Source organism: Zonotrichia leucophrys, chromosome 2 (genome assembly GCF_028769735.1).
Source record: "Zonotrichia leucophrys gambelii isolate GWCS_2022_RI chromosome 2, RI_Zleu_2.0, whole genome shotgun sequence".
Lineage (NCBI taxonomy): Eukaryota > Metazoa > Chordata > Aves > Passeriformes > Passerellidae > Zonotrichia > Zonotrichia leucophrys.
The window spans coordinates 43608086-43877428 of NC_088171.1; the positions used below are offsets into that span (position 1 = coordinate 43608086).

Below are 269343 nucleotides of genomic sequence, written 5' to 3' on the forward strand. Positions count from 1 at the left end.
GCTGCATCCATAAAACTGTCATGCCCTCAGGCTCAGATATTTTGTGATGGTAAGAAAGAGTCCATGGTCTGTGCTTTGTAATTTAGGTTTTGCATAAATAATTTTATTGCAGCCTGCTACACTGACTTCAGAAGGCTCAAAATAACAGAGCTGAATTCATCAAGGTCAAGGCATTCACTTTCCATAGCCAGAGGCACATGGAGGAAGAGATATATGACCAGCAACTGGTTGACCACCCTAGGCATGGCAGCCAAGAGGGTCATTGACAGCTGGGTGACACATCTCAAGACACAAGCATCCTTTGTCATGAGATTATGTGAGCTGGGCACAAACTCACATGTTCAGCTCCCAGAGCTGCCACTCCCCATGGCTGCTACATGACTCACAGGCAGCTCAAAACCTTCCCTGATAAGGGGTTTGCAGAAACAAAAAGCAATACAGTAAACAGGGAGTAATAGGATAATAAAAAAGAAAAACCTTCAAGAAGAGCCAAAATAAAAATTTCCAAACTTTTATTAACCAAACCAGACAGTGTGAAGGCATAAAAGCTGGCACTGATTTTCTGTGTGAATTGCTGCATTTCTAGCACTATGTGTCCTCCTGAACCAAGACTGCCAGTCTCTGCTCTTCACTAGAGCTGAGCATATGATCCTTAAGGATGCAGAAGAAAATGGAGAACTGTGCTTGGAGGGTTTCCAGCTAAACAACAGGGAAAAGGGCAGCCATAGGCTTGAGTATGCTGACCAGGAGAAAAGCTTGGGAGAAAAAGGCATATTTTGCCAACTGCACGCCCAGTGAGCAGCGTGTAGGGTGAACGCAAACTCACGTCCACTGAAGGTAACTCATTTTCTCATTACTGAGAAGTGTGATGCTCATGTTGGCAGTGTCCTGCAGGCACTGGTTTCAGGTGTCCCCTGACAGGGCTGCTTGCTGCAAGGCAAAGACATGGAATGCATGGACAATGTCTGCTGACCGGATATGGAATGACTGTAACCTGCTTGTCAGCCTCAAGTCATTTCAGTGTGGCAGAGATTGAATCCCTTACAATGCCATTCCAACCCCAGAAGCTGAAAAAGTCCAGGAAAAATTCAGCTCCACCTCCAGTCCTGGGCTGGGGTGGCAGGTAGAAGGAGTGCCTGCATGAAGTAGGCTGGGATTACATGGATCTGTGTAATCAGAGGTAACATCTGGTCAGCAGCTGCTGCGTGGCTGAGGCCAGCGTGGCATGGTGCACACAGGGGAGCACTGAGAGGAGAGCAGTGTGACCAGCAGCCACACCACTGCAGCACTGGAGTGCACACACACAGGTATGGCTGGGGCAGAGCTCTGCTGGGACATTGCTTCTGCTGCTGTACAGTCCAGCTGTGATGCCAGAAGGAATGGGTACCATTGGAGCCAAGAGGTGGAGGCACCAGCTTCCACTGCCCCATGCAGCTTTGACAATGCTGGCACCCATCTTCCAGCTGCTTCTCCCCCTCGCTTCAGGTTCTCAACCTATCTGTCTGCAAAGGAAAAGCCTGTCTCCAAATCAGGACTTCCTGTCCCACGAGCTGATTATTTTCTTCCCCAGCCTGATCCCTTCTCCAGCAACAGTCAAAACTGTCAGAGAGAACAAGCAGGGTCTCACAGGGCAGCAGTAAACTTGCTTTCATCATTCCTGCAAAGCTACCATCAGCTAGAGCTGTTTCAAAATGTAGGCTCTGCTGACCTCTAGGGGACTGCTACAAACCCAAAACCATCAAGGCTTTCAAGCTCGTGGCACGTTACAGCCCTTCCCAGGCTCCAGGCTCCTCAGGAGCCCTGCGGTGGGGATAACACAGCTGACACAACCCACTCCTGGTCTCTTCAGCACTATTAGGAGCTGTAAATAGAATCCTGGCTCCAACACTGCCTCTTCCATCTCACCCTTATGGCAGCAATACTTCAAGAAATGTGTACAAGAAAGGTTAGGTTGTTGGGGAGGTATTGCCTGCTATCAGACTGCCTCATGTAAGTGCTGCTTTTCAGCATGGAGAAGCACTCTGGGAGTTTGGGGGTTTCAGTATCAGTTTGTCTAATAAAGGTATAAAAGCCTTGCCTTGGTGTCACAAGTACAGCACTACTTGGTGAAAACCATGGATGCATACATCGAGGCATTGGAAATAAAGTTAAATGTGCTTTTTTATGGCATTTCATCACTCAGTAAACAAGTGGCAGAAGCAAGAACCGTGTCACAGAATAGAAGGAATGTGAAGAAAACGTAAAATCTGATGTGCTCCTTAAAACAGCCCATGGTGCTGCCAAGGGCAGTATCAGCATTTCCCAGCTGGCTGACTGAGGACAGCTGTGCTGGGGAAAAGAGCATTAGGCAGGAGCCAACAGAGGCAGCACATACTGCCTACCTCCAATGGACCTGCTCTTGATACAGAGCCAAAGCCTATCACAGCCCTACAGTATCCTAATTCCTTGATCCAGGGAAGGTGTGACATGACGTAACTTTGGAGAGCTGGAGTGTGGACAGACTTGAGCTGGGAAGAAAACTGCTCATGGCAGTGCCCCCAGCTGCAGCCACCACCTTGCAGGGCAGCTCCCCACCACAGCAGGGCAGATGGCTGTCCCTGGGCTGAGGTCCATGTTACAGACAGCTGATGTCTAAACAATTTAAATTCACTTGACCTTCTGACACAGGCAGAAGCCCATCCAGCAGAGCTGAGAGGGCAGCAGGCTCCAAGCAGCTGAAGAGGTGCCTGGGAACAGCACTGCTTCTGCAAGAGCAGCTGTATCTGCAGCCAGAGCCTGAGTGTCCCAGTGGCTTCCACCATATGCAAAAGTGTCTCAAGAGGCTGTGGGGCCTGTGCTGTTGGGATCATGCTCCAACATGAGGGAGGCAGTCCTGGAACGCATTCCACCAGCCACAGGAATGACTTTACAGGCAGTGCTTGGGGTTCTGGGCACACCAGGACATGTAATTAGTGTGCTCCTATGCAGTGCTCATGCCCTGGGAAGTGCCAAAAATACAAGGCAAGTGCTAAGTTAAAGCAATTCCTCTTCCATGGGCTGGAAGATGTCAACCCACAGAGGCTCATGACAAAAGGTAACAACTGACTTGACTCTTTCAACTAAATCAGGGTGAGAAGATGTCAAAGTGGCAATTAAGGGGGAAGTGTTTAAAGAAAGGAGACAAATTATTTGAACAGAATCACCATTTTCATTTCAGCATCGTTACATGTCTCTTAATTAGAACAGATGTCTCCCTATTCTGTGCAAAACAGAAAAGGACCTGCGAGGTCTGAAATACTGGATCATACACAAATACTACCACCAATTCCTGGCTTCTGACAGCAAATCCACTGCCTCAGACTGTGCCAAACCAAACCACCTGATGATTCTGGGTCCATCAGGGCTGGCTTTGCAGTGCCCAAAGCTCAGATGACATCATTTTCTCCTCCTTACACCTATAAACACTGTGTGTTATTCTACCATGCACCAGCAGTGCCCATTAAAGTCAGGCCTGTACCACATGCATTGTAGCTGTGTTTTAGTCCCTCTCAGATTCACAACTGAGTTGATTTTGCTCACAGAGAAAAGACACCATCAGTCATCAGTTTGGTAAGCTCTTTAATGGGAAGCTCATGGTGTTACGACACTGCTGGATTTGACACCTTGGTGGTGGACGAGGAAGGAGGATCAGAAGGCAGGCAGTGCTCCACTGTAGGCTCACATCTCTGAAAGTGCTGAACAAAAGGACAACTTCTTTTGCTGACTCCTTTCACAGCTTAATAGTCCCGAAGATAGAGAGGTCTTCCAGCCAGAAAAATTATGGAAACCACACCAAAGACAGCCTTGGCACGGCATGGCACAACATGATTTCTGCTTGGTGTGTTGAGGGCTGACTAGTCCCTGCATTAGTAAAGGAAAACTTGACAAAAGAATTGCACCGACTGAAATCCAGAGCTGATACTTCTACCACCCCTGAAGATGAAAGCTTCCTTTACATGCAGTGTTACCACAGATCTTTGCCTACAGGAGCATGCTGGTACAGAAAGGGAATTTCAAAGTTCAATGTATTTTACATGAAACCAGTAAGGTTTATTATATCAGCAATAACTAGTTCAAAGAAGTTTGGGTTTTTTTCTTGTAGACAAATGAAGGCCCTTTCTGTTAATCTATTTTTTTTAAGTCCAAGCTCCTACTGACAGTGTAGCGTTACACAGCTCTGTAAAAACTGAGGTTTGCAATAATGCAGATGTGCCTTTAGGGGCTGTCTTTCTTCAAAAAAAATCAGCAATGAGAAAAAAGTCAAACAGATCATGTAAAAGACAATGTGGCTCACTGAACTGGTAAATGTGGTTAAGTGAAGAGGCTTCCTCTGCCCACCTGCCACAGACATCAGACACCAACAGTGCAACTAAGTCTTGAAGTCAAATAAAACCCCAAAGTGACAGGATCTGCCCTCTAAGGACCAAATTTAAGGACTCTATTTAAATATCTGCATTGGAAGACGTCCCCTGAGCCTTCAGCTCCATGGTTACCCTGCAAGCACAACATCAAGTCCAGCTTGTTACAGGGTCTAGGAATTGCTGCCCTGAGTCACTCCTGTCTGGCTCTCACACAAAGCTTTCCCAGCTGCAGCTCTCTGCAGAGACAGGCTGCTGGGGAGGAGGGGAGATCCTGCCAGAATTAAACACATAAAACAAAGCATTTGCCTCTGCTCAGCAATTTACAGAAAGGGGCATCCAGCTAATGCCCCTGAAGGGATCTTTCCCAATTTCCCATGTCCTCTGGCCAGACCATAAACAGCCAGCAGAGAAAGAGACCTTCCAGTGACCAAGGCAACCAGACAAGTCTCATTTTCTGATGTTCAACCTGGAGAGTCTCAATGGGTTATGATTTTCAGAGAATGGATTATCTGGCTAGACATAACTGCCTGTGAAAAGATACTGGGTTTGGCACATGAATGACTGCTGTCTTCTGCACAACCCCTGTCTGGCATGGACCACTCACTCAAGAGATAACACATCTCCCATGCCACCTCATCCTCCTGTACAGAAAGGACAGTGTGACTCACACTGTGCTGAACTGCAGCTCCACTGATGCACCTGCCTTCAAGCTGTGGGATGTAAGAGGTGCTTCTCTCCTCCTTCCTATGCTTCCCTTCTTCTGGGAGTGAGAACTTCTGAGAAGAACAGAATGGTAAGGATGGACAGGAGGGAAGTATGGACACAGGATAAGGATGCAACCTCACGTCCTGCCACTGCTAAAGCTAACACTGAGTAAAACAGCCATAGACATCAGCCCTGGATCCCAGACAAAGATCAGGAAAGATGCTGAAAGAGGCTGGGAATATGTCCTGAATGGCAGCTTTCCAAAACAATGTCAACAATATTATTGTAATCATTTTTACTGTCACGGTCTCATGTCCCACCTTGCAGAGGGACCTACTCAGCAATGTTGCAGCAGAAACTCCTCCCCGCTGCCCCCAGCCACCCTATGACACAGCACATCTTCCGTGGGTCACAGTGGCAAGATGCAGCGGCTGACGTGCATGTACTGATGCAGGCAAGCTAACTATGGCTATTCCCAGAAAAAGTGGCATTCTTACACGCATGAGACTTTCAAAGGCACAGCACTATGCATGGAGGGAAACTGCCTGGAAAAGAGCTGAGAGCAGGGCAGGAGGTGGAGCTGAAGTCTGGTAATGGTTCAGGTCATCATGCTCAGGGTTGAGCTATTCCCCGTTTCTGTGAGATAACACTCTCACAATTTTTTTTCTCTCATGAACAAGTCCTTTTAAAGAGATAATACTATACACCTAAAAAAGGAGCTTCCTGCACCCTGACTGCTGCTCCTACCAACTCACACAATACCATAATGCTGGAGAAGAGGAATAGGCTTTTCAGTTTGCCTTCTCTATCCCTTCCTCCCTCTACCATCTCAATGCATTAATCAGGCAGGACACTAACAGGAAAATACTACTGAGCTCAAAGCCTCAATTCCTAGTGTCCAGGGGAGCTTTTCCATAAACTGTGTGATCATAAATGATCATCAATATGCAGATATTTGGCAGGATGGCTTTGGCTGTCTCACAAATATCAGCATCTCTCTCTCTGAAGGGGCTTTGCTCACTCTTCCCCCTGCACTTGTCACAGTTCTGAAATCTGCCTTTCCATCTGGCAGATGGAAATCCCATGTATTTCTCATCACCCAAGCACTGCTCTGCTTACTGCATTCATGCAACTCATATTCAGAAGCACCAGTTTTGCAAGAGGCTCTGCTCTGCTGTATTTATATTTACTTACAGAATGAAATGCCTATGAGAAAGGCGGAGGGAAAAGGGAAACCCTTCTGTGTCCTTTCATTACCAGTTTGTTCTGAGGACAGGCAATGATTACGTGTACCTCCCTTCACCCACAGATCTAAAGGGCTCTATACACTGCTGGACAAATAATACTAACAGTCCCTTTTAGAAAAGGCTTAAGGTGGGACTTTCAAAGGAGTTATCCTGCACCTCTTAAATGTTCCAGAGGCCTGCATGCATAACTGGAGCCCTGCCCTGAATTCTCAGTCTGAGACCCACCTATAGCTCAGGGCAAGGCAATGGCAGAGCTACAAACCCACATCTCACTGAGTACCCAGGCTTGCAAGCAGTTATGCATGTGTTGGCAAATTTTGTGTCTCAGTGTGGCAGCCTAGTCACAGGGTCATGCTACCCCTGATTAATTACTGAATGGCTACTAATGGCAAGATGTGGTAGAAGGGAGGGAAAAATAAAATACAAATGAAATATAAAAACATTTTGTAGTACAACCAAACCAGCTCCACACCTCTTGCATCATTTGGCAAGTATGGAAAAGTAACACAGTAATACAGAAATGTATTTGGTCAAAGTAAGGAATCAATATTTTTTGATATAATACATTCTATATTAATGCTCATTCACATTTATTACATGTAAATTAAATCTTCTATGTATAAAATTCCAGTTTATTCTCAGTGCTGCCTGGTCATGCTTCAGTTCAGCAGCAGGGCTCAACACATTCGGCTCCTAGCGAAGTGAGAGGAAACGAGAGTGCTCAGCTTTCTGCAGGGCCAAGCCTCCTCACACATCCCCTGGTCCTGCAGGTCCTGCCTGAACAAAATCTCCCTGCCTTCAGTGGGAGTTTTGCAGGGGACAGCGCTGCAGAAGGGCTGGCTGTCCAGCACTTGCAGTCTGTGTGGAAATCACTCAAATGGCACATGACATTCCAAAGAAAAAGTGAGTTAGTGAATACAGAAAATCATAATAACGTATCTACATAATTTACAGCATTGTTTGCTTGCAACTGTACTAATGCTCAACTGCTCATTAACAATTCAATCAATATGCAGGGAAAGGTAGCAGAGTGCAGTACATATTACAACCTGCATGCAATTACAAGCACTGGATCTTAGTCTTTCCTCATTTCATGAATTCCTGCCTATCCTGCTGCCACCAGCGCCCAGTTCCCACTGAGCCTTGTGGAGTCAATCCCTCACAGCATTTAGGCCAGTCCCCATCTCCGCCACAGGCCCCTGACACCGTGCAAGGTGCATTTAGCAGCAGGCCCTCAGCTAGTACCCATGTCCACCCTGCACCCTCCCCTCTGCTGTGCCAGCACTCTGTGCAGCCACGCGCTGAGCCAGGCTGTGGGACCAATCCAGCTGGAAGCCTGCCTGTCTGTAAAAGGCTAAAAGGCACAGGGCTGTGTCCCAGTCAGGCCAGGCTCTCAGCCCAGCTCACTGTGCAGGTGTGAGTAGGGTGCCTGCACCAGCACATTGGTACCAGCCACCTGCCCCTCAAACAAATGGGTGAAGTGCCCAGCAAACCTGAACAGCAGGACTTTGCCTCCAGCCTGCACAACTGTAAATTGCTTGCTTGCACTACAGTAGAGCAGAGGAAAGTCAGTCCTGTAAGGTCTACTTGTGTGAGCCACAACCCAAGGGTTGGATGCTATGAAGAGAGTGGTTCTTCCAATGGAAGGCTCTGTTTAAGGTTGTAGCATCTGTCCTAGCTGGAGAAGAAAGAAAAATTTAGGGGCTTAAAGCAGGGGTGGAAACCACTGGTCTTACACTTTATTTCAGTAAGCAAAAAGCCTATTGCTGCTCTACAGTGTTATACAGTGAACTGCCACAGTTCTCACATCACTAGTCCATAGAAAAGGTGCTGCAACTACCATGTCTATGCCTGCATGCTGAAAGAATGTACAAAGTTGCATTAAGCTCTGGTTTTCTTCCATGTTTTTTTTTTTTATATTTTTAGACTCTGACTTTTACAGTGTTGCAGATACTTCGGTGCAGACTCCGGTAACACACATCATCCCAGTTATGGAAGATCTTTGCCTCTGACAGAAAAATCATGTGCTATGCATCTCTCAAACCATCATAACTGTAAACCATCAAGAAAACTTGCTCTCTTTAGTAACCCTGGAAAAAGAGTCTTTAAAAAATCTATTGAAAAGGAAACATCATTTAACAACAGGGTTTTCAAAATGATGCGAGTTATTTATAGGAATTGTCCAAGCATTTTCTCTTCGCTCACTCTTTGTTTTTACAAAGCTAATTCTGTATAAAAGGGCTTTTGAAGCGTGTGACCTTCATTTTACAATTTTTAAAAAACTGGAAAAAAAGGAGTAAATTTAGAAACATTGTTCTTGATTGTGGAAAACAGCTGTATTACAACAGAATTACCTTTGCTTCTTATATTTTCGGTACAAAAGACAAGTAAATAAAGAGACCCTGCATCTTTACAGTCTGGCACTCATCCAAGTTACTTGGAACTACATAAAACAGGTAAAAAGTATAAGGGGTCATCTTCTCCTTCATACTAAGAGCCTCACCAAACCCCTTGGGGGACCAAGTCCCCTGATAAGTAAAACCTCATTAGATTTTATATCAGCTGAAGCAGTATTTTAGCTCCCCTCAAATAAGGTGTACATGCCCAGACTTGCTCAAAGGCCCAGGAAGAGGTCTGGCAAATTTTAAGAGCCAGGTGCTGGTTGATACCCTTATGGCTTCAGTGTTAAGTTGCATTCAAGTTGCGTTCAAGGAAGATTCTGGAAACTACAGGCCTATCAGTCTCACTTCAGTACCCAGTAAAATCATGGAAAACATTATTCTGGAAGGTATATAAAAACACCTGGAGTACTGGTCACAGCCAGCATGGCCTCATGAAGGCAAAGTCCTCTTTGTCAAACCTGACTTCTTTTTATGACAAGGTAATCCATCTGGCTGATCAAGGGAAGCAAGTTGATGCCATATATTTGGAGTTCAGTAAAACTTTTGATACTGTATCAAAAGTATCCTTCTGACCAAAATGTCCAGCACACAGCTGGATAAACATGTCATGGGATGGGTCAGTAAAGGTTCACAGGCTGGGCAAAAAGGGTTACAGTGAACGGGGTGACATCTGACAGGTGATCTGTCACCAGTGGGGTTCCATCCTTGGCCCTCTGCTCTTCAACATCTCATTAACAACCAGGACACAGGACTTGAAGGAATACTAAGTAAGTTTGCTGATTACACTAAATTGGGAGGAGCTGTCAACTCTCTAGAGGGCAGAGAGAGATGGGCAATGACCAATTGTGAGAAGTTTACAGGGGCAAGTGCTGGATTCTGCACCTGGGACAGGACAACCCTGGCTGTGTGTAAAGACCAGGGAATGAGAGGCAGGACAGCAGTGCTGTGGAACGGGACCTGGGGTCCTGGTTGATGGCAAGCTGAATGAGAGTCAGCAGTGCCCTGGGAGCCAGGAGGGCCAAGTGTGTCCTGGGGGGCATCAGGGACAGCATCTCCAGCCAGGCAAGGGAGGGGACTGTCCCGCCCTGCTCTGTTCTGTTCTGCACTAGGGCAGCCTCACCTTAAATGCTGGGGGCAGTTCTGGGAGCCACAATGTAAAGAAGACATTTAACTATTAGAGAGTGTCCAGAGGAGGCAAAAAGGAGGTGAAGGGTCTGGAAGGGAACCCTGGTGAGGATTGGATGAGGTCATTTGGTTTGTTCAGCCTGGAGGAGACTGAGGGGAGACCTCATTGTGCTCTTCAGCATCCTTAGGAGGGGAAGCTACACGTCTCTTCACTCTCATGACCAGTGACAGAACCCAAGAGAATGGCCTGAAGCTGTCAGGGGAGGTTTAGGTTGGTTATCAGGAAAGGTTCCTCACCCAGAGGGTGGCTGGGCACCTGAACAGGCTCCCCAAAGAAGTGGTCACAGCACAAACCTGACAGAGTTCAAGAAGCATTTGGACAACATTCTCAGGCACATGGTTTGACTCTTCGCTGCCCTGCGCAGGGCCAAGAGTTGGACTCGAGGATTCTGATGGGTCTCTTCCATTTCAGCATATTCTATGATTCCATTACTCTAATGCACAATGCCACAAGGTTTGAGTAATAATTTGGCAGTGTATCAAAACCAGCAAAGCTTAAAGTTAGTTGTCATGCAGAAGTGGGACAGGCGACAGCTATTTTTTACTTGATTTGTAGAAAGCAGCACTTGCCTTTGGATCACATGGCGTCGAAGTACCAGGGCTGGTTACAATGTGTGCTGCTGGTGCCAGTTATTCCTAGGTATTAATTCAGCACTTGGAAACTCAGGTGTCAGTGAAATGACATCAATATGTCTCACACCCCCCGGATTTCCTATGTCCTATTATTTTTGTTAAGCCTTCATATGCACTTCTGCAGCACCAACCATTACTAAACTACTGTTTTTCAGGAGAAGTCTCTCCATGTTTGGTACTTTGTCAAAAACCTATAGCTGTTGAACTAAAAAGAAAAGCGCAGGTGGTGTTTGCTCTCTGCGCTGGTTTCCTTGGAAAGGTCACGGGTGAGGGCTCTCCCCACACGCTCCTACATTCTCAGTACTCTACATTCATGTCAGCAAACACTACTCTCGAACACAAATCGAAGAGACAAGTCAGCGACAAAACTACTTCTAGACTGATAACGGCAGAATGCTACCAAGACAATTCCATAGAAAACCCACTGAAGCAGGAGCAAAATTCAGGTCACTTCTTAGCAAAGCTCATCACGGATTATTATTATTTTTTTTATACCATTTTTTGTGAAACTTTTATCTTGGCAGCCAGAAATCCCCTTGTGATGTGCTAATTCAAACAGGCTAACGTGGGACCACCTGACCCCACCTGGTACCAAAGGCTTCCGAATTTTTTTATAGCTTCTCAGAAAATCACTGCTGACTGACACCCATCTGTTGGTGATCGGCTTCTGGCTCCTCTTCCTCCACATCTGCGTTATATTCTTCAAATGCATCATCATCAACATCTGGAAGCCCAAGTAACTACAAAGAAGAGAAAATACTGTGTAACAGTGAATTACCCACTCGTGCAGCTTTGCTGCAAATCTTCACACAAATCCTACGTGCACTTCTTAAAAACCTCAAACCCTGGAATAACAGTACTGCATAATGATCTCGACTCTCATTTTTTCCCTCCTGGGATAAAGAAAGATTTCAAAATGCATCCTCACCAAATTAAGCGCTCAGAGACCGGAAGATAAATAAAACCAAAACAAAGCACTTGCAAAAAGCTTCACATTCTTCCCTGAGGTCACATTATGAATTGTTGAGTGTTTAGACTTGGCAGTGGTTTAACTTCAGAAAGAACCATGATAATACTGTAGCAGTAGTTGTCTTGGTTTAAGTTTGTTTTTCATCTGCCCTATAAAAGTAAAGAAGAAAACATCCTCGTGAAGGACTGCCTAGTGTGGAATAGGCAAGGAGTCCCAAAAAGCCCAAAGAACCAGTCATGTCAAATGCTCTTCTTGAAACCTTCACTCCATCACACCAGATAAAGTCTTGCCTGCTGTGTGAAGCCCTTGCAGTAAGAATTACTGTGTACTCCACTGAAATGCCGTCCCTTTAAACTTCTGCAAATTAGATTTAGGCTTGCAAGCAATTGCCAGTCCATCTTGCTTGGATAATGTTTGGATGCCTCCACCTGATGGCTCCAACCACTGCAATGTCACCTCTTCGGTAGAGGAAGAAGAGCAAACAGCCACGTTTGAACTTCTCCCCTCTCCCCCAAAAGGTTGCCACGCCAACAGAAGTCAGGAAGACAAATAAACCAAATTACAATCAAAATAATGCATCTGTTGTGGAAATCTCAGATTCCTCCACTAACAGCTATTAATAGCCACAAAGCAAATCATAGGCCTGGCATTACTGAGAATACCATGTATTTAGCTTGCAGGGCTGGAAGAGCAGCACAGATGCATGTAACACCCTCTTTGGTGATGCAGCTGTTAGCTCTTGAAAGAAGCAAAGCTCAGAAAAATCGTGAGGAGGGTGACACTCTTTAGGTGAGAGTATGGAAATGAGAAGGCTGCAATGAGGCAGATTTTCAGGGACTTAAACTAATTTAGTCTGTGATCGACATTCAAAATTATTCAGTGGACATAAATAAAAGGCATTGAATTAGCTTCTGGGTGCAATGAAGCTTGTATTCCTCACTGTCACTGGGAGAAAATCAGATTTTTGTTACAGGCTTTCTTTGGCAGGGAAACGGAAGGAGAATTTGCTGACTAAATCCCCTCCTTCGCATTTTAAAAATACTTACAGAGAGACCCCAAATGGAAAACGTTTTTGTTTTCTGAGCAGAACAAAGTAATTTTTCCTTCTGCATACATATTTTTCAAATCAAATGCTTAACTAAACATGAACTGCTGAGTTCATTTTCAGGATATGGGGGTCTTATTTTGTGTTGAAGCTGAAATTAAAATACTCAATTTTCAAAAGGCAAAATTAAGGACTCTTTCTAGACCTTCTTATACACCAGTACTATTTTTGACAAACTAATCTGGTATATTCAAATTAGATGTGAATGTTGTACTCCTGTTTGTATCACCTGGCAGAAAGAGTTTTGATTGCATTTTTTTTCCCCACCTCTGGTCATAATTCCTCTTTGATTTGCAAGGAAATGAGTCACATGAATCTTCATTTTATGGGATACTATACTGCAAAATTAGCATGGAAAACACAACGTGCACCACAAGAAGTCCAAACACACGCACAATCCCAAAGGATGGGGAGTACATCCTGCTTTTCACACATCCCCTCTCTCTTTGCCATCAGGAAATCCAGCTCCTCTTTCCCCGGAGGTGTAAATCAGAGGGAGCAGTGTAAATCAGAGTGATGCTGTAGGCTTTAGTGGTTTTACAGAGGAAGAATGGGGGTGGGGTGGGATGGGATGGGATTCTTCTCCAAGGGAGATGCAGTTTCATTCTCTCACAGACATTTTATGACCCTCCAAGCCACCAAGGACCTCAGCCATGCAGGTCTTGCTTTTAGGTGTCATATCCTGTTGCTTCCCACAGGATTATGGTGGCTCCTCACTGCTGTTAACCCCTTACTGCTCTCTGGACTGCAGTGACAAATCAGCCCACACCTTCAACACATGAAGGGAGAATCAGGGTCCAAAGCGCAGGGAGCTCTACAAACATTGGGACAAAACAGAAGGAGGGTGTACAAAAGGTAAGGACAAAGTAAGATGATGAAGATGGCCTGGGCTGATCCTGGACTGACTCCCTTATCTTCTTTCCCACACACTAGTTTCTGCTTCTAGTCTGTAACTGCTACGTATTTTGAAGTATCAGCTATGCAGCAGACTTGAAAGGACTTAACTGCAGAGAAAAACAAGGAGAAAAGACATAAAATAGAAAAGTGCTGTAAAAAGAGAGAGTTGATTCATCAGCAGAAAAGCCAAGGGGAACCAAAACTGCCAGGCAGGGATGCATAGCTTAGGAGGAGGTCAGGGGCATGGTGAGGAGGGAAGGAGGGAGGGTAACAACCAGCAGCATTGACTGAACGACAGCTATTTATTTCTGCTGGCCAAACCACCCATCTGGAGGTAAAGGAGAGGTCATGGGACATGCATGAATACAGTGCACATGGAATAAATGGCTTTTACACTGCAGACTCCCCACTTCAGATGTAGGCTTTCCAGGCTGAAGATGAGCTCAGTGTAGGACCCCTGGAATCTGCTGCTGAGTTGTATAACTCATGCCTTGGTTTCCTGCAAACTTTGCCAGTTGGTGTGATGTCCTTCAGGCATTTCTTGTATTTGTCTTCCTTAACCCTTTCAAAGTGCCCTGATTTTACAAATAACCTCTCAGTTACTAACTCACGAAAGCAGAGTGACACTGTCTCCTACCAAAAACTGGCACACAAGCACACTGAAAAATAAACCATGTACAAGACTGAACTTTAGCAGCCCATGTGATGCTACACTAGAGATAACCAGTTCTGTTGAATCCCTGTGGGAAGGACTACATCTCCAGACAGATATGCTTGAAAGCACCAGCATGGGCACCTCCTAGCACCAGAGTATGGCACCTCTGACACCAGAGAGACCAAAACACAGAAGGAGATGGGATGCTCTCAGGCAAATAACAGTATTTGAGCCCAGTGCTATTGGTTGATATCATGTACCTTTGTGGTGTCTGGCACTTCTGGATGCTCCCTGAAGAAGTGGATTGTAAGACAAATCACAAAGTTTTGTGGAAACCGACCCACAAAGGCAGTAATGGGTAGAGAGAGCATGGCCCTCATCACCTTCAGTAAAGAAACACCTTGAGAGGTGTGGATAGCTGTTGCAGGAAAACTAGCACTTTTTAAAAGCCTCATCTGATTAAATATCCTGCTTGGCACTGTGTTTAGGCACATAAAACATTAGGGAGAGATCCTGAGAGCAGTGAGCAGCCCCTCACTGCCCCTCATTGCCTACACCACCCTCATTTCCTTCTGTGCCCAGGGAAGACTGGTGAGCAGAGGGAATTCTCTGTCTTTCACTGAGAGAGATGCCAACTGCTGGGCATTCATATTTTCACTGTCTCCAAAACACAGGGCCCAGCAGCATGAGAAGCCAGTCCCTTCCCATTCCACAGCCCCAGGGCAAGCTCATGGAGACACGGCTGGGCTGTTATCACGAACGTGCAGAGCACGGCTGAGCTGAGTTACTGGAAAAAGTTGTTTTTGGAGCCCTCAGTTATGGGAAGGCAGATGCTCATGCTGTGCAAAACGGCATGAAAAGCTGCAGATGCACTGCCACTGTTTTCTTCTAAATATTCCCCTTCAAAGGACCCCGGCAAAGAATTTCAGAACTGTCTAATAATCACAGATGTCTACTGGGAATACCAAAATGAAGAAGACTTTCAGAAGGTGCTTTACAGTGCTTAGCAAGAACCTGCTAAAAACCTGGTTCTCAGTGTCCCAGACTGAGAGCCAGAGCCACCACATACTTCAGGAAAGTCCAGTCTGACCTTCAGTTGCAGTTTCTTCCTGAACTGCCATTTTTCACACTGGAGTTTGCCAGACTGGTCTCTGTCAGCTGATTTGCTGGGATAGAGAAGAAATGCCCTGCAAATGCAACTGTTGCAGGAAGGTGGTCTCATTAGTAAAATGGGTCCAGTTCAGAAAGGACAGGAGACACTATGAAGTGATGCCAAGGAAATAATTTCCCAATCTCAAAGAAAAGAGGTTTTGTTCTGGGAAAGGCCTGAGGGTGCAAAGTAGATGTTTCCATACATCTACTGTAATACCATTCAATGTTTAAAATCTTTCCTCCCATGTATGTGCTATTTTCCTAATAGTTACTATTAGGAAAAAATGTCAATACACTCCTTAATTAGACTTGTCTACATACAGCCATACCTCAAAAGATAAGCCCTTATGCTGATGCAAATCTCTCAATACTGGGTGAAAGGAGAATCTGAGAAATTTAATATCTGTGGTACAACCACGAGAAAATGAAGAGGTACTTGATTACAGTCTGAAAAAGGTTTCTGGCAACTGAGGACACCATTTTTGTGCAAACAAAAGCAAAATGAAATTCAACAGCTAGGAAGCAAAACTAGAAAAATGCAGATTGTAAACAAAAGAGGTATTCAGAGCACCGTAACCAGCCATGAGAAGAAAAAGTGCCCAGCAGTGTTGTATCCTTTAAGTCACCTGAAGACTGCATCAAGAGTCAGTGTCTTTGGAAAAGACACATTCTAGTTGAGCATCATTTTATATGGTCAGCTGTGGGAATCATGAGGTGAAATGTGATGTATTAGTGAAGGGCTCAGGATACATGAGCATAATGGTTCCCCTTGCTTTCAACTTTTTTATTCTGAAGAGTAGCTCAACTTGCTTTGACTGAAGTCAATTTCTCAGTAACTTAAATGATGCTGGAATAAATGTGGTTGAAGTGAAGTAAGTAATCTGTACCAATTTAATTAAGTCTTTTTTAAGTCCTCCTTAGTTAAACCAATGGAAGTTCCTTATCAAAGGCACAGCTTTCCTGAGCAGGAGAAGACAGCTATGAAGATCTCAGAGCCCAATATTGTTCCGGAAAGCATAATTATATTTTTTGCATGTTTTCACAATTACAAGCAGCTGTAGTGACAGATCAGATTTCCAGTCCTTTCTAAGAAAAGTGTGCATCTGTTCTATTTATTTCTAGCCTCTCAAAGGATTCTTTAAAATGATGCTCTTTTATGTCTCCCAGCTGTGGTGATCTGTGCAAGAGTGTAACACAGGGAGGGCCAGTGTTTTCATATCGGTGCTCCAGGCCTTCCCTTTCACACTAAATACTTGGGATACATTTCCAGTCTTCTCAACTAGTCAGCCAGAAAAAGACAGGAGAGGAAAGTTGAGTATAAAAACATCCATTGGTGAACTTTCTTATGAACAGGACAGGAGAATGGTTCTGGCTACAAACCTTCCCCTGCTTTGCACCAAGCCCTTAGCCTGCCCTAAACATGCTAAAGGAGTATTTGGCAGAAATGAAGGACAATGGCCAGCCTAAGACACCTCACCCTGATGAAATCCTGGCTTTGGCACAAATCTTAGTGTTAAACAAAGACGGAGAAAGCTGAGTAGCAGCAAAACAGGAAAACACAGGACCCCTCCTCACAAAACCCAGCTTCTCTTCCAGCTTCTTCTCAAGCGGTGACCAAACCAGTGTGTGCAAATACCAAGTGGCAACCATCCTAACAGCAAAATCTGCAGCACTTGGGGGAAAAATCCTCAATCATAAAATAAACCACCCTGAGGAGAGACTGTACTTCCAGTTTCCCGAAGGTTTACTCTTGCTGTTCATATCCTTGCAAAACTCTCCAGTTCCAGTGCCAGGAAACAACTCTGCCACAAAGTCCCGTGGCGCTGACTCGTATCCCGTTCCTTGGAGTCAGAGCTGTATCAGCAGGATGCGAGCCCCTGCCCGCTGCCACCAGCTGACACATCAGTTGGCCTGCCATCCCACACAGGAATCTCATCCTCTCAAGCACAGAGATGGAAATAAAAAGGCAGCTGACTTCCAAGAAACAATTTCCAATTGCCTGATGCTAGCTTATGTGCTAACACTGCTGCACCCAAGCAGCTAACTGGAGAAGCAAATCTCTGGAGAAGAAAAACCAGCTTGCTCTATCCAGTGCTATCCTATTAAAAGTCACAGCTAACTGTCAATGTTTAGAAGGGAAAAAAAGCACTTACAGGTCTGAAGGATTTGAAGACTTTTTCCAATATTTCATGGAGTGTCTTTTTCCCACAGGAGGAGATGTAGTCCTGTGCAAGCTGCAGGAAAGGTAAGCAGTCCTCACTTTCGCTCCACACATGCTGAAAGCCAACAGCAACACAAGAAAGGAAAGGCATTAACAGGAATTCACGCCAACCTTTCCATGTGATTTTATAAGGTGACATGTTGTAAACATCTGCCAAAGTACACCGAGCCTCCTGCAGCTCAGACCCGCCCTGGGGACAGGCATTGCAGGCTCTTGCAGAAGCCATGTTTCTGAGGGGGAACCTGGATTTTATTAACATGATGCATCAGAAAACAGGGAAATCGATCCAGAAGCAGAAATGCCTCATGGTTGCACCAGCTGTGAAGTGTACACGCACTTGGCACACACACATTTTACCTATAAGGGTGCTTTTGCTCAACATCAGCCCTGCTCAGACCTGGGAGTCATGTTGGGTTTTCTCTTTTTCTGCATCATCTGCTGCAGTGAAGCCCTCAGAAAGAGCTAAAGCATCTCTTTGTCTTCTGGCATTAGTGCAAATACGATGCGACCCTGGAGGTGGAATTTGATGTGTAATTCTCTCGACGATGCAGAAGAAAAGATGCAAAATCTGCCTGCAGGCTAGACACAGAGCCAAGGAGAGATGTTTGGGCACTCACAGCATCCTGACACTTTGAGCCTCCCACCCTGTTTTGAGATTTACTCCTCCTGGAAACACAATCTTCTCTTCCCAGGCAGGCACATTTAAACACACTTGAGACCTTCCTGCTCTGGAGATGCTGGCTCCCCAGCCTTACACTCAAAGCCTCTCTCAAAACTGATGTTTATTCTGCTGCTGGGAGTTTATTTGAAACAGAGCTGGCAAGCAATGGAGGGAGCACCCAGACAACAACAATGCTTCCTGTGCCCAAGGGCACACGCTAATGCATCATCTTAAACACCTTCTGTATGAAAACTTGGTGCATGGGACTGTCTTAGGCAGCCTGCCACACAGAGAAGTGCAATACTGCCAAACTGGTTTGAGACTCTTGTACCTCTTTTTGCACAGCAGCTCTTTTCCCCAGAGTGCCTTTTTATTTGCTATAAACAGCAGGTTATGCTTAAACAAGGAAGAGGAGGATCTCTCCAAAGCTTAACTAACATTCAGGGAAAGACTCAAAACGACAGATGTTTCAATCCCTAGCATAAGACTTGCATACTGCCTTCCTCTTCAGCGGTGACTCCCTGCCAGGGACACAGTGCTGCACTTAACGAAAGAAAACAGTACTTAACATCACCTAAACTGCACCTTTAAGATAAAACCTGTAGCTGCTTTGCTATGAACCTCACTTGACCTACATTTTCTTTGCTTGCTGCTTGTTGCCCTTTACAAGCATAAACACAGTGAAATGTTTTGTTATGAAAAAAACCCTGCATTACCGAGTAGGTTCTGCTCTTTCCATATAACCAGAGTCATGTCTTAACCATTCTGGCAATAAAAATAAGTTCTTTACAGTCTTGCCAACTCTCAAACACACATACCACAAGTCTCATGATGCTTCATGCCATCTTAAGAGTCATGGGCCTTGTAATCCTATAAATATACAACTAAATCTCAGTTTCTGTTTACAACAACAAAAAAAAAAAAGCCGAAAAAAATCTGCACTTTGTGATTCCTATGGCCTAAAAAGGCAGAACGTACATGAAGTGAACTGAAATAAGCCCTCTTTAAAATACCAAATGAACACTTCCAAATCACATTTTAAAAACAGCCTCTGGAGAAGGTTTTGGAGGTCTGGCCCATGATTTCTTCATACTTGGGGTTAGCAATAACTGTTTAGTTACTCCTAAACATCAGAGCTGAATGTTGCAGCTTGGCAATTCCTAGCTCATGCCAAACCTGTTGCAATTGTTTATATATATAAAACAATTATGACTGCTGAGATCCTCATTCTTGTTTAAATTGTGGCTTCTTTTGACTACCAGAGCTATACACAGGAGCTTCCACACAAATGAAAATCAGGCCCTGCCCTTTAATAAATCATTGCTGGTTCATTCCCCAGGGCAAGTTAACCCCATGTTGTCCAATTGTGTTTTTACAATCTCTTTTCAAGCCGCACCACATTTTAGACACCAGTGTGAATTCATCAGCAGTAGGCAGAGGAAAATGACCTAACACAAGAAGAAAACCTAAGAGAATAACCTGATCACTGAGTTTTTGAGGAGATTTTTTTGCATAGCATCATAGGACAATTAGCAAGTAACGATTCCAAAAATCTCCCCATCTGTTGACTGTAGCAACAAATGCATTATGAAAAGTTTCATGTGCCATTAGTGCACACATCCCGTTCGGAAATGGGCTGATTTAATCTTCTCCCTCAAAAACCTCAACCATAATAAAGAGCAGGGCTGCGATGTCTGTAGGTTCAGCTGCATCTACAGCTCTCTGTGGTGGCTCAGTGCTGCACCCAGGCAGCACAGGAACCCTCTCAGCACTGACTCACCCATCTCCAGAGGAACCTGCAAAAGGAATTTCAGCCTTTCAAAATAAAAACAAATGCAATTTCAGGATTCAGCTCCTGCTTAGAAAGTTCAGTAAGGCTGCATAAATGGACATGCTTTTCCTGGAAAACCTGATGCCTGAGGATCTCTCTGCAGCGGGAGAAGGTGGGTGCTGGCAAACTGGTGGAGCACTGTGCTTGGTTGTGGCTGTGCAATAAAAAAATATTAACTCCATCATCAGAGTATTTGTTTTCCCAAAGCTTGCCCAGTTTTGCTCACTGTTGCTTTGTGTCACTACAAAAGCACACAGCCACTAATTTCCACCTAAGATCATGGTTGAATTATTTAGTTCAGCATCCACACACAGCACATAGCTGAGGAAATCAACAGGGCTGTATCTGGAGGGGTTTGCTTTCCCTCACACCTTTAGATGACTCAGTGTAGCTGGATGACAGAATCACTTGCTGGCCCACCTTTCTCTAAGCAGCCTACTTGTTGTGCAAGACAGCAAAACTTTTTATTTATGGGGATAATTTGACTTGCATAAAATATTCAGACCTGCTGACTCTGTTCTGAAATATTTTCAGGAAATCTTGCAGCAATATGGCATCATATTTTTATTTATTTCCTGAAATATTTTCAGGAAATCTTGCAGCAAGATGGCATCATATTTTTATTTATTTTATTTAGTTACTTTGAATACCAGTAATAACATCGTGACAAAACAAATGACAGACTGCAAAGAATAGCATCAAAACCTCTTTCTCCTTGATTATGGCTACACAAGTCAAATTAATTTCTCGAGAACCTCAGGATCATCAGGAGCTGAATAGTACATTGTTCAGCTATCTAAAATGCTGATTTGGAGTTTCAGTGTCCAGGTGGTACTGAAAATGCCAACAAGCACCTACATGGGTCTCCTGCATCTCTAGCATGTTAAAAGCCTAGCCTAAAGATATCTTTTCAGGAAATGAAAACTATCAGATTGATATGATGCGGGATCTCTGATGTTAGACAAAATTTAGTGTTTTTCTCCCCCAGACTGCATCTTGGCAGTCTTTCCAAGTTTTTCTCTTCTCATCTTTCCTTTTAAGTTCATCATGCTCATCATTTCCTCCTTACAAGTGGGTTATCATGGAATTCTCTGGCACCTCCTACATAGCTTTTTAAGTCGCATCATTATGAAATGACGACGTAAAGAAAGAACAAGAATACCAGGCGTCAGATGCTTATTAAATGTGAGGCTCCTTTATAAGAAACACAGGGTACAAGAAGGCTGTGAAGTGTGTCACTGTGAATTCTGTTTATATTTACTCACTTTCACACTCCACACTGTGTTAAAGGAGCCATGCAACAAGGCTTTAAAGCACAAATGATAATCAGTCCCTTGGCTTGTATTAAGTCTCCTTAAAATAAACTTTAGCCTGTGATTGCACACAGAAGGCAAAGTTATAATCTGGAACATTAAAAAAAAAAAGGAAAGTGACTGGAAAAAACCAAGATAATCAAGCTGGGAGAAGAAATAAGTCCCACAGTGCACCAGGAGAAGGAAACAGGATGCTGGAGAATCTAATCATTAGTGGGTCTTAATCATATTAAAGAAACACCATCTCTTTAAAGAAAAAGAATTAAGAATGACACCTATCTGCTTGTCTTAAAAGTATTAGCATTACAGAAAGTGCCTCAACTAAAAAGGCTAGAAAAGACAGAAGAAAACATCACTTCTAGTTTTCCACTGCTTATGTTCCAGATTTGACAGGAGTTGGCCCTTTGCTCCATTTTACTAGTGGTGACTCTGGGCAGGGAGTTCTTCCCACACCAACCGTGGAATGAAAATATTTTCAAAAAAAAAACAAAGGGAAAATGTGATTTCAAACACAAAAAAAAAAGGTCAGCATTCAAATAGGGTCTGAAGCTGCCTAAGTTTTTTTTGAAGTTGACCAGACTTTGTATGAAAGAGTTCAGTCAATTATTGAGCAGCATATAAAGAAACAACACATGTCTAAGAAAAATAAATGGACTTTCTTCGCCATTTCCAATATAATTAATGTTTAATCTCAGTTTTAGCCTAGTACTGTACTGGATTCATATGTATTCCTGTTTAGGAGTGCAGCAGGCATGGCCCCTTCTGGGTACAGGCATCTCCAGAGAGCAATGAGCACTGGGGTCTGACAGGCTCAGAGGTGCTGGGAAGACAGATGCGCAGAGCTGTTCCACAGAGGACTCAGAGAATCCACATTCTGAGATACCCCACTGCCACATCTGAACGTCTCAGGAATCCCTGGACAGATGCATAACTAAACTCCAGACATCTTCTTTCATAATTCAGCATCACCATCTACTCGGCACAATAAATAAATAAATGTCCTGCTCGCTGGGATCTGTGCTCCTGGAGAAGTCACTCCACTGCTCTTTGTTTCCACGGACCCATCTGTCAAATGGGCTCACTCCCCACTTACCTGTTGGAAAGGGAATTAGCGAACATTTGTCAAGCAAGTGGAGGGATGAAACTTGCTTCTTGAATGGAAGAACCTACAACATTCCTACAATAATGGTGCTAGGAGCTGTTTTGTTAAAATAAGCAAAACAAAATCCTTTCATTGAAGTTAACTGGCACTTGGCAGCTTACAAGCCCCGTGGCGAGGCGCCGCTTTTCCGTGACTCTTCCTGCACTTCTGCTCACCACCGGGAGGGTCTGGCCGAGGGGAAAAGCACCCCCCGACCCTTCCCAAAGACAAGGCTTGGGGTGCCGGAGCCTTTTCCGCAAAAACTCGGCGGGGAGCTCCGCGAGGGGCGGCGGGGCGGGGGCGCCGGGCCGGCACCTGCACGGATCCCGCGGCGGGCCCGGGGAGCGGCGGGCGGGTAGGGGGGGCCGCGGCCCTCCTGTCATCCTGACTCCATTTTATTGCTGCCCATTCTCCATTTGCCGTGACAGCCCTGCCAGTCCTCCCGTCCCCGCGTCGTGCCCCAGCCCGGCACCCCAGGAGGACGGAGGGGCCGCGGGGGAAAGCGGCAGCTGCAGCCCCCGCGGGGCGCGGGGCGGGCTGGGGGCACCGCACCGCTCCTCCCGCCCGCCCGGAGCCCGCAGCCACCCCGGGCCGGGTGACGGGGAACGGGGGGGTGGGGGGGTGTCCCTGCCCGCGGGGCCGCCCCCCACCGGCAGCGGACTCCATTTTGCAGATGGTGGGAGGATCCCCCCGGCCCCGCCGCCCTCCATCACCGCATCCCTCCTTCCCGGGCACGGCCCCGTCCTCCGCCCCCCCGGGCGCTCCCCCTCGGGTGCTCCCGCCGGGCTCCGGGGATCCGCACGGACGGAGCGTCCCGGAGCGGCGCGAGCGCTCCCCGCGCGGCCCCGCAGACGCGCAGGGGGTGCCCCGCACGCCCGTGACCCCCGATCCCCTCACGGGGCACTCACGAAATTGTCGCCGCAGGCGGCCTCCGGGCACAGCACGTAGAAGGAGACGCCGGGCTCGGCGTAGAAGTCCATGCGCCGCTCCGTCTCCTCGGCGGCGATGAGCTGGAAGGGCGTGCGGGCGCACCATCGCTCCGCCGCCTCCGCCAGCGCCTCGAAAGCCATCGCCGACCCCGCCGCCGCCGCCGCCGCCGCCGCCTCCCGCCCGCGTCCCCCGCGCCGCCCGCGCCTCGCGCCGCCCCGCGCCCGCCCCGCGCGCCGCCCCTCCCGCCCCCCGCGCCGCGCCTCGCGACCCGCGCGCGCTCCGGCACCGGCCCCGCCGAGATCGCCACAGACAATTGGCTCCCTCTGGCAGCCTGGGGAGAGGGGAAAGCAAGGATAAATAATAAAGGAAAGCCCCACGCGTGAAGGCGCTGTCGGCCAGACCGTGCCTCGCCTCGCCGCTTCCCATCCCTCTTCCCTGGAGCTGCGCCGGAACCTCGGCAGCGCCCATTGTGCTGGGCACACGGGTACCCCCTGCTCTGGGTTCCCTGGGAGCAACCCACGTGTGGGCTGTTGGGCTGTCCGAATACAGGCAGAATCACCCCGTGACATTGGAAAGCTTTCCGGAGGTTCCTCCCGGCCCACTGTCCTGCTAAAGTGGATCTGCGGGTTTACAATGAGGTTTGCATTACTCTTCCAAACTAATCCCAAGGGATTACCTATATGTCCAGCCAAAGCATAGGAGATAGCAGAGCTGATCTGCATTTATAAAGAGCCTTAGCTTTGTATTGGCGTTCACTGTGCTGCAAAGGAAAACAAATCCTCACAGGCCTGTGTGGGTTTTCAGCGGAAAGCCTAGGAATTCATAGAGGTGAACAGGAATTCATAGAGGTGAACGGGAAGCACAGAGCCCGTACGTGGCAGCGGGCAGAAAAGTTTGCACGGACAAAGAGAACAGAGGCCTCTGAAACAGCCCAGTGACTATTTCTGGTCTCCTGGGTGCTGTTCCACTGCATTCCCATGGCAGGTACTAGAAGCCCAGCTGACTGTGTCGGTGTCACACATCGAGCGCTCCCATCTATGTATGAGTTGGTGCATAAATCACTTGATGTAATGGTGAGGTCACCAGAGGTCTTTTCCAGCCTTAATGACCCTGAGGTTGGCTCGGCTGTAGTGTGGTGGCAATGACGATTCTGTGATCCTAAGCTGCAGAGGGAATGTGGCTGAGCATGGCAGCACCAGCAAAGCTGCAGCCAGGACACATTCCCGCTGCCTCTGGCTAACCTGGGGCACACCCAGAGCACCCACAGTGCTGTGCTCAGCCCCACGGTCACTATGTCCTGCCACTGGCTTGTCACAGGTCTGGGTGTGAGTGCAGCAGAACTCAGTGCGAGTGATACCAGGGAGAAAATCCTCCACTGGCATTGCAGCCCAGCGCTGAAGTGTCAGGAAATGCCAGCAACATGACTGCTTGTGCAATTGTAACTCAGCTTCTTTATGCGTGGTGGGAAGGCAGTGCTTGCTGTTTTTTCCACCAAGAGATTTTCCATTAATTCTGCACAGATATTTTGGATAATGCCCTCATTCCTGGGGTGCTCTTAGAGTGGTAAGTGCCGAACACTCCTCATTACACTTAGAGCTGTGCTCTGAATGTGCAAAACATGGTAAAAATTACCAGTGTTCCAAAACTCCTCTAGGTCTAGGTGCCTCAAATCTCAGAATCTGGGTGTGCTGTTGTAGGTACTTATCCTGGTCCTGGCAAATGAGGCACCATCAGTCTCCTACCTCCTGCATAAGTCTGGGGAGGTGAGTGCAGTAATACCTGCAAAGCACTCGCTCTGAGCGGTACCTGTGGAAGACCTGTGGCTCTGCAGGCAGCCTGGGGCTGGAGCAGTGAGTCCTGAATAGCTGGAAAGGAAATCCTAAACCTCTTGCCACTTCCTGAAGGAGCCAGGAGTCCTGCAGAAAACCAAATGTTACCGCAGGCTGTCTGGGTTCCAGGTGTTGGCACAGCTGTGAGTCCTGTGCAGGACTTCTCTGCTTTGATATTCACTCATTGTTGGGTATTTCGTGTTTTCCTTTCCAAACACATTTAAATAGTTAGCACAAAAACAGGACATGGAAAAATCTTTTCTCCTAATATGTGACATTTACAGCTTGCCTGCAACCAGTGGGCAGGGAGCCACCACTGGGGCAGATATCTCCCCTGCCACAGGGCTCAGCCACCAAGGTCAATCCCAATTTCACTGTCTCTTTGTTCTTCCCAGAGATCTGGCTTTGTTTTCTATTCTCCCCAAAGACCGTGCTGGCATTGAGTGAGGATGTGGTGGTGGGAGTGGAGCCTTGGCCTTTCCTGCCACTGTTGGGGCCATTGGGTTTGGGACCTCCCAAGGTGGGCAGCCAGGCAGCTGTGTCCTCCTGTCTGGCAGTGCCCTGACCCATAGCAGCAAGGGGAGGTCATGGCTGTGTTGCAAACAGGCACAGTTTCAAATAAATGGGGTCTCAGTGTTAACTCTTACGATTTATGTGCATTTTCAAAGCCCCACATGAGCATCTTTTGAGTCCTTAAAACATCACTTTGAAGTATGTGGTATTCATTAGCTCCCTTCTGTGGAGTAGGGAAGCTGACAGGTTTCAAATGAGATTTTAAATATCTCATTGCAGCATGCACTGCAAAATCCTTTGTCACGTTTGAGGGTGCAGCCATTCAAACCAGACAGATGTGATTATTTGTTTATTTACATGTGATGAGTCTCTCTGCTCTAATAACACCTGTACCCCAAAAGCAGATTATAAAAACAGGCTGGTAAAGGGTAGTGCTTTTGGCAATGCAGAAGTGCTGCTTGCACAGCAAGCCAGGCTCAGTGGCCCTGACTATTGTGCTGATGCCAGGGGCTGAGGGATGGACGTGTGGATATCAGGCAGGTGCAATGCTCACAACACCCTTAAGCCTCTCCGCAAGTCAATATCAGAAGCACCTGCTGCTTCTTTTATGAGATGAGGAGATGGCCAACAGTGCTGTACAATGCCTCAGCTTCTCTGGAATAGTGTCTACTGAAATCACACACACGGTTTTTCTTCCTACTTGTTTCAAATACCCATGAGCATCCATGCCCCAAAGCATGGCCACATAAGGGGAGCAAGTACTTTCTTGGGAAAGAAGGGGGAGGATCAAGGAGCTATCTGCTGTAGCAAAGATGGTTTACAGAAGAGGAACCAGAGGGAAAATAGTTTCCCCTATCCTAAGGGGATGCGCTTTGTTTCCATCTTCTGGAACATAGCAGCTCTGATGCATTCCATTGCCCTGATCCAGGCCATAGAGAGGGCAGGGAAATGTTGCTGGATCATTTCAGAGGGATGCCAGTAGCCAGTAACTGTGGTCAGCCAAAAAAGGCATTTCACTTTCAAGAGCATATGGAGAGCATTAGGAAGAGAGAGCACGTGCTAGTTGGAACAAACATATAAATACCAGCATTCTACTGGTGACTTCAGGTTTTTGCAGGTTCTACACCTCCACAGAAATTAAAGAGTCAGTGAGAGGGGAGTGTCAACATGAGGGCTGAGTGAATAAACCAATTTTCTGCCTTTTGCATGGATTGGAGGAGATGTGGAATGGAAGGTTTTCCAAGTACCTGGCTGACAGGAGTTACCTTTACAAAAGTCGTTGCCTCTGCAATGCCTGCTGATGAGTGTGGTCTAGAAGGCTAAAGAGGTTCAGAGTACCTTGCTAGGTGTTTTCTATTTCTCTGCTCCCCCTGGATACAATGACACTGGGAAAAGACATGTAGGGAAAGCGAAGCGAGAAGCTGTGGAAGGTGGAGGAGCAGAAGGGTTTCTGAAATGTGCCAGACAAACACAACTCGCCCGCAGCTGTGGTGTCTCTCTGAAACACCGAGCCACTGCTCTCCTCTACAGTGGGTTAGAAATCTGACAAATTCCACTCTTAAACTGGCCACCCTCAAGATTTTTTTTTCTTTTTTTTCCTGTTGAAGTGCCCTCATTGGTCTGCTTCTGGTGAACTGCCAAGCAATTCGCATTAATTCGCCTGACCAGCTGTAAGAACCCGATTGCCCTCCTGCAGCCCTCATTAAGCACCCTCCCTGCTGATCCAAATACAGAAAGGTCAGGAGGGTGAGCTCCAGTAAATTACGAGAGATTCACCCTTAGCTGCTCTGCTGTGTCAGCTTGTTCTCTGGCATCTCTACGCTGTATCCTCAGCTTGGTCTCCTAAGGAAAGATTGGTTCCCTTCTTCTAGAATACAAAATCATCAAGAAATCCTAGGGGAAATAAAATAGGGTGAGGAGGGTTGATTCCTTCATGGACAACCCTAATAGACCTTTATACCATGGACCTTTAAAAAGAAAATATTTCTTATTGTGTTACCAGTACTGGTTCACTCACAAACATGCTTTTCACACATCCAGAGCATCCTTCACACTTGCACTTGCTTGAGAGAGGTGCTGGGAGAGCTGTCCCTGCAAAAGCCTTCTTTTTGGTCTTCACAGGGCTTCCAGTGGTGTTTGCACCCTCGCAGGTTTCCACTGAGCCTTTAACACCATTACATGTCCTGCTGCAGCACAGCAGCAGGGTGTTGTTCCACAACTCGAGCTGAGTGACTGTTGGCCAACAGATCAGTTCTAGGCTGGAATCCAAGAGCCAACATGTTGGTATCTTGCAAATTGTTCCCACACCTTACTTCTCTGCTCCTGGAGATACTCAGCTTTCCAGACAGCAGTCTGTGTTTATCTTGTCTCTAATGAGGAGCACAGCTGTGGCTGTCCTCATTGCTTTAGGTTCCCTTTATTTATTTTTTTTTAACCCAATGTTAAATGGAGTTGAGGAGTTGAGTAAGAAAACTTTGAGGAATAATCCAAGCCAAGAACATGTTGTAAAGGGAAAGTGAGTTAGAAATGCACAGTTTCTCAGTGAAATTAAAATGTTAGTTAGATATCTATATAAAATAAAGGTCCTGCTGCTCCCACAAATCCTCCTTTTGAAGTCAATGGTTCAACATCCTATGTATTTGGCAGTAAGAAATTAGACACATAAACAGTGATAAGATCTGGGCTATGAAAAATCCACTTACTTACTTAGCAGCTTTCCCTGGTATTGCCAGCTTCAAAATATAAACCTAAATTTTAAAAAGGCATCAAACAACCCCTGCATCTGCCTACTCCTAGTCCCTGCTTTTGAGGAATAGGAAGTTCATGTGTTAAATGTGAGGGAGAATATACTGATGTGCTGTCATCTTCCTGGTCCTTATGCAGACACTTTTGAGGTCTGTATTGCTGTTGACATCCAGGCAATGGCTGGTGGTGTATCACACCACATTCCTGGGTGTTGTGCAGGAACAGCACAGTGTCCCCCCACTGGTTTGATAGTGCCATGCACTTATAGGCAATGGCATGTTACATTTGTGAACAGTGCACTGAAATGTGATGGAATATTTGATGACTCTGCAAGCTGAGAGTGATACAAGGCTGGATTAACTGTGTATCTCTCCACCTGAAACTTTTCATCCCTCTTCCCTTTATTCTGACCCTCCAAGCCTGGTACAAAGCCCTCATCCTGCCACATGCTGGTAAAACCAGCACCAGCTGATGTTGAAAGAAGTTGGTTTTCCTTGAAGTTTTCTGAAGCTCAGGCTGCTTACACGTTTCACATTCTGTGTCCTTTTGGAAACTGTATGAATGAGGTAGGAATGAGGAGTTGTGAACTTTGTTTAGGGTCAGCTGAGGCTCAGCAAGCAGCCAGCCAACATGGCCAGACACGAGGCTTAGTGAGCCCAGACTGGATACAGGGGTGGGAGAAACTGGGGGCAGAGCACTGGATACCTTCTGCACCTTTTTTGGACACAGAAGTTGGTACATCACAGTTCCTGCCTTTTTCACCCGGAAATATCTGTCAACACTCTTGTTTATTGCTAGATCTGTGTATCCATGAGCAGACCATGTAGCCAGGAAAGCCAGGTGGGGGAGACATTATGAATTGGCTTATTAAGAGCTGAAAGGTGACTTTGCAAAGACTTGAATGTCATAATGCACCATAATCTCTTCAGGCAAACAAACAGGATTTTTTTTGTCAAATTGTGATCCTTTATGATATTGAGAGGGCACAGAGCTGCAGACTGTCCCTGATTTCCAAATGAATTGCTCCACTAATATAAAAGATATTCTCATAATAGTCGCAAATTAGTTGATTGCTTGAAGTGCCAGAATCCTTAATGCTCTGCTATTTTAACATATGGAAATTGATTCAACACTTACCATCTATTTAGAGATGTAAATTTATTGAAAAAGATGCCACTTCTTAAGCTTTAGGCAAGCTCTGATACTTAGCTTTCTGGGCACAAGCAGGTTTTTAAGAGGACTCACAATTTTAACTGCAGCAATTTACTTTCCTTCTAAAGGAGGGGAGAAGCAGAGGAAAATTGACTGTATTGTGTACGGGGGAAAAAAAGGATACTGGTACAAGCACTGGTGTGAACTGACACAGATAGCACAGTATCTGGCACATCATACCCTGAGGGTCTTTTCCCAAGCACAGCACTGGCCCAGACCTTGCCCTAACTTCTGCTGCAATTGCTCTGTAAGGCCACACTGATGTTGGAAGCATCCCTTATTTCTGACACAGCCACTTGCTTTAGGGGAAGAGTAGTGAAAAGCCGAGCACAGGCAGTGACAGCAATGACATTGGCTGGGCCAACACCCCGTGGAAAAGAAAGCTGCCCTCCTTTCCAAGGTCAGCCTAAGCTCCTAAAAGCAAACAGCCTCAGTCTCTTGGGATGCCTTCCTGCAAGGGCAAGCCCTGTGCTGATGTCATGGGCATGAGGCTGCTGATAGGATTAGATGGGAAAGTCGAGCCTGGTCCTAGCTGTGCTCTGACAGCCTTCCCTTTGATTTGGCATAGTCACTTAGCACCTTATAAGATGGAGATTTGTGTGTATTAATTAGGAATACTGTTCATGCCTTAGAGCTTGTGAAAATATGAGTTTCTCATGTAGAAAAAGATTTTTTAAAAAAAATTGGTTGTCTTAGGTATTTGATCCTCTGTTATTATTATTCAGTATGATTCATATATTAATGCAATACCAAGAATGTCTCCATAAGGCCTAATATGCTTCTGGGATTAAGCAGCATTTCTTAATGTGTTTCTTATCCCAGTATTTTTGCAGAGAAGCTGGAATGGGGCCAGTTCATGCAATGTGCCTACACATTAATAGTTAGCCCAGGTCAGGAGAGCACTTACAAAGTGAATGCCCCAATCATCCCTACTTACCCTGCTGTGGTTTGCATCATGAAGAGGGCACAAGAGGTGCTTTCCTCTCAGATGAAAGGCGGACAGCGTGCACATTGCAATCTCAGCACTCTCCTGCATTATGGATCTGCTCCCGGGCTGTACTCCTTGCTAGCACAGACACAGCTGCAATATATTTATTGCACCTTAAAATCTCTTCATGGCATTTGGGAGGTGAGTTCACTGGCTGGATTAATTAACCACCAAGCTTGGTATTTTTACTGGCTAATGGTTAATCAGGGGCTTTATTTTCTAGTTTACACCATCTTGTTTATGATGTTGAGTCCAGCCTCAGCAGTATGGAAGAAGAGTCTGGCTCTGTTTCTGAGGTAAGACATCTTAGTGTCTTGCATAAACCTGAAAAATTAATTTGGAGTAAGATAGGGTTAGAACAGAGCTGGCTTTGGAAGTCACTTCTTGGAGTCTAGCTCAATCAGGATCTTTACTCCCAGTAGGAACTTGTGATATCCCTTGTCTTTAGATTCACTAGCTCCTCTTGGAAAAGAGCAGGAAACCACCACAGCCTGCAGCTGCTGAGTGATCCCCATCCCTACCCTTCCCTTCTGCCATCGCTCTCCAGAACCCAGACCCAAATAACCCTCTCTCTTCCCTAATTACACAATAACTGCATACCTAAATATACAACACTGCATAGCTAAACACTTCTTACATTGTGAAGGAGAGGGTGACAGCTACCAGTAACTCTCAGGACATTCAAAACTTCTCCACCATAAAGATGGCTGACAGAACACTGCCATCACTGGGTGGTCTCTCACCTTTGTGTCCTCTCCACTTCAGTCCCATCAATGGCCCTGCTGTCACCTCCTCTGTGCAGACCACTCCCAAACATCTCCTCCCACTCAGCTTCCCAATGCACACGTGGCACAGCCTGTGGCTCCGGTGTAATTGACCATTTTGGTACATGTCCCATACACTCACACAATTTTTTGTCATCTTTGTTATGTGTGATGAGCATGCAGGGCTCATAGCACAGCCTCTGTGTTCCTTGCAGACTGTCATAATCTTTATACTTATTTGAAGCACTGGAGCAAAATCCATGATGCTCACTGAAGTATTTGGTAGCTGTTTTCCTGAGCAGGTGCTTGTTCAGTTTTGATAGCGTTGTTAGTCTGGCAGTAAGAAAATGTTAAGGAGGTGTCAGAGCTGTGGAGGGAAAAGCCAATTCCCAAGTTATGGAGGGGTGATGGCAGAATTTATGGGCTGACTGGGGTGGCAAAGGAGCAGACAATTATATCTTACTGTGAGCACACAGGGCATACTTTCCTTCAGAGCTGACCCTGTACAAGTGTGCATCAAAGATTTTCACACATATCCTACAACAAAGCTAGCTGGTCTGGGAAGAAACACAGGTCAAAATTTTCATGTAAAACCTTCAACATGGTATTTAGTGCATTTTTACACTCTACCCTTCACAAAGCCCTATTTTTACAAAAGCTTATGAGAATGAAAATTGCAGTCAGGGGTACCAGAACCTACAGGTTCTGTGGGATTTCAAGTCAGATTCATATAATTCCTTCTGAGATATCCCATCAGTTGTCTCATTTAGTTGTCAGTGCCATTTAAAAAACATGCAGTTGAACTAAATCCAACAGCACACAGAAGAACAAAACATGTCAGCTTCACTCCAGTCCCCACTTCCACGAGCATCTGCCTAAAAAGTTAGGGAAGTGGGGGTAACTCCAATACACAGGACACACAAAAACTCACTGACAGAGCTAAACAAAACTTAGCAAGGCAAATCATTCCCTCAAAACTCTTGCACAAATTCCTTTAGCAAGGTATTTTCAACCTAATTTTTCTCCAACCTCCACTCCTCCCAGCCACAGGGCAATGTGAATTTTGTGTCCAATTTACAACAATGCTGTGAGATCAAGTCAGGCTAGCTCAGGCCATGGCTCCATGACAGCATCCTCAACATATGCAGCATCAGCTTGAGGTCTTTCACCCTCTGTCATCTTGCACTTTCTTCCTCTTGTCCAAAGGAATAATGCTTAGTCCTAAAAAGCAAAGACAAGGAAGGGGAGGAAGATGGGTCCATTCACAAAGTCTCTGTCATTTACAGTATTTACAGTAAGTTTAGAGCAAGGATAAATACAGCCAGTGCATTTGTAATGTTTCAACACCTACCCCCTTTCCTGTAAATTCCTGCAGGACTTTTTGGCAGCAGAAAGCATAACTATGCTAGAAGTAATGGAATTACAAAAGAAAGAAAGGAAGGGAGGGTAAGCAGTGGGAATAGGAAGCAATAGCTAAACAGAGACTTTCCCATTTTATATACACGCCCTTCTCACATAAACCAGAGGCAGCTATTGCCTAACTGACTGTTAGTTCTGTTGATCATTTATCTTCTGAGAACAGGGTTTGGGTGTAGAATCAACAGCTTTTAGTCCACGTCTGTCCTCCACATGGCAGCTTCTGTTTGTGAGGCAAGCATCAGAAATACTCTTTTCCTTTTGATGGCACTCATATTTGTGTGAGTATAACAAACTGTAAATAACCAGACAGACCCAAGATGTCGTCATTCAGCATCAGCAGCTGAATCCACAGTTAACATCAGAAGCTTTCATCCCATCAAGATGCCCATTCCTGGGCAGCTGTGTTTTCCACAGGATCTCTCTGACTCAGCAGCTAGCACACTGAATAATGAAGCATAGACAATTACTGAAAATAAGTGTTCTCCAACACATGCATTTCCAGGCTATGTTTCTCTCAGTTTTCAAATGAAAAAAAAAAAAAAAGTAGACGTGCATGGATTGTTGAACTTTTTAGGGTTTTTTGACAACTCAAGTAAATGGACTTTGAAGGAGAAAAAAAGACTGTAAAGCTTGGCACATCAAACTCTTTCTATACATAAACAGGCCTATATCCAGTCTATAATACAGGAAACTGCACATCAACTAAGGCAGAGCATCTTCAAAATAGATGCACTACCCACAGTCAAACGCAGAGCTATTCCCAGACATGCTGAAGAAAAACCTTTCTCCATCAGGCTGTCTTCCCCACAAAATCAGTTCAGCCAGGACTTGTGAGAGGAGGGGATGCTTTGGGGGAACAAGAAAGGGCAGTGCCACCCACTGTTCCACATGTGACTCTCATCAGGGGCCTGGGACACCTTTTTCCCGGAGGTGGCTGTTCCTCTGGTTTGGCTGGAATGATTCAAACTGTGCCTGCTGGCAGGGCTGCTCAGCCCTTGGGGCTGGAACAAGGGCAGAGATGGGTGGATGTTTTTCTGCACATGACTAAAATCTGGGACACAAGCTTAGGCATTGCTGCAATTATATTTTAAGACATCTCACCCGGACAAGCAGATGACTGAATTTGTCCCTTTGGAAACCGAGCGTTTTTATGAAAAAAAAATAAAAAATTGTAACAATTTTTGAAATTGTGAAGTTTAAGGAAAGCCAAACCACTGAAATGGATGAAGTCCTTGAACAGCAGAAACCATCAGAAACCAAAGCTGCCTTGAACTGCTCACCCTGCCGTGGCTAGCAGGCAGCTCTCCGTGAATGCAAAGAAATCCTCAGTTTCAATTCTTTCTCATAATTGTACTCCACATACACTGCTAATCCACATTTTAACTAACTGGCATATAAAAGAAATTCCTGCTTTATGTGGAAGAATTACTGTGTGGTGATAAGATGTGCTAGTGCTAAAATCCTGCAGGATTAGAACCTACCACAAATAATCAGGAATACTTTATTTCATTAACAAGCCTAATCAAAACATGTTAGTCAACAATTTTTCCAGCATGTTAAATATATTGCTAACTAATTAAGAAAATTCAAAATAATTGCTTGGATTCAATTTTTCCATCCAAATGAAGCTTACTGCAAGTTATGAACCAATGAGCAGGCATCCAATAGGAACAGACAGACAACAGTTAGTGTCTCTTAATACATAAAAAACCCATAAAATTTCAAGGGCCTCAATCAAAATGCCAGGCTGGCAATGGCTTTAAAACACACAGGTGTATTCAGAAAAAAGTCAACATATTGCTGCTGGTGGTGGCAGCCACCTTTTCTGATCTTAGAAGTTGCCTGTGCATGGTTCACCTCCACAAAATACATTCCAAGTACCTGAGAACTGTGGGAAGGGTGGAGATGCCAGAGAGCTCCTCAGGCAGGAGATGCCAGGAGCAGCTTGGGACAATGGCAGGGAGGGAGGGGCTGCTCACACACTCATAGGACTGGCTGGCTCACACCCTCCTGCAGGCTGTGGTCACTCACCTCCCTGTGGAAAAGGGCACATGAACAGCTCATGAACAACAGGCCACCCTTGATATGCTGCATCTGAGGGGGCCAAACTGCAAAGCATGGCCAAACTGAGTTTAAAAGTGGTGCAGTTGTGTAAAAATATCTTAATCTGGTTACCAACAAACAGAGAAAGGGAAAAAAAAATCTGTCAGGGAGGGGTGAGCAGGAAAACATGGCCTAAAGTACAAAAACAAGGCAGAAATTGATTATCTTAATGAAGCTTTCCCAACTGCTGATCTAATCAGCAATTAAAGCAGCGATTCAAATCAATGTAGCCTGGTGTTATCTTACCCTTTAAAGTTTCATATCTTTTATTTACACATAATTAATAAACTTGCTATGACATGTCCTGGATTTTAGAGTACACGAGAAGGTAGTGGATGGTAAGGAATGAAAATGCTGCACTCTGCTGCTTTTCCATTTGAGTGCAAATAATATCAACAGAACTCAGGCATTCACTCCAGTAATGGGGAAATGGCATCAGAAAAATGTCTCCCTGCTCATTCAGATCTTGAGCTGGGGGAGAGTCAGGAGCAGCATTAACATTTATTAGACTGCAAACCATACTATGCAGATCTCGGGCACCAAAGTGAGAAATCCTGAATTGGTACAAGCTTCTAAGACAGACCATTTTTACTGTTAGAGGAAGAACAGAGAAAGAGAACAGAAAAAAAAAAAAAAAGAAGAGCAATTGTGGCTTTTTATCAAGTATATTTCATAATTGTCCATTAAAATACATACCTACATCACAAAACACTTTAAAAAAACCAAGTATTTTTAATGTATGTACAATAATGCAAAAATATGCCTAAATATGTATCTAATGCAAAAAAATAAACCATTTAATAAAATCTCCCTTCAAATGTCCCCTTGCTCTTCAACATGTTAAAAAAAATGACAGAGCTCAGTAAACAAACAGGAGTTAAAACACAAACTGACAGATGAGAGCAGTGCAAAGCAGAGACCTGAGAATGGGGAGGCATTTGATTCAGCTTCCCATTCCTCAGGATTACACCACAACTAAGGTGCAACTTGTCCTATGTCAGCAGAATTTTGATTTTAAAAAGTCACAAGAGGCTGCCTATGGCACTCATTTTCCATGTGAGCAAAAAAGTTAATAATAATCCAACTAAGCACCCTTTAAACACCCTTTAAACAGGGGTGAATTTCACCCTTGGCAAATATTTCATGTTCTGTGTACTCCTGCCAAGCACAAAGAGGTTCATCCAATGAACAGTATGGACTAAAGTCTACCTTTACGACTGTGGTGGGACAGAGACTTCTGCTGTTTCATGGCTGCTTGTTTTGTCACCTCTTCTTTTTGCACTCTCTAGGAAACTGCAAAGAGGGCTCCAGTCTTAGAATTTCAATAAGTCAAATATTTTGCATTTGTGGCATTGCAATGTCACTAGTAGTTGGGATTGTAAGTATTTCTGAAGACTAGGTCTGAAGGTCTGAGTTAAATGGGACCCTTCAGTTTCTAAAGAGAATGATTATCTGATTCCTACTTGGATGAGTTTAGGTGATTGATGTGTATCCTTTATCTTGCTAGAGACACTGCCCTTAGAGCACAGCAGGCAGTATGTGACACACAGCTCTTGTTTGCAGAAGCAATCTGAGGAGGTTTCAGTATTGCTCCATACAGGGAAGGTGGCAGGAATTGAAGCACTATTTAAAAAACCTGCTCATAAGGCACTGATGCAGCAAGGTTTGTGACAAACATGGTTTAATCATTCCTATTGTCCAACTGTTTAAAAGTCAGTCTATTAAATCAACCATAAATAGCAATAAAAAGGCATTAAAAAAGTCCCAAACCAAAGAAATCAATTTAGTATTGAAACTTAATTTATGGCAGTCCCACTTCAGTGCACACACTAGCTCCTGCATGTTTTTTTAAACTCATTGTAGGCACATGCTCACCCTATATACAAAAGTCCCCCAACAAAGTCATGATGCACTGCACATACCCTACAAACAAGAGATTTTCAGATGACCTCACATAATTACATGTTAAACTTACAGATGGTGGACAGGAACATACATTGGCTCACTCACTGTACATATGTACTCAAAGCTTTAGCAGAATAAGAATATACACAATATATACATGTAATTCACACAGTAAAACAGTCCTCAACATCTGCTATTTTGTAGGGCTATGCATTTCTTCTATTAAAATTCCACACATGGAACCATCTCTGTGCCAGCTCCTCTTCATAAGCAATAGGATCACTTCAAGGTAAATTAGTTCTTCATGTATATGTAACAGAAACAGCAAAAGCTCAGCCTCTAGTCATCACTGTCACTCCCAGACTCACTCAACTGCAAGTCATTTCCTATGGAAAACAAAAACCAACAAAACACAACAAGTGAGTAGGCGTCAATTCACATTTCATGGCAATCAAACCAAAGAACAGTCACATTTACATTGGAAGATTTAAGTAAGAATAACACATGAAATGAATGCAAACATCATCTGTGATTTAATTGAACTGCCCAAGAACATCAAGAGCTGCATGGGGCTAATAGCTGGATTCAGGCCAAACCAAGCATCCTTGTCTCCAGAGCCACCAAAGGTGCTCCCTGGTGGGACAACAGCCCTCTCCATGCTAACAGCTGCAGAAAACATTCCACAGCCTCCACCCACCAAAGCTCCCATATATGGCTCTAGGACAAGGCATTGGGGAATTCCTCGGCTTTCTTTACCCTTTAAAAACAGATTTTTTTTTGTGTAAGGCCATTTGGGTAGCCAAGGCAAGGCCCCCACATGTCAAAAAACCAAAAGGGCTGTTAAAGCCATCACAACTCAAGGCTGAACGAAGCTGACACGTGCTGTGAAGGTAAAGGCTGCCCTCCAAAGTGCACAGATTGGATGAAAGGCCAGGATATGGATCAAACCTACTGGCTCTGATCCTGTTTTGCAGAGCAGTCGTGATTTGGTGAGATGGAGGGGATAAAAAGGGGCAAGAATCATGCTTGTGTTCTGATAATTGAACCTAACTCTTCCAGCATTCTCCCATTGCCCTCCCCTCAAAACAGCTGCAGGGCATCTATTCAATAGGCATAGAGACAAGACACGGGAGACAAGGACTTGGGTTAGGGGTGATTCTCCTACAGCAAAAGTATTTCAAATCCAAAGGCAAAAGCACTGCATGAAGAGAGGAGCTACCCTGGTAGTTCCCAGATTCTCCTGCAGTCAGAAGCTTCAGATCATTAAACCCATGCAGTACTGTGGTCGAGGAGAAGCAGGGAGGAGGCTGCTCACAACCAGAAACAGGGAAATGGGCACAGTCCTAATGACTTTGTTGAACTTTGGATTTCATTTAGTCCTTCATTACTGGCAGCAAGACTGACAGGTCTCTAAGTTTTCTAGCAGGGCTTTTTGGTGGGGTCTGTACAATATACTTATCTTCTCAAAGCTGGAAACCAATTCCCTATGAATGGGTGCCAAGAGATGTGTGCAAATATGCCTCAGGAGGAATTAAGAACAATTTATGGCAATTGCACATTCAATATTCTAACTCCACCGAGTTGGAATATACCTGATGTAGCATAAGGAAAGAGCAACACCCAGGCACACCATGTCCCCAGAGAGAGTCTCATGGGACAGAACTATGCTTTAAAAATGTTCCTGACACTTCTTAAAGGGTGAAGTCAGCTTGTACTGATTCAATGCTTGCAACACCATAGCTGCAATATTTTAACAAAATTTTCATTTAAATTTCCCTTCAAAACATGATATTTGTGAAAATACAGCTGAGACCAACACAATAAATCTGCTGACAAAGCAATACTGAAGACCACAGAGACTGCACTTAGGAACCCAGGACAGCCTTGAGCCATTTACAGTTTTTTACAGACCTTTAACTAACAATGTGTCAACCCCGCTATTTCCATTTAATCTGTGTATTCACATGAAAATAATTCCCATCCTCCAGTACACCAGACCCTCCCACACCAGTGGCTACTTGGAGGCCTGAATCAAGACCCAACAGGGACAATGGGGATCACTGCACTGATTCCCACAGGCTCTCCACACCTTCAGACAAGTCCCAGCCCCCTGTTCATACAATCTGCCCACATATTTGAGCTAGTGCAGCTCCCTGGAACTACTATTTGGCAAAAGGCATTTCATGAAGTTAGCCTATCATGCTAAGTAAATGAGTGGCCATAATCAGCTTTCACGGTGGTAAGACACAAGCATTTACTTACGGAGCGTGTTCATGAGCTGATTGCTTCCCTGTGGCCTGCTGGTGCCATTAGCAACAGCATTCCTGTTGTTGTACTGCTGGTGTGGTGGCTGGGAAGGGGAAACGTGTGCTGGCTCTTCCCCCTCGCTGCTGGAGCTTTCATCTTCACTCCCAGATGAGCTCTCTGAATCCGATGAGCTGCTTCCACTGCTGCTGCTCATCTGCTCAATAATTTCAACCTCTGCTCTCAGTTCTGAAATAAAAAGGAATTCATCTGGTTGATACCACAAAATACAGGGCCCCATGGAATTTTGGAAAGAATGTGCAAATGCGATGGTTTTGTCAAGTATAGTTTATCACACCAAAATATCTCACATGAAAGGAAAGGGAAACAAAAAAAATCCTGAAAACTTTTTTACTTATTGCTATAGCTAAATTTTAAAAAACAACAGCATAGGTTACTATCATCAAACCTTCAGTCCCACAATTATTCTTCATATACTTCACACTCCTGAAAGCACTTTCAGCTTCCTTATTTCTGACAGGCTATGGTCTACATACAAAGTAAGTACATCAGCTGATCACGGAAATCTAAATCTGAACTGTTAGATGCTGGTGATATTTAGGCTTTTGGAAAACACAAAAAATGGTGTGTTGGGGGGTGGGTACATGGACATGGGCAAATGATTACAACAGAAACTGCCTTGACTTCAGATAATGTATGAAACTGCTTCAGCACAGTCACACAGCCTACTGTAAACAAACTTCAGAAGCAGATGGATGACAGCAAGTAACTTTGCAGTAGGACAGGTGAGAACAGCTGAGAATTTTCACATACTGGAGGGTGGCAAAAATACCATAACCTGCTACAGAGCTTACAAGTAGCCAGGAAATAACGAAACTACTCTGAAACTAGGAAGGTATACAACTCAAGACACTGCCCACTTTAGGATTTCCAGTGCAAAGAAACACTGGAACACCAGGACAGCACCACAACAGCCTCATCAGCAACAGCTAGTGCTGGCTGAATGACTGGTTACTAAAGAGATATTAAGGTGTGTCACCCCAAATGATACAATATTGTCAAATTTGTCATAATTATAAGTGGCTTAAACACTAGTAGAGGACAACTCCTTTGTATCCACCCACAAGGCTGAGTATCTAATGACTCAGTTCATCTTGGCAGGTTTCCAGGAAAGAACAACATCCACAGATATATTAAGCATGGGATGTGAAACCCTCAAAATTCAGGCTTTTGTTGTGCTAGCAGCAGTACTATACCCACAGGGCTAGAACTCAGCGCTTGCCCTGGAAACTCACAGACTAAAGGACAAGAATGAAAGAAGGGGGAGATGAGGTATTATCAACCCTACCTAATAAGTGGAGAACTGATGCCAGGAGTAATTCATGTTAGGTCAGATGTGTGTCACGAGTTCCTTTTTAATAAGACTCATTTTCCTTGGGCTAAAAAATAGCCCAATAAAAATAAAAGAGTAACAGCTAAAGTTTCCTAAACTTTAGTAGAGAACTTTAGAAGTCTAAAATAAAAAGTAACAGCTAAGTTTTCGGCCTCCGCAATATTTGCTGGAGAGAATTCCTCTAGCTTAGCATGTATCAGTTTGAGAAATTGTGTTTTCTCTTGCCAGATTTAAAATCACTATTTTTCACTTTCAAGGTTTAGAGCTCAATTTCAAGTGCTTTGGTTACACTCCAGCTGGGTATTTCAGGATAGCAGTGCTGTTTCTCCAATTTATTTCCTACATCTAGATCCCTGCCTATACCATCTGTGCTCTCTGTGGTTTACCAGTATGCCAGGTAAACCCTACTCTTTCAGCTTGAAGACTTAGTATGAGAGACCATTGGAAGAGAAAGAAAATATGATTCAACAGAATCATATATTGATTCAACTGGCCAACAGCAGATAGTACTTTGTACTGTAATATCTTTCTACCTTATTGCCTTTCAACACAGTCTTGCAGGCTTTAAAAATACATTTCAGGCCTAGAATCTGATACACAAACAAATGAGCACTTGTGAATCACTGTTCTCAGCCTACTCATGTTGAGGCTTTCAAATTATAAATGTTCCTTGTATTTAAGGCTAGGAAATTAATAGGGGAAATCTAAAGGAAAGGTAACCAGGAATAAGGGTACTTTCTCTTTAAAATGCCCAGGTTTAAACTTTTTCCCCCCCAGCTTAATGATGTAAAATTTCTACATTCTTCTAGTGATGGAGTAGTTAGTTGCAAATTACAGTGATTATAATACATTGTTAGAATATCCTGGATTGCAGCAAGCACAATCACCTATCACAATCCATAGTGCAAAAAGATCCAACAGACAAGTCTAACACAGGACAAGTGCCTGAGAATTACACATGTATACCTACAGAGCTGGAGTCTGTGGCTGGAATGGAAGAATGTTGGCACAGTGTCTGAGAACACAGAACCCATATGTAAAACAGAGTGAAGAAGGTGAGGTGATCTTAGGCATTGGTAGTGAGAGGGAAAGTTAAAACAAAACCACACTGCAAACAACTAGGAAAAAAAAAAACAAAAACAAAACTAAGCAAGAAGTGTGGACTCAATGCAGTAGGTGAGGAGATCACTGAAGGAAGTGGTGCTGTCTGATCAATGGGAAAGGAAGATTAGCCTGGCCAATTTTAAACAGAATTGGAGATTAGTGTGAGACTGAAGAATGGGAACTTTTTGCTGGGGAAGCAGAAAACTAAGAGACCATAAAAGACATTTGGTTATGAGAAAGGAATGAGAGAATGCCTTGGAAGTAGTGCTAAAGCCTGCTACGCTGAACAGAGGCAAGAAAAGGCAAAACAGAACCAGTATCACAAGCTTCAAGGACTGGGATGTTAAGGCTGTTATCAGTGACACTGGTCACAGGTAGAAACTTGGTCAGAGCTCATCTTCTAATCAACTTCTGCCTCACAGGCTGACAGCTTCCCCTCAGATCTCTGTTGTCTCTCAGTCCTTGAGCCCAGAATTTTAAACATCTTGTCTGAGCAGATGAAAGAAAAGCAATTGTTTCCACTAATGTTCTGGTGGCTGCTGCAACATGAGAAGTCTGTCAAGAGAAATTCAGCAGGACCACGAAGGAATTCTCTTGAAAACACTCTTGTCTCACACTGTCAGTGACTAAGCCAATGACATCAAAGCCTTATAGGAAAATCACAGCTGCTTTACAATGGTTCAATTTTGCATTTTCCCATTTGACTGCTATGCTTAGTACAGCTATAGGTACTGAAGACGTGGGTTAAACATTTCCTCATGGTGCTTCCATTAAAATAGCTGTGTGTCTATGTGCACAGATATTCTAAGCTGAACAAGGAAAGATTTGACCTTTCCTAGACATTTCTGCACCATAAGATCAAACACCTCATGTCGATGAGCCTTTGCAGTCTGAAAGATGACAAGAGTCAGGATGTGCAGCAGTTACTTTTAAAAAAGCTTTCCATACAGTACAGTTTTGAGCACTTGCCTTAATTGAGTCTACATCATCTGAAAAGGCTGACACTGCTTTGGGAACCTTAACTTCTCTACATTTCATGTTACAGCTGTAAGATTTCTTTCAAGAAGACAAAATGACCGTTTTACACTGGCGGGCAATGCAGGTTTTAGAGTAAAAAAAATAAATTCAAGGTCAGAAATCATTATCCAAACAGAACAGCCTTTCTCAATAGGGCTGTCTTCTGTATATATTCAGTATCAAACACCATAAGAGTGTTTTACTGTTCCTACTTCTCTCAATTCCAATAGGTTGTGCAGATTTTTTAACTAAAGCCTTCACCTCAGACTGCAAGAATACAAAGAACTGCCACAGAAAAGTCATTTAACTTTAGGGAGGGTTAAGTTTGAATGCCTATAGCAGAACACTTACTGGTAATAATAGAATGCAAGGTGGAGAAATCAACTTGATACTGGCACCCTGAGCATGTGGAGATGGCAGCTAGAAGAGGCAGTATTTTATACTGATGTGCAGAAAACTTGACTGAGGTGTTCTTGAGAGACAAACAGTGCTATGGCATAATCTTCACATTCCACAGCTACAGTCCAGGTAAATAAAATCTGCTCAGATTTTTAAGCACTGAGTCTTCAAACCTGAAATATGATTCTGTGGGTTTTTTTCTCAAATGTTGTAACCGTGTCAATATTATTGCATGCTGTAATTTTTCAATATTATTGACATATATCAATATGTTGCATGCTGCAATTATGTCAATGCTGTTGAAAACATTTCTGCTATGATCAAATTGGTCTGATAAATGTCAATTATTTTGTGCAAATAAATGGCTGTATTGTGGTATATGTGTGCAAATGTTCACAGCTTAGTGAGACATCATCAGATGTAGCTGAGTGTTCAAAAGAACAAGCTCCTACTCTCTCCTATGCTCCCTTCAGGCACAAGGACAACATAGAAGCTTGAAGAAGAAAGGATTCCACTTGTGCAAAACCCTCAACACAGCCTCCCAAAAGCCTCTGTCCATGAAGGAAGGGAGTGGTTCAATTCCCAGATGCTCTGACTCTGTCCTCAGACACTGCTGTTTGGACAGCTGTGTACTGGGACAGAACTGACCCACCTGAAAGTTCATTTCCAGCTCATCTGTAAGGGAGGGGTGAAAATGCACAGCTGAGGGTACCAGGGAAAGCAGAAACCTGCACTGAGGTTACCTTAAAACTACTGTGAAACATCATGAAGGCTGTGTCTCACCATACCCTTCAGTAGGGCATACTGGAAGCAAGAGGGTGTCAAAGTTCCAGAGATCCTTTCAAGAAGGTCCTTTGGGAATTTTAAATTCTGTGCTGTGTTCATGAAACAAAATCCACAGAATTTCAGCTTTCTGTTTATCTTTCTTTCATACAGAGGAAGTACTTCAACAAAACTAAAACTACTACTTGAATGGAAAGAACACATGCTCCTCAGAACTTACAAGTCTGTGTTAATAAAAACACGCATTAAGGGAAGATAACAGGATAAGGCAGACTACCTTACAGCTTTTACAGCTTGTCATTGCCTATATTTCATTGTGGAATGGTGCCATTTTAATTCTACCTTTTTAAAGTAAGTTCTTATGATATAAATGGTTTATCAATGCTGACACTCTAGATCATCAGTGCTGGAAAGGGTTATAGACTATAAGCAAAAACACCCCTGCCCAGGCTTTTGGCTCTTCTGGGGCTTTGTACAACTCCCCCTATAAAGTACCAAATTAAAGTCCTATTTTTAGTAGAACTCAGGTGCTCTAACTCTTGATTTTGGAAACAAAACCGCACAGGTTATTTATTTGCAGGTACTTTCATATCAAATATTATCAGGTGGCAAAAATATATTAGGATAGCTCTGAACAACGTGACTTATACTTTAGACCACTAGAAAATGATCTTTTAGAATAGATGTCACCCCAGACAAATGTAATTATTTTACTGTAATACAACCTTTACAAATTGCTGTATGTATACAAAAGAGTGCCCCAAAGGTTAAGTAAATTATTAAACCCTACAGGAAAAGACATTTAAAATCCACAACTGATTTAAATTTAAAAAACTGATATATCACCTATTATAATTTTCCTTACCTATTATACAGAAAATAAAAATAACAATGCAGCTAACAGAATCTCTCAGAGGTTGATTCTGGCTGCTGACCAGCATCCAAGTATTGAAAACACTACTGCTGCAGAAAAGTGAGACCAGTCAGCACCTATGCAAACACACAGCTTAGCAGCAAAAGTGTCACCTAGTGATTACCATGAACTGAAAAACTACCCTGCTGAGTAATTAACTTCATCTGGGCAATTAACATAGGCGAAGTCTCCAGACAAAAATAGCTATATGGGACAGAGAAAAAAGAGAAAGAAACCCAGAAAAAAAAAAAGCAGACAGAAAGAACAAGCTTAAAATAAAATAACTGTGTCTGGTGTCAGTGCCAGAGAACCACCAAACAAAACTTTAACGTCTTCTTTATCCTGACTGTATTATCCACAGCAAAAACAGGTATCACATCAGTAGCAAAACAAGGGCATGGGCAAAGAATGTGCATCCTACCCACAGCAGAACACTAAGACAAAGCTCTGCCTAAGCAGAAGAGTGAGCTGAGCCAATCATTCCTTTAGGGTACTTTTTAAATAGAAGTTTAGCAGCCATAAGGCATGTGTGTCAAAGCTGCAAAGGAGTGGTTGTGGAAGAGGCTAAGCTGCAGGTTTGTTCACTCTCTCATTCCTCCCCTACCAGCAGTGCTTGGCATGGTGCAAGCTTGTCTTGTACTGGGATCTCAGCTGCCTAGCCCCTCCATCCCCCAGCCTCACTCAGTGCAGGGTAATGTTCTCCAAGTGACTTGACTGTAACGAGACCTTGGACCATTACACTTTGTTATTGCTGCTGTGGTGGCCTAAGACACCCCTGCAATTGGTCCAGCACTGAGCTACAGGTTTCTAAATTCACATTAATTTTTTTTCTTTTTTCCCAAACAGAGAAATAGTTTGGAAGAGAGAAAATTACCCAGAAAGAGAAGTTTTCTCACTCCAGAGAAGATGGCAATATAAAGATCTATTCTAGTAGAAGAGAATAAATAATCAGTATACTAAGATGAATAAAGAAACAAGATATAAAGAAGTCAATACAGGTATCAAGTACCATCTTTTAATCCCTGAATGTTTTTAGAAATTGCACAGTCATCGTTTTTATTATAAAGAAGAAAGACAAAGAAACTACAAACCCTTCTTTACCTCTCTTAATATCGTCCAGCTGGGGCTCTGGTGAAGGATTATCCTTCAAAGGAGAAGTTTTAGGTCCAACTGCTGGCTTGGTTGGGGCTCTGAACTGTGAAGGAGGCTGAGATGCTCGGGCAGACTGTTGCTCTATTCGGGCTTGGATCTTACTGCTGCCCTCTGCTCTGAAGAAACAACCAGACACATTTAGTGGTACTGTGCAACTATGTCCAGCTTTTTCAATATCCTTGTGCTAATGCTTCATCTGTGACTTCCTTTTGTACAGATCTCTAATTTGTTTTACAAAGATGAAGACTGAATTACAGCTTTCTGTATGCAACACTTACTTTCAGTAACAAAGAAACATTTACAACTACACTGCAACACTCTTACAAAATGTATTTTCAAATCCAGATGTGGTTCAGTGATGCCAAATTCTCTACTTGAACAACAATGAAGGTTTTAATTTAGCAATTAGCAGTTGTATTTTTAAAAAAAGAATGATCAATCATAGTAATTTAAAATAACTACAAATCCATTCACAACGAAATCCTGCTTAGAACAGTCGCAGCAAAAGAAACAATTTTCTCAGTTGCAATTAAATAATCTCAAACTGAACTCTCTTAGAGGTCAACTTGGCTAGAGTAATCACTCTTACTGCTAAATACAGCATACAAGTATTTAATTCCTGGGTTGTATCCATTTGCTGTTAGCCCTTCCAAACAGTTTAAGCTGTTTCCTTAGTGGAAAATAGTCTCCAGAATAACACTATGCCAATCTGTTCAGTTCAAACCAGGTATTTCTGCCTTTTACTGAACTTCTGATGTGATTGAGACTGCAGAACAGCCAATACCCTTGGCAGAAAAAGAAACCCAAAAAACCAACCACAAACCCAAAGTAGGTTCCTTTACAGTACACCATAATAAGGTTAAAGGGTGTGGTGTATTTATTGCATAACAGCAAGGCCTTTGGGGTTAAGGCTTTGTGCAGCACAGAAACAGCTTGTGGATATGAGAGCTCAGTTTCTGTTCTAGGAGGGTCCCAGCTCAGCAGTGTTACACTTTGTGTCTGGAAACTGATCCCATAATGTGAGATAAGTTAAAGTAGCCCATGTTGAACGTCCTGGGGATTCACCTAAACCACCTGTGGTACCAGAGCTGGTACATGCAGCATTTACTGGGATATCTCTGTGCTTCAGTGAGCTCTAGATTCAGTCTCACACAGAACCCCCTCTTCATTCACCAGTGATGTGCAGCTGTTGGATACCACATTAATGCAGCTTAAAGTTTATCTACAGCAGAAGAGAGGAGTTGGCAAGATACTCACTGCATCAAGTGGATGGTAAAAGTCAAAGATTTCCAGCATTAATTATGCTCATGGAACTACAGATGGTTTTATGTGGATTAAGTTCACTTACTCCCCTGTGAATGCCATCAAGGTATTAACACTAAAAGCCCTGTTCCCACAGAGTGCCAACAGGTCGTTAAAGATCAGAGTAGTCATGGAAAATAAAAGGTACTTCTGATCTAGAAAATCAATGACTTTGCAAAGCACTGCTCATCAAAACAGGGACCCCCAAATTTTTTACTACCTGAGAAAATTTTAAGTATTTTTACCTACATGGGACTCAAGACTCAGTGTAACCAAACATCTCACAGAACTCAGGCCCTCCTGCACTTATTTGCTCCCTTCTGACTTAAGCTTCACCCAGACAAAGTCCAGCAGAACTGAAATTGGGAATTCAAATCTCATCTGTGATGTGCTCATATCCACTGGACAAGACGAATACTACATGGATGAGTTTTCACATCACTGACTCAGAGGAGTGTTACAGTCCATTTATTTTGCACTCAAGGTGTTCCTGGCAAACACCCAGCAGCTGCAACCCACATTTCTAGTAGTTTTAGCAGCTAAGGGTTCTATACTGTAACAAAGTGTTTTTTAATGTAAAACTTCTAAACTTATTTAAGAGTCTTTTCTTCACAAGACATTCAAATGACTGCTTCCTCTTTATGTGTCAACCTGTGGTGCAGTGATGCTGAAAGATCCAGACACTTCAGGTACTTGCAGAGCAGTAGGACTGGTAAAAACTTTCCAGCTGCATACTTTGTAGAAATTGTGCAGCAGTATTGGGTCAGAAAGGATTTCTGGCTTCATCAATTCTTCTAGGTAAAACACCATAACCATTATTTCTACAGCTCTGCCCACCTTCACCAGCTGCAGGCTTTGTACTTGTGTTCCACTTAATATATTGCTTATCCAATATGGGAATGAGTGTTCCTTGTTCCCTAAGATTATGTTATTGAAACATCGTGACTCCCACAGGAAGCTGCAGGGAACAAACCTAGAAAGTCCAATAATCTTTTTGGCAGACTAATATTTTCATGGTGTTTTTTGGCTAACTAGAGATTCTTGAAACACATCCCATCGTTCAGCCAGCATCTAAAGCCTCAAAACATCACAGGTGTTTCACTGCAAACTATAATTATGTCATTTCAGCTGTGGAGAATTTGCAAATTCTTTACTCTTGGATTCACACTCCTATTTGCATTTTTAGGCATGATAATTGGCCATGTAAAGCTAAGGTTTGGTAATTAAACATCACTACAAAATAAGAGAGTTCTGTTTCAAAACCCAGTCTTAATATGAAACTTCAGCAATAATTAATCCCATCAATTAACCCTGTCCCCAGCTTTACCTTGTTTTCTTGACTTGAATGCTGCTACTAAGTTTTTCCAGCACATATTCCCCGGTGTCATGATTGATAATAAGCACACAGTCCTTCTGATACGGCCTTTTATTTCCTTTAAAGACAGTCATTGGTGGAGTTGAACCCTGGTACAAAGAAAGAGCACATATTTGGTTATATTACTCTGTCCAAAAATTTATGAATACTAAGAGGAAAGAATGTATATTTTGTTCTGAAAAAGAGGCTCAGAACTTAATGTTTACTGCCTACAGAAAATATTCATTCATGAAGAGAGAAATACAGAGAAAATGTGCAGTAGATCAGACATTTCCTCATAGCAATATTATGCCTTTCATCATTTTAAGTGTCCCTGTTGTGACAAAACATCTTCGCCATGGCTGCCTTTATTTACAGTTCTCATTCCCAAAATGGCAGCGTAACTAAATTTGCATAGCTGTCCCTGACAAGTATCAGAAATCTTCTTGATGTTTCTGCCCTGGAAATCATGGGTTTGGATAAGAAATAAAGTTCTAATTATTTGTGCAGCAGAACTATATCCCAAGGAAATATGCGGTCAATTGAAAAATAATTTAAACTGCACTGTGTATTTTACATAAATATATATGGCAGTATCTTCACAGTGGATTACAAGCAATTGTCACTTACAAACTAAGTAAGAGGAGCTGCCTTCTCCAAAGTCAGATTAGCATGCATATGCCCATGCAATTATACTGAAATGTCTTCTCAAAGGCAAATGGGGTATTTTGATGCCTTCCAGAAAGTCCCCAAGTCCACACAATGCTACACAGAGCCTTAAAACTCTAAAGGCTTAGACTGGGAAACAAAAAAGACAAGAAACTCCTGTGGTGGTGCACACTGGCTAACTGGTAATGCTGAGATCATGCTCAGCTGTACTGCATCCTTGCACAGCCTGGCCCATACACTGGTTTTGACATTACAGCCAGCTGAACCCGTGGTTTATCTGCACATAACAGCATGGATACACACCTGGCCATGACAAAAAGCTGTTACTCAAGGGGTTATGTTCTCAACTATGAAACATTCTCAGGCTTCTCTGTAATGTGTAGATGCTGTATAAAAGAATGTAGATTTTAAAAATAAATGTTTATTTATAGGCACCTTTGCACGTACTGTAGGAAAGCAACCGAAATCAGGGAGCAAATGAAAAAACCCTGCACTCTCCTATATATTATTCTGAGTAGCAAAAATGAACAATCACATTTTAGCTACTCTGAAAGCAATTCCTATTCTCCATGTTGTTCACAGATAGAATATATTTGAATTTAAAATAGGTTTTGAACAGTAAGTGTGAAAAATCTGAGTTCTTAACAAAGACACAGTAAGAGAGATTCAGAAATACAATTCAGAAAGGGTGTCTCAAGAAAGTCTAGTCTTCAAAGGCATGTTACATTTTTATCATCCCTACATTTAAGAGAGGAAAGCAACATTTGAGAGTAAAGCTTAAAGTCAAATCCTGCTTGCTGTTGACATCTAAGCCATGAAAGGTATAGTGCACAAAGGTAATGAAAATTGATCAAAGTTTGTTGGCTATCATTCTGCTACCCAGAAGCCTCCTAAAGCAGCAAAGACTGTGATTTTGGCTAAATAATAAGTAGAAGTGTAAGTGCTCAACAAATTAAGTCCCATTCTTCTACTTAAAATGAAATGTTTAGGGTTTATGTTGGTGCCTAAGTCACAGTGGCTTACAGATTTTGCTGATTACAGGACAGAATTGTTTTCACGTGTGAGGGTTTTTTGCCTGACAGAGTTCAAGAAGCTCTTGGACAATGCTCTCAGGCACATGATGTAATTCTTGGGATTGTTCTGTGCAGGGTTCGGAGCTGGATTTTGATGATCCTTGTGGGAATCCTTCCAATTCATGATAGTCTATGATCTTCTTCTGTAGTACTCTAACAAGCAGAAATTTTCCCTTCCCCAATCCAAATTGTTTTTCAGTTATTGAAGTCACTAAATCCACATGCAGAAATAGTACTTCAATTTATCCAAGCTGCAAGAGACACCAAAATATTTCCACCAAACAAATTATCAGAGATATTCTCAGGGATTAGGCAATTTCAAAAAGAAAACCTCAACTCAGAATTTGAATGCTATCCAATTGTTGGACAACTGGGAAGCAAAGCAGCATCCAAGAAATTCAGTGAAACTTGTCAGGATGAAACAATCTCAAAACCTCTCATTCTTTTCCAGTATGCCAAGTGTTTTCCAGCTCTCTGTCCAGAACACAGGCAGCACTGCCTTGGAACAACATACATAGAGTGCCTTGGCTGCCTCAGCCTTTGCAGCATTCCATAAACTCAAGGCCCCTCATACTGAGGGGAAGATAATCAAATTAAGCTCCTCAGTACAGAGATTTGAAAAGGAGCATTACAAGTGATGCTGCTCAACCCAAAAAAACCAATGAGCAACTCTCTTTCCAACTAATCCAAGATGAATGCTGTTGTTAGTTGTGCTGTTACCTGCTCTCCAATAGCACTACCATGCTCACCATTTCTACAGACAAAAACTCACATAAAGGAGTGTGTGACCTCCTGCAGCACTGAAGGTGACCAAAGCCATATATTGAACAGGAGCAGGGTGAAGCAGCTACAGCTTCACTCAGTGAGAATTATCACAGTACCTTCACCTACCAATTAAAACCACAGATGTGCTGGGAACAGCAATACCAAAAGGATCTGACACACGGCTTCCAAACTGACTGGTGCCCCCTGCAGCTACCAGACCCATTGATGTCTGTGAATTCTGGTTTATTGGCTTGACACATAGCATCAACTTCAGCTAATAAACAAATCTAGTTCCAGCACATGAGCACTTTCTTTTGTTTTGGTAAGGAAACCACTGAACCTTCAATTACAAACCAGGTGCCCCTATAAACAGATTGATCACTTGTTTTACTGCTGTTTGACCATCATCCTCACACAGTAGATCTTTATGGCATCATTAGGGAAGGAAGTGGATGGGAAACTACTTCATGGCCACTCACCAGGACTGTCCCCTTGCTTCCACTGATGAAATTAAAGGCAGGGAACCCTCTGTGCCCTATCTGTACATGATTGAGAAAGGCAGGAGCATGCTTACAGGTCTGACTGTGGGTTCTGAACATCCAACCTTGACTGAAGCTCGAGTGACATTGCCTTTACACAGCACTAAAAATGGATGGGAACCAGGTGTACAGCTTCAGCTAATAGTAAAAGTCTCCTTCCCTTTCAAGGAAGGAATCAAAAGTAAAGAACAATTTGGCAACCTTACAAATATAGCCCTTTACAAAGAGCTAACTATACAGTCCTTTCCTAAGGTAATAAACTACAAGTCTGGCTGCTTAAATATTGAACCCCCAGTGTTAATAAAGAAAATGAAAATAGCATTTACATTAGAAGTTAACAACAATGCAAATTTGTTGCAGAGAAAACAGGAGCATATATATAAGAGACTTACTGGAATATGTGGCAAAGTGATGGTAACATCATCTCCTTTACCCACTTGGAGATCCCCCTCACAAGACGTATCAATCGATGCTGGCTTAAAATCATCTAAAGAGGAAAACAATTGTGATTACATTTGTTAGAGTCTCCAGAAGCATCAATGTGTCCTGCAAAGAGCCACCATACGTTTACTGTGATTATAGGGAATAGTTAAACACACACTAGTGCCTACAGCAGGGCAGAATAACACACCAGTACATTGTCACTACATGTAGCAACTCCGTCATGTGGTGGTACCATATTCTGAGCTTCCTTTTTAAAATAGAAATAAAGTTGTAGATCTCGTGTTTGAACACCAAAGCAGCCTTCTCCAAACCCCAGGCTTTGAGTGGCACTTGGTTTTACAGGCAAGTGTAAAACTGTACCAATCAAACTCAAAAGAGTAACAACTTCCAAAACCCTGGGCTCTGCTTAGCTCTTGCCAATTGCAAGCCTGAGGACTCCTCTGTGACAAACACTAATTTAATGACAGTTGTGGAGGCTGGTAAACTGGCTGAGAAGCTGACTACAGTCCCCTTGAAGGACAGTCCTTAAGCAACAACCTCTTGGCCATGATGAGGAAAAAGCTTCCCCCAGAATGCATTATTGCCATATTGATATTGCCATATGTTGATTCTATGTATCCTATTGGCCCTTCCCTTTTGTTCCACCCCTGTGCCCTCCTGTCATTCGTTCTGATGTTCTGCCCCACCCCTTGCTACCCCTATATAAACCCTGCTCCCTGGACCCTTTTCTGGCAGGAGCTCAATAAAGCCCCTCTGTGGAACCCCATATGAAGACTCTGTCCCTTCCACCCAGGATGTCTTTTTAAAGACACTTCTCTGGGAAGGTCACAGCACTCTCACCACCTCTGCCTGCCATGACAGCTGTAGCTCTGAGTGGCACTTGCTTTTACAGGCAAGTGTAAAACTGTACCAATCAAACTCAAAAGAGTAACAACTTCCAAAACCCTGGGCTCTGCTTAGCTCTTGCCAATTGCAACCCTGAGGACTCCTCTGTGACAAACACCAATTTAATGACACACACTTATTTAGTCTTACTGATATTTCAGTAATTTCTTTAATGGCCATTTTGCCTCCACAGTAGTGCTAAAAGCTCCACATGGGTGGAGGAGATCTCAGCTCTCACTTCTGAGCAAAGAGAGAGGTGCTGATCTTACTTCAGCAGCTTCATGCTGCTCCAGAGCCACTGTGAACAGAAAGGATCAGTAAGGGGAGGCACTGTACTGGCTTTAAACTTACACTTGTTTTAGGTATTTATGCATTGTTGTACAATGCTTTGTCTCTCAACCAAGGCACTTCTGTTTAATGTATTAATTTGAACTAAGAACACTTTAAATTAAAAGTATTTTCCCCTCATTACTCTGTTGTGCTGGTAAGCCATACAATAACAGGAAAAAAAAAACCTATCAGAAGCTCTAATATCTTGAGAGAGGATTTAGACAAACTGAAATAAAATCACACAGCTATAGGCTAGTTTGCCTTATGTTTGTTTTTATAAGAAGCCTGCATTCAACTCTAGCATCCCTGCATCTGAAGAGGTGCAATTATATTAACGATTGAGGCTTTTAATTACTGTATTAGTTATGAAATTAATACCTCAGAACAAATTTGAAATATAATTCCACTATGGAAAACACATTTGCAGGAGAAAAACTCCAAACCCTGGCTTGTAATAAATTCTCATTAAGAGGATGTTAATATTTAATTGAGTTTTACTTTGACAGCACAACAAGCAGAATCAGACACACTTGACTTAATCCTCATGCCTTAACTGCCAGATCAAATCATAGCCTTCAATTTCAATTGCTCATCTGAGCAATCTGTTTCTAGCTATTGTTTCCCACCTACTTTATGTGCAAGCTTGCTAAATAAAATAAACCAGCTGTACAAGAGAGAGCGTCTTTGCCAAAACGGGATCAAGAGTTCCAACAGCACAGTCACCAACTTAAAAGGAATATCACTACCAGACTTCTTTCTTAGGCACAGCAATATAGTTACTTTAAACAAACACTCAATTAATTGTTTTCATTTTGTTAGCACGTGCCTGCATAATGTTCATGTAGATGGAGAGCACATATTTCCCTCCAAATATACCCACAGCTCTTTTCCCAAAAATCAGATGTTTCAAGATGTGTTTTTCAAGGATAATCCAGTTTTATCAGTACAAGAATGAAGTATCTTAAGAAGGCTGAAACAAATGCAGCCTACAAAATCCTCTCTTTGTAGTTTGTGTGAAGAGGATTATGGCAATAATATGTTTGGAACCCAGAGAAATCATTCCAGAACAACAGGGGAAAAATATACCAAGACAATGAAGAAATCTCATTTAAAAGTCACAGATAGAAAATAGAGCATTCAGAAAGACCTTCTGAAATAAAACTGCATTATTCCAGTTATAGTCTGAAGACCTTTGGCTTTGCAATCCCATAGGAAACTGGTTATTGAAGCACTTTCCATTCTAGAAATCCAGTATATTTCCACCTGGATATAGTTTGGGTTTAATTCACACAGGATTAGGCACTTGGGTGACCAGTATCACTGAAACTACTATTTGTGATGTATGAATATGGGCAATGAGACCAGGCCTGTATTTGTGCACCATAAGCCAAAATATCCTACTGTTTTTTGTACAAATTCCTCACTTTCACAAAAACTACTAAATTATAAGTTTAGTAGTCTTTATAGTTACTCTTGATGGTTTACCAGTCATTTTAGTAATAAAAACTGGACTTGTTTTGCTCAGATTTCTTGCCCCACAGAATTCAAGTACGGTAATACAATGAGTTCCTCTTCAAAACAATCTACCTCAGGATTTATCTTGCATTTATTAGGAATTACTGTATGTGTCTGAGTCCCTTCTGCTTGCTTTCCTGGCATACTGATTTATTCCAGCTGGCTGGAGCCGGGACAGCCAGGGAGAGCTCCTCTGGGATACACATTGCTTCATCAGGCAAACACCCAGCTACAAACCCAACTCTGGATGCTCGGGCTGCCTCTCCAGGCCGGGCCTGCGTGGCACCTGTCCTGCAGTTCATTGCCACAAAGAGAAAAAAACAAGGCGGCAAAGCCACCCCTTACGGAGGGAACTCTTCATGCTTCCGAGCGATTAATGGCAAACTTTCTAAAGCTGTTCCTTCGCCATGGCCTGCCTCGCTCAAAACCCCTCCCCGCCAGCATCCACCTTCCCCTTCCTCCCGGCGGGACCCCTCTGTGGGGAAACACTCGTGGGGAGGAAAGACGGGCGCTGAGGGAGCGGGAAAGGGGGAGACGGGTGTGGAGGGACAGCGGGGAACGGCAGGGAGCAGGGCGCTGAAGGGGACAGCAGGGAAGGGGGAGACGGGCGATGAGGGGGCAGGAGGGGAGCGGGTAAGAAAGTGGGGACGGAGCGGGGACGGAGCCCCGCGATGGCGGGGCGAGGGGGGCGAGGGGAGCAGCGGGGTGGGCGCGGCAGAAGGAGCAGCGCAGCCGGGGGACGGGACGCGAGCGGGGAGGAAGAGGCGGCCGCGGGGGAGGCGCTCACAGCGGATGGTGTGGAAGGAGGCCTTGGGCCGCCGCTCGAAGCTCTCGCCCAGCTGCAGCGGGTGCTCCTCCTTGTCCAGCAACGAGTTCGCCGAGCCGTTCATGGCCCCGCTCCCGGCCCGGCCGGTCCCTTCCCTCTCCTCCGTGCGCTGCCGCCCGGCGTCCTCCCGGAAATTCTTGGCTTTCCCTTCCGGGAACCCTCTCCGGGGCTGGCGGCGGGTACGGCGGGGCGAGGCGGGCGCCCGGGGCCGGGCTGGGGCTGCTGCCCCGGGGAGGGTCCCGGGGGAGGTGGGAGCCCGGCGCTCCCCGCCCTCGGTAGGGCAGGGCAGGCGGGTTTTCCTTCCCTTCCCTGCCGGGGTATCCAAGCCCCGGCTACGCTGGGGCAGGAGCTGCTGGAGGGAAGCCGGTTCCGCGTGGGGGGACCGGAGGATCACACGGAGGTGTTACATGTTTGTGGGTTTAGCTCTGGATTAAACACCTTTAAAAGGCTCTTTAGCCTAAGCATGGGCTGTTGCGACTGAGTTTATCATCGCGCTGCCTTCCCACCGCAGCAGAGGCGTCACTGAAAGGACCGGCTCGCGTTTGGTTGTTTGCATGTGCACTCCTTCTGTGATGAAATAATGAAGCGTGTCTGGGATATGGGCGTCTGTAGAATGTTGCTAATTAAGTTTTTGTTTGCTTGTTTTGATGATATGCTCTTCTTGAAGAGACATCCTTTCGAAGGGGTCTCTTCGTAACCTCTTGCGCTGTTCTTGGAGGAAAAGAGGGTGTGTCTGTGACAATGGACGAAGTTCTGACAGTTCTTCATTTGCACGCTTCCGTATTTTGTGTTTGTGTCATGATGTAACAATGTATATATCATGACAGCATCATATATAACATGTACATGCAATCCATGATATGTGTCATAGAACGTATTTTATCATAAGATAAAATACGTAAGTGAAGTAGTACTCTTGTTTGTTTGTTTGTTTTAGGGTGTGTGTTGTTGTGGTTTTGTCATTTCCTTTTTGGTAAATTGACCCCAATGCCTGGCTCCGGGCACTGGTGTACACGAGTGCTGTGTGTTTCCTACCTGGGCTTCCCTGCGAGTTACTGGGCCATGCAGGATTTGATTGCCATGTTCCATCATCCAGGATCTGCATGTTTATGACAACGCAGGTGTCAGAACCAGTTTAACATCAGAGAAAATGTTTGATTCCCTTCCCAGCCTGTGTGAAGGTCTTTTTATTAACTTGTGAACGTAAAACCACCTGTGATTGTTAAAACCAGTGGGAATCCTCAGAGGAGGCAGTGGGATGAACGCTGGCACAGGCCAGCTCTGGGCATTTTGGCCACAGTACTGGTTTTGTTCCCTTCCTTAGGTGATATGTTATAAATGCTGTTGTTTTCACTAGATTTTTCTCACAGAGCTGAGAGCAGGAAGGAGAAATGCTAATATGAATACACTTTGTTTCATTAATTTGGATGTGACTCTTAAATGTCATCTGTTCTTAATTACCTTTTTTTTTCTGAAATGTTCGAAGTGAGGTTAATGAGAAACAAAGCCTTTGCTTTTCTTCTCAAGTCTCTTTTAGTGAAAATAAAGTTAGAGCTGCACCCTTTTTCTTGTTGGGTTTCTAGAATGCAGAGGGAAGACCAGGAGACTCTGAAGTATCCTCTTTAACTTTGACATCAGTGTGGTGTTGTATACATTTCTTAGCTTAGATGAAGGTTTTCTGAAATTAAGAGAAATCTGGTGAGATGTAAGTCCATCAAGTAGGACAGATCATTAAAGTTGTGGTAAGTACATACTGTAATTATTTCTCATTTTTAATTCTGCTTCTAGATCCTTGCTTATTTGACCTAAATTAAGTGATGGAATCATACACTAAAGAAAAAAAATCATCCTTGGGTCTTTGGTGTTCATGTTTGTGTGAAAGAATCTAAGATGCTTCAAGAAAAGGTGTCAGCAAATTGCTTAAATATAGTACCAACATCTACTGAAGATGATGCTTTCCAGAAAAAGGGCCATAGTGCTCGAGTCCTTAGCCCAGAAGAAGCAGAAAAACTGGCGAAAGATCAGGTTTTGGTATCTGAGTTCAAACAGCTAAAACTGGAGAAAGAGGCACAGAAGAACTGGGATCTGTTTTACAAAAGAAACAGTACGAACTTCTTCAAGGACAGACATTGGACAACCAGAGAGTTTCAAGAGTTAAAGGCATGTCGTGAGGTGAGATCTGTACAGTTCTGCTGTAAAAGACGGGATTGATTGTTTCCAATCAGTTGTTTCCAGGGGAGTTAATAATACTTAGAGCAAAGCCATTTGACTAAGAGCTGCCACATGTAAAGTTTGCAGTGCCCTGTGTGTTTTCTTCTAATAAAAAAGATAACTTCTCAGAATCACATGCATCAGTTTAGTTCCAGTTTATATTTGGCCCTTACTGGATGGGGGTGCTGTTCATAGCATCCTGGATGCTGAGAGTGCAGTCTAGAATATTTGGTTTTCGAGTCCTAAAGTAGACAGCTTGTCTCTGTGTGTGCAGGCTGGTGCACTTCAGTACACTGCTTTAGAGAAAAGCATCCAGAACTGCAGGCTGAACACAGTTAAAGGGAATAGTCAGATGCATCTGTTGTTCCTTGCAGCTGAGTGAAAGACAAGACAGAAATAGCACAAGTCTGTTGATTACTTAGGAGATAGATGACTGAAGAAATATTAATATGTTCTAAAATGATTTCTAATTTTGTGGAAATTCAGGATGTCTGGGTTTTAATGTCAGATTATGCAGTGGCTGTCTACTTTAGTTTTTTTGAAGAATCATAATTAAAATTGATTATAGCTTTTAAAAACTGGTTGAACAGTGCCTCTGCTCATGTGATGAGAAAACAAAAATGATGTTTTGTCTTGTATTGCTTCCTCCCCAGTTTGCAGATCAAAAGCTGTCCATTCTGGAAGCAGGCTGCGGGGTTGGGAACTGCTTGTTTCCACTCTTAGAAGAAGATAAGAATATTTTTGCATATGCCTGTGATTTCTCTCCTAGAGCTGTTGAGTTTGTGAAGGTTGGTGTGATATTTGGAACTTCTTTTAGAGTGTTTTTTAGAAGCTTCTAAAATTACAAATGACTGTAACAACAGACTTCTCTTGGCTTCCTTTTTGTAGGAAGGGTGGGATATGCTTTGCCAAAAAAATTGAGACTGATGCATTTCTGTGGAGATCCTATGTAAGAAGCCAAATCATTGCTCCAGACTTGGCTTTTCAGTGTCAAATTAGAGCATTATGGTGTATTACATGAATGATTTATGAAGATAGTTTTTTTTTTGGGTGCACTACTATGTCTCTGCTGACTGTGCAGTAAAAGCAAAATTTCGTTTGTCATGGAAGCTTGCCCTTAATAGAGGGAGTCCCAAGGAGAACCTTAAAAACAAGTCTGGGAATTATTGTTAAAGGGATTTGTAACCTGATTAGGAGTAGGTATGTTTACACTTAGTTATGGGCACTGCAGTCCAAAGTGGAGCCTTGCAGCAGGGCTGGTGGGAGCTTTGGGCATTAAAAGTCTTTATGAAGTTTGTAATCACAGGTAAATTTCCATATATCTGTTAACTGAAAGCATTGTGACCAAGAACCACAAGACACAGCATTTATCATGTGAAAGATGGGAAGAAAAATGCCTGTGGCAAACAGAAGAGGACAGCAGCTCCCTGGGATGCTGTGGCTACACCCCAAGATGAGGTTGGGCTGAGCCTGTGCCCTGGGTTTTGGATGATTTAAGGGCATCTGCCTCCACAGCTCTTGCTGAATTTATTTTTTTTTTGCCAAGACTGTGTTTTCTTTTTTTTTTTTTCCATAGCAAAACTGGGGCTAGAGCAGCCCAGGTGCAGATTGTGTGGCAGGAACCCCAACTGTTTGCAATCTACCTGTAGCTCAAAAGCTTTACTTTTATCACCCTGTAATATGTAATTTCTTTCAATAGAGTTTAAGTATTCTTTAAAGAGTAGAAGCAGGGGTAAAACAGAAATTGTATGTTTTCTGAATTGTCTTAATGCACATTCCTTCTCAAATTTGTGGGAACAGGCTATTCTTCTAGTTGTAGTTTCACTACTGTAGTTAGCAGCAAAGAATTTCTGATAGCAGTAACCACCTGTTGGAGGTTAATATTATCTTGCCACTCTGTTTTGTGTCTCTCTACTGATTAATTTCGTGAGAATTTTACTTTATTGTAGCAACAAATGCTGCAGTGAAAGCTTGTTCTTTTAATGTCCCTAGAAAAATGCCTTATATAGTACTGAAAGATGCAAAGTGTTCCAGTGTGATCTTACCAAAGATGATCTTCTAGACAATATACCAGCAGATTCCGTGGATGTTGTCACACTTATATTTGTGCTTTCTGCCATTCATCCTGACAAAATGCATCTTGTCCTGAGGAACATTTACAAGGTAAAACTAGCTGATTTTACGGCCTTTAAAGCACTTTAAAGCACTTTCCTTCTTTTTAGCTCAAAAGTATATTTTTTATCTGAGAAAATTACTCACTTGCAATGGTGATTTTTCATATTATATTCCATGGATGTATTTTGTTAGTTCACTGAGTAGGCAGGACTAAAATATGTTTTACAATTTCCTTTTTTTTTTCTTCTGGTATTGTGAGATTGTTTGGATTGAGGCCTAATTCATGCCATCAGTGTAACAAAAATATACATAATATATGGCCTTAATGTACTTGAAAGGGGCTTACAGGAATTATGGAGAGAGATTTCTACAAGAAAGAGCATGTAGTGGCAAGGAAGGGGGAATGGCTTCAAACTGAGAGTGGGTTTAGATTAGGTGGTAGGAAGAAATTCTTTAGGGAGGTGCTGGAACAGGTTGCCCAGAGAGGCTGTGGATGCCCTCCTTCTGGAAGGGTTCAAGGCCAGGAGAGATGGGGCTCTGAGCAACCTGATCTGGTGGAAGTTATCCCTGTCCGTGGCAGGGGGGTTGGAACCAGGTGATCTTTCAGGCCCCTTCCATCCCAGGCCACTCTCTGACTCTGTGATTTTAAAGCTGTGACTTGGGCTGTATGCTATGAATAATGTTTATATATTGCAGAGCTGTCTGTGTTCATAAGGTGTGAATGATAGTGAGCCAAAATTAACTTCCAGAGATCCAGTGACCTGCAGTTAGGATGTTGCTGTTATTATGAAACATATTTGACCTGTGGTGATTTAACAGTGGAGTGGTCAGAAGTCAGCATTAGAGAGACTCACCCCTCTAAGCTGTCTTTGTTAGTTGGCAGACTAGGACAGGCCCACCCAAAGGGTGATTTAAACAACCTGAACTGTGACTGTTCTGAATTTTCCTGAGATATTGACATATTTTTTTCCTATTGCATATGTGTGTATAATAAGTCTTGTGTTTCCTGATAATTATTTGGTTTATTATCAGCAGTTTGAAAAAGGAAAATTAGGAGGTTTTTTTGTATATCTCCAGCTGTTTTCCAAAATCAGGATTGGTTCTTACCTCATATAAGTATTTAGATACCTAAAATCAGTGTGGGCAATGACCATGTATTTATAATTTCTAAACTCCTTATGGCTTCCTTTCTTTACCAAAAAGCAATGTTAAAAATCCATTTTGCACTTTGCTAAAATGGTTTCTTATTTATTTCGCAACGTATTGCAACATGTTTCTTTCTTCCATGAAGAAAGAAATGTCACAATATCGCAAATTTTATTGTTAACCATTAAACAAAATCAGGTGCTGAACAGGATACTAGCCAATAGAAAAAAATTCCCTGATGGGAATTTTTGTTAAACTGTGTATTTTCTTATTTTCTCTGTGTTTTAAGAGTGTTGCTAATTGCTAAGTTGCTAATTTAGCTGATCAGCACCCATATAGGTATTCTAAAACTAATTATAGTCTTTTATTCATAGGGGAATATTTTTAAGAGTCAATCCAGTTTTTGCACCACCTTTTTGTGGCACAGGGAATAAATTGTATATGTGTCTATAGATGTAGATATCTATCTCACTGTTGTATTGACTATGTTAGCCTACATTCTCTTAGTTACTTGTGTCTGTATGTGTACACAAATACATATACCTATGTATGACTAAATCTGTTTATTAAAGCCTGTGTGTATTATGTGACAGGTGTTAAAACCAGGCAAGTGTGTCCTGTTCCGAGACTACGGCCTGTATGATCATGCAATGCTCAGGTTTAAATCAGGCAGCAAACTTGGGGAAAACTTTTATGTCAGACAAGATGGGACAAGGTCGTATTTTTTTACTCAAGGTAAGACATGTTGTAGAGTGCTTTCTTTTCTGTGCATCTTCTGTTCAGACTTTCTCCAGCAAACTGCCAACATGCCCATGGAAGTTTTATTTTGTGTGGATGAACTGTTAAATTGTGGTTTATTTCATTTACCATCCTTTTTGGGAAGAAGCAGTTATTTAGACTGGCAGAACTTCATGGAGCACTTTCTTGTTTATAAGCTTGTTGTATGTGCTGTAATTCTCCAAGAGCAGGAGTTTCTGAATTAGCTGAATTTCATTCAGATTTGTTACCTAAGGGGAAAAGGGCTGTGTTCAGTAAGAGAATTAATCACCTTCATGAAGCAAGGAAGCAGTTCTTTTGGTGTCATTTTTTTGTGCAGGTGAGCAGGATGAGGTCTATTGACTTCTAAAAGCAGAACCACGACTGCGGCACTGAGAAGCTCGTGCACAAATCCTGCTGGGATAGCACTGTCTAGCTGTGGTCACTGTCTTCTAGGGTTTGGTTTTTAGTGAAGACAATGCAAAAAACCATCTCCATGTGATACAGTATTTAGTTTTTGTTCAGTGCTCATAATGGTTTAGGAGGAAGGGTACTTGTTGCAGTTTACTGGTGGAGAATTTGAAGCACAGAGACATGAAGGAATTGCTTAGACTCTCACAATGAATTGGGTTTACAGCTTGGCTATAGCTTCTAACTCCCAATTCCTCATGCTAAACTCACTACTCTCCCCATCACTTGTAAGCATTGTGTAACAAGAGCTGTGAATTTATTTATGTGGGGTACTTTGTTCTTAAGTCTAAAGCAAGATACAGCTGCTGAAGAGACCGATTTGGAGCCAAGTAAATGTTATTCATATTTTATGCCATAACATATTGACTAATTGCTTCTGATACATAAAAACCATTAATCTTGTCTGAGCTCCCCCTATTCTTCATAGGACAATGATGAAATTTAAGATAATGCAGTGCTACAAGTTCATTGAAGCATTTCTAGAACTGTTATTTATTGAGTGATTTTTAGTTCTGTTTAAACAATTAGCTCTTACAAAGAGAATAGATGCTAAAGGGAACAAACAAGAGACTGACCTATCTCTGGAATTTTAAATCTAATTTTTATTGTGTTTTAGAATAGTTTCTGAATGAGAAGTTCCTTGCTAGTATGCATATTTCCCTTGCAAAAAGAATTGAGGTAGGGATGAGGAACAGGAAGGAAGGAGAAAAGAGATAATATATTTTATATGGCTTGTGTCAGCAATTGTTTTTCCTTGGGCTGGTCTGTGACTGTCTCACACATCACCTCTGTTCCCATTTTTAATCATTATGATCTCATTCATTTCACAGATTTTCATATAAACGTTGCTTAATACTTGAGAGTTCTTTTGTTACTGGAGACATGACTCCCATCATTTCCACAGAGGTTGCAACTCTTGCTATTTTTAATTTCTTTAGCACTACTTTGGTACACCAAGTTATTGCTGCATGGGGTGATTTGAATTATACTTGTTTATAATATGGCAGATGGCAACACCAAACTTCTTCCATGGGAAAAAAAAATTCCATTCTTCTACTGTTTGAAATAATATTAAATTTGTGGAGGAATGCATGGTTGTAGTTTTGTATTATGAAATATGTGGAACTTCCTTACAATAAGATTTCAATAGGTCCACAATGGAGTGCTGTTTATTTCTATTTCATTGGTGTGGGTGCCCATTTTACATGAACACAGCATGTTTACAGCCATGATGGGCTTGGGTTGATGTAATCCTGCAGTGCCACCACAGTGGGTGGTCACATCTTCCTCAACACACCATCTCTGGTGGTGCTTCCTGCACCCACATGATCACTGTTTCATCGAGCTAATCCCCCTGAGCAGTGAAAAATTGAATGTCTTTGTTTTCTATCAAGTAACACAAGTTTAGAACAACTTGAATTTACTGTGGAATTGCTGCCTAAGTGAACTGAGGTGCAGGAAAGGAAAGATTATGATTTTTAATTAACATGACACGTCAATAGCATGAGCAGACCTTCCTGCTGCACAGGTCACACTGTTTGTGAGGTGCTTCTGCTTTCCTTAAGGGAAATAGGCTCTGAGTGAAATTTTTTTGTTTATGGAAAATACTTTCAATTCAACTTAGTGGAGTCTTGGTACCACCATATCCTCTCGGCCCTTTTGTCAGTTTTTCTGTTGAGCAATTGCATGGAATGTAAGATGTTATTCTTCCCTGAGCAGAGGTGCATCTGCACAGCTGGAATACCTTTGAAATATTTGTGGTAAGTGATATATTCAGCTAGTGAAGGTCAGCTGCACAGAGGGAAAATGCACTGGTGTCAGTCACAATGAGAATGACAAGGCTTAATAAAAATAAGAGATGTGGCAATTTTTGGAAATTCAACTGAGTAGCTAGCTTAAGCCCCAGTTTTACAAGCTGTTTTGCTTAGGTTGATGTTTCCAAAGGAGATCTTTATTGATTTTTATTCAGCAGTCTGCCCACATAGAACAGCTTGAAATCTGAAGGCCTGTGTGATTTTCATGCTGTAACACATAAGAACATATGCTTATATAAATGCTGTCTGGTGTTTTAAAAATAGCTTAAACATAATATTTCATCTTCTTTTTTTTTATTCTCTTTCAGAGTTCTTATCTCAGCTTTTCAAGGCTGAGGGATATGAGCAAGTGGTCAATGAATATGTGCAGCGAGAAACTGTGAATAGGAAAGAAGACTTGCGTGTTCCAAGAGTTTTTCTTCAAAGCAAGTTTCAAAAGCCTTTCAGGGAGACATGAGTTCTTGCTAATCAGCAACAGCATTGCTTGTTTGAAATGGAAACTAGCACATAAGCTGTGTGCTCATCTTTCTGGTGAACCAAAAATGTTGGCATCCAGTACCTCTTGTTGGTTTCCATCCTAGGATACAAAACATGAATTCTATTTCTAATTCAATTTTAAGACTGTTAAGTGATGCAGGCAACCTGTTGAGCATCTGTATTCCTGCTTCTAAAATAAAACCTGTGCCACATTGTTGGAGGATCATGTAAAGCATATAAATAAACTTCCATTTTTATTAAAAATTATTTTTAAATAAGTATCCTGTGTTTCCTGTCACTTGTGATTTTTGAGGCTTGTTAAAGTTATAGTATTTCATTTACTTTCAGTATTTGTAGGACTTCTGAGTGTACTTTCTCAGATACAGGAGTGAAGCAGACTCAGTGAGCAGTATAGTGTAAGCTGCCTTAATATTTTAATAATGGTATCTTTTTAATATACTCAGCATTTAGATGTGTAAACAAATGTTTATATTCTAAGGCAGATCCTAATTGATCTGATTAGGTCCTAATTTTTCTGATTTCATGCTCAAAGAAGCATGTTGGTGGATAAGGTTGTATTTATCCCTAAATAATTTAAGATGTTCTTCATTTAATGTGCAGAAATATTTGAAGTTTTGCGAGTCAGTTTCTTGTTTGAAACTGAAATCAGCAAGTCAGGAGTATTTCTTTGATATGCAGTGTAGTCAGCTGCTTCTTTCCTAGGCAGAGTATGTGGTTGCTTGACTCAAGCTGTCATTCCACTGGACTTGTGTGTTGTTAGATGACCCAGTCAAACACATCTGATGTGGACCAGAGGTGACTTTTTCCCTCTGTTTATGACATAGGATATAATAATGATTTTTTTCCCCAGGTTCTTAATACTGGGTGTATTGTGCATGAAACGAAAGAAGTAATAATTTTCCAGCCTGAAGCTTAATGTTACAAAGTTAACCAGTCAAATTTTCTTTAACAAATTGGAGCTGCCAAAGGTCTTATTGAGTTTATATGGTTAGAAATAAATTTGCAACAGATCACAAATCTTTGGCCTCAGAGAAAAAAAAAAGCTTAAATCATTCACAATTCTCCTAATGACCCTTTGAGGAGGGTTATTACATGTCATCTCCTTTTTTTTATGGAGAATATTATCCCAGAGATTTATGCATTGCTGGCCCCTGCTGTGCAACCCATTAGCTCTTTCTGCCATGCTAGTAATAAATATCTAGTAACACTTACAGTAAATGAAAAGCTATTGCTAAAAAGAGATATAATGGTGACAGCACTATCCTAATCTGAGTTATCCTTATTTGGTGGCTTTCATCAGCACATGTTCATCTTTATCATGCCAGTTTTGCAATGACTATGTGTAGTCTGAGCTCTGTTGATATTTAGTGGTGCTTGCAGCCTGTAACTCCAAGTGCCTTTCAGGACTGCAGGCTTGTTCCTTTTGGAGTATACAGCACATAAATGAGACTGGAGGAATGCCTTGCATCGTGCCTTATCATGGGGCTGTGTGCTTGTCATCACATGGAAATCCAAGTGCAATGAACTGCTCATCCCCAAAAGGAAATGAGATGTAGGCAAGAATCAAAAATATTAATCAGATGACCTGAGTCAGCCCAACAGACTTGGCTAATAGACTCAGACACTGAGCTCCTTTTTACACTGAACTATTGCCAGAACAATAATTCATGTTTTTGTGTGTGGCTATAGTTTCAATATTTCTGTGTACACTTTTTTGTGTAGCAGCATGTTAAATGGAGTGCAATATTTCTAACTTTTTTGTTATATCTCATTCAGTCTCATTTCCAGGCAGACCTGCAAAATGAAGTAGCATGCTTTAGTGCCCCTGCCAGAAAGATCTTCTGCTATAGTTCTCATAAAGCAGATGTTATTTTGAGATGAATGGTCAGAAAGGTTAATTTAGTTTCTATGACTCTACTTCTGTGAACTTTAAATCATGGCAAATTTTTGTAACTGTGGTAAAGTTTGAGGAAGTTGAATCAGCTTTAAAAAATCCTTGCCTCATCACGTGAGACATAGTAACAGAGATGTAGATGGGGTGCCTGTGGTTGCTGCAGTGCTGACTAAAGGGGATCTACTCCACCAACTCTTCACCTTTCCCCAGCTCAAGTAAGCTCACCAGCAGCTCATGCCAACAATACCTATACCTTGTATCCTTACTTGACCAAACTGCAGTGATAGGATAAGGAGTTACTGGTTCAGAAAGAGGGGAAATTGAGGTTGGATATATGGAAAAAACTCTTTACTGTGAGGGTGGTTAAGCACCAAGAGAGGTTGCCCAGAGAAGTTGGGGGTGCTCCTTCTCTGACAGTGTTCAAGGCCAGGCTGGATGGGGCTTTGAACAACCATGGCAGGGGGATTGGAATTAGATGCTCTTTAAGGTCCTTTCCAACCCAAGTCATTCTGTGTAGAGCTGTCCTTGGGGAGATGTAGCAATCAGGGATAATGTTGTTAAAATGACTTGAAAAAAGCTTATATGCACAAGCAAGCCACTGTGCTGTGATTGTAATAAATGTCCTGATTGTTCTTTGATTTGTCTGCAGTCAGTGGAGACTGCAGAGGTGACTCAATTGTCTGAAGAAGACTGGCTTTTTGTTCCCCTTAAGATGAACTAGCTGCTACATTTGGCAAGCATAAGTAGTAAGTTCCTTTATGCCAACACCCTGTTCTGAGCAATACTTAGAAAAGAAGAAAATAATTGTTGAAGTAGTGGGACTGAGAAAACCCTTTTTTTTTTAATGATTTGGTGCCCTGGGCTTACATTCTCTGATGTTTAATAAAGTTTGAACTTGGATTAAGGTTTTTCCTGAAGTCAGGGAATCCTAAATGCCACTTTTCAGTGTAGGATTCTTTGATGTCTTCTCCTGGAACTGGACATCATGTATTAAGGAATGATGTTAATGACGGCATGGGTAAGGTCTGACTGTCATCTATTTTCATCAAATTTACAGAAGTATGAAGTCTCTGAGTTCTCTGACATTGTGTGTCCTTTCTGTCAAAGGACAGCTTCTGTCAAATTTGATTGATGTAGCCTGATGTGTGACAACAAGCTAGGACTAGACAGAAACCCACACAGGTATTGTGTCTGTACTGTATGGATGGGTGAGCTTCCTTTCCTTAGAAATATGCACTACTGAGAAAGAGACATTTCAACTTTAAGGTGATAGTGTCACAGCAGGTTTTATGTGGTTCATTTGGTAGCTAAAAAGCTATTTCAGGTGCATCTTCCAGGTGTCTGAAAGCTCCTTGGGTTCCAAAGGCAGAATATTTAAGTAATTAATATAATATTAGAGCCATGGTTGATTGTGCATCACTTCTATGAAACCAAGTGCTATAAAAGTGAGACCTGAAACTCCAGCAGCTGTAAGCAGCAGCAGTCACTGTAAAACATACAGCCTTGGTCTCCTAGGAGAAAACTGGTATATGAAATTGGAAATGTCATTAATATGCTCACCTGTTATAATTTTTTTTTTTGCTTGATCTGTTGAACAGTTCATACATCTGAATATACTGAGAGACACAAATTACAAATTAGGAAGTGCTTTATGGAAGAGTTAGCTTATATATATTTATATATTTATATATTTATATATTTATATATAATATATATATGTGTGTGTGTGTGTCTATTTGGAGAGGATATCAGTGTTGAGCATCAGTGTGTGAAGGAAAAACGGTAAGATTATATTTAAATTTCTAAGAAAAAAAACATCCCAAGTTTCACAGATCAGGGATGACGTATAATAAATTAAGCTGTTCATCTGAAAAATGAAATTTTGGAAATGGAAGCCTGCAGGTTCCAAAATTAGGGATGTTCCAGGGAGGCAGGAAGGTGGCATCTGATTGTGTGTGGTATTAGTAATACATGCAAGATTCCGTGGGAAGCAGAATTTTATATTGCAAAGATATTGCTGAGATACACTTAGTGAAAATAGATAAGTATTTTTAAAGGAGTTTTACCTTACCATAATATAGCTGTGATGAATTTTTCACTGGTTATGATTGTTATTAGGAAAGATTGTGAGCCATTTCAAACATTTGGGAGCAAACATTTGCTAGTTATACATACTGCAAAAACATCTGACCCTTGGGTGCAGTAGGCTCAGGATATGAATATGTTTGTGCTCTGTGTTTGTAATGTGAGTTCATTTATTAGAGCACAGGCAGATGGTGAGCCTGCACCGTGGGGAGGCACACAGAGGCATTGCTTGCAAAGATAGAAGCCATTAGCCAGGTAAGATGTTCCATTAGGGAACCTTTTTCATTCCCACTTCCTAGGCTGATGTGCACCGTTCATTGTGTTTGCAGCAGGGCGCTGTGAAATCAGGGAAGACAAGGGCACGAGAAAAAGACTAAGTGATTCTTCCAAATTAATAGTGATTTTGTGTATTTCTACTTAAATGATCCTGTTTGTGACCACTTACCCTCTTTCCCAGCAAATTTTAGGTCTCTGCCTTGAAAAATTAGATTGCTTTTGAAAATCCTTGCCCAAGACATAGGCCTAACTTATATGCTTGAAAAATATATGATGTGAAATATTTAGAAAGGCAGCTGTGTGACTGAAAATACAAATCCAGCTCTGTTTTCCTCCTTTGACTTGAAAGAGACTTTAGACTTCACTGTCACTTCAGTGCTTTTTCACAGTTCCCACTTTGAGGTGCTGTGCTCTCTTAAGTCAGATGGCACCAATCAACTGCAGCTCTGCTTTCTGGTGCCTGTAGCATCCAGAGAACTTGGAATGGAAATAAATGAGGGCAGCTACAGGGAAAAGTCAGAAAGTAGGCAAATTACAGGTAGACAAGCCTGCTTACTGTCTAGGCTCCACTCAGTATTTTTCCACAGCCCATTTCTCTGGACCCTTGGATTGCTGTTGTAAACTTGGTACAGCAGAGATGCTGCTGTTCAAAGGAATAATGATATCTTCGTACATGTGGGATTGTTGTGCATCTGGAATTTAAGGATATCCATGTGCTTTTTTGGGTTCTTTCCCTCCCAACTTTGTCTTCAAGCTTCTGTTTGAAATAGGACGCTTAATTGTAATTCTTATAATCTAATAAAAGTATTTTTCATTAAAATGTAACAGACTTGTTGATATTTTGCTAAAACCAGATTGTTCAAAAGCAGGATGGAAGAAGTTAAGGAGAGAGGAAAGGAGGCTTGTTTTCCTTACACAACAAAGAAATGTTGTGTTCTATTTGTTTTATTTGCAAACCCCATTTCACAGGAACATGAAAATAGTTTGAAGATGCCTCAAAACCATTGCCACCATTTTTTCAGAACTACCATCAGGAAGATAAGTTCTGAAATCCTGTACAACTTCATAAACTTGGCTGTGACCCTCTGGGTGAAGTCTCTGATCACAGATCTCACATTTAGAATTTGAGGGTGCTTAGTTGACTGAGTCCTTTAGGACCTGGCCTCAGGGAACATAATATTTGTGACCTCCTGACCAAATGAATCTGAAAGTTGAATGTGCAGATGTTTGGATTTGCCTCCTGATGCAGCAGCATGCCCTCTTGGCTCCATCCAGTGTATGCCACTAAAGACTTTTGCCGGCTTTGGATCAGCTTCCAGTAACAGTTTCAGGTTTTGGTTTTGTTCTTGAAAGCAGCTAATAAATTAAGGATCAGTTATCTGTGTATTCTTGACCTGTACTTGGCTGGGAAACAATGGCCAAGGAAAAGCCATTAGAAATAAAACTCAGAAGAGACAAGAACCCACCTCAAAGTAAACTGAAACAATCAAGCTCATACAGAGCCAAGAATGTATTTTAGAAATAGTGAAAAGTCTTCCTCTTACAGATTTTCCTCCATCAAAATACTAACCTGCCTTTAGGCTTAAGGGTTCCTTTCCAAGATACTTTCCAAGTTCCAAAACCCATAAACATTAAAGGAAAAAAAAATACCACAAAAAGACCCTACAGCATCTCCTAAAATAGGGCAGTGGTGTTCTCAAAAGCCCACTGAAGAGGGGGTAAGCTTAGCAACTGAGAGCTTTAAACTCATTTCCATTATGTGCAGTTTGTACTTCATTTTCACCAACTGCTTTATAGGAGATCTTTGCCTGATTCAATCACCAATAATAGATCAGTGAGATAAATTGATTTTGCAGTTAGAACAGATCTCAAGATATATTAGGACTTCTGTAAAAAAAGGTTACCTGTGAATGATGGATGAAGGAGCAAGACTGTTTTGTTAATGCTAGCAGCAACATTGTTTGTTCATGTGCCAGCCCAGCCTATTGTTTGGCAGGAAATTCAGTGTCAGACAGCATTATGTTGTACTGTAAAAAAAAACCCCAAAAAATTCATATCCTTGACTTAAAAAAAAAATACAATAATAAAGGCATCTTTCAAAAATATTAAGAGAGGATCTTGAATGGGCCTGCAACATTCAAGTATGCAATGTCCCAGCATGCAACTAAAACTGTAGCTGCAACAGTGGCATCATTCATATTTAAATACCAAACAAAGCTGAAGATGTGCAATGCCAGACTTTGCTCCTGCTTTGCAGCATAGGTAGCAGTAGTGTAACTCTCTGTTACTGTGATGATATGGTTTCTGTTTCATGTAGCCTTGTAGAGAGTTGTGAATATGTTACTGCTGATTACATTCATAAATATGAGTACACTATGAGGTGTAAATATAAGCAAAGCATGAGACATTTTCTTTTGTGGCTTGATTTGATAATTCCTGGAGCTTTTCATATAATATATCCTTACTTTAGCTGATTTTATGTTGCTATTGATTTTTATGGTGGGTGTCTTAAATATTACAGGACATGGACAGAAATATAAATTACTGGAATTATAGATTGTGCAGTACAACAAGAGTCTATGAAACCAGGGTGAATGGAGCGTGAATGACAAGTTTAACATGTCATCTTCCAACAAGGAATCTATTGAACAAACCCCTTTAAAATTGTTCACTACATGCTTGTTGTGGTGATGTCTGGAACCCTTGAATGGGACAGCATTTTCCTAGGTTCTGTGGTCTCAGAGAGTAAGAGACAATCCCTGTCCTAAGAACTGTAACCATTCAACTGTGCAGGATGGGTTAGAAGAGGAAGAAAGGACATCCCCTTTGTGGTAAAACACAGAGATTGATAATTTCCCTACTTCAAACTTAAGTTAGTGTGAAAATGGGACTGAAGAAATTATCTCCTATATCTTGGTTCAGTGTATAACTAGCAAACCATCTTGATGCAGAACAGATCCTTTATTAATGAGAGATACTGGCTCTGATGGCAGATAACCTGGTTCCTGAATGACTTCTCACTGCAATTTGAGTGGCCAGTACCATTCCTAGCCCTGCTGTTGGTTTCCTGGGTGACTTCAAGCCTTTACTCTCACTTTCTGCCTTGTGGGGAAAAGGAAAGAAGATCTTGGAGTAAAAAACTGAAGAATCATCAAATTGTTTCAGTGGAAAAAAATCTCTTTAAGATCATTCAGTCCAAGCATTAACCCAGCACTGCCAATTCCACCACTAAACCATGTCCTTAAGTGCCATATCTCCAAAATACTACTAAGGCATGGTGAATCCACTGCTTTCCTGAGCAGCCTGCTCTAGTGCTTGACAACCCTTTTGCTGAAGTCATTTTCCCCTCATATCCAAACATCCCCTGGTGCAGCTTGATACCAATTCCTCCTATACTGTCACTTTTTACTTGGGAGAAGGGACTGATCCCCACCTGGCTACACCCTCCTTTCAGGCAGTGGTAGAGAGTGATGAGGTGTCCCCTGAACCTCCTTTTCTCCAGGCTAAATACCCCCCAGCTCCCCAAGCTGCTCCTCATAAAACTTGTGCTCCAGCCCCTTCACCAGCTTTGCTGCCCTTCTTTGGACAAGCTCCAGCACCTCAGGGCCTTTTTCAGGGGCCCAAAACTGAACACAGGTTTTAAGATGTGGCCTCACCAGCGTTGAATACGGGAGGATGATCATTTGCCTGACACCACAGGTGTAGTGGGTCACAGAAAATTTGCCCATGGATTTTGAGATCTTCATTCTACTCCTTGTCCCTGTCTTTCACTTCAGTGGGTACCTGGAGACCAACTTAATGTTAGTCTTAAAGACTGAAGCAAAGGCAGCATTAAGTATGTCAGCCTTTTCTTTATTCTTTGTCACTATGTTTCCTCCTGCATTCAGTAAAGAATGGAGATTCTCTTTAGCTCTCCTTTTGTTATTAATGTATTTATAGGAACATTTTGATTCTCTTTTTTAGTGGTGTCCAGAATAAGTTCTCCTTGGGCTTTGACGCTTCTGATTTTCTCCCTGTATAACTTCAAGATGTCCTTGTAGTCTGCCTGAGAAGCTTGCCCCTTCTTCCAAAGCTCATAAACTCTCTTTTTTTTTCCCCTTCCAAAGCTCTCTGTTCAGCCAGGTTTCTCTTCTTCTACTCCAGCTTTTCTTTAGGCATGTAGGGACAACCTGCACCTGTAACTTTATGATTTCCTTCTGGAAGCATGTCCAGCCTTCCTGGACTCCTTTGCCCTTCAGGACTGCTTCCCAAGGGACCCTATCAACAGTCTCCTAAACAGTCTGCCCTCTGGAAATTCAAGTTAGTCAATCTGCTGATCCCCATCCCTCTCTGAGAATAGAAAACTCTATCCTTTCTTTTTGTGATCACCATACCTAAGATGGACTCCAACCATCACGTCACCCATCCCTCCTTCTCTGTTCACAAACAACAGGCCCAGTGCCTTCCCCAGGTGGCTCCCTCATCAGCAGTGTCAGAAGTTACCTTCCACACACTCCATGAGCCTCCTACACTGCTTCCTATCTGCTGTGTTGTCTTTCCAGCAGGCACCTGGTGAGTTGAAGTCCCCCCCACAAGAAATAAGAAATAAGTCCCCCCTCCTGGTTCATAAGAACCCATTTGGTGTGAGTTCTAATTCTTATTTTCCTACTGCTATAAACATCAAGTCTTTAAAGTGAAGGAGATGGAGAGTTAACCACAATGCAAGCTTGAAAAGGAAAGGATTGGCTAAAAGGACAAAACTGGAAGTACTTTCCCAAATTAGAAATGGGCACAGTGAAAGGGCCCTTCTGACAAGGCTGAGGGGAAAATTCATCTGACTTCCTTGAGAGCTGCTTGCTCCTCTAGGATGGCAAAGGGGCTTGCACTTCAGGATGGGGGATCTAATGCATCCCCCTCCTAAATGACCCTTGATGTTGGGAAAAGAGGAAACACTGATATAGACAAACCTGATTAAAAAAAAAACCCTGATGAAGTAGGTACTCAAAACCATGGGATGGAGTGAGGGTGTAGGAGAGGTAGGTGAGGAGGAGAAAAGTGTATCGAAGTGCCTTAAGTAATAAAAAATAATTTTAGTTTTAGTGGCCCAGTTTCAATTACAATTATATGCTGCCAGGCACAGATCTTGTGTTAGTATGTTACAAAAAGTGTCAGTGCTGCTCTCCCTCTGATCTCTCCTGTCTTTCCTGTCTGTTCCTAGTCAGAACACTGCAAATCCCAGTCTTGTGGAGTCCATAGGGAAGTTGGAGGGTTGGTTATCCCTGTGTTTGTGTTGTTTGAAATGCAGTGAAAAAGGAATAGATTCTTTTACCATCAGCTGTACGATAAAATATTTATCTTCTTTCCATACTATCTCTGTTTTGCCAAGCTCTTGTCTGGCCTGGCTGGAGTCATAGTCTCATGTTTTTTCCCTAAATAAGGGATAAACTTCTTATCATGAAGTTACTTACTCGTGCATAAGTAGGATTTTATTTTTTTACTCTTCTCTGCAGCATGAGTAATTTGGTAAAAATGGTGCAGGAAGGGTGTTTGGGATTTTGTTCACAAGGTGGCACTAGCCACTAACCAGTGCTAACTTCCCATTAGTCCCAGCACTGGATTGTCTAAATCTTTAATAGGGTGGTGGGAAGAGCTGGGAATGATTAACTGTAGACCAGACAACTAAGAGTGTTTTCTTACATTCAGTCAAGTCCTCTTTTTTGTGTTACTTAAGTAGCACTTGGATATCAGAGAAATAGAAACTTTTTTTTTAAAAGAAAATATAGTTGCATCTCAGAGATACTTGCTATTTAGAGGGAATGTTCTTAGCATAATGTGGGAGGGTACAGTGAAAACCTATTATTGTTAATGGCAGCCTGGATTCTAATTGTCTCTACCCATGAGGCAATAATTTGTTGCATTGACAGCTTGCTGTTTGTTTCTGTTTCATTTGTGTCCCACTGTATTGATACCTTAGAAACCGCAGTGCTTTATACAAATTTCAAAATTCAGTGCCTTTATGCAAGATTTCTTTAATTCCACAAAAATATTAGACAAATCTCTGTTTATATTAACTGCTCCCATTTTTCCCCCACTTCTTTTGTTTTACAGACGAGCTGCTCTCCAGTTGAGCAGCCGTTCAAGCAGAGATGCATAGGATGCACATGACCAGAGAGGCAGTGTCTCTCTCATTAATTACTGTGTGAAGTCAGCTGCAGTTTAGTTTGCCATTTTACAGTTTCTCCTACTTTAGTAATCCCCATTTTGTCTCTGGCAAGCCCTTCTCATTTCAAGGGAAAGAGGAAGAATAGAATAAAATTACATTTACATATTGCTGGCTTTATATCTCACTTTAAGCATGGTGTGTTCAGTATAATCCATTACTGCTAATAAGCTACATGTAAAATTGCCTCAACTGTATTTTATGAACAGTAATTCTTCTTCAAGTCTTCATTTTAAGAACAGTAATTTTTTTGGATATTAAATATTTGAAGTAGTGTAAATGCTAATTAGCTGCCAGTGCAGAAACTGATTTGTAACAACATAGCTCCTCTCCTTGCCTTTCTTACACCTTCCCTTCTCTTTATTTAGAGCTGGCTTCTCCTTGCCTTTTGTACAAGTGAGTGGGATCTGCCAACCCTGAAAATAAGTGACTTCATGGAAAGGCTTCTATGAATGAAACCTATCACCAAGCACAGTGCAGAGGCTATATCCAAATGGCTCCTTCCCAGCAACTGGATGATAGGCAGAAAAAGACTGAGAGCTGCTTTTTCCTGCTTCCCAAGGCAGCAGTGAGTGGCACTGGCAGGTATGTTCAGCCCAGGAGAAGTGCCACGAAGGACCTGCTTCCCACAGACGGCCTCTCCAGGCTCTTTCAGTTCTTTCCTGGTCCCTCTCCAGGACTGAGAGAGGACAGGCACTATTCCTATCTACAAACGCATCTGGTGGGCTCTCTTGCTCAGAGCCCTCTGACTTGTCATCAAGGGCCTGATCTTACAAAATGCTGCACTGTGCCATCAGTTTCTACTGACTTTGGTGGAGGGACCACACCATACCACAGCTTTGGGCCTTGAGACATTCCAAGGAAAGGTTACTTTGACTGGGAACTACAGTGGGGGTTAACAGGTGATTATTAATACTGTGGACTCCGGGTACATTATGTTATCCTTCCTTATATGTTATTCTTCCTTCCCTTTCCACCAAACTTGTTCTGATTTCCACCATGTAGAAGTAGCATCTGGCCTAGCACTTCCTCTCTAAATACCCAGTGATCAAAAAGAAAATGTGTCATTGTCATATCAAACATTCCTTTGTTTGTACACGCAGAGAGAGCAGCAGATCCAGAGAGAGCAGCAGCTCAGAGTGCTCTGGAGTATTTGGGTAGGGCAAGAAGTCTTCCCTCCCTGGTTAGCACAGGCTGATGGGTGTCACAGCTGTGGGACTGCGAGTTTTCCCTGGTTGTGTCAGGACTGTGTTCAGCCTTGGCATCTTTTTTCCCTACACACTGAAGCAGAGCTGGAGCAAGGGTGTTGAGTGTTACCCTGTGCTGTTTCTCTTGGCAGGTTGGTCTGTGTCACTGCCTGTGGATTCCAGGAGCCATGGGCAGCTCACAGGGGAGAAGGATGAGAATGGATGTTTGTTTGCACTCTGCAGTGCTGGCACCAAGGTGTTCAGAGCCAACAACTGTACAGTCTGCAAGGCAGATACTAAAGCTGGCATCTGCCCTTTGTTCAACACGTTAGGTGATCCTGGCACATTACTGAGGCTGCATCCAATACAAAGCTAGAGACAACACTACAACCCTAGCCTTCCTGTTTCCCACCCCTCCAGCACTCTTTAGCACCAGGCAGGGCAGCAGAATCACTGGGACAATTTGCATCCAGGATGTGCAGTGCCTTTCTGGCCTCTCAGTCTCACAGCCTTGCCACCACTGTATTTTCTGAAAAATCTCTTTGCCCAGGACTCGTCTCCTGGGAAGCTGAGAAGCCTCAGAGAAAAAGGAAAACAATATTATCTCATTTGCTTCTCCTGTGTTTTGCTGCTTTGGAGTGTGGTTTGGAGATTGTTTATCCAACAGGTGCTTGTTTGATTGGTTTAATGTGAATTGTTTTAACTTAATGACCAATCACAGTCAGGCTGTGTCAAACTCTGGAGAGAGTCACAAGATTTCATTACCATTCATTGTAGCCTTCTGTCTGCATCCTTTTTCTATTCTTTAGTATAGTTTTAGTATAGCATTATTTAATATAATATAAAATCATAAAATAATAAATTAGCCTTCTAAGAACATGGAGTCAGATTCCTCATTCCTTCCTGCCATGGGGGACCCCAAAAATACCACACAGCCTCCTCCTGTCTGCCGTGTTCTCAATGTGACACTGGGAACAAAGGGCATCTGGGGACCTGTAGCATGGCTGCTCCCTCCTGTGCTCACAGCAGGGGCATGGAAGCACTGGAAGCACTGGAAGCACTGGAAGCATGGAAGCACGACCCTCTGTGTCTCTGTGTGGGAATGAATCGGTGTCACAGCTGTCTGCCAGGCTGGGCTGGGTTGCTGTACCCCAGAGAAGCCGTGGCACGAGCACATGGCACTTGGAATGGGAGGCTGTGCTGTGGGCAGGCTCGTGTGGTGCCAGGCTGAGCAATTAGGGCTCATCCACTGAATAAAGCAGACTGTGACCAGGCTTCTTGGCACCGTGTGGCTATTGTGTGGCAGATGGCACACGGGGTACAATGGGCTGAGAAAATATTCTGAGTGGGGAAAATGTCATAGCTAAAAATGGCACCACAGCTGACGTGGCTCTGGAGATGCAGAGGCCAACTGAAAAAGCCTTTCATGCAGACAGTGGGTACCAGCAAAAGATGAAGACAGTCATGAGACTTTTTCTTTCCTCCCATTCTGAATCAGTTGATATGTCTCAGACTTTTGAATTGTGACCAAGTAAAGAGAAGAGGTGAAGAGTGCATTTTCTTGTTCTTTTTTTAGTATGTGAATACAAATTGAAAATGCAAACTGAGACACCAGCTTTTTCCATCGAGGGAGTTAACGTGGTCCCTGCTGAATTGCTGTGCACTGAGGGGGGTCAGAGAACATTATTAACTAGACAACACAAAACTGACCAGTTATATCGATTGATTATAATTTGCAAGGCAGAGGAAAACCCCCAGGTTGGTTTAGGAAATTTAAGAAGGTTGAGCAACTGTCCAGTACTGTGGAAGCACTAGGAAATGAAATCTAAAAACTAGAAGAAATGCAGAAAGACATGCCAGAACTCAAAATGTGCTGATGTAGAGACTTAGGCAAACATTGTTAGCCAAGACAATGCAGCATTTGAAAGAAGGATGCAAGAACACCCACGGGTTGTATTACTTGCTAGTGGAATGCAAAGAGTATAGATTGGATTGGAGGGTGGTGAGCTTCAGGAAGAAAGAAAAAGTGGATACTGCTTCAGCTGAAGCAAATCTCTCCTAAACCACACAGTTGTGTTAGCAAAGAGTTAGCCAGTGAGTCACAAGCTGATATGATTCACAAATACAGGAATATCAACATAGACACAGTGCTGATATGACTGAAGAGAAACAGATAAAGCCTAAGCGATGGTGGTAAGGGATGCAAATTGACAATCTTGGTAAGTTGTGAGGGGGCTCTATTAGTTTGCTCAGTGCAGACATGGGGAGGATACTAATTGTTATGGGAATCTGGGATTTACCTACTTGCTGACCTCCTAAGGTGAATGTGCCATTAGAGAGGTAGGAGGCCAAAAGAAAGAAAGAAAATAAAATTGAGAGTGTATGTTCACAGATCAGCAGTATTTGCAACAGCAGCAAACAGAGGCAGCCCCACTGTCCCATACCATTAGTATAGCTCTCCTTGCCCTGAGGCAGAAGTCTGGGGAGAGACAGGCAAATTGATTACACTGTGAATCACAAAATCAATAGGGGAGTTAACAGCGTAGATACCCATTTGCTCATTGTTCTGAGAGAAGGCAGAAATCGAGAATTATCCACTTCATATATGAACCCAAAGAAATTTAATAAGCATTTAGAAAGGGAGCATTTTTCCATGACCTGGAAGAGAAATGCTTGAAGAATTCAGACATTTTTTTTAAGCTTGGTCCACCAGCAAAGTTCTGAAAGCCCAAAGAGAGTGCATACATGCATTTAAACCTTGTGCATTGCTGGGACACTGCTTTCTCAGCTAAACTGTGGGACTTGGACCTGCAGCATGGCCCCCAAATGACTGAATGTTGGGATAGGCTTGTTTGTGCACCATTTCCACTTCTCTCTCTTGAAGTCCTTGTTTTCATTAAGAGAATATCTGTGCAGGCAGGGAGAAAGCCAGAAGGGTCTCCGTGGGTTCTGCTTTGTATTATGCATTATACTCATCCTGATAGTCTTAAGATGCCTCTTGGGATTCCTTGGCTCCTGAGAAATTTCACCAGAAATGCGAAGAACAGTAAATGGTAAGGAGAGCAAATGTTTCCACAGAGCATTTCTTTGTCAGCCTGGGTCACTGCCTGGCTCTCCTGCTCTCAGAGACAGTGGTGAGGCAGACATTCCACTGAGTGGTGCAGGCTCAGGGTGATCAGGCCTGTGCAGAGCGTGGGTGCTGTGGAGCACTGGCTCTGCTCCTTGGGAATGAGCAGTCCTGCACTTTTGGGAGGCTCCTGTGCAGAGTCCCACGTTGCACAGGGGCTCGTGGCTGCAGCCAGCAGACTGCACAGGGCAGACCTCTGTGGCTGCTTGGCTCAGGGTGAGTTCTGACCCAGGAAATCAAGCCCACCAACAAGTCATCCCCTATCCAGCCCTTTTCCCCATATTCCATAATGTCCTTCTTTATTATCCTCCTGCCCTTAAGTAAATTGACTTGTCTGGCTCTCTCCCTTCAGTGATGCAAGCTACCATGCAACTAACCCTTGTTATCTGCATGTGATAAACATTTCCTTCCTTCTCTAGCTTATTGTCTTCAGACTGCAGATATTTGAGGGCAGGTTTGATTTCCTGTATGTTTGCATGGTACTAACAACAGCAGAATCCAAATTTGGGCTGAAACTATCAGGATTTAGTAATCCTTATTCTTATTTATCATTTATAAAAGATAACTTCCACAGGTAAATGCTCTGTAAAAAGCACTGCTTCCTCGAGTGACCTTGCTTCCTGCTGTGCCTCATTTGCATTGAGGATGTGTTGGGGGAAATTGCTCCAGACACAACATGGAGTTAATTGCACTTTATTATACCCTTATTCAACACCTCTCTTTTTTTTTTTTCTTTTAATTTCTCCTTTTTCTGTTAAACCCTCTGAAAAATGTAGACAATTCACATTATTTTTCTTATATGAGCAGCAAGAGCCTTCTCTGTCATCTTGTTCTGCTGACTAGTGAGTTCAAACAGTTTCACATCACTCTTCACATACAGCTCAGCAGAGTATGTCATCCAGCCTCCTCCCTTCAGCAATTTGCTCCCATCTCAGCAAGTTCTTAGTCTAAAAAAGATCCTAAATTTCATTAATTGGTCTGTAAGCCGACATATATTGCAGCCTGGTTTGTGAGACTGCACAGAAAGAGGGGAAACCTCATTCACTATTGTTCTAATTTCTTTAAGTCAAGTGGTTATTACAGATATTTGAGCAAAGGAAGCACCTGTGCTCTGTAGATCCACTCCCAGTGCTTATTTTCCAATTCTGGGTCATGTTCCCTTCAGAAAGTAGGCATGAGAGGAAGAGCAGCCCAGCTGAAGAGAAGAAGTGAGAGATTTGAGGAGAGGAGAATTGTGTTTGAATTACAAATCCATTTCCCACACATGACATGTGTGAGAAAAAACACAGAGGCTGGTGGGCTTCTGCTTTGGTTCCAAAAAACAAAAACGGTGGAATCTTTAACCAGCAGAGAAGCACAGGTAGAGTAAATCATTGCCTGAGAGTGGATTTGTTTGAAGATCCTTACTATGACATGAACACAAAGGTCAAGTGGTGCAAGACAACATTAGTGCTCCTGCTATCTGCTCTCCAAACAGTTTGTTTTGTTCCTGGGAGTTACCTGGGCAGTACAGGATTTTCATAAAGCTGGCTAGAAATGCATGGTAGTGTCTTACACACAGAAAATCTCTTTGGAGAAACTGAAACTGCAGGTGCCATCCTCAGTCTCTTGAGGCAGAGGAGGATTAAGCAGTAGAGAGTGATGGACAGGCTCACAGGGGATTTGTATCACTGAGCTTAGACACTGAGACTAGCTAGGGCTAAATAGCTGCCAGGGCATAGACAAAGAAGAAAATGCCAAGTTAAGCAGCTCTGGATGTATTTTGGCCACTCTTGCAGTCTTTTTAGGATATGAAAAGAGGACCAGAGGGAGGTGGGCTCTGGTTTTCCTTGAGGCTTCATGTGAGACCCAGCTGAGAGCTTCAGGCAGTCAGAGGTGACTCCCTTCTTGTTTTTCCCAAGCATCTCTATCTGACTCAAGGCTCTTGGTGTAACATACCATACAGTAGTGAGAGGCTCAAACTCCTAATCAGTATAAATAGTAAGGTTTGCTCACTTGACATGACTTGGCTTTAGCTCTCAAAAAAACTTTTATTGTCTTGCTTCGAGTTCCTCAAAGTCCCCACAAAGAAAAGTTGCTCAGTTGGCCTTAAAGTAGGGAACAAATGCAGTAGAAGACAAAAACTCAGTTTGGACACCGGTAGAAGAGAAAGTAAGCAAGGACTGTGGAAATAAGGCTTGGTGTGCAGTGTCAAATCTCTATGCTGTCTTCCCAATATGCAGCCCACTTTCATTATTTTGTTTTTCTTCTTGGAGTGCCAGTTCAGGCTGTTATATTACAGATTCAGTTCCCACTAGCAGAAATACAACCTCAGTTCCCAATCCTCTGAGTTGCAGAGCTTGAAACAGTGGCATGATAATAAGAGCCCCCAAATGGAGAGTCTACTGTGAATCTATTTTAGGAGGGAGGAGAATATTTGGTTTTACTATGCAGGAACTGCAGAATTCTCTTCCTTCTCTTCTCCCACTTACAGTTTTTGTAGATGAAGAAGTAGGAAATGTACCAGATTATCTGGAGTTGATGGTGGAAACCTATCTAGGATTTCTTGATTTAAAAACTGCTGGACTTTTTGTATTGTGACAGAAATACTTTACAAAACTCTGTTGTGTTTCATGTGCTTGTAATTTTTAAAGATGTCCTAGATATAATATATAGTAGATAGATAAAATAGATATAAAACACATTTTGGATACTGCAGACAAGAATGTATGCATGTAATCACTGTTAGGATTTGCAGGATAGGAATCTAAGTCAGTAGATATGTTAGAAATACTTAGAAGAGAGGTCTGCTCATCTGAGAAACCCCACAGAAGTGCAGGCTCAAAAGCAAAATGTGTGGCAGATAAAAGCAACCGGTGGCTTTTGAACTTCTCAATGATTTTTTTATTGCTGATACATCTGTGTGTAAGATAGCTGTGAGACCATTTTAATGCCTCTTTTAGAAGGAAGGTCAGTTTTAAACCTGAAGTTTTCTTTCTTGCTTGCATTTATTTTCCCCCTTTATTTATTTATTTTTCAGGGCATACAGGTGTTCCTTTGCTGTCCCTGTAGCTGCTCATATTGCAATTTTGCATGGCAGTGCTTGGGGCAGCCTGGCTGTGGGTCAAGCTGTGGCAAGCCCACAGGGAGGTACCTGGCAGACCAAACACTTGTTCTCCACCTCTGCTTTGTGGCCTGGCTCTAGCCAGCATCCCTTCAGTTGGACCATGTGGATTTGTGAAAATAGCAATTTTAAGTGCCAGGCTGAAAACCATAATTTAGTAGAGAAATATTTCAGTTATCCTACTGCATTATGCCAATGTAAAGAATTCTGACAGTTCTAATAATAACCTTCCTTTACATAGCTTAAAAAAGCCCTCTAGTTTTTCTTTTCTACTTTTTTTTTTTCCAGGCAGTTCTTAGTTGTAAACTATGTAATGCAGTTTTCAAGAGAAACTGTTTCTATTTTTCTACTGACTAGAAGAATAAATGTTCTTTACTGTGAGACCAGACTCTAAATATGTAACTCCTGAAAGCTTAAAGTTTATTTCTTACATGAAAACATGTATTCAGATCAAGAGTCCAAATTTCAGAGCTTTTTTTATCCTAAGTTTTAAAGATCAGGATTGTGGAGAAGTAGGAGGATATGAACTAACAACATTTCAGAGGAGATTTTTGAACTCTGAATTAGGCATTCGTTGCTGCTGTCCACATTCCTGAAGTTTTTCTCATTTTAAACTATTTATTTATTTATTTAGTAGTTGAATTATCATAACATTAGGAAACACATTAGTCACACAACTGTTATCAGAGTGGTTCTATCAAAGTCTGATTAGAGCAACTTTTAAAATCAGAGGCTGTAAGTGAAGTCTGTAGTGTCTGTTTTCATCTGGATAAAAAGCAGCACTCTTTTTTGAAGAGAAATTGATCTGACTGCACACTTGGATACCAATTAGGAAGAAATTCTTGCTGCAAAAGCACAAGAAAGAGTGGGTGGAAGGTTGTACATCTCTTTAAAAAGAAACTGTAATGATACCCTTTTTACAGTCATTTGAATTGGGGAATATCTGAGGAGAGATGTCTGAGCACAGGCTTTTGGGTGTGGGGAAGATGCACCAGAAAGCAAGCCATGATTGATGAAAGGATGCTCTGCTCTGCTCTAGCAGTGAGATACTGTTAAATGTTAATGCAATGCATTTGTTACAGGTGAGGGTGTGGCATGCAGAGGTTTTGTACCCATTTATGTATTTTTGGTAGAGAGCCTGGTTCCTTCTAAAACAGCTGCAGCGACTGTAACCCTCTGTAAAAGGTATCATTAGCTTAAAAGGAGCTTAGAATGATGCTGCTGCTTCCTCTGTGTGTGTAAAGTCAGATCCATCTTGCACATCCTGCATGAGACTAAGATATTTGAGACTCAGGTGTGCTCTGCTGTGCTGCCTTCATCTCCAACCTTGTGTGTGACTGCAGTGGAGGAGAGGTCACAGTGTTCTGGTGCAGCTGTGTTAGGTTTTGGAGCCAAGGGATCTCTTGCTGGAAGGTGATTTTCTCTCAGTAACTTCATACCATGGCCTTTCCTCCATCCTGCACTGAAGAGTCAACTCTGTGCCTTGCCATGTGATGCAACTGGTGAAGCCTCGTGTGCGGAGTGAAAGAAGATGGGAAAGGTGCCCATGGGCTCAGATAGACCAGCTTTAATGGGTGGGTGGCTTGGAAGCAGTAGTCTGTGGGAATACTCCTCTCCTTGGGGAAATACAGGAGTATTCAAGCTAACCTTATACTTTTTCTATGTTTTGTTGTTTTGGGGGTTTTTTTGGTCTGTACAAAGAGAGTTGTACTATCTCACATCAAGGTTTTTTTCATGTATGCAAGTCATGACTAAACCCCTTGCTTCCATATCATAAAATTGTCCCTTGCTGCTGACGAGGCAATGGGCAAGTCTCCTTTGCCAGAAGTGACCTGAAGGAGGCTGCTCTGCACTCTCACTCTTTGGGGCTCTTCCAGCTTCTGTTTCCAAAAGTTCTGCCATGTTGGAGCTGCCCTTCAGCTGGGAAAGAGGCACAGCTCCCTTGGGCTCAGGGGAGCTCTACCAACCTGTGCCAATGGCAGAAATGATCCATTATTGTTAGTGCTCCCAGATGGTGAAATGTCCAGATGCTGTTACTGTAGGCAGGGAAGGAGGAGCCACAGTTTTGTCCTTAATCTCTATCTTTGTAATGCTATGGAGGGGGAAAAGGTGAAGAAGCATCTTGCCTCCTCTCACTTCTGCTAGTATTTACTCATGGATGTGACAAGCTGTCATTTTCTAGTTTGTGTGAAAAGTGACACTTATTTCCCTTCCCCCCTTTGCAACCTTGCCAATGTATTTGCTGCATGCAGATATAGATTTGTGTTCATTTCCCTAGCAGATGTCACAGTGATTCAGTGCAAAATCTGCTTGGGGACATGATGATAATTGAACTGTCCTCCAGGAAGGGGAGATGAATGCGTGGGCATTTTCTGCTTCTGTTACAACAGCAGAGCTTTGTATTTCAGTTCCTCGATTCAGAGCTTTAGTTTTCCATTTTTTCCCAAGCAGGTGGGGTGAGATGTACTGACATGTAAAATGATGTTTGAATTGTGCACTACCTAAACTGTTTAAGAACTGACTTTATATGCAATTCCATTGCGAAGTGACAGCTTGATATTTACATGCAAGAAAGCATCTATTAGTGGAATGTAAATATTACTGTTATTTAAAGTAAAGTTTAATTAAGTGCTGGCTCCTGATACTCAAAATTTACTGAGAAAGCTTATCCTTTCTTTCACTTCTGCATCCAATTTACATGTAAAAATCATTCACTGCCAAGTAAGTGGCTCAAGAAGGTTTGGTATTCTTGTTATGACAACCCAGGGGCATCACTTCCCTCTTCAGAGTACAAGTTGATTATATAGCTGCAACAAAATAATACAGGAGCCAAATTAGAGAAGAGTAAAAAGCAGTAACTACCTGCTCACACTGCTGCTGCTATGCAATTGTTTGATAGCTGTATAATTGATGTGTGTGGCTGTGATATGCAATCTCCAGTTTGTGTGCATGCTTGGTGCCTGTAAATTCTTCCAGGAATTCCTGACTGCCTGCTATTTTCTGTTGTTAGGAGTAGATGTTTACATGCAGTGCATCTCCAGCTGGCTCTTGACCAAGTCTTCTCAGAGCTTGTGGAAATACCCCTCCTTTAATAAAGTTAATGTCAGTGGAGATTGCCATCTTCAACCATTTTGATATCCTTGGCACAAAGGAAATGCTGTTTCCTCCCTCTGGAGGATTAGACAGCATTAAAGCTGCTCCATCTGTGCAGATTAACACACTGCTGGGTGGCTGGTTTTTCTCCCCTTCCCCCTCGAAAGAGTTACTGCTGCAAAGGGGTGCCTGCAGGAGGAGAGCTGTGCTGCAGGCTGCCTGACATCTGCTTTGTTCCTTTTGCTCTGCCTGCAGAATGCCTGGCCTGAAAATCAGTTTCACCTCCTGCTGTTTGGAGAGGGTGTTCCTGTGCTGGTATCCCACTGCTCATGCCAGCACTGTGCAGTGGGAACACTGAGTCTGTCCCTGCTGCTCTACTGGGGTGCCCTCCCACTCCTGTTTGCTGGGGCTGGGGAGCAGTGTGGATGCCAGACTGCATTCAAGCAGCTTTTGTTTGCATTAGGGACAGTTTTCCCAATTTGTCTGGGAACTCTGACAGACTCTTCTGGGTCCCCAGGGTGTTGAGCACACCAAATCTTCATGTGACCAAGGAGGCAGATCCCTCCTTTCTGGTAGTTGGCTGTTGAGATATTGATATGCCAAACATCTTCTCAGCTTATTTTGCAGTGTGTGTATCCTCCAAACAAGGGCTGGATGATCCTCACAGAACCATCAAACACAAATCCCTTCAACTACTTTCCTCCACATTGATTTCCTAAGTCCATTTGCTGAAATTGTCCTGACAGCAAATCACCTAGGCAGCTTTTTCTTTTTAAGACTTGAACGCCTTTTTCACAGAAAGTAATGTGAAAAATGAAGAGAAATGAAGGTAGCCTTTTTTTGCACATATGAAATCATATTTTGGACATATAAAATCCCACTGTCCTACTCAGAATCTTCCCCAGGTATTCAGCATACCTTGCACTTGCAGGGAATTCAGATGCTTTGCTTCACAGGGGATTTGTTTGTGCCTTGGTGCCTCGACAGAAGTGTGGGTGCAGGGGTGCATGTGTGGCTTCTGGTGTGAACAGCTCACTTGAAAGGAGTTCCCCAGTGGGAGGGTAGGAAATAAAGGGATGGGAGGAAATTGAGGGAAGGCCAAGGAGCTAAAAAAAGAGGCTCGGGGGTCACATTTTAGATCAGAGGAACACAGTCCCCAGTGTGGAGTGATTTGTGTTCATCTGCATCTTAATAAATGACAATCTGTCAGGCTCAACATGATCCTTTTGGGCAGGATTTTCCAAAGGGCTGATGTGTGTTCTCTTATCTCTTCCTGCTGTTGTGGAACTTGCTCCTGAGATACATAATGGCTGTTACATCTAGGAACTATACCTGCAATTTGAGCTGGAAAATTGCTGTTCTGATATAGTCACTAGAAGAGAATAAAGGAATTGTCATCTTACCTTCTTGTGTCAACAGAAGTAAGAGAAGCAAAGAATGAATGCCCTTTTAGACAAAAGGGAGTAGTTTTTAAAACCAGTTATCTACACAAAATGAATCCCACTCTGGAAATCTAGAGGGCATTTCAAAAAAAGGAACAATTTCTAATCATTGGGGGAGTTGCAGGGACTTTCAAAGTAAAATGTTTCATTTCTGTCCCTATGACCCCTTATTCACTGGGATTGCAAAACTGCCCTCATCTTGGAGAGACTTCAGTGGAGAGGAATTTGCAGCTAGGGTTGAATATGTTTCCTGTGGCAAAAGAGACTGCTCTCTTCTGGGGGAGATCAACATATTCAAAATGATACTGCAAAGTATTTCAGTCTCTGCAACAGATGAGCAAACCCAACTCCAAAGTGGGAGGGGAAATGATGAAGCTGCATCATTTTGACAAATGGTGGTGTTGAACCATTAGCATAGCTAATGGCAATTGCTGTGTAACAGTTCATACGTGAAAGAAGGGGAAAAGAGAAATGAAGGACAAAGACAAATTGAGGAAGGAGGGAAGCAATGGGTTAAATGATACTTACAGGGGTAGAAAGAAGGGGAAGGTATTGAGACTGGGGAATAAACAAGGCTGAGCTGGATGGTGAGGGAGCAGTAGAGATGACAGACATGAGGAGTGAGGAGCAGAGATCTGCATTGTAATCCAAAGTGTTTATTAAGCTCTAGGAGATGTGAGGCATTTGGTCAGGTACTGCTGCAGCATGGCTGTGCCAGGGAGGCTTCAAAACCTGCCCTGTGTGACAGCCTTTGGTTTCACAGCCTTGGTGCTGCTGCTGCAGGCTGCTCTTGGGCACCAAGGTGGAAGTGCAGGGATGTGGCTCTGCAGCAGCATGCTCCTGGAGGTTATGGCATGGGAGAAGGCAGGAGAGGGATCACAGTTAATCACTACTTCTCCTGACATACAAAGTTGGATGCTAAAACAGACTCTGCTTCACTCCTACACACAATGTGCTCAATCATTCCATTTTTAATGTAACAGGAAGCACTGAAAAGTCTGATACTGCCAGAGCAGAAAATCTAGCTATTAATGTTGGGAGAGGGAAAAAAGGGGATTTGTACACAGGAAGCATTTCACTTGTACAAATCTAAGACAGATATTTTTAATTCAAGTATTTTAAAGGTTTGAATTTCCTATATACATATATGTATGGATGGGCACACTTGAAGTGTGGACACTTAGCATCTTGCAGACATCAAATTCAGTTTGGAAAACGGACAAATTTTGCTGTATCTAGATACTTCATAAGCTTCATATTTTTTGGCACAAGGTAAAATAGGCTATAACCAGCCTGGAAACTACAGAGGAGGGTATAAAAACATTTCCTTTTTCTCCTGTCACTGATTATAAGCAGTCAAATGTGGTTAGGAAGCAAATAGGTAGTGCAAAGACCTTTCTTAATATCCTGCTAATGAGGCTTGGCTGTGGAAGGGCCTGTCCCCATCTCTGGGCTTCCCAGCTGTCTCCCTCTTGGCAGCCAGTCTGCCTTCACAACTCACAGGCAGGAGTTACCCTGTGGTTGCCCATCCCTGTCTTTTTTTTTTCCCTCTAGATATAGAGCATGATTCTGCCTTTTCTCTTTGCACTTGAGCTGTTTAGGATGATAATGAGGTCCCAAATCTTCTTGCAGCTACCTGGTCTACTCAGGGCCCTAGTTTTGAACAGGTATTTGTTCCCCTCATCCTCTGGGCCATGCTTTTACTTGATATGTCTATGCTACTTCCCTCTATTAATCAATTGGCATGTAAAATAAATGAGATTTGTGCTGGGGTCCAAAGGGAAAGGTTCTCTGGATAACTGATGCTTGAAGGAATGCTCTGAGATCTCTGACGGAAGCTCAAGGTTTTGATGTTGTGTTTTCAGCAGCTTAAAATAGGACATGAGTGAATTTCCTGCCTGATAACAAGATTAGTAGGAAGCAAAGTCTGTGGTCAGAGAGCCTTCAGCAGTCACCTTGTTGCCTCTGCACAGAGCTGTGCTCCAGCCTGCCCATGCCAGGTACCTTTGCTCCGTGGGGGATGACTCACGGCAGGGAGCAGGTGTCACAAAGCATCTATCAGGAGCATTGCCTGCTCCAGGAGGCACATGGAGACACATGGAGACCCTCTCCTGCTCAGCTGGAATGTGCCAAGTCCACGGAGTAGCCATGCTACATGAGGGAAGGGTTGTGGAAATTGCCAGCTTCAAGCAGCCCTTCCTGGCTCTCTCACAGAAAGTGCACCAGGCACACGGATACCCTGAACAGAGCCACAGGAACGTCACTACCTGGAGTTTCTCGTTTGTCCTTACATTTTCACAGGAACTCCTGCCTTCTGTCCATGTTGCATTCGAGCATGGGCTGATGGCAAGAAACCTGACAACAGAATTTATCCTTTAATTTATCACTGAGAAATCTACTTCTAGAGTTAAATAGCCACAAATATGGAACTGGTCTGAACATTAGGCTCACTACTGAAAAAAAATGAGATGTATTCTTGCACGTGGCTGACGTCATCTGAGAGTCAGAGGTGGTTCTTTAAATAAATGCTTTAGATGTGGTTTGCATAGATGTCTAAGTATAAAGAATAAAGGAGGAGGGTGGGTGTTTTTGTACTGAATAGCAATGATGTATCCACACCGCTGCAAAGCCTCAGTGAATTGCCAGGCTGGGTAGAGGAGAATGGCACTTGCATCTCATTTTGGCTCTCACAAGCCAATGCCTCTTGTCTAAGGCCTCATTTTGAGTACAGACTAACACCTTTGCATTTTGATCCTGCTGCCACTGAAACTGATGTGAGGGCTGCTTATCAAGGAAAGCAGATAGCAGGACTGGGAACCTAGGTGGATATATTCAACTTAAAAGGGTGCAGTACAGGGTTATTCCCTGTTCAGGTATGAAGCACTGTAAAAGGGATCTTCCTTATCATTCAGCAGCAGATCTGAGGAAGAGGCTCATGTTACTCTGTTATTTTCTAAATCTGCAAGAGCAGCACACTCTGCATTGTGTCCAGAGGAACAGCAGGACTGCTGCAAGTGTAGTGTCACTGCACGAGTGGTTTTTTCCAGTGGGAAATTCCACCACCACTAGCCTTGCCAAAAGACAGCTTGGAGGAGGAGAAAATTTCCTGTGATGATGGTGGTTCTTTCCCAATGAAATAAGAACAAGCAGGGAAATCCATCAAGCTGTTAGTCACGCATTTTTACACATACACACACATATATATAGCATAGTGCATGTGAGTGTGTCTATGCGTGTGTTTAAAAAATTATATTGCACTCACACTCTCTGTATGAAGCATCATCAATTTCAGCCTTCAAAATAATGAGAAAAGTAACTCATGATATGGTGGGAGATAAATGTATATACAATAGAAAATTGCCCGGCAGATAATTTTGCTAATAATCTTTGTATTTAATTTTTATGGAAGATACTAAGATTAGTGTGGCTTGAAAATAGATTGTACCTCTTTAAAATGAGCCTCCTTTCTTTGTAGCCCTGTGAAGCCTGGAGGTTATTTTTAATTTTAAATTGTGCTTGTTAAAGAGAAGTGAAATCAAAGGGTATTTTGGAATGTAGCCTTTTCTTTAAATACATTCCTTGTAGGTGGGGAAATCTACAAGTTTTTTGTACCACAGATGCTCAAGCTCCATTAATATTTCTTTGTGTGCAAGTTCATAAGGCAATACCATCTTACAGACTGGTGTAGGAGAGATAATTGATTTTTAGTGCTTTCTAAAATGCAGAGCACAAACATGTCACAACCACTGTGAGTATGGAAGCATGAAATTTATTGAGAAATAAGCCGGGGGAAGTTTTGATTCTGACCACTTAATATTTAATACCCTGCATACGCATCCAAGAAATTTAAAATCTTCAATAAATGCAACTGCATACCTTCCATAAAAATTTTGTGCTTAGCTTCCTATAAAAGATTTAGTGATAGAGGCCCAGATCTTCAAATAACTGTGGGTGAGATACCACTTAATGTTTAAAAATATTTCCAACATGTGCAGTAGACTTCTGGAAAACCAGGAAAGTATATGGGATTTGAACACCGGCAGAGCAATGTCTTTGCTGCAGGTTGGAAGACAGAGGTGGTGGCTCGGTGTTTAAATGAGACATTCCCTGAGTTAAACTAATTTCTGGTGAAACATTGCAAAAGTCAGTGCAGTAAACTGGTTTTCAGAGTTAATTCAGCTAAGAAGCTACATGGTAGAATTTATGCTCATAAATGTATTTTGGGGACTGTGTTACTCTATGAATTGGACTGCTTATACTTCTGTGTTCGTTTGTGGGTAAATTATTTAAAACTGAATTACAACAGCCCTTCAACATTTGAAGCCAATTGAAAGTTAGCCTCTAGCACCATCATCAAGGGAAGCAGAAGAATTTCTCAGAGCAGAGCTGTTTCTCCAGTCCCTGTGAGGAGAGGGGCAGTATTCTGTAAGTAGGGTTCTGTCTCTTAGGCTGTTTTCTCCTTGAGCATTTCCGTGAGCTGAAATGTGTCTTCAGTAATCAAATGTGCATTAATTAGTCCTGAACTTTGCTTTATTTGCTATCAATGTTCAGACAGAGAAGATTCATGTTTATGAGGAAGGAAATGCAACTTTTGATTTGTGTTTTAGGCTCTTGCCTCTAGTGCTGGGGCAGAAGCAAGCTTTGAGTGCAAGTATGAGCAGAAATTCAAATGTAAGATGAGATTTGGAAAAAAATCTTCCTTAAAATCTATTCAGAATTTACCATTATCAAATATATGTAAAATTACACTATCCATTCCCTTTGAATTTTATCCCTAAATTAACTATAGTCATTAGGATGTTTCCTCAGGCAATTCTTCACTGATGCATACTTCTTCCCAGCTGATTTTATTTAAAATGCAACTTCTAGTTCCCCATGGCTATTCAGCAATGTAATAGTGAATCTACAAACCATCTTCCAGAATGAGGAAGAGAATTCTTCTCTGAATTCCTTCCTCAAAGTACAGACATTTCAATCTCTCCCTTGCCAAATCTTTCCCTTGCCTGTACACTGAGGATTTCTGTGGGACTAGATAATGTGTTTATGTAGCAGCTTACCCCAAAAGTAGAGCTGTAGCTGTTCTCTCAGCCAGAACATCACCCTTGCCTAGGGATTTCCGTGCTCCAGGGCTTGATATTAATGATAAAGCTTGCACCCTAAATGCCTGCTGTAATGTAAGGCAGAGGTGTTGCCTGATCCACTTGAATTGGTTGCTGAAGCAGCTTGGATTGCTTGGATTCTGGCTTTTCCTTCATCAGAACCTCTCCTTGTGCTTTTTAGTTGAGCTGTACCCTCTTCAGCACAGCTCATGTTAAGTTGCAGCCCGGCCTGACAAGTCTGGACTAATTCTCTGCTGTGGCCACTCTGGAATCCCATTAGTGAAAGAGCAAGTGGTTTCTTCCTGCCTTGACTTCAGAGTGCTTTGTTCAAATATTGAATACTTGGGACTGGGGTTTTGAAATATTGATACAGGAGAAAGTACAGACTGTCTGGGTCAGGCCTCGTGCAAGCTTTGCTCAGACGCCCTGGCGCATGTAGGGCCTGTGGGGGAAGGAAAAGGTCAGCATGACTGGCTTTTTGGGAGTGGGGTGGGGCTGGGGAGCCCTCTGGCCTTCAACAGATTGTGTAGGAGGGATTTGCTGGGATGAGATCACTCATGATTGGGCAAAAATAATACCCAAAGGCCATCTACTGCAGCTCACTTGCACAGGATTGACCTAAGGAGAGCATAGAACCATAGAATGGTTTGGCCTGGAAGGGACCTGAAATATCCTCTAACCATGGGCATCAATGGCTTCCATTATAGTAGGGTGCACAAAGCCCCATCCAGCCTGGCCTTGAACACTGCCAGGGATGGGGGGGATCCATAACTTCTCTGGGCAACCTGTGCCAGTGCCTCACCAGCTCCACAGTAAAGAACTTCATCTGATACGCCGTTCCAGAATGGATCAGAGTGGGAGAATCACCTCCCTTAGCTTCTGCTCATGCTTCTCTTGATGCAGCCCAGGATGTGATTGGCTTTCTGGGCTGCAAGCACACATTTCTGAATCATGTTGAGTTTCTTGTCAACCAACACCTCATGTCCTTCTCTCCACGGCTGCTCTCAGTACATTCTCCACTCAGCCTGTATTTTTGCTTGGGATGCCCCAGCCTAGGTGCAGCAGCTTGCACTTGGCCTTGTTGAACTCCAAGAGGTTGGCCCAGACCCACCTCTCACACCTGTCAAGGTCCCTCTAGATGATGTCCCTTCCCTCCAAGCTGTCAACCTCACCACACAGCTTGGTGTCACCAACAAACCTGTGGAGACCGTGCCCATGTGTGAGACACAGGTTTGTTCCTCAGGTATTTCTTGGGTCCTGCAGCCCTTTGCATGGGACAGCAGTTTCAGCAAAATCCACTCCATGGCAAAGAGAGGAAAATTAACATGTAAATAATAGCCTTGAGTCTTTTATTGATCTTTATTGTACTGAATAGTCTCCCTTTCCCTGTTCTGTCAAATCTTTTCCTTCAGGCCACTTTTCTGTTAATGCCTTAGTGATGTCTGCAGTCATGACAGACGTGCATTCTTCACTGATTTTATTATATCCAGACCTACCCAACGTATTGGCTTGATATAAAATTATCTCGATGGCCTCAGGGCTCTATGAGAGATTTCAGATTCGTGGGAAAAGGGGCTTGTGTATCCACACCATCACTTGCACAGCACTAAGCTCTGCCAGCAGCTCTCCCAGCTTTCTGAATCCAAAGAGAGAGACAGCTTGCTCTGAGTGTGGCAGATTGAAGAGTTTGGCTGGATGTTTTCGAGCTGCAACAATCATGGGGATTGTCACAGCAGCAATGGAAGAAGAGGGTCCTTCGTGCAAACATAACAAATCTCTTTGGGAGAGCACCTGTGTGCAGGAGAACTTCTGTATCCCAAACAGTGGGCAGTGCTTTCTGTGACATTGCCATGGGTCAGCCTGTGCAGGTTTTGGAGGAACAGAGCATGGCTGCAATGAATCTTTTACATGGTCTTGTTTTTTAGAAATCGAAGTGGTAACAGCAGGACTGTCCACATTAAGTCTTCAATGTGCAGCTTTGTGTTTTCTGTGCTGTTTTAGGATGGTGGGAGTGTTGGATATTTGACCACTACAGTCTTGGCATGAGCCACAGCACACCAGGGAAAAGAAATGCCAGGGTCCTGGGAACTTGTGGCTGTGTGTACTCATTGGAATCCCTTAACAGACAGCAGTAAGAGCAAACACTTGGCTTCGGCTAATTTGGTTTTTGGTTTGTTTTTATTTTTTCCCCCTCCTTAACATGATTTTTTTTCTGCTGTGAACAGTGAAGATGTTGCAAACAACCCATCTGCGTTTTTGCAACACCTCCTCTGTTCCTTGATTATTTTAGGTTGTTGGTGTCACTTTGCATGTTTATACTATTTTCAAATGTTTATGTCACTCTCTTCCCATATTTTGGTTTTTTTTCCCCCTGGTTGCTTTATAGCATTTGGAAGAGTTTGACTGGTTTTCTTTTGCCTCCTTTTTTACTTTAGTTACCTTAGCAATGTTAATTTTTATAATCTTATTTTACCTCCCTCTTATTTTTATCTTATAAAGAGATGTGAGATTCTTTTTCACCTTCAGTCTCACAAAGGATGCTCCTTTCTTCACCACATCTAAACTTTCCATTTTTTACTACCTTTTGAGGATTTTTCAAACAAAAAAAAATGGGTTAAGTTAATAGTGGTAGTTTAAAGGTGGAAACATATTCCTCATTTGTTCGAAATTACTTGTTATCCACCCCTGTGATTAGGGAGACACTAATCTGAAGTGCTCTGCTAGACATGGGCCATGCATGTACATATTTCTCTCACAAAGTTCCTTTTTACTGACAACAAAAGGATGTGTCTTCAGTATGTCTTTTTCTACTGCATGCAGTAGGTACAATAGTTGCCCGCTTAGCTGCCACACAATAGAAATCTGGTTTTCATTTGAATTTTCAAGCTTGTTGAAAGTGCCTTTAGTATTTTCTCTTCTATTTTTTTTCTCTCCATGGGCATGTCAGCCTCCAGCAGAGCTTGAAAAAGAGGGGAGACGAAAAGAAGGGGGAGGAAAAAAATAAATTAAAAAAGCCAGCAAGGTGTCCTCAGCGTTTCCCTGCACCTGGAACTACTCATCCCGCTTTCACGCAGCGCCCTTGCGGGGGGGACCCAGGAATTAGCAAGCCAGAAAAACGAGGCGTGAGGGAGCATTAAAAGAAAAATAAAAAAAAAGAAAAAGAAAAAGAAAGGGGGGGGAAAAAGGAAACCCCGCAATTCGGCGCTGCTTTCCTGGCTGCGCTGCGAAGGCACAAAGAGACGGGGGCGCTGTGGGGAGGGAGGGGTTCCCCCGGAGGCGGGGCCGGGCCGGGCCGGCAGCGGCGGCAGCGGGAGCGGGAGCGGGAGGCGCCGGCGGCGGCTGAGGCTGAGGGAGCGGGAGCCGCCATGGAGCCGGGGGGCCGGCGGGGCCGCCCCGCCGAGGAACCAGCGCGGCCCGAGGACGAGGAGGTGGATCCCCGCATCCAGGTGAGGGCCTGCCTGCCTGCCGAGGCGCGGCTGCGCTTCCTTAAGTTCGTTTTCATATGTGCGTTATGGCTGTATGAAGCAATGTAATGTAGTGTATGTAATAATGGTTGCCTTTTATTTTATTGCTTTTGCTGCGTATGTGCATACACACATATATATACACATACGTACACTCACGCATGAATCTATACATACATACATATGTGTGTGTATATAATTTTTTCTTTTTTTTTTTTTTTTTTTTTTTCCCCGGGTGTCTCGGTGCCCGCCGGGAGCGCCCCCGGGCTCCCCAGCCCTTTGTTACCCCGGGCATCGCTCCCGCCCGGCTCTCCTGGGCGTCCCTGCTTCTCCTGCTGCTGCCGCCGAAATCCCCCTTCCCCTTTTTAGTTTTGACCATGACAGCGTGACCTTGCTCGTGGAGCGGGGCTTAGAAATTCATAAATGCGGGAAAATGGGGTTTTAAATTTTGTCTCATTATTTTTATCATTATTTTCTTGTTTCTTGTAAAAAGGAGCTTTAGTGGAATATGGTGCTTCCTCTCAGTGAATGCCTTCTGCAATGGTTTTTATTCTTGCATGGTTTCTAAACAAAGCTTTTCTCCCCAAAATCGTGTCTCGACCAATAGCACGGTGCAAACTTGCAGCACGCTGTGGTCCCTGAAATGAAATGTATTTTTAGGTCTCTGCAGATTTATGGCTTTTGCCTCCAGCATTGCTGGTACTGCTTGTCATGAATGAATATAACACGTGTGTACATTGCTGAGAGGATCCTTGGCGTAGGTCCCTGCTCGCTGTAATTGTCATTCTTTTCTCCATCGTGAGCATTTTGTTTTCCAGGGCTGTGCAGAGCCATTGCAAAATTCCCAAAACATGGTTACACAGAGCGAGGCCCTCAGCCAAAAGCTAGCCTGGTACTGCCCTGATTTTAAGAGGCTGAGCTTGGTTGGTGTCTATTGATCTAATTTTGACCTTAGGTTCTTCAGCTTGCTACACGTTTCCACGTATACGATTTGTGAATTGTTGGCAAAACAATTGTTTCTGTTCAGTTTTCTGTTTGGTTGGAAAAACAGGCTGCTGTGTCTGCTTCCGTGAGAGCCATGAGGTTTTGAGCCTTACAGTAAGAGACAATTAGGTAATTTTTGGATGAGTGTTTGTTTCAGACAACATGGATAACCAAGTAGGTGTTTTCCAAGTCCTAGGAGTAGGAAATGAAATCTGACTGCTGGGGATAAGAGAGCTAAACTGTTGTAATGAATTCCTTTCTGGTTGTAACCAGAGTCATTCTTGTAGTCCAGTGGGAAGCTGCTCAAGTGACAATCAATTTACAACGTTTGGTTTGTACAGCAAAACATTTCCAGGCGTGTTCTGTTACACTGGTTGACAATTAAATAACGTTTAAATTGGAGAACGTTCCTGTTAAAAATCTTATAATCATGTTGCCCAGATAAAGAAAGCTATCAGATCTCTTCCTAAGGGTTGCTTTTTGAGGCAAGAAAGTCAGTAAGAATGAGCTTTATTTTTACAGTAACTTCATTCATGCCAACACCACTTCTACTACATATTTATTCAAGGGATTTAACACCTTTGTTTCTGCTGTTAGGGGATCAAAGTGTTGGCAGGAAGGCAAATTATGTAAACATAATTGTATTTCTCCCATGGACTGGTTGGGTTAAGAAATGATTTGCTAAAATCCAAAATAAAATACTTCTTGTGTGGCAAGATGTGTTTCTTATCAGTTCTGTCCTTTCACTGCGTGTCTCCTGTGATAGTACAGACTTTGCTGCTCTTCTGGGGTGGGTGTGTCTGTCTCTCAAGTACCTCTCTGATATTGACTATATTGAGCTTACTGTACCTCGTGTTTATTTGTAACAGTGAAGAAGTAGCCAGAATAGGAAATGTGTTGCCTTATCATAAAGCTATAGATCTTCTCTGATTATTTTTTCTTTTAAGTAGCAAAGTAGAAGACCAGTGGCAAAGTTAAGCTGGGCATCTCAAGGTTTCCTCTTTTCACTAAATTCATTGGCCACAGCCCTTGTGAGCTTTCAGTGGGGATGCTGAATGAGCCTTCTCAGACATGTTTTTTTCCCTGATTTCTTACTATGCATCCGACTTTCTTTCCTTCTAGGGGGAGCTAGAAAAACTGAATCAATCTACAGATGATATCAATCGCAGAGAGACGGAGCTGGAGGTACAGAATTTACCCTTGCATTTTCCTTTTGTGCATGTTGGATTTTGTGAATGAAAGGACAATGTTTTTGAGTGGGTTGCCTCCTTAATTTGTGCATCCTGAATGGTAATTTTGCAGCAAGAGTCTGGTGATGATGTTTTTAAAGGTATGAATTGACCTAACAGGGAAAGGTAGAGGTATTCTCACAGTGGAAAAACCCTGTGTGGAGAACCTCACACACAACCACTGCCAGAACTTATTTTTAGGTTTTGACACTAAGCTTAGACAAGTTTTATTTTTACAAGTCACTGTTTTGTGTTTGTTGATTATAGACAGGGAAAGTTATTTGGCTAAGAGGTTTTTGCCATACAGCTGTCTGCCAGGATCTTCTCTTTGGTGGCTGTTTGGGGTTTTTTTAGATTGTTATCTTGGCCTTTTTTGTCATCACTTCCTGAGCAAGGAAGGCGATGAAGGAAAGTTGGAATAAAAGACTTCCTGCTTATACAGAGAGGTTTTAGTGGATACTTAAAAATCTAATAGCAAGTTCTGAAGAAATTGTTTCTAAATCCCCAAATTTGAGCTTCATCTACTTGGTAGTTATTCTGGAAGGCTCAGCATTATTGATCTAATAGTGATGCAAAACAAACTATCCTCTGTGTGTGTCTGAATTTTCTTTTGTTTGCAAAACAAAAAAGATAAACACAATGGAAGTATAAGATAAATATACTGTTAAAGAAAAACTGGCATAAAATATGACTTTACATCCTAAATAATTTTGATATCATTACAAAGTCTTGAATACTGTATTAAAACATTCTGAGATTGCAGTGAGGAACATACTATAGAAGTACATATGTAGATTTCTGTCTGTACCTTCAAAATATCAAAGTATGGTTTGTTTGTTTGTTTCTTTTTAATTTTTTTTCCCTCTTGTGTGTCTTTTCATGAAATGGATACCTCAAGCATGGGGTGGTTCTTGGTAGAATTTTAAAATACTGGAATATCCACTGAAAGCACTGAACAGAAAATGGGGTTATGATCTTTGGACAAGCCTTGTCTTGTAGCTTTTTTCTTATCCTCACTTGTTTGCATATTCTGTCATTGTGGCATGTAGATCATGAATTCATTGGTTAATAAACTTAGTTAAATGGGAACTATTTGCTGTGCATAATAAAACAGTATTTTTGCTGTGAGAACTGTTCAGTGGCACTAGCATGATTTAAATTTTATGAGTGAACTTTAAAAATCAGTATTCTAGCCTGCACCAGTAGCAATTAAATGGACTTCAGGAATCTTTATATAGATATATTGAAAAAAATTATCATATGTATCTTTTCAGTCTCCTTATTTCATGCTGAGGTACTGAAATTGAAAGATGGTGCTATGGATAGTTGCCTGGATTTCATTAATTTTGTCATAACCTTGCACTGAGGACATATTATGAAGCAGATGGAATAGTAATAATAATGCAAAGGCATCCTCATGAAATAAATCCCAGTGACTTTAAGATGGGATTTTGCTGCTTGATTAAAATTATTCATGTGATCAAGTGTTTGGGGAGCATGCAGATTTGTAGCTACTGTGTGTGTGGCACATGCTGAGCTGTAGAGGCTGAAAGGCTCCTGGAAATATAACTGTAAATAAAGGAGCAGAATTTCCACATTACCTTGGTCTTACATTGTTTCTTGCTCAGCCTGGTAAATACCAGGTGTTAGATAGGTAGAAAATCATATAATCATTCTCTGCATTTGCCATTAAGTGTTTGCTGCAGATCTGTCTGTACTACTTACTGTAAGCAGTTTTTGATGGAATTAAGGTGAAATACCACCAAGAGGATGCTTTCTCAAATGTTTCCTCTTTGCTTTTCATCCAAAAATCTTATTATTGGATGGGTGCCAGTTTGTGGTATCATGCAACTGCATAATTTTTAATCTGTAAAGATTTTCATTACATTTTTTCTGCTTAAATATGCAGTTTGGATGATGTAAGCAATGCTTAATTTATATACAGGTTGATAAATGCATTTTAAATGGACTTAAAACCTTTTTAGGGGAAAGGAATAAAAAAATCCCACGACACCCAACACTTGTGGTTAGCAGAAAATCTCTGCCTTCATACTCTGCACAAGAAAAGAAAAATTTGTCAAGCAGCCTTATAGGAAAGTTTGGAAGGAGGAGTTTGGAACTGGGATCATTCTGCTTCAAAGGCTTCCAAAATCCATGAATGCTGTTGAAAATGTGGGCTTCTGGGAGAGCCATGCTGAGCTTCCCTTTGAAGATTTACACTTTTGGCTCTTATTAGCTGCTTTGGGTCCCTCTTGCTGCCCCTTCCTAGTTTGTGGTGTTCCTGCTATATTTCATTGGAAGAGAGATGTGTGTAGGTGTTTTTTAACCAGACAATGGAGTTATATTTATCCTGTTTTGCTAGTATAATTTTCTTTATCTTTCCAATATCTTTAATGGGAACATAGATGTATCATTGCATTATTTAGAGCACGAGTTGCTGACGGCCAGCTTCCTGTAATGTTACTTTGTGGTCCATAGATTCCCACTGCTGATTTTTTTCCCAGAATAATCTGGAAAAGCAATGGGAATGTTTGAGTAGAAGGTATATTTCTTTGAAGGAAGTTCAGAAAAAGACACCCATGTTTTTGTGACTTGATGTTCTCTCTGATAAGCAGGAAGGGTAACCTTGTGGCATCTGAATTCTGCAAGACTTTTCTGGACTTCCTGTATGTAGCTTTGTGTGATTTGCTCTAAGTGAGAATTCTGACTGTCTCCAGTTCCCATTAACTGGAAAAAAAAGCTGTTAAATCCTTCTAAACCCATGCTTCAGTTCTCGCTGTGCCTCAGGTCTGCATCTGCAGAGTGCAAGTAATAATGCTGTGTTGCCCAGTGGAAAATGTTATGGGCTGAATTCAGTCGAGGTTTCTAGGATTTTGAGGCTGCACTGGCCTGGAGTAGCCACAGGAATGTCCTTGTTTGAGCAATGTAGAAAATACTGGTGTCTGCTGCTTACAGAGGTGATAAAATGGGGAATTCTGTTTTGAGTTCACCAGCCTGACACTTCTTTAAGTTCTGCTCTGAAACTGCCATATGACCTGTTTTTAAATTGAACAGTCTGGATTTTTTAATCTTTTAAAAGAAGTTCTGCACTCATACTGCCTGTGAGAGCACAGGATATACATGCATGGCATGGCTTGAGCAGATACGTTGAAGTTGGATGCATAGATTCTTTTACTTGGAAGAATTACTCATTTTTTGCCCTTTTGACCTATCCTATTAAACCCTGAAGAAACATCCTGACCTGCTGACACTCGCTGCATGTTCAGGAGCTGCAGAGCTGCTGAAGGGCACCGAGTGGCTGGTGGTTATGTGTTGCATTAATGTATTGCCTGTTAATGAATCTTTGATTAGACTTGATTTAAAATCCATAATGCTGCTGGTCCTAAGTGCAGCACTGAGCATTACTGACACAGCAGAAGGGTGGTAAGGGTTCTCTGAGGGATTGAACACTTGGCTTTGCTAATGTCCCTGTTTATGTTTCAAGTGTCTGTGAAGGGCTGGGGGAAACGCCTTGCAGGCGAGATACAAGTGTGCTTTGGCCAAATGCAAGAGGTTTTTCCTGTTTATTGGAAGTGCATCTCCATCTGAACTCGCATCAGGAGCTGTGAATGTCCTTAACAAAATGTGCAGGGTTTGTCTGTCCAGCCAGCCCACAGAGGGCTTGGACTGGCGCTGAAAGTACAACTCAGCTGTAACAAATTAACCCGGGGACCCTCTGGCAGCCTTGTGGGGAGGGGAAATGCAGCACATACCATGAAAGTTACCACTGGAATCCCAGCTATCCCAAATGTGGTTTTTGTTAGAGAGAGTTTTTTGTGTTGCTGGAGCTACGAGCTTGCCAGTGTTTGTTCAGATACTGCACAGGAAGACTGGAGCTGAACAGTGCTGCTTTCAGCCATGCCCTTATCAGAGGGCCTGGCTGGCATTCTTCTTGTGTGCTTGCCTAGATCCCCTAGTCCTGATCTGCAACACTTTGTGTTACTTTTAGTCCTGGGTTTATCATAAAGGTCACCCTGGGTTGTTGCTGGATATAAGGGAAGGGGTTTATTAGTTGTGGTGCTCTTTCACTGGTGAGCCTTGTCAGCATTTGAGCCCCTCTGAGAAGGGGAAGGACTTTTTGTCATGGTTTAACCCCAGCTAGCTGCTAAGCATGACACAGCCCCTTCCTCCCTCTCTGCCATTGTGGGAGAAGCAGGAGAGTAGAAGTGAAAAACCCATGGGTTGAGATAAAGGCAGTTAAGTAAAGCAAAAGCTGCACACACAAGCAAAGCAAAACAAGGAATTAATTCTCTGCTTCCCACTGGCAGGCAGATATTCACCAGTTATTTTGAATTGCTTCTTACTTCTTCACTAAAATACTTGGCTTTAGGAAAAAAACTTGAGCTGTTGACCCTGTCACATATAAAACATGTAAGTAGGTTTTAAAGAAAAATCCTCCATCTTTCAGGTTTTAGAAAAATGACCTCTCAGTGTCTGGAGTCTCATTCTGAGCGTGCCTGCTTGGCTTGAGGAAACATCCATCAGTGGAAACATCCGCCACCTTATCAGTATCCCTGTGCAGCGTTTTCCAGTGTCCACAAAAGAATGCAGAGATAAGGGCAGAGCAGCTCGCTGGCTGCTGTTCCTGCTGGCTTTGGGAGGAGGATGTACATGTGTGATGGATTTGTCCAGTGCTATCAGGACAAATCTTTCCACATTTCTTTGTGATCTACTTGCTTCCATAGGAAATGGCTCCTGTGTGGGAATTCCTTGTTGTTTTGCCTTCTGCTTTCATCCAAGGATGAGCAAGGGAAGGCTTCTTCCTCTGCTGTGGCTCTGGAAAAATTTTGTCAACCAAGTGAGTCAAAGGGATTTACTTGGTTCGTTTTCTTGACGTAAAGATCGGTTTCCAGTCTGAGAGAGGAAGGGTTAGGTGGAGAAATCTTGCTTTGGAAGGAGCACTCACCCTCCCATGCCTGCTTTCTTCTCTCTTCTTCTGAGAGAATTTAAAATATTTGTAGTAAAAAGTATTGGTAGTCTCAGTTTGTAACTACTGCAAGCAGGAGGTTAGAGCAGCTTTCAGGTACTGATTTTTTAATTGGTCTTAGATGGCAAATTAGTAGCTGCCCAAAAAAAAACCCCAAACCAAAGACTTTTCTTATCCCTTAAAAATTGAGATACTACTACTTTTTTCCTTCCTTGCGCTTGTTTTAAAAAAATCTTGTTTTTAAGATTTGGTTGCCTGTCTGGCTTACTTGAGCTGCTCAGGTACCAAAGAGACATTTAAAGTGTCTTTAACTGATTGAATGCTTGAAGGTGGATTTCTGAGCACACACTTGTTTGGTGTGGAGGTATGATGCTGATGCTGGTTTAGCTTGGAGATGAGCTTTTGCAGCTGCTGGGTCTTTGTAGTAGAGGAGATGGTATGGATCCTGTCAGCCTTCTGGAAATAGATGAAGGCTGTCTCTCAGCCAGCAGTTCCATTTCCATGCACCTCCCGTGCTTGCCAGAGGTTCTGCACACCAGACTGGCAGAACGGTCACGAGACAACCTTTGTAAATGAAATTTAGATGTGCTTGGTACTAGGATGATTCAGACATGGTTGATATGTAAAGCTCATTTTAAAAATAGAATTGTTTGAAAATACATGTTTCATTTGATGGGCAGAAATAGTTATTTACTTGTCATCTGGCATCTAACACCAGCTCATCACCATCACTCATGAGTGAGGAAAACAGGCATGCTTTTTTCCTCTGACAGGTGCAGTATGAGTTGAATATTGTATTTTAGCTTTTCAGTTTTTTCCCCACATTTGAGAATGGATCTTCAAAATGCTGCTGTAAGGATGACCTGTCCTTAAGTGTGGTCCCTCTTTCTGGTGCAGTATCAAAAAGCTGCCCAGCGGCAAAACAAAGTCTGCTTTTAATAATGAACTATTGCAGCAAAACCATATTTGGGGTAGAGGTCTGGCATGCTCCTTAAGACAACACTAGTGAAATCTCATTTGAAAGAAAAGTGCTGAGGATTTCCAGAAAGAAAGCTGATGAGCATGGGGCTCTTGCAGCCATAGAACATGATGTTGAAATGTAAACTGCAGCTGTCCACGTGCTGCACTGAGTGCTCTGCCTGCTGGAGCGTGTGTATGACAAACACCTAGCTAGTGAGAGTCTCCTTGTTAAGGCTCTAATTTAAGTAAGAAGCTTCTCCTGCTGCTTTTTTGTTTTTTTTTTTTTTTTTTAACCTTGCAACACACATTGAGGATAAATGCCTTAATCGGCTTTTGTCCAGCTTGTAAAAGGTTTATCATCATCTCATTTGAGCAAATAGGAGGGGGAAAAAACATAGAATGCTGACTGGCTAACGTTTTCAATGTCACCTTTCTATTTCTGAAATCAGAAGCAAGGTGTTCTTAAAAATGATCACAGAAGATTAGGAGTGAGTAGAGGGGAAAAACACACTTTAAAAATGTCAGGATGTTTGAGATGTCTCATGTCAGTTGCATTGCTTCTGTTAGAGTCTGTGTATGTGTTCAGTGCAGTGATGAGAAAAACAAAATGTGTTTTTAAAAAAGAAAAAAAAACCATAAAAACTGACCCAGACATGATGAGTGTGACTCACATGTTACCTAAGGCTGCTGTTATCAATGAATAGCATTTCTGCTGGAATTGAGTTATCTTTCAAGAAACTGAAATGCAGAAGCTAGAGACTGAGGACTGTGCTAGAAAATTTCTATGGCATATGCTGCACTGTCTTGGTTTTGCTCACGACAGCAAGTTGCAGGAATTGACATATTTTCCTTTCTCTGTTACCTGAGTGTGCAAGATGAAGGTCTAAATGAGGCAAGGGTTTGGCAGTTAAATAGTAACACTTGTATGGAGGGGCAAGTCACACCAGAGGATTTGATAAGTAGCCTGAAAACGTTGTGGTTGTCTTTCTGACATGGATGTAGGACTTACCCTGTGCTGGGGACCACGAATGAGCTGCACTGATGTGCTGTTCTGAGCCTCTGAGTTTTTGATGTGTGTCCTCACAGAAAACACTGTTAGGAGGATTTATAGCTTTGAACCACTGAAGGGGATGGCTGGAAACCTTTGGTGGGGGTCTCATCCCAGCAGAGAACTGAGCATCTGCTCGTTCTGTCATGCAGAAGGTGTTGGAGCCTGCAGGCTTGTGTTCCTGGCAGTCAGGAGCCTGAGAATAAATGTCACTAAAATAAGCTGCGATGGATGATACAAAGTTCTGGGGTGCTTTGGTTTTCATTTTTGTTCTTTGCTGCAAGAATGAGGGTGGTCAGACCTAAATTAAGCCTTAAAAGAAGAGCCAGTCATCTTTGTTGGAAAATGATAAACTGGGGTTCCACACCAGTGTGTTTTTCAGCTGAAGCTCCCTATTCTGTGTGACTAACTACTTTGTGGAGTGGAGTTTGCTCGTGGGCAAATATCTGCTTCACCATTTGTAAGACCTGTGCTTCAGGCACCAGCTAGAGGAGCACTTGGAGTTCAGTAATTTGTATATGCTTCAGAGTTCAAGGGAGATGAATGGGTACAGAAGTTGCTGTTAATTTGACTGCTTTGTTCTTAGTGTCCTTTGTTTTCTTTTGTATTTTTAAACTCCAAGTGAGGACTAGTCATCTTTCTCCTATGGGATAAGACTGTGTATAATTATTACATGAGTAAATTTGGGGTAGGTCTCCGAGCACAGATTTGTAGTGATGGTTTCTTTGTTCCAAGTGATCTTACAAACATGGGAACTGAACTTGGTGATGAATCACTGCATTGGGATTTTTTTACTTAAACTATTTTGCCTAACTAATATCCTTAAATGCAGCTTTCACAAAGAGAGTGAAATCTTCTGGCTCATTCATTTAGAAATGAGCTTTTAGTTCTGTTCCTACACCTGCAAAGAATTTTTCGCTTTGTTAAATATACTTCAGTACTTATTATTTTTCTTGCAATATAGTCATCATGCTTGGAGTCTTTTTTCAGTTACTTATGAAACTCATTTTGAGCAGTGAGCCATGTATGGTCCAGTAACTTAATTGGAAATATTCAAATTCTTCTCACTGAGAAAATCATTGACTTGATAAATATTGTCTAAATGATACATTTCAGGCTTTCACTGAGAAATGAGATTATTGACTGGTTTGAGTTAATGAAATAATAAGTTAATGTCCATTTAATTCCCCATTTTTGACCTTGTTACCCATTTGAATAATTTCTTAGAATAAATTGGAGTACCTTAAGAATCCAAAGCTATTTGGCCTGGACTAAGATAATGCTGATGCTGGTTCAGGTTTTACATAACACTAAAAAGGAAGCAAAGAAGCTTTTACAGAAGTATATTGCTTTTTCTGCAAAAACTGATGTATTGTTGCATTTTTTTTCCACTTCTGAGAGCATAGTGGCAGCTTGCAATGTATTTTAAATCTTCCAGTGAATAAGCAGTTTTGCATTCTAGAAATTGTCAACAATAATGACAAAACCCTCCTGAATTAGGGCACTTCTTGAAGCCAGCTGCTTCCTGATTATCAACGTGTCACTCCAGCAGTCTGCATAAATGTTGCACTCTAATTAGAGTTACAAGCCTTGTTGAGAGCTCACATGGCCCTTCCTCTTCATCTCCTTAAATCCTGGGCCAGGTCCCAGCCTGAATTTGCATCAATCTGCAATAATTTCATATATTTAGAGTCTGTGGTGGATTCTGAGATTGAAATCAGAATCACTTTGCTTACATGTGTGGAAATTTCAGCGGAGCAGAGAAAATATTTTAATTGCTTTAGCTAATCATGTAAGGAGCGCAGCTCATCCTGTTTGGAAGTAGCTGGGTTTTTTAAATATAAAAAATATTAACAGTGAAGTGGAATGTAGGTGCCCTTCTCCATTGATAGAAACCACAGCTGAAAAGATGTGTTTTCTGTGCCAATTCCAGCTGATTTGCCAGCCTGCTGTGGGGTTTGGCCTGCCTGCTAGCACCATTCTAGCTTTATGTATGTGAGATGTCTTTGCCATTGAAGTCCCTCTCAGAGCTTGTTTCACTGCTGTTTGCCTCCTCACAGAGTGAGTAATTTACAAACAATTCCTCTCTGAGAAACCCTGCCAGAGGTAACATCTAGAACAGGCTGTTGTAGGCTTTGTATGAAAGCTGTCACTGAAAAACAAAGATTTGGTGTCCAGGATGCCAGCTTTAGGATTTGGCTCTGGGTTCCAGGGCTCCTCTGCTGAAAAATTCTGCCTTAATCCAAATGCTAGTGACTGTTCTGAATGTGTCAGCTCCTGTGTGAATCTAAAGAGGAACCTGAAGGTAGGAACAAACAGGTAGAAATAATTTTTAAAGCTCTAATCTGCCTTTGTCCTTTCTTCCCTTCCTGCACCGTTTTGAAGGATGCGCGCCAGAAGTTCCGCTCTGTGCTGGTGGAGGCCACAGTGAAACTGGATGAGCTGGTCAAGAAGATTGGAAAAGCTGTAGAAGACTCTAAACCTTACTGGGAAGCTCGGAGGGTGGCCAGGCAGGTAAGAGCTTTCTGCCTTGTCAGCTTGTGGGCACACACTGGTGGTGTTGCTTTCCTGCTGTTGATAACATCCTAGGCACACGCACTTGGCTGACACTGGGCTGTGCCTTCAGTTGCATGCCAGCTGTGGGAATCAATGGCAAAATGGATTTCTTCACAGCCACAGCTGCACATGCTCTTCAAACCCACAACAGCTACAGCAGACACAATAGCAAAAGACTAGCTCTCTTCTCTCATAATAAATGGCCTTTCAGAGCTCTGTCCTATCAGTGGTTGTACTTATTTGAAAATACAGCGTAGACATTGTGTATGTGGTTTTTCTTCTTAAAGCAAAATGCTCAGCAGCTAAATTGGCTGCAGCTGGAAGGTGCAGGGGAAAAGGCTGGAGTGGGGCAGGGTTTGGTGCTGATTGGGTTGTGCTCAAGTAGGAAAGTGCTAAATGTGTCTCTGAAGTGTTTTGGTTTGGGCACAAACTGAGCTTGGCTTTCTCTGTCATCAGGGCCTTACTTCCCATGCCCCAGCTACTGCTTGATTACTGATAGGCCCGTGGAGCTCAGGGAGGGATGAGGTGTGGAGGGAAGAGTGTGACCTGCTGGATGAAGAGAAAGCCAGAAATCTTGTGACATGTCAGGCAGCATCTCATTTTAGGGAGGAAGCTGCAGAGAGTTGAGCATGTGGTGGCTTAGGCAGTGCTGCTGCTGGGTGTTGGTGGTGGTGGGGCTTGCTGGTGGGTGAGGCTTTTTGGTTTTTTCCCCAAGGGAAGCATGTTCCTGGTTGCTATTTCTGTTTTCTCTTGAGGCAGGAAGAGTCAGGAAGAACTGCCTGGAGCTGCTACTTCTGTGCTTGGCTGGAAGGATGTGTGGGGTGGCATCTGTGGCTGGGTAGCTGGGATGTGACTGTGTTCAAGGGGAGAGTGAGAGATGGGGTGGCATCTGTGAGATATGGGAAAACTGCAGAAGGATTTTGTTCATAGAAGTAGGTAGAGGGATGAGAAAAGTAGAGTAGGTGTGTGCCAGGAGGCAGAGAGTAAACTCAGGGTAAGAGAAGGGGAGGGAAGAGAATGTGTCCTCAGAACAGTGACAGGAAAGGGAGGAATGAACAAGCTTCATTTCCTTGAAAGTTGGTGAAGCAGGAACTGGGTTGATGGGATGTGGCATGCAAGGTAATATGTGACTGTGTTGATGCTTTAAATTGCATAGCATTGTTCTGGAAGGCTTTAATGCATAGCATGTTCTGAGCACTGTCCAGTGATGGGGATGAGGTGCAGGGGGTATTAGACTTAATCCTGCAGACAGAAGCAGTGTAGCAAAGAGGTAAACTCTGCCCTGCTTGCTGTGCTTTGAAGTATCTGCCTCTCATCTGTAAGTGCTCTGAAACCCTGCTCTTGAGGTGTGTGCTAGTGGTGAGCTACAGAGTTAGTAGTTGTGTAAACTAGTATGTGCAATTTGGAAAAACAATCCCTGCCACCCTGCCTTGAGCATGATCTTCTACTTCTGTTACTATAAATAGCTGGGTAAGGCACAGCATGCATAAGACTTCAAGAGTTACACTTGGAAGAGTTAATGGTAGAAGCACACACTTTGCACTACCAAAATAAAACATCAAAAGATCAATTGACTTTGAGGTTTGTAACATCACAAACTCAGAGCAGCGAACTTTGCTCTCTGTTCTGAAGCTGGCAGCAGTTTGTTCTGGAAATGGAATTTTGTATTGTTACGTCTCTGCTATCCCTGAAACCCATTCAGTCATTCTGGTTCAAAGGTACTTTGCAAGACCACTAAGAAACCCAAGCTCCTGAAGGTCCTTAAATCAGTAGAATCACTGCTCCAGCAGTAGGCTTGTTAGAGGGAACAGTATTTTTTTTCCCCAATCCATTCTGTCACTAGCTAGATTTAAATGCTATTTATCCCATTTATGAATGTTTCACATTCATTTGTGTTTTAATTCCTTGATAGCATTTCATTTTAAAGCAGGGGTTGCCCTTTTAACCACTCATTTCCCTTTTTCTCATTTTGTTTAATGGATCTGGTCATGGAACAGAGTTCCCACTTTGTATCTGCTCAACAGACAGATAGAAGATGGTCTCTGGTTTCCCTTTTGCTCTTTGTCTAATAACATCTCAAAATGGAAAATGTGAGGGCCAAGAGGAATGCAAGCATCAAATGTTGGTGAATCTGTCTGGAAGCTGGGAGATTGGAAAGATTGGTGCCAATCATCAGTAAAGCATCTGCCTAAAGAGTTTTTCTAGTTTTAATTTAATCTAGAGAAGTTCCACATAACTGGGAGCAAATTCACTATAATAAAATATGGAGAAGGGCAGAATACATAGGGAAATACGAAACTGAAGGGATGTACCAGAGTATTAACATGGTTAGGTGCCAGTTTGCATTTCTCTTTTTAGTTTGATTTTTGCTAAACTGTAGAGAAATCTTGGAAAGAGCTTGTTATTATTTTTTTTAAATTAATAATAACATCTAACCTATGAAGAATTGTCTTCCTCCTCTTTTCTTTACACTTATTTTAGAGCCATTAGGCTGCCTCCAGAAATACAGGAACAAGGTTCTTGAGGGCTGAAAGAGCTTTAATTAAACAATAAGGGAAAAATGAGTGACTCTACTGGTAAGAGAAAGGGAAGTGTAAATTCCTGTTTGTTGTTCTCACTAAAGGGAAGTAAAACTATGACCTTGTAAATTTTAAGCCTTTTGGAAATACAGAATTGCATAATTATGACTCTTAGTTTGGCAGAAATGCAGGAGTTGTCCAGAGTTACTTGAGTTTAAGATGTCAGCTGCAGGGTAAGTTACCTAATGCAAGCTGTAGTAAGTCACATTGAGGAGTTTGCTTTCACATGGCACCAGCACAAGTCTCTTTTGGAAATACATGAATACATGTTTCATCTATTAAGATAAAACCCATTAAAAACTTAAGAGGGCAGTGATGTGGGGTCACTAAAAACCAGGTCACCAACTGAAGTATAACACTGGAGAAGCTTTAGGATCTTGAGCCCTTCTGTCTACTCACCCTTATCCCCATCTTGTGCAATCCTGTGTTGGCAGAAGATAGGGAATTCAAAGCAAATTAACTCTCCTATGCAAAGGTCCTGTAGGATCTTGTTTGTGGAATGTTTGCCAAGAGAGCCATGGCTTGGCCTGTCTCAGGGTGAAACTTTGCTTCACCAGAACATTGGTCCCTTGGTGTTAGTCTGGGTACTTTGCCTCCTGAAATGGTGGCACAGGGAGTCAGGATGCTGTCTCTTGGTACCAAAGCAGTAAAATTTGTTTTTTTCTGAGACTCAAGTGAGATCTAGCTCATCTTCTTGTTCAAGGAAATTTCATGTAACTTCTGCCAAGACAGAACTGTTGTGATTCCTCATTTGGTACAGCACTGGGCCTTTTGATTGCAGACAATACCTTACTGTTTTGGAGCATTTTGATCCCAATTTGTTGATTAATAAATTTTGAAGTACTTGTGCTGTGAGAACATTTGTTCTTTAACATTAAGCAGTAATGCCCATGTTCAATGGAAGAACCTAGGCATGTAGAGGATTGTGCAAGTACACAAGAAATGCCCACATTGCAGCAATATGAAATTCCTGTAATCCAGAAGGTGGTCCAGGTTCTAAATGTTCAGAAAATCAAACTTCCCATGTTTGTTTGGTTTGGGTGGTGGTTTATTCTTTTTTCTTTTATTTTTTTTTTAGTTTTTTTTCCCACTAGTAGCTGCTTCCCTAGTTGTCTAGTCAAAGAATGAGACTTTTCTTACCCAAAGCTAATGGGGAAGAAGGGTGAAGTTGCCAGGAAACATTAATAATGTATAGAGCAGTCCTGAGTCTCTGAGGTAAGGAGTGTCTTAAGCCACTGTTGACTTAACATTTTGCAGGGCTGGGAAGTGCCTATGCAATGGTGTTCACAGTGGTGCCTGAGCAAGTGACAGGGATGGGAGGTGTGCTGCCTCCCTGGTGACAGGATGCTGTGCAAAGGCAAGTGTGGTCTGATGCATAAATCACTGGGCTGGCAGGAGCTGATTTTGTGCTGCTGCATGGCACAGATGAATGACTTCATCTTTCTCTCAGTTCCCATGTAAAATGAAGCTGTCAAGCTGCTGTGAAGCTGAGATCATTAAGGGAAGTAAAAGCACTTTGGGGTCACTGGGTGAGAGGTGCCATTTAAACACTGCTGTCCATACATCATCACTTGTGAGCCCATAGACAAATTGAGCAGGAGATGTGCCTTTCTGCTCTGCTTCTGCTGGAAAATAATCTGAGGAAAGTGTATTCCCACCCCCACAAATAAAACAATCCATGTATTTTTACTGATCCTAACATGACTAAAAGCCCTGGGAGTATTGCTTTTAATTGAGTTTCAGCATTGTTTTGGTTTGTTTTTGGTTCATTTTTTGTTGGTTGGTTTTTGTTTGGTGATAGGCTGGTTTGGTTTGGTTTTGTGGCAGGGTGAGGGGTTACATTTTATTGGCTCAGATTGGGAGTGAGGATGCTTTGCTGAACTTCAGTATTGAGCCTATTTGGGAGAGACATGCTATTGCTTTGTGATATTCCCTTCACCCCTCTGCCCCCTGCCTCATTTAGCTTTTAAAATAAGTGTCAAAATAGGTGAAAGATCTATGCTGCGTCATACCTGTCTGTGTGTCTCAGTAAAGGACCCACCTGTACAATGTGTTCTTACAGCAATATGTTGGAGGATATGCATATTCTGCTTCCTCTTGGGTCGGTCTTCTAAGTTTTACAACTAATTCATTTTTTTCATGTTGTTGGCATACTTAAGCAGCACTCTTTTATCTGGAAAGGCTTGGAAACACCTGCTGGAATGACTACTTACAGTGGTTCTTTTCCATTGGTGTCCAGGCATAGCCAAGAGGAAGTGCAGTTGATAGACAAGTAGGGACAGCTGTCCCCTCCTGTTCACTGCAGCTTTTTATGTTGTAGAGCTCCTTTCTCTCACCTCACTAATAATCTTTTACTCATGTAATATTTTATAAGTGGATTGCCACATCTGTGTGAAGAAACCAGCTGAGAGAATAAAGAATTATTTGAGGTGAGCTTTCAGATATTTAGATCCTGCACCTCCATTCTGCTTGTCTTCACAAAACTTGGGGGAGCCCAGTTACCACTGGGAAACTATTTCCTCTCCCAAATGTGAGTTTTGATGTGATTCAGTGAATTTTTTATTCATAGTGAATCAGGATGAGAAGTAGCTGCTGTAATCTTGCAGAACAGGAATGGAGGAGGAACTGAGCCACTTGGTGGTGAAGGTGGGAGGGGTGTAAGCAGATAAGAGCTCACCTACCTACCTGGAAGAGTCTTCCTCAGCAGATGAGACTGATACCTTTCTTTGTAGAGATCAAGCCAGTAAATGAACAAAACTTTCTGAGGTGGCCATTGCATCTCAGCTGCTAAGTGTTCAGCTTGAGATGTCTGAAAGTAGTGTGGCAAATATGGAAAGTTGCAGATGGTGACTTCCTGAGCTCAGGAAACAAAAGCTTTTTAAATTCTTGTAACTTGGAGGTTCAAAACTGCTGAGCATCCTTAAAGATTAATTAGGAACTGAAAACTGTGGTCTTGCCAGTTCAATTTCCACAGCACCCAAGTTTTGTATCCAAATTCACTCAGTGAGGGAGAGTTAATGGGATCACAGCACCAGCTGGCTCTGCTGGGAGAAGGAGAGCAGCATTGGGTGTGTATGGCAGCTCCTGGGTCCAGTTCCAGCAGTGGTAGATATCCAGGTCTTTCCCTGTTGTTCCTAGACACTAAATGTGTTATCCATCAGTATATTGACTTCCCATGTCATAAGGAATCTCCTTCTCCATCCTACTTTTGGGAGCAGAAGTCCTGATGCTCATGTTTAGGGCAACAAGGAGTTAAGACTGATTTGTCTAATCTGTAAGTTTATCTTGGGGAAAAAAAAAATAGGTGGAGAGAGAAGGAACTTGAGAAGCAAAAATTAAATGTCAGCAGAACTGTGACAGACTTGCATTCCTGTTTGGAGACTTGCCATGGAGCTAGTAAAAAGCAAAATTATTGGCACAGTTACAGTGAAGCAACCAGCTGACCTTTCCTGGCTGAAGGAGTGTTTCTGGTTAACTGTTCACAAACCAAATAACTATCCAAAATGTGGATTCACATTTTGAAAGGAAGGAATAGAGAGACTTGAAAATAAACTTTGACAAACCTTCTGCAAATTCTCCCAACTGTTTAAGGGAAAAACCAAATGCCCAGAGCACTTGACTGCTTTCTGTGGCGATAGTTCGGTGCTGTTACTGTTTTTAAGTGATCATACAATCATGAAATGGTTTGGGTTACAAGGGACCTTAGATATCAACAAGTTCCAGCCCACCTGTCCTGGGCATAGGTGCCACCCCCTAGACTGGGTTCCTCAATGCCCAAGCCATCCTGTCCTTGAGCATTTCCAGGGGTGGGTCATCCACAACTGCCCTGGGCAACCTGTTACAGTGCCTCAGTACACTCTGAGTAAATAATTTCTCCTTAATATGTAATGTAAATCTCTCCCCTTTTAATTTAAAACTGCTCCCCTTGTCTGATCACTAGGAAATTTTTTTTTTGCATTTTGTGTTATCTGTTGTTTTGGATGGCTGTTGCTGCTCTGGCCTTTTGCAATAGGGAGTCTAGGCTGGCAGTGTAGGTTGTGTTGTGTTGTTTGTGCCCTGCCTGTGCTGTTTGCCCTTTGAGCTGAGGATGCTGTGCTGCAGCTGCCCTGGTGGCTCTCGGGGAGCCTCTTGGCACTGGGAGATGGGAGGGGATGATGCCTGCATGGGGAAGGTGGGGTGCATGGTGTGAGAGGCAGCTCACTCCCTGGCTCTGTAAATCAGCCATGTGGAAATGGCTGTGATTTTTAGGTTACTTGGTGGCGAGGCAGGGGAGCAGCTCCCTTCCTGACCTGGGGCTTTGTGGTTGAGGAGCCTGTGTGTGGGATGGGTGCTGATGTGCTGGCCTCGGCTGGTGCTGAGGCAGGCAGGCACAGGCCTTGCCTGGGAACAGATGACTGGTGTGCTCTGAAGGGAATAGAGACATGGAACTTGCTGTGTGAGCAATCAGGAAACTCAGTGAAGAAATGGAAAGAGAAGGAAACGTAGGTGAGCTGTGCAAGAGGTGCCTGAAAGTATGGAGCATTGAGGCTGTGTGTTGTACCTGTTTGCCTGTGAAGTTTTGTGTGTCCTTTTTACTGTTCTGCTCCCTATGGGCCTGCTCTAGGTCTGAACCCCTTCTTCCCAGCAATGTTTTTGGGTTTTTTATTACAAAGCACATCATTAAATCTTGGGGAAACTGTGTCAATGTGACGTCCTGTGGTGCAATGTGGAGTTCCCGCTGCTGTGATCCCAAAGGGCATTCCCACTGTAATAATCTCCCTTCCCACACAAGGCATGGCTGAAGGGGGCATAAGCCAAGCAAGGGAATCTGTAACTTTATTATTGAGGGTGAGGAGTCACTTCCTGGACTTTCACCAGGGAACCCACTGAATTTTGTAAGCTTTTTCTAAGGCAGGATGTACTTTGGATTCAGTCAGGCAAATGTTTTGCCATGCTGAAACTTTGATGGAGTGTCTCCTGTTGCGTTTGCACAGTTGGGATCTGAAACCTGTGAGCAGCATGTGGGGAGCCACTACCCTGCCATCAGTGCTGCTGCACAGAGCTTGGTATTCTCTGCTTGTTCCTCCTGAATGCTTAGAACTTGAAAACTGTGTTTTAAATCTTGAATCATGGTTCTGTTGCATTTTCCTTCAGGCCAAAGTAGCAACAAAGCCTAGGAAGCAGGGAACTCAGGGTCACTTACCTGGGTCAACAAGCTAGGTTTTGCCTGGCTGATTTATTAACATTATTTATTTACTTAAAGCCTGACTTAATGTGGCTTTTGTGTTCTGGCTGTGTCACCTGGTTGAAGAGTGTGATAGTGGAGTGTGCCAAACTGGGTGTCCTTAAACTGCTGAGAAGATGACAGATGTTGCTTGGTTGGCTTGGGAAAGTTATGCCAAAGATCTGATCTTTGAAGGAAAGCTCCTTAATGTGTTTGTCTTCCCATCAACCTTACCAATAGGACAGTAGGTCAGTGTGGCTGGCAGATTTTTACCCTCTTAATCTGTCCCATGTTTGGGAGCACTGACAACTGCTGCTTCTCAGATGAACGGAAAAAAACCCTTACCTGATTCAAATTTAGTGCTCTGTTGCTATTATTTCCTGCAGAGGAGGTGGCATCTGTAACAATATCATCTGCAAGTACAATGTTCCTGGCTCGTTTGGATAGTGGGAACTAATTTTAACCACTTGCTTGTTGAAATATCTGTGTCAGTAAATTCTGTGTGTGTGCATGTCCCTCTCTAAAAGTTAGATCACCTGTATCTCCCTGAGCCTCTGTGCTTCAGTGAATGGGTCTAGTTATTCTGGGTTGGTATTCATACACCCTGCATTTCTGGTTTGTGTGAGCACTATCCTGTTGAAGGATGGTTGTATAAGCTATTGATACAAAAACTGTTTTCTTATGGTTATTTGCTGATGTGCCTTGGAGGGCTCCATCATGTAAATTTGTTGACTCTGCTCTGTAAATTAGAGATTCTTCCCTCTTCTGCTTTTATTTGCAGAAGTAGAAGAAAATACTATTTAATCTGCTTCGAAGAATTTATCTAGGAGAGATGAAAAAAATTACTCTCTTTTGGTGTCTCTTTCTCCCACTTTCTCCAGCCCTACAAAGCCTCCATCAGTTCTCAGCCACAGTGGATGGCAGTAGCTCAAAGCCAGATAGCTGTTCAACCTCCTCTCCATTAATTGTTGGGAATCAAATGACCTAATTATTTTTCCTACTTTCAAGAATGTTTTTTGTTGGTTTTTTTTTTTTTTCTGTTGTGAAATACTTCAAGTATTGTGCAAGTAGGTCTGAAGTAATGGAATACTGGGTTAAGTTGGTGTGGAAATACCCTCAGTTCTTTGGAGTAACAAGAAGGCTGATGCAGAAACATTTGGGTTTTTTTAGATAAATGTCAGATGATTTAGGAAGGAAGAAGTGATACAGGTGGTCTGGCTATTATGTTTAGCCACAGATACAATAACAGATGCTGGAACTGGCAGGAAGGTGTAAGCAACTCTCAAAGAGTGCTGGAATGTGAAAAGAGAACAGAATCCCTTTTTTCTTCTGCTGTTGCATGAAGATTTGAGTGACATCATTTTGCATCCTCTTTAATTTGGAGAAACCTGAGGGATTAGGTTGTGCATTCCTTTGTGTGACTGTAGCACTTCCACAGCTATTGCCAGAGCACTGATCTACAGGAAAAAAAACCCAAAACAATTTAAAGGAAAAAGGTTGCTTTGCTTTGTTGTCTGTCACCATTTTCTTCCCTGATTTTTTTTTTTTGGTCTGGCCTCTAGTAAAGTCTATTTCAAGAGATGTAAACCACAGACAGGATCATCTTTTAAAAATAGTAGTTGGCATTTGAGCCTGGGTGGCTTGAGGTCAGGGTGATATCCTGCCTACCTGTTTTGTGTGATAATTGCTCAGGGATGACTGCTGAAGGCAGCACAAGTCTTGCAACTTCGGGGAATTTTTTCAACCAACCAAGTGTTTTCTGTGTACAGTGGTCTAAATAGGTGGGAGTTTATTTTGGAGCGATAAATGCTCATGCTGAGGTCTGCTGCCAAAACAGATGCGATATGGATGTTGGTTATTGCCTTCTGGATGTGTTTTGGTATGACTTCTAGTAAAACAGTATGAATTTTGCAGCTTTTGTCTGTTCTTGCTGGTAAAAATTATCTGAATACTCTAATTTCTGTATTAGGAAATTAGCACGTGGGAATGGCTCTGCATTGACTTAGCTTCTACAAGAAATACATCTCAATTGCAGCAAACAAAAAGTTGTACTGTTCAACAAGAAATTTTGCTGCCAGGATGTGGGAGAAATGTCCATCTCTTTTAGCTGTGTCTGGTCGTTTGGTTTCTGTTTTGTTGTTGTTGTTTGGTTTGTCTTGGTAGGTTCTTTTAATTTGGTGAAGTGTGCCGATGGCTTGTTCTCAAAGGAGGATTTTTTTGCTGTGAAGTGGAGCTGACATGTTCCCTACTCCTGCTGCTACCTAGGCTATTTCCTTCGAGGAATGGACTGAGCCCTTCATTAGTCCAGGACACCGCCTGCAACTTCTTTGGTTAAGTGCAGCAAGCCTGTTGCTCACCTGTGCTGTGGAGTTGTGCAATCTGACTAGGAAAAATGTTGAAGGGTCGAGTTATCTTCAACATGTCCCTTAGGAGGATGACTGTCTAAAAAGTATCTGTGAGCGTGCAAAGGCAGACAAGGTCAGCCTAGAACTTTCTTCCAGAGCGTGTTCCTGGTATTGAGGACAGGCTGTGGGTGTGGGGCTTTCTGGGAACTGGGAGAACGTGTCCAGAACAGCCAATCAGCCAGGTGAAACTCCTACCCACATGCCTTGTCTGTGCTTATGCCAGTATGAATGCACAAGATGTGCTTTCAGAACCAGCCTGCCAGTCCCTTGCCAGCACTCTGGAAACTTGTACTTAAAAACATTTGCTGCTTTGGTGGTGATTGCATGAGACAAGGATCCAGTGTTTCTCCTGAACATGCCTGTTGCGTCTGTGTGCTGAATGTTGATTATCTTGGGTAATTAAAAAAAGGCACTAATGCAGGCGGTGTCCCTCTTCCAGGGTGTATTCATGGGAGTTGTTCCTTGCTTCTATATTTAATTCCAGCAAAGCAGGCTGCTGCCAGGTGCAGATGAGCATGTGGAGCCTCTGTAAACCTGGAAGGCAGCTGTCAGCCCTAGACTCGCTGACTCACTGCCTAAGCTCTCAGAATGCAGGTGCACAGAGCAGGGAGGATTACCTCAGTGTTTTTCTCTCTTAATAAGATTGTTTACCTTTGAAATCAAAACCTGGACATATTCTATCGTCCCCTCTTCCAGAAAGCAACAGCTTAATAATTTTGGCCACAAACGACTGCCCAACTAACAAGCAGATGGCGGTGAATGCCCAAGAAGGCTGTGCCTGGACTGTATTAGACTGAGCCATTTGTCATGCTCTGGTGCCACAGACTTGTTAATTAGTGTGAGTAACTCCAAGCACACCAGCATCTCTCAACAACCACATGAAAAACAAAGGAGGGGCAGAAGGCTTGGGGTTGTGGAGGCCTGAATATATGTTGTATTGTAAGACCTGTGTGGGTCTGAGTTGCTCCAAACGAGCTGCAGCTGCGGGGTCCTTAGTTGGGCAGCAGCTGTAGCTCGTGAAGGTAACTGAGATAAATAGGGGTGGGTTGAGAGCCTAAGAGGAGCCCCTGAGAAGATAGAAAGGACTGTGCTGCAGAGAATGGAGAAGAGCCCCAGCAGAGAAGCAAGAACAACACTGCAGCGAAGATTGCAACATGGGGTAGTGTCTGCCATGCAATCTCTGCACCCAGGTGAGCATCACCTCCCTGTTCCTGTAAGGCAAGGAGCTATGTCAGTGAAAACCAGCAAGGAGACCAGCAGGTTTCAGATGATTGACTGACACTGCACAGTGGCAGTGATCAGCTCAGAGGGGATATCCTGGCCCTCATTTCACAAGATTCTGGTTACAGCCTAGATGGGAGCTGCCAGAGAACAGAGAAGGGCTGGCAGCTGATTGTGCAGTCCAGTTCAGGACTGGCCTTAACAGTGTTTAAGGGAACTGTGTGTTCAGATATTTTCTTTCCCATTTCCTTCCACAGCTCCCAAAGAAGGGAGGTGGGATTCTGCCTTGAGGAGTCCAGCTGTCTGCATGCTGGTGAAAGCAGCAGCTAATGAATGAGCTCTTGGTTGTGCCCTGAACCTTCTGCTTCTTTGAACACACTTGTGATCCTGTCTTAAAGGAGTTACACATAGCACCTAACTTTAGCACAGAGCTAGATGTCTCTGGAAGCATGCTTTGTAGGTCTGCTCTTATTTCCTGAGCCTTTTTATAGACTACATAGGAATGTAACACACAACCAGGAGTCAGGTCAGTTCTGCAACAATTTGGCTGTTAGAAGAGAAGGGGTGCATGCATGTGGGGGACCAAAAAGCCCAGCACAAGAATAAAACACCTAATCAAAAGCAGAGACTAAATTTCACATGGTTTTAGTGTTCCATAGGCATTTCACTAGTTATGCAGCAGGGAGGAAATGGTTTGTGTTTCACAAAACTTTAGCAAGTCTTGTTTTCACCTTTTCCTCCCCTTTGTCTTCTCCATCCAGTTAAAAATCTTTCAATCTACTTTTGAAAAAACAAATTCTAACTCATGTTCAATTATATAGCTTTATAATAAACTGCTTAAAGAACTAAAGAGTGTTTCAGGCTCGTGAGAGACTGTACATTTTGATGTAAACAGTCATCATAGATTATATAGCTCAGGCCTTGTAGTTGCGTCAAAATGAGGTCACTCCCATGGCCTTGGATTTTAGAAGTTGTTTAGAAAAGTATAGCTAGAAGGGGTTTCTGGAGTGTTTTTACTACTTTTTAGTTCTGGTTTGGATCAGAGTTTTTAGGCTGTTGGGAGAGGGGAAGGAAAGGTCATGATCCTTTAGAAAAAGCAAACAGAACCCTTACACCCCCCTCCCCCACAGTTGCACCACTAGTCTGTTTATTCAGGAAAATAAATGTATCTGAGTATCTAGAAGAACATTCAGCACCACTGCAAAGTTTTTGCAGAAATGTTCTTCAGATTTTGAAAAACTAAGAAAAATATTACGGTATTTGATTGAAATAGTGGTTGTACAGGACCTTTGGAGGTCATCAGATCTCAACTTTCTGCTCAAAGCAGAACTGTCACATTGTTGGATTGCATCAGCCATGGCTTTGCCATGTCTTGAGGACTGCCAGAGATGAGGATTTGAAACCTCTCTGTGTAACCTGTCTGCAGGATTGGCAGCCATGCCCTCTTAGTTTGGCCTAGGACATGGTTTGCATTACTCCCAGGGAGACTGCACCTTCTCAGCTTTCTCAGCCTGACTCCTGTTGCAGTGTGCAGGTCCTTTTGACAGGGCTGACCATGGGATTGCTCCACCCCAAGTGCAGGACTCCACAGGCCCCCTTGTAAAGTGTCTCTTGGCCCACTCAGCCTTCCCAAGGTCCATCTAAGCTGAAGTTCTGCCTTTTGAGCCACCTCCTCTGACTTGGTGTCATTGTGGTTTTGCTGTGGGTGGAGTTGTGCCATTGCCAAGGTTGTTGTTATTTGTTTGGGTGTTGAGCTTGGTGAGCCCTTGTGCTGGCATCTGGGCTGCTGCTCTTGTTCCTGCCTGCCAGCTGAATTGAACCAGGTTGAGGAAAACTGAAGCTGAAGTAGCAGCCCTCAGTGGCTGGTTACTGTGAGCTGTGCAGTGAGCACTCAGCTGCCTTCACCTCAGGGGCTTCTGAATCCCTGAATCTGCTGCAGGGCTGGGTGAGATGGGGATGCTGTGGTCCGTGAGTGGTGATCCTGCTGTCCCCATTCCTGCCAGAAGCTCGTGCAGAGTGCCCTGGTGCAGTCCCTGCACTCAGAGGGATCCCTGAAGACAGGCAGTGCCACAGCAGCTCCGGTGGGCGATTGATGGAGTAAAGTTCCTGTTTCAAAACATGCTCCCTGTTGTACTTTGCACAGCAAATTAATGTGGGATGTTGATACAAGAAGGAAAGGGGACCAGAATGAAAACATCTGAAACTTGATTCCTTCTGGAGAGTGGGACTGGAACACAGTTAATCATTATCTATTTGCTAGTAAGCAAGTACATGCTTGCTGGTGGCAATTAAACTATTGTTTTAAAGATTAATGAGTGGGAGAAACATTGGTTTCACAGTAACAAACAAGTGCTTTCTAGAGCAAAGGCTTTGGGCCAGCACGTGGGGTGCTACTGCCTTGTTCTGACCAGCAGCTGTGTGTTCCCTCCATGTTCCAGCTTACGGTGATTTCATAAACAGAAATTGTTCCTGTCTTTCATTGGCAGTAACTCAGAGATGCTGAAATAAAGTGGATGTCAAAGCCTTGGCAGTGCAGGATGGGATAGATTCACTTGGATAAATGACAAGCCAATTTTGAAAATATCTGATCTTTGCTGACTGATGTTTCTAATGGGAAGATTTCTAGTTGTGTTGTGGTGTCCTTTTCATTAAATATCTGTACTTGAGGCCTGGTCCTCTGATGAGGCTGGCCAAGGGGAGAAATTCTGCATGGGCTTGTCTCCACACCATGAGCCCTCTGCATCTATTTGGGGAAGCCTGGCTGGGCTGTGAGCTGTGTGCAGGTGTGCTCACGTGTCAGGGGCTGAGCAGTGCCTAGCAGGGGTGCATTAGATGTTGGCTAACCTCAGAGGAATGCTTTAGCTGTGTTGTACCATGTTTCAGTGGCAGTGATACTGTGCAGAAACAAAAACAAAAATCAGAGATGAGATGAAATATGAGATGAGATATGTCATAGGTTCCAGATATATATGGGAAGGTGGGGAAAAATCTTCTATTAGCAACTGGGCAAGATCTTGACTACAAAGAGGGTTTGGGTGAATAGAAGCTAATGTAGACTAATCAGAAAATTGTATTTCATAATTAAAGAGTGCACACTTTTCTGCTTTGAAAGTGGACAAGCAGATGTCAGTATGTTGCTGGCGGTTCCAGAAGGACTACATTTAAAAAGTGCCTGGTTTTGTTTTCTGTTAGCTTGCCACGGCCTAGTGCTTTTTTAATTTCTAGCTGACAACATAAATCTGTCTGTTGTGCTTGGTTCCCTTCTGTGCAAGGCCCTGTGTAGGCTAAGCAGAGGACTGCCTATGGGGATGCAGCTTTTATCCCCCAAAAGGGATTTGTCAGGACTGAGCATCTTTCAGCAATATATTAATAGCTTGCAGTTATGAATCCTGCCAGTACCCCTTTAATTTTACATAATTTATTTTCTAAGCTGACACATTTTATACCACAGTGCAGGATTTGCTTCTGTGAGTGCTGCTGCTGCATGTCACTTCTGGGTCTTTGGGAGCTGCTGGGGAGTTCAGGGCTGTGCCTGTCAGAGCCAGGGGGATCAGGGACATGGATGAGCTGGTGAGAGGAGGTCACATGTGCAGAACAGCACAGGGTGGAGAGTGTAAAGAGAGCTCTTGGCCGTGGGGAGGGGGCTGAGTGGGCAGAGCAGGAATTCTGCATGTGCTGCTGCTTGTAGGAAGGGATTTACTGTCATGGGAGATGTGTTTGTAGCTGGTTGCTTGTACAAGACTCAGTTGCAGAGGAGGGACAAACAGAATGGCAGGAAGAGCTGATGCTCTGTGTGGACAGCGTGTGACAGATGTGCTGTGACAGTGGGATCCTCCTCAGCCCCATTCTCTGTGGCTGCCTAATTGTGTTCCTGTAGGACTCCCATTTTATACTTTACACTGATGCAGGAAGGGTGTGCAGTGGTGAAGGCACTCAGCTGAGTTTCCTGGCAGAAAGCACTGATCAGGAGCCACAAGGAGCACTGTCACCCTGGCAGTGGGAGCTGGGGCACGGGTCCCCCAGTTCCCAAGGTGTCAGCACTTGCTCATTTTCAAAAAGAGGTTTCACTGGACTGGCTCTTCTGACTATAATGAGAGAGATCCTCACTTCTGTGTTGGGTAGACTCCATCAAGCACCAGCGATATGGATGGCAGGCAGAAAGTTGTCATACTACTTGCCTCCAGCCTCCCTCAGCAATTTTTGTCCTCATCCCTAGTACATTTTCTCTCATTCTACTCCAAGGCTAAGCCTCTCTCAACTCAAACACGAGTTTGTGATGGAAGACAACCTAGTTTTCAGCCGTTCATTTGAATTTTGGATTTTAGTCTTGAGAGAAACAGCCACTGTCTAAAGTAGTGAAGTTTATATGCAATATAAGGAGGCTGGATGGAGAGGTGAGCTCCTGCTGGTTTCTCTGTGGTTTTCAAAGCAGATGAAGAACATGGCTACTCTCTTTTCCATCAAATGGAGTGACCTGCAGGCTTAGGACTGAGAGCAGCCTGTTGGTGATGGTGCAGAACAACTTGAACATGCTGGAGGCAGTTTTAAATGAGGGCTAATTATTGGGTAACTGTTTTAGAACACAAAAGAAAGTGTTTGAATATTCTTCTTCACATTGGCAATGCCACAAACCTGTTGATGTTTTCCTAATGACAAATGTATCATTCTTTACCCTAGCATTTGTTTTTTTCTTTCTCAGACTTTCAGGAAGCTGCTTAAATTAAAGGCTGTAGACTGACTTCAGATAACTGTTGGCGCTAAATTGCTATTTGGACTACTACGTTGCTCAGAAACAAAACAGTGTTTCCAAATTGCCACTGCAGAACAGTATTCTACAAATGCAGCTGGGAGGGAGTGTTTAGGTGTGATTTTGTTTCAGTTTTCCATTTACCCACACAGTTAGAGGGCATGAATCTGAATGGATTATGGGCCTAGAGCTGTGGGCTTGCCTGTTAACAGCTCCAGCTGTCACTGTCCTACAGGTCCAGGTGCAAGCAGAAATCTAACTAAATTGTAAATTTGGCTTCTATTTTTTTTATCATAGAGACAGTTTTCCTGTTTTAGAGTCAATTTGCCATTAAGGCCTTCATCAGAAGGGCTGCTAGTACTGCAAGCTACCACTAAGTGTTGTTTTCCATGGGGATTAAGTATCTCAGCTCCTAATGCTCTGCAGGCTTTTTGCTGGCTCAGATGTCTTGCTCCCTGACCCAGGTACGTGTGCCAACAGAAACTTCCAAGTGCTGATGCATTACGGTGAGAAAAGTGCACTTCTGTGCTTGCATTGCCCCTGGGATCTGCCTGTGCTGAGTTTCCAAAGCAGTTGCTTGCTGAGAAGGTTCTGCCTGTGCTTGGAATGGGTCTCCAGTCTGGTTTTGTGTGTTTGTAACTCGTTTCTCACATGGGCAAGCCTGCTCGTGCAGCAGAAGCTTCACAGCCTTGTTGCTGGAAGCTGCTGGGACCTGGCTCCCTCTTGTAGAGTCTTCCATGAAAATTGGTCTTTTTTAAGCTTAAATCAACATTTAAGCACATGAAAAAAAGGTCCTCTTCCTCCAGGCATCCTCAGCATTGTTCTGCAGTACTTGGTGCAGGTTCTCACTGGAGTCTTGCATTTTATTTCCTATCTTAAAATCCCATCTCAAACTACTTTTATGGAAACTTTTGGCCTTTAATTTGTATTTGATTCCTTTACTAGGTCAAACTTACTGGACAGAAAAAAGAAAGGTTGTGAGTTTTTAGAAAGTTTAGTAGATATTTTGAGGACTACACTCAAGCTTTTTGCTGTATTCAGGCTTTTTGCTGTATTCTTTTTTGGAAGCCCAGGTTGAGCCTTGTTTAAAGATCCTCAGATGCCTTTTTTGTATTGGCGAATTTTTGTGCTTGCTGGGTTAAGGTAAGTTAGTGGCTAAATAAAACATTCTATAGTTAGGCTTATTCTGAATTTATAAAATGTATTAATATATTTGAAGCAGGCAACTGGTGACTGGGGTGATGAGGAGGTGTAACATGTGGGGGTTTTTTTTCAGAGAGGAGAAGAGGTAATGTTGGCATTGAACTTGTACCAGGATGCTGTGCATGCACTAACCGTGGCCCAAAGGATCTGTGCTGCCTTGGAATGTGCAGTTCTGCATGCAAATTAACACTTTTAGTGCCCTGGCTCTTCACAAAGGCTGTGGACAGGGTGATATGGTGTAAACTGGCTGGAAAACAACAAAGGAGATATTTAGATTAACTTCTCTTTGGAAAACGTCACCAGCCACTTCAGAAGGAAATGCATCAGGGACCTTGGTTGGAAGGAAATTACTGCTCTGATTGTGATGATTTTTATTTCCCTCTCCAGCTTGTAAGTGAAGGACCTCTGACACATAATTCCTATTTTTGCATGGTTACCTTGGGGTGAAGTACCTCCATGTGAGAGAGGAAAGGAAGTAAGAAGAGCTTGCTGCTATTTCAGGACATGGAGAGGGAAACACAGTGCGCTTTATTTCCTTTTGAGACTTGTGTTTAAATTAGGAGTCCATCTCCCCTGCCATGGGGCAGGGAGGGAGGGATTTTTCCATTACCTTTACAAATAACTATGGTGTCTCAAGTAGGGAGGTGTTTGCAGCTGGTATTGAGGGGGTGTAGCCAGCTGTTTGCTGGAGAAATACACTGTTGTTCAACTTATTTTATATCAGGAAGTTTTAGCCACTTCCCAAATGATCACCATTTCTTCAAGCTAAAACCTCCTCCTTTATTCATAAGACTTTGACATACAGAATACTACACTGAAGAAGATAAAGTCCTTTCTCACGTTTGATTGTCAGACTCCTTCTGTGCATATCATGATACCTAAAGTTTTATTCATCATTTTGTTCTGTCATTTATGTCTGGTCAAAGATGTTTTTCATAGGTATGTACTGGGTAATTCCAGTTTATTTCTGAAAAATCAATGAAGTGTAAATGAGAACTCTCTACACAGTGCTGGATATTCAATTAATTGTGTGTGGGGCTTACATTGGAAGGGTTGTATTTCTGAGCAAAATAGCTCAAAAATATTCCTTTAAATAAAAATCTGTGAAATAGGTAATATAGAAAAATACAGGTAAAGATATTTTTAAAATTCCCTTGGTTGTTCTTGTGTCTGTGTGCTGGGGACTTAGTGTACCGGTTGTGTACCAGTGATAGTGAAGTAAAAAAACACCCAAAGAATTAAGCAATCACCATCTCAGAGAATTTGTTTATTCTTTATAGCAAGCTGATAATTCCAAAATATTTCCTCAGCGTGATTAATGGTGTATCAGATAAAAATCCACCCTGACTAAACTCAGGGAGTGCAGTTCTCAGTGTATTCTTGCCATGCCACTAGTTTGCTATTTCACTTTCTTTTGGTTTGTTCATCAGTGATTAAACCTGCATCATTTGATGTTATCTCTCAGCCAGGTGCTTATTTGTAGGCCATCAGCTACAAATTAAACTTCTTGGCAAATGACCTCTTTGGGTGGGAGCTGCTGCTTTGGCAGGACTTACTGCAGTGAGAAATCTATCATTTCAAATAAAAGTTTGGGAAACAGTGACGCCGGTGTGGCTCTTCGTAAAAGTCTTGGGATTTGTGTCACAGATCTCCCAAATGTGACTGTGAGGGTTCCATTGTCCTAATCCCAGACTTTTTTTTTTTCCCCTTTAGGCTCAGCTGGAGGCTCAGAGGGCGACTCAGGACTTCCAGAGGGCCACGGAAGTGCTGCGTGCTGCCAAGGAGACCATTTCCCTCGCGGAGCAGCGGCTGCTGGAGGATGACAAGCGCCAGTTCGACTCTGCCTGGCAGGAGATGCTCAACCACGCTACTCAGAGGGTAACACCAACCTGCCCCAGCACCTGCCTTCTCCAGGCTTTGTGATCCCCAGGCTTTGTGGTGTATGAGGCCCAGTTTCTGAAAGACCAGATTTTCCTTGTGGTCCAGATACCTGACATGTAGGAAATGAAGCCATGGAAATGGTGAAGCCTAAGCCTGAGTGGTCTGGGCCTTGGCTGCTTCTGGGACAGCTCTAGTTCTCTGCCTGGTGGTGCTAGACTAGTGGAGTAGCTCTCTACAGAAAATTTTAAAAAAGTTATTACCATCTATTTTACAGGGATAAACAATGTCTTAAGGCATGTCTGCATTTGGAGTTGTGCCAGAATAATTGTGTGGGGATGCCTATTCCTGAATATGTGTGTTATGGAAGTGTTTACCCTGGCAAAACAGGGACATGTTCCAGTTTTAGTATAACCTGTTCTTTGTATGGACTACATTGGACAAGTCACTTTGCTTCAGAAATGTGTGTTTGAATGTAGAATCACTCAAAATCGTGTGTTGCATTTTAAGCTTGCATGCTGCTTTATCCTGAATTAACTTTGGAATTTAGACAAGGTCTTACCTCCTTTGTAAAGTCTTCTTAAACCTACAGAAGAGATGCACTAACAAAGAAAGACAGTATTCTTTCTAGCAGATGTCAGGAAGAATTTTCCTGTCATTTGTCTTCTCTCTGTTAAAATAAACCGTTCTGCCTTTTTTTTAAACATAAAAGAACCAAAAATCCAAGTTAAAAACCTTTGTTCTGCATGTACTTAATATGCCAGTGAAGCTGAGCTTGCTATTCCAAACATGCTATCGTGCCATACAATGCTCATATTGTCTTGCAGCCCTCAGTGCAACAGTTGCTCTGTTCTGTTGCAGAAGCTTCTCAGTTGAAAGAAAGCCTCTATTTCAGAGTGAATTTTAAAATCCAGCTGCCTGATGAAGAAAAAGGGAACAGAAAGGATGTTTGCTGTGTGTGGGGGAGAGATAGAAAACCTGGTATATAGCAATGAGGAAATGAACTCCAGGGTACTGTTTGTGTTACTGTCCCTGTTATAATTTGGTATTTGCAGATGTGGTGACCTCTGTGTTTATAAGGGGAGCCCCACCTTTGCAGTGTGTGTGTGCCAGCTGTCATTTTTCCTGGCTGTAATTCCTGCTCCATATGAGCTATGTCCAGAAATAGATAATTTTTGATTCTCAGAATTGATAGATGAGAAAACCAGAAGTGTTTTAAGGAGTTGCTTAGAGCTCCTGACTGCTAAACTGCTGAGCTTTGGTGGACAGTGACAGCAGTCACATCTGCCTCTCTCTAGCTGGCAGAACAAAAACTTGTGTTGGGGTGGGTGGCGAAAGAAACAATGGCAGCCTGAGGGTACAAATGAATTCTTCTTTCCCTTGGCTATTTCAAAGGCATCCTTGTGTCCTTCTCCAACCCTTGATGGTTCCCTGGCAGTGTGTGAGAGGTGTGCACACCTGAGATGGGCAAGCCCAGTGATCCAGAGCGGCTGCTGGCAGTGTTTGGTGGAGTTGTGCTGATGGTGTTGGTGGGTGCAGTCAGTGATTGCAGGACAGCTCCTTGCTGGGGGCTGGTTGGAGCCATAATCCCTCTGAGCTGTTACAGCTGAGCAGTAAATGGGGTGCTTGGGTGTACTCACTGCAGCTGTAAAGTCTCCTGGGAACCGGGGGGACTGTGTAGAGCAGCTGAGGGCTCCGTGAATGGAAAACTTGGAAAGCAACAATTCCCAGTGCTTAAAATAGTCTGGGCAAACTCAGTTCCCAGAAAGCACCCATCTGCCCCTTTCCATGGTGCAGCAGGTTTTGGGAGAGTTCCATGGAAGTTTGTCTTGTGATTTTCGTTGGCTGTGGTGGAGGTCTTAAGGCTGAGGCCAGAGCCAAGAAGGGTGAAAATGCTCTTGGAAGTCCTGACTGAGCACACCCAGCATTAGTTTGCTTGGAGTGCTTGACTGAGTTTTGTCTTCTCTAAGAGTGGGGTGAAGGCTTCCCTTGGCTTCAGTGCATGCAATTAATGAAGGGCTCAGTGTTCAGTGAGGCAAACAGAATGATTGGGATCTCAGGGAGGAGGAAACATTGGCATTGCCTACCAGGCTATGGGTGAAAAGAGGTTAGAGAATGAAATCTTCTAGAACAAAAGTTCTCCTTGACTGCCACAGTGTTGCTGACAACTCAGATCATTAACTATGAATTACATGAGAAATCACTCATGGAAAAAACTGATTCTGTGGGTGAAGACTGAGGGTTAAGAAATAGACATCTTCTATTGGCACATATAAAATTGCTCTTGGAGAAAGCTTTTGCTCTCTGGTTATTTGGATTTTCTAGCTTTTTTGCATGCATTTTTAGATGACAGTTGTAGTGGGCAGAGAATAATCTTGCTCCAGGCTTTTACAAGCAAGGACTCAAGTGCAGAAAAGCACCTCTGAGCTAAATGTTAGAAGTGGGTACTGATTCATTTGTTTCTCTCCTGGTAGAAATAAATGTCAGGCCAGAGTCAAGTGTTTTTATTTGCTGTTCTTAGGCAGAGGGAACAGGCTTTACTGAATGAGTCTGAAACCTGGAACCAAACCTGAGCCCTGTAGCAGCTTGGTGGCTGACAAACACTGTAAACAGAAAGCATAAAGAAAAAGGGTAGGCGAGAGAACAAATGAGAAACTGATTTTTTACACAGCTATGTGTGGAAATGCTGCCAGGTTACTTTTGCACTTGACCTGATGGATATAGACAAAGACTTGGGTTCCAGGATACCAAACAGGAAATGCTGTTTCCAGACCCTCACTGGGAGGAAATAGAGATAAGGGTTGTCTTGATAGTCTGAAAAGCTATTAACACTATTTTTAATGTGATGAGCTATTGGGCTTCTGCAGACAAGACTTTTGTAGCCACTGATCTAGAAAATCATACAATTCAGCTGATGCAAAATGGGGCAGTTACTGAAATTTTGTTTTTCCTGGGTTAGCTGGGAGCATAATGTGTGGAAAATTATTCTATTCATGGAACAGGCAGATCCAGCATGAACATGTACATGGAGTATAGGCTATCACTCAGAAATTTCTTTGCACCTCACAGTTTGAGCTATGTTTCCAAAGGAGGCTGGGAGCATAAATAGGAGCTGGATTCCTGCCTACCTGCCTGTGAAGATGCAACTGATCCCTGCAAATGTCTGTGCTTGAGCTAAGTGTTCACCACAGAGAAGCACTGGGCAGTGCTGCAATCCTGCAAGTCAGGCAGCTGCTTTGCCCACTTCTGCACTTAACTTGATGTGTATTTTGGGGTAAAGTCTGGGGTTTTTTCCTAAATGTCCGTGTTTCCAGAGATGTGAGAAGTGTAATGACACTTAGATTGGAATTTAGCTCGTGGTGTCATGTCTGGAACCTGGCTGTGTATCACCATTGCTTGCCAAATTTCCATTATGATGAAAGATGATCTGCTCAGTAAGTGGTGTCTGGAGAGCAATTCGTGTGGCCAGAGGGGCAAGTTCATTAAAAGATAAATTCTCTGTTGATTAGAATGGAAATGTAGACAGGCTTGATGAGCTCTAAAGCTGCCTTGGGAGGAAGAGTACTGTTCACTCTTAGCCATTGGCTTACCAGGATTTTGGTAACTGCAGTGTCTCTTTAAAGTTTGGAGATGATGTTTTTGCTAGTTCTGCCAGCCTGTTTGTACCTTGAATTGTAATGCTGCAGTTTGGGGTGCAGAGAGCAGGGCTGTGAAAGAGACAGGACCAAAGGATATTGAATTTTGGAGGGACAGAGGAGAAAGATCTTCACATTTATGCTCCTATTGAAAATAATTCATAAAGATGTACAAAAGGAAAGTATTGACAGATGTGTTACATCTAGTTTGACACAAGCTGGAGCAGAAAGGAAGATGCTTCATGAATTTCAAGAGAAATTGCTAATTTCTAATTGCTGATGCAATCTGCAGTCTTAAAAAGGTTCTGCTTTTACAGTCTTTCCTGAGATATGTTGAGTTCATAAATTCTGGCAGGGAGAAGAAATGTTTTGGCTCTTGATCATGAGACATTTTAAAAAGGAGAGGATGAGGGGAGAGTAAAGAGGGAGGAGGCATGCTCCCTCTTGGATTAATTTGGCTTGTGAAGCTCCCTTTGATATTACACAGCGAAGTACCATCTGTCAGTGTAAAATGTGTGGGTGCTTTCATGATGTAGAGAGGAGAGAGACTTCCTGCAGCTAGAAAAAACTTAGAGGAAAAAGGGGGAGAAGAAAAGTCTATGAAAAAAACAACAAACCACATCTTGTCTTGTCCTCATCTCTCTGTCACTTTATCCTGGAAATGCAATGATTTTTTTTGTGATCCGTCATATTGTTGATTCTCTCCTCCTTGTTTACTGATACTGCATTGTCTCTTTCCTCTCTTATTTTTAATTCTTCCCCTAGAAGAACAATCAATTTAATGTTTTGTGAAAGAAGCAGTCCTTCAGAGTAATTCTCTGCCTTAGATGGTCAGCTCTGCTCAGCTCCACTGATAAAATTGTTCTCTTACTATTACTGAAATTTTGCCTGGAGTCCATTTTTACTTCTGATTATGGGAACATTTTGGGTGGAACAAAGCTACTTGTACAGACTTATTGATGGTAAATATATACTCTGACCTTCCTTTTCCAGACAGCTGGGTAGGAAATAGAGAGTAGGGGAGGAGAGAAGAGGAATTGATCAGTCCCTGTGTTGGGGGTTTTTGCCTGCTTTGTTTCCCATTACTTGTATCTTACAGCCTGTGCTGCCTGGGAGAGTGAGTTCTGCCTGGGGTGGGTGATCCAGGGATCCTGGGCTAGGCTGGGTTCAGGCAAGGGCTACAGGAATGTCTGGTGGGTGTGTGGGTATCCTGGAAGTTCATCCATGCTGGTGTTTTTGTCCCAGACTGTGTCCCCTGCTGACCCCGAGGGTGAGCTGCAAGGCAGGTCCAATGTCAGGAGGTGAGATGTGTCTTGAGCAGCCTTTGTTTGAAGAGGTGTCATCCTCACTTCTTTTTCTGCCTTTTTCTAAGTGATGCTGCTGCATCTGTGCTGGCTTAGGAGCATCTGCAAGGCAAGGTGTGTGGTAGAAGCACTTGGGTTAGACAAACCAGCTTATGTGGCAACTGTGACTGAGAGCTTGTGTACAAGTCCATATGACACTGCAATCTTTTCACCAAATGTATTATTAGCTCTAATAAAAAGTACTTCTTTCCTACACAAGCCTATCTGTCTTTTTCTAAGCCTTCTCAAGGAGATGAGGAGTTTGGCTGGCTGGTCTTACATTGAACTTCCCAGCTGCAGAGGTGGCAGCATCATCTGCAGTTTGTTTCTGTCTGCCAGCCCTGATGGACAGCTTCTCCATTTAAAGGCTGTTTGGAAGGGAGGATGATCTCTCTTGTTTTTTCTTGTTTGAATGAAGTGCTTAAAGGCATTTTGGTGGGTGATGGATCTCTGCAGAGGCACCTTACAATCCCCCAGGTAATATCCTCAGCCTCAGGCATGCACCCCAAGCTGCTGTCCCAGGAAAAGGGGACAGGCAGTCCCTGCAGACTTGGGTGGATAATGTGAGCAGGAGAACAGAATTCCCACAGGAAAACAAGGCTGTAGGGGGAGAGAGAGATTTTGTTACATCACTGATTTCTCAAAAGCATGAAGTATATAGCCTTTTTCCCCCCCTTTCTTTCTGAACAAGGTAATGAACGTGGGTGTATATGGCTGGTAGTAAATTCCACGTTTTGTCAGATATTTTGAGGCGTTTGCAATGTGTCATCCTCAAATCCCAGTTCTGCAGGGTTCAGCATTTCTGTGATGTTTGATATGAGACATTTGAAAAATCAGCACAGTACTGGGCACTTAACCTGCTTTACAACCCTGATGTTGGTCATACTTATCATGTGGTTTATCCCAGATATCAAAGTTTATGCTAATTTTGCCCTGAGAAAGGATGTGAGGGACTGACATGTAACTGAGCATTGGCAAATTCCTGTTGCTCCATTATTTTGTAGCTTGCAGCGTTTTTAAATTGCAGTTTCCTTGCCACACTAGAAAGAAGATGAGCCATGAGCCACCTTCTGTGCAGTCTTTGGAGACTGCAGTTTGATTTAAGAGACTTCCACATTAAAACCAGCCTTGTCTGACATGTTTCACTAAGGCAAGTCTCTGCACCAGCTGACTTTAAAACAGTTGTTTGAGATAAGAGGCTGCAGTTTATTTTTCAGGATGCAGCAGAGAATGTTATGAGCATGATAGGGGGAAAACAACAAAAAAGGCTCCTTTCTTTGAAAATGAATGCCTTATATATATGAGAAAGTTGAAGGGTGTTGGGTATATTATTTTATATCTGATCAGAAGATCCTTTGAAAAACTTATGTCTCATAAAGTTCTCTAGGAATTCCTTTCTTTAATAATGAGTGGTGTGTGCAGATGAGCAAAAAGTGTGGCAGTGAGAGCTCCAGGTTGATGCTGATGGCTTTGGCAGTTTCACTCTTTCATTTGGGCATCAGAAAGGACAATGTGACAGTTTTCCTGAGAGGATCACTGATCCCAGTGAGTCAGAGTTGGACATCTCTTTTCCTTGTTCAGTTCAGCCTCAGGGTTGGGAGGACTAGCACACCTTAAAAAAAAAAATTAAAGCTTTGTGGGTGAGGTTATTTAAAATCAAGATATTTTCAATATTCTCTCTGCATATGTGAGCTCAGATGTAGTCTGGTGGTGGGAGGCCAGTGGAGCAAATTTATGTGAAGTTGTGGAGTAGTTGGAATCACAGCTGAGGCATTTCAAAATCCAGTACTGGAGAGAATCAAGTCATGCCATTTTTTTGTGTGAATACCTTCATAGCTGCAAAACAGGAAGCTTAAAAAAACCACCTGCTTTCCCCTCATTGCCAGACCAACAAAAAGGTGCCACCACTTTCCTGACTTCAAAAAAATCAGTCACCTCCCTGCCTGGATCTTGACTGCTAGTGCACCAAATAAAACACATTTTCTGTGTTTTAGATGTAATTTCAGTATTTACTGTAAGCAGTAAAGAGTGCTTACAGTACACCTCTGACATCTCAAATCTGAACAATAAAATACCCTGGATAAAATTACTGTGGGATACCAGCAGTGCAGCTAATGGAGAGACATTTACTTTCCCAATGCTTGTGACAACCCTTTCAGTGGAAAAAATTTCCTTATATCTGATCTAAACCTCCCCTGGAGCAACTTGAAGCCCTTTCCTCTTCCCTGTAGCTTGTTACTGGGGGGGAAGAGGCCAATTCCCACCTGGCTACACACTCCTTTTGGAGGTTTTAGGGAGCAGTAAGGTCTCCCTGAGCCTCCTTTTCTCCAGGCTGAACACCCCCAGCTCCCTCAGCTGCTCCTTACCAAATTTGTGTTCTAGAAATCTTGATACATGAGGATGGGGGGCTGCTCATCAGCATAACTCTCCTCGTCTGCATGGTGGGAGTGTCAGCTCAGGGCTTGAACCTTTGCGTTTTCAGTGTTGAAACTGTGATTTCAGGCATGTCAGCTGTTTTTCATCTTGGACACAGTTTTCTAGTGATTGCTTGTTCAGGCCAAGCTGTGTTTGAGTCCTCTCTCTGCTGTGGTTGGAGTCCAGCCCTTCCCAGAGTGGTGGGGCTGCAGCTGGGAGCTGAGCAACCAGCAGGCTCTGCTGGGAATGTCAGGGAGGGAGAGGAGCAGGGGAAAACAAACATTGCTGTTGAATGTGACTGGAGACTTCTGCTGGTGTTGCTCCACTTGTGAATATCTAACTGGGTTAAAAAAGGAATGTTCCCAAAAGCTGAGGGTCTTCTAAACATCCTGTAAGAAAGATTGTGTGAGAAGCTGTAACACCTTTGTCATAATTTACACACTGTTTGTCATAAATTACAGTATTTGAAGACCTGCTGCTCTTTTCGGGAAAGGCTTTTAAGTAGGTTCACTGGAAGTAATTTTTTCTGTACCCTCACTTTCCTGACATGAGCTGATAGGAGAGATGATGGAGTTGCTGTTAATTGGAATGATAAGAAGTGGATCACTGTGTCTTGCTGCTCAACCTGTTTTTTATCCCCCTCTTGAAGGTCATGGAGGCGGAACAGACCAAAACGAGAAGTGAGCTGGTTCACAAGGAGACTGCAGCCAAATACAATGCTGCCATGGGAAGGATGAAACAACTGGAGAAGAAGCTGAAAAGAGCCATCAATAAATCCAAGTATGTTTTATGTTTGGAGAGGAGTTCAGTGGTGAAAACTCTTTGGGGGAAATACCTATTTGGGGGTTTTTGGACTTGTGGAAGTGTATTGCTCTTTGGGTTCCTCTCTGTGTGTAGCAGCCTCACAGCACAATTGGCACTGGCATTTGTCCTTGTTGTCCTTCTGAGTGCCTTTTGAAACACCTGACTTAATGGACTTTTGAAACACCTAATTGGGATAAAGAAACCTTTTCTGAGCAGCATCCTGGTCTTGTTCTAGTGCACTGAACTCCGTGGTGGTGTGTGATTTGAGGAACAGGCGCATGGGATCCACACTAGTGCTGTCTGCAGAGCTCTGTGGGGATGTTTCACAGCCTAGGATTGTTCACAGTTCTTATTTTTAGTTAGGAGAGCAACAAAGCAAGTGGCAGAAAGCTGAAAGGTGCTAGACTGCACGGGTGTAAGGTGCTGAACACGAGGCTTGTTTACTTCCTCCTGCTGCCATGGCAAAGCTGTGAGAGCTGTTCTTGGGGAAGGAAACACCCTTCAGAGGGCATAGCTAAGCAGCCTATGTCATTAATAATTGTGTCTGCATTTACTGTGCAGTTTGGCTCTGTTGCAGAGAAGTGAAACAGCTTTTTGCTCAGAACCTGTTGAAAATTTTGGCCCTGTTTACAACCAATTCTTAATCCTCTTTTTATTTCACAGTCTTTTTTTTTTTTTTCTAATATTTCCAGACTGTGGCTTGTCTAAACAATCTGCTTGCTGTATTTAGCTTTTAATCCCCTCCATCTAAAAATGACTTTTTGGTGAAATCGGTCAACTAAAAATCTATTTTGATTGGTGTTTGCTCAATTCAGGAAAGGATTAGCACTTCTCAAGCAAGATTCAAGCATGTTTGCTGAAACAGTGTAGTGGTGTGACTTCTAGAATGAGCTGCATGCTGTTTGTCTAGCACTGCACAGGGGCTGTGAAAACCATCATCAGATCCCTAAATGACAGATCCCTCTGGATAAGGGCAATAGCTGAGAACAGTTTGGGCTGCTGGGAGCTCCTTCCTTGCAATAAGATTTAAAATAAAGACCATGATTAAGTTGTCAGTGGGGTCCTACACAGCTTTTTATCATGGTGTGGAGCCTGGTTTCCCAGCTGCCTCTTGTGTGACGTGCCTCTGAGTTTTCATTTCTTTGCTGGATCCACCCTCAGAGGGGTGTCTTGTGTCAGTGTCCTCAGGCCAAGCTGGTTTCCACTTCTGTGGAAGGATCCCAGTGTCATCTTTTGTCTCACAGCAGGGCTGATTGCAGCATAAACCATCTAGGTAGGGTGTTTTGGAGATCCTTTAATAAAGGGTGTACAGAAATGCCTCTTCTGAGCTAGTACTGATGTGGAAGATGCCTGGTGGCACAAACACTTGTGGATGTCTTTGAAGTTATGCTACATGGGGATGTTGGAAAGGTCAGTTGTCTCCCAGCACTGCAATTTTCACATAAAGGAAAATTGCAGCTGAGATGAAAACATCAGTGCTGTCAAGTGGCTGCAGAAACTGGGAAGTGAGGCTGCTGAATTTGCAGCTGTTGGTATTGTAGGGTGTAGCTGGCCTCTAGCTGCTCTTCAGGGGGGATTTAACACCAGCATCCTGCTCTGACCCCTTCCCTGCAAGATGTGGCAGCACTGGCTGTAACACTTTGGCCTTTCTGGCCTTTATTTCATCTTCTCTTTTTACTTGTGGACAGACACACTGAATGAGCTGCACTCTTTTGGGCAGAAAATGATTTACATTTGCTGCTTGCTTCAGTTGAGATTAAGATGCTTAAAGCATTACTGTTTTGAAAGCAAGACTGGAGCATCCTGGAGGAAAGTAATTTAGATGATTTGCTGGGTAAAGTTGATGAGCAAAGGATTATTGGATATTTTTTTTGGTTTTGCTTTTAATTTAGTTTTTGGGTGCTTACTTGCTTGTGATCTATGAATGTGCATGCGGCTGCATGTTCTTAACACTTACCAGATCTTCTGGCTCAGTGCCCCTGAGCTGTGGATAATGAACTTGCCTGTGTTAGCTGGTTTTTGGAAGTCACTTTCTGCTCTGGTGACTTGGGCAAAGTGCCTTTCACTCATCCTGTCACTGACTAGAAAAGCACTTTGTGTGTGCAGTGTCCTGGGCTCAGCTGTAGGACAGCAGAGAGCAGCTCCCTGCCCTGCTGAGTTACAGACCCAATGGCTGCAGGGCCATGGATGTCAGGGAATGAAGGGACCCTGGGACATGGGAGTGTCCCTGGCAGTGCCCTGGTTCCTGCTGGCACCAGGTGCCCAGCTGTGTGTGAGCCAGGAGTGAGCAGGAGTGCTCATGTGAGCTCCTGCACACCAGGCTCGTGCTCTCCTTGTGCTGCTGGCCTGGGGTTCCCTCACGTGTTGCAGTGAGACATTCCTGCTCCTGTGTGCACAGGGATGTGTTTGTGTGCACACACACATGGGCATGTGTGGATTGCTTTTTCACACCATGCAAACACTTGTGCTTGTCACTGATAGAGAGGGGACTTTTCCCAAGGCTTGTGGAAGCTGGTGGGAGGTTAGGAAGTGAGCCTGGGTGTTCCCTCCCAGCTGGCACCAGGGTAAGGAAGGTTGAGATCAGGTCATTTAAAGTGAGTGGGTTTCACTGCTTTCCCTGTGCATGTTTCCCTGCAACAACACTCTGTCAGTATCTGTGTGCTACCATTGCTTTGAGGTAGGGCTGTAGGAGTCCTTTATCTGTTGGAGCCAAATTCTCAGCTGCAGTGTTTCATTTGGCCTGGCAGTGCATCTGTGTAGCCTTTGGCAGGGTGATGTCCCACTAAGGGAAGGCTGAAGTGCATTTTGGCTGGATTGAAGCATTGAGACTTGGCTGTGTGCTCCTGGTGATGGTGGGAGGGTGCTTAAAAATATCAGAGCTGGAAATCACCTACTCTAATGGAAACACAACTCAGTTATTTTTTCTGTGACCGTGTAGTGAATTCAACCCTTCAAAGAATATAGGATCAGAAAGCCACAGTTTCACACTCCTGAATTCTAGTGCACAGTCCAAAATGCAGCTGCAGTAGGGCTTAGAGCTCAGAAGAGCCTTGCTGTCAGGGTAGAAACACAACAGGGGTAGTTCACATTTCCACTTTCATGTAAAGCCATATCTGATTGTTTATCTCTCCCCTACTTTCCAGGAGAGCTTCTGAGAGGGGAGGAGGGTAGTGAGCCCTGCTAAATAACAGGGCTATTATTTTTTTTCCCTGCTCAGAGTTGTATCAGACAATATTGGCTTGTGGGCTTCAAAACTTTGAGGGTGGAAAGTGGTTTCTAGGCTTTGCATTGCCCCTCTTGTACCCTTGTGCTCTTGCAATCTTATAAGCAAGTTTAGGGAGGGGCCTGGTGGGCCACTGTTGGGAGGTGCTGTGCCCTTGTGTGGGGTGCTCTGACCTCCCTTCACACCCTCTCCTTCACTGGAAAACCCAAGAACTGCCTCTCCACCCCCCACACCTGAGCACAGAGAAGGTTCAGCTTCTGTAGGAATTCACATGTGCCATGGGCTCAGAAAGTAGCTGGGTAGAGAGAAGGATGCCTGTGCCTGAAGTTGGATGTTACGTGTAAATATCTTGCAGATTCTAGGCCTGGAGGAATTATGCTGTCAACTCCAAAAACTGGAATTTTGCAATTTGTATTTAGGTCAAAGGACCCATGAGGAATAGATGCATTAGGAAGTAAGAGAGAGACACTGAGAGCGTGTGTAGGTGTTCCATCATCTGGATGTGGTCTCCTGGGATTGCAGTGATACACAACATAGCTGTGTTAATGCTACAAAGAGAGCAACTCCCACGCCAGTACATGGCATTCAGTCCCAGTGATTGTAAACAACTCTTCTTTGTTTTTCCACAGACCTTATTTTGAACTGAAGGCGAAGTACTATGTTCAGCTAGAGGTACGTATGTAATTCACATCCATCTGAAACTCTTTACTGCTTACAGTAAATACTGAAATTACATCTCAAGTGCTCTGACAACTGTGTTGTATTTCTATACAAAACCAATTCAAAACCTCTTGAGCAATTTGCTAAGCACATTTTAAAGATAAAAGACTAAGAGAGTCTTTGTTTCCTTGTGTGAAATAAGAGTGTTTGAACTCTGTCAGAACCAAAAGAGTACAGTTTGACTATCTTTGCTTCTTGTAGTTTAATGTGTCTGGGATTTATTTGTTTGTTGTGGGTTTCATTTTTTTCCCCCCTATGTTTTATGCTTCAGACCGTTTAACTGTACTTGGGGTACTCTTTTATGTTCACTGGCTGGATCAATTAACAGAATAAGTAACCTGCTTGCAGTGCTCCAATACCGTGCAGATGTGAATTTCTGATTTGGGGTTTGGCATGAGAGGGATTTGGGGTTTGGCTGGATAGGCTTCCAGGGCTTTTTGGCATCTCTGCAGTGCATTCTGCGTGGGGCAGCAATGTCTGGCCAGTGCTTGGGCACAGCACATGGTGGCCCTGGGCCAGGCATGGCAGTGCTGTGTGGGATGCTAATCCCTGCTGGTACAGCCACTCTTGGAGCTGCTAGGGATGGGATGGGATGGGAGGGCAGGGCAGCCCGACAAATTCAATTACAGGAGTCACTCTCTTTCTACTTGAGTGACTTTTGCTGCATGTGGCCCCTAAAATGGGGAGCCTGGCTCCTCACAGTTGCAGGATAGTGGCCAGTGCTGTTGTTGTGTGGGATGGGCACAGAGTTTGAGTGGAGCACATTGCCTTGGACTGCTGGCCATGGGTGCAGGAAGGCTCCAGTGGGGTGCGGGGTCAGTTGGATCCTGGCTAGAAAAGGATTCCCATTCCTTGTCTGGGGTGCAAGGCATATCCCACAAAGGTTTTGTGAGCCCTTTCCTGCCTGAGATTCAGCAGCATTTTGTAAGCCTCAGAGACTCTGGTGTGCACCTTTTTCCTTGCCAGGTTCCAGGCTCGGGTGCTCTCTCCTCCTCTGCCTTGCCTGCCTGCAGCTGCTGCTGCATCAAGCTGAGCCCTTGCCTGCCCTAGGCTGGCTGCCAGGCAATAATCCCTGCTGCCTAGAAGCATCTTTTGAGAAATTCCCCTTTTTCCACGGGCATGGTGCACTGTTTGAGGGCCTGTTGCTTCTCCATGGCAGCTGCTCAGTGCCTTCCTGAAGCAAGGTGATTGTGTAAACCGTAAGAAAAAAGCACAGATGGTTTTTTTGTGCATTAAAAGCAAGCATTGAGAGAACTACAGACACACAAGCAGTGTTTCCCCTTTGGGAAGTAGGATGCACAACAACACTTCTGCCCTTGCTGTAGGGTGGTGTTTGTGCCTGGGGACACAGGAACTGCTGTGTTACAGCTGTCAGGGTTTGAGGTTTGCTGCTTTCTGCTGTGCAGGTTGAGTGAGCAAAGTGATGAGTTTGATGCTCAGCAGAGAGTGAGGCTCAGCCCCCTCAGGGGTGGCCTCCAGCCCTGCTGTGCCCTGCAGACTGGGAGCTGGCTCTGGGATAAGCAGTGACATGGCTGAGAGCTGCATTCCTGTTAAGGAGAGATCCTGCATGCTCCCATGTTAATGGGACCCCTGCTCTGTGCCTAGTCAGGGGCCGTGACCACACTCCAGAGGCAGTTCCAGCCCCTGGCTCCCATGGTTTGATTTCCTTTTGTCTCCTTCACCAGTGGCACTGCTTGGGCCAGGGTGCTTCTGAGTTCTGAGCTCTGCCATCCCCTAGATACCAGCCCAGTTTGTGCTTGCCTGGACATGTAACAGGGAGCTGTGTGCTGTGCCTCGTTTGTGGTGAAGGTCCATCTAATCCCTGTCTCCCTTGTTAGCAACTGAAGAAAACAGTGGATGACCTGCAGGCCAAACTGGCCCTGGCAAAGGGAGAGTACAAGACTGCCTTGAAAAATCTGGAGATGATCTCAGATGAGATCCATGAGAGGAGAAGGTCCACCGCCATGGGGCCCCGAGGGTGCGGCGTGGGTGCCGAGGGCAGCAACGCCTCCGTGGAGGACCTGGCAGCGAGTAAGCCGGAGCCAGACACCGTCTCCAGTGAGTACAGAGCACTCTGTGCTGGGAACATCCCATGGGCATTGTAGGAAATGCTGATGGTAGGGCTGCTCTGTGTGTTCTGCAGTTTTGAAATGTGCTGGCTGCTGTGGGACTGTGGCTGTGATGCTTCTTGTTATTGCAGGAGTTGATTACATTCCTTAATAGGCAGTTTTCAAGGGAAAGGGTAATGAGTTAAAGTGCACCAGCCATTCCCTCAACACCTCTGTAGTTTTTTGCACAGTGCTGTATGAAAGGAGCAAAATGAACACACTCCAAAGCTTGTGTCTAATTCTACACCAGTGGTGCTGCTGGCAGTGACTCTCCTGGGGTGGTTGCAGGCTGTGGCAGATCATTCAGGCAGTCTGGGAACAGACTTTCTGGATCAGGGGCTTCTTCCAGTGCTGGGCCTGTGGCACAGGGAGCTGAAGTTGTGGCTACAGTAGTAGAGAGGAGTGTGATGCTTACAGGGAAGAATGTAAGGATAAGCTCCTTTGTGCTGCAGAGTCTTTTGCCAAGGTGTGATTTCAGCAGAGCGTGTGTGCTGTGAGCTAGGGAAGAGAAGAAGCAGCAATATGCTGCTGCAGTGTGCTGAGGGGCTCTGTAGGAGAAATGTGGGACAGCAACAACTTCCAGGGAAGCTCCAAACAAGCAAGGTAACCTCTGCTCTCTGCGGGACAAGGTCCCCATGTGCCACTAAGGTCTGTTGTATGGTGAGTTTGCATTTGTTCTGGCTCTGGGTGAAAGTGGATAGATGGACATTACATGTGGCCTACTTTTGCCTCCTTCCTGGACACTTTTCCCCCTTCTTGATGCAGAAAGTCTTTTTCTTGCTGCCCAGTCCCACAAATTCCAGTTTAATTTGTATTTCAGCTTCGTTTCTACAGGGGAAAGTCTAGGTCAGGATTGCAGGAGTTGATGATTGCACAACCCTGGTGCCCAAAGGCAGAAGATACAATTTCCCCATAGACACCAGTGTGTGCTGGCACTGAGGCCTTGTAGGTCCATGGTACAGCCTTGGGAGCTGGGAAGCAGGCCTGGGCTGGCCTCCACCCTGTGCAATGGCAGGAATTTCTGCACAATGTGTTGGAGCTCTCACTCAGTGCTGTGCAGCTGGGACCTGAGTTGCAGCAGCAAGGGAGGGCTGTGTCTGGACAGCTGGTGCAGCCAGGTTTCAGTATGGCTGCTTATCTTCTGCCACCCTTAATTCCTGAGGTGGACCCTTTCCAGCCTAGGCAGGAATTGCCTCTTTTGGATACCCACAAGTCTCCCTCCTCATGCAGAAGGTCTCCTGAAAGCCTTAGGTGTAACTGAGATTTAGGGTGTTTTGTGCTGAAGGAGTTCAGGGATCTGGGATATAGGGGCAGAAAGAGCCAGGCAAGTTAACATTAACATTACTTGCTGCCTCCCCTGGCTGCAGGCAAGGACCAGCATCGTGGGCTCATCCCTCTCTTTGAATGCACAGTCTGACATGAGTGGAAGGACATCAGATTGTCTGGTGCCAGCACAGAACTGGGTTATGACAGGGCAGGACTAGCAGACTGGATTAAATAACAAAATAGCCTGGATTAAGTTCTCATTGTAATGTGGGGGGAGCTTTCCACCAAGGTCCTTTTGTATTTTGATTTCTGTCTGCTGGAGTTGGATAACACCTTGGTCATCAGCAAGAGTTTCTTGGCCCTTGCAGATGCTCCTGTGCATTACAGTGAATTTAAACAGTGAAAAGCAAGCTACAGTTTAGCTGTGCCATGTGGAGACTGCCTGATGTCAGTGCTCCTTGCCAAGCAGAGGACTCTAATTGGAAACACCTTTTTTGCCAAACCTTTTATTGCTTTCTCCCCACAAAGTTATCTGTACTGCTCACCATATATTGATGAAACACAGCAAGTGAGAAGAAAGGCCCCGCTGCAGTCTTAGATTTGACTTCATTAAAAACAAAACAACAAAATCCAAACAACAGGAAAAGCTGTCTCTGAGTATGAAATGCCCTTGAGAGGACTCAGGAAGGTGGACAATGTTGTTATCCATTTCATGTTTGAAGCCTTTGGGGTGAATTTTGCAACGTGTAAGTGCAGTTCTGCAATCTGGAAGTCCAGCAGAAAGAGGGTGAACATCTCTGCCATAAAAATGCCAGGAACAGCCTCTGCTGGCACCTTTGTGTCCGAGTGGTGCCTGTGAGCCCCAGGCTGCCAAGGTGACAGGAGAACTTCTTTGAAGCTTCTCCTTTGAGCCATTTTGTTAATGCCTCTGCTTTGCTCCTGCTGCTCTTCCAAGGCGATTCTGAGCCTGGCTAACAATGGCAGGAGTCACCAGGAGGAGGAATTGGAGATAACCTCAGGTCACTGTGGATGTCTTGCTGTGTCTGAGACTTCTTCAGGCCAGTGGGATTCCAGCACACTCTTGTGTGATGTAGAGGCTGATGTGTGTAGAGAACCTTCTGATCCCAGTGGGACTGCTTGTGTGCAGAAGTCTTTGGTCCCCAACCTGCAATGAGCCTCTGAAATGTGTTGAATTTCAGCAGAATCTACACCCTTGTGTTACAAAAAATGGAGCTTTCTTTAATGGGTTTCTCCTCTGGCTGTTCATAAGGACCCTGCAGCTTAACCCAGACAGACAGTTTGGAGCGGGTTTGCTTTAATTAGAATTCAGATCTGAGCAAACACAAGCCGGGAAAAGAATGTTTTGTTTTGTTTTGTTTTATTTTGGTGTTGTTTGGTGATCCTCATTCAAAAAGAAATCTTGGGACCTGTGTCTTTCTGATTAGCACCTTAAATAACCAGGAGGCTGCACAGGGATCAAGATAGTGCTGGAGAGGCAGACACAGGGAATTAGGCTCTAACCTAAGTTGTCTACTGAAAACCACAAATGAACAAGGCCAGCAGGGCTGGTAAAAATCCAAGAGCTCCTTGGCATGAGGAGCAGTAGCTAGTGCAGAGCTGGCCTTGCATGGCCTGGCTGGCAGGTGTGCTGCTGCCCAGGGAGAACCAGGCCAAGGCTTTGCACAGGGGACAGAAAACCAGAGGGGGCAGCCCATGGGTTAGCAGTGTGTCTGCGTATGGAGGATGCAAACCTGAAATTTGCCTTTGCCTGGGAAGGTGCAGGAGGGGAGGCTGAATTACTGACTGGAATATTCTTTGAACGTTGCAGTGGCTTCAGAAGTGTTTGAGGATGACAACGGCAGCAGCTTTGTGTCCGAAGAAGATTCAGAAACTCAGTCAGTGTCCAGCTTCAGCTCTGGTCCTACGAGTCCCTGTGAGGTGCCCACTCAGTTTCCTCCTGCCACACGGCCTGGGAGCCTGGACCTGCCCAGCCCCGTCTCCCTCTCCGAGTTTGGGATGATCTTCCCTGTCCTGGGCCCCCGCAGTGAATGCAGTGGCGCCTCCTCCCCCGAGTGTGAAGCTGAGAGAGGTATGCACAGCTGGGTACACCCTGGGCCAGTGCTCTTCAGCCTCATAAAGGGAGCAGGAAAACCTTCCCAGCTCCCCTAGGCATATGCCAGGGAATGCTCAGAGCTGCTGGCTGCTTCTGTGGGGAAGGCAATTGTGGAAGGCCCTGTGTCTCAGAGTTACCCTGTGTCTCAGAGTTAACAGTGATTTCTATAATGTATCAATTCTGTTCTCCTGGCTGGGAACCTTCCCCAGTTCTGCCCTAGTGCAGGGGTTTGAGATTTCTCACTAAATAAGTGATCGGTGGGATTCTCATGGTACATTTATTTGGAGGAAAATCTGAGTTCATTTATTTAAGTTACTGTCCTGCTTTTTGAAAATCTTGCTTTCCAGGGGAAAAAAAAGCAAGGCAAAATCCCCACAAAAAATAACATGCCAGAAGGAGCTCATTGCAGGCTCTGGCAGCCCTGGCTGACTAATTCAGACTAGAGGATTACCACTGTCCTTGTCTGCTCCATTTTAAGGCTGTTCTCACTAATTTGCTGATGCAGTGCACAAGATGAGCACGGCTTGGAAGGCAAACTTGGTTTTATTACAGCATCTTGCTCCTGCTCCTGTAATTTCTGTGTGCTTTGGCCAAGGAAGCTGCAGAGGCACCTGCTTGAAGCTTAACTTGCAGAATGAAATCCGGGTTTAACGTGCAGTTTAATCCTTTCTTTGCAGGGGATAGGGCAGAAGGGGCTGAGAACAAGACAAGCGACAGAGCGAACAAGAACAGGAGCAGCACCAGGAGCAGCTCCACGGAGGGGCTGGCTCTGGATAACCGAATGAAGCAGCTCTCCCTGCAGTGCATGAAAATCAAGGAGGGAATTTGTGCAGGCAGGAAAGCTGCCCAGATTGGCTGAGGCCTTCTCGTGCCCCATCCTGAATAATGGGAGTCTAAATATTTATACATGAACTTCTAAGTGTTTGAAGAACGTTGTGCCAATAATAAATGCCAAATCTTAAGCGTTTACTCTGAGAATTTAAAAATGCACTAAGGAGTTTAATTGATGTGGAGGGCTGAAGTTTTTATTCAGTGAATCCTTTGTAGGCCGGACGAGTTATCAAATGTTTAAGCTGTGCTCATATTTCACAGACTTTGTAAATTGTTTTGTAGCAGCCTGGCTGAAGCAATAACTAGTAATGTTCCCGTGTAAATTCATGCCAGTCAGGGGTCTGAAATTCAAGCCAGACTTTTGCAGAGAGTGGTTTGGCTTCGGTTTTGTAGAATGAAATGCTCTTTAGATACAACCAGTCTCTTGAGTACAAGTGGCATAATCTTTAAACATCTGTATTGGTCTTTATTATGCTGAAATTGTAGAAATATTTTGTATACAGGAAAGCTGTTGCATGTGGGGGGTCTGAAAGCCTTCACTCTTCCCTTGGTGCTCACAGAAAATAAAATGAGTCATGCCTCTAAAAGCCTATAAAACAGATGGATGACAGGAAGGGGATGGTAATGCCCAGCAGTGGGAGGCCCTTTCTAGACACCTTCCTGAGTCTGGCTTGGACTCTGCAGGTGATTCCAGTGACCAAAAAGAGTTGATTGGCCCCTTGCCCTTCTGCTTCCCTGAGAAGTGAAGAATTATTTTTCAGCACTTTAAGTGTTTTTTGGTTTTGTTTTTTTTCCCCTCAAAAACGGGAGTCATAGATGTTTTCAGGATGATTATGATAAGGGGTTTGCCCTTGAAATATGCATGAAGAAAAGGAATTGCCAGTGTAGATTGACAATGTGTTCTTAAGCTTCTCTGTAGGTTGTACTGTGTGGGGGTTTATAACTGTCAAAGGGACTTGGGATTTTAGTATGCCCTAGACAAAGTGTTCAATAAAACTAGAAAGGGCATGGGGCATGTTTTGCCAGCAGCTGTTAGGCAGTAGTAGTGTCTGATAATTATGCTAATAAGTGGTAGTAAAAATCCTAGGACTCTTCAGTTTTGGTGACTAAGCATTTCTGAAAGCACCATTTTCTCTAAAATGTCAGTTTATATTGTTGATTTGATGGGAATCTTAGTATTGCCCAAAGTATTTTCTATTCTGTTTTTGCAGTCCTGTTGTATTTCATCCCTGCCACAGCTTGTGTATCTATTCTCAAAGTTAATGTAAAATTCTTCACACTACAGTAAACATTTTTGTTTTCCACATTTTGAGTCTCTGCAAGTGACGTTTATCTCAAATGCTGGGAACCAATCTTCTCCCACAGCAAGTTTAGTCTCCAAATATCCACTTCCAGCTGAAGACTGCAGGCTGAGATCACACTGGTGTTAGAATCCATTGAGGTATGTGGGCAAGTGGTGCCTTTTTCCAGCCTCCCAAATCCCTGCATACGTGGCTCACATTTTATTCTGAACTGTGCCACAAGACCAGAGCTGCAGTCAGGCTCTCCAAAACCTCCTTAGTGCAGGAGGAGGGAGGTATTCTGTTACATAAGACCTCTGTACTTAATGCTGCTGAAATTGGCTGTAAAGCCGTGCAGAATTGGAGGCAAGGAATCCTGTTTTCATAGAAAAATAGATTCCTCACATTATTGCTGTTAAGCTGTAACTGTGTTAGACATTTATATGTTTACATCTTCTGAAGACCTTAAGGCTGAAATCTTTCACTGCCAGCAGTTCCAAGCACAAAAAATGCTTAGGAAAGAAGTCTGGTTCCAACTTCTGATGTGATCATTACTTAGTAAAAAGCTGGGATAGACAGTATTAAATATGAAAAGCAGTACAGGAGTGCCACATTGTATTAAGTGTTTTTACTTAAACTGTCATAGCTGAGCTGTTGTCTGTGCTCCATTCAGTTAGAAAACTAGCAGAGGTTGTTGTGGTTGAATCTCACTTTTGCAGACCTCCCAGTCAACACCTGTTACATTTTCCTGGGTTCTTTGAATGGTTGTTTTGATGATTTTTTTTTAAATTTTATTTTTTAACCTCTCTTGTTATCAAATTTCTCCTTGTCTTGCTAGTTGGGACTGGAAACCCAAGCTTCCCACACTTGGGCACAATGAATTAATTTTGTGTATGTGCTGCCTTGCCTATGTCCTGATTGGGTTCAGCTCCCAGCTGGGTAAAACCATTGATCTGGAAGTTTGAAAGAGTGTGGAACCCCCTCTGCCCTTCTGTTCTACCACCCTGCTGCAAGAGTTGGTGAAAGATCATGGTGCAGCCTTCCTCCTTGGCGAGCCCCAGACTTGGCAGGTAAATCTCCCTTCAAAGGTGCAAGCAAACAGGCACAACTGTGTGTCTAATAAATTAATGGAAAACTCATTTTATTTTAAACTTCATAAAAGCCACAATTATAAATATGACAGACTTAAATGAACATACATTGCTATGGAGTACAAGCAAATGAACAAGCTTTCTCCAGTTACTTTTTACTTAAGCTCTTCATGGATTCTGAAGGGTAACATGATGGTAGCTGCCTTCATGGGTATAAAAATAAGCCTCTGGTGTATCAAAGTATACATGATTGCTTCATCTGCCCTGATGTGAGAATGTATAAAGCAAATGTTAACCTAGGAGTTCTACTTCTCTTTGGTATTATCAAACAATTTCAGTGTCCTTTTAGATGAAGCAATGAAAACCTCTACTGTAAGTACACACAAACTTAACTCTAAATAGGTGGCTGTTCAAAGGCTGCAGAGACTGTGTGGTTAAATGCATAATTACTGTACAAAATAGTTACATGAAGCTTGCAGCAGGAGACCAGGACTGAGCTCAGACTCACCGTGTGGGGCAGTTGGGATGGAAGCTGTCGATACCATTCATCCATGGTCTGTGTCTCACTGAATCTTTGGGAACTGAGGGATTGGATCAACCAAGGGCTAACCTGTGCTTCCTAACGAAACAAACAGAACCAACTATGTTCTCTGTCATATGGCTCAAAAAATGCTAAATAGTCCAGGGGAAAGTAAAGCTTAACTTAGTGGCCTGAGGTCATGTTAAAATTTAAGGATCAGTTCGCTTTGCAATAATTTTTCCAGACTTACTTGTGAAAAATACATAAAAGTATATATTTGACAGAAAACACTAAAGCAAATCCTAAATGCTTACATCAATGTTTTTTCTTAAGAAAAAAGGGCAAGAAAATTTTATTGTAAAATTAATTTGCCATAACCAGAATCCCTAGGCTGCAGTTTATATGGGTATTTTGTAGTACCTCTTAAATATTTCACCTGAGTGTTCTGTCCTATATCTGAAGGGAGATGCACAGTGATGGCATTCTAGTACCCTATGCAGGTGCAATATTTGAATAGACTTTGCTTTATATAGATAAGATTGACACTAAACTTAAGTCCTGTGCATTAATGGGGACGAGCCCAATCCACTCACTGTTCCAGATGTGTAAGAAATATTGGCATATCCTGGTGGGACAGGATCCTTTGGCCTTAATGTCTTTGCCTGGCATTAGGAAAGTGTGTACATTTCTTACTTTTCAGTTCAGTTTAAGTTCTGCACAGTATGGAAGCTGAGCCTTATGCTCTCATTTCATGCAGCATAAGCTTTGGCACTAACTTGTGCTCAGGGGGAAAGAGAAAGAAAAACTCCTTCCTGCCGGATAGAAACCAACTACTGAAGAACAACAACAGATTTTCCTGTAGGCAAGTCTACCAGCTTGATCTCAAACAGCAGAGAATGTGCAAGAACTTGGTGCTGAAAGCTGGCACTTCTGGCATCTGCCTTTCATACTGCCAAAAAGATGCTCAGCTGAGACTTCCTCACTACCTCCAGCTCTAGAGGTGATGGGATACATGGAGGATTCCACTGCTACTCTGGTTTAGCCTCAGCTAAAAACTTAGAAACCTGTAGGGAAAATGGGAGTTGAATGAAACTTTCATATTCTAGGGGTGGAGCAGTCCTTGGCACATACTCCATAACCACAAAGAACTTAATCTGCTTTATTCTTAGCTTGCACCCATGCTGCTCCTTCTGTAGATTTATTGCAATAACCATCAGAAACTTCCCTGCAAAAGAAGGTAAGTCACTCTGTGACAAACTTGTCACGAATTCCCCAGCCCAGATGGCCTCTGAGAGAACTGCAGTCAGCAAGGCAAGTGTTCTCCAAGGCAGGAGCTATCCCTGCCCTTTCAGTGCCAGACACTTGTGAAGCAGCTGTTCTGATGAAGGAAATGAAACAAAAGGTTCTTTTCCTTTCTGGAGAGGACTAATAGCAGATTTCTGTGGGAATAATTTTAGCCCACAGCTATTTCTGGTGCTGCTGTAGAATATGTGTTCAGTTTCCCAATGGCCAAGTGACACCTGTAACCTAAAGCAAGATTTAAATTCTACCTTTTTGCTTGGAAAACTGCCAAACCAGTGTGAATGGCAGCAAAATTCCCATGGCTGTTTTTAAAAATACCCTCTCTCCCCATTGTGAAATATTGTAAATTTTGTAAAAGTGACAAAATTTAATCCATTTCAGGATCTGTGAGGCAGTTGGTATTAAATAAAAACTTCTCATCTTGAATCCTCTTCAGATAAAATGTATACAGATCTAGAGGAAGAACATGTGGTGGGGAGTCTTCTAAAAAAATAACTTGTTCTGCATTAATCCCACCTCCACTATTTTCTTCAGAACTCTGACCCTGCTTCTTTTGATGACACTGGCCCTGTGCTCAATTCCTTCACTGGTTTCAACTTAAAAGGGAAAAAGTATCTTTTCAAAGACGTCTTGCATAATGGAATCAGCAAGTGCATTCCTTGGAGCTGTGGTGTATTGGGAGAAAGGTTTAAATGATCCTTCCCTACAGGACACCTACTTACAAAAGTGATGAAAATAAAATATTTGCTGAGTTGCTGATGGTGCACCAGCGACTGAGAGTACCCTCAGCAGATACAGTGAATCTTACAGGGGATCTTCAGATGAAAACCTTTCACAGCTGCTCAGGGAAGGCTGTGCTGCACTGCCTGGTCACTATGCTGGACAACCTCCTCTCCTTCCTGCTCATCAGGATCAACCTAGCTCTGGCAGATGGCAGGAAGAAAGCCACAGAACCTCCTGCTGTATTATGCACTAAAGTCATACAGATATGAAATAGCAGCTCTCAAGGTACACATAACATGAGCAAAGCAATTGCTTTGCTTTTAGAAATAGCTAAAGCTGGAACCTTCCTTTTCCTGTACTCCTATATCCATATTCCAGAGAAGATGACACATGGAATACTGCTGGCTCAGCAGTAGTACATTTACATTTAGATGGGAGAACCACTTCAGTGCTGAAAACATGGATAGCAGCACAAATATGTAATAAAAGCTATTTGGTCCTGAGACTGAATAAGCAGAATACACAAGAATATTTTTTTCTTATATGTTTACTTTTAAGAATAGAATCTTTAGCCCATATACCCTGTATGTGGGGAGGAGGGAATTTCAATATTAGTTTTTCTTGTAGCTCACTAGACTTTGATTCAAAGTGTGGAAAAACTGCAATAAATTGAGTTCTTCTTCTGCTGGTTCATTTGAATATATGCATTTTAGCCTATTCCCAAGCCTGTTGAACAGTGCTCACTCCTGGACCATAGCAGCAAATCCACAGCTAACTGCTGGCCACAATTACCTGGCAATCTGTCATTCCATGCTTTTGGCTGTAACTCAGGATGTAATTCTCTTTTGTGCAGGTGTAATAAGGGTTCTTCACCTGTTCTCAGGCTGTAGGACAGGTCAAAACCATCTCCTTAAACAGCACTGCACAGTTCTGTTTCCTCACTGCAGCTGTGACACCTTAAGAGGAGTAGTACTGTTAAAATCTAAGAAAAAAGGCCCCTCTTGTTGAGGCAGGAATGTGGTGGGGATAATGTTGTAAACTCCAGCAAAAGTGTTCTCCACCTCCAAGTAGCAAAATCCACACCTATGATAAAGAAAACTACCTGTTAGAAATGAGATCTAAAGTATGTTTCAAACCTCTATACAGACTTCTTTAAGTGTTACCTGTAGTCACCACTGCTTTTTTTCTGAAAGCCATAGGAACCAGGATCTCCCACTGTTGAGACGGTGACCAGTTCAAAACCAACGCTGTATTGCCTGCAAGTGACATGGCAGACTTGCTTTAGGTGCTTGGCTCATCAGGATTATCATGAAGAGGACTAGTTATTAAAAACTATACAGGATAACTGAAAGACAACTAGAAGTTTTGCCACATTTGTGGAAAAATGTAAAGTCAAATTGATGATGATATGAATGTAGTATTTGGAGGAAGACAGAACTCAGTTCAGGTTTAGAACTGGACTGCAGGGAAAATGCCTGCTAGAAGCCTGCCTTCAGCAGAATTCAAGCAGTTAAGCTTGTGACACACTCCTGTGCCACATGGCACAGATCCTGGGGTGTGATCAGGTTGCTATGGGAGGACTCAGTGTCAGTGATCTCAGCAGAACTTCTCATGTTGCAATACAACTTGGGACACTTTGTCTGCTCCTGTTAATGCATGTGACAGGCACCATTGCCTCTGTCCTCCAAACTACCCAAATATGATGTTCAAGTGCAGGAAAAAATGCAAACAAAGAACTGCTCAATTCATGGAACTGTGCAGCCACACCTCTGCCTTCATTTTCATTTCATGAGAGAAGGAGTTTCCTCAGAGAGGAGCGATAGAAAAGTTCTGTCACATTGTAGGGCTCACTGTGCAGCTTTGCAAAGGATAAACAGTTGACTGTAGGTCAGGAGATGTTGCTATTCAGAAGTACTGAAAACTGGTATTTTGAGGTAATCATTAATTGTGCCAAAGGAATTTGGCCTGCCTAAGTCTACTTTATGGGACATTGATATCCAGCACTTCTCCTGGCCTGCTAGTAGCAGAGTAAATGCACTTTCAGAGGTGTTTCAGAGTCCTAAGGGTTTAGTATCTTGCATATTAGCTCTACTACAAAATAAATGAAATTATGATCATAATTAGTTTTAAGAAGAAATCCTGTATACCTTCTTCCCTAGCTCTCCTCAGACCCCAAAACATGAAGAGAAAGGATGGCTGGTGCTTTCCTTATAGGTGAAGGATTTCCCTCAGTAGTTAATGTATAGATTTAAAAGACTATTGATGGTAAAGACAGAAACAAATAGTACAAAATCTGAGTCAACTCCCACACCTTGTTTTCTGGATTTTCCATGAGCTTCCACCTCCCCAAGGGGATAGTGACAAAGCTTTATCTTTGGGATGCAATGCTTTCACTGTATTGATGCACAATTATTTTCCACAAACCTCGGTCCCCGTAGTTCAATTAGCAATGGTCCATTCTTGTCTAGCTGGAATTGATAAATTGGGTTATTTTTGTAGGTGTCTCTGAAGTTTCCACACCCTCCAGCACTGTGACCTTTCCACTGTCCATTAACCTGAAAGAAGTCAAAAGTACAGGAAACAGATCCTGAGCATTTTTATTGCTTATATATACACACAAACAAGACTAGAGGGTCCTCTCACTTTGGAAGTTACTGACTTCAGTGACCTCTCCCAATTTTCAAAGTGAAGTGCAAGATGGAGTTAGGCATTCACAAAGTCTCGTGCAGCTCCCCCTGCCCCTCAAAGCCTTACATTCCCTCCCTGTACTGTATTTTTCCAGCTTACAATAAACAAGCACTGAGTGACTGTTTCTGACTGTGACAAACTGCAGCTAACAGAGGACCCACATTCCCATCTATCCCATGCCTACTAGACTACACAGGTTATCCTTTTTTGTCCTCAGACACTCCCCTGTTGGATTAAATGAGAAACAGCAGCAATACAGGCAGTACAACACCAATAGTGTTGTAACTTTGCTTTTAAAGATCTCTGCCTCCAGCCCTGTCCATCACCTCTGTGCGCTCTGAGAACCAGCACTGCAATGACAAGATAACCACAAGGACAGATTCTGCAAGGATAATGACACTCAAGGGGAAAAATGCTGCTCAGACTTTGAGAAGCAGCCCATCTGTTTCCAAGTTCCTCTTGCTAGTCATCAAACTGAAAGGTTAGACTCGTAAGGCATGCCAGGCATTCCCACAGATTTATAGCTGAGATCCATCTCTCCTGTGACCTCTCCTGTCTCTGTCAAACCAGCAAAGGGGCAGCATTTTCCCTTTTGATTTAATTTCTCACTCAGTGCCCAAACCCCTCTAACCTGGTAAGTAGAGAAGCAAGGGGAATTTCTCCTCCTACCATGCTCCTACCCAGGAACCTCAAACTGCTGTGTGCTGCTGAGCTTTCTAGCCCTTTCCCACTTCTGCTGCATTTTATTCCAGGCATCACATCAGGGCTTGGTGAGCTCCAGAGGTGACCACTTGACTCCAGTATAGGACATCTAACAGAACTTGTTTTTACTGCTAAACTGTCATTTAGTTCTCTGCTTGCTTTTGAGTGTGATGACTGCTAAGCAATCACCAAACAGGCATTAAATACAGGTAACTAACTTTTTGTATTCAATCCTAAAGACAGAACTGGCATTGGATAGATAGAACATACTTTTTTTTTTTTTTGAATACTAGACAGACATGTTCAAATAGTCAACAGGAGTTTTCTACATACTTAATTCTCTTTTCAAACGTATTACAACATAAAATGGATGTCCCTCCTCAAGCAGGCTTTTCACCTTGAATATTTTTGACCTCTTAAAACACTTCCTCAAAGTAAGCCCAGTTTTTAATAGCTCTATAGGACAGTGGTTTCTGGAAGAACCAAACAAACCATCTTGCTGTTCCCAGGAATTTCTCTGTTCAGTCACCATTCTCTAGAACAGGTTTCAAGGGACTGTTCCAGAAATACCAGCTGGTATGGAACATTGTCTGAACTCGAGAGCCAAGCTGCAAGCCAGCAATGTCCCCCTGAGCACACAGAGTAATGCAGTCCTGCTTCAGGCACAAGTGTCCTAGCAAAGGGACTGTTCCAAACTCCCTTGTTTCTCTCTTCCTGAACAAGTGACTGTTTGCACACAAGACTTCTGACTGCAGTAGGATTCCCCAGGGAATGAATGGTAGCTACAGAGGTAAAGCTGCTGGTTTATTCTTTCCTGAGGATAAAACTGCTAAAACATGAAAATACATGCAAGTTACTTTATCCTGTGAGCTCTTGGCTATATTTATACTTCAGCTGAAGGTGTAACTGCAGCTCATGTTGACAGCTGAAATATGAACAGCAACTGGCCCCAAAACTGCCTGAGCTTCTGACCTGGTTTCAGTCAAGTTTTTCACTCTCCCCCCTGTTCCTATACTCTCATGAAGTGTACAATGGATATACTTTCTCAGGAAATGTACAATGGATACACTTCCTTGATCCTGTCTGGCAACAGGAGTGCTTATTCCAATTGTTACAGACTCTTGAGGTATCTTTGAAAAATTTAGGAACAGGTAATGTGTTGAGATATTGCCATCCTAGGTTTGTTTCTTATGCTCTTGCTACTGGTGCCTTTGGTTTGGCATTACTGATTTTGTCCCATCATGCCAAGAGTTTTTCCAAGAAAATCATGCAATTCTCCGAAGGGGAAATGAGCAACACTTCTGGGGAATTTTCACTCTGCACCATTACTAGCACAAACTGATTTCTGCAGAGTGATGACTTATTAGGGTATGGGTTGTTGTTCCAAAGGCCAGTCTGTTCTACAAAGGCTTTGCAGCATGTCTGCAATGGCACAGATGCAACAACACACTCTGTGCTGGAGGTGGGGCAGTAGTATCAAAATACATTTTAAAACCTTCTACATCTCAAATATGGAAAAGCCAAACCAGTGATGCATAAAAGAAAATGTTTCTTTACCCGTTTGGAAATGGTGTAGGGTGTAGGAATCTTGGAAAAGGTGAACTTGCACAAGGAATACACCTGTATTGTAAAAAGAAGCAGCAGGTTACACATTTAATTTGCATCTTTCAAACAAAATCATGACAAAATTAAAAGAAAACAGAAGTGCCCACACAACATTTTTAGATACTTGTTCGCTTCATGCCTGTATTACCAACCACATGACCCTGTGTCAAACTCAAAATTCAGAATAGTGCTGGGACTAAGACTTAGTTCTACTTAAAAACCCTGCCCCCTACCCCCCCAAAAAAAACCCCAAACAAACAAACAAAACCCAACAAAAAAACCCAACCAACAAAAAAAGCGAAATGAAAACAATATGCATTTTAGTCTTTTTTCAGTGAAAAAAATCCTAGCATTGATCATTATATGACTCAGCAGTTAACAGAAAAACCCAAATCCTAAGTCAAGACCTGGAGAAGTCAAAAACTTTTAAATCCTAACCAGGATCTAAAATAGGTTTATTTTGGATACATAGAAAGCCCATGATCTGCCTGTACATAGATACTTTTTTACTCTAGAAAGTAATAGTATTTTTCAGCTGACTTTGTTACTAAAATTTTGTTACTACAAATGGAGAACATTATCAAACACATCATCCAGTGGTTCTGCTCCATCACTCACAGCTTCCCTCCCCAAGACAGGAATATTAATTAACAGAAATACCCTTTTTATCAAATTCAAAAACAAAGGACAGTTTACAGTTTAACTGCTTACATTCATTATGAAACAACAGCACATACCCTGATGGTGTAGTGGATGGTGTTTTGTTTCTCATACTGGGACACCACTAAGGTGAATGTATGGGAACCTGGAGAGGTCAGCTTTATCTTGGTCAGATAATGAGGACTGTTGATCCGAATACCATCAATATAAGGAGGAGGATCAGCTGAAAAAGGAAAGGATGAACATTTTTTCCTGACCAAAAAACCCCCCAGCTTGGCAAACTTCTCAGGTTACAATGAACAGACCTGAGTGCTCTGAAGAGATGAGAGCCTCAAGGTTTACATATAGAAAGGACAGTCTTAACATCAGCTACTGTTTTCAGGAGGGGTACATCACACATGACAAGACACAAATTCCATGCTTGAAAGCACAGCTTAAATCCCAAGACATGCAAGGACCGCTTATCCATCTCCCACCAATGCCACTACTCAAAGAAAACTGCTGTAATTATGTTGAAATTTCAAGAGAAAGATAATGAATGTTTAGGCACTCTTTGAAAATCTCTGAAGTGTCTGCTCTTTCTCCATTGGCTGGACAGTTCCAGAATGCCAGCTGCCAGAACTTGGGCCACCTTGTAAACAATACTCCAAAACATGTTAATTCCTTTAACTAAATCACACACACTTTCTGTCCCTCTCTCTTCAAATCCCTGTGATCATTACACAGATGTAGCTGCATCCCAATACCAATGCACATGTGGTACTTAGAAAGATGCCAAATGTTTGCTTTTATAATTAGACAGTGTAATTTGTTATTTGGCCTCTAATTGGTTCTTTCCAGACTTCTTTTAATTTCAGTGAAGCAGGACCAAGTCTAGCCAATTACTTCAATAGGCCCAGGATCAGGTCCTTTTATTTTCTTCCACAAAGCAACATGGGAGAGAGGAAAGGATTAATATAAAACAATAAGAAGCTTAGGAATGGGAAATCTCGGCCTTGCTGCCAAAGGATTAAGCTGCTTTGTTCTCATCTCACTTTAACAGATGGTTAAAAATACTAGTGCAGCTTGACCAATCTATTTCCATGGAAAAAGGTTTTAAACAAGTTTGAGCTCGTGAGATCAGAAGTTTTTAAGAGTTTGTGTAGCAAGACAAAACATACAAATTGTTCAGTTTTTGGTACTGGTCTTGCTAGGCTGTCTCCTTCAAGCACAAGTGAACAGTTCCCTCTACTATACATTTGTGTTTGGGTTTGCTCACTTAAGGACGTTTTCAGTGAGACACATATGTAAAATAAGCACTGCTCCAACTACCAGGAACACCAGAAGCAACTTGGGCATTTACTTCTCCTCACAGAGGAGCTCTTGCAAAACCAGATGATGTCAGGTGTAAAGAGATCTTTCCACAGAAAGACTTGGGTTCTCAGGGAAGCTTGGATTCTGGAGGAACTGGTCAGCAGAGTTCACTGAACAAGATCAGATGCAAACAATGCAATGCTCTTTAGCCACTCCAATAGAAAAAGTGCCATAAATTCCACTCTTTGGTGAAAAAAGCTTTAAAATCTACTGAGGGAGTTGTTGCATGAGCAGCTGCCTGAATGCAAACCTGGTTCTAAAGAGGTTCCTATCTGTAAAAGCAACTGGCCAAACCCCACTTGTTTTAGGATGCACCTTCACTGAATAATTCCAAGGAATATTTCTAGCAATCTTTAACTTAACAGCAACCTCTAACTCAACTTCTAGCAATCTTTAACTTAAAGAATAAATAAAAATATGATCTTACTAGCTCTACCTTAATGTTTCAGTCTATCCATTCAACCTGGGCATTACCTTTATACCCTGTGTCTCAGATCTGCCATCTCTCCTGAAATAAAGCATACTTGGCTACTTCACAGCTACAGCAAACCACTTCTCCTCAAGGTGACAAGAATCTGACATATGATGACCAAGAGTGACATTTTGATAAAATTTGAACATTTTTAACATTCCATACCTGATACTTGGAAATATGTTGAAGTGTTCACCTACATTTCATAAGCTTGCTTAGGTATTGTACTAAGCCAAGTTCATGGGACAATTAACCCTGATTATTTTCATTCTGTGGAAGCTGTAAGACCTTTAAATAATTTCACAAATATAGGAAATAATTATGCTACCAGAGAAACTAACACACAACATCTGTTCCCTCTACACATTAACTACTGGCACTGAAAAATAACCAGAAAAAATAAAGAAAATGTTGCATCAAAATAAATGTCAGCAGGACTATGTAGACCTCTTGAGAATGCTTACAGCATGTTTAGAATAGCCTATTCCTTCAGTGTAGGCTTTAAGTACACTGAAGGAATACTGAAGGAAGGATCAAACAGAAGGAAGGATCAAACAGAGCAAAACAATGATTTCAGAAGACTGACCTCTTAATGAGGCATCTAGTTTTAAAGAAAAAAGGGCCTTTCCTCTCCACAAAATTCTGTAACCTTCATTTTATTTATAAATCAGCTTCTGGACAATTAAGGCACACTAACCTGGATAGTAAACTTTTTTGCCATCAGTCTTGTACACAACCATTGTAATGAATTCCCGATTGTGTGCAAAGTCATCCTATTAAAAAAAAAACACAAAAAAACACAAATCAGAATTGTGATATTCTGTGAAACATCATGAATGCTTAATCAGAGTCAAGAACACCTTCTACCATTCCTTTTGATCAGCACACAATATGATGTGATATTTGTATTTATTGGGATGCCCAACAGAATTCTTTTTAAAATGCCTGAAGTAAACAAACATCCACTAATAGAACTTATTCAGGCCCCAGGATTCAAAGTTACTTCAGAAGCTTTACAGTGGAATAGAATCACTGAGCTCAAATTTTACTCTGTTTCAATTGGAGGTACATGTACCTGCTGAATTAAAACATTCCACATGTACACAGGCATACACACCTGAACACAGGCAGTAATTAACTGCCTATGAAGTACTAAGAGAAATAATAAGAGAAAGCCATACAGAAAGCTGTACAGAAGCTGTGGCAGAGCTTGCAGTGCAGAGCCAGCACCTTGTCAGTGATGTGCCTGCTGAGCAGGACCCAGACAGCAGCACCACCCTGTGGGCACTGCACCTCCAGCTTGTACTGAGGGTTGTTGGCCAGGCTGTAGGCGTCCTTCACCGGGCCCTGCTTTGCATCCCACGTGCTGAAAGTGACACAGACACATTATTAGACCAGTAGGAAACTAATTTGTGCTCTGAAACGAGCTCCAAATCCTACACATAATGCAGAGTGTGATATTATCAGTAACAAATTACCAAAGCCCAGTTTTCTACTGGAATCTATGGCAGTGGTTACATAACACAGTCCCATCAGAAGCATTATCTTAGAACCTTGTTTATAAATGAGTTCATCACAATACATGTATGATAATAAAAAATGTTAAATACAAACAGCCTAACTGGTGACTGTAACCACACAAAACACAGAAAAAGCTGAACCATTCAAGCAGCCTGGGCTACACAACCATAGCCATGACTGCACACATCAGTATTAAATGAAAAACACCTACACTTTTGTAACTGTAGAAATCAATCAATCTATCTATCTATCTACCTATCTATCTATCTATCTATCTATCCATCCATCCATCCATCCATCCATCCATCTCTCTATCTATCTATCTGCTATGGTTGGTTTCAAAAGCTGGCGAACTTTTTTTCCTCCTTTTTATTTTTTTCCTGGTGTAATTTTATTTTAAAATGTGCCCTGTTTCATGCTTGTAAGGGTGCTCTGCAGGAAGTGTTAAAGATCTTTGAGGTGCCCTACTGCAGAATCTGCCTGCTGCCTCGTGAAGTGTCTAGCCAAGAAAAATACAGTGAGAAAAAACAAAAAGTGCTGATGACTGAACACAAAGTGTGGCACACTGGAAGCAGAAGTGTATACAGCTATTCCTAAGTCTCCTTGTCCCTCTCACACTTGTAAAACTGAACAGCATGTGTGGAAAGCTGCATTAAAAAAAAGTTTCAAATTATCACCATTGTTACTTTCCATTTTATGGCAACTGCCACTGTGCTGAGGCTTTTCCCTACACAGAGGGAAGACAATCACTGATAATGTAAGGACAGACAGACCACTAGGTGAGCTCTGACACAGCAGACACTTATCTTGCTGCATCACCACAGTGTATTTTAGAAATAATTGGAGTGCAAAGATGGAAGGAGCCTTTATAAACAAGCTCAGCAGTCACACTGTGGATGAAGGAGCTTGTGCAGAGCTAACACAGGCAGGGACAGTGTGGAAGCAGTGGCAAAGTGCAGTCTAGTGGAGTGGAAAAGTATAGAAACACCTGCTTTCCAAAATGGAGACATATATATACACACATCCTCAAACTGGGAGACAAACCCCTGAACGTAAGGGGTATTTGGTAAGAGACAGGTATCACACTCAGAAAACAAATCAGCAGGCAAGGAAGATTATTTATGATAACTACAACTGCTCAAATCCAGAACTGGTTAAACTACCCTGATGTCAGTGAACACACCCTGTAAAGACAACACTTGCAAGTGGCCAGAAAAATGATTTCCAAATAATAACTAGGTCACTTAGGCACTGTCTGGGCACTGCTTAGAGATAGACTGCACAAAAATCTGATTTTAATTCTGATAGGGAGATGTGGGACTGAGATCAGGATCTGGTTACACAGCTGTAGTTCCACAGAAACATCACAAGGGTCACTGAGCTCCACTGATGTTACAGAACTAGTCAAAAACAAAGCCTGGGCTGAGAAAGGGTAAAGCTAGACTCAAAAGAACAGGGTTGGAATTCAAGCCCCTAGCTGTAACCTGCAAGAATTGAAGGAAGGAAACATCACAACAGAACACTTACTGAGATTTTGAAACAAAAATTTTATCTTTTGGACCAACCTGTGAATACATGTAGATTCTTTGAAAAGACTTGGGTTCCAACTCAAATAAATAACATCATAGTACTGGCACAGGTCTTCCCAGGAAATCCAGAAAATGCCTGAAAAGGAAATGCTGTTATTATTTTCTAACCAGATACCTTGATTTTACTTGTTTCTCAAAAGTCTATTTCTGAGCAAATGGTACAGCTTATGTAAGTCAACATTTCTGCAAAATGTAGTAGTAATGTCTGCACTGCCTAAATGGCAAAATTTAAACTTGCCCCCCAAACCAAGTTAAAGCAAGAAAAAACAAATTAGTCTCTGCTTATTATCAGGGACTTTCTGAAGCTGTCAGAATGCTTTTCCATTCTCAAGCACTAAGCAGAAGGTATGAGAAAATCTGCTATTTTGAAAGAGACATCATTAGGTGATTCTGACCTGATTTCCTCTTTCCTAGGTTTCTAAAAATAAAAAAATAAAACACACAGTCAAACAGGTTCCTGCAATTCAACAACCTACTTAGCAGTCATCCAGCACAATCAAGTACTCGACCAACATGTGAGTATTTTCAAATGTATTTCTAAGGTACTTCACCCAACACCTACATCACTTGTTTTTGCACCCTAAATTTGCTTCATCTTTGCAACATCCTCATGCATTTATTCTAGTTCTCCATAGCTCCCTTAATTGCAACTCCAGCCAACAACAATGCCTTCAAGCCAACAAATTCCTAGTGGAATGAACTTTTAAAATGGTAGCAGCCTTATAAATCATGTCTCTGACATAGGCAGTTGCAGATCTTGCAGCACTAAAAACCAGTAATAAAACTACACAAAAACAAGAAGGCCAAAGTGTAAATCCAATTAGAATAAATAACTCCATTAGAATTACTAAGGTAATTTCATATAAAATTTCCTACAAATTACTTACTAAATGAATTGGTAAATAAATAATAAGCTATTATCTCATAACTGTCACAAATCCAGGACTGCTATTTTTATGTTTGAATCACAAGTTTTCATCAGGCATTTGCACAAGCCTTATCAATAAATGCTCTAATCTAATGAGTTTGGGGGCATAGTGTTGTAAAACAGTGGCACTGAACAAAGGGGCTCCCTCAGAGATTTGCAGGCAGCAACTAGGACACAGTAAAAAGCAGAAACATCTTTCTGAAAGTAAAATGCAGCTGATGCACAAGAAAGATTGACTGAAATACTGATTAGAGTAAGCATGTTGATACATATTTGAAAACATTGGAAAGGAAAATACCCCACAGAAAGTCCATTCACATATTAAAAGGCAGCATTACACAGCTTATTGTCAGAATGTTCTCTTTGCACTGAACTCCCACATACTGACACAGCACACTTAACCAAGGAGGTACTTTCTTGTCAATGAATTTGAGATACATATTTAACAGTCTAGATTACTTAAACCCCAGACAAACCTGAAATGACAGATTTAAATACACAAATACTCCCTAAACTTTTGGACTGTTTAGTTTCTAGTATTTGTTTTAATCTCCTTGTGCTTAAGCACTCCCTTCCTGCAGGGATTCACCACAAAGATCTGTACTATTTGAAAAGATTATGACTTTTAAAACCTTATTACCATTGTCTATTTTCTGAGCTGTTCTGGGATCAAAGTTCAAGTATTTTTGAAGGTCTGGGGTCCAGTTTCGTGTGTCATTTTCACTGTATCGTCCCTTCCAACGTAAGTGGCTCCAGGGATTTTTTAGCTGAAGAAATCGAAGTCCCTAATAAAGACACAAAGTAAAATTGTCAATTCAGCTTGTCATGGTAATTTTTACATATCGAAAGTGCTTTTTTATGGATCACGAAAACACAGAATCATTACATTTTCTGAAATTTCCCAGTAGAGTCCAAATCCAAGACAAAATACAATGTATTAGCCATTAGAGCAAAAAAAAACCAAAAAACAGTAGCTACCCATCTAGGGTAAACCTAGCAGCACATGTAGGTTTCAAACAGGAGTTTGAAAACATCTCCAGCTTCATTTGATACCTTATATTCTCTTATATCCAAGACTGCATATGCATGGGTTGGAACTAAACCCCACTTTTCTCCTTCCTCTTCAGACATCACCCCTGTTGCTGTTGTGATAAGGACATCTCCCTTGTGAAATCTGTTCAAAAAGAGGTGGAAAAATACCTTAAATAGCTAAATTAAATCCCACAAGTTGCAATCTAACATTTGCCAGACACCACAATAGCATGTTTGTACACTGCCCATTAGCATGACCCTGTTTTATAAAAACTGGGATATAGGGGTTTTTGTCAACAGAAATCACTCCTGAAAAAAATTTGAGAAAGTGGAACTATTTTTCTTCCACAATTAAGTATACAGTTTAAATTAAAAATTATTTTTTAAATATAATTTCATATTTTCATAAACAAAATTCAGCATTTATCAACCTGAAGCTCAGCTTGTGTCACTTTTAAGATACTCTTCACAAATCCACAGCTGAGCACAAATGTGTTTTCATCACCACTCAGTCAATGACTGCATATAGCAAATTATTAAGTCTGTCATACCCCCAGGATTCTGAAAAAGAAGTTCATGCTTCTATACTTTTGTAGGTGTTTATACTCAAGTTTAGTGTTCTGAATAGCAATTGTTAATTCTGGAAGAATTACTGTTGTGAAAACACAACGTTTCCAGCCTATGCTAAAAATCCAAGTTCATACTCAGTGTCCCTGGACAGATTACAGGATCACTGGACTACAGGATCAACACATTTCCAGGTGAACAACAGCAATATTCCAATGGCTAGATCCCATCCTAACTTTAGTCATACCTTCAAATTACAACACCAAAACATCTGAAAAATTGCTGACAGCTCTGAGAGCTCCTAAGCAACTGAAAAAATTCTGCAGAAAGACTCTTTTATTGTGGATGCAGTTGTTTCAGTCAACAGAAACTGCATAAAATACATAAGACACTGGCTGCACAAAACCATTTGGAAAGAAATCAGAGTACTTGGTATACCTGGCATTTTTAATTTACAGCTGTATCTTTCACCATAAGCAAAATAAAATAATAATTTACTTTGTACCCTTAACACCATCACATACAACTGCTATGGTAGGTCTGAAAACCAGTATAGCAGTTTTGATAGACTTTTGCTGCTCCTCCAGGAGATTTACTGATGGGGCATAACCTTGTGATACAATTAGAAACCCTGGATTATATCTGCTTGCCAAGGCAGCAGATACAATATAGTTCTGGGGAACTGTGTGGAAACACAGAACACATATCCTCCTTCTTTTTAAACACTTAACTGGTATATATTATATTAGTACCAGTTATAATATAACTGGTATATTGGTTCCAAACTGCTCTTCTCTGACTTTATATTCTGTTTTCTTTATCAATGAAAGGGTTATTTTTTTTAATTCATACATATAGAAGAAGAATTCCAACACAAAATTCCCCAGTATTTTAATCTTCTATTTTAACAAAGCCACCAATACCTCATTTTTCTTCTCCTGAAAGCACATGGAGGTTTTATAAAGCACAATTTGCTGTTGAAGCATCTGTGGTGACTCTACTGCTCTTACAGTGGTAACACAACTACTACACAGCAAGAATTTTAATTACTTAGGAAAGAACAAATGTCTACCTCTGATAAAGCATTCTGAAAGTGCTGTCTTTATTGAAGGCTTGATTGTCAGAGTGCATTGCAATTCTTTCAGGTATCCAACCTGTCAGTGCATGGAGATCAATATTCTGAAATGCAAGTATTCAAAAGGAAATCAGAACAGATAATCCATATATAAACATACAACGTCTGTACACAACTTATAAAACACCTTGAAAGAAATCAAGTACACATAAGTTACAATACAGCTCTACACATAAAAGGGTCAAGATCAAGACTAACAAACAAAAAACTCTTTGATTAGACAAGGACAACATTTCCAAGTATCTTAAAAAAAAAAGCTGGAAAATGAACCGATGAAATAAACTGGAATTCCAGAGCAATTGAAGCATATCAGAATCATCAGTCATGCTCAACTGTGTGATGTGTTCTATTTATTTCATTGATTTACAGACTTTCAAAGCATATCTCAGAAGCACTATTTGGTACCTTCCTATTATATATGCATTTTAAATAATTTATGTTTTATTTCTAAAGCTCAGAGTTTGGGTTTTTTATTCTTTTTGGTAAAGCTGACGCTGATATGTATTTCCATAAAAAGATGCTTTAATCTCCCAACTCCTTGAAATATTGCTTAATTCTTATTCTTTTGCTTTGTACTCTTCAAAGCAAAAGCAGAGACTGTAAATGCTTGAAGTGTCAATAACCACCACTGGGGGCTGGGAACTTGAGGAATTACAAATACAACCCAGCCTGATTGTAAGTAACCCTGATTACAGAAGGAAGCTGGAATACAGTGGAAAGTGGAGAGGGCAGGAAGGGTGGAGTTTAAATGCCACCAGTCAAGCTGTTTTTCCAGACAGCAAGTTAGAGGATGACAATGGGAATTAAACATCATTACTCTCACCAGCTTTTATCCTTCAAAACAAATATTTTTAAGGGTCCTGACACTTAAAAATATGTGCTACATTTACCCCTTACACAAAGCCACATTTGTCTCCATAACAATTTTTCAAGAAGTGATGATTACTAAGTATTTCCACCAAGAATGTGATTGTCAAGACACCAATTAGCACCATGAGAAAATAATCTTTAAAATTTTAGTAGTATGAAGTTAAAATCACAAAGGCTTCCGAAGTAATAAATTATGTGGGCTACTCATTTCAGCAAACCATTCCTCCCTAAAGAATAACTTGCATGTCACTTGTATGATGTATGTTGACTGTTTCTTTAGTAACCACATTATAGAAACCCAATGCATATTTATGGAGATGAGTGGAACAATCTGATATAAAAACTTGCACAGATCAAAGCACTTGCTCCCTCTATAAAGACCTTCTAAATATCTAGACTGCTCCTTTCCTAGCTGACTCCATTACCTAATGAGGAAGAACTGCCCTATTTATTGAAAGAGAAACCAAAATCAGCAGTCTTGATATGGGCAAAGATAATTTGACTTCACCCAACAGGTTCATCTAGATTCTATATAAACACTTCCTATCCACAAGCATCAATACTGAAATCTGAGAACTAAGATTAATTCTGACCATCAAGATATCTTGCTCATTCTATTTTGATGGAATAATTCCATAAGTACAGCTAAAAATAATTGTGAAAGAAACAGAAAAAAAATTAAGAAAATGTCATACCAAAAACTTGTCTCCCTAAGCTGTTCACTTTGATTTCACTAGAATGAAATTATTTTACCCATTATTATTTAAGTGGATTTTTTTCCTCTTAGAAATAATCTCATACTTACAGAATTTGATCCAGGAAAATCATATCCTCCCATGACCTTCATGTAAGCTTTTTCTATTAGTGACACCCATAATTCATTCTTATTATTGGAATAAGAGCAGAGAAGTTCCCCACTATGATCAACAGGTAGCTGGTCATCTATGATTACCTGTGTGAAAGGAATGAAGTATTATGAATACAGTATTTTGAAAGTAATCAGAAAATCAAACAAAATCCTCATTAATACAAAGCTTTTCAGACACAGCTAGACCTGACCATTATTCTCACATTTGGACACCTCTATTTACCTTGCAGTGGTTTGCCAAAGTCAAAAAGAAATTCCACTGCCAGCTCTTGATTGCACAGGTCTAACTGGGTGACATGTGAGTGGCTCCCTTGATTTATGGTGACAGTACACTCTTATAAAGTGTGCAACAGCTACTGCAAAAGGCACTTGCAGAAAGGTTCCATGCAATTTCAAGCATAAAAAGTAAAGAAAAGCCTAACAATATTCCTCATCTAATTAGGAATCAGAGCATGGATGATGCTTGGTAGCCAGCAGAGAAATAAATATTTATTTATCTTTAAGGAAACAAATTGTGTCATATCACTTTCATAGCCTCTAGTTCCAGATTTAAGTTTCTTCTCTCTGAAAAGGAAGAACACCTCAAAGCAGCAGCTCTGACAGCATTAACATTTCTTCTTTAAATTAGGTACTATATATTCATCATCACTACAGATTCTGACTGCATATTTGCAGTAATCTGAAACACTTTCTGTGAATAGATGTTTCACTTTCCTGTTGGCACTGGTCCATGACAAATACAGGCTACCAACACAGCCCATTCTCTGGTCAAATCCTATCTGTGCAGGAATGAATAGACCTTTTCATAGGAGAGCAAATGGCCATTCATCCTAACAAAAGGCAGCCCTTAGGAGATATTTTGAAAGAATATTAAGAGTAAGGCAGATACAAAAATGGTACTTCCCTGGAACATTCAGATTCCAGAATTTTGCAGCTCAAGGACTTCCTAACCCAGAGGTTATATTTTAACAATTAAGATCTTTGAGGAGTTTCCCCTATTTCCCCACCCTGTGAATATGACCACTCAACTTCTGAAATCTCATAAGCATTCATCAGTCACTATGACCTGTGCTACAGTTAAGTATGATGTGAAGAAATACATTATTTTATGTTCTTATTTATTGCACTGCCAAGAAAATGAAGTTGTTTGTGAGTTTGCAAAGTTTTATCTTCAGGCATTTCCTCTTCTTACCAAAAATCTGTAGCTGAGCAAGGCCTTGCTTGAATTATCAGTCAAGTTATTCCTCTATGGTCATTTTATATCTACACTCTTCCTGATAACTCTCTCTATAATTTTTAATTGTTTCTAAGGTGGAGTGGAAGAGTGCACACCTAATTCATAAATAGGGGATATATGGCTTTGTTCCTACTTGGTTTTCACAATTCTGTTAAGTAATATAAGGCATTTTTTTACATTAATTTAACGTAAGGCTGTTTCTATTAATGTCTATAGAAGTACAGAAGTACAGACAGAAGAAGTATGTGGCTGCATACTTCAAAACCAAAAATGAATCTCAAAAAGGTTTAACAATTAAAAACTACTTTCCAAAAACACATGCCTAAAGTTTTTCCTATGCAAGCACTTCATAGTGAAGGTGATCAAGCCTTTAAACACTTTTTGACTTTTGCAGTAACAGCAGTAAGTTCTCCCAAAAGATTTACCTTTCTAGGAACACCATTGATATGAAGCTTCACCATGTATTTACCACATGGATTATATTCTGGTTCTCCTTTCTTATTCTGAGGGTAAATTATACTGTTAACAGAAAAAAAAAGAAAATGAGGAAATTATGATATAAATGACTTGACTTATAAAGATAAAAGTGGGATTAACACAGTCTATTTATGGAATTTACACTGACCAGAAATATGGCATGTTTAATGAAAAGCAACCCAAATTTAGTAAAAATAATCATGTTTAAATAGGTTTTATTTTTTCAGGCCTTGCTCTTGCTGCATCTTTCTACTTAATATAGTAGCAAAAAGAACATAAGTAACCTAATTGTTTCTCAAACAGAAGCAAGGCAAACAAATTTATCTTATGATTAAACAAGCAGTATTTACAAATCTATAATATAAATACAATATAAAGTATTTGCCTGAATGATAAGTCAAACTTTTGAAGGAGAAGGCAGTGCAGAACTTGCTGCTCTTGAAAAGAATACAGATTCAGTTCCAAAAAGAACAGATTAAAACAAAACAATCCAAAAACATTCACACACTGGTCTGGCAAGAGCATCCCAGCAAAGTCCAGAAAATCCATGGCAAATTTATCATAGGATGCCAATTGAGTGGAGCTGAGATAGTGTTGTTAACATTAATTCACAATGAGTTGTAAAATGGACCACCTGTTGCACAGCAGTGAATAAAATAGAAAAATAAAACCAGAGGGCATTATAAATAAAATTTATATTTAAAAATCCCAAACAAATACAAAATCCTTCCAAACTATTTCTTATTTGTCAAAGCACATCTGAAGTTAGACTCCAGTTCTGTATACATACCCATATTGACAGCAAGTTATATCTTAGACAGGAGTTTTATGAGTTTTAAAAAATTTTGTCATGAACTATGCTTAATTAGTTAAGGAATGTTTGACTGTGATTTTCGCTGGCTTTGATTTAGATCTGTGTTGGCTGAGTGTCAGAAAAAAACCCTGAGAAATTATCTCACAGCACCTGCAGAAAGGAACTCCATGAACCCATACCCCTCAGAGAACTCAATCAACAGTTGAAGAACAAAATTCAATAAAGAATTGTTCAACAGTTATATAACTAGATGAATAAGATGTCATGGAAAAAGGAGCAAGTTAAGGAGTCAAAGGCCTATAGACCCCAGAAAACTTTAATTAATACATTGCAGGTACAGTAAGTGAGCCAGTTCATAGGCTTGTTATGCCCCAGAAAACTTAATCAATGGTAATTGTCTAACCAGGACAGCAAATTTAATAAAGTGCTGCTTGGCTGGATAAAATTTGGGCTATACATTAAACAAAAATAGATGAGATGTTCTGGTAGAAATAAAAGACACAAAACACCTATACCATGATGCAATAAATTGTGCAGAGTTTTGGCAGTATCTATAAAAATCTTGGATATTAGAGCATAAATAAATGTCTGAAAACTGTTGTTTCTTTGAACATGTCTATGGTGAATAAATTCATTATCTGTTCCCAATTTTGATTGATCAAAATATTTATTAGGAATGTTTGTCTAACAGCTCTTTGCTTTTAAACTTAAAACCCTTTGTTTCAATATAAAGTTGGCTTCCAGTTTAGAAGCGCTGAAACCACAAGTCCAGGGGAGATGAAGGTGAAACAAATGCTGGTTTTGACCATGTACAGCTGTCACAAAACATATTGCAAAAGCTGGGAAATGTTAAATCTGAAAAGATCTTGCAGAGCAACAGCTACTTACCTCGTGATCAATTTTTTGTTGTATCTTCTTTCATACGCTGCACTGATAGCTAGCGATGCCACAAAAGAACAATCTGACACTATTGTCTGCAAAGAGAAGAAAGCCAGTGAGGACATTTAGTAATAATTCAGCTACTGAGAGATGAATGCAGTGTGTGGAGGGAAGGAAAACAGTCAGTTAGTAATTCCCTTCAAAAGGGAAGGATTTAAATCCAAAGAAGCAAAGCCACTATTAAAAAGGCAGAAAATGTATGCTTGTTCAACATGAGGCCCCTACAAGCAATTTTTTTCCATTTATTTAACCTCATAAGGGCCAAGGAAAGCACCTCTCATATTTGGGGATTCCTTTTTGAACAACAAGGTCCCCCCTGATAAACCACTAGCAGCCCACATTTTTCCTTAGAAACAATTTACCTGCTTTATGCTGAAACTTGATACAGTGTAGATCATCGTAGGGTTATTTGTTATGTCATCTGGTCTCACCCACTTGGCAAACATTGCTTTCTGTTTGGGGGACAAGGGTAGCTTCCCACACTTATCACTAGATTTAAGAGAGAAAACAAGTAGAAATAAATCAATAGCAGTTTAGAAGAGTTTTTTATGGTATGTGCAGTCTTAAATATGTCAGATAGATGGTGCAAAATATGCACAAAACGAGTACAAAGCTGTAAAACAAGCTTTGAAGTTTGTGATTTTTAAGGGGGAAAAAAGGAAAAATGTTAAAAAAAGATCATAACAGACAAATGTCTTTGTCTATTATGGCTGTGTAATCTTAACTTATTATTATTGCTTATGAATGAAAATCTAGCTGTTATATATCACTCTTACTTGGAATATCTCTTTTACAGAAGAAACAGCTATGACCTGCATTTTACAGGCAACAGAGCTAAGCTCATTAGCATGGAGCAGCATCAGAAAACAGTCTCAAGCTGCCAGCCCAACCCAATAATCCAAAAAGCCAAATATAATATTATCCTTATAGGCTTGAAGACACAAGTGCAAAAGTACTACAGAGCAGGATCAGCTTACAATAAAGTTTTAAGTTCAGAGTGGAAGAAGGAAGTGGTAGCATTTAAATATCTCTGCCTGAATCATGCTTAAAAGCCCATGTAAATGATTTTAAACACTGAAAAATAAAATACAGAAATACTAAATATGGAAGCTTTGAAAATAAAAACAAAACTGAAGTTCAGTAACTGAAGCATACTTACGAAAAAGGCATTGGGAAGGCAAAACGTTCCCTCAGATCAACACTCATGAAAGGTACATATTCAATGCCATTAATCTTTGAAGTCTTCCTGCAAGTCAGAAGAAAAACAACAAAAAAGAAGAGCTACAAACTTAGCAATCATCTTCTGAAGATTAACTTGCAGAAGGTAACAATGAAATAAGTTTTTAAAAACTAGTAATACACAGTGCTTCTGAAAACAAGATCACTACCTCTTGAACATTATATATTTGATAGTTTTCAAAAGTCACAATTTAGGTTAATGGTTTTATAAATTATTTGTAGCTTATTTCACCTTTAATAAAAATCAAATCTAAAAGGATCTGGATGGAATAGAAGGCAGAGTAATATAAAATATTATGCTCCTTTTATTTCCAGTGAAGTAGCAGCTGTACAATCTATAAAAACAACTTTGCACTTTGACTTCTCAGAGTCAGACCTTCCATGAACTCATTTTGGAAAATCTCAGACTTACCTGAGTACTTCAATCTCCTCTGCAGTGTATCTCTGACCTTGAGATTCACTAGCTTGTACTGCTCTGATTGTCTGTGGTTTATCATTTAAAGAAAAATCAGGTCCCAGTGGAAAGAACGTTCTGACTGGCTGATTTGGTTTGGCTGCAGTTGACTTTTCTTTCTGAGATGATTTTGACATAGATTCCTTCAGTGCTTCTGCTCTAAAGCAAATAAAGAATGTATTTTCTTTACAACAGTGACAGAAAAATATAATTACAGTTCAATTATTGATTTTCTTGGTTCATGTTCCACATATGTTAAATGGAATGAGAAAATGCCCCAGTTTACCAACACTACTTTAAAAAAAAAAAAAAATCAAATTGATTTCTGATGTTGGTACTTGTTTATTTTTCTGTTCTTGAATCAATTAAAATACAGCATTTCCAACTCTTACAAGCTACTTTTGACAGAACTCACTAGATTTTTATTGCCTCTAAATTATGCTAATAGGAGAATTTCTGTAAGTGTTCATTACATGGAATCTCAGAACAAGATCACTGAAACACAGAGAAAAAATTGATCTGCATCCTCTCAAACCTTCCAGATTAATTTTGTCTAGCAGGTACAATAGTAGTAAAACCCATGGGCATTCTCACAACCCAGGATTTCAACTGCTTGAACATTGCATATGCAGGAGCCATATTTTGTTACTGCTGCAATAAGCTTCTGTATAGTCACACACATGCCAAATATTGGGATTTTTTTCTGAACACAGACTGAGAAATGCTAAAACCCAGTTTATACTGAAACTTAGCCCAACACAGCCTGGGATTCACCATCATAGAGCTGATTTAAAAAGGTGTACATTGACCTTATACTTGTGTAAATTGTTTCAGAGATCTCACTACACACACCCTATGTAATTAGACTGCTATTTTAAAAAATTGTTTCCCAGTTTCCAAGCTGTCTTCCTTATGGAGGGACACTGACACCTTGACTTCATGCTAGCCTGAATTCAGCATCTTTTATAGAGGCCAATGATGATAGTACTCTGGATTATATCTCTGAAGTACTGCATTTGTTCTAACAAGCACACACACAGTCCTCTCCTAACTTTGCATGTCCCAAGATTCCCAGAGGGTTGGCACAACAGCTGCCACATTCAGCAGTGAAGCAGCTAGCAACTGGCTCCAAGGTGAACTCTGCAGGAGCTTAGTCTACACAGAATCCACACAGACATGTTAGACTGAGAATCCAACTCAGGGGGTGCACTCAGAACTGACAGCAAGTATGTTTACTAACATTAGTACGTTTACCAACATTAGCAGTACTCACCTATCCAGTGCTTGTCGAGCCAGCTGTTTCAGTTTGGACTGGAGTCCTGCTTCTGAGGTTTCAGTAGCCTAAAGTGCAAAATTAAAGAAAAATCTACACATTCAAAAACCACCAACGTGTTTCATTAGCTCAGTTGTCATACTTCTAGATTACAGCAAAGAGTAACTAGTTATTTATCCCAATTCTCTCTTTGAAATGAGCAAATATTTTGCTTTGTTTATTGTTGTTTCTTTTTTTAAACTCAGCATAAAAAGATACTATGTAAGCAAATACCATTTTGCTGTTCTAGTGAAATTTTGATAGAATGGAAGTTATGTCTAAAATTCTTCAGCATAAAAAACAGGCCACCCACAAAGAGAATTTCCAGAAGAATTAACTGTATTCAAATACTATTGGCAGAAAGAAGACATAACAAAATGTTGCAGTATATGCAAGTATGTGAGCTTGGATGCATTTTGATTCTTTTCCCCAAATGTGTTTAAATGATCATAGTAACTTAGGAAAAAGATTTTAAATGTTTACTTTCGTGTTTTCAAATGAACAACATAGTGGTGCAAGAACAACATTTTTAACTAGCAATCAAAAGCATTAAATAACCTAGGACAGAGTGACAAAGATGTGAACAGTGTTAACATCAGTTCCAATTTGGGAGGTCATTTTTGATAGTTTATACTTTTGTCTCCCTTACAGATGAAGCATGGCTTCTGCAGCCAAACAATCTGCAGGAGGCACAACAAGAGGTGTGGCCTCTCCTGCGGCACCCAAAAGCAGGTTTCAGGTTCCAGCTTTGTGCCTTGACCAATTATTCCAGGTCAGGGATGTCAGCTGAGGATACAAAAAGCAATCTACTCTCACCCCAAGGAACGAAACTAGAAACGCCCTCTGTAAGCAACTAATTTAATTTGCAAAGAAATAACACTCTGAGGTTCCTGGTTGGAAAATACTCTAAAAGATTTATGAAGGTAAGTAATGGAGATGGAACACCAACACACTCATCTGAGAATCAGCCACAGAAGAAGAGTAATGGCTGCTCTCTTCAAGGGTAAGAAAGAAACAAATCTCTGCCCCTGAATATACTGAAGAGAAAGATGGGAGTAAAGCTTCAAGATAGCAGAGTCCCTTAAATCTCCTTTCATCCTGCTGTGAAGAAAGTACTTTTGGGTCACCCCAAGGGACAAATCTTACTGTCATGTCAACAAAAGAACATTCTAGTCAAGATTAAAAGAAACTTCAGCAGTATCTTGTACCTAATGAAATACCCAATAAATGCAGCTGTTAATATGAGATATTTTCAGACTAACTTCAGTAATATTTGCATGCACTGACACAACAGAAGGAGGAACATAGCAGAGAAAAAGGAGCATGCTGCTGCAGTAAATGTTATGTAATAGACTGAAAATGTTCTGCTCCAACAGCTCAAGTGGAAAAACTAGAGCAGCTCTACTAACTCTTGATCTGGTTACACTGCACCACCAGGGGTTTTAGCCTAGGTAAAACCTGTTAACATAATTCAGAGGAAAGGATTTACTCAAGCATGTAGCAACAGTAACATAACACCCTCACCAACCCACAAATATATTTACATTATAACATTGAAAAGAAGAGAAAAAGAAAAACAGACTTGGTGGAGTTACATTATGATGGTGAGCTCTTCTTGTAATGAGTTAGTTAAGGCAACTGGACTTAAGGGAGAAAAGCAGTACCTGTAGTTATATTCTTCATTGTTTATGTAATGGCCAATTCATCCTTATTAATTGCAGTGTGAATTGAATTCACTCATAACAGCTTTAGTGTTAAACACTTGAGTAATCAAGTAGTATTTTTAATAGTTTTGGTATCAGTAGACTGTTACATCTTCAGAAAATGTTACACACACAAATTTCCCTTAAATGACTTCCTTTAATGTAGTCAGAAATTAATACAGCTGACACATTGGCAAGTCATCTTCATTTTTAACAGTTTTTAATTTCTGTTTTTGTGGTATTTGCTCCAGGGCAAAAATCAACACCAAAAATATTCCAGAATATTTCTAGCTTTTAGTATAATCCAGTTCAGAAAAAAAATCCACATAAATGACAAGTCTCCATAAATTTGCAGTGTTGTACAGAACATAAAAAAGACTGTAAGAAACACTAAAAAAAAACCCAAAAAAACAAACCAAAAACAGTGAAACAAACAAAAAAAATTTTAAAAGGTAGTTTTTACAAATACAGGTACTCCATTTTCAAGCCAGCCTTTAAGGGTCAGTCATTTGTGAGAGTGGAAGAATTTCTTACCATCACATAATTCCACCAAGTTAACCTGTAGCTTAACATACTGTTTTCAAACAGAGTTCCACTGCTTCTGTGTACAACTCTATAGCTTCTTCTGCATTGCCTTTATCATCTTCATCAAAAGCCTGAGTAACTAGGAAGTGAGCACGCTCCAAGTCCAACTGTTGTTTTGACTTCAGAGGGTCTGTCTTCTGTGACTGAACTAAAGAAAAAACCAGTATTTAGCCTTCTATAGCAGCAGACATGTAAAAACATCCTGAACATGTCACCAAAACACTGGCAGCGCTAATCAGATGGGGAATGTCTATTTCTTGTCTGGTAACAAAATCTTTCTAAACTTTGCTAAAAACATCTATGCAAGGGCAAGGAAACACCATCACAATTCCTGAAGCAGAGGTTAGCTCTCAGGATATTTTGGATTTGAAATAATGTAAGTAAAATCTCTTTCATACTACACGGAGAACAAGGATGTTTAATTATGTAAAATATTGCATCATTTGTGAAAATACATCACCTACAATAATAAACTTCAGTGTCCATCTCACTTAATACCTTTACTAATGACCTTTCTCACATTTGCTCTGCAGATGTGGTTCCTCAGAATATTTAAAAGCAAAGAACACCCACACCTAAGTCCTTAGAAAGTCATGCTCCACTTAATTTATGGTCCATCAGAATTCAAAGCACTGATGTGCTCATTGTATTTGTGATTCTTCACAAAGGACAAGAAACTCAGAATAATAAAAACAGAGCAAACACCATTGATATGTATTTCACAGCAGAAAACAACTTTCCACTCAATTAATTTAAGCAGAGGTTTAATTAGAAAGCTCCTTACCCACCTGCTGAATGGAGAGCTTGAACTCTCTCCAAGTACTCATTTATTTTTTCTTGAATATTTTCCAAGTTGGACCCAGCCATCCCAGCATAAATCAAGGCTTGTGCAGCTTCCTGCAGGGAGAAGAATTGGAGACAAAGTTAATGTTTGCTGCCTAGAAAATTACTTACCATAAACAGAGGGCCTATAGCAGCCGTGAGTTGCATGAAAGCTACCCCTTACATCTGCAAAATACTCAGTGGCTGCAGGGAAATTCTGCTCAAAAGAAAAAGTTTCAAGTTATAAGCTAGATCATGTTTACTTTCTCACATCTGGGACAACCTATAAGACTATAAAAACATTCAGAATTTCTGTAACATCAGATGTTATGCCTGTTTGTATTGTATGAAATTATGAGATTTTAAGTAAAACTCTTCTAGCATGCACTGAAATCAGTTTGGTTTTAAAATTGAGGATTTAAGGTTAGGAGAAAAAAGTAGCTATTCCAGTTATTTGCATTTAATCTGGTAATAATGAAAGTAAACAAATATATAAGATTTTTAAAATCAAATGCCAAGAATTTTTGTTTAGAAAGCATTTTTAAAAATTATTATTACTGAGATAAAGCTATGGAATCTGGAACATCTACAAATGTGAGGCTTCCTAGCTTCTCCAACTTGTTTTTTTAAATGTATATACACAAAATATTGGGTGAAAGTCTGCTTCCAGGAAGGAGCACAGGCCTCTGGCTCAGAAGCACAGTACATTACCCACATTAAGGCTTTTTCCATCCTGCACAAATCTATTGAGAAAAAAACACCTTCAGTTGCATAAGCTGTCTATCCTTTCATTGAATTCATGAAAAACACGTAAGTTTTGGCAGGACTGCAATAAACAGCCAGAGCTGACACAATCTCTAAACCACATGGAGAATCGACATTTGTCACCCCACAGAAATGAGGACAGAAATCTTGTTTTGTCCCCATTATTGACACGGGAAACCCCGCAGTTTTGTGGCAGTTCTTGCCCTCCCAGCAGCAGCAGAGCAGAGGAGGTGGTGGGGTAGCAGGCAGGCTGGGAAGGCAGAAAGCACAAGAGTAACTAGAGAAGAAGGTAGAAAGCACAAGAGTAACTAGAGAAGAAGGCAGAAAGCACAAGAGTACCTGGAGAGCTGCTTCACAGAGATGGTGCTCAGAGAGGCTGCCCTGCACAGGGCAAGCACAGACCCATGGCCAGGGCTCCCTTGTGTGTTTTATGGCCATTATTTTGGTCAAGCTTAGCAGTTTGCTCCCATATCCCTCTGTTTAGTTTGCCCAAACTTAAAACTGATCCTGACACAGCCTGTATTTGTTATAAGGATATATTTTCAGTGAGAAACATCACAGAACCAAGTGCATGCTCCCTGCCAGCATCCATCTCCATACTACATCACACAAAACATCCACAGCCACTGAAGGGTAAGCAGAAGTACCATTTATATGTAGCAATTAACTACCATTAAGGTCTAGCACACAACTATTTTTTGCAGGGGAAAAAAGTGCACTACAAAAGAGCTATGTGCTGAAGGGATGGGTATATTTGTCTGTGACATACTGCAAGTACAGACTGACAAAACAGGTGCTGTATCACAAAGGTATGTGGTCCACATACGATGCAAAGCACAAATGTGGATTTCCAAACCAGTGCTACAAAACCAGTGTATAATTGATGTTTCTTCTGTGATTTCAAGCACAATTGTTTTTGCCTGGTTTTAAGATGTAAACATAATGGAAACAAGTCTTTTATAAAGCAAATCTGCAAAGGACTGAAGCAGTTGACAGAGTGCTTGTGGAGCCAGCATGCCAGCTGTTTCCAGTGACCAGATGGATGTGCAATTCAGACTTAGCATTTATGCTCTCTCCAATGTCACTCCTGTTTGTCACGAGTAGTGTGCCACAGCCACACTAAGCTAACTACAGCTCATCAGTCTGCAAGCTGCTCACAGCTGGTCAACAGCCAGACTTAGCAACAGCCTTCAGCAGTTTTGGCTGAAGTCATCGGTGTCCAAATATGATCCTGACATTTCTGCAGAGCACCATTAATTAGCAAGCAGCCCGAAGCTGGCTCACATGCAGCACTCCCCATGGCATCTATCAAAGTTACATGGAGCAGGAAGCCAAGCACACTTGCTAACCATAGGAACCCCATTCACACATCCTGGTGTTGTCTATGGCACCAACTGTGGCATTTTCCATATTTCATCCTTAGGGTCAAGTTCCTGCAGAAGCCAGTTCAGTATCCAAGCTTTCCCACATGCTCAGTAATTGCACCAGTGGGCTCTGAACTTCTTAGAACAGTTGATAAGAATGCTGGTGGCAGGCCAGAGCTTACTTCTACTGTGCTGGAATATATAAATAAATAAATAAAGTATCCTTGAAATAATAAATGGCATTTTGTAATTTTTTTGTATAATCTAACATGGAAGTGATTCTTCAGGCAAAATCTGGAAAGCTAAACATATCTAGGTTACCCTCTTGTCTCATCTAGCTTCAAGTGCACCAAGATTGCCAGGGGTGCATTTTTCCACTTAGCAAGAATACCACCTGTATACAGCATGTGAAAAAGATTTTCCACACACATGTATGTTCCAAAGCATACAGGGGTGACTATTTGCACAAAAAGATACTTTCATTCTGAATAGCACTGACTAATTTCTGCCAGATAAAAGGAGAGATACACGGTGCTAAAGCAGTACTGCACATGGTTATCAGACCATGCACACATGCTGCTCCTGGTGAACACAGAGCTTATCAGCGTTATTATGAGCAACTAAAATTTTTGCATTTATAAAGTATACATATATAAATTTAGCCCTCTAAAAATTAACAACTGGGTTAAAAACAAAAGAAAAAAAGACTCTTCTTCCTATTCTTTCACACTTACATGAATAGGCCACCAAGATATGAACACTGTGCTTTTTAAACATTTCACAGACACCTTGTACTCATGAAATAAAAGGTCAGCTACAAATCCCTTAACAAATTATTGGAAGAGAATCACTTTGTCAGGATAACAGAATCTGTGGAATGATTACTGTGATAAGGATAAACAGAGGCTTCAAAGAGGCTTTTCGCAGGTGAGAAGTCAATGCGATATGGAACTTTAATGTAACTTTATGACACAAAACCCAACAATTTACATAGGTGAAAAATGCCTAATGGTTGCACAAAAACGACTAAATACTAGTAGTAAACCTACAGATATTGAGCAAGACACTGAATCAACATCATGATACCCTTAGCTACACCAACCTGACACTCCACGCAAACAATAAAATCTTGTCCCTAACAGAAAGAATATTCATATGAAGGTAAAATATTCTGTCACTGATATCAGCTGTCACTGATAGCTTGTGATCTGAAAGCTGTGGTACTGCCGAGCATCTTGTATTTCACCACAGACCTCTCTATTTGGTGACTGTACAAGAGAGTTGCTTCCAGCTGCACACCCAGGAGCAGCAGCATGCCCACTTGTGGTTCTGTAAAATGCACAGCATAAAACTGATCAGTCTTTCTGGCCTGGCAGAGCTTGGGGAGAGGCCAGGAATGAACGTGTCAAACCAGCGGGGCAGAGACGTTTTTAAGTTACGATGAATCCTCCCAGCAGCACTGAAGGGGCTGCGTCTCCAGCAGCTGGAAGAAGCGCCCATTCCCGGTTTTTAAGCCAAGTACCTGCAGTGCTTCCCCATAGCCTGTCGGTAAACATCAGCGCCCGGGCACCGCTCGTTCCCACCTAAAACCAGGACGCAGGCAAAAGGCGTTTCGCAACCCGCCCTGAAGGACGCGGCTCCTCCGAACACTGACAAACTTTCGACGCTCACGCACGGCCTTCCGCTCTCGTCTCGGCGGGCACCGCCTCGCCCTCCCCGGGCCGCGCTCGCTGCCGGGCACACCCGCCGGGGGAGGGCGGGGGCGGCCGCGCTGACCCAGCGCGTCTCCCTCCGCCTGCAGGGCCGAGCCGGGCCGCGGGGGTGCCGAGCACTCCTCTCCGGCCCTCGGGGGGCCAAGGGGGGAGCGCGAACCCTCCGGCAGCTCAAGAGCATCGCGCGGCCCGCGGCGCAGGGAAGGAGACGGCGGCGCCCCGAGGGAACCGGCGCGTCCCTGCCGTACCTTGTAGTAGAAGACCGCTTCCTGGTAGCGCCCGCTCTGGTCCCGCTGCACCGCCAGCTTCGCGAACTTCACCGCGTCCAGCTCCAGCGTGGTGGCGTCCATGGCCAGCGCCCTCCCGGTGCCGGAGGCAGCGGCGACAGCTCCCGTCGAACCCCACCGCGTCCCTCTCCCCGCGCCCGCCCGGCCGCCTTCCCCGCCTCCCTGACCCCGCCGCGCCCGTCGGCCGCGCCCCCATGTCTGGCCACGCCCCCACGTCTGACCACGCCCTCCGCCCGCACGGCTGCGTATGTGGCCACGCCCACCGGCTCCGAAAGCGGCCGGTCCGCCTCGTTTGGCCGCGCCCACCGCGCGCCCACGCTCGCGCGCCCCGGCGGCCCTGCGCGTGCTCGGGCGCGCGGAGCCAGTGAGGCGGTGGGTGGGAGCGGCGCGCGCCCGCCTGAGGCGCGAGCGCGCTCCGGGCGGTGATAACAGAATTACAAAATTACAGAATCACAAAATCACAGAACGAGTTAGGTTGGAAAAGATTCCTGAGATCATCGAATCCAACCCATGGCCGAACACCACCGTGTCAATCAGACTGTGACACTAAGTGCCACGTCCAGACTTAAACATCCCTGGGGACGGTGACTCCACCACCTCCCTGGGCAGCGCATTCCAGTGTCTAATCTCTCCTTCCGTGAAGAAATTCCTCCTAATGTCCAACCTTCCTAGCACAGGTTAAGACTACCTTCTCTTGTTCTGTCACTTGAGATACACCATCCTTTCAGGCAGTTGTAGAGAGCAGTGAGGTCTCCCTAGAGAGGAGAGGCTCCCTTCCTTTTCTCCAGGCTGAACACCCGCAGCTCCCTCAGCTGCTCCTCACAGGATTTGTGTGCCAGACCCTTCACCAGCTCCATCGCTCCATTGTCTGGACTCACTCCAGCACCTCAATGTCCTTCCTGAGCTGAGGGGCCCAGAACTGCTCACAGCACTCAAGGCGTGGCCTGACCAGTGCCAAATACAGGAGAAAAATCGCTTCCTTGGATTCTCTTCCATCCTTTCTCTCCCATGGTTGTCAGCCATGGGTGAAGGAAACAGGTGGAGCCCAGGGGTTGCAGAGTGGGGTTGTTCTTTTTTTTCCATTTCTCAATTTTTAATAGAGGTGGACATGGCTAATCCCCCTGAGGTTGAGTTTTCTAGCCTTTAAAGGGAACTGTTTTCAGTGTGCATCTGTTTTTCATATAGGTGTAAAATGGAAAACAAACAAAAACCCCTGTTTTATTGTATTGATCCTCATTAAAACAAAAAAATTGCAGTAGCAGTTTTGTAACCTAGATTGCTTAGCTAGGATGTTCAGGATTTTCTCTTTTTTTCTACCATAAGAGGCAGTAAGGGGAAATCTGAGGGGTGGGATTCTTGAGGAGTGGGGTCCGTGCACAAGGAGCTACATGGCAAGGGGTAATGGGAACAGGTTGCACTGGGAGAGGTTTCATCTTGGCATAAGAAAGAAAATTTTTATAGAAGCACTGACCATTTGTTGGAACAGCCTCCCTGGGGACATTGCTGGAGGTTTCCAAGAGGGTATAGGCAGGGTGCTAGTTTCATCTATGCTCCCCTTCCCACAGAAGGTTGGAGGAGGTTCCTTCTCACCTGGACAATTCCATGATTCTACAAGCTTTTATTTCTGCCTGAAAATACAGCTTATTGCAAGGCATTGTTTTCATGAGATATAAAAATACTCTCTGGCAAATTATTCTGCAGCTCTCTTTCGTGTGTGTCTTTTCAGCCTGTTTTCTGATTATAGATTTAGTTGGAGGTGCAGCTAAATGCAAGAGTACTAGGTACTGAAATCTGTTATTTTCCCTGTAATTTTCTTAAGTGCAGAGTTAAGTGCTCCCAATCCATCTTGTTCTCTTTATCCCTTTTGTGCTTTACTGACTGCATTTATATAAATACAGTAATGTTTAGTGCAAAAAGAAACTTTGTTCTTGTGATCTGCCAAGTACAGGGAAGTTCTTGTGTTCTTCATGGCTTTCCTTTTTGGTTGTGCTGCTTATAAAGTTACTTTTTTCTTTCAAAGTATATTTTACATGTTTTGTCTGAGCACAGGAAAGATTCACATTACACTAAAGGGTTTTTCTGAGTAAAGCTCTCTTTGTTCCATATTTCCCTAATGACACCATGAAAATGAAGAAGGAGTTTCAGTCAAGGTGTGCTTCAATTTGATGTTGAGGCATAGCGGTGTAACTTGCATAGCCTAAAATTAATTTGTGTATCATGTGCATCAATGTGTGTCATTTTGCTTCAGACTAAACCATTTCTGGATCAAATGCAATTCTGCAGTGTTCAGAGTGACATGCATGATGCAAAGGAGGCTGAACTGGGCAGAACAACAGATAATGCTGTTCCTTACCTAAATCTACATGCCCAAATCACCTATTCTGTAACATAAGCTAGGACCTCTTCCAGCTAATCGGGATTCAAAAATATCACTTTGAAGAATTATTTTTTTAACTATTTGATGGTCACTGTGATTGGCCCTTTTCACATAATAAATGGCTTGTGTGTTTCTGTTTGTTACTAATCCTCTCTAAAATTCTACAAAAGGCTTTAAATATACAGAAAGTACAGTAAGTTATTAAGGTCATGACTGTAGCTAAGACTTCACACATATAAATTTTTTGTCTTTTGCATGTAGTGGTGTTTTACTTTTGGAGCCAGATATTAAAATTGGCTCGTTTTCTTTCTAGATGAGGAAGAACAATTTCTTTCAATTGATGTTGGTACATCCTTGACATTTAAATTTTTGTATGGTTAACTCTTGCCTCCCAAGATACTGTGCAGTAAACCACTTCCACTAACTAAGATTGTTAAACCCCTTTTTCCACTGTCACAAATCCCAATTCCACATCCAGGTGCTCTTCTGCCTCAGTTTTTCTTCCCTTTGGTGATATTTGTTCTGAGTATCCCTTACTTCCCACCTTTTACTTGCCTTATGTGCCTTCCTTCCTAATCTCCTCTAATGCTTGCTTTCTTTCCTTCCTGGCTGCCTTTTGCAGTCAATATTGTCTGGGAAGATCATAGCTCTGTATGTTACCTTAATATTATTCCATCCAGCCCATGCCTTTTTGCAGAGGCAGTATCAGATGAAGAAATTCAGGTCTCTGTTTCAGTGTCATAGTTTTTCATTACTAACAAGACAGAATTAGTTTGTTCTCATTTGTTCTTCCTCTGAAGATACTTTCATCCCTGTTTTCCTTTTGTCTCGCATAATAATTTGCTGTCTCCCAACTCCTCTCCCTGCCTCCTGATTTTGATTCTTGCTTCCCTGCCTCTTCTCATTTTTTCAAACATATGTTGTAAGGATAGATGTTTACATGAAGATGATGCTTCCTACCTAAATTTTGTCTGTTGCCATACCTATTTTCATTTGACTGCAGCCAAAGCTTTTTCATGCTTTAAAATGCTTTCAGTGCTTCCTCCACCCCTGGCACTGAAAACCCCAAAGATACAAGCCTTGGATATGATCTGGTCTGTGAGTTCCTGCACAGTTACTTTCACTCTGTTGAGGCAATACAGAGTCAGAACAGGAGTTACTCTGCTCCTTTATTCCTCTGACTGGAATGCAGTTGGTGCCTGTTGGAAGAGCACAGGAACAAGATAAAGTCAAAGTAGTGTTTTGTCTCCGCTTCCTGTAGGCTGTAGGTTGAACTCACATTATTGCCTCTGATACTGCTTGCTGGGCTTATTTTCAATTAATTCGTCTAATTGTTGCTCTAGCATATTTTGATTTTGGCATTCAAAATATTTGGTGGGAATGTTTAAATTTGTTGTATAACATTCCATTAAAAAAATACAAACCAAAACCCAAAATAATAAATCAACTTCCATGCTGTTTCTGAGTGCATTTTCCCACCCTTTCTCCCCTTCTTATAAAAAATTATGATCCTGTCACTCACATCTTTTATTTTGTCCATAAATTTATGTTCTTTACTATATCTTCCTACCATTATATTTTTGTCACACATTTAATCTCACAATGTTTCCTTTGACATGGACTGACCAGAATAGTGTGCAGTATTAGAGTTGTCTTATTAATTTTGTACCTTTTGCATTGTTTTCTTCTGTTTCATAATGATTCCTAACACTCTGTTTGCACTTTTAACCACTGCTTAGCATTGACCCAAGTTCTGAGCACTCTCCAGAATGACTCAGCTTTTCTGAGAAAGGATTGATGGTTTAGCATCTGTCATTATGTACCTAGCATGGTGGTTTTTCCCCTGTGATTTACCAGCATTTAATTTCACAGGCTGTTTACTACATGCACAGGAGAGATCCTTGCACAACTTTCTCTAGCAAGCTTTCACAAACCAGACTATTTGTGGAATATTGCCAGGCTTGCTGCAGAGAATTGTTGAGGCTGGTTGAGCCAGTGTGAGCTGAGACATTTTTTCTTGCACCTGGATAGAGCAAGGCTTACCAACATAATGTGTGGGGTGAAGCAGAGGCCTCCCAGCCCAATGCTGTCTCAGTGAAGCACAGAAGAGCACGGACACCTCTGTGCAGGGATGTTGACCCTGAGAGGTGAATCCTGCTCACCCAGGTGTAACAGGCCTTGTTAAAACTGTGTGCCTGGTCCTTTGAGGAGACAACGATGTGTGGTTTTAACATGCTGATAGAAGCAAACTGCTGGGCAGAGATCAGACAGCCTTTACTGCTGCTTTGACTTTTTTGGAGAGGAAGCAATGCTGAAGTGCCAAGGTTCTAGTCTGCCTTTCATTCATCTGTAAGTCCTATAGCTCAGCTTGACCAAAGGTCAAAAAGCCCCTCATCATCCTCCTTTGCATGTGAAAAAAATACACCCATCAATGTGAAAATGAGAAAGGGGCTGCCCCTCCCCACCTATGGCAGCAGCAACTTTTGACCAATTATATTTGACTGCAGTCCTACCCCCATTTACCCAAAAGTATAACACTGACATTTGGAATCCTCCATGGAGAGGATGAAAATATGACCCCAGTTCACAGACAAGTGTTGCTCTCTTTTGTTGCAATCATATTTCTAAAGTCCCATAGCTTCTGGGTGGTTTTCTCACACAGCTCTTCTCAGCAGTGTTGCTCCTGCTTCTTCCTCAGGGCTCCTCCAAGGCACTCCCTGACCAGCCAGCCCACCCCCTTTTATCCCAGTTATCTTCATTAGCCACAGCTGCTGCCCAATTAAAGACATCACAGCTACAGCCCATTTAGAGCAACTAGGATTGGGGCAAGGCCACTTATACAATACACACATTTTACTAGGACTCCTACCATATTTGCCCCTTTTCTTTTACTTACAGACATTCAAATACAATATAGATATTCAAGTACAATACATACATTTCCCCATGACTCAAAGGCCATGTACAACACACACACAGCTCCTTGCTCAAAGGCCACGTTCTCACAGCTCCTGGCTGTGACAGCTCCTTGACTCAAAAGCCATGTTCTTCTACAGCTCTTGGCTGTCCTATCTTCTACCACACCTTGTTGTTGTTATATTTCTAGAGCCCCAGCTCTCAGCTGTCCTATCTCCTATCACATCAGGGTCACCACTCGCTGTTCTCTTATTGTTGTTACATTTCTAGAGTCCCATATCTTCTGGGCGGTTTTCTCACACAGCTCTTCTCAGCAGTGCTGTTCCTGCTTCTTCATCAGAGCTCTCCCAAAGCCCTCCCTGACCAGCCAGCCCACCTCCCTTTTATCCCAGTTATCTTCATTAGCCACAGCTGCTGCCCAATTAAGGACATCACAGCTGCAGCCCATTTAGAGCAACTAGGATTGGGGCAAGGCCACTTATACAATACATACATTTTACTAGGACTCCTACTATAGATAAGTTGTTGGCCTTGCTCCTCTCTCCTCCCCAAAACTGGTAGGGCTTTTTTTGGTAAGATTTGTGATTCTGATTTGTGTCAGAGCATACTCTGGTGAAACCAAGCTAGTTAGCAGTGAAGTTAAGCATAGTGAAAAGGTGAATTTGTTGCTTTAGCTTGAGTTGTTAATTTAGCTTAATTAATCACCAGCTAGCCTTGATATATTTATCACAAATGCAATAAGTGCATTTATCAATGGCTGCTCCAAATCTTTATTTCTGTTGCTCCAATAAACTGCACCAGTCATGAATTTGTGATTTTGGAAGTTCTCATTGAATGTGACTGGACTTACAGGGCCAAACTGGTTATAATCAGAAATTCAGCCTACCTGCACCCAGCATCTCTGATCTCTGAGGACTAGAGATCAAGGAGAAATGCAAGGGTTTTTTTTTCCTCACAGATTGCATACTCTAATGCACCACTGGCTCTTCACCTTATTATTTCTTGCCATTTTTAGGTGACTTGTGAATTTTTGCAATAGGTGACCACCTTGTTCAGAAACAGAAGTTGGAAATGCTGTGTTCAGGTTCTACAGGGGCCTCCCCCTTCACCATTTGAAGAATCAGCATCCTCTATATTTAACAATGGTTACTTCTTCCTCCATTTGTTAAAGAAGAGCACTGTGTGGGAAGCTTTTAAGTGCCCCTGTATGGAGCTGTCATCCAGATTTCTCCTCTCTTTTGAGTGACATCCTTTCCCAAGTGCTCTCCTCTCCTTTTACAAGTTGTTTTCCAAACATTCTACCTGAGATGCTGTTCATGTCTTGACACTGTGGCTTAGCCAGGACAGTTCTCTCATTGCTTCCATGGACTGTGCTGTTTCATGTCTAGTCAGACTATAGGTACTCTCTTCCTTTTTTTAGTTCCAAGTACAGCAAGATTATGGTAGTTTTCACTACTTTAAAATAAGTAGAACTAATCACTGTATTGGCCTCCTCCTCCTTCATGTAATTTGTATTATTTTAGTTATTGAAGTATGTTGAATAATCTCTTTATCCTACATAAAAAGATTGTAGGTTTGTGTTTTGCAGTTTGATTCAAGACATAATTTGTCAGGTTAATCTATTTTAGACATGTGATGGTTTATATTTTAAAGACTTGGGGAGATCTAGGACTTGGAGGAATGGAGAAAAGTGACAAGAAGCTAAGGATGGTAAAATAGCTCACTAAAGAATGGCTGCTGTTTGTTCAGAACATCTTTGAATATCAATACCTGTTTCATCAATAGCTTGTTGAATGTGTAGACACAAGTGTTAAATGGAATCTGCAATAATTTAGGGAAACTTTGCCCACATTTTTCCGCTACGTAGGAGCAACACCTTATATCTATATTTGTGAGCACTGTTTGTTTGGCTGTTCCAGAGAAAGTCTGTTTATATTCTCCAGTGCATAAAATGTGTTCTTAATCAGACTAACTGATCTTGGTTTAATTTTGTGCAAAGTTCCACAAATTTATTGTTACATAGGCTATCTAAGTATTCTATTTTAAGGACTGAACCCCCTACCTATTGATTATATTAAAATCTTTTGGTACAAAATTAAATTTTCCTTAATTGAAGGCTTCTGAATATGAAGCCAGACCCCTGATTGCTGCAGATAGTACTTTTATGAAAATAAGATGCCAGGAAAAGCATAGATGAAAATAAAGTCTTTAGGATTGTATATGATATTTTAATTTTTAATATGCTAGAAATCCCTTCTATTCACAGGGCTTTGGATTTATGAAACTATTTGAATAAAGGAATCAATTATGTTATACCACTAGGTGTCCATCTACGATTAGATTGAAGCTAGAATTTTTTGTATGGGTAAAGGAACAGGAATTTAAAAAATACATTTTTAGTTTGACTCTGATTTACCTATCAGTGTGGTTAAAGTTGCTTGAGTTAATTTTTGTTTTGAAGTTTTCTTGACTCCCTCACAAAGAATTAGATTTGGTTTTTATAGTCAAACATCCAGTATTCAGACTGGTCAGAAATATTGGTCCCCCAAACACTAGAGAAATAAAAGTATGAAATACAAAATTATTTTACTAAAGATTCTGTAGATTTTTTTTAGTAAGTAATGCAGTTTCAGCAGAGATCATTGCAGTCCTCCAAAATTTATTTGTTACTGCAAAAAGTAATACAACTTTCTAAAAGCAAAATGTTTCTCCTTACACTTTTAAAACACCGGTTCTCAGCTTTCTGGGCTGTAATTTGTGCCATCTGTTTCAAAACAGTCATGGCGACAGGGACTGTGATCCTTATTATAGAAAGAGGGAAGAGAAGAGAGAAATATATCTCAATAATAATATATCAAAATATTTAACATAGCCTTAGTTAATTTTCTCAATTTCAAGGACAGAAAAGTTATAAAATAGATGCTCAAATGGGTCTCTGTCATCAGTTGAAAAACATTTCTGTAAAGAAAGTCTTATTCTTTATAGGGTATAAAATTTTTACCAGAAGCAACTCTTAAAGGGTTAGTATTGGTTGATATTTAATTTCCTTTTTGAAGAAAAATTAAAATTCAGACTCCATGCATTGGGCAAGGTGGGCCTTTTTTAAAGGTTCCTTTGGTGCTCTTTATTTTCTCATTTCCTACGAAGGCATTTTAATTAGCATGAATAATGTTATTTGCAAGAAACTTGAATTTAATCAAGGAAGTCCTTTACTGAAACAGCTTGTAACACTGTCAAATTTGTGCTCCCAGGTAATTAAAAATTTAAAACCCTAGACACATTCCTCTTCGTGATGGGTCGGCATCAGCTGGCAGCCAAGCTCTCACACTTGTACCTCCACAACAGGACAGGGCTGGGGGAGGGACAGAGAAAACAGATGAACAGGAGTGAGGAAACTCCTGAGTCAAGATAAAGGCAAGGAAATCATTCACCCGTTACTGTTGACAAAACAGACTCCAGCTGGGGATTAAATTAATTTATTGCCCATTAACATAAACACTTAGTTAATGATTTGGGCATTGGGAAACAAAGATAACAAACATTTAAACACTTTGTGAAAACACTTTTCCTCCCCCTACTCTGGGCTTAACTTCACTGCAGACGCCTCCCCTCCCCTCTTGTTAGTGGTGCAAGTTACTTGTAGGATTTTAAGAGAGGGTGATGTATGATGGAGGAGTTGAGGTCAGTGTGTAAGTTTCTCTTTGTTCCTCCTTGTTCCTCTATTCTTCTGCTGTGTTTACTTGTGTGCTTTGCTCAGGTGGGAGTTCTCCACTGACTCCTGTCCCTTTGGGGTTGTCCCTCCTCCAGCATGGAGTGGCTCTTTTCTGTTTCAGCCTTCAATGGGGATCAGTTTTGACAAGCTTTGGTGCATGTCCCCATGTCCCTGCACTTGATGGCATGTGGCCTGCCTTTTGATGGCTTTGGGGAAGATTTTTTTCCTTTTTTTTTTTTTTCAGTATCCATGCCATGTCCCTCATATCTTACCCTCCAAGCTGTGTCTTCCTCCTTGATATTTTCTCCTGCTTTTGCATCATCTGTGAGGTTAGTTTTGGCCTCTTTTGGTCTTTTGCACTGCACCTGCTGTAATCCCGGTCCATTTTCTTGTAGTGTTTAAATTTCCCAATTTTCATTTTTTTCCCTGCAATTGCACTCCCTTTGATGATATTTCAATTCCAGACTGTTTGTAAATCCTTCTTTTCTGTTTTGGCCTTTAACGGGGATCAATTTTCGCAAGCTTTGGTGCATGTCTGTGCTCTTGATGGCATGCTGTGTCTTTTCATAGCTTTGATATTAGTGAATATATATACATATGTATGTATTTTTTAAAGTATCCATGCCGTGTGTCTGCTATCTTCCCCTCCAAGTTGTGTCTTCCTCTCTGATTTTTTCCCCTGCTTTTGCAGCATCTGTGAGGTTCATTCTGGCCTGGTTTGGTCCTTTGCACTGTGGCTCAGTTCCTCAGAGACCATTTTTTGAAGGCACTAAATCTCCGGATTTTCTGTGGGTTTTTGTTTTTTTTTATTTTTTTAAATTGCATTTCATTTGATCCTATCTCCTTGTAAGAGTGTTTGTAAGCCTTTCTTTTCTGTTTTGCAAGATACCGTTTCCCTTCCCCAAAGGAAAAGAAATTTCCTTTGGGGAAGGGAAACAAAATCTTGTGATTTCAATGGGGATCAATTTGGGCAAGTTTTGGTGCATGTCCCTGCACTTGATGGTATGCCATGCTTTTTCATGGCTTTCCCTTCACCGAAGATTCTTTTTTTTTTCTTTTTAAATATCCGTGCTGTGTCCCTCATATCTTCCCCTCCAAGTTGATTTTTCCCCTTGATTTTTTCCCCTGCTTTTGCAACATCTGTGAGGTTTGTTTTGGCCTCTTTTGGTCCTTTGCACTGCACCTCATTTCCTCAGAAACCATTTTTTGAAGGCACTTAATCTCCCAATTTTCTGGGGTTTTTTGGGTTTTTTCAGTTGCATTTCATTTGATCCTATCTCCATTCCAGATTGTTTCTAAGCCTTTCTTTTCTGTTTTGCAAGATTCTGTTTTCATTTCCTTGGGGGAAGGGAAACCAAATCTTGCAATTTCAGTGGGTATCTCTTGGGCAAGCTTTGGTGCATGTCCATGCACTTGATTGCCTGCCATGACCTTGTTGCTCACCTTACACCGGTACTCTCACTGTTAGATTTTTCTGCCTTTTTTAAAAATATTTTTTGGAGAGGTGTAACAAAGTTTGTCTGTCTTGCCTTCATTGTGCTGTGGGTCCATTGCTGGTTCAGCTGTTTTTGACACAAGCAGCCCCATAACACTTTTCATTGAGACCACTCCTGCAACCCCCCCACCACTACTAAAACCCAGTTTTTTATACCCCAGTGTATTCATAAAGAGATGAGCTTGAGGAGAAAGAAGAGATTATTACAAATAAAGATTTTATTGCATAATAAAGAGATTATTACAAATATTCTTCCTCAAATTTTTTGACAGGCAACTTAGTAAAACTGAGGCAGTCAGTTGGACTGGGTTAGTTACTGCTTGATATTACATATGTAAGGCACAACTTAAAATCTGTTGGAAGGTTTTTTTTTTATTTAGGATACATGGATTTCAAGTTCCCTTTCTAGGGTTACCCTCTTCTTTTTGCAGAGGGTGTACCCTGGGCTAAGCTAAATCCACAGCTGCAGAAGGAAACAATCCCTACTGCCTCAGCTGGTAATTGCTGAATCTGGCTGTCCTTGTTGAAGATCCTTGTTGCTGATCAAGGAGACATAGGTCAGAAACCACAGATGGCTCCTGTGGGTTGTCCTTCATGTACAGTTTGTATGTTCCTGTGGCTGCTGCTCTCATGTAGGTTTGGGTATTAAGAATGTTGTCTTCTGTTGGAAGCAGGTTTGTGTAAGAGCATATTTTTGCCATTTTATGAGCAAAATTAAATTTCTGAACTTGATGTGTATCAGCTGTGCTGTGTCAAGTACTGTGTGAAAGCAACACTAAATAGTGAGATCAGTGAGAAGGTAAAACTGCTTTGTGCATATTGTCTTTTAGAGGGTAATGTACATGGGGCAACTGTTCATTGACTTTGTACTTGACCTTCCCTAACAGTAATTTTGCTTGTGTATCATACCCTTGTTTGAGACTTTCTCAAGTGTCTTTCAAGTGCATGATTGGTCTGTCTTGAGTACAATCTACACATCCCCACCCTGCCCCCCAAATCTCACATTGTACTCAGGTTCTGATTGCACTCTCTGATTTGTTAGCAAGTTTAATGATTCTAATACATATAGATAGATGAAAGTTGAAATATAACCCACTTTGATATAAGTATGGAAATGCCCAACAATGGTGAAAGTTTGAAGAACATTCACATCCATTGGACTTGATTAACAAGGTCAGCTCAGTGGACTGTGGGAGGCTGATTATTTAGGGAAATTCTTGGGATCACAGTAATGGTTTCTGTGGCTTTTAAGTAAGATGGCTTGATACAGGACTGGGTAGTTTATCCTCCTGCCAATACTGCTAATGAAGTTGGTCTGTAAAAATTCAATTATTTTGCTTGATGTGCTTACTCTAATTAAAAACTGAAATTTTGCTTTAACTAAAGTAATGCTTCTTCATTAAAGTACATTCTTGCAGAATTTCATCAAATAACCATATTCTTTATAACTGTCTTCCAGGTGAGAAAAATACTGGATGCTTGAAGAACCTTTTCCTTCATGAATGAACTTCATTACTGTACTAATGACATCTGACTGAATTTTGGAGATAGCTTTGTGGTAAAAACATTTTCATGTCCTTAATCTATATAATCTAGGTGAAAAGAACAAATGTGTATGAAGGAATGGGGAAATGTACATGAAGGAATGAGGAAAAACGGCTCAGAGTAATTGTAATGGTAAGATGGAGTACAATTGCTCCGAGACAGTTTTGACCAATCTTGGTAATTGTCACTTTTCTGAGAAAATTTTTCCTCATAAATTGATGCAGAGCACAAATTTGATAGCATTTGGAGTAGATTCCAAGTGTACATCTTCAGCTTTCTCCAGTCTTTCCCTGTGTGCATAAATACACTTGTACTCAGTCAAGCCAGTTTTTCCTACAGATTTTTTCCATTTTTAAGTCAAATTACATGATTTCATCAATCATCAAATTACATTATTTGTTTGAGTTTGTATTTTTAAAGGAGGCCAGAAACATTGTTCTAAGCAGTTATTAGGCAGGCAGCAGGCAGATTCCATGATGAGTGCTAAGATAATGCCATTTATATTGCATAGGAATGCAGCAGAAAAAAAAAAAAAGACATTGAAGTCCTGAGGAGACCAATGTGTATGTAATGGTGGGCCCCATTCAGTTATTGCAAATCCTAAACTTTTACTTTACCCTTGAAAATTTCACTAGGATTAATTTGCTCATGGAGATAAGTCTTTGTACAGCTGGAACAAGAGAAAGTGTAGGTACACTGCATGTGAATCTCTTATCCTAACCATAACTCTCCAGATATTAGTAAAAAAATAGCCTGCCAAAAAATCTAGTCCATTTTACAAATGCAAACCTAATTTTTTTTTTCCTTCTGCACAGAGTCTCCCTTTAGTCCTGTGAGACCATTGTACAGGATTTAACTGTGTGATAAAACAATACTGAATAAAGTCTAGCATGTAGTGGGTTTTATAATCTGCATTGCTGCAGCATGTCTGCTCTGAGCTACCAAAATAAAATGGCTGAGTACAATCAGAAGGAGCTAAGGACAGAAAACCATGACCTGGAAATGTCACTTCCGATCTGGCTGTCATATCCTATAACCTTTCCACATAGTAGTGGCTTTGCATGTGATGGTCTCATTTTTATTATGTTTTACTTATACATTGAATTTTTCCGGATTAAAAGGCAATAAGGTGTTTGGTTTTTAACTAAATTGTGTCTGCCTCAGACAAGTGAACAGCATAATGATATGAAAATGTCCCTCAGAACTAAGACAATTCCTGTGCTTTATTTATTTTTAAAGTACTGCAGGCAAGGAAGTTGGCAGTGAGCACTGTCTGGAAAACAGAACTAGACCTCCAACAGCATTGGTAGGTGAACATTTCTTTGACTGTTTTGCTGCCTAGAAACAAAGAAGAAGCTTAGAACTGGAACTGGAGCAGCCTGGAAGTTATAACCTTTTGGGGCAAAAAATCCCCAGTGTGTCTTGCAGGAAATTGTCTTTCTGCTGTGTTTTACAAGTGACGTGTGCGTACACTTTTTTTAAAGTGGATCCTGTTGTTAGAGCTTAACTTCAGGCTCTCTGCAATGATCTTTAACTTGAGTCCCAAGAGGAATCCTTGTGTTCTGTATGAAGATAAAATTTTCATCAAAAAATTGTGCCAATCCTTGGTTCATAAATTTTTTTTTTTAGAATAATTTTTGCACTATCCCTGAAAGTCTGTGTGAGAGAAGAGTAAAAGAACCCAGCAGAAATGTAGTAACGATCTAGGATCAGAGATTTCTAGTGATAAAAGGTGGGTTTTCAATGCCTTCTGATTAATTTACTTTCAATTCATTGGCTCTTTGCGCATATCTGATGTTTTAGCAATCCCAGCACCCTGCTGCAAAGCATTCCACAATTTAAGCACCCAGTACTTGAGCCTCCATTCTGCTTGCTGTGAATCTGCCAGCATCTAGCTTCAGCTGATATCCTGTCCTTTTGCTGAAAAGCCCCTCTCTCCAAGTTGCTCATGGCTTTATAAACACCCATCATATCTGCACTCTCTTTCTATTTTTTTCCAGTAGTCTGCATAGTCACTTTATGTTTGGATGTCTTTCCATACCTTTCATTTATCCTTTTTATCCTGCTTTGTGCTTGGATGAATCTGCAAAGTTATTGCTGATCTCTGAAAACACTGTTATTTTACTTCAATGGAGACAGGAGCATTTGATCATATGAGAGAAAAAAGCAGGAAAAGAAATACATGGTCTTGAAGGGTCTGTGTTGTCCAGTCAAATGCAAACATTGCTGCTTCTTTCTGTCTCATATGATGCCCTGCAATGGAGTTAGGCTCTTCAATAGATCAAAATCTTCAAACAATAAGTCACAAGAACAGAAGTAAAACCCAAACAAAACAAATGTTTAATGGACAATGATATGTATTATGAAGTAATAAAGGGAAATCAAGAGAAGTAGTAAAGGTGTGCAACTGTGCATATTTTATTAATCTGATCTCATCTTTATGTACCAGCCAAGTGGGAAGTATTCCAGTTAAACAGATCTCAATGAACTCTCCATTCTTAGGAACATAGCAGAGTTGACTTTGCCAGATGTTCTAATTTCCTTTCTTTTGTATGAAAACTGATGTTTGCCAGAGGAGGAAAACATATTTCCATGGAAGCTGGGGGTGTATTTGAGGATTTTCTTCCTGTGTCCTCTGATTGAAATCCAAGTAATTTTCACTCAATACCAAAACTGCCACAGCAAGGATTGAGTTCAATAATGACCTGTGTCAAAAGCCAGGAGTGTAAAGAGCACACATAATCTATAGCCTTAAAGTTTATATTATTTCCTTTGGGTGTTAAAGCTTTAGAGGTTCTACTTTTTTTGCATTGCCTGTTTTTAAATACTCAGAATTTTCAATATCTGTAGTAGGTCACAAAACTAATGAAACAGAAATAGAGCTTATTTAAAGCTCACTGTGTGTTCTTCTAGACAGTGCACACACACTCAGGTCAAGACCCTGAAGACATGCTGAAGATTTAAGCCACTGAAATAAAGAATGAATGATGCAAGGGTGGCATGCTGGAACAGCGGAGTTTTCACCATAAGCCTGAGTCTGAATCCTTTAAAAATAATGACACAAAAACTGTATTGTGCTCAAAAGCTACCCTCAGCTACAATGAGGTAAGCCTGTCTATTTCTTTCCCTCTACCTCTCCAGTTTGTTTCCATTTATGAAGTACCTTAATGTTCCCAGCACCGGAAAAAAAACCTCCAAAACAGGTTCCCAAGAGACCTAGTTAAAAGCTCTGCTATTCATCATGAGAAAATAAATTATACAGTGGTTTCTTTTGACCTGGAAAATGATATTGTGCTTTGAGTTTATTAAGGAATAAAGACTGATCTTGCATTAAATTTTGAGAAGGTATACTGATGCAGTGATTGATTAGACTGGAATGGGTTTAGTCCTCAGTTTTGACTGAGCGTTTTAATAGTTTTTCTTTGTAAGAAAATGTCAACTTTATTAATACATGGAATTGATTAACCTCTTGCTGGCTTCTGCAATGCAAGTATGAAGCTCCCTGTAATGATATTCATGTGATGGCTCCAGGCTTCTTAAACTAAGAGACTGTCTTTTTTTTTCCCCCTTGAAACAGGTGGCTACCTAAGGCATTGACCTCTTGGCATGGTAGCTTGTCTGTGTTAGGAAGGGTAGGAATCAATTTTTCCAGCAGCTACTGCTGCTCCTCTGACCCTGCTTCTTAACTTTATTAATCCCTGCCTAGTTTCTTGTAATTTTATTTTCCACATCCATTCCATCCTTTTATTTAAAACTGGCATCCTTGTCATGAAGGCAAGCCTGTATACAAACAGATGTAAGTATCCTGTAACAGGCAGTATTTTGTATTAGGTTTATTTGGGAGGATAAATGAGTCTGGTGTTACCAGCTAATGGGGTTGGATCATCCCACAGCAATGCCAGCTACCCAGTTTGCTACATGTAGATATTTGGGTCCCTCAGTTCTGCCAGTGTTCTCTGCCAGCATGTGTTCCCTGCTGGAACTATTATGGAGCCATGAGATGTCACTGCAGCGTTGTAAGCTAAGCCCGAGATATTTGTAAGAAGTTTTGAAAGTCAGGCTTTTAAAATTTGTTTTTATGTAGAATTTTTGCCTTCCTAGGAAATGAGGATTTTTTTAATCTGTACAGGATTAAGTACACTACCTGCCTACTGTCACCATGTGAATGTGCTACAGGATCAGGATGATCCAGAAACTTTTCCAGATATTCTGGAAGTAGGTTTAGTTTGAATGATAGATCAGGCAAACATTCAGCAGTGTCTGTCTCATTTTCTGACCATTTCATACCCCAAAATGTAGGAGAGACTAGCAAAATATTACAGTATTTGATGCTGGAAATCAGTTTTTCAGTAAAAGGTTAAAAAAGTAGAATTAAAGCCACTACATCCCTAAAACCATCCCAAATGGTGCAATTGCCCCATTAGTTGGTGTGATGTAGTCCATACTATATAGAGCTCCTTGTGATTGAGCAGGGATAGATCCACACAAATCATTACTCATGTGATCTCTGTTCCAGTTTAGCCTTGCATACCATGGCATTGTTAGCTCATCCTACTTTTAGCTTTTGCATCTTTTCCAGTTACTGTGTTCAGAAGGGATGGACTTTGCTACTAAATCTATCTTTCACTGGAAATAAGGCAAAAGATCTCTCTTCTATCTTGAAGCAGTGTGACCTGTAGAGTCACTCTTACAATAGCTGGTCATTGCCTGTGCTGGGCAGTCCAAGTGCATTAACTTTTCCTTTTCCTTCTAAGGAAAGACATTACTGGAGAGGTTGGAATAAAAGCCCCATCTGTACACCAGATCTTTATCTACTGTAAACTGTGCTAATGAAGTCCATGGTTCTTTGTTGATTTGTATCCCAAGGGATATGTAGAATAGGAAATAAATTCGGAAAAAAAAGGGAAAGTTGCTGCATGTCTTTCCTGAGACACCTGATTGCTATAAAACAGAACAAAAATTGTATGGGTTTTGAGGCTGTATGATACTTAGAAGATGTTTCCTAAGGAAATAACAACAATAACAAAAAAACTGATGGCGCAGCTGAAGGTTAAAGCAAATTGAAAATAAAATTAAATACTGAAGAGAAAAAGTCAGGGTGCTTGGAAGGAATCAGGAAAGTCAGGGCACATCTGGAACTGAATCTGGCTAGGGGAATTAAAAATAACAAATAGTTTTTCTTAGGTACTTAGGACAAAAAAGGAATAGAAAGAGACTGCACCCTGCCTGATCAGTGGGAAACAGGACCTGTCTGTGACTGACACGTACAAAACTGAGATACTTGACAACATTTTTTCCTTCAGTCCTCAACAGCAAATGCTCCAGTCATGTCATTCAATTCCAGAGTCTAAAGGTAGGGAAATTGCCCACTTAAATGCCCCTTAAGAGAAGATCAGGTTTAAGACCAGCTAAGGAACCTGAATGTGCAAAAATCCCATCTTTTCCAGATGTTCTTGCCTTCTGTCCTTCCCTTTTCAGATGCCCTTGCACAATAGGTGTGAGGCTCTACAAGTGGAAATAAACAGTTACAAAGATAATGATTCATCTTACCTGGGGGTGCCCCTGAGGTTAAGTTGCTCTACTCCCTGCATCAAAACTGCTTCCATAAAGAAAAAAAGATGGATGAGACTCCCTCCTGAAGGGAACAGAAAACCCAATGTCTCAGATGTGGGCAATTGAGCTTTCAGCGCGTTTGTTTTTGTTTTTTTCCCATTTAAGTTTGAGACATCTCAAACATTTCTGTAACATGACGAAGCATTTTTCTTGCCTACAATGACTCTAGATGAATTTGGTGACATAGTGGTTGCTGTCTCCCTCTCATTGAAGAGAACTTTACTGTCTGTTGAGGCCAATGTCTCTGGGTGGTATTTTGACCCACTTGTCAATTTTCAGAGGATCCCAGGAGGTTCTAGTTATAGTGCTTGGAAGTAATTAGCATGTTTTAAAAATGAGACCAAACTGCAGCTAAATTATCTGTATGTCACTATGTTGCGCAGGACAGTGTGCAAGATTCCACTTATTTTTAGTTTTTCTGACTCTAGACAAAGTAAAAGCATTTGTTTAGAAGCCCTTTTACATCCGAACTGAACCTACAACCTTCCAAAGCAAAATTAGAATGTAGAAGCATAATGGCTCATGCAAGAATTCTAATCAGTAAATAATTAGAGGCATATGGTAGTCTTGAACTAAAACATTGTCCAGGAAATGTTAGTAGTGCTCAGGGAAAAAACATTGATGCTATACTTGTTTTCTTTTGTGTGGTCCTAGGGAAACAGAAGGTTCTTTTTGTAGATGTTGCTGTAGAGGCCAAATTCCATGACTATTATTAATTGTATGTTATCTCAAAATACATTTTCTATGTAGGTTATTCAGTGTGCATAAAGTGAATTTCAGTGGGCATTGTCATTATAAAAATGTGGTGAAAGAGTTTATGTGCACAATTCTTGCTGGATTGGAACATCAGAGACAAGGCATTGAAGGAAGAGAACCCAACAGCTTCAGCAGTAGTTTGGAGATTCAAGTGATATTCTTTCATCTGCCAAGACAGTTCTGTGTAGTACCAACTAATCATGTTTGACAAACACTCATTTTGCAAGTATGATGTAGCTAATTTCAGCATTCAAAAGCTTATTATTATAGCATTAAAAAAAAAAAATTGGAGAACACTGATTTTTGAGAAAATGCAAAACTTCAGAGGTGCCAAATTGTATTTAAATTTATTTACCTTTGGAGAAAAATTGGAATTTTGGTCTTATTTTGATTCCGTACTACATTGATTTCCAAAGCTACATTTTTAAGTTTCTTAGCTCCTCACAAAACTGTTTTTCAAGATCTGCTATAGTGAGATAGCAGATCTCTGAGGATTATTAATGAATGTTTGCATATGGATGAGCTTACATTTTATCTGGTGCATTGTGACTTTAGTGCATGATGAGTGTCACAAAACACATTTTCTAAGTTACCTGTATAGGCATGCAGACACTCGAGAAAGTGTCAGATTTCCACATTTGCTTTGCAGAATTTATTATGGATTATTCTCTTGGCGTGGCAATATATAAAACATGCTGTTTAATTTTCATTGGTTTTACAACAGCTGCAGTTTTAAAGATGATTGCCACAAAGTTTCTCAGCTCTAATTGGCTTGCATACAATCATTTACATAAATCTTCCAAATACAGTATCATTCAGTCAAACAAATCTCCTTCATGTCAATGAATAAGAAAAGAGCCTTTGGATAAACAAAATTTATTCCAAATGATTCAAAGTAAAATATGCACCTAGTAATAATATCAGGATGCTTCAGAAATGTGTATGTCTCTTTGCTTTGTTCATTTTACAAAGATGTTTCATTTGACAAGACAACGTGAGCCTCAAACAAATTATGGGTGATATTGTAGTCTTGTGAAGATATTCACAAGCAAAATTCTTGATTCTACCTTGCTTCAGGTTTTCCTGCCACCAAAAGTTGTAGATTCTGGTAAAAATGTATATTTTTCTGTGCTAGAAATGAGAGGATAATTAGTTGGGCTTTTAAGCAAGTATGTTGGCAGAAGTTTTACTCCTATCGACTATTGCAAGATAAGGTTTTTCTAGCATTAAGTTTTCATAAAGCAAGAATCTGCATCTTGCATCTGCAATCTGCATCACTACCAGGAAGCCCCTATTTTTAGAATCCTATCTCAAAGGTGCATCTAGCATATGTTAGTGAATAATTGATGGTTTAAAAATTGTGTAACGCTGCATACAAACTGTTGTCCTCAATTTTAAATTCCCCACTTTGTGGTCGTTTAGCATGAGGGGACTTATACTATTTTTATTCTAAAACAAGAATTGTTATGAAATTAATTTGTTCCAGATGAATTTGAGTACTTACTCCTGTGGATAGGATGCTTTCCCACTCAATATTCCTGGAAGTAGGAGAGTCACATCTGCTGGTTTTCTTAAGAGCTTTTGGCTTTGAGAAGCTGCTTTCATGAATGAAATGTTTGTGTTTAGTTCTCTTAATATCCTCTACTCAATGAGTCAGTGAAGCACATGTGGGTAAGGTTTTGCATTTATGCTGTTGGCATTTGTCTACTTTTCAGTCAAAGGGACTAACAAGGATATGAAAAGTTACTTGTATCATCCTCCAGGCTTAGCTGACCCATTTTACAAGGTCTGTGAAATGCTTTTGGTTTCCTGTTTTAATGCTTTTTATTGATCACTCTTTTCTGCATGTAAACAAACTTGATCTGTGGCGCTGCCATGATATTTCTTTGGCACTGACATGCTACTACAACAAAGTAAGTCTAAGGCCAGAACAGATAGAAAAGAGAGACAGAAACAATAACAAATGTCTAGTTCCATGAGAACTTTCTGATGTGGGAAAACTGCTCATCCATATGAAGGAGCTCTTTTGGCCTCCTTTACCCCTTTTAACAAATCCCTTAGTAGGAGATACATTACCTTGCTGTGAACTATGTATATACAGGTTATTGGTTACATCCCAAATTGTCGTATGAGGCTTCTGCTCTTCTTTTTTGAGGGCAAAGAACAGAGTGTTTAGGAGTTTGAAAGTGAACTAGTTCTGGGTCAAAATGAGTCATGGCTAAGTAAGAACTCATTTAACTCAAGATGTAAAGACTCTAAAGTTTCACGGCTCCATTTAATGGGTTTGGTTTTAAAATCCTTTCCACCATCTGGAATGAAATGTAACTTTCATCTTGACCTCTTTCTAGAGGAAACTAAAACATGAGTGTTTAAAGCCATAGTAATGTGTATAGTTATGTTCATTGCTGACAACTTGGGATAGTCTAGTTGAATTCATACATTTAGAGGCAAGCTTTAATTAATTTCAACTGAATATAGTAGTTTAAATTAAGGTGTGATTAGTAAATAGCTAATTACAGAGTGTTCAATGTGAGGAAGTGAAAGCTTATCAGGTTCTCAGAATAGCTAACTGTGGTCTTAGATGTTGTAAGTATTCTGGTTAGATTTAATTTTCAACTCATAAGGTTTTCAGCCATTTGTTTTATTTTATTCTGCATTAAAAATAGCTTTACGAGGAAAAGCCACAGACTTTTCAGTGAAGATTTCCTGAAAGCAAAGTACTGGGAGATGGGGCAAGCAACGCATTTGTTATCTGAGTCTTACTGAGAAAATTTGTTATCTAAGTCTTACAGAGTTTTTACTTCTGACACCTGGCAGGCAGCAAGGATAGCTCTGCATGTCTCATTATCATGCATTGTGGGAGTTGCAGGTTGCTCATGCTGAGCAAAGGAAAGGTGTAAAATAGAGAGATTTTTTAGAGGATCCTCAGGACTTCTCAAGGAATTGTCCTGATCCTAAGGGAATATACATATGTACTTGATACATTCAACACACTTAACTTCAGGAGACACTATGGTTATGGTTATATATATGGTATTTGGTATGGTTACTTCAGATATGGAGATGTCAAAAATAGCTGGGCTCTCTGACAGATTTGTTTTTGAGGGATCTTCTGGACTGAAGAGAGAAACTGTAATTTTATTTTTAATTTCATGGTAGGTTAAGAACTGTTTGAGACTGCCAGTATGCCAGGGTCTACTTATAAAATTTTGTTAATGTTTGTTCTATTTAAACCATCAGGAATATAGAAGTATGAATGATAGGGAAATTACTTATAGGATCATAATGTACTAATTACTAGGCTTTACTCAGATATGGAAAAATATGCAATAGGCTTATAAAAGGTGCACCAAATACTGCAATAGAAAATCATTTTGTCTCTTCATTCTTTAAAATAAAATTGGCAAGTAAACATCCATCCCATTTACTCACAGACAGGCAGACACTGATTTTGATAGTAAATGAAACTGATTTCGAGTGTCAGTCAGTTTTCCTTGTAAGACTGGGTGTAGACTCCTCATGGGCTGGTTGTGTGCGTGTCTGTACTTACGTCTGTCTGTGGGGGTGTTCTTGTCCTGGTGGCCACGTCCTTTCCAGCTGTGTCTGCATGTCCTTCTAAGCAAAACCACTCCTTGAACCATATTGATCCTCATGTTGTTCACACTGACTTCTTAACTCAGGTAAGTCACCCAGGGTCTCCTTGCTTGAATCAATGCCTGGCCCTGTGATTATACTTGGAATCATTAGGAAACTCCTTTTTCTCTGGGAAACCTGCGATGAGTAAAGCAGCAACTTTCTTCCTGAGACATTTCAGAGCTAACAAAAAGAGAATGTATTTGTAGGAAAAAATATGCGGCTGTAGAGAAGAGATAACTAAAAAAAAAGATTTCTTCCTTTACATGAAGAACTGGCACCTAGAAAGTATTTTGCATTATGCTTACAGCAACATTTATCTTTCTTCTGGTTCTATGATTTCTCAGTGTTTAAAGTTCAATACGTGGATACATGAGGAGAGCTGTAGGGTAGGATGGACTCCTACTCTTACACTCTTTGGTGAAATGAAACCAGGAAATTCTGCAGTTTAAAACCAGACTTTAAATTTGCTTTACTGAGAGAAAAGGAGATGGTGGAGAAAAGAAATAACTAAATGGGGCATGTAAGTTGAAGCTTTCTCTCCCCTGTATTCTAGGACTTGGTCTTATTTCAAAAACTTCAGAAGGAATGAAATCAGCATGTAGAAGTTGAAGTAATCTAACTGGAGTACTTCAGTAGGTAGGAGAAAACTACGTGATCACATTTATTTGCACTGGTAGAGATGGGAGTTTAAGTCAAAAGAAGGAAAATTGTGTTCCTTCTGTTAGTGTATATCAACACAAAAAGGAAAATATTCCCAGTCAGGTGTGCAGGGAGAATCCTGTATGCAAGATGCTTATAAATCATATGTGAAAAAGAGATGTTGCTTCAAGATATCCATGCTTTTGACAGCGTGCTTAAGAAGCATATTATCATTTGAGAGTGCATTTGGCTGTGGCAGCAAAAATCTACAGAAATCCTTTTTTACCTGCCTAAAACATTGAAGCAGCTGAAGATAAGAGTGGGACATTAGTTGGTTAAAAAAGAAAAATAAAATATATGGGCAAGTAATCTTTGTGAAGTATTTAAAGGACTCAGGAGTACTGTTGATATTTTACTTCCTTTGAGATTTATATATATATATATATAGATGTGTGTGTATATCTGGGAACAAATATGTAAAAATGCTGGCAGTAAAATGAGCTTTAAAATATGTATTATTTTATACTGTTTTCTAAGGACTTTCAATAACTTTCAACTTTAATCTCCTAATATAGAATTAAAGTGGAAAGATGTCTTAGATTTTGGAGAATTGCTGCCTTAGCATCTTGCATAATTATGCTTAATATATATATTTATATAAGCAACTACAGATGTACATGTATAAGTACCTTATGCTAAGACCTTGTATATACTAGTTTACATTCAAATACATTTTAGAATTAAGATATTGCCAGTGTAATGCTCTGTAACACTGCATGTTTCTGAGACAGTTTATCTAGGTTTGATCCATAGTATCTGTGTGCTGTATGATTTGAATTTTCCATTAAATTACTTCTCATTTTGCATTAGTAAATAATGAAGAATACACACAGAGGGCCTAAAGCACCTCTGTCTGTGCAGTTTGTAGTACATGGTTGGAATTTTGTACGTGAAGATAAAGCAAAATAAATAGTACAAGTAGGAGAATCATCTACGCGTTTCTAAATTGCAGTGCTTCTGTATATGTAAAGAAGCTGCCTGATGTCAGTAGGGACTAATTAAGGGAAAACCAAAGCAAGTGATAAATAGGTTCCCATCTGCATGCACTGTTTAGGAAGAGTGGGAAAGATTTTTCAGGTCTTGGGTATCTGACCTGAAGAATTGGGAACATTCTAAAGGAACATTCTTGAGTTGTGGGGCTGGAGGAAACTAAAGGAGGCAGAGACCACAGCTGTGGGGAGGCATGGAAATAGATGCATGGTTAAACAGTCTCAGATTATTTTATATATTATGATGGCAAGAGCTAGATTTTGGTATGATATCCGAATATTTACAAATTTGAGGAAAGTCTAGCCCCTTGCTAAAACACCAACTGTATTTTACTCATCTGAGTATGAGCAGCCACATATACTTTAGAAGCTTGCTGCTATTTGGTGCTCTTGAGTTTTTCACATACTCATAGTCATGGAAATTTCTAGAGCAAAACACTAATTGGAGGCTTTGGAAATACTGGCAGCAGCTTACTTAGCTGCCTTTGAATATGTACATATCTAGCTGGGTCTGTAGATCTGTGTGCAATTTATTCAAATGAGAGTTCAAGGTGTTAATGCTGCTCTGGCATAATAACTGCGCTATCAAAGCAGGAACTGTGTAACACTGTAATGCAAATTAGAAATCATTATTATTTTTTGGCACTACCATTAAAATATTTAGTTGTCTCTCAGTATAAAGTTTTAGCTTATTAACATCTAAAAAATAGGCTCATATAATTAGGTGTAGTAGTGAAAATAGATAACAGGATTAAATCTCTGTCAAAGTGATCAAGGGGAGCTCTTAAGAGATTCATTAACTCTCAGGAATGTATGCAGAAAAATTAATTAAATCCAAGATAAAATTTAATTGCGGACATAGCATGCAAAATGGTTGCAAAACAGTTTCCTTTATGTTAGTAATGCTTATGGAAGAAAATTGTGGTGTGCAGAGGCATGAAGGAGGTTTCTCAATGCACCAACCCCAGCATTGCTGTCTGTTCTTGTTGAGGACTACATAATACCTAGAACCTCTTTGGTTGCATAGGGACCTCAGTTGCAGCAGGAATTTCTGTGTTACTGCAGTTGTAATAAAAGTGAAAAGTGCTAGTATGCCTGGAGATATAGGAAATGTGGTGCTTTTTCCCCTAAGGGTTGCAAAGAACTCTTCAAGAACTTCAGCGCAGCTTGGTGTGGCAATACTTGGAAATGAAATTTTGCTCTTGCCTAAGGTTAGAGTATAGATTGAATTAGATAATTTCTATTCATTGCCTTTTGTTATTTTCAAGACCCAGGGTAATATTACATGCTCTTACCCTAAGAACCTGGACTGAGGCCTGTGCTGTAATGTTAGACCAGCTGTAGTCTTTCTACTAAGTTGTCTTTGCAGATCTAAGACACAGAATAAACAGTGCAATGAGTTGTTAAAGTCAGAATCAAGTGTGCTTGTGTCCTAGAATAGAAAGCTATTCAAAGCTGTTTTGTTCTCATTTGTTTAGTGTGCTTAAGCTCAGCATGCCTTAATTTTGTATTTTCTGAGATTTTCATTCTCATTATCCGCAGCATTGAGTTTTGGCTTTTGGGAGATTTTCATACTGTATTTCCATTTTTTCTATGACAACTGTCTTTATTACTGGCCCACAGGTGTATTTCATTTGTAAATGAGTGTTTGTTCTTATCTATGTGTATCATATATAGATAACACCACCAAGTTTTCCTTTAAATTGATGTGGGGATGGGAAATTTCAAGGCTAGAAGGGAATCTTAAGGGCATAACTCCCATTACTCTTGCACTGTGAATAGCTTGCTTTTAGTTGAATTTTAGATCATGGTAAATATAGCTGTGTGAATCAGAACAAAGCATGATTGTGAGAGCAAAGCATTTAACAGTTCCTTTTGGTTATATGCTGTACATCAGTGTCAAACTCCCACAGCTCTGCGTTCAAAGCCTGTATGTTAAAAACTAAGGGGAAAAATTATGAATTTAAAGTACTGCTTTAAATTGCATACAGCTAGAAAGCCTGCATGTTGTTAATAAAATGCACTTATCCCATTCCTCCAGAATTAAAAGTCTCTTTTTTAGGGAATTATGCTCTGTATTTCTTATATCTTTTGCTTTGATTTTTTTTTTCCCTAGGAAGGTTTTCAAAATGGATGCCTGGAAACCACTTCTTCTTCTCTACATTTTCACCTTCTCTACAGAGGCAGAGGAGTCTGGTAATACACTAAAGAAATTACTCTTCAAGTTAATAGTAATATTCCTTTTCTACATTTGCACCCAATGTCAACAGGAAATGAAGAATTTAAGAACATTTTTTCTAACTATTAATTATAATTAGGGATAATGTGGTCGGTTTTTATGAAACATATAACTACAATAGTATAGTTTTCTTAAAAATGCAAAATTTAATGGTACAGCTCATTACATTTTGTTTGTACATGCATGCTAAAGTTTCATATTTGCAAAAGTAATATAAATCTCTTACAGTTATAAGAGTGCCAAAAGCAAGATATTTAGCAGTTCCATTTTGGTAGTCAGGTCTTCTGGAAGATCTGTTTGAGAAGAGTTCTGCCCAGTTGCAGGATATTTTCTGCATGACTGTTGATTTGAGGAAATAATGACTGTTCCTTCCATGCTCTGCTAGTGTTATATGCTTCTGGAATTTGTGGAAACACATGAGTTTCACACCTACTACAAAGAAATATGCTTAGTACTCCTTATGTTAATGTGAACTTATTTTTTTCCCCCTCAGAAAATAAATATTGATTAGCAATGTATGCATGCAGAATGGAGAGCTCAAAGTGCATGACTAACTTTTCCTTTGTACTCTTGAGAGCAGGCCAACATATTCCAATGGTTGTGTTTCACATACAGGAGCGTTTAATATGCGTTAACTGCAGATAAGTTCTGAGCAGACTGTGAATGAAAATCGTGTTGTGGATTTCAGCACCTCTCCCTTTCCCATGAATGGTGTTGCAGAAGGATGTAGCTTCTGACCTTCTGTATGATAATCAGGGGAAAAGGAACTAGTGGGTGACGACAAATTAGCAGAATAGATGGAAGGGTTTTTCTGCAAAAGGCCAATAAGTCTTGGATTCTGAAAAGCAATTAGGATTCAAAATTACTTTTCTATTAGATTACACAACCTTTAAGGAAAGAGGAAATTTACAACATATTTCTTCAGTCAGCAGGAAAGCTTCCATGACAGACATCATTTTCTTGGTAGATGGATTCTGGAGTATAGGGACAAAGAACTTCATGATCATGCACAATGATCAATGGGAGGACAAAATCTGTGTTGGTGTGATTCAGCACAGTGATGTGACATACACTGAATTCTTGTTGAACACTTTTCATAACAAAAATGATTCCTTATAGAAGATACAAAAATTACATTACAAAGGAGGCACCAAAACAGGGCAGAGCCTCTAGTGCTAGAGAATCACTTCATAGCAAGTGCTGGTAGCCATAAAGAGGCTTGTCCCAAGCCTTTTTCAGTGAGTACTCTGCTGAGAGGGTAGAGGATGCAGCAATGGCTTTAAGGAGCAATGGGATCTATGTCTTTGAAGCTAACATAAGGATGATAAAATCCCCCTTGAGAACTGTTTTTAATAGGTGATGATGCAGGGAGACTTCACAGTGAAAAATCTTGGTGCACTGAAAATCATCATAAATAATGTCAATCAGGTCTGTTAATGCAAACATCTCCCTGGTCAGGGTAAGGAACAAACCTCTTGTTGGGTATATAATGACAAATATCCATACAGTTTTCTGCAGTCCCTGATAAAAGTACCTGAGCTAACTGCACAGCAGTGCAATTGTTTTACCAAAGAGTACTGCCCACATTTAAAATTCGGAGTTAGTACTTTACTTCAGTCAAGAGCCACTACACTCCTTCCTATGGTAAATAACTTCTGAAGTAAGACAGTGTTTCACATTAAGCCCTCATAGTTCCTCAGTGTCTGAAGGGAGCCAGAGCAGATACCCCCAGCAGGTATCTTAATAAACAAGAGGGAAACAGGCAATTCAGTGATACTTTAAAAAGAACCTCCTAGAAACATTGCTTTGCCATGTCCAGCTGACCACACTGCTTCAGTGGGATTGTCAGCAGCCACTGTCTGTCAACAAAACTGAAATCTCACAGAGCCACTGTACAGCGAGCGCATCAGAAAATCCATCCATGGATTTGTAGGAGGTATTGGCAAGATGTGAATAACAAACCCATGGTAATAGTGAAGTGCTACCCAAAAGTTTTTCCTAGATCAGAAACAGAAAGTGGTATCTCTTACTACATCTTTTAGATGGCAACAGTGGATTGGATGCCACACAGCCTTGAGAGGCTGCCAACACCAGAGAAAATAAAGATTCAGCTATGCCTCAGTTAACACAGCAACTTTTATCAAATATCACATGCTGGTTTTGGGTCTGAGTTTATTCTAACTTGGTGCTGCATTGCCAGTTGCCTTATCATGTGGGAAGACTGAAGTACAGAACAAACACAGTTGCTCTTTAACATTACATATTCATGCCAGCTATGTAGTTTGATAATACTGTAGATGTGTTTGTTAAGTTGCAAAAAAGGAAAATGGAGGGCATGACAAATCAAAAAGCTGATATCTTCTGACTGGTGTAAGTGCATGACATTGGTTGGGTATGGCAAGAAAAGACAGTTCAGGAGCATTTCTTCTCTCTTTGCTTATCCTTGTAGGACTGTGACTGTCCTTTAAAGCTCCTGTTGTTTTCCTGTGTGTTATGTTCACATAGATGTGATATTTTGCATGTTTGTTCTCCTTGTTATGCCATAAAATTGATCCAACCCAGTTCTCCAGGTTTTGTTCCCTTTGTAATTGGAAACTTACTGAGAAAGGAATCCTGGGATGACCACGCTGCTTGTCCAAGGTGTTTTGTAACAACAGCTGAACATCCTAGGCTAGTGAGATCTTGAACACCCCAAAACTGGCTGGTGTTTGCTGGGGTGTTGGGGGCCAAAATGAAGAGCTGAACTTTTCTTCCTAAAGGCAGAAGCAACCTTGTGTGAATTATATCTGCTCAGGTAGTTTGCAGAGAGGACAGCTGGATCTGATTCAGTATGAGCTCTTCCACCCACTCGTTATCCCATCAAGAGCTGAGCAGACTTCCAGGTGAAGAAGCATTCCCTGGCTCCTGCAAGCAGAGAGAGAGGGCTGCTGAGGAAGGAGAGTGCGCTGCCATGGAGCAGTATGACCGTAGCTGACGCAGTAGCACCTCCTGGTGTTTCATGGCAGGGAACAGGGAGATTTAATGGGAGATACAGCAGTAAACTTTATATATATATACACAGGTACACGCTTGTTTAGAGAGATAGAAGTTAAGGAAAGCATATTGGGTTTCATCTCAGTGATGCACATATTTATTGCTAAGATCTGCATAAATTTGTCTCATAAAATGAAGATCAGCTTTCTTTGAAGCCTGTTTGATCTTGTCCTGTCATCTGTTTTAATATATTCACTGACCTTCTTTGCTGTAATAAATGTATTAATTCCCTTGTCTCCAGTCACCTTCTCTTAAACTGACAGATTTTTCAATTTAAAGAATTGCATTTCAGGGACAGCATGTTGGCAGCAGAAAAAAAGATATCTTTGCAGCAGTAAGATAGAATAATTTAACAATGTGGATGTATGTAGGAGAACAGGTGGTGAGAAAAAGAGTTTGGCAACACAGAGAGGTTTATTCCTGAAAATAAATGAAGATTATCAACAAGGTATAGGATACCCACCAGTCGATGTTTTAAACATTCCCATGCACAACATAGTAACACAAAAAGTGAACTAGTTACTGCTGTTTTGTTGTTCTTGCTGGTGCAATGAGGACTTGACAGAGAACGTTTAAAGAGCTGAGCAGTGTGGATGACCAATTGTCAGGGCAAAACTGTTGAGTTCATGCTTCCCCTTCACACTACCTCCAAACTGTGTGGCTAAAAAGACCCAGGTCTTAGAAGAATCTCATTGTGAACACACACTCTGTGTCCTGTACAACAACACACACTGGAAGACATATCCATTAGATTTGTGTTCACATGTATGTGTAGACTTGTATGCATGTATAGATATATTTAACTGATTGTTTTGTTGTGAGCTGAAAAGAAAAGAGACATAGATTTTTGGTGTTACTCTGAGGTCTGAATGTTAGATTTTTTTAGCCATAAAATCTTGTTCAATGGGGGACCTTTTACAATCAAAGATTTTCACACTGCTTTCTGGCAGATCGCACCCTCTAGGGGGCAGTTTGTACCACAAGTGAACATATTGAAACATAATGTTGGTCCCTCTGAGATGAAATTATTTCTAGAAGTATTTAGTTAAAGAACTGAACACATTTATCTCTTCCATGAGACAGGGAAAACCCAGAAAAATTATGTGGAATAATAGGAACAAGCCCAAACTAGTGAACACAGAAAGCAATCTTGTGATTGCTAAGTGTTTCAGAGTCAATGAGTGAAAAGAGAATAAAATTAAGTAGAATGCTGTTATAAAGCTAAAATTGCATGCCTCTGACTTCCTTGCAGAGGTACAACAATGAATAATAATGCATCTAGGATCACAGAATAAAATTCAACATGAGAAATTAATAATCAAGATAGAGAAGAAAAAACCATGTGGTTTAGCTGAGGTTTTAATGAGGGCAAGATGATTGGGACAGGGGAGGAATTGACCACATCACACTATTAGCTGTTATTACAGGGAAAAATGCAAGCAATTCTATAGCTGAGGTAGCCATCACCTTACAGCAGCTGTTTTTCACAATGGTTATGACATTTCATGTAGGCAATGCTGCCTCTCTCTCTCATGTTTGTTTCTATGGTCTGTTCTATGTTTGCATGTATCACCTGGTCTTGTGACAAAGTGACAAACACAGTCAGTCATTTAGGTTCCCTTCACAAATGGAATTTGTGTGGTATTGGAATAAGAATCCCAATATAACCAGTTAGATGGTGCCTGGGCCAGTTCTGACCCTCACTGCTGGGCCAAAGGCAGCACTGTGGTGTTTTACCCCAGAGATACCTTGGCTGGCGGAGAGTGCAGTGGGGCACAAGACGCAAGTCCAGGCTTGTCAGGACTCCGTTTACCTCAGGAGAGAGCTTCTGGCAATAGTGAAGAGAAGGAAGGAGTGGATTCTGCTGGAGGGTTATATCCAGATGTTTATTCCACGGTGGCAGAGGTCTGAGCCGGGACAATTCCTCCAACAGAATGCAGGCCGCATGGTCTCATTAACATTTTAAGCTCAGGGCAGGGGAAGGGGAGGGGACAGGTGAGCCACCAACCAGGTGAAGGGGCAGGGTCTCAAGAGACTAGGGACACCTATCACACGACGCCTTGCTGGTATGTTAGCCTGATTGACAGGGCACACTCAGCGAGGGGCGAGGGGGAAGGGAGAAGGTAAAACAGGACATTGCAACACACCGCAACAGTGTGGTACATTCCCAGTTGGTAGCAAAACTCACAGAGACATTTTCAAGATTAATCCCTTTGAGGGCACTGGGCAGCTGGAGAACGGACATGTTTTGCAGTTTGGGAATGTGCAGGTGTCGAATAATTCAGTATTTGCAAGTTCATATGGCCACCTGTGGGTTGATGACGTTTTACCTGTATGGAAAATCTATCTTACCAATTCTTCTGGCTTTAAATCTATTATGTTGAATTTTGTTCCATGATTCTGACAGAAAAGAAGATCACAAAGCATGTATGTTTATAGTCTCCTGTTTTCTTTTTTTTTTTTTCAGAATGCAATATAGATCTTTCTATAGCAATTGATATTTCAAGAAGCGTGCAGCCAGCAGCCACAATGCTCCTGAAACAGAGACTGCAAGCATTCCTGCCCAGACTTCTCCTCCAGATTAAGTCACTGCCAAATACCAGCTGCGATGCTCCAGTCGAAATTGGGTTCAAGTTCCAACTATTGGCGCAGAACAAACAATTAATCTTTGACTCTGGTTTTGATGACTATAATGAAGAGACCATCCAGAAGTTCTTAGGTGCACAGACCACTGTGGACACCTACATGAATGCAGACTTTTTGCAGGCACTTGAGGAGAACTTCTTTAATGTGACTTCTGCTAAAGTTAAGGTAACTTAATGGTATGAACATATATCTTGGAAAAATTAGGCAGTGTAATATTTACAGACTCTGATGCTGAGTACTCCAGGAAGACAAAAAGAAGTTCAGGAATAGATGATGCTAATCAACAGAATCACAGAAAGGTAGAGATTAGAAGGAATCCCTGGAAGTCACCTTCTTTGATCCCTCTGCTGACGTAAGGTCAACTAAAGCAGGCTGTCCAGGGCCATGTCCTGATGGCTTTTGTGTATCTCCAAGGATGGAGACTCCTCAATGTCTCCAGACAGTCAATGCTAGTGCTCAGTCGCCATTGTCTTTTCTTAAGTTTATACAGAACCTCTCATTATTTTGTTGACCTGATATAACCTGATATATCAATTCCAGTTCCCTAGGCACTCCTATAGTGAGATGGTACCCAGAACTTTTAGCTTAATACATGTGATGAGTATTCCTACAGATAACCTTCTTATATCTACCATGGAATTATTGTACTTTGGGGAGTGGAAAGTAGTTTTCTTTCAGGAACTCATTCCTAAAAGGAAACTACTTTCTTATTCCTGATTCTGTATCTTTGTCCAGAATAGTGACAGATCAAAACAGAAGTCACAGAAAAAGGTCATCTGAGAAATTTGCTTACAAAAATTTATTCATGTCATTAACTTGTCAAATAATTTCAAAACACAAAGCTGAGTTCTACTTACAGATAACTGATGATCAGGAAATTCTGCCTAGATGCAGAATTTATCCATCTTGAAGTGAAGTGAAGGGAGAAACATAAAGCTTCATCTAATCTCTCCTGAAATGAATGGGGATTCTTTCAAATTGAGTTCAAGAAATTCAGATCTCATTGGAGTGTTTCAGGGTCAATGCCTTTACAGTTTATTCTTGATAAGGCACTGACTGTGTAAAGCACTGAGTATGTCCTGTAGTTGCTGTTTGAATACCAGCACTTACTAAGGTCTCCATGAAGGGAGACCTTCCTACTAAAGAAGGACTGGTTAGCTCTTGCTACATACATAAGGGGTTTCCTCTTCCAACTTCATTTTTGCTTTTATGAAATGCCAATTTTAATCTGGCATGGAGTGAGGAAGCCATATTACAAACTCCTCTGCCTTCAGATGAAAGTTGGCATTCTATTTTTAACAGCATTTGCATAGGTGTGTTTGATTTACCAATTTAAGTTGCACCAATATAGTGCACATTTAATGAGTTTTTTCCCAAAGATTTCTTAAAATGTCTGAACAGGGAACATGACCACATAAGGTTTTGCTTGTTTTGAGTCTCAGAGAAAGAACTTGTTTGACATAAAAGTAAAAGCAGTGCTTTTTTTCCTCCTAATTGCCAGTTCTGGAGATCAGCATCAAGAAAGGCTTCTTTCTGCTTAGGCATTATTATTATAATAAATAAATATGCTGCATATCTCAGCACTTTACCAGTGGATTAATATTCTTCTCTGACGCTGTTTATGTACAAATTGAAAGTACAAGACTTTAGAATGCACATGAAATCACAATTTAATCTTCCTAGGATCCTGAGCAATAACATGCTTGTTCTGTAAAGATTATTAGTTATAAAACTCACCAGGGACCATGATTATCTGTTGGTTGAATTTCTTCTTTTCTTTGTTATATGTTTGCTTAGCAGCAAAAAAGTTGGACCTAATTCCAGCATTTTCAACAATGGATGTGTTCCAACAAGAGCTTGATATAAACAAATGCTTCGTAACTATAATAACATATCTTTACATATATTTACATACAACACCCACAGTAACACCCCATATTCCCTGTTCCCCATGTTTTTAAAATGGAAAGAACATAGAAAAACAACCAAACCCAGGCCTACAGCGTTGTGTCTAACAATCTGTGATGAGTTTACCCATCCATGGTCCAGCTCTCCACTGTATCATACAGTGTTTGAGCAAGCATAGAATTTGTACCAATGCCTCCATATTGTATTTTTGGTAACTTACCAGTTAGTTCCGGCTTAAATTCTTGTCTCCTAACTGCTTTAGTACAGAAGTGGGATGTTTGGTGTGGCAGTCACTTCATTTGCTTTTGTCACATGTGGAAAAATTTACCTTAACCAAAGTGTCAGGTTTTGCACTGATCGAAGCTGTGCCTTGCATAGGGAATGTAAAATAGGGGTGGGAGGGGAAAAGCTCTAATTGTCTTTGTGTACATGCTGGTCAGAGAGTTTAGGAGGAGTTTAAGTCATTGCCATTGGTGATAGGACACAATTTACTTGTGAAGCTTCTTTCTGGGCAAACTAATCCACTCTGTGAGTGGGACCTGAGAAGTCCTCTGTTGGTTTGAAGAGAAAATAGGAGGAGAGGAATGGGAAGAGACTGGCAGCTTGAAGGGGAACTAAGAAACTGTGCTTTTCCTCCATACTGGATGAAACTGAACTGTAACTCTTTGGCCTGAAAAGATGGAAAGGTATCCAATACAAATCCAAATTATTAGCGTCCAGAAGTGAGCTAAACCTTGTGTTATGAGAAGCAAACATAGGGCAGAGAACAGAGAAGGGCCATGACCTGCCTATGTGGAAGGACAAAAGGACATAAATATCTGCCTGGGGGGAGGATTAGACCCAGAGAGGATGCGCTTCCTGGTGTAGCTTAGCTGGCAGCCAATAGGAGATGCTCTTGCAGAAATGGGAGAATTTGCTCTTCATTCTTCTCCACATTCATGTAAAAGAGAACTCTTCAGACATCAGAGAAAGTTTTTCAGTGGGTAAGTTAAAAAAGAATTTGTCTTCTACTTCACATGCTAAGCTGATAGATATAATTTAATAGCTATGCTATATTCAGCAAGAAAAATCCCTCAAATGGAAGTGCTATCAGGGAAGAGAGGCTTTTGTGTTCTGTTCTCATTGTTCCTCACTACCATTTTCCAGCACACATTTCAGGTCTATCACAGTGTAGTGCAATTTGATCATCTCATAGCCATTTCTCAATGTAAGCTGTAATTCTTACAAAGACTGAACTTTGCATTTCTTTGCAATTGACTTGTCATTACACCCTTTCCGGCCAGGTTCTGTTAGTATTTTCAGATGGGCTGGATGATTCACTGGAAGACCTGAAGAAAGCAGCAGACTCACTTCGCTTTAAAGGTATGACAGCACCACTTCGATGCTCCTGCCTGCTACTATCACAGGCCTGAGGTACAGCTCCCCCACTGCAACTTTTCCACTTAACACTGCCTTTCCATGCTCATATGGAATTGTCCAGGAGTCCCTGGGAGAGTATTGGCTTCTCCATGTGAAGCAGTGTACATGTTGACTTGTCACCATATGGCAGATGATGCCAGACATGCCTAGGGGTGGAGAGGTTCTATTTTCTGGAGTCCAGCTCCAACAGCTGGAGCGATTCAGGATGGACCCTTCTCACTGATGAGAACAGCACCAGAAGGTTAGATACAACTCTGGCTTCTCCAGGAAAAAGCAGGTTTGAACTCGTGTTTGGGCACTGAGTAACATTCTGGTGTGACAGCTGGGGAGAAAAGTCAATTGGAAAATTACTGCTGTGGATTTTTCTCTTGCACATTTTTCTCAATAGCTTGATTTCTTTTAACATATTGTATTGAAGACATAAAATGTAAGTCTTTCAGGAGATTGCTGCTATTTAAGTTTATATTGTTGGTTAAATTGTATGTTTCAGATATCCACTAATTTAAATTTGTTCTTATGTTGAAGGTCTTGATGCACTTCTGTTAGTTGGCCTGGACAATACACAGAACTTGACTGAATTTTGGGAAATAGAGTTTGGCAGAGGGTTTGGATACAATGAACCTCTGAGTGTTGGGTTTGCAGATATTGCAAACATTTTGCAGAGAAATCTTGTAAGTCCTTCTGTGATATAAATAAAAGGCAGGGGAAATCAGTCTTTGTTTATGATTAGTATATGTAAATGGAATGTTTCTTGTAATTTTTCAGGATACTATTGCAGAGAGAAAATGCTGTAAGGTTATTTGTAAGTGTCTTGGAGAAAATGGTGATCATGGTATCCGGGGAAATCCTGGAAGGAAGGTAGGAGGTCTAAGATAGAGATCACATAAGAACTTCTTCATTTTTCAAACTGTTTCTGGCTTTTTGTAGTATTTCAGAGCATGCATATGTGTCTCCATACCATTTAATGTTAGGACAGATGAAGGAGAAACATGAAATGTGATCCTTTCTCTGCTGCATTCTCCTGTGCAAAAAATTTTTGTAATGAAAATGATTTGTACATATAAAAATCATTAAGCACTCTACTGCCCCAATTCAGCAGAAAATGGAGAGGGATTAAAGAAAATAAGTCTGATTAATCAAGAGGCTTATTATCTATGGGGAATGAGAAACTTCCAACTGACAAGCTGAGAGTAGAAAATGATAATTTTTCACTCAATATGTGCCTTATCCTTTTGTGACTGGTTATTCCAAATGTCCTCTTCTATAACTCTGTTTTGATCCAGAAGGATTATTTCTTTTATGATTTAAAATTGGATTTTTAAGCCTTTTTGAATATTACAGACACCACTACTTCTACAGCATACTAGTAGAATTAATTATTAAAGTTTTTAATATATGTAGTCTCCATTTGACTACTGTTAATTCCATTATTTCTACTTATTCCAGTAGCATGTGAGATAAATGATATCTACAGTTCACACTCTTCAGTTATTTGGTTGCAGTTAAATGAAGTTTTGGTTATTTCTTAAGAAAAGTATAGTCTTTTAATACTTCATAAACCAATTTATTGTTTTTTTCCATTGCTCTTGTTGCTTTTCTTATACCTTTCTGTTTTACTAAAAGACTAGATTAAGGTGCTTAGACAGTACTCAGAATGTAAACATAGTTGTTTTGCAACTAGAAATTCCCTGTGTTCCAGTTTCTCTCTGCTCAAATTTTGCCTTAAGGGTAATGATATTTGCATGACTTCCAATATAAAGTTAAAATGTTCCTATGTGTTTGCAAGGCATTGCAATAACTTTGTCCTAACAAGTTTCCAACTTCCAATTCACCTTAGAATTTCATTACTGTAATGCTTTCTTTTCCAAATCACTAGAAAGATGTTTAATTTGACCAGGTATCCCAATGAGCTTTGTTAAGCCATCAGAGAATTTCCTGAAATAACACCTGAAACTGTATATTAACCATTGTTCTTTTCTTGGGTTTATATTTGGGGTTTTTTTCCAGCCATATCAAATACACAGGACTGTAGAGAGTGTCTGTGTAAATGCAAGGAGCTGCCCTCCTTAGCATAGCCAGATCTAATTTTCAGGAAATGTTTTCTATCTCTATGTGCAGAATAATCTGATAGAGATGAACCCAGTGTGCTTGTAGAACAGTGTTACTTTTAAATTCTTCTTTTTCAGGGAAGTACAGGTTACAGAGGATCTCCTGGCCATCCTGGTGAGGAAGGTGGGATTGTAAGTAAACATTTGTCTTCCTGCTATGATAATGTTAGTTGGTGCCTGAGCCTGTCTACACTTATTCACTGAATACCCATCAATGTTAACCCAAAATATGTTAGAGGAACAGGTAAATAGACAGATCTGTTTCTCTGTGCCTCTGCACCTCACCATATATAGTTACACAGTTAAAAAAGCCGCTCACCAAAAGTGGGTTAGTTATTCAGTTAAAAAAACCAACCCACCTTCAAGTACACACAGTTGAGTTAGAGATTGGTAATGCAGTATAAACATGGCATGATAGTGACAGCAAAGAACCAGGTGCAACTCAAATTAGTAATTGATATTCTCTTATGGCCTGAATTAAATTTTCCAGAGGACTTGCATTTGTCGTCTTAGTGCAGTGAATGGTGCAGTTCTGTCTTGCTTTAGTCTTGTGTGATAAATTAACCAGTAATCATCATTGTATGGATGAGATTGAACATTTTCCTTTGTTTCCTAGGGGGAGAGAGGCCCAGCTGGTTTCAGTGGGACTCAAGGAGACAGGGGATGTCCAGGTGTCAGAGGCCATAAGGCAAGTGTGTAACTTTGAAATATTTCCTAATTTGTTTCCCATAAACCTGTTTTCTGTACTGGGAACAAATCCCTGTGCTGTCTCTCTGAAGCATGGATGAACATCAAGATCCAGCTGAAGGAATGGCAGACAGTGTTTGCTGTCTAATTTTAAGAAGTATTTTGTGTAACCTGAGCATGGTTGAATGGCTCAGGATTTTGCTGACTAAACAACTTGATGATGACTTTTTCACCATCAGCTCCAGACTGACCTTAGTTAAAGCTATAAAGCTTTATGGAGTGGGAATGAAAATTAAGCCTGTACTGTCTTCCCAGAGGAAAGGAAATCCCATACGTGACAGTAGGGACTACCAATACTGAGCTCAGCATACCTCTGCACAACAAGCTATTGTGCCCTGCTTTTCAAGCTCAATAAAAACACTTTTACCAAATTTCATCTATATTTATTTTCAATTTCAGGGGGCCAGAGGCTATAGAGGAAGTCAGGTATGTGTTTTCATGTGTGATCCATTTTCTTTGAGAACGGAGTTTGGCTCCCTTTCACATTACCCTGTAAATTAATCAACAAGGAAGGCAAATGGCGTAAAAATTTAATGTAAAAATAGTGTAACAACTTAGTGTGAAAATAGTGTGAAAATAGCATTCAATTTACTTTTGCTATGGTTCTATAAGGATGGATTTATGATACCTATCACATTAATCAAAATCAGCAGTCATAATTGTATTTTTATATGATTGTAGTCTATTAGTCTAACTGACAGGAAAAGGATTTATTTACTGACTACTCTGATAATCTGTTAAGATGGTAAATCTGGTTATCTGAATCTCACTCTAATTGTGAGGAGGAGCAGAGGGAAAAAGAGGTTGTAACTAATACTTATTGGGGATTTGGACATCATTTTCCCTAGATCATTATTGACATGTTTTCAATATCCAAACTTCTTTTCAAGCTGTGTTTGTCATCTCATCTGTTGATATTTCTGCTTGTTTAACCTTTCAAACATGAAGAAGATATGGTCACTAATTCGATAATCAAAAGTGAAGCCTGGAAGACAATGATCTATAAAAGTAATAGCTTCCAAGCTACAGTGATTAAAATGAAATTAACTTGTATTGAATTCTCTGATACAAAACCACTTCTAAAAATTAATTATGAGCCTCAAAGATTCAGAAGATGTTTGCCTCCATAACTGAGCAGCTTGGAGAAAGTTCAGAGAATTTCTGAAACCTCAGCTCTCTTTAAAGTACTGCTCTGTAGTAACTTTTTCATCTTTTCATGTGTTTCTCTTTTCTTTTCCTTTTTTTTTCTCCCTTCTCTGAAGTAATTTGCCCTTCTTCCAATGTTCAAAATGTCTGATTATAGAAGAAGGAGAGTACTTGCTGATGATTTAAATTTGTCAAAGTTAAATAGTGCAGTAGGTCTTACCAGTTGCACACACCCTACTGAAATCCAGTGAATACATGAATATCTTCATTATGTTGTGTCTTATATCCACAATTTTTTTAAAATAAAAATATGAACGTTTCAGGACATAAAAAAGTGATTCAATTGTGCCAACTTAGTAAGGTTTAAGCAGTTTATTGAAGTTACTGAAGTCTGGAAGGCATTTTATTGTAGCTATTTGAATAAAAGGAAATGCTGAATGTTTAATAGTAGGAAGTTTGGCTCAGGTTTTCTGAGGTAGGAAATGACTGATAGAAAAAATAACATGTCAATAAAAGTCATGGTTACTTATTTAGTGCTCAAAATTTTTCTGGAATGCTTATTCAAGAAATTCTTGTTTGTGACGTATTAATCTAATCAAAATGTACAGCCAGCTGTTTTTTCCTTGTAGTAGGTACAGAACTGTTTTAAATGAAAGAAGTTCTTCCTCAGGAATTTTAACTAGGAGGTTTTGCAAACTCAATTTAGCATCAAAACCTACAAAGCAATTTTATCTGTGGTCTCTATCAGAGTGAGACTGCTGATGGTTTTAACTTGTTCTTGTGCCACTTTCAGTGTTTGTTGAATATCATTTCAGCTTTCTGGTTAGTTGTCTCTGCTAAATTAATTTTTCACTACAAATTAAGCCAACACAGTTAATTCCTTCATTTTTATCCTAGTAAAGAAAGAGGGAAGAAGTTTCAAAATATCCTGTAAAAACTGAGTTTGTTATTTGGCTGAGTCTGAAACATCGTGGAGCATACATAAATGAAATAAGTGTCTCGCAGTCATAACTTTATTTAGATGCCTCACACAAGTTAACACTGCAAATGCCCTAAGTCTGGGATGAGTATTTTGTAGGAAAATGATTTCCATAAGTGTTTGATACACCCCATAAATGGAGTGTATAATTTTTGCAGGCAAAGGGAAGAGAAAAACAATGTGAATTTGAAAGTGAAGGTGACTGATATTCATGTAGCCCTGCTATTAATGTACTCTTACTGAAAGGTTTTGAAGATTCTTAAAAAGTCCTAAAGTCTAAGATCAGTGTTCTGTAAATATTTTTTAATCATGGCTATTCTTTCTGGTTTTTCAATCCACTGTTCATGTTATAAAACGATGTAAAAAAGAAAAAAGCACAGTACAAAAACATATGATGGCTGAAATCAAAATGACAAGGTTATCAGCATGATAGATCAAATACTAGTAATTTATTTTGGAATGTATTTGGATTTTGAAGGTGCTGCAGCTGGGAAAAGATTTGAAAGCTAAAACAAGGACAAGCAGAATTTAAATCCTGATAGAAATCTAAAATTTAAATAGCTGGTTTTTTATTTAGCGTCCTTTACAGTTACTTGATTTAGACAGTGTTACAGTAATTAAAATTTATTATTCTTGCTAACCATTAAAACCACAGGTCTTATTCAAGTTTTCAAATCAGGGTGAACACTTCTTTCTTTGCTCAAACAGACAAGTGGACTAACGCTAACTGGTTTTCTTTTTTTCCTTATTGCTACAGGGTGAACATGGTGAGAGTGGATTTGATGGCACTGATGGAGAGCAGGTAAACATTATCTTAAATGTGCAATGCTGCTAAAGACACCAACTTCAGGGTTCAAAGGTACAGATTTTGTGCTTTGAATGGGCTTTAATGCTGAACGGTAGTTCTGTTGTTGGGAGTCTAGAATTGTATATCTGATTGCAGTTGGATTCTGCCAGAAAAACTTGAGAACCTGATTTAGCAGAAGGAGCAAATAATAATTTTTATTCTTTTTCTCCCCTTTCTGAGTCTAGGGAGAACGTGGATTTCCTGGACCTTCTGGAGAGAAAGGCAGCAGAGGGAGATTGGTGATGTACCCCTTACAGTAATGCTTAGATTTTATGGAAACATCTTTCCAAAGTATCATGCTGTCTGTAATGACTGTGAGTTGTTTTTAATAGCTGCCTGTTCTCTAATATGCTGTCACTCCTGCTCTAAATCAGTGTAGCTCCACTGACTTCAACAGATCTAGCCCTCTGCTGCCACAGATACTATTTATAATTGTACCTCAATTGTTTGTGCTCTTTTTATGAATTTAGGGCAGAAAAGGCCCCAGAGGAGAACCAGGTGAACGAGGAGAATCTGGACTAAGAGGAGATCATGTAAGTGCATTTCTTTATTTTTACTATATTTCACTGATTTGCTCTTCAATTTTGTGATGGAGAGGTCTGAGATATTTGAGGATTTGAAGATTTTTTCACAGTTCTAGAAAATGCAGTGTTCTGCAAGAAGAATGGCATATTCTAGGAGTCCTGAACTCTTTAGATGTAGATGGACTGATGTGTTTTGATGTGTTGCTTGGAAGCAGATGTTTAAGCCTCAGGACTCCTGCTTGTTTATGATTTGTTTGTTTGTTTGTTTTCAGTGTAGGCAACATAACTCCTTTTGGAGCTGCTTATCATAGAATTTTAGAATGGCTTGGACTGAAAGGGACTTTAAAGATCATCTAGTTAGTTCCACCCCCCCTGCCATGGGCAGGGACACCTCACACTAGACCAGACAGTCTGATGGAAAGACCAGGAGTAGGTCAGTCTTCCCTGTTTGTTCCCACCCTACAGAGGAATTCTGGATCACTTGAAAGCCCTGCTCACTGACTCTTGGTTAACAATTCATAATGATGCAAAAGCAAGTTGCTTCTTCATATTCACATTTTTTCTTTGCATGTTCCAGAGACCTACATAAATGCATTCCCTGGACTAAAATTCCAGTGCAGATACCACAATTCTTGTCCTGAAAAGACACAACTTTGTCTTTTCACATATATTTCAAATACTTTGTTCCAAACATATATTGTGCTGACTCCTGTATTTAAAGCTTATATTGAAAAAAAAAAAAAGAGTTCCAGTGACATGATTATTTGCCTCTTTGAGAGATCAGGATTTCACCTGATCTAGCATTAAGTGGCTAAATGGAATTCCATTCTAGTGTAAGCCCCAAATGAAACTCATGAGTTATGATCATAACTCAATTAACTATACCAAATCAACCAGAACAGTTTCACCTTTTCAGTTTAATTTGTTGTCCTTTAGTCATTTTGCTTTTAATCCCTGTGGAAAAGAACTTGGTGGACTTTGCAGAACTTCCTATATTGAGCTCTTACAAGCATCATCATTTAAAATAGGCTTTTTATTCCTTGCTCTCTGCAATTACAAATCTAATTAATTCTATTTCTATATCCTTCTGCTGTAGTCAAAGTAATAAAGGTATGGTAACAGAAAATGCTGAGCTTCCCACTGATCTTTTTCAGGGAGATCCTGGGGCTAACAATAATGTTACTGGCCCTAAGGGTGAAAAGGGAAACCTAGCATCACAGGTAAGCAAGCTGTTCTATTTTGTGGAGAGAGGATTTGCATAATGACTAATTTCTACTGGCTGTCCAGTGACCAAGGAGGTTTTTGTTTGTCTGCAACACAGAAAGCTTTAGGAACTGCTTGATACAAGAAAAAAAGAAAAAAAAATTAAACATGTTTACAAAGACTATGGAAATATTCTCACAATGTAGAGATAATGGAAAACATGGATTTAGTATAAATATGTTATTCTTCCACAAATCTACATCAGTAGCCTGAAAGGCTTCCAGTAATGGGTTGTAAGGATACTGTTAAAAATGGTGCTGGGAAAAATTCATGAAGTACCAACAGACTATACTCATTTTGTTATGGAGCTGCTATTGCCTCAGGGTGGTGGGTAAACTCCATTTTGATCTGTAAATAGAATATAAGAGCTGGGATATGTGCTTATATAGTGATATTTGAGTTTTTAACAGATGTTTTAGCAAAACTGCAAGGAAAGAAGCATAACAGAAAAGCATGGCTTGCATTACCATTACAATTTTTTTGGAAAGAGTAAACAAAGCTGATAAGTAGTTGGACAGTAGCAAGAATTGATGGTGAATGAAAGCTTAAGAGGATGGCAAACATGTGGGGAAAATCCACTGCTTCAGAAGTCTCTTTCTCTCTGAACAAGTAGGATTGTATACATACATGTATGTCTATGCAGAATGTGCTGAAAGCAGTAGAAAAATTCAGAGGTTTACTTTTGGAAGAATAATTGGGTTTTGATGATGCTTTGAAAGCAAATCTCATCTTAAGTAGTCCAATTGAAAGGCTGAGTCACAAAAGATTCACAGAATGAATCATACTTAGTGAGAAATACAGATTATCATTTAGTATAAATTACAGAACCTTAGTATGACACTACTGATTGCAATGAAAATACTTAGAAGAAGAAACAAAGGAATGTATAAAAAAGAATGTGCATGTACAAGAAAAAGGAAAGAGTGTTAAAAGATCTTGGTCATTACTTTGCTTTGCAGGGAGACCCAGGCCCACAAGGACCCCAAGGAGAACAGGGTGATGCTGGCCTAGATGTAAGAATAACAATCAATATGGGGTGGAAATACCTGATAAAACACACAGTGGGGCTCCTACCAAGAAAACCCATTTTTGTCTTCTTCCTTTTAAACTACCCTTCAAACTCCTGCAAGGAGAGAGAAGAAAAATCTTCTAAAGTTTTCAAAGAGAAACACATTTGGCTTCAATTCTGGTAGCTTATATATATTGCAATGTGTTTTCTTTTCTTTAAAATCAGGAATTTGCATTCCTGTTAATTCCAGGTCTGATTCATGTAAAGCAACAAACCTTAAACTCAATTTCTTTTTCAATGAGCCTTAAATGCTTCAAGATTCCACCCTAGATTAATCTATGTCTTCTTTCTGCCCAAGACTACAAGTTTTCTATGTCTGTTCATGCATATAGATAAGCTCACTGGCAGCTGAGCTGCTCCTTTTTAGTTCACTGGAGATTGGAAATTGTGAAGGTCCCTCTTCTAGTGTCAGCATTGTGTCTAATGCCAAAGTCTGGCATGATCACTCCTCAATCATGCTGCAAAAACATCCTAAAGACCTCCTTAAGTTTGTGAGGTTTAGCAGTAACATTCACTAGAGCTGCTGAGCAGTGTGCAGCAGGAAGTTGTGCAAACCTCTGGGCTCATGGGGGAAAGAGGGCTTTTGTTCTCTTTGTTTTAGCCAAAGGGCAATTGACTGGGAAGATGTTTTCCAGAATTTTGTTGAAATGTCTCCTCTCTGCACTCATTAAGGATCTAAAACATTTTTTCTTTTTGAAAAGACTTCCTTGTGTTAAGAATTTCTGTCCCAAATCTACCTTTTTCTCATTTTTTTAACCTTAAGTCTTTCTGTGGAAATATTCTCTGCTTTCTTTAAGCTGTATTTGGCCTTATTGTATGCATAATGTGTTTTATGATAAACTGCTATTTCACATATTGCTCAGTATTCTGGATGTAATCTCTCCTGCCACTCCTTCCTAGGGTGCAGCAGGTCGAAGAGGCCCTCCAGGTATAAAGGTGAGTGTTTGACACTGCTGCTACCTATTTGTATGCAGCTACATGTCCAGCCTGAGTGTTTGCTCCTCTTATGGGAAAAATTTCATTGTGAGCCAAGACACAAGTGTTTAACAATCAAAAGTCTATTTCAAGCCGAGGCAGCTTGTGAATCTCAGGTGGATGTGGTGGAGACCCTCCTGACTTGAAGGATTTAGAACTGGAAGAGATAAAAGGACAGTCAAAATAAAAGGACAGTTACTTTTACTATTAGGGCAAGTATATGAGCATAGCTAGAGAAGAGACTGTCACTAAAGATGACAGGACTGAGAAGTCAGGCTGCAAAGTCTGACAGTTTATTCCTCCTTTGCTGCATGCACAGAGATATGTGTGATACACATGTGCAGCACAGATAGAATTAGGACAAGTTCTACACTATGCTTTGCTCAAAATAAACAGTGTTAACTGCAGCTCTGGCAATTGGCTCAAACATATAATCAAGGGTTTGGAAATAATTTCCCAAGTCAATATCTAGAAGAATGTAGGATGTACAGAATAGGTCGAACCCACTACATGCTGACTGATCTTTCCAGGAAGATCCTCTGGTAGAAAAACCTCTCATTTAATTGAGAGATAACAAAATCTCTCTCCCTGTTAGGTGGTAGCCCCAGTTTTCCTAGATTTATACCCCACAGAGTCACAATGAAAGAAAACTTTCCTGAGATGTACTTAGTAAAGACATCACTGCAATTCTCTTAAATGATGGTCCAGATAATGTTCTTGGAAAAGAAATCTTGTTTATTCCAGGGTATGAATTACAAAATACAGTTATCAAAGTAAATCTAAACTCAGCTATATTCAAGGGTGGGTTAGTGCAAGTAAAAATTAAATTCTAGGTATTCTCAAGTATAGTTTACATGATTGTTCTAGAAAACCTTGCTTTAGCACAAGTGGTTCCCATTTGACCCAATCTCTTTGCCAAGTTGCTAACACAGATAAGGAAGATGGTATATTCCATGATACAGCATTTCCCTCTTTATCTTAGTGTGTATAAACCCAAGGAAACATTGCAATTTTATGTACAACATTGTCAGTACCAACAGGGTGGAATATAACTTGAAGTTCTGCTGTGTGTTTGAGTCTGAGGAATTGGTAGAGTTGCAGCTTCTGAATGAAAGTGCCAACCAGCATTTTGAGTAGGTCAGGTGTAAAATATTAATAAATAATAGCAAGAATAACCATAGTGATGCAATATAGAACAAAAATTTCAGTGAAGGAAAAGGACTGTCTTTTATGGTAATAATATTTCTTCAGCAGCACAGTGTTTGATTTGTCTCTGATTTCTGGGCTTCCTGTCCCTCTCCTGTTGAGAGGTTTTTGCTATACCTTTATTACATTTTTCCTCTGTGTGGCAGCCAGATAATGCAGATTTTTTACATTTAGAGTGATTCAAATTAATATTTCACTGGGAAATGTCAATCAGAAGGGACAGTCCTACAAGTTCCCTAAACTGCACTCTGGTCACTTCCAAAGTTTTTGCAATACACATGTATGCTGTGTGCCAAAATTCCTGTCCCGCCTGGTTTCTGAAAGCTCCAATTTGGATTTCACTTTGAGAATCCAAAATTTTCACTGAGGCATTGCAGATAGGAGTAGACTGGAAGATTTTGATACTGTCTACCAGCAGGGAGAAAGCACCATTCTTTGGCTATTGCCAGGATCAGCATAACTAGAAAGAATGTAAGCATTTTGCAGTTGTTTCCTATTTCTATCTCAGAAATTCTTTACAGGGTTTATGAAGACATTTTAGATTAAAATATTGAAGAATATTCATCAAGTCTGCCTCTTAATTATTCCAATCTTTGCTTGGTCACTCAGAAATCCATTTCTTGGGTAATTAGGAAACTTGGTGCTTTTTTTTTCTTTTCCCTCTTGGATTGCAGCTGATATCTCATGAATGTTTGCATTATTCTGTCACCTACCAACAAAAATAAATAGTCCAACTAAGCTACGGTTGGTAACAGGACCAAAACTGAAGTCGGTAGGAATGGATCTTTACTACATCTTGGTTGTACTGACAAGCACAAGAACCTTATGTGGTTAGAAAATAAGAATGTTCAACTTGTTTAGTAAATTCACAGAATATAGAGTTAGTTGAACCTTTTCAAATAATTGAATCTTAGTTGAGACAACCCTCTTCATCTCCACGGAAGCCCCCTTAGCCAGTCATGCAGCCACGCGCTTTTCTAAAATGTCAGGGAACAAGAGAAATTACTGAAACTCACTGCAACAGAGAACTTTCAAACTGTTTTCATTCAAGTACTTGATGATCAGCTTTGACTTCTAAAAGAATGTAAAATCATTTGTCTGGGTCAGTTGAGCATTGAAAGGTAGGTACTATCAATGATCAAATGCAGGTAATGTAGATATCACTGAAAAGATGTAAAAAGTAAATGGCAAAGAGAATTGCACACTTCTGTCTTCCACATCTCTGGAGAAGCAAGATGGAACAATCAACCCTGCAATACAACAGGGGCATCCATCTTTGGGTGAGATTGTGGGTGTTGTGTCCATCCACTGAGATCTCTTTCATGGCAGGGTGTTACAAAGCTGCTACAGAGCATAGCTCTATCAGCAGGAGTTATGAGAGCTTCACTGTGAAGCTCTCCTGGTGTCCCTGGGCCAGGAAGCAGATCCACTTAGTCTTGATATTTGTGGGGTCTTCAAGGGTCCTTCTGTGGACCAAAGTATCCTGCTTTGTAGGGAAATTAGATAGGGCCAGTCCCTCTGGAGGAGGAAGGTTTTGTGCTGAAATGGGATAAAGAAGAATCCCTCTTTCAGGTAGATAGATAGATAGATAGATAGATAGATAGATAGATAGATAGATAGATAGATAGACAGACAGATAGATGGATGGATGGATAGATAGATCGATCGATCGATCGATCAGGTAGATATTGGTGGTGACATACTCAGAGATGAATAATCAAGTTAGAGACAGTGAGCCAGAATTCACCCACCTAACACAAAAGGATTTGTTTTAGGTTCAGCTGTTAATAAAAAGCACTGAAATAACATCCCCATCAACAAATTAATTAACTTCTCTTGCAGTCAGCATGAGCACACTGCCGTTCACCATATCCTAAAGAGGACTCCTCCCAGCATGTGCAGTTCCAATTGACTGTGCCTTTCTGTGATAAAAAACAGGCTAATTTTTTCAAATAGTTAAAATAACCTAAAGAAGCACAGATAGCCATTCTTAACAGTTAGAAGTAGTCAGCAGGCAGAAGGAATAGAAGGTGTGATGTGGTGTCAGAGAGGTGTTGGTCACAGACAAGAACAGCACTGCAATCTGTGTGATGGAAATAAAGCAAAATAGTGAAGAGAAAAAGGAAATTAACTTACAGAAAGGCAAGAGAGAGAGGAAAAGGCAGGGGAGAAAAAAGGATAGCAATTTTTCTGGGTTTTGATTCAAAGTAAATTTAAGTAGCTGAAAACTTTAAATTGGTTTTAAATTTTAGTGGAATGTGCCTAAGATATGTATCCATTTTTTTTATAGTCAAAATTATTTTTGTAGAAATCTATTTCGACTTGATTTTTTACATCTGTGAATATCATATACTTGCTGATGTTCTATTTTACAGTTTTCCTACTCTGGCTATAAATTAACATTCTTTTTTGCTTTCGGCTTTTTTTTTTCTGTTGTTATCTTTTGTTTCATTCATATGGTGCAGCATGAAATTTCAGCCTTTGAAATTCATTTTTCCTCAGAAGATTCTTTCCAGAACCATCTTTTACCCAAGAATCTTCAGGCATATGTTTATGATTTTTCCAGTGAAAGGGGATCTACAAGGCCTGTAATATCTTGATGCTAATTGTCACCATTTTACTCAATCCAGAAGTTAGTGAGTATTTCTTATGGACATCAGCTAAACTGACTCGTCCTCAGATGGCAACTTTATGAAGATGGGAGCAGGAAATTTTGTTTTCCATCATCAAGGCAGATTTTATTTGCCTCACTGAATAACCAGAGTGAAAGATGGGGAGTAAAAAGGGGTCAAATTCTAGTGTGATTGTGAAGTCATTATTCCCCCCAGAGCCATTTCCCATGGATAAGGGGAAAGGGAATCTGACCTTGTGGCCTGGCTTTATGACTTCAGGTCTCCACAGTGGACAAAGGTAATGCACAAATATTGCTGAGACATGGTGTAAATGTATTCAGCAAAATAAAACTGACCTCTTCTGCTGCAGCTTTTGTATTCATCACACCCTCCAAAAAACCAAAGAAAAGCTACTCCTCTGCTTTTTATTTGAGTTTTCTTCAATAGGAATTTGAAGCTTTGAAAATTGTTTGAGATCATTGAAAAGCATTCTATCAACTGTTACTCTGTACAGATACTAGATTATCTTTTGATGTACAAATGAGAGAGACTAATTTGTCTGTGTTCACTGTTGTTTTCTTGGGTTTTGTTCTGGCAGGGTGAGCAAGGAGATCTGGGAGAAACAGGTTACCCAGGAGAAACTGGTCTTCCAGGCCCCCAGGTAAGTAATAGAACTTCTGAGTTGTTTTTATGTTAGTTATGGAGAAAATAAATTTTCTGCCTTGATGTTTTGTTTGTGTTTTGGAAAGCTTTGCTAACTTCAACTAATGAATATTACAAGACTCCTTCTTGGCAAATCTTTTCTGTAAGCCTAAGGAATTAAATGTGACAAGTTACACAGCTGCAACTTCTAGTGAAATTAAAAGAGGAGCATGAGTAGCAAAAAAAAGTAATTTAGCCAACACATCTCCAACTTACATGATATTATCAAGCAGAAATTGTCAAAATGAATTAATTAGAAATTGACAGCAATAAATACATAAAACCTATTGCATTGACAAAACCAGTGAGAAAAGCCTTGTGTTTAAAAAATTTGCTAGGTGGAGTAATTTTGAACAGAATTATTGTGATAGACTTCTTATAGTAGCTTTGAGTTTAAAGATGCTCTTAGATGCTTCTAACTTTTAAAGATGTTTAAGTTTAAAGATACCTTTAACTTACATTTTAGGATGGAGAAAGCATGCCTGGTTGATAGAAGGCTGCTAATGGCTCCCTTGGTATCCTTAGACACCTCAGTGGGTCTCTGAATCAGACTGTCAGGCCATCTCAGGTGCTTCAAACAGGCAAATCCTTATAACAAAACAGCAAGAAGTTTCACCTGTAAAATAAAGCTTGTGAAACAGGCCCTGGGATTCTGGTCATTGCAGCAATATGATAGTCATTGAAGGGCTGTTAGCATTGAACTGACTTTTTGTTTCAATGTCTTCTTTACATCAGGGCCCAAAAGGACCACAAGGGATCAGAGGACCTCCTGGACCACAAGGCATGCCAGGCCCTCTGGTTAGTTTTAAATAATATATTCCACTTGTACCCTTTTTTTCATTATCACTGATGGGTTGTTCTTATAAAGAGTTTTCAAAAAGCTTATAAAAAGTAGAAACAGGGATTTTTGGTGTAATACTTAAGGAAACTGATTTGCAGTCTCATATGGTAAAATAACAGCCTTGAAAATAAATTTAAGTGTGTGAATAGCAAGTGCTAGGTTGTGATGAGGTTGCAACTATTGAGCTGCTGAACTGTCTGCTGAACTTCTCACTTTTGTGATGCATGTTGATTTTGGGGATTCTTGTTCTGGAATTACACCATTGTAACTCAGGACTGAATGTCCTATGCTGTCAACCTTGATCATCTGTTTCAATCAACTAATGATGCTCATGTTTACATAACCAATTATATATGTACATTAATATTTTTTACACATATGCCTGTATTCACTAGCTATCTATGTAGATAGAAAATAACATTTATGTCATACTTGATGAAATTTTGAGAATTTTATGGCAGTTGTACAGATGACAGGAAATAAGTAGAATGATAGTTTGACCAGTAACTCTTACTTGTGGTCCTCAAAAGCCCAATATTTTTACTGTTTCCATAGTAATTTGAAGCGGCAATGAATCCTTGAGTGAGTGAGCCCTTGATTTTTTCATTGTGCACCTTTTAACTGATGCTTTCTTATTACAGGGTAGTCTGGGGATGCCTGGTTCACCTGGCTCTGTTGGAAAGTTAGGTGTAAGAGGAGCAAAGGTAAAGATTTTCAAAGTATCTAATTGCAGCAATCTAATGGTGTCATTCATTCAAGACAGACCAAAGAAGCATGGACTAACAAAGAGTTAGTTCAGTGCTGTGAAACATGTGTAAAATGTTACATTTTAAAGATATTTTTCACTTGCATGGCAAGACAAGTGATGTGCTTAGGGTAATCTTACACATATCAGAACTACACTAAGAAGTTTTTAGTGTTGCCATGATCACTGTCATTAATTGCTCTTGTGGTAATGGTTCTGAATGGGACCTGCCTTCTCACAAAATGGAGCAGAAATAAGGCAGGGCAGACCCTTGTGGTTTTTTGATGATTCCTAGAGTCTGTCCAATCCATTGAAAATACTCACCAGTGAATCATAGAATATCTTATCTTGGAAGAGATCCATGAGGATCAAGTCCAACTCCTTGCTTCTTGCAGGACTACCTAAAACTGAACCATAAATAGGATCATTCAGATGCTGCTTGAAGTCTGACAGGCCCTATGCCATGACCACTTTTCTGGGGAGCCTGTTCCAGTGACCAACAATGGATCAGTGACTTCACCCTTAGGTGAAGAACTTTTTCCTAATGTCCAATCTGACCTTCTCTGTTCAAAGAACCATAGATGCTTATTTTAACCTTGTTTTTCTAAAGATTCCAAACCAGTCCAAGGAACTTTTGCTGTTTTGGTGTCTATTTGGAAGGAATGCACATGTTGAGAAGAACTGAATAAACATGAAGTCAAACAGAAAGGCTTATACTTATAACAACAGGTTGCTGGCACTGGAGTTCACATATAATAAATATTATCCTTATTTACCTTTCATTTATGTTTGTTGATATGTGATATTTTATTTAATAGAAATAACTAAATTTAGGTGCTGTTGTATATTTGGATCTAAAAATCACAAATAAAACCAGCCAGCTAAGCTTTTCCATTTCTTTCAAGGGTTGTAACCTTTAGCGACAGAGAGCTATCAGAAGGTCAAAGTGCTGCCATGAAAAGAATTACTGTGTGAAAACATAATTAAAACAGTGACTAACATTGGGAAGATATATGGGAATTTCCATCATACATTCGGTTTTTTCAGTCTGGTTTTGTGCTGTTTAATATTAGGGCCTTTGTTAGAAAAATGTTCAGTTAGAAAGTGAAAACTAAAGTGGAACTGAAGAAAAGAAACCCTGCAAGAGGGCTGAGAGCACAGTGCAGACAGCCTGCCTGAGAAATATCATTTGCTATCAATAGGTGCTTCAGACTGGTAGAATTCCAGAATATGTCCTGCTACCATTAATATAATTTTTTCCAAACCCCACTTTTTTTTTTACATTTGTAATTCTGTATTGCAATGGGAGTTTTATTGAACTTTGGGGTTAGCTGCATGAATGCTCAGCATATTCTGATTTGCCAAGTCCTTTCCAGTTCTACCACCAGGAACAGTCCATGAAACATGGTCTGCAATGGAATACTTTTGCCCAGCATCAAGTAGTCTATAAAATGTATAGGCACACTTCAGTTTAACAGGCAGGTTTGCATTTCAGAAAGAAGAATTCTCTTGAATGAGGCAAACTAATGTCTTTTGTGTTTCAATTATAACAGGGTGAACCTGGTGACCCTGGAGAGAAGGGCTTAGCTGGACCCCCTGGACAGAGAGGCATTCCTGTGAGTTTTCTGCCCTAATTCAGGACCCCTGTATTTTAATACCTATCCATCTGAGTCAGGAATGTCCATTCCCTTCTATTTTCTCTATTTGATACAAATAAAATTATTTCACGTTTGGTTCTCAATTTCCTTATAGACACCAGATTTCTTGTGGGCTAATTTCCCCTCAAATTCTTTAGAAGAAAGTATGTGAAAGGTAGGGCACACAGTGGAAAGGAACTATGACCTCTATCCCTGTTTTTCCTCTACAGTTTTTGCCATTGTTTGCTAGTGTTTTTAGATTGTGTTTTGATAGCTTGTCCAGCTTCATGAAGCTTAGTAGTTTGGCCAAGTCATTGTAATGGGACAATCTTAATTCCAAAATGAAACTGGATATAAACCTAATCCTTGATTAAAAGCTAACTCATAACATATTTAACCTACACAGGGCATGGATGGCAGAGATGTCTATGGTCCTGAAGGAAGCAAAGGAGCAAAGGTATGTGCTTGTCCTGTGCTTCAAGTCAGAGAGCCTCTCAGTCTCCATTCTACTGTGTTACCAAACATGATCATCCATATTTGATTAAAAAGGAAAATGCAAGACATGCAAAGTGCATTCCTAAGGTTCAGTGAGAGGCTCAGGATTACCACACTCCTTGTGAGACATACTTCCATAGGATATTCTTTGGAGGACCACTCACTCTTACTCTTTCCCTGATGTCTGTATGTATATATGTGGAGGATTGTACTTGCAGTGCACAGTGCTTTCTTCCCACTTCAGCCTGCCTGACTGAACATTGCTCTTGACAAGTGTTGGGGGGCTGGACACTATGGGCTCTTTTAATTTGTCTTGTTTCAGAGGAGGGATTCCCTAACTACCAAGGTGGGGATGATACTCTCCAAACATCCTCACTGTTTTCATGTGAATTTTTTCCTTGTGTTTCTACTGTCAGCAGTAAGATCTGAGGATTAACCTCTGGATTGTTAAGAAATTCTTATAATTCCCTTCACAGTGCTGAAAAAAGAGTAATGAAATGCCTTCTTTTCTAAAATTGTACAAGAATTCAGCTCAAATAAAAAGTATACAGAAAGTATGAAGTAAAAATCATGGTTCCAGTGGATCAGTCCATGAGCAAAGTGGTCAGGATATTGGAAACAGCTGCAGATCTCCTTTCAAAGATTTTGTGCAATATTGCAACACTAGTCCCTTTTTGTTGCTTGTGAAACAGAAAGGGTCCAGTGAATCTCACTGGTAGGCCCATCTGTTTCACTCTCCCTTTCTGTGAGAGAATCAGAGTGCTGCAGAAAGCTGCAGAAAAGATACGAAAGGCTTTCTAGGAGCCTCTCCAACAGATGAACTCCTTTTTCTTAAATGGCTCTTTGGTAAAGTGGCTCTTGATACTTCTTATTTTCCAATCTCTTTTCTTACCTTCTTAGCTCTAACAGTTTTCTTTGATGGCAGGGTTTTATAGTTTACACATGAGTTATATACAAGAGGACAAGGAAATATATAAGTAGTGTGAATTCCAATGTTTAGAAAAGATACACTTCACTTCTGATTGGTTTTGGTGAGAGTTTCCCTATTTCTCACGGGTGAACAAAGAACACACTAGAAACTGAAGTAACTGAAAACAGTTAATGAATTGACTTCTAGTAAGCCAAGGGAATATTATGTTATCATTGTTTAGTCTGGGTAGTATAAAATTTTGAAACTACATTCAGACACTGAGTTCTGAATCTGAATTCACATGCTACATGGGAATTCCTCTGCATGTTATTAGGAGGCATGAATAAGTTATGATAAAACACTTACTTGAGAAATGGAATATTCGTGAAAAATTTAGAAACTGATAGAAATTCTTAAAATACCCTTCCTGTAGATGAACAAGGTATTAATCTAAAATTATGTCATTCGAGACCAGAGTAGCAGCCACTATTGCTTGGACAAGTTGTAAAGCTGAGAATAATTTTGAAAATGTTTTTTGTTTAAAGGCATCAAACACTAACCAGATCACAAAGTTCTAGATTCTTATGAAGTTTTTGTCCTTTCTTTTCATAGGGAGAATCTGGATTCATAGGATATCCTGGTCCAGAGGTATGACTAAATGGGTGTGTTTCATTTATTTTTGTCTTGTTTTACATTATTCTTCTTTATAAAAGGTTGCCTGTGTTTCTGCTTGTCTTCTCCTTTCCAATAAATTCTGGATTTAATCTATTTTCAGGGAGAAGAAGGAGATCAGGGCATTCCAGGAGCTGAAGGACCCAAAGGAATTAGGGGTAGAAGAGTAAGAATGATAAATCTGCTAACTCTGTGAGAGTTCTTAAAGTAAAACCCTTACACAAAAAGTGGTTTTTATCAAAAGTTTTAAATTTGTTAACACTCTGATCTTTTATTGCCATGATTTAGGCAGGAAGTCTTGAGAAAGTGCTGGTCAAAATCTTCAGAAGTGTTAGTTGCTAATAATTGTTAGGAGTGGTAGACTATCTTTATGAAAATGCAGGATTGAATTCAAAGTATCATTACAGAGGGTTTTTTTCCCTTGATGAAGTTTGGTACCTGTGCATGCAATTATAAAGAATAATATAATTTATTTCTATTTTTAGGGTAATTCTGGCACACCAGGTTCCCTGGGAGATCCAGGTGACCAAGGGCCATCAGGACCTATGGTAATTTTTTTTTAAATAAATTTTTTATTTTTAAAAAAATCACCCTAAAATTGCTCTTAAAATTACTATTAGATTAGTGGAATATCTAATAGTGTTTCACATGGTAAACTATGTTTAATCAGCCTGGCAGTTGCACAGAGTTATGCCTGTGGATGTGTGTGCACAGGAGCACCTGCTGCTGGAAATGAAATTGCAACAATACAATGCTGGCCAGAATTTCTTCCACAGTATTTGGTATTTTCTTCAGGCTGTGTGAATATCTAATTGAAAGAACAGAGAATACTGAAATATAGAACTGAATAGGTCTGCTGAATGCCAATGCTCTTTTATTTTTTTAAAGAAAAGCCAGGTAAAATGAAACTTGCAGTTGCAGGCACTTATTTAAATCTTAAATTGACTATAACCTGTTTATCCATAATACAACCAGATGTCTTGATGTACTTTCCAGTGTCTGTGTTCTGCATTTTAAGCAACAAAATGTTTTATTCTCTATCTAAGCAGGTGAAAGGATTAAGGATTTCAATAGGATTTAGGACTAACCCTTTAAGTAGTTAGGAAAATCCCTGCATGTGTCTATCTTTATCCAGCGGCAATTCTGAAAATTAGGTCCCTAGTGACCAGAAACAATCCCTACTGCTAATGATTTTCTTGTTAAACTTTCTTAAGCTTACTCTTTCCATTTATATGTGGAACATTGTTGGTAATACTGTCTTTACCTGAATAACATGGATCACAGGATGCGCATGTCTTAGTAAACATTTTTTTCCCTTCTCATTACACTGTATTGGTTAATGAATGTACCTGTCCCAATTTATTCTATGATGCTGGGCACAAGAATGTTAAGAGTGCCAGCTGGATTTCATTACCCTCTCTGCTGCTTGGCCACTCACAAAATTTACAGATAGATCTTGTGAGTTGATGAGCCACAGCTGTGGGCTTTGCCAGTCCACGGTCCAAGAACTCTTCAGAGGTATTTCAAGTTCAAGATCTCCTCTTCAGGTGAGAATAGAGCTTGGGGTGTATGGGCTTGGTGGGGTTATTGCTGTAGCAGTGCATCAGTGAAATGAGAAAGTGGAAACCCTGTAAGAGGTGTAAGAGGTAGGAAAGCAGGAACATGTACAGGTGGTAGACAGAGCCAGCCAAAACAGGCTTGTTTCATCCATCCTTGCTGGTTTGGTTATCCATATGTGTCAAGTCTGCACCACTGACGTGACACCACCACTGATTTGCTATCAGTAGCATTCTTTAGGCCATTCACAGTTAACTCTTGCTGAACAGTACCAAAGAACATGAACCTGCTGGGAAACATAAGAAGAAAAAAGCATGGAATGGCAGTGATGATGCTAGCAGCAAGACAGCAGAGGAGGTGAGGAAGGCAGCTCAGGCAGATGGAGGAATGGAAGGTTAACTAAAAGGGGAAAGAACAAATATGGGGACAGGGCTGTAATTTGGAGATGTAAGGAAGTATACCATTTTGGTAAACTGTAGTGTTATGGTAGAGAGAGGGTGAGGAAAAGAAGTTGGATGGGTAGTTCAAATTTTCCTGCTGTATCTCACTGCGGCTCCATGGGAGTAAGGCACATTTTTCAGTAGTCTTCTCATGCATCTGAAATGCACACATGATGAGTACTCAAGCTCCCTTGAAAATTAGTTATTCTACCTATATTTCATTCCTGTTATGAAGATTTAACAATACTTTTATTTCAAAAAAAAAAGATACTTGGAGTGCTGCTGTTTTTCCACAGCTCCCAAGGAGAAAGTTGCAGAGTAGGCAAAGGTGTCATGATGTGTGTATGGTCTGCATACACAGGATTTTTCAAGGTAGAACTGTGGGGATTGTAATGTGAAAGAGGAGAGAGAAAGCTTGTCACACACCAGATGCTGGAAAATATGTGAAGTGCAAATAACAGGACCATAGCACAGAAACTGCTGTTTATAAGTGAACCCAATTCTGAATTATACTGCTCCCCAAGAGCAACAAGTATTAAACATTTAAAAACCATTAAGGAAAATGGACTGAAAAATAAATCTGACAAGTAGCCTGCAGCTCTGGGCAGGTCCACAGAAATCTATGCAGGAAACTGCTGTCTCCTCTCAAATTCATAAATGATTGCTGGGAAACACTGTTTGCCTGCATTTTCTTTGGGCTACAGAGTAATACATGGGAACACATTAGCAGGGTCTGATTTTTTTGGCTTATGTTTAATTTGTTTCAGGGTGCCAAGGGACCGGTGGGCACCATTTTAATGGAAGTAAGTAATCATCTTACAACTAACTATACTGCATGGAATTATCTGGTTTAGTTTCTATTGATAATCACTGACAGCAATGAGCACAGTTAGCTGTTATAAAATAGTATCTTTTCCATGTGCTTGTCAGAGTGTGCAGTGGGTTCTTCCATTCTGCAAGCAACCAAGGAATGAGAAACATTTATGCATGTGGATTAACACCATGTCCAAACTTTTACAAACTATTGGACAATTAATATTCATTTATCTGTTTCTTCACTCGTATCAGTTTACACAATAGCTCATATTAGGGTTACTATTTCTCTTCTTGTAAAGGAAGGCATTTCTTCAGCAACAGTTATTTTCACTGAGAATTACAGCGCAGGATTTCTTCAGAATCCTAATCCCATGTTAAACGAACACTTCTGATTAAAGGCTTCATTAATCCTTGCATGGATGACTACCTGCAGGCAGAACTATTGCAGGTGTGTTCTATGTCCAGAGAACATCTCTCCTCCTTCATGGGCTTCTCACTTCCTATGTGAGTCACTATTGGAATGCCCATTGTTTATGGAAGTGCCATTGACTGATGATATCTTAGATCAGTTCACTACAAAATAAAGAATAGATGGCACTCATTCATAAAGAATTTAATGATTGTTTTAATGCTTCAGAACATCATTAAGTGCCAACAGAGCACGTCTAAAAAAAATGTGCCTAGTTTCTGCAGCAAGGGTAGAGAGTCCCTATACTATCTGTTATAAAAAGGGACTGGACTCTGTGGTTCTGGATTTATTGTAATGAAAGTTATTTTAGGAGCTGGGATACAACCTTCAGCTCAAACCAGCTCTAAGATTCCCAGTCTGGGGTGGTCTGGGATTTGCCATTAATTCCTTTTTTTAAATTTTGAACCTGCAGCCTTGTGAACTTGTGAATTTTACCCGAAAAAACTGCCGTAAGTGGGGAACATCTTCTTTTACCTCTGATTTCACCTAGTCACTCTTCCTGGATGGAACAGCCTTCATTGGAAACCCTATAAACTGGTAGTTTTTGTCTGGGTTCAGTTTAACTGGTAGTTGTTAATTGTAAGGGGTTTTAGCAGGTGTATGAAGCAGACTTATGCTTTTTGCTTATTTTTCCCATCAATTTATTACAAAAGTTCTAAAAAATATCTCTTCCTCATTAAAGATTAAGTAAATCTTTGGCATTGTGCCAACACCCTTTGGGGTGCTCTCTGAGAAAAGACAGTATTTGTGCATCAGCTGTCCCCCAGATTAGGTGTGTTCATTCTCAGATATGTGTGCTCAGCAGAACCCAGGATAATTTTTTAAATTCTTATCCAGTAAAACTGGACTATTTTGACTATTTGATTGTAAAAGAGGAATGTGGTCTTGCACTGACAGACTGTCAGTTGTCTGAACTTTGGCCAGGCTCTTCATTGAAAGCTAGTGAATAAGTCACTATTTTAATGCATATTAGTCCTAAATAATTTAATTGCTCTCCCTCTCTTCCTTCCAGCATGCTCATCAGGTAAGCCCATCTGGTCTCTGAATATCCATTATTTTATAGATTTGAAGAAGAAACTAACAATGTTTGAGTTGTGGAAAGGTTCTCATGTAACTTTTCTGCTTCGATATACAGACGCATGCCCAGCTTATCCAACTGAAGTGGTTTTTGCCTTGGATATGTCTGATGATGTTACACCAGCTGCATTTGAAAGAATGAGGAACATTGTTATGTTATTGCTGAAGACCATTAAGATCAGTGAAAGCAATTGCCCAACAGGCGCTCGTGTCTCGGTTGTTTCTTTCAATACCAACATGCACTACCTCATCCGATTCTCTGAATTCCAAAAGAACAACTTGCTGCTACAAGCCATCCAGAGCATCCCACTAGAGAGATCCAGTGGAAAACGAAATATTGGGGCAGCCATGAGATTTGTTGCAAGACATGTCTTCAAACGTGTTCGTCAGGGCATCCTCACAAGAAAAGTTGCCCTGTTTTTTGCCAATGGTCCATCACAGGATGATGTAGCCATCAGCACAGCTGTGCTTGAGTTGAGTGCCTTGGATATCACTCCAGTTGTTATTGCCTTCAGTGAGGTGCCAAATGTCAGACGTGCCTTCTCTGTAAGTACAGCCTGTTGAAAACTGAGTCACTCACCCACTTGCTGAGTATCTGCTAGGGTCTGAGTGAATCTTGTTCTCCAGCCAAAGTCCAATCCCTTACTAGAAAGGGGTACATTAAAGATTACAATTTTAACAAAGCAGCAGTGATTCACTCGACCATAGTGATCACCATCTGACCTTTTTCTGAACATGAATTTTTAATGTCTTGTACTTTTAGAGAAAATCAGAAAATAATATTCTGTTAATTTCACTTATTTGCCTATGCCTTTATATTTCTGAAGTTGTAACAAATAATAAAAATTTAACTAACAAACTTTGGCTCTAGTTTCTAGAAAAATTAGTAGAAAGCTTCAAGCATGCCTTCTGTTTTTTCAAAAGAAAATTAAATTAGCAAAGCCCCTCTTGATATCTTTATTGCCATTTGTACAGGAGAAAATTATGAAATTTTGTTTTAAAATATGACTTCATCTAAAAGATAGTAAAAAAATTAACAGTCCATTTTAAAAGGTACAAAAGGAAAGGAATTCTATATTTATTTAAGGTTTCATAATATAGATTGCATGTTCTCCATCTTTTGAATTTATTTTAATATCATCTGTGCTCAGTTTTAACTTTATCAAAGTAAAATTCATTCCAGCTGCTGTTTCCTCAAAATTGTTCTTCTAAAAGGAAATATGTTTACTTGTACATGATAAAAAGTGCAAAACTTGGAGTATAAGTTCTGATCTAGCACCATCTAAGTCAGTCCTTTATTATTTATGCTATATTTATTCTCATGCAGCCTCATATTTATTAGTTGATTCATGTATTTTTCTGACTAAATGATAATTTAGCAGAATGAAAAATTTCTGCTGACACATGAGGAGGAAACTTATGGTTTATTGCCTGGGTTGTTCCACAGGATAAACAGGAGCAAGAATCAGTATTTTCTTTACTTAGTATAAGCAGATTACAGCTTTGGATGCATGTGTTGACATCTGGTGACTTAACATAAATCTGTCTTCAGAGTAGAAGAGTTTAAAAGAGCTGCTTAGCATGGGAAAGGCAAAAAATTCACTGCCCAGCACTCCTTTAAGTTTACAGTGATGGCAAGGCAGCCAACCTCATCACCACCCCCAAGTAAATACAACTTCCCTTTTCCTTTCAGATGGACTTCTACCCTTGCAATTGAGAGGTGGTGTAAATCTCTATGATCCTACAAGTCTGTAGCCACAGATACTTGCTGTCTTTACTTTGCTTCAGGAGCTTCAGTTTAGGGACCACGTGCAGCCATTGCCAATTCTAATTCCCTTGAACAGTTCTATCTGTAACATTCTTTACAGACTTTAATCAGAAATTAATTGTGTGGTGTATAACACACAAAGCCAAAGTTTAATGCAAAGAAGTAATTATTTCTTTGCTTACCATTGTAGCTTATTCATATATGTTCATTTCCTGTGATACTGTGATATTTTAGAGCCATTTTTATTTTAGTCCACAAGGAAATACTTTTCCATTGGATCACATCTGGATGGGGTTGGATGGTGGTCAGTGAAACTGTAGAATGTTGGAGCATCTTCTGGGCTCCTCAGGCATTTCTGTGGTCAAATCTTCCACTGTGAAAGATTGTCTTTCTTCAGGTGATCCCAGGAAACACATAGGTCACTCTCACGCTAGAACTTTCTAATGCTAGAATTTTCCCTCCAAGAAATCATATTCACTCTTTGTCCCAGAAAAAGCTGAGATATTCTGCCCTTTCCTCTGTAGAAAAATAGCACCCTATTAAGAAAAGAAAAAAGTGATAATCCTTCCCTGGCAGAAAAAAAAGAAAGAAAAAAAGAGAGTCTTCATATATTTCATCATTCTGCTTAATGTTGCTTTTGTGTCTGCTTTAAAACACAGATTGATGACACAAGAAGATTTCAGTTATTTGTTTGGGAAAGACAACAAGACGAAAATTTGGAGGCCATCACATATTGTACACTGTGCTTTGGTAAGACATTTTGCAAATTGCATCTGTTGTATTGTCTATTTACCATTTCAAAAACAAATTCTATAGCTTTTTTTGGTTTTTTTGCAATGTGGTGGTGGGAATTTTTCTGGTACACCTTAAACACACCTGTGCATAAATATGAAAGAAAAATTTTAATGAAGTGTGCACTGGTCAGAATCTGACTGCCATAAATGGTCCTACAAGGAGTTTGCAGAGATATATTTAGAACAGTGTGGTTGGTTGCATGGAGCAACTCAGCTCAGCTCTGCAGCCCATAGGGATGTCTGAGTGTTCCCATTCTAGGATGGCTATAAGACAGTGCTGTGCCTGTTTCTTATAATTTCCAAGAGAAACTTCACTCCTTTAAAGAGGAAACTTTATTCCTTTTTCTGTCTCAACATTCCAGCCAGTTGAACCCTTCTGCACCTGGGCCTTCTTACCCTTTGTGACAGATCATTTTGTGGTTACAGAATACCACTGGTGAGGAGTTACAATTTTAACTTCCTCTTCAGTGGATGTTAAGAAATAGAATCTCAAAATCACAAAAGCTGTTTAATTAATTTCTGTCTCAGACATGTGAAATGAATTCCTGTGTTTAGCATTTCCTTTATAACAGAAATGCACTTAAAATAGCAATATGATTTTTGGAAGGCAGGCTCATTTCCTGTAAATTCTGTGCTGTGAGAGGGGGAGAAGCTACCAAATGATAATATGTCAAAATGTTGAACAATGATCTGAGATGAAAAAATAGAGTTTGATTCTGTGTCCTTTACAATGTTCAGATTTCAACAGAAGAAAATTTCTCCAGGGAACTGTTATCTATGAAATTTTTCCTTATGAATGTTTTTCTGCTCTCATGCATGAATAATTTCCCCTGGTACCTCAAAACCTTCTTCAGCAAGACTCATCTGTTGTTCCTTACTAGAACAAAAAATATTTCAAGCTCCTGTTACAAATGGAAGTAGGGGTTTAGAAAAGTCCTTGCCTTTTGCCCAGGCCTCTGGCAGCAGGCAATAGCATTATTGAAGAAGCCAGAAAAAAAATCCACTCTCATTCACAAGTTCTTTAATAATGGCTGATTTGGTCTATTATAGAATTAATTATTTAAGTAATAGACAGAAAACTAAGAGTTATAAGGCTTAAACCAAACTAATACGACACAGGAATGAGGACAAAAGGAGAAACTACTAGTAGATGTATACAGCATGAAGTTAAAGGTACCTATTCATGGCAGCATTTGATGAGTGATCTCTCTGTCCTTATCTCCTTATCCCCTGCCCAGCTGTGGAGGGATTGTCTGGCATCCAGACAGGGTCAACCCACTACAAAAACTTTTTTTATTTTTCCTCAATTTTGATCTAAAAAAAATCAAAACAAACAAAAAAACCCCCAACTAACCAACCAAAAAAAAAACCAAAAAAACAAATGAAAAAACCTCTAATCAATTTGGGAGCTGCAGCAGGATTTCTACACCCCCTCCTCTCTACCATAGAGAGTTGGTCCATAAAGAGATAACCTAGAGGCTGATTGGCCCAGCAAGGGGTTATCTCTGGTTCCAAAAGGGCTCAGGCCTCAGCTAAGAATCATCAGCTTTGTCTGGAGAACAGATGTGGGAAGAGATGCAGGAAATATTCTTGACTGGAAGACACTGTTTAACGAACTGTAAAAGACACAGAGTTATCACAGAGGCAGAAGCCTTCTACACACACACACTGAAACTCTGGGAGACCTCTCCCCAGGGCCTGGATGCAGGTTCTGTGGTTACTTCCCTGGGGATTGAGGGAAAGGGTCTCGATGTGTAGGTGCCCCACCAGCAATTGGATGGTAAGATACATTGAACCCATTGAAGTTATATTACTTCTTCATTAGCTGTAACAAACTTGAATTACAAATATTAATTGAATTTATTACTAACAAAAAAGAGCAGGCTAACAAAAAGTAAAATTAGACCTTAAAACCACCTTCCTCCCCACTCTCGCCTTCTCAGCTCTACTGTCTCCCTACCAGCAGCACAGGGAGATGGAGAATGGGGCTTATAGTCAGTTCATCACACATTGTTTCTGCCAGTGCTCAGGGAGAGCAAGGGGTGCCTCCCATGGGAGATAGTTCTTCATGAACTTCTTCAACAGAAGTCCATCCCAGGAGTAACAGTTCTCTGCAAACTGGTGCAATGTGAGTTCATCCCATGGGCAAGAGTCCTCTCCAAACTGCTGCAGCATGAGTCACTCTTCCATGGGACACAGTCCTTCAGGCACAGGGTCACAAGTATTGCCAGAAAACCTGCTCCAGCCTTGGCTCCTCTCTCCATGGGTTTGCAGGTCCCTGCCAGGAGCCAACTCCAGCATGGACCTCCCACAGGTTCACAGCCTCTTCTCAGGCATCCACCTGCTCTACTGTGGGGTTCATCCACAAGCTGCAATTGCATCTCTGCATCCCCATGGATCTCCATGGGCTGCATGGGCACAGCTCACCATGGTCTTCACCAGGGGCTGCAGAGGAATCTCTGCTTCAGTACCTGGAGCACCTCCTCTCCACCTTCTCCACTAACCTTAGTGTCTGCATAGTTGTTTCTCTCATATATTTTCACTTTGCTTTTCTCTGCCCACACTTAAATCTGCACAATAGCATTTTTTGGTCTTCTTCTTAAATGTTATCACAGAAACATGTCCACCATTTCTAACTGGCTTGACCAGCACGTCTCTCTTGGAGCTGGCTGGCATTGGCTCTGTTGGACATGAGGAGGAGGCTTCCATCAGCTTTTTACAGAAGCAATCCCTGTAGTGCCCCCCACTACCAAAACATGGCCATACAAACCTAATACAGATCTACAGGACTATGTGAAATTTTTATAAATCATTGCTTTTGTTGTATTGTTAAATAGTTCACCACCTATTGGGTCTTCCTCTTTAGATAAATGCAATCCAAGAACCAACTGTGAGGTGCCTTTTTCTCCCCTGGTTCAGATGGATATGGATATAACTTACATCATGGACAGCTCTCGCAGCATTAGCAGGGAAGACTTTCAGAGAGCCAAAGACTTTGTGAGCAACATGGTGGATCAGTTTGTCGTTTCCTCACAGCCCAATGAATCATATGGAGGCATCAGAGTGGCACTGGTGCAGCAGGCTCCCAGGGGCTTCCTGCCTGACAGAAACCAGACACCTGTGGCCTTGGAGTTTGACCTAGTCACATACAGCAATAAAGATTTGATGAAGAAACACATCCAAGAGTCTGTTCACCAGCTGGAAGGGCCATCAGCCATTGCTTCTGCTCTACAGTGGACAGTTGAAAATGTATTCTTTAAAGCCCCCAGACAAAGAAAGCACAGGGTCATATTTACAATAGTCGGAAGCAAAACAAGCACATGGGACAGAGAAAGGCTGAGAGAGATTTCACTCGGAGCCAAGTGCCAAGGGTTCACCTTATTCACTCTTGCACTTGGCAGTGATGTGAGTGGCAGTCAGCTGATGGAGCTGTCCAGCTCCCCCACAGATCAGCACTCACTGACACTGGGCAGGTTTGCCACCCCAGAGATGGTGTATGCTCAGAGGTTTAGCCGGGCATTCCTAAATCTTCTACAACGTAAGTATCACACAGCAGCATTTGCTTCACTTGTGGAAAAAAAGACAAATGTTGTGTAGTCAGTGTATATGTGCTATCATTCAGTTCCTGGTCATAACTTTGCTGCTAATGGTTCATGATTAGTTTACCTCAGATGCTGGACATGAATAAAGGTGCCAGTAATGACAGAGCAGCATTCTATTCTAAAGCAGTCTATGTCCTTAAGTTTTTATTTAATGTGTGGCTTTGTGTACTCCACTTTCACTAAAGACAGACCATTCTTCAGGTAAGAGAACACTGTCATGTTCCTGATTTAGGCCCACATTTCTCCTCAGACCGTTGACAAGTCCAGATCTACTGAGCTGTTTATACCTATTTAGGTTTTGGGACAGGTACAAGATAAATATTTTGCACATTTGACCTTAACTTCTCTACAGAACAGAGACAGGACTTACTTTTCAAGACACATTCATGAAGATGCTTAGTCTTAGATACTTTGACATGGAAACAAGAGAATAGCAAAAAGGAAATTGCCATTTACTTAAAATTCTCATCATAAGCATATGATTAGAGATGTCAAAGTTTCTATAGAAGGATAAATAGTGTATTAAAGAGTAAGACAAAATATAAAAGGTTGGTTCAGGAGTCATTCTCATCTATCTGATATCTATAATATTTTTCATTTTTCTGGGCACAGTGTCAGTCACTCTGAATATAGTGTGTTACTTATTGAAAGATGCAAACTCCAGTTCACAAAAACAGCCATGTAGTGGTTTTTATTAATCCTACTTTTGAGGACTTTAAAACTCACTCCTGCCACCTGTGCTTTCTCACAGAAGAAATGAACAGTTATCCTTCACCTGAACTTCAAGAAGAGTGTGAAAATTTAGATCGGGGAGACATACAACAGGAAGCATCCGTGACTGAAAGGTTGGAAATTCCTATTTAACTTCTTGAGTGCATACCTCTGAATGTAAGATTTATCCCTTTGGGTTAGCTGTTACATTCAAAGTAGTTTTAACAAAAATGGGATTGGGGTCAAAAGTTTTTTCATGTTTTTCAGAAGGAATGAAAGGTCATATTGGTGCTAAAATTTTTTTCCCCCTCTCTCCTTGGAAGAATACCTTTTCCTGGAATGGCTGAAAGTGGTTCCAGTCAAGTTTTAGAAGACACGGAAAAAAATAAAAGTAGAGTCATGAAGAGGATGAAAGAGAACACCAAAGAGCCTGTATACACAGTGCCAGAAATGAGAGATGATTATGAGGAGAGTGCATATTTCACAGAGGAAAATGCTAAAAGGGAAAAGCCTCAAGAGTGTGGAAAAGCTCAGGAGAAGAACAAGAAAAACTTAGAGACCACAGCAGAAACTAGAAGTGGCTGTAATGATTATGGTATGATTCTAGAATATGAAAATCTTTTTTAATTTAGTAAAAAGACTAAACTGTGAAGGACTCAATTGAATATTTTTACACGATGAAGGATTTCCAGATACATTTTTTCAAAGGTTTTAGTCATCACATGTTAGTATTTAGTCCAAAACTATATAGTAGTTAAAGACTGAACTACAGGTGTCATTATAACTTCAGTTTTGATTTATGAATTTTGTAACAATATCATATAAAGTTCTAATCCCCCTTACTAAAATAGCCAATAATTTCAAAATCCCCAAGTTGCTCTGTAATTAGTAACTCCTGCTGCTAATTTAGCTCAACATGGAGGAATTAATTATATTTCTGCTACAGTCTGTTCCTGTAGGAAGAACAGGATCCATCAGTAGAGGTATCAAAATATATATTCTTCATGTTTTTAACTGTACTTTGGAATGATGCATTTTTCATTGCAGATTTGCCATTAGATATAGGCATGGGAAGCTGATTGTGAGATTATTTGGCACCAACGTTCTTAAAACACTATTGAGTAAATTTATTGTTTAAACTACAATTAGAGATAATTTATGTGAAAATAAATGAAAAGGTGTCTGCATAGATTTGAGTGCGGTTGTTCATTTATATTGATGTTATCCCTTCGTTTTTCATCCCTCTCCACCCAAGAATAGTTCTGGAATTGTAGCCTCATTCAGGATGAGAGAGGATCAGTAACAGGAAGATATGTTACTGTTTATACTTTACTAATAAAATATTTCCTTTGATGAAGTAGTCATGGTCACTGCACTTAAGTAAGAAACTACCTAAGCCATTTATGAGAGCTGTATGAACTGTCCTCCCCAATCCTGTATTGTAATTAGTGACCCAAAAGTTTACTTCTAAAAACATGTAGCCCAGTTCCAGAGCTTGCTTTTTGAGAGATGTGCTTTGTGCTCATCTCTTGCTTGAGATTTTTGCTTTTCCGTTGCGTAGGAGAAGGTAATGTAATTTTAAATCTTTAAGTTGTATCATTATATTTCTTTATTTCTCTGTTCTTCCTCTTTAATATTGTACTGACATCAAAGTCTAGAGCTGCCTTTCTGTCTTCTTTTGAGTAACTCTGAATTTACATTGGTGAAAGATCATTAGAGCTGTTCTCACCGAATACCAGATTGCTACTAAGTATGCTTCTCTTACCTACTTTGCTAATTTATGCAATTTGAATCTGTAATACTTTTGGATTTGGCTAAGAGACTACCATGGATAGTTTAACAACCTATGTATACTAATTTATGAAATTTTATTGATGGATACCAGTATAAGAAGTCGGAATAAGGAAGAGGGGAATTATTAAAAAGTTTATTCTCCTAGTTTCTATGGACCAGGTATAGTTATTTTACAATCATTAAAAAAACTTTTTGTTAAAAAACTAAACACCTTTTAGCAGTCCTTCTGTTATGGCAATGAAAAATCTAGTTTCAGACATTCTCTCTGGGAAAAGCAGTCATAAAAAGAGGGTTTTCACACTGTCACTGTGGAGTTATAGATGAATACTTAGTGTAAGACCTTGAACACTGGCTACTCCTTTTGTCTAACAGTTTGCACTGAACATTATTTTCCCCTGAATTTACAATGCTGAGAAGGGCAGATTTTTCTTTCATTAAATCTGTCTCTTATTTCCCTTTTCCAGATGCATGTGACCTTGTTCAAGATAGTGGAGAATGTCAGAATTACATTTTGAAGTGGTACTACGACAAAGAGCAGAAAATGTGTGGTCAGTTCTGGTATGGGGGCTGTGGAGGCAATAAAAATAGATTTGAAACACAAGAAGAATGTGGATTCTTGTGTATAGAATCCACCTAGTGCAGAGACACTTAAATTAACTCTTCAGTTAAACACTGTCAGGTTGATGTGGAAAAGGCATTCAAAGAGGAAGCTTTACATACCCACTCAGCTCCCATGTTTCAGCTGAAAGAAATACTTGATTATAAAATTATTATCTGATGATGAAATTGTGAAAACAAAATTTAGGCTATTTCTCCATTGATCTAACATGTCGAGTATTGAGAAACTCTAGTTAGCCAACAGTGCACTATTTAAAAGGCATAAAAGTATTGAAACCTGACTTTCTTCCACAAATACCAAAATGTGCACTTTCTGAATATACTGCATAAAACAAAGCAGTGCCTCAGAGATTTACATGAAATAATATCAGATGCAAGACACTGACATCAAAATGTTTTTATGTGTTTGCTTACATTTATCCTGCTTGTAGAAAATACCAGAAAGCATTTAGATCTCAAATGACAGAATTCGTAGAACTTAATTCTCTTAAAGGATTTAAAAGATTTATTACCATAGCAGCATTCTTGGTTTCTTTTTCTTTTATAATTTTCTTAATGAACAATCCAACATGTGAATAAAATCAATCATTCTCAAATGATTTACTTCTGCTGTTAGTTCTTAAAGCAGGTGTAAGTGTATTCTCGTGGTGTGGCTTCCTATTGGTAAATAAGCATTGGTCCCCTGTCCTTGTTACCAGATGTTAGACAAGTGCTTTTATTTTAGAACATTCGATTTTCATGGCTGCTCTCGAGTGAAAGAAAAATCCTGAGGACATCTGATTGAGGATAGTAAATGCAGTGTCCTGCAGAAGGGTAGGACTTAGCTGAGCTTTCATACTCTGATGATCATACTCTGATGACTTACCCAAATTCTGTTGTTGCCCATTTTATGGCTGTAGAAGTCATGGTGCATTTAATTTTGTCACCACAGACCATTCTGCAGAGGTGGCTGAACTTACCTGGCATTTTGTTCTTCTGTGGATTCACTTACAAGATACAAGAATTGATCTAGCAGCATCTTTCTAAATGCTGCCTTGAAAAAAAAAGAAAAAAGATTAAACTGGAAGAAAAGCTGTAAAAATTAAGCAGAAATTTTTTCTTACTGAAAAAAAGGGGAAATAATGTCATATATTCAATATATGAAGATAGATGCCACCGGATATAAACAATGTGTGCCAGCTTTCCTTAAATAAAATTTATAATTTCCCTTTGAAAATATAGGCTTTGCTGATTCAGAGGAATCCCATACACAACAGTGAGCAAAATGGAAGGGCTGGTTATAGTACTGACTCTATGGAAGGAAGGTCTTGTCCACTTGTAGAAGAAATCAGCAGGGAATCTTATGAATGAAGTAATTCTGGTGCCACTGCCCAGTGACACTGGACCAGATGTGCTGAACTTCATATGAACTGCAAAGGTAGCCAAGTGCTGTGCCACAGGTGCCACTGCCAATGCCTTTTCTCAGCCCCTTTGGTGGCAGAGTGCAGGGCACATTTGGCTTCCACTTGGAGGGATCATTGTACCCCTGAAATCAACTGCCCCAGAGGTGGGAACAAACCCTGCTGCCATGGACTGATCCAGACTCACTGGAACAGGGTGAAGCTCCAGAAAACCTGCAGTACATTGATGATACCATTGTGTAGGGCAATATAGCAAAAAAAGTTTTTGAGAAAGGGAAGAAAGTAGTCCAAATCCTTTTGAAAGCCAGTTTTGCCATAAAACAAAATAGAGTGAGGGGACCTGCACAGGAGATCCATATTTTTAGGTGCTTCTCCTGGCATCCTGATTACCCATGTTGGATTGGATGTTCCTCTGCACATCATGCAGATAATGCTACATAGAGTAACTGGGTCACACTGATCACATAATGAGTTCAAATAAGAAACCCCAGTCATTCAGGAATCTTAGAAGTAAGTGATCATGAACTGGCCAGAAGACAAAGATTTTGGAACATCATCTGAGGAGGAGGTAGCACATGCTACCTGATAATGCCCCACTGTATAATAAATGAGCAGATTGCGAGAAGCAGTGTGCCTTCTTTACTGCTGGATCCTGCCATCATGTGGGAAGGCATCAGATATGGAAAGCCACTGTTTGGAGTCCCCTTCTACAAGCCACAGAAACTACTAAAGGAGAAGGTGAATCAAATCAATTTGCAGAAGTCAAAGCCATCCAGCTGGCTTTAGATGCTGTTGAATAGGAAAAGTAGTCAACACTTTATAATGATTTCTGGGTGCTAGCAAGTGCCCTGTGGGCCTGGCTGCAGCAATGGAAGCAGGATAACTGGCAGCATGGGGCTAAGCCCATCAGCGCTGCCACATTGTGGTAAAATATTGCTGCCTCTGTGGAGAATCTGATTGTGCAGGCGTGTCATGTAGATGCTCATATTACGCAAGAGTCAGGCCACTGAAGTACATAAGAATAACCAGCAGCTGCCAAGACTGAAGTGGCTCAGGTGGATTTGGATTGGCAATGTAAGTATGAGTTATTACTATCTCAGTGGGTCCATGACACCTTGTGGCACCAAGGAAGAGATGCAGTCTATAGGTGGGCTCATGGCTGAGGAGTGGACTTAGGCGGAGACATTATCCATGGATGTGAAAAATGCACTGCAATTAAGCAAACCAAGCTGTTGAAACGTCTTTGGTACAGAGGACAGTGTCTGAAATGTAAGCATGAGGATGTGTGGCATATTGACTATATCACACTCCTGCAAACCTGCGATGGCAAGAGCCACATGCTTAAAATGGTGGCAGCAACCACCAGATGGCTGGAAACATACCCTGTGCTCCATGCCACTGCCACTTGAGAAGCAAGTCTTACGGGACAAAGTACTTCAGAAAGAAATTAATCATTGGAACTCATTTCCTAAACGGTCTCTTGGGCCAAAGAACATGGCATTTGAGTGGGTGTATCACATTCCTAATCATGCCTCTGGAAAAATCAAACAGTGTAATGGATTGTTAAAGATGACACTGAGAGCACTGGGTAGTGGGGTCTTCAAATACTGGCATTTGGCATTTAGTGAAGGCTGTCTGGTTAGTGAACACTAGGGAATCAGACTGGCCTTGACCAGTCAAAAATTTACATACTGTAGAAGGGGATAGAATTCCTGTAGCACAAATAAAAATGTGCTGAGGCAAACTGTGTGGGTTATTCCTACCTCAGGCAAAGAGAAACCCATTGTACACTAGTCCCCGCAGCTAGAAAGGATTGCCATGGTTTAACCCCAGCCAGCAACTAAGCCCCATGCAGCCAAGGATGAGAATTGGGAATATGCAAGGGAAAGAACTCAAGGGTTGGGACAAAGGCAGTTTAATAGTTAAAGCAAAAGCCATGCATGCAAGGAAAGTGAAACAAGGAATTTATTTACCACTCCCATGGGGAGGCAGTTCAGCCACCCTTAGGAAGCAGAGCTATCACATGTGTAATGGTTACTTGGGAAGAAAAATGGCACCACTCTGAACACCTCCCATTTTGATCTTCCTCAGCTTTAGATGCTGAGCATGTTGCCATGTGGTATAGAACATCCCTTGGATCAGTGGGGATCTGCTGTTCCAGCTGTGCCCCCTCCCACTTTGTTGTGCACCTCCAGCTTTCTTGATGGCGTGGTGGGGTGAGGCCTTGATTCTGTGCAAGCACTGCTCTGCAATTACCAGAACATCCCTGAATTATCAACACTGTTTTCATCACAAACACAAAGCAGACCTCCATACCAGCTCTTGTGAAGAAAATCAGCTTTACCCCAGCCAACAAACACCAGAAAATTCTCCACCCCTACAGGTGGTGGGTTTACCATGTCTGTATGCCAGATGACCACCAAGCCACTCTTCATACTCTTTCCCTGCTCCGGTGTGGGGTCCCTCCCACACAGTGCAGTCCTTTGAGGGAGAGGCTGCTCCAGAATGGGACCCCTACAGCGTCACCAGTCCTGCCATCAAATCTGCTCCAATATGAACTCTTCTCTCCAAGGGACCAACTTTCTTGATTTCAAATTTTTTGGTCTGTTTCTAGACCAAATAGATTCTCTGTGCCCTTTTGAAAGCCCTACGTAAAACTGCAGTTCTGTAGATGGATTATGTTACAGTCGTCATCAGCCATTCTTACCTGTCTCAACTCTTCCCCTCAACTAGGACAAATCTCTGAGCAAATCTTGAGCTACTGTGGAAATCTGGTAGCAGTCTTTGATAGAGTGTTGTAGAGGCTGATAATTTCATGCCTGGATAGTCATAGTTCAAATCTCTGTCAAGCCTGTCAGGTGAAGGAACTGTCCAAGTGCCTGAAGCTGTGTTTAATGTTATATCAGGCTGTCCATCAATGACAAATCCAAGAGTTTTCAGGAGCCAAGAAACTGGTTTGACAGAGTAACATCGCTGTGGGGTCCTTGGTCAAAGGAGGTGTCTCTGCAGATGCAAGTTCTTCTAGGTGACACCTTCTGCTCATTGGTATCACCTTTGCTTTGCCAAGGTCAATATTCCCTGACTGTTTTACCTTCAGAGACTGTTCTATGTGCTCTTTCCTGCATGCTATATCTTCTGCTCTAGGGACCTGACCTTGCTCAGGAAATGAAAGAATAGAGAAGAAAGTGTCCAAACAGTCTCTGAACCTCTGGGGCAAGTTTTTTGGCCACCTCATGGCAGTGCTGCTCTCCAACAATTGTGCAGGACAGCCTGTTTGCAGGTGTACATCACTGTGTCTCTCACAGGAAGCAAAAAAAGAGATCCCAATGACTTTGGAGGCAGCTGGCACAGTCCAACTCACATCAAACCTGGATGCACCTTCTGGACAACAGACACCTTTGTCATGTACATCCACTGTTTCTTGAGTCAAATAGGTAGTGAAGCATTTTGTATGACCCTTTTCTGTCAAGATTGATTACTTTCTGGGTGAGTGCATGTTTCATGTTCCAGGAGTGTCTGTCAGCAGTTTTTAAGATCTTAGGGAAAATCTTTTTACTTCCAAATCCCATTCTTGCCTTCTGAAAAAAATAAATAAATAAGAAAAAAGAAAAGCCTTAGCTCTTCAGTGTGTCTAATGGAAGATCATACAAGTTTCATCTGAGAAATATGGTACTTGATTATGAAAACCAGACACTGCTTGATGTTTTCTTCAAATTAAAACACTTCTTTGAAGAAGGCTGTGTATTACACCTTTCCAGACATTTATTGCTAACCTGTAGAAAAGCTGACAACACAGGAAAAACCAATTAACTGCAATCTACAGCAAGGGAGGTCAAGGGTTTACTGTAATAGAGACGTGAAGGACATTGTTCTCTAGTGGGATCTTAGGGGGGAATACCATATAATTCCTCTTCTTTAATTAGTTTTCTCATCTAGTTTAATCCACAGCTTTAAGTTCTGAGATTCTCTTATCTTTTCACTTTCTCTGGCAAGAAATCTCTGAGCTGCCACAGAATTCCCAAGGCAAGGCAGTGCTAGCAGCCACAGCCCCAAGAAAGGGCATGTCTGAAGGGCCCTCAAGAGCCAACTCTATAACTACTAAAATTGAAGTTGAAAGTCAGAACTGCCAGCTCTTGCAAAAAAGATGTTCTCGTAGTTGAAGACCATGTTGCAATTATCTTATCCCTGTTCTTGTTCTGCCTCCCTATCTCAGCTGTGCCTAGATTGCCCCCAGTATCTATAATGGAGTGGTGGAGACTCATCCAGAGTCATTGGATCAGCAGAGCCTGAGCTCATGAGGAAGTTAGGTTCTTGGCTGCAGCCTTGCTGAAGTTTTAAAAGAGTTACCAGCTTTATGTTCAGAAATATTGCATTGCAGTAGTTTGCACTGACAATTTTTTCCTAATGACTTGAATACACATATATGTGTTTTTATGCATATATCTTTAGTAAATAGTATACTAGTAATCCTGCAAAATAAATGTTTTTTTGCAGCAAGTGTCCTGTCATCAGTAAACTCATAGAAATGGATTCTTCTCAACTAAAATAAGTTCACATAAATCAAATATTAGAGCACAGACTTACTCCCACTAAAATTAGTGGAACTGATGTAACCACTCAATACTCTGTAAAAAGATTTTCATCACATATTACTTTAAAAAGAAGATGAAAACCTTTTTTGAAAAATAGTGGTATAGCAATATAAGGCACCCAGCCTTCCTGAAATCACAAACATGCCCATTTATTGAGGGCATTTGTTAATAACTTCAAAACACATTTTTAAAAATAGTTACTGTTTGATTAATAGGTGGCTAGTTGTGTTTTCCACTTTCCTTCAAATTAGAGAAAAAAATCAGAGTGCATCTGGACTTCAATAGAGCTGGCTCTTCCTGGTACACATGCATGGTTAGAGCAGCTTCTTCAGCTTTCTGACTGTGGCCATTCTTTTCACCCCCCTCAGAGAGGACGCTCAGAGAGAACCACCAGGACCAAAGGGAACACAAGGTAACAGGGGATATCCAGGTAAAAGAGGTCTAAAGATTAAACAAAAATTCTGAAAATCCTGTGTAATTGCGATTTAGAATAATTCTTCAATGTTTTTGTTACATGTTTTTCTAACTTTTGGCATCATTTTTCTTTTAATGGATGCAAGGATTTGTTGGGGAAAATGTACAGTACTACTCTAGACAATCTGAATCTGTGAATGCAGTATTCTTCAGGGTTCTCTCTTGCAATTATTGAAGATTTTGAGAGTTTTGCAGAGATGTCAGTGAGTATTACATTAATGTTACTTTTTTTTGTGTGCAGATATCTGCTGCGGTGCTCTCTTTGTGGTTTTGCCTAGGAAATACATGGGAAATCTAAATGCAAGCATGAATTCCTGTGTTTAGGTGTTTTGTATTCTTTTATTTTTTCTATTTGGTTGGTTGTTTATGTAAAAAATTCATGCACATGTTTATTATTTAGGGAACAATGGCGAAAATGGGGGTGATGGAATTAGAGGAGAAGAAATACATTATTTCCTTGTTTTTGCCTTCTTGACCTCAAAGTTGCTGAGTGGTAAAAATGAAATAATATACCATATTTTGTCTCTAAGAGATCTCTTGGGATTCCTGGAAAGAAAGAAGAAAAGGGTGACTTTGGATATCAGTAACACTTAGTCATCTTTTATTGGTCAGGGTTTGGATTTAAGGACAATAGTATGGCTATTTCATGAAACTGTCCCTGTGAGAAATGTCTTTAATAAACTCTCAAGCACAAGGCACAACTTTGTAACAAAAAGTTATTTGCACTTGCTTTTGTTAGAATTTCTATCAGAAGAGATATTATAGGACATAAAATACTTTTTGCTCTTCTGAAAAAGAGCAAACTACTGATGAATAGCTAGTGGGTGGTTTTGAAAATGGGGTATACATTCAGTAGAAGAGGCCAGTGTAGGACAGGGGAAAAAACAGCTAAGATTGTTGTAGTAATCTTTATCAGGAGTATGCAATGCTCTAAAATAACTATTTGGTAACTCACTTCCAGATAAAACTTTCTTACCCTTTCTGTCCTTATAGAAGTGCTGAAGAATACACAGAGCTATATATGTTCCAAATATTGCACACAAAACCTGCAAGTTTGAGGTATTTATAGCTTGCATGTAATTATCGTTAGATATTTAAAATTTCATTTTTCATTTATTTGTGTCTACCGCCAGGCCTAGTGCTTAGCAAGTCTTTTCTGGTGACTACAGTATGAAATGATTTTTTAATATCCATACACAAGATTTTATTTCAAGAGTACTACCACTGTATAATTTCAGGACTACTGACTTTGAATTGTTTTTGCTGTATGGATTGCTAGTTCTTTCTGTGTCTGCAGTGTTCAATGCTGAAATCAGACTGAATAGATGGACCTTCTGGAATCTTCATTGATATCTGTATATGCAGGTATATATATATATATATCTCAAGGAAGTATATTACACATATGAGAAAGATGTCAAGAAAAAGTTAAACATTTTTGATAGAATGGATCCTGACATATTACAGTCTGTTAGGTCACACAGAAAAGCCTTAACGAGAAAAAGATTTGTTGTTATTTAGAAACAGATCAATTGTGAACAGCCTGGTTACAGTGGCTTGCAATGAAAAAAGGGATACAAAGGACCTCAGGTAAATATTTTTAATATTCACAAGTGGAAAAAACCCCTCACATTAATGATTTGTGTGTGTTAATTGAGCTTTTTTGTACATGTTGATTTTTTGGGGTCAAAAAGGACAGAAGAACCAGGAACTAAGAGTCTTCCAGTAATGAATATACTGAAAGTATGCTATGTTGTTTAATTATAAGGTACTAGATGTGTAACCAGCTGAGGATTGAAGTCTGAATGTTTTTCATAACAACAATTTTTCTTCCAGTAAGCTAAGACAAAAAAGAAGATGAAAGGTCACATATTTGGTCATACAGAAACTATCAAGTATGAATTGATGCTATTAATCTAATAATTATAATAATTTTAGTTCCTAGGAAATGAAATACCTTTGCTCCTTGGTTTCCTTTCTGTTTGTGTCTCTTGTTCCAAGTGCAGTGGCACAGGGGCTTTTGTAAGGACTTGCTTTCAAGAGCAGTTGGAATTTTTGTTGTTCATGCTCACACTTCCTGCAGCCTTCATGGCATTCTCAAATATTCTGTATAATTGTATATTTAATTTAAAACAGAGTAAGTAAACTGATTTTCACAATCTGTTGGAATAATTTAGCCAAACAAAAGACTGAATTAATTTTTTCAGGCTGAATGTGAAGTATGAAACCTCAGTCAATTCTGAAAACAATGAAAATTGCATAAATAGGGCTGATCTGTGAAATTGGTGCTACACTTTGGGCTTCAAACAATAAGGCTTCCTAACATCTGTACTCTCTGTGGATGCAGAGCTATCACAACAGAAAAAGCTAGTTCGCTCTGCTGAACACCATGGTTTGGTGACACTGTGGGCAGACCTCTGACCCAAAGCTTTCTGGTAAGTTGTCATTTTTATATGAGATAAACAAGAGTAAGAAGTGCTTCATGTTTCCACAGTTTTCTGACTGATATGCCCTCCCCCATAGATGAAGAAAATCTGCCAGATTCTTGTTCTTGTTGATATCACTGGACATTTTCAATGTTCTGTGCACAGAAATTGCCTGTTAATATCTTCTCAAAGATTTGTGCTTACACAGCAATTAGGGAGCAATTAGAAGTTTTGTTAAATAAATTGAACTGACAGCTCTTCAGTGTTCTCATGGGAAATCAGTGTGTGCTTCAGTAAACAAGTAGATAAATCACACTTTGGAAGCAGCCTACTTCTGCCACAGACAGTATTACTTGGAGAAAACACACCAGTCAACAGGATAGTTGTGGCAGATTAAAAGGAGGACTACTTTCAGTTCTGTGAAACAAGATGTTGCAAGTCTTTTGTTATCTTATGATGCTGCAGTAAAGTAACAGCTGCGTCTCATTTTCCTTTTCTCCAGTAAAATTTATTGACTAGTCAATTATTTTACTGTGCAAAATTGGTTTGAGTTTTTTACACAAATCTATGACTAATTTATTTATTCCATATCCTTGTGTTTCAGAGGGAAAATGCTGTCATCATTACTTGAGAAGCTTGGTTTTTTTAACAGAAGAACTTCTTGTCAGATTTTAATTGCATTTTTTCCAACTAACTAGGGTAAAACTGGGGACAAGGGACTTGCAGGAAAACATGGACTAAAAATATATAGAGGCAAGAATGACAAGAATGACAAGTACATCATCATTGATACTCTTTAATGGGTTTTTTTAATAGATTCCTCTTTTACATGTGCTGATTTCACACTTGTATTGATTTTTAAATGTTATGTCTCTCATTTGCAAAAGCTGTTAATACTCTGTCCCTGTGTAAGTCATACTAAACAGAAGCAATCACCATCTCTGAATATCCTACTATATGTGTTCCAATTCATCTTCCTTTCTTGTCTTTTAGGTAAAAAACTGCTGTAGAAGAAATAAGCTGGTTTAAGAGCAGTGAGATGATCACTTTTATTTCCCCTCAACTTTTTTTGTCCTGGTTTTTTGTGGCTTCTTATGTGTTTCTTTCTCCCTTTTCTTCACAAGCTTTTGCACGGCTGAATAGGAACTTCAGATGTTCTCTGCTATGACAGGGACTGACAAGGGCTGGCTGCTCCCTGCTGAAGCATGTGCTAATTTTATTTTGAGGACTGTATTTTTAAATGGACTTTGAACATATTGGATGAATAACTCAGTTAACAAAAATGAGCTGAACTACTAGAAGAAAATTGTTGCTTTGATGTTATCCATCCACGTTGTTCATCTCTTATGAGTGAAAATGGTGTCAGACCTCATATTCTTCTTTCTTATTTCTCATTTGCTATTAATTCAGCATGTAGCAAATAAGGGAAGAAGGAAATAAATCTGTTAATCTCCAATAGAAAAGAAAAACTTTATATTGCCCCTATATCTTATTTGAATAGCACATATGTAAAGTGCTACTATTCATAGAACTATTCCAGGACCTGCTAGTCTAGAAGGCAGTTGAAGTGCAGGTGATCTCCAGGATGCAGGGTAAGACCTAGACACCAAATATTTTGCCATTACTGGAAACTATGTTTGTTCTTTTTCATTTTTAAGGGAAAATAAGGAGTGAAACAGAACATTTTCTTCCTGTTGTGGTGATCTGGAGTAGTTATTTGTGCAGTGTCCTGATGACTTCCAATGATGTATTGCCCATATATTGTAAATTGCATGACTATATTACTTTGTTACAATATTTTATTAAATAAAAGAGACAGGGAATCCATCTGTATGCAAGCACAAATCAGGTACTTCTGAATGCAGGTGGCTAATTGTATACTTATAAATGTAACTTTCAGAGGTCAACATCTAAATGCATGATTTGTGCACGTTTCAAAAGTGTACCTGACTCATACTTTGAGCCTCTCCTTTTAACTAACACAAAAGAGAATGATTACTGTAATTTTTGCTTGTCAGTAGCACCATAAATTTTGCAATTATGTGTTTCTAACAAACTCTTTACAAGTGCCATTGTGGGAATTCAACAGTATGTATCTTTAGTCTCAAATGAAAGAGGCTCACTTTAGAAATATTTATTTCCTCTTTGACTTTCAGCTTTGCAAGTTCAACACAGTATAAATGACAGATTGGGTTCATTTTCCACTCACTAATTGTTACCATGGCTAAGAAGTCTGCAGCTTTTGCTAAGGTGGTATTTTCCTTGTACTTATTTGTAGAGATGATATACTGTGAATTTCTTACAGCTTCAAAATAGGATTAAAGGTGAAATGAATTGCAACAGTCATGTTCAAAAATTCTTCCAAGTACTAGAGGTCAGTCCTTGCAAACAAAGGTTTTTTCCATTTAGGCTGAGATGTTTTCTCAGCCTAATTGGAAAAAAAATTATATATCTATATGTATATGCACATATATGAGTATATGTGTGTGTATATACTTATATATAAAAATATATAATTAAAATGACAGAAAACAGGTGGTAAAACCTTCAGTTCTATTGTGGAATTTCAATATCCCCAAATCATAGTAAACATGAAACAAAACATATAAAAATGTGTAATGCAAATAACTGTTGGCTTTGATTGTTTTTTCCCCATGATTAGTAAAATATCTGAGCAATTAACTGAGATGAAGAGAACATAACTTGAAATTTTTTCTTTTATTTTTTTAGGGGAGTAAATGACTGAATGGACAAGCCTGATTTTCTGTAGATATCTCAAGCAAAGTCTGTGTTACAAACAAACACACAAACACACAAAATACACCATCACACTAGGTACTCCTGCTCATGTATGGTTTTTTGTTCTTGTCTACAGCCATGTGAACTCGTTACCTACATCTACAAAGACAGCTATGAGCATTCAATTGTGTTTCGATATTGTAAATCTGAGTAATTCTTTTCTTCCCTGATTTATTAATATCACATTGGTTCTGTGTTCAACACTCCTGTGAATGTATGATCTTAAGAGGCAGGTGCTTGAAAAATGATGTTAGGGCTAAGGATGCAAAAGTTTTTTTTTTTTCTTGTTTCGATTACTTTATTTTACTGAAGTTACTGTAGCATAATTTATTAGAAACGTTAGGTGTCTTGGTATCCAGCGGTTCCAGTTACCATGAGGTAAGTTTTCATTAATTTTTCCAGTCTATCTATCCTATTTCCTTAGGAGGTGGCTGTGCCAAACAATGTGAGTTTCTACAACAAGAAGTATGCTTACATTTGTAAAATCTGAGAAACCTCTCAATGAAAATGTTTGGTGTGGAGCAGGCCCAGGTCCTGCTTGTTCTTTTACTCCATTCTCCAATAAAACCAAAAAGGGTTTAGCAAGCATACATAGCAGTGGAAAACAGTAATGCATCTAAGTCACTGAAAGATTAAAATCTGTAGAACTATGGAAAATAATAAATCCAGTGCTCTTTCCAACAGTGCTTTCAGCTTTTGTTTCAAAAACTCTTTAGATGCAATGTTTTTAAACTAAACTTTCTTTAGCTTTCTGGGATGGTGAGTACATCTTACTCCTATGTTACTGATACTGATGGTACTGTTTATTTGTCAAATTCTCTTAGCAGAGATCTGATAAGCTGTGAACTACTTTGCTTATGTAATGGTAGGCTCCACTCAACCAAACATTCTGTGTGTTTCCTTAACAGGGTTTACACCCTTCATAGAGCCAGGTTTTGATCTGCAGCTTCAACTTGCTCATCCATTTGTAGGCAAGAGAAAATGAACATTTAAAATTGGATGTAGTTTCTTCAAATCTTTTATATATCACAAATTTCTATTTACAATAAAGGTCGTGGGTCTTCTTACAGGCTTGTATCCTTTTGTTTCAGTGATGTTTTATTTAATACCATTAGTAAGGGTATTGCTGGCAATAATGAAGTAGTATGAGTTCCTCCTTTGTCATTTCCCCATATTCTCTGTGTTTCTGTGCTTATTATTTTTCATTATTTCTTTCTACTTTTCCCTGAGACATACAGCTTGCATTATCCTTCTCTGACCTTTCATAATTCTAATTGTCTTGCAGCTTCAGCACTGCAGATTTTCTTCCTTGTCCCTTCTCTGACCTTCTTTTCTGTTTAACTTCTCCCCCAACAGTTCCTCCACTGCTTCACTGACAATTTTATCACACCCAGTATTTAAAACTGTCCTCTTTATTTGTTCTGATTTCAGTACTGCTTTCCTTTGTTTTGCTTTGTGTGGTTTTTTTTCCCCTAACTATACTCAGTACTTGGTGTGTTCCATGCCCAGATGTGTCCATACAGTTATGTACAGGAAATGATAATGGAACCCCTGTCCTACACTGAATTTGGCTGGAATGGTGAGTCAGTAATCTCCTCCCTTCACTAGTGCTAGATAAATTATCTTATTGTTACTGTAGTTATGTTGCTTGCTGTAGCCTGTGATTTTTTCAAATTACATTTTACTTCATGATGCAGCAGATTATTTTCTTCAGCACAGTTTCTGCTTTTAGATGTAATATAATGGCTGGAGTAATTACAAGATGAAATGTGTTTCACTACAGAAATGTCACATTCATTATAAAACCTGAACAATTCTCTTAGTAATAATGCAGTAATAATAGCATCAAATGAGTATCTGAGCCTCACTGCAGAACTTGAATTATTGTAGGCCCACACTGTGCCACAGAGGAGCTTTAAAAGGGAATATTGTGTGCTGAAATTGCAGGATACAGCTAAACACCCCAAGGCAGACTGTTGCAGGCTCACTCTGAGGTCAGCAGTGCAGGTCCTTCCTCTGCAGGCGCACTCAGCAAGGGGGCTCAGGCTGCAGCAGATTTGCCAGAGGTTCAGAGTGCAGGTGAATGTGAGCCTGCCAGAACTTGGACAAAACCCAAGATAATTTCTACCCCCGTTGTTTAGGTGGTGCTGGAAAAGCAACTTCTTTTCTCATCTGCAACTTATCCATCTTTAAATAGTGCTAATAGAATTAAGCACTATTTTTCAAGTATCTTTGTTAAACCTTTTCACAAAAACAAACATTTTGTACTCTTCTGTGCTTCACTTCAGTATACATTGGGCAGATTTTTGTCCAGCTCTCCATTTTCCTTTGAGCTTCTATCAAGTATGGAATGTAGTTTATCATTGTGTTACATAGCTTTTATGTGTATTACTCTCTGTGTCTGAGATGCAAGAGAACAAAATTATTTGAGGTGTTTTTTGTTTCCTGCAACTCTGCTACCACCACCTCATCTACTTCTCAGAGTTTCACAACAAGAATAGGTTACTCAAAGCACTAAAAAAGTACTTCTCTCCAGAAATCCTTCAGTGAACAGGACACTGGATGGTTGATGAGATTTGTTGCCATGAATGTTTTCAGGAGAACTACAAGATGCTAAAGTGAAAAAAATAGCTGTGATTTACAGTTATGGACCATCTTCTTCTGTCAAACAAGCTGTTATGGAGATGAATGCAGTAGAAGTCATTCCAGTAGTTATTATGAAGTTTCTTGTTTTGAAGGACTGCATGAAGAATGAATGGGTGTGGAGCTTCTGTTTCATGAGAAAAACTGCAAAATGCCTCTACTTGTCTGTTCTGGTGCAGAGCCATCTTCTCACATGTAGATGTGTCTGACCTACTTTTGCCTATGAGGGAACGCAGATTCACTTTACAAAATGAGTTCTCAGAAATGAGTTGCATTCTTCCACCTGATGTGCTTTCCTCTTGAGATCTTATTTGTCGCAGACATCTTTTTCTGAAAATCCTTTTCTTGGGATTTTTTCTTTCTGAGAAGCTGAGAGGCTTCAGGAACAAAATGTAAACAGTGGTTTTCTGCTGCTGTGGAATGCAACAGGTCCATCTGTGATTGGTCTCATCTGCTTGTTTATAATTAATGGCCAATCACAGCAGGGCTGACTCGGACAGAGAGTCTGAGGCAGCTGCCTTTGTTATCATTCTTGATTATTCTATTCTTGGCTTAGCTAGCCTTCTGAGATGAGACTTTTCCTTCAATTCTTTTTAGTATAGTTTTAATGTAATATATATATAATAAAATAGTAAATCAAGCCTTCTGAACGTGGAGTCAACATTCTCGTCTCTTCCCTCACCTGAAAACCCCTGTGAACACTGTCACACTTATTTCTCTTTCTCTGTCATTTATTTTAAAGAAAATGGATGAAAGGTTGATAAATGGACTTCTTCCATCTTGCTTTAGGAGCAGAGTTCAGGGAAGTTACGCTGGGAAAAGTCACCCTGTGCGGCAGTGAGACTGACACAGTTCATGCACTGTTTTCACAAAAGAGAAACTATGAAAGAGCATGAGCATAGGAAGTGTTTGGAACTGGAAGACATTGACCAGCTGAGATGCCTGGCTACTTAGTTGGATGTTGTTATCCACATTGCAATCTCTCCTATCCTCTGTTGCAAAAACTCCATTAGTTTAGTTGTTGTGGTAGATGTTCCTTGTCACTATGGACTTCAAAATCCTCAAGCCAGTGAACTGGTTCCCTTTGAGGTGAAATCAATAGTGCCCATAGTGCAGCTAATGAGAACACAAAACCTCTTTTAGGGTGTTTTCAACTTTTTTTTCCTTATATTTTAAGAAATAAAGCTCAGAAATATTAGTAGTCACATTTCTCTTTATAGGGCATTTTGTAGAATTACTACAGGTACACTCTACTTCTAATATAAATTGCTATATGCTGTAAGTTCACTAAAGTACGGATTACTTTTTATTATTTTGCTGTTTAGTTTCTGAAAGGATTTTATACTCTTGTCACATGCTGTAAAAAAATGTTAGAAAGGAGTTCATTATTGTTGTGGTTCATTTAATACTGCCCTGCGGCCCTGCAGGGAAATGTGATCTGTCTATGATAAATGTTCTAGGAAATCATGTAATTTCATACTAGATGAAAAAGACCAAATATAATAACATATACTTGGCATTAAAGAACATGTTGTGGAATCAGGATGTATTTTTATGAAAAAATACAAAAAATAGTGTACAATAACTATAAATTTTGTGTTGAGAGTAAGTTATTATTCTGTCTGATTAGGAATGAGCAAAAGCATATATGAAAAACTAATTGTAAGAAGGACACAGAAGATTTTTACATTAAGAAGACTGAGTTATTGATTTAGATTCTGTTAATGTTCACCAAAAATACTACGTGATCTTGCAGAAATTATAATAATACTGCTATGTAGGAAGGATTTTATGAATTTGTAGGATTTTTGCTCTATATTATAAAGAAAAACTCTTTATTAAAAATGTATTATGTGGTGTTTCTCTAGCATGCAGTTGAAACTCATGGAGAAATGTCCAAGACTATTTTAAACTATTAGGTTTTCATTCTGACTGGCATAATTAAATAATGTTAACTGGGAAAAAGAAGCACACTTCCTGTGCTTCCATGTGACACATAGTCTATGAAAAGACTATATTAGGTATAGTGTAACTCATGTGAAAAAGCCCAAAGGGGAACTGTGTTTCTCATTAAGACTGAATTATTTAGTCCCATTCTAAGGGAGTTTTCTATTGCAGATGAGTTATTTGAAATGGAAACCTCTTCCTCAAGTGTCATGCTCAGCTTAGAGGTTAAGAGATGAGAGACTGAGGCTTGCTGAAAATCTCTGTTCTTGTTCATATGCCTCAGGCCTCCTCATGGGAGCGAGTCCAGCAGGACCTGACCTTCCACTTCTTTCACATTCACTGGATTTAACTTGTTTCCTAAAGCACTTTTTGTCTTCATTCAAAAAGGTGTGACTTTTTTTTTAAGCCACTGAATTAAAAAAAAAAAAGAAAAAGTGCCTTACAATGCCACAATAAAAGACTATGTAATTTGGTAAAGTTTTGTGTACTCTGGCATCTGGCACAATTTCAAACTTTGTTCACCTTGCAAAATCTCAGTGATCACTGCTGCTGCTTCCTCTGTGTCACGTTGTGGGCAGAGAGGGAGTTTACTGTCCTTCTTCTAAAAATGTGAGGAAGTTCATTTCAAGCTGTATCTGTTAGAGCAGAGTCAGTGGTGTGAGGACAGACACAGACAGGGCACTGCAGAACTAGTTTTGCTGTTTCAGATCTTTCCATAAGGATGAACAGTTGTCTGGAGACAAAGTTCATTACCAAGAATGTAAGTGATCCAAAAAGCTGCTGCCGAATGACCTGGAAGCCTCACTGGGTTTCTGTCCCAGACAGGTGATATTCTGGTCATTAGATCCCTGTATATATGACAATAAATTTAAAAATACTGCCTTTGTTTATTCTGAAGAGTTTTTGGGGTAACTCCTACTGTATTTACGGGATGCCCAATGGCAGGAAAAAATTATGAATTTGACTCCATGTTCTTAGAAGGCTAATTTATTATTATATTATATTATATTATATTATATTATATTATATTATATTATATTATATTATATTGTAGAATACAGAAGGGATACTTACAGAAGGCTAGGAAGATAATAATGAAAACTCATGACTCCTTCCAGAGCCCTGACACAGCTTGACCTTGATTGGCCAATAAGTCAGAACAATTCACATTAAACCAATGAAACAACCACCTGTTGGTAAACAATCTCCAAACACATTCCAAAGGAGCAAAATACAGGAGAAGCAAATCAGATAATTATTGTTTTCCTTTTCTCTGAGGCTCCTCAACTTCCCAAGAGAAGAATCCTGGACACAAGGATTTTTCCAGAAAATATGACTGTGACAAACTTCACTTCTGAAAGTTGCTCAGTCAGATATTGGGGATCATGCATTGTAGATTCATTGTATAGCTAGAGAGGAAATTCAGCCATCATCAGGGTTGTTTAAATACAGAGAATGCAATTGGGACTGAGTTCAGAATTGATTCTAACACCTAATTTTCTCACTACTGTAAAGATATAAATTCTGCCTCTCAAACAAGAGTGAGAACAGTTGAGTGATTGTCTGTATTCTTTATAAAGTGTGTTAAATTGTGTATAGGCCATATAAAAAGACATTGAGTGAAAAGTCAGAACACCTTGCTAAAGAAATAAATAAGTAAGGTATAAATATAATCCTCAAAATCATTGAAATTTAAGTTTATTTAGGTCCTTAATTTTTTCTTTCAAATTTTCCTATTGATAAGTGCAGAATCAGACCAGCATAGCATTCATATATATATATATATATAGTGTTTGCTATAAGTGTGTAAAATCAATGAAATCACTCAATTTACAGCTGTTCTTGGATAAAGGGGAAACTTTGCCAAAATCTTCTGAATCTCATAAAACTGATGCATTTTATTACTGTTTTCTGAAAAGGAGAGGACAACTACATATCAGAAGAGCCCAAGGAAAAGTGCAATGGACTCCACTTTCAGAATAAAAGACCTGGGTAAGTCCATTAAATAATTATTTGGATATTAGAAGTTAATAGTGGATAAGATTTGCTTCCAGAGCACTGTCCTTCATGAGTATTTTCAACAAGTTTTTGTTTAATTGGTAAAAGTCTGCTTGATTCTTGATTTGCAAAGAGAAAGAGTGGAACTGGACTATAAAAGCACATTAGAAATTGACATCATACTATGTTCGAAAAAGTCTAAAATTGTTGTGCACAATTAATGGCATCCCTTGTGTTATTTCTGTGTTTTAAATACACCTTTACAGTCTCATGAAAATAGTCACTGGGCCCCTCTGGAAATTTCCAAGTGCTGCAACGTATTAATATTAAAATGCAACTTTTTTGCTGTTGTTACATGAAGGCACAAACACAATGAAAAAAGAGAAGTCAAAACTGAGGAAAACAGTCACTGGTGACAACCAGTTTTGTGATTTCTCCTGCCAAAGGCATTGGTTGGCTCTGAGACTGAATCAAAGTGTAAGGAGCTCAGTTGCAATGCAGAGATTCACTAGGGAGCTGCCCACTAGGACACACACTGGAAAGTGCTGCAAAAAGACTGCAGAACCAGAGATCTGATAAGAAAAAAAGATGAAGACATTATGAAACACGAAGTTTCCAAGCCATTGTCTTTGGGCTTATTTCCCTGAAGCACAACTAGGAACTGCATTTTAATTATCCTAACATTTTCCTAACATTTTCCTGGTTGCCATTACTACTGTACAGAAGGAGGATCTCTGTTATGTAGGCAGGCACTTTGTCTTCTTACAGCTACTTGTTAAGGCAGCTTTAGCATGAACCTGGAGAAGAATTCGAATTCTTGCATTAGAAAAAATTGTGATAATAATGAGCAAAACCAAAGATTTTGAAAGCCTACTCTTGGAGGAAAATAGCTAGAACAGCTGGTTGAGAGTTCTTGTTTCCATTTTCTTATGTTTAGAATCACCATCTCTTATTTGCAGTTACCTGTTTTGAGTTTTCTCTAGCAGCAGTTCACATTACAACGGATCATGGCTGATAATAGCACTATTATTGACTTGTAACAATCAACTTTGGTTTTGCCCCTGCTTCAAGCTGTTCTTTTCATTACTTTTCTCCTTCTCTATTTGCAAGTGAATGATTCACATAAGCTTTCATCCGTTTTCTGAGTGAATCCTCTCTAAGGGGGACAAAAAGCCTGATGCTTTTCCACTCACCTGCTGAGAGCTAGCCTTTTGTAGTACAAGGCTGTGTTTTGGCTTCTCTCAGCTCCATGCTGTTTCCAAGATTTAGGTGAATAAAAACTGAACTGCAGAGAAGGTATCAGAACAGTCAATAGCTGCTTAGCTAAAAGGAATATATCTTCTTCAAGACAAAGTCCTACAAATCATTCTTAGCTTTTTCTTGAATTGCATTTCCTGAGAATGGGTTTTGGGGTTTGCAATCAAATGTTAAAACATTCTTTGTAACTTTTATTCTGAATTCTTTCTAGCCTTTATGCCTTTCCCTGGGTGTGAATTTCAACCACAGATACTATGTTATAAGAAGAAAATTGCCAGCGCCATAAGGAGATGAAATGTCTTTTCCTTGCAATTTTCTGCTATTTGTTATCCCTTCACAATGCATCAGCAATGCTTGCTGAAATCATGATCTGATGAAGGCTCTTTTAAAAACTTGCAGACAAGAAATCATTTTCAGCAGTTTTCTATGAAAAAGAGGGCCAGAAGGCAGCGATTTCAGGTCATTCAGGCAGAGACTTAGAGTATATCAAATTAATTGCAGGTGGAGTACATGGATTCTCCAGTTTCTATATCTTCATATCTTTTTCCATATCTTCAGCTTTTCATTTTTTCTTTTCTCATGCAACCTTCAGAGGAAAAAGAGAGTTGTGTTTTGCTGTTAGGGACTACAGTGCTCCACAGTGATGAGAGATGTATTATTCCCATCTATTTCCATCACAGTCTCCTACAGGAGCACTCTTTACAGGATCATTCAAGCACGTGAGTTGGGAAGAGATTCCCTCAACAAAATATTTGGTATCTTGAAAACAAAAAGGATGCAGAATATGGGGAGAAATGGCCAAAGAAATAAATTTCTGTCTTCATAAGCAGATGTTTGTGTTTGTTTTGTCAGATGTCTGGGATAGGGAGAAGGAATGTGCTTAAAAGGCACACGGCAACCTGAAGACAGGCAGAAGCCATTCATGATTTTACTCTGGAAGTACATTGCATTCCAGAGAGATGTCTGTTTCTCTTCAGTGTTTCCAAGAGCTAGAAAGATACTTTAAGTACAGTACAGTTTTGAAATTAGAGTACCTGTTCCTCATGCCTCAGAGAAATATCTCCACTGCTTTCAGAAACCTGAAAATATACTTGAGATGTGATGTTAATATGTAGTCTCTGTGCTGCAGAGATGATACTACTGAGAAGCTTCATCCTACCACAGTGTTTATCCAGTGTTTATTCTTTACTTGTTATCATTGATTTGCAAGGTGCAGTGAAGTTTGCTTTTTACTTTTTGTTTTGTTGTCATTGCTGTTAAAAAACTACATTGCAGGATTTCCATTTATCCTGATGGCTCCAAGCTAAAATGTATATCCTTCCTTATTAAAATCATCCATAGGAAAATTTCTTTCAGATGAAAAAGAATTGTGAAGTAAAAATTAAATTTGGTGTATTTGTGAGATAGCATGTGTGTATCCCCTTTGCTATTTACAGCCTCATCGATATCTCACAGTATGGAATTGTCCCCCACAGGTATAGGAATCAAGGAAATGTGAGGATAGAGTGCAAGGAAAAAAGAGTTTTCTTTATCTTCCAGGAAACCTTGTGAAGAGTTGGGCTGTAATGGAATTCTGATGCAGTAAAACAGAAGAGATTTGTAGGGACACAACACTGTAGTGTCATTTGAGTTATGTAATTTCAAGTCATAAAAGTGGAAAACATGTTGACTGGTCAAAGGTTGCCCTTTTCATGAAGCTTCAGATAACTATTTTAATGAATTAACAGCAAGAAATGAGCATGTGCTCTCTCTTGTGCACTCTTTTGAGCCTATTAATTATAATACATTCAACACAGAATATCAGCTTCTTTTTATAGATGAGTCAATTCTAATATCATTAAAATTACCAACCACTTCACATATTAAACTCTTTAATGTGGAATTTTGCTGTACCCAATATGACATGGAAGAATTGTACTACAAAACAAAAAAATATAATAACTATCAGAATTGCCAGTAAAATTACTTTAGATATGTCATATATATACTGGGTTTCTTGCTGATCTAAACTTCTCTTAAATATAAGCTACTGAA

At 41.0% G+C, this 269343-nt stretch overlaps 6 protein-coding genes and 1 long non-coding RNA gene across 14 annotated transcripts; 4 read left to right on the forward strand and 3 right to left on the reverse strand.

Moving 5' to 3' along the window:
* Positions 1 to 3580: 3580 nt before the first annotated feature.
* MTURN (maturin, neural progenitor differentiation regulator homolog) lies at positions 3581 to 23585 on the reverse strand. Its single transcript, XM_064704753.1, has 3 exons — positions 23406 to 23585; positions 17484 to 17606; positions 3581 to 11291 (listed from the first exon to the last, which is right to left on the reverse strand). The coding sequence occupies exons 1-3, from the start codon at positions 23565 to 23567 to the stop codon at positions 11181 to 11183; spliced, it is 396 nt and encodes a 131-aa protein (XP_064560823.1). The 5' UTR covers positions 23568 to 23585; the 3' UTR covers positions 3581 to 11180.
* Positions 23586 to 36654: 13069 nt separating this feature from the next.
* Positions 36655 to 55724, reverse strand: EAF1 (ELL associated factor 1). Its single transcript, XM_064704758.1, has 6 exons — positions 55595 to 55724; positions 52026 to 52120; positions 48561 to 48697; positions 45881 to 46047; positions 39168 to 39398; positions 36655 to 37291 (listed from the first exon to the last, which is right to left on the reverse strand). Exons 1-6 carry the CDS (start codon positions 55695 to 55697, stop codon positions 37245 to 37247), a joined length of 780 nt encoding a protein of 259 aa, XP_064560828.1. The 5' UTR covers positions 55698 to 55724; the 3' UTR covers positions 36655 to 37244.
* Positions 55674 to 64904, forward strand: METTL6 (methyltransferase 6, tRNA N3-cytidine). Of its 4 annotated transcripts, none has more exons than XM_064704754.1 (6): positions 55674 to 55812; positions 57422 to 57805; positions 58498 to 58632; positions 59837 to 60007; positions 61699 to 61840; positions 64455 to 64904. In XM_064704754.1, exons 2-6 carry the CDS (start codon positions 57524 to 57526, stop codon positions 64601 to 64603), a joined length of 879 nt encoding a protein of 292 aa, XP_064560824.1. In that variant the 5' UTR covers positions 55674 to 55812; positions 57422 to 57523; the 3' UTR covers positions 64604 to 64904. The 4 variants fall into 4 exon arrangements, with proteins under 4 accessions (XP_064560824.1, XP_064560827.1, XP_064560826.1 ...); XM_064704757.1 differs by lacking the exon at positions 55674 to 55812 and adding an exon at positions 55823 to 55908 and having other exon boundaries at positions 64455 to 64724; XM_064704756.1 differs by lacking the exon at positions 55674 to 55812 and adding an exon at positions 55888 to 56046 and having other exon boundaries at positions 64455 to 64882.
* A 30549-nt stretch (positions 64905 to 95453) lies between these two features.
* SH3BP5 (SH3 domain binding protein 5) lies at positions 95454 to 146356 on the forward strand. The gene is made up of 9 exons (XM_064704762.1): positions 95454 to 95595; positions 97720 to 97782; positions 107186 to 107314; positions 126428 to 126592; positions 134635 to 134765; positions 138642 to 138684; positions 140571 to 140790; positions 143935 to 144195; positions 144897 to 146356. The coding sequence occupies exons 1-9, from the start codon at positions 95515 to 95517 to the stop codon at positions 145076 to 145078; spliced, it is 1275 nt and encodes a 424-aa protein (XP_064560832.1). The 5' UTR covers positions 95454 to 95514; the 3' UTR covers positions 145079 to 146356.
* A 1094-nt stretch (positions 146357 to 147450) lies between these two features.
* Positions 147451 to 179827, reverse strand: CAPN7 (calpain 7). Of its 3 annotated transcripts, XM_064704759.1 has the most exons (21): positions 179628 to 179827; positions 175505 to 175613; positions 174707 to 174864; positions 172390 to 172457; positions 171075 to 171275; positions 170583 to 170669; positions 169786 to 169912; positions 169373 to 169458; positions 167619 to 167712; positions 165894 to 166040; positions 164156 to 164262; positions 162538 to 162658; positions 162125 to 162269; positions 160533 to 160632; positions 158677 to 158812; positions 158144 to 158219; positions 155699 to 155844; positions 154914 to 154976; positions 152391 to 152521; positions 151130 to 151222; positions 147451 to 151049 (listed from the first exon to the last, which is right to left on the reverse strand). In XM_064704759.1, the coding sequence occupies exons 1-21, from the start codon at positions 179727 to 179729 to the stop codon at positions 150905 to 150907; spliced, it is 2442 nt and encodes an 813-aa protein (XP_064560829.1). In that variant the 5' UTR covers positions 179730 to 179827; the 3' UTR covers positions 147451 to 150904. The 3 variants fall into 3 exon arrangements, with proteins under 3 accessions (XP_064560829.1, XP_064560831.1, XP_064560830.1); XM_064704761.1 differs by lacking the exons at positions 155699 to 155844; positions 158677 to 158812; XM_064704760.1 differs by lacking the exons at positions 175505 to 175613; positions 179628 to 179827 and having other exon boundaries at positions 174666 to 174747.
* A 5625-nt stretch (positions 179828 to 185452) lies between these two features.
* On the forward strand, positions 185453 to 208826 carry LOC135443117 (uncharacterized). Of its 3 annotated transcripts, none has more exons than XR_010438827.1 (7): positions 185453 to 185516; positions 191626 to 191724; positions 192951 to 193021; positions 193341 to 193443; positions 194625 to 194816; positions 202270 to 202352; positions 205521 to 208826. It is a non-coding gene; the product is annotated as an uncharacterized LOC135443117 (long non-coding RNA). The 3 variants fall into 3 exon arrangements; XR_010438826.1 differs by lacking the exon at positions 185453 to 185516 and adding an exon at positions 190598 to 190723; XR_010438828.1 differs by lacking the exon at positions 185453 to 185516 and adding an exon at positions 190658 to 190723 and having other exon boundaries at positions 192951 to 193017.
* An 11570-nt stretch (positions 208827 to 220396) lies between these two features.
* On the forward strand, positions 220397 to 246182 carry COL6A6 (collagen type VI alpha 6 chain). Its single transcript, XM_064703185.1, has 19 exons — positions 220397 to 220431; positions 220662 to 221009; positions 222155 to 222220; positions 224233 to 224268; positions 228724 to 228786; positions 229563 to 229625; positions 230310 to 230372; positions 231967 to 232029; positions 232457 to 232507; positions 234068 to 234103; positions 234231 to 234293; positions 234613 to 234675; positions 236892 to 236927; positions 237822 to 237858; positions 238473 to 239032; positions 240914 to 241004; positions 243915 to 244586; positions 245402 to 245495; positions 245685 to 246182. The coding sequence occupies exons 6-19, from the start codon at positions 229611 to 229613 to the stop codon at positions 245986 to 245988; spliced, it is 2148 nt and encodes a 715-aa protein (XP_064559255.1). The 5' UTR covers positions 220397 to 220431; positions 220662 to 221009; positions 222155 to 222220; positions 224233 to 224268; positions 228724 to 228786; positions 229563 to 229610; the 3' UTR covers positions 245989 to 246182.
* Positions 246183 to 269343: the final 23161 nt, after the last annotated feature.

Bases quoted from the DNA above. Each gene is read 5' to 3' on its own strand.
- EAF1 (XM_064704758.1), bottom strand. From the start codon at position 55,697: ATGAACGGCTCGGCGAACTCGTTGCTGGACAAGGAGGAGCACCCGCTG. The intron at 46,048-48,560 runs GTAAAGCTGGGG...TTGTTTCTTCAG, and splicing joins ATTCAAGTCAAGAAAACAAG to AGCAGAGGGCAGCAGTAAGA. The intron at 39,399-45,880 runs GTAAAGAAGGGT...TTTTTATTTCAG, and splicing joins GCTGGACGATATTAAGAGAG to AACTGAGAGCAGAGGTTGAA.
- CAPN7 (XM_064704759.1), bottom strand. From the start codon at position 179,729: ATGGACGCCACCACGCTGGAGCTGGACGCGGTGAAGTTCGCGAAGCTG. The intron at 167,713-169,372 runs GTAAGTAGCTGT...TTCTGTTAACAG, and splicing joins AACAAAAAATTGATCACGAG to TATAATTTACCCTCAGAATA. The intron at 158,220-158,676 runs GTGCTGGCTCTG...TTTTTTTAATAG, and splicing joins GCAGGCACATCACTGACAAG to GATGACTTTGCACACAATCG.
- SH3BP5 (XM_064704762.1), top strand. From the start codon at position 95,515: ATGGAGCCGGGGGGCCGGCGGGGCCGCCCCGCCGAGGAACCAGCGCGG. The intron at 97,783-107,185 runs GTACAGAATTTA...ACCGTTTTGAAG, and splicing joins GCAGAGAGACGGAGCTGGAG to GATGCGCGCCAGAAGTTCCG. The intron at 107,315-126,427 runs GTAAGAGCTTTC...TTTCCCCTTTAG, and splicing joins CTCGGAGGGTGGCCAGGCAG to GCTCAGCTGGAGGCTCAGAG.
- COL6A6 (XM_064703185.1), top strand. The intron at 232,030-232,456 runs GTGAGTTTTCTG...TAACCTACACAG, and splicing joins CTGGACAGAGAGGCATTCCT to GGCATGGATGGCAGAGATGT. The intron at 244,587-245,401 runs GTAAGTATCACA...GCTTTCTCACAG, and splicing joins ATTCCTAAATCTTCTACAAC to AAGAAATGAACAGTTATCCT.
- MTURN (XM_064704753.1), bottom strand. From the start codon at position 23,567: ATGGCTTTCGAGGCGCTGGCGGAGGCGGCGGAGCGATGGTGCGCCCGC. The intron at 17,607-23,405 runs GTGAGTGCCCCG...GTTGGCTTTCAG, and splicing joins CCGCCTGCGGCGACAATTTC to CATGTGTGGAGCGAAAGTGA. The intron at 11,292-17,483 runs GTAAGTGCTTTT...TCTTCTTTGTAG, and splicing joins TCTTCAAATCCTTCAGACCT to TTACTTGGGCTTCCAGATGT.
- METTL6 (XM_064704754.1), top strand. From the start codon at position 57,524: ATGCTTCAAGAAAAGGTGTCAGCAAATTGCTTAAATATAGTACCAACA. The intron at 57,806-58,497 runs GTGAGATCTGTA...CTTCCTCCCCAG, and splicing joins AGTTAAAGGCATGTCGTGAG to TTTGCAGATCAAAAGCTGTC. The intron at 61,841-64,454 runs GTAAGACATGTT...ATTCTCTTTCAG, and splicing joins GTCGTATTTTTTTACTCAAG to AGTTCTTATCTCAGCTTTTC.